The following is a 272,825-nucleotide window of genomic DNA, read 5'->3' on the forward strand; positions in this document are numbered from 1 at the left end:
GTTCTGGAAAAGCTTTGGCTGTTCCGTGCGTGAGAAGAGGGACAGATACAGACACCACTTTTCGGCTCCCTGCTTGGAAGGCAGACGATGCTGCAGCCATCTTGCCACCAAGAGGTGACAAGCCAGACCCGAGGATGGCGGAGTAATGAAGCTTCCCCCATATGTCCCCGCTGACGCGGACGCGTGCACTCCCCCAGCTGCCCACCGCCTGCTTTTGCGTTTCTCCCTGTGAGGAGAGCGGCCCCTGCGTCTAAGCTGCTGTCCATAGTCGGGGCTCTCTGGTGTGAATACATCCCTGCATAGCCCTACGTGAGTAATCCCAGCTCTGCGACAGGTGCCGTGAGAAGGGGCAGGAGAAATGAGTTCTGGGAACAGAGGTGGAAAATGCTTCCAGGAGGAGGGAGCATCCGAGCTGAGCTTGATGGAGGTGCGCAGAGGCGAGACGGGCACCCCACGCACACGCCCACGCAGGAGGGGTGCCGGGGGAGCACCGGGGTTGGGGGGGGGTCCTGGTTGGGCTGCAGCACCAGTTAAGACAGAAGGGGCTGGGGTCCAGGGGCAGCAGATGAGAGCAAAAGCAGAAACCAGTTTGGATTTTATCTTCGGAGCTGTAGAGGAGCCCCTGAAAGCCATCAAGCTGGGGCGGGGTTGATGGTGGGGGTCCGGCGTCCCTGAGGTCTCCCGCCGAGGGACACGGAAGCCTGTACCACAATGGTGGCTGAAGGGCTCCATGGAAGGAAAGGATTTGTAAAGCCCTGGAACTTCATCCCACACTGCAGACACACACACACACACACACACACCACGCATACATACACATTCACACAACACACACACACAACACACACACATACACTCACACGACAGACACGCGTGCACTCGACACACACACACACACACAGACACACATTAGCACACACAAAAACCAGTGAAAACGCAGCAGCCGGGCCAAGGACCCACGGCGCCTTCCGCACCGTGTTCGCAGCCCTGTGGGTTTGTCGTTATCTCAAAGTAAAAAGCTTGATGGGGTTCGTTCCTTTAAATCTCCTGTAAGAGTCTAGGCCATGAGAAGGGAACCATGAGGGCAGGAGGAACAAAAGTCAAGCTGGTGCCGCAGACGCAGAGGCAGACAGGAGGGCAGCAGACACAGAATGTTGAGGCTGAATCAGTCCTGGGATCTCAAGGATGGGGAAGACGCAGTTTGAAGGCACCGACAGTGAGTCATGAAATCGTGTCAACGTGGGCGCCTGGGTGGCTCAGTGGGTTAGGCCGCTGTCTTCGGCTCGGGTCGTGATCTCGGGGTCCTGGGATCGAGTCCCGCATCGGGCGTATGTACATACACAGGTGCACATGCATACGCGTGTCAATGTACGTGCGTGTGTGTGTGCAGACACACGCGCACACACACGTGCACCCATGGGCACACTCATACGTGTGTGTACATGCTTGTTGGATGAGTTTTCCTTTTGCTCTGCTAACTCCTGGGCTCACGTCCGCCCCCTTGGGCTGCTGGTCTCCACAGTCCTTTTTGGAGCTTTGACCTTCGGTCCCAGGTCACCCTGCCCTGCGTCCTAAGCCCCCAAGTGACAGCGTACCGGGCCCCACCGCAGGTCTCCAAGGGATCCTATAGGAGCTCCAGAACTGGCCCAGGGCCCAGGGAGGCTGTGTCTGACAGCTTAGCCTGCACTGACCGGTAGCCGCTCCGGAATCACCACACGTCCTCCTGCTAACCTGACTGAGCATCCGCACGAGCTGCTCTGACCCTCTGGGGTCCGGTCTCGCGTCACCCCTGACGCCCCAAACAAAAGGAGCTCTCCTTCCGCAAGACGGGAGACCGCTTGATCCCACCCCGCGGCTCCGGACTGGAAGGAGTCACTTCAGGCCCGCTTTCCCCAAACAGTGTTCTTTAAAATACTAGGATCCCACGAGATATTAATAGGTAGTCTTAAAAAAAGAAGAAGAAGAAAGTCCCTCCGGGACGCTGGGGAAAGCAAAGATAGACACGGTGATTTCTCCCTAAGGAGCATCACCAGCGTTTTTCAGACGCTCCCTTGTTGGGAATATCACAACCCATGTCAGGTTGAGGAGCTTTATTTGTGGAAATCCTGCTCTCACTGCTGAGAACTCCAGGCACTCGTAGAAGGACACGGAAATGCTGCTCCGGGGAAGGGGGACACAAGGAATGACAGACCCTCCCTCCGTCCCTGCCCCGCCCCGCCCTGCTCCCAGCCTGGTGAGCCCAGGAGACGGGGATGCATTCCAGGGTGAAGAGCCAGATTCCTTCTGCGCAAGCCTAGAGGAAGGAAGGCACCCAGGCCTGGAAGGGTTGGCAAGGAGACGGAGCGGAGCGCTCCGGGGAAGACAGGGGTGAGGGAGGCGGGTGGGGACCCCTCAGCTTCGCCTCCCCCAACGCAGAACCCGCTGGGGAGAAGCCTCGGCTCACCCGGGTGCTCTCAGTATTTCTAGCCAAAGAGCAAAGTTGGAGGGAGGGAGAGAAACCGATGAAAATGGGGCAGGAGTAGGCACCTCTCTTCTGATGCGCTTCCATCTCTGTCCCTGCCGGTTTGCGCTCGCCCTCTGTCTACGAGCAGCCCTCCTCCCAGCACCAGGGCTTCTGAGGGCAGCCCTTGGGGCGGACGGTGTTCCCAAAGCCCGGGGAAGGGTAAAACCGTGCCACAAACCTACCCAAAACATCATTTGCATTTTAGTCCTGTTTCCTTTGGTCCGCGTGGGACAGTCTCTCTGTTGAATCCTCTGTTTGAGTCAGTTGCTTACTGTCTGCCAGAGGGACCAATCGCTTTTTCTTTAATTTCTGATTCCAAAAGAGTATCGTTCCAAATTCACAGAGGCCGCGAGCACCCGCGGAATTGAAGTCATTCTCGAAGTGTGTTTCACTGGTCCTTCCGGCGCGATGGAGGCTGAGAGCCCCTCCACGGCTTCGCGCTGGAACGCTGCACCCTACGGCTTAAGTAGGACCAGGTATCAGTGTGTTACTGGCGGCGCGGCAGGGACCCAGGGCTGGGGGCTTGCAGGCTTGACCTTTCTCCGGGTCGCATCCTGAGAAGCCGCAAACCAGGCCTGCGCTCTGGGATTCTCAGAAGCCTAGGTCTGCTCTGCCCACCCCCCCCCCTGCCTGCCCCACTGGAGGACCAGCTGGGTTTGGGGCGCGGAGGGGACCGACGCATAGACAGAAACACGCATTTCATCCAGATCTGCCCATCTCTCTCCTCTGACATCAGAGAGCTTTCTGCCCTGGGTTTCTGCTTGACAGAGATTTCCCGCCCTACCTTCTCTGCCCCAAGAACAGGCAGGTGTCGGTCCTCCCTTTCCCAGGGGCAAATAAGCTGTAGAGACTTGTCTTGGGGTAAAAAGACTACAAGGCAGGAAAAAGAGACACCAACCCCCAAGAAGGACCTGGCTATTTGGAGAGAACATGTTTTCCCTCTCTCCCCCCGTAGCTTCCAGATCTGGGAGGACAGTTCTCCCATCGTCCTATTCCGGCGGCTCTGAAATCCTGTCCCTGCTGGCCAGGACGGGTGCTGGATTCAGGTCCTGAGTCCCCTCTGATCAAGGTCGAGGGCTGCATCTGGGCAGTCTCCGTGGCCGTCGGTGGAGAGGCTCTCCTCCTCCCTGCCCTGGCCCCTCTGCCGGTCGGGGAGCCCAGGGGAAACAGGTGAGCCCACACATGTAAAGCGGTGCTGTGGCAGGGGAAGAGGGTCGCATCCCTGGGCTCTCAGCAGGTGGTGGACCCTGAGGTTCTCATCCTCAGCAGTAAAACAGGTCACGACAGGTGCCCTCCTCGCCAGGCCACGACGAGCCTCGGCCGAGATCATGCACGGAGCGCCCTGACCGGCACTGGGCGAGCCCACAATGAAAACGAGCCCCTGTAATCTCCAAGTACACGGAGACCCCTGGTAACCCTGTTTTGGTTTCTGGTTGGTTGTTCACCAGCCATCAACTTGATAGACTGTTCTAGAAAAGTGCCAGAAGCTAACATCAATTCACTGCTGGAGAGTTTCTGGATTCCCCCTTTCGTGTCCCCTTGTTACAAGAACTCGGAGCAATATTGATCGTTTCTAATTTCTAACATGTCCCCTCCCTCTCCCACTGCCTTTGACTTCTAGAAGTTTCCTCTGACAGCTCTTGCCGTCACCACTGCACTTCCTCTAGGGCCCCGGCAATTTAATTCATCCGAGCCCAGAGACAGGCATCCAGCGAACATGACCACACCCTCTCCTCCTACGCCACCACATACCTTCATTCAGTCACTCAACAAACATTCCAGAGTAGAGCACTGCGCTGGGGCAGTGTCAGCTACGCGCTGTCCAGAACAAGCGTGGGGTCTGCTATCTTAAACGTCCGTTTGCGTACCTTTCGCTTCATCCGTGTAGCATTAAAGAGGATTCCCCTCACCATAGAAAATGGAATTGAAGTAAGAATTGAGCAATTTTGCTTCCTCTTTGTCCCCTGGTGATTTCATATCATTTCCTCCAAGCAGGGAACCTTTCCTTGTTCTGTTCTTCTCTGTCCACACAAAGCCTTAGAAGTCGCTTCTGATGAGCTCAGCCGGCGCTCGGTTCCTCTCAGACTGCCTCTCTGCCTGTCGCTGTCTTTCCCCTTTTGTGTGTGATCAACTCTGTGCCTAGGGAGAGGCCCCGTGTAGCCCCACCGTTTCCCCCACGCCTCTCTCCCTTTCCTCTCTCACTGTGAAGGGTGCGAGTCAGGATAAGCCAGTTTTGCTGCAATAACAAACGTCACCTGTGTCTTAAAGCAACAAAAAGCCGTGGTTTAAATCTCGCTCACTCAGCCAGTGAGTGGGACGAGGGCCGGTCACCCTGCACCACGGGAACGCACGGCCTTCTCCCCGCTGGGGCAGGAGGACAGCGCCTGGGAGGGTCTCCCACCAGCGGGTCCATGCAGCAGCGGGAAGGGACGCCCGCCACTGCCACTCCCACGCCGATGGCCACAGCATGCCACGCGGTGCCGTCGAGCTGCGGGAGGCTGGGGAAGTGATCGCAGGAAGGAGGAGGGCAGGAACGGGGTGAGCACGAGCTCCCACCACGGGCCGAGTCACAGTCACACGACTGACATCTCATCTTCCAGGCCCTCCCAGTCCTTCAGCAGGACGGACCCTTGGTGATACTCTGACCCCCCTCGGGTTACACCCATCTCCAGCTGACCTCTTTTTCTAAAACAGTTTCATGTCTGATTCCTCCCAGCCCTACCCTTCACTCCTGAACCCTAAAGGAGAGATTCCTTGGTGAGAAACTCCAGCTGATCTGAGTTGGTTCCTGAAGACCCTCTTGGCCGTCCCGACCCCACATGACTCTGGCCCCACCCCGGTGGGGATCTGCAGGTAACCAGATCCCAGGGCTAGGCGCGCACAGGACAATTTCGAGAAGCTGTGCGTCAGAGCGCTCAGAACACGCTCACTAGGAAGGACGATCTGGTAAGCTCTTTGGAGCATGGCGAGAGCCGGCAGACAGAATTCAGCAACCCCCTACTTTTAAAAACATTATGTATTAGACACTCACATATGAGGTCTGGGGGCGCGCCAGTGGGTGGTGGAATGGATGTATTTTCAGCAGCAAACACAGTGGGTTTACAAGCGTGCTGTTTACGCTTCAGAGAGATCCCAGCAAGTTTTTACTGAGTGAAGAGTGATGAAGGAGAATTGCTTGCGGAATGCGCAACGTTGCGGATAGGTGTGCTGCCTGTTACTGACCGCCTCAAATTTAGAGCTTTATCTCAGTAAGAGAGCGCCCCGGGGCCTGTCATGTTTGCACCACTGACCTCTTCACTCTGCACAGCCCCGACCCGACCCTCCCATACACAGACCATTCTCCACCGTTCCCCAGGGCTTGGTTCTTTTCTAACGGCCTGGGCAGAGGCATCAGAGCCGTGGGTCACCTGGGAACAAATCCCAAATGGAAAGACGAAATGCAAACGGATTTCTCGCAAACAGATTTCACTCAACGGAAGGGCTACTCTTTGGACCGCTGGGAAGCCAGGTGGGTTTCAGTCTTTTTCAGGAACTTTTTTATATTGTCACAGATATAGACGTAGACACGGAATATAGGGAATATAGACGTAGACACCGATACAAATATAGCTGCACGTGTTCATTTCTTTATGCCTGGATACAGAGTATCTGTTCCAGCCACGTGGACCCTAAGTGGTTGTCATGCTTCTTGCTCTTGGAAAAGGCCTGTGCTCAGTGTTTGAAAGGAGCCAACAGCCCGACGAACCTGGGAGCACATTCCCCACTCGTTCAAGGCTCCGACATCGGGTCATTCCAGAGGCCTACTCTCCCCTCTGCTGTTCGACTCAACTCCTTCTCAACCATGGGCCATCCCCCTTTTGTATAAAACTCAAGCGAGGTTTGTGTGCTGGGGAACCAGGAGGCCACAGCCATTCTCCAAGGCCCCGCCGTTCCTCCTGGGGCACCACTCCCCAGATCAGCCCAGAGGGTGACGGTAATACACCCTAACACGAGCGTCTCGATCACAGTGACAATAGAGTCATGCCTGCTCGCATCCATATTATGACGCCAGGACCAGAATTAACCCATCTCCCACCGGTTACAGGATTAAAGCTCTGTCCCTCCCCCGGCTTTACACCCCGGCAAGCTAACGGGGGAGGTATAGGAGCGTGTGAGCCGTCTGGCCCGTCCATCGCCGCCTCCAGAAAGATCCGAATGCACGTCCTAGACACAGAGCTGAAGTCAGGGAAGATGACAGCTCGGAGATCACATACTAAGACACTTCCACCGGGAGTTTCGGAAGGGGAAGGTTGGCTGCCTCCCGTTGCTCCTCGGGCTGGGCGGGTCTGAGACGGACAGGGAGCGCTTCTGGAGAATCAGCGTGAACCAGCTTTGCGGGTCACCTCAGCTGGCAATCTGTTGGCGCACACGTGCCTTGGTGTCAGGACTGCGGTCCTCATTTCACAGAAGAGGAGACTGAGCCTCCAGGTCACCAGAGGAAGGATTGGAACCCAGATGTGTTGGGCTGCGGAACGTCTTCTTCTCCTCTGTCGCTGTGCTTCTCAAGCTGTGCACGCACACAACTCACCAGGGCACCTTGCGGAAACGCAGGCTCTGATTCAGTGGGTCTTGCCTCGCAGGGAGGAACCGAGAGGCCACGTTCCCAGCAAACTCCCAGGCCGTGTCGATGCTGCCGGTGTCCAGACCCGCTTGGATAGCAAACCGCACAGGCCGTCACGGCCGCGAGGGCTTCCGCTGAGAGTGCTCAAGGGCCCTTGGGGAGAAGGAGCGATCTTGGGAGACGATTGTGATTTCCGTGGACCATGGAACTGGGAGAGGTTTGAGCTGATTTCTCATGGTTCTTGGGGGCAGGGAGGCCTCCTGCTAACATCTGGGCTACATAAGTATTTACTTGTACAGAACACAACTCCTTCCTTTTTTCTAAGATGCAAAGGACCTTGAAAGTTCCTTTTTTGGTCTGCAGGCCACAGCTTCCCTGGAGAAAGACGACGTCTCCTGCTGGCCGTGCTCCTTCCTGCTCTCCGTCCCCCACAAGCAGGGGATGTTTCCCTCCGCTGGCCACCAGCCCCCCACCTCCCCACGCCCCTTCCCCACCACATGCCTTCCAAAATGTTAAAATTACAGCCATCATGCAAATTGCTTTGAGAGATGGTGAGCAACGGATGCTGAGAAACGGATGGTGAGAAATGGAGCTCATGTCGTAAAACCAGGGAGAAGTCCAAGTTTTCAGGAGAAAAAATGTAAAAAACATCTTTTTTTTTTTTTTACACATATTCCAAAAAGAGGGGGAGGAAGGGCAAAGAAAACAGGACCAGGGGTCCTCCCCACTGAGAGTCTGGGAAAGCTAAAGCGCCTGTTGGCAGTGCTTGGCTGGGATGGTGTATAGTCCCTCACGACAGCTCCAACGCGCACCCCAGGACGACGTGAGCAAGTCAGATGCCACTACCGCCTTCTTCCATGAGGCTCAATTTGAGCTCTACTTCTGATCTATCAAGAGCTGCCCCTTGAACCCCAGCCCCCAGTTTATTTCATGAAATCCAGCCCTACCAAGCCCCAACTGCATCTTTGGGCAGCGTCTGCAAAAGCCTGCAGGTCCTCTCCTGGACACACGCCCAAGACAGGTGTGTGCACGCGGGACTCGAGGACGCGGCGGCCGAGGCTTCCCCGAGAAGCCCGAATCCTGATTGCTCTGAACCGGGAACGACTCAAGTGTCCACCAGTAATAGACGGGGTGAGTGAATCGTGCTGTATTTATAGAGTGGAACACGCAGGAATGAGCGAACATAGCATCCAACAATACGGGCGGATTTCATAACAGAGTGGAGACAAGACTAAAGAGATCTGAGGCTTTGGAAGTCAGATCGGGAACATCCTCGGCAGAAGGGGAGAGGGAGAATGAGGGGACACGGAGGGAAGGGCATTTGGGGTGCCGGCTGGCTGGGCTCTGTTTCCTGGTCTGAGTGCTGGCTGCACCTGTGTTCACTGTGCGAGGAGTCATCGGGGGGTCTCCTCACCACCTGTGCTCTTTTCATGTCTATAGGGTACAGCTGAGTAGAAAAATTTGCTTAAAAAAAGAAAAAGCCTAACATTTCCCTCTAAGTCAAAACTTCTTTTCTTTTGATGACATCAAAGCAGCCCTTGGAAGGTGCCCGAATTCTCCTTCCCACACCAGCCTCTGCCCAGTCCCCCAAGTGACAGGCGATCATCCCCTCCCTGGGCGTATCCTCGCCAATCCCCAGACCAGGACCTGAGCCCCGAGCCCCACGGGGAGGGGAGGTCGGTGGGGTGACCATTCCTCTCCTCTGCCCTCATCTACCGGCTCCACTGCCCCAGCGCCTGGAGGGGAAGACCCAGCGCCTCGTGGTGCTCCTCCCCTTTTCAAAAGTCAGGTGGTCTGTCCCTGCACTTGAACCCTCACTGTGCTCCGTGCTGAGCTGATTCTGAGCCTCCTTGCTTCGGCCCTTGCTGCGTTTTTGCCTGAACCCTACGCCGGCGAGAAAGCCCAGGTCCCTTCTACTTCCCGGGAGGAAGGGCCAACTCAGATTTTCCTTAGACTTCCTGGGGCAGAACTTGACCTTAGCCTCGTCCCCCAGCCCTGGCCTTCTGTTGTAGCCACTCAGGGTGTGCCCCTTGCAGAGAGCTGGAGAGAAAACTTCCTGAAGGGTTTTTTTTGTGTGTGTGTGTGTGTGTGTGTGTGTGTGTGTGTGTGTTTTTCCCACCGAGAGACCCAATCCGGTCCTGAAACTTCACAATACACAGAAAGTAAGGTCAGCAGGGAGAAAACTGCCCACGGCCTAACAGAGATGACACAGCGAGAGCATTTCCTCTGGCTACACAATGGAGAAGCTGAGTAATCCCGGAACCACTCAATGACAGGGACTAAGCTCACGGGGTTTTAAGGTCAGCTGAAACTCGACTGCCATATTTGTCCTTCCCCTTGGGCGAAGCCTCTCTGAGAAAACCCTGCTTTTCCAGAAAATCAGAGCTGGAGTCTAGGGCACAGGCAGTTCCTGGCTGGCCGGCCTGGGCCGGGTGCTTCTCAGCTCTTCCCCGGGGTCAGGCAGCAGGACGACCGGGGTCAGAATGAGGCAATGCTGGCGAGGCAGCCGCCCCGGGGAGCCAGCTAGCCTCTGCCCAGCGGCCACAGGGAGCCGGAGAGGAAGCGAGTCAGCGGAGGCAGGCAGTCATCGGCGTGCCGACAGCGGGAGTCCCAGCCGAGTCGGGGCCCCCCCGCGCAGATGACCCTCCCCCCAGTGTAAGGACAGGTGCCACACACGGGGCAGGGGAAACCCACAATGCTGCTCAGAAGGCCCACGCAGCAGGGGTGGGGAGGGGGAAAGACGGCCAGAGAGTTTCGGCTGCGCCGTGCTTACTCTGGGCGACCTCGGACAAACGGCTAGACGCCTCGGGGACCCTGCCTCCTATCCGGAAAACGCTGGTACTGATGTCCATGCTTCAGCGCAGCGTGGTATGAAAAGAGAATGTCTGCCAAGCGGCTGGCACGCGGCAGAACTCAGGCAAGAGCTCATGCATTCGACAGGCTTGTAGGGACCCCGGCTGTATTGAGCTTTTTAACCCTCGATGTGCACAACCTCCTCCAGGGGCTCTGCTTCCCGGGGTCCTCTGCATCCGTGCAATGTGGCAGGTGCGAGCGAAGACGTTATCCCAGGCGGGACGAGCTCCTCAGCGTTGGCCCCAGCAGCAGACTCCTGGAGGGCTTAGTCTCTCCCTAAACCTCTCCCCCTTCACAAAGCCTCTTTAGCTGGAATCCCACCAACATGCTGGGGGTCCAGCATCCTCTTTTTCAACAGAAGCGCTTCTAGGAAGAGGAAGGGTCTGCTTGAGTCATTCAGCGACTACGGATGAATCAGCAGTCTGCCGCTATAAGGGGCTCAGGGGTTGGATCCGGAGCTGGAGGATGCAGCGAATTCAGGAGCTCAGAGCCCTTGGCGGACGGGGCAGGGGGTCAGCATGGGACACCTGGGGCCGTCCCAGTAGGCCATGGGTAGTGCTTCCTTCAGAGCATGGACATTGGAACCACACTGTCCAGGCTCAAATCTAATTCTCATCCCTTAGCAGCTGTGACCTTGGGAGAGCTCTTTCGTCTCTCTGGGTCTCAGTCCCCAATCTGTAAAATGGGGATGATGATCCTAAGATCACGTCACGAAGACGAGATGCTTGGAACCGAGCCTGGAATGCAGTAAGCATCATGTTCCTGTTGGTTGTTACTAAGAAACTAGAGAACCCGGGACCAGGATGCTGAATTACAAGGAAGATGGTGCCAAAGGCAAATTTCTTCCATTTCCAAACTCGAGGTCCGGCCAGAGTCCCTTAAATCATCCCTGTGAACCGGTGACCTACGCTGGGGAAGCAACACCCACTGGGGTTCAGATGGGTGAGGGGACGCTCTTCCCTTAGACACGTGGCACCTAAGATTGAAAGCTCTGTGATCACAATTACCCGTCTAAAGAAACCTCACAAAATGCCCTTAATCCGACCTTGACCTCGGCCTTCAAACTCAAAAGACAAGAATTAGCTTATTTTGCTTTTCTTTGCATTTAGGCTATGACCTCACTTTCCCCGGGACGACACCCTAAAGCAGTTAATGTCCTTCTTTGAACTTCCAGTTCCTCCTCCGTCAAGCGGGGATGAAACCCTCACCTCCCGCAGCCTGAAAAGGTTTGCATGAGATCACGTGGGTCATGAGTTCCGAGGTGCCTCCCACGGCTGGTGGGTTAGTTACACTGTTACCATTAACATCCTTTCCGATGCCAGACAAGTTTCTCCTCCTTGAAAAAGTTTCTCCCTCCCAAAGCTCTGCATTCCTCGGCTCCTCTTTGCGGTAAGCCGGGCCCAGCTCCGCCTGCACCGAGGTGCACCAAGGAGTCCCTGGGTGGAAACGGACGGGGCGGCCTCACTGCCTGCCGGCACGTCCCAGGGAAACTGTCCCAGATTGCTGGACGTAATTAGACATTTAAAAAAGGAAAGTATACACTCATGCTTACCCACACCCTCTGACTATTTAAGGGGCACAGAATGGCACCGCTAGAAACGACCTAATCTGATGACCTCATTTCAAGACAAGAACACCAAGGCCTCTCGGGGACACCTTGCCCAAGGTCACAGAGCAGGGCGAAGGTCAACTCAGACCAGACTCCTCCACTCCGGAATCCCACGGAGCACTCAGACCTCCTCCTAGGAGTCCAAATCCCGGAAGGTATGTTGGAAACTACTTGTGGAGATAACCATAGTTGTCTTTCTCTCTCTCTCTCTCTTTTTAAGATTTTATTTATTAATTTGACAGACAGAAATACCGCAAGAGAAGGAACACAAGCAGGGGGAGTAGAAGCAGGAGAAGCAGGCTTCCTGCCCAACGGGAGCCCCATGTGGGGCTCAATCCCAGGACCCTGAGATCCTGACCTGAGCCAAAGGCAAATGTTTAACAACTGAGCCACCCAGGTACCCCAATAGTTGTCTTTCTCGTTGAGGATAGAGCTACTCGTGTTTCTGTCTTATTCCCCAACCAGCCTCCAAGCTACTTGAAGGCAGGAACCAAGTTCAATCATTTCTTCACCAATGCCCTGTACGGCTGTGTGTTGCTAAGCCTAAAGACACTTTCTGTACAGTAATAAGAGAGCTTAAAATAAACCTGTTCACCTATTTCGACAAATCCATCCAAGGGGGTGATCAGAAATGTGGAGGGGAAAAACGTCATTCATAAAGATGCCCATGCAAATGCTACTCATAAACGTAAACTACTGACAAAGCACAACTCAAGTGTCTAACTAGGAGGGAAGGACCAATTACACCGTAGTATACTTACGTGATGGCGTTGGATTGTATTTTAATAACATTTTAGTTAAGCTCAACCAAATGGGGAATGTTAACTTAAAAAGCAGGTTACAAAATAATCTTTTTAAACAATGAACTGTGTTAAAGAATATGTGTAGAAAAAAATACTTGGAAAGATACAGGCCACAAATTCAAGAGGGGTTATCCCTAGGGAGTGGGTCATAGGGGGATTTCTTTTCCTTAGGATCTTCGGATTTTTCTAAATTATCTACAGTGGGTCAACCTTTTACAACAGAAAAAAAAAAAGTTACTCTAAAAGCAACAATTCAGAAGCTGCTTTTTAAAAGAGTGTGTGCTTAGGTCCATAGAAGATCTCAGGGTATCAAGGAATTATTATCGTGACAGAGAAATTTATTTTGCCCAAAAGCTAGCTACCGGTCTATCTCAGCCACAGATCCCCGTATAATGAGGGCACGTGACAACTTCCGACCAGTCACCTGTGTCCCAGAGCACTTGGTGCCATCTCTAGGCTAAATCGACCACAAACCAGCAGGCTAGCTCTCCCTTGCTGCAGGCACAGAGACCACGCATTCTGGAGAGTGTAGACAGCACCAGCCTTGGCACTGGGCTGACTGCATGGACCAGAGCGCTCCGTTCTTCCCCCTCATTTCATGCTGGACATGTCGTGTGAGCAACAAGCTTCTGTGATTAGCTCACTCCGATCACCGGAACTCAATCCGGTACCTGGTCTGGTGGTTCTCAAATTTGGCCGATGACTTGAGGCCCAGTTTAAATCCCAGTGCCTGAGGTGTGCCAGGCGGTTGAGTCAGCCGCTCTGGGGGCAGGTCCCAAGCATCAGTGAATCCAGCATGTGGCCAAGGTTGAGAATCAGGGGTCTGCTTCTAGGGACTCTCAAAGTATGGCCCCAACCAGCTGCAGCAGCAGACCTTGGAACTTTCTAGAAGGGTACATTTGCAGGCCCCACCCCAGACCTACTGACTCAGAAACTCCAGGGGTAGGTCCCAAGTTGTGTCAAGTAAGTCAGTCCTCCAGGTCATCCCAAGGCGTGCTCAAGTTTGAGAACCAGGGTCCTGGTTCTCTTCGCCTTGAGTGATACAGTCATAGGAACCCCTGTCGCTTGATCGAGGACAGGCTTCTTAATAAAGTTAGGAAAAGGCGTATTATAACGAGACACGGTACAACTCCTGAAAATGCCTCTTTGCTTGGATTCACCTTCAAAAGTATTTTTACATCTGCTTTTCCAAAAATGATTGCGCTAACTCACACACATTGTGAAAGAGACACCATAGGAATCCAGACGCATCGTGGGCGGGCATGGCTGGCGGCTCTCAGACCTGGACGTTCTGGAGCACACGGTCATTTTGTTTCTAACGTGGAAAGGACCAAAATAAGATGCAGGACCCATTCTCCAACGCAATGATACTTCGAAAACTTACAACAACTACCAGCTGACATGTTGTTTTTAGAAGATGACATTTTAACCCAGTAAAGAAGGATCTAATCTCAAAAAAAAGAAAGTCCGTGAAGGTCTCCGTCAGGGACCTTACATCTCACCATCTCTTTTTTCCCTTTTGCTCTGCCTGGTGAAACGTTTGTCACAGACAGGCCCTGGTCCTCAACCAGCGAGCCACGGAGCTGGGTGACAACGGAGGCCCGTGCTCGATTCCCCAGGACGTTACGTAATACCCAAAGCCTTCCAAAACGCACCAGAACTGAAACTTCCAGGCACTGCTGTAACCTTCAGCACCAAACTGTTACAACTCCCTCGGGACCTCTGTGCCCTGCAGGCTGGGAGGTTTAGCTCCTCCTGTCCTCAGTATGACTCTCCTATTTCCCAGTCTTCAATCCTGAACACAATGACAGGCCACAGCATGTCCTTAAGAATGGTCATCAGGAAGCCCCCATTTAAAAAGACAGAAGCCAGGGCCAGCCTGACTCACGCTTTCCCCCGGGCAATTCCACCACCACTCAGAGCAACAAAGTGCTTCTCTCCTAAGGGACAAGGAACTGGGCACAATCTCCATAATTTTTTGTCACATTCACTTATGAGTTGGCGGACTGCCTGGGAACCAACTAGGACGTCCTCCCTTTGGGGGCGGGCGAGGCCTGAAGTCAGTGCTCTGGAACAAGGTTATTAGTACAAAGGCAGAGGGCAGGCCAGCTGACCAAATTCAGCTGGCCTCGGGTCCAGGTTTCTCTTCCAATATGTTTTGCCCCAGAAAACCCTAATTCTGAGCCTGGCGGGACAGGGCTCCTGGAACGCAGCTTCTCCTCTCGGAGCATTTGTTCTCTGAGCAGTGAGAGTGGGTCCTCTTTTCAACCATCCACACCCAGCAGAAGAACAGGTTTCTGGGAGCCTCGGATTGGCTCCAGCACACTGAGGAGGACACACTCAGATAGGAGGTCCGCTGCAGACGGGGTCAGGCAGTGAGCGGAGAAAGCGCTCCCCTAGGGGACATTAAAGGCAGTGTTGTTCGGAGAGGTCCGGGAGCTGATTCCAGCTGCCATGAGCTAATCTCTTCGAACAGGAAGCATTTCGGGGAGCATCTGGGGAGAGGGCAGGGAGGGGCAAAGACAAGCAGGCAGATTTTACCTCTCACACCTGCATTTCTGACCCCGGGGGAGTGGTGATCCCTCGTCGCGCGGGCAGAACAGGGCCCTAGATGGTGTCTCTGAGCCCCAACACAAGTTTGTGGGTGTGCTTAGAGGGGCCATGGAAACCATTATTTCTTTCAGATCACAGGGTGAGAGAAGCCGGGTGGTCCCAAGCAAGGCTCCAGTCACACCCCAGGACTGCCAGCCCCCACCAACACTCTTCGGGTCCCTGGTCAGGGGACATGAGCAGCTCCTTTCGGTTTTTGTGGAACCTGTTACAGCCATTCCCCGTGGCCATGGGAACTCTATCTGCTTGTTACTCCATTGAAACCGGAATGTCGGGCCTGGAAGGAAAGTTAAATAATTAAGTAGATATAATGCCTTTGTTTAAAACAATGCCTTTAATTTGTTAAGATAACCATAATCTTGTATTTTTAGGTAGTGTCAACAATCAAAGGCAAGGAAATTTTAAAAAGCAAGAAAAACAAGTTTAGTGAAACTATTCTAACCGTAGGGATGAGATGGAAATCGAGCCCAGGGGCCCCAGTGCACATTTGCTGGGAGCTGGGCCTCCGGAGGGTTTTCATTCTCGTCTCCCCACCGAGATTTTGGCAGAGCGCCCCTTTCTCGTCCCTGAGGCTCCGGCTTTCAGTCCCAGGAGCCCCGGCGCGCTCAGCCCAGAGCTCAGCTCCCGGACACTATTACAACCCAAACCTGATTATGGAAAGTCATGAGTAATTTTTGCATTATAACAATTACGGGACTGAAAGCCAGGACTCCCTCCCTCGGTGAATTCTCATGCCGGCTTCAAGGGCTCCCCAGGGAGGACGGTTCTCAGTCAGCTTGTGGGAAAAAGCCTCCCTTCCCGGGCCGGTGCTCCGTTTCCACCTCAGCCTCTGGGTCCAACACCACCCCGAGGAGGCTGAGGAGAATCACCACCAAACCGCCCTCCAGTCCCGCAGGTGAGGCCCCAAGGAAACCAGAGCACCCGAGAGAAGGAAGTTTGGTCCGGCAATGGAATCCACCCAAATTTCTGGAAAGTCTTCAAAGAACCAGAAGGGTCAGAACAGAGCCATCCTGTAGCCCTGAGAGCCCCTCCTAGGCCCCTAGACACTGTTGGAGCTCAAGGGGTTAATAGTTGTTCAGGCGGATGAGACAGACATTCCCATGGGAGCCAGCAAAGTCCCATGCAGAGCGAGGTGGCCCACCAGGTTGGAGCACGGCTCGGGCTGGGGCCATGGAAGGTGAGGGCCACAGGCCCATCGAGGCCTGGTGCTGGCCTCTGGGCGCCCAGCCCAGAGGTATGCTGTTGGAACTCAATGAATGCATCGAAATACTGATTATCGGAAGTTGCAATCCGGGCCTGGCTGTGCTGCACCAAAGGCAACGGGAGGGAGAGAATGAGAGCCCGATGTGGGTGTGGGACCCAGGCTCCAGCCCGGGGGTCTCATTACAGACCCGTGTCCGGGTGAAGGCCAGCGAGGACCCGGGCTAGGGCCTGCACAGGGCAGCCGGGGCGAGGGGCAGGAGCCAAAGGCCCTAGAAAGGAGAGTGGGAGAGAACGCGCTAACGGGGACCCTACATTTGTTCTTCCAGAAATGTTTATTGGGGTTTAGTGTGTTAGGCAACTGCATTCGTCACTGGAGAGAAAGAGAACTCGACCCCCCGAAAACGACAGAGATGGGGCCGTGGAGGAGTAAACAGAGAGTTATAACAACGTAAGTGCTACCGGCAGGCAAGTACTGGGTGCTCTAGGGATCGCAGGAGAAGCTGTCACCCAGGCTGAAGAGTGGGGGGAAGGGGGGGCAGGGTGCAGGAGGAGGGGTCCAAGGGACGCCCCATGCAAAAGCCTGGAGGTCAAGTGGGAGCGTGACTTGGGCTGGAAGGTACTTCGCAGGGGCTGGGAGACCCCAGACGAGCGGGAAGCCTCTCCACCAGCAGTCCAGCTTTCATCCTAAAGTCAGTGGGGCAGCCACGGACCCTGGGCAGATAACAAAGATGCTTGCGTTCTAGAAACTCAAGTACAGGTCACTTGGCAGAGCAGAGGTCGATCTTCTGCAAGCAGCGTCCCGGATACCAGGGGCACGCAGCGGGTGGGAAACCCCTTGTCCGTGTGACCAGCTCTCCCTGACACTTGACAAGGGAACGCTGGGCATGCGGGGCCCCATTTAATTGGCCCAAGAGGGACTCAGTCTAATGGCTCATGGGAGGCTCAAGGGGGAACCCCCCCCCCCTCTGAAACTGTCCTACGAGTGAGGTTAAAAACAGGTTTGGAGAGCACTGCCACCTTAAAGGGCAGACGGGTTCCATCCTAGAAATTCCTTCTTGCCGTTGTCTCGTGGGTGAGGACGCTGGGCTCCAACAGGAAGACCCCGATTCTCGACTGCACCCTGCTGCTTGCTGGCTTCGTGACCCAGGGGGGCTGGTCCCAGGGAGCAACCTCCTCTGTCACACGGGAGCACTCTCACAGCTGGAAGGGCTGCTTTGCAGACTAGGACACAACGTAAAGTTCCTACCCTACATCATAGGGGCTCAGAAAGTGCCAACTGTTGCTTTTCTTCCACTCACTTGGAAGGCTCCCAGTCCATTGGCCAGCCCGCGCTCCCACCGCAGGCATCTTCAGGTGGCCCAGCTCCACTCCCAGTGGCCCAGCTCCACTCCCGGTGGCCCACGGGATCCAAGAGCCCGGCCCAGGAGCACTCTGCAGGCAAGCTGTCCTCACTGGCCGCACACAGGGCTCCTGGTCCAAGGCCAGGCGAACAACCTGAATGGGGGAGGGGGGGTGACGGGGGCAGGGAAGAAAGCTGCTTCCTGGAGGGCAGACACGCCCAGTCGCAGCCTTACATGCTGCAGCAACTCCATTCAAAATTAAGGAGTGAAAAGAAAATGACCCCCGGGCCTTGGAATCAAGCCCACTCTTTAAGGCACCTGAAACCCCTGCACCTGAACACGTCCCTCCGGCCACCCAGAAAAGAGATTCAGTGAAACCCCTCGTTAAGTTACACGCATTCACCTGGCACAAAGGGTGGGAAAGACCAGTTCTGAGACCAACAGCCTTCCTGGGCATCAAAAAGAACAGATCCACTTGATCAAATCCAGGAACTACAAGGTCCCTAAAAGCCAAAGACCCAGACTAGAGCATCCTCATGAACATAACATTCTGGTGCTCATCTGTGTCTCCCCTCATTTGTCCTACCATCTGTGCTACCCTCGAAGCTCAACTCCACGGTCTCAGCTCCTCGTACCGAATCAGCCTTACGAAAAATGTCTGTTGGAAACCACCGGAGAATCTAGGGGGAGGCTCCTGAAATCACAGTGTCCCGAGGCCGTGTCAGGTAATCAGTACCCTGTACTCCGTGTGGCCCTCGGGACCCATTCTCTTCTCAGCCAGAAAGCAGTGAGCCCCAGGAACAACGTAGGAGGAGCAGTTGGAGTCAGACAATCATGAAGTCCTTCAAAAAGTCGATATGAACTCCCGACACTGCAGCATTGGCTTCTCAAACCACGAAGATGTTTTGAGAAACATCCAGGCTCTCGGCCCTGCGATCTGACAATCCACACAAGTAGAAACCATACGGAATTTCATGGACACGTCTACGGGAGAAGATCAAATAGACTTTCATGTGTAACATACATGAAAGACCTTTTCCTGTGGCATTTGCAATGAATGATCCTCATTGGTCCAAGAAGGAATCGGCCCCCGTGAGCCCAAGGCCATTTACCGTAACCAAAGGGGAAGGCGCCCTGGGAAGTCGTGGTGGGACTCACTCACTCCTCCTGGCGTCCCACGGGCTCTCTGAAAGCCACGTGTTACCAGACCTGCATTTTTTGCGAGGGCACGCAGAGGTAACACAGAAGGATAGTGCACCCAGAAAACATCTCTGTTGGACGACAGCGTCTCAAGTCAATCTTGAGGACAACAAAGGATGGAACTTCTTAGTATTGTTGCTAAAAATATCCGTGTGGCTTTGGGTCATTCCTCCTAAATACGCAGATATAAAGAACATGCCTAAGACTGTCCCTGATGCCTAGTAAGTGTTTGCTAAATCAGAAATGTTTCACCATCAGACTTGCCAAACCTGACACTGTTCTAGGCCCAACTAAAAATATAATGTCATTATCAGCCTGCTTGACCCTCTGTGACGGCCCTCATCGGTTATCTGTAGGGCTCTGACAGGTGTTCCCCAGCTGCCCAGGCTCAAGAAGCCCTACTGAAGTCCAAAATGGCCAGTGTTTCTGGAAAAACGTGGGCAAGAAGCTTTGGGTGAGCTCCAGAGAAAGGTGTTAGAATGGAACCACCTAGAAGAATGCCTCTTTAAAACCTCAGTTCTGGGTGTAGTATCGGTGCAAAAGCTCCTCTCTTTTTGTCCTACATGATCAGAGACATGGGGGCTGAGCCAGACTGGGTTTAGAGCCATGTCTCAGGGACTCTCCCTGGTCAGGAGCCACATCGGACTCACAGCCAGAGTGCAGACTCCACTTAAAGAGCTGTTATCTTGGAAGATGTGGGGCAGTAAAGTGTCCATCGTCGAGATGGGTGATGTACAAGATGATCTCTTGTCAGTTCAATGGACAACGGTCCACACCATCACTAACACAAAATGTCCACACACCTTACAAATTAGATTCCAATGATAAGACCAGAGTTATATTTACATGTTTAGACATATCTGTATCATGGGACTTGCAAGAGAAAGAACGGGCAGGGAGAACCTGGCCTCCAAGGAAATCTTTATACCAAAATCCTGTCCATAGGGAGGTGCTCAGATGGCTTGCCGGTTAATTTTAGAACAGGAAGCAGAAGGTCATCTAACTAAAAGCTAAGCCAAAATGGCAAGGGTGTCAGTTAGAACTGAGTGGCCCAGGTTCCCTAGGGCACATCTCGAATTTCTGGAGGCGAGACGTTGGTCGGGGTCTCCAAAAAAGTTGACTGATGGGGCATCTGGCTGGCTCTGTCGGCGGAGCCTGAGACTTGATCTCAGGGTCGTGAGTTCGAGCCCTACACTGGCATAGAGTCTCCTTAAAATAAAACACTCCTAAAAAAAAAAAAAAAAAAAACTGACTGATAATATAAGCAAAGCAATTAATTAGTAATTTTTCACTTGATCGGTGTCCTGAGTACGGCCTGAAATCCAGGCAAAGGAGAACACAGTCAGAAACCATGAACCCTTAGTCGGTGCCCTAACTTCCAGGAGTGCACAGGACAGCCCACTTGGTAACTGAGCACCAAGAATATCCATGTCCCTTCTGAAACATAGGATTTTAAAAGCTCCCTGTCTGTGCCCTGCTTCTGCATCACACAAATACATGTAGCTGTGAATACTTAAAAGTTGAACATCGGTAAGTGGGTTCTTTTTTTTAAGTGGGTTCATTTTTAAATTAGGCTAACAAATCTAAATGAGCATTCAAATTCCTCCCTGGACTCTGAAATGTTTGACTGCTATTGTGGTTTTTAAGAATGTCATGCGGGCCGCCTGGATGGCTCAGTGGTTAAGCGTCTGCCTTCGGGTTGGCTCATGATCTCGGGGTCCTGAGACAGAGCCCCGCATCGGGCTCCCTGCTCCGTGGGAAGCCTGCTTCTCCCTCCCCCACTCCTCCTATTTGTATTCCCTCTCTCACTGTGTCTCTCTCTCTAATAATAAATAAAATCTTAAAAAAAAAAAAAAAAGAACTTAATGCAATGTTTCGGGGAGCCGGGGCAGGTGGGCCACCCAACATAAGAGAGGAAGAGGTAGGGCCATGCTCTTTATCTTTGGGATATTGTGGAGCCTGTCACAGGGTATCTGCTGGGTCAGATGAAGGGGTCGGGGGGAGGGGGAGGCAAGATTATTGGGGGAAACTGACTTTAACACAAAGGGTTTAAGATCATACTCCCGGTGACCTCATGGAGTGGGGTAGTCAGTGGAGCCCGTCACAGCCTCACACGTCATCGGAATTCATCATTCATACGTAACTCTCACGACGGGAGAACAGAAGCACAAACGCTTACGTGACATGCACAGTAACAGCCGCCTACCTTGCCCAAGACTGCTCTGAGGACCCAGTTACATAACACATGCGAAGGCGCTAACCGTAACCGCCTAAGCTCCCCACAGTAAAGAACAGCCTGCAGCCTCTACCTTTGTCTCCTGCAACAGTGCTTCTCAAAGTCAACGTGCCCAGAAACCATCTGGAGACCTTGCCCAAGAGCACAGTCCCATCAGGTAGGTCTGGGTTGGGGCCAAGACTGCGCTATCCCCCCAGCTCCTGGGCGATGCTCCCTCGTGGGGACAGAAGCTGTGAGAGATCGTCCCAATTCTCGGGGCATGACGGCCGTGAGGGACCTACTTCCTGAGCGTCTTGTAGACTTGGTCATCCCACAAGTCCGCCTGCCTCATTGGGTTCTGAATCGAGTCCTTGAAATTCAGTAGCAAAGCGCTCTTCCTCGGACAGTCCGAGAAGGAAGGGGTGTCTGTGTGTCCCATGTTTGAGGACTAGAGACAACAACGTGCATGAGCGCGGAGAGCCAACTGGCCAGTCCACTGCTCTGTGACTCCGGCTTATCTCAAAGGGGGCTGGAGGAGGGGCGGACTCTGTCCTTGTCAACGTACCCAGGCGAGAGAAAAACCTGCTCGTTCCAAATTGGCAGGAGAGACTACATTACCTTCTCAATCTGAAGAAAAGGGCTCAAAAGATCCAGGAGGGCAAGAAACAAACAAACAAACAAACAAATACCGGAGCAAATAAGAAAGTTGCGGAAATGCTGTGTTCCCGCCTGATTCAGAAGCACCCGGGTCTCCCGGGGTCGGCAAGGAAGAAAAGGAAACCGGCAGCTCTCCAGGGCTGGTGTGCCTCAGCATCACGGGGCTGGACAAAATTCAGACTGCTCTGCCCCCAGAGCTTCTGATCGATCAGGGCTGGGATAGGGCCTGGAATCTACGCAGGGGGCGACACCGTGGCTCACAGGTCGCTGTGTCCCCACCCCCACCCCCCACCCCCCAGGGCGCAGCACAGTGCCCAGTACACACTGCTGGTCCCCAGCAAGGATCTGCCGAACCAATGCCCGTTCTCACTTTCCCTCCCAGAAACGATTTACTCCTTGTGTACAGATACTTGCCGCAAGCATCTTGTACATGTGTTCACTTCAAGAACCCGCCACACGTGTCCCAGGCATGCCAGCCCCTGGCCTAAAGGGCTGTACCGTTCAATGAAATCAATGCCTATCAAGGACGCCGTATCACCCTTTTCCCCCATCCTACCTGGACCGCCAGTGTCTCAGCCTTCTCTATCACTAAAATGGAAACAGACAACTCACCTGCCCAAAGGACCGTAGAAAGAAAGACCTGCCTAGGTGAAAACAGGCCAATTCAATTCACACATACTCAAGCAAAAAAAAAAAAAAAAATTTTAATCAAGACAGGAATTTGCCAAGAGTGCTCACGAATGTCTGTGTCCGCCCTGGAAACCCAGAGATGGTGCTGGACCAAGCTGTGGTCCCACGGCAGAAAGCATAGGGAAGGCTGCAGGCTTCTCCCCCGACTCCGAGCTCCGTACCAAGTAGAACCCAGAAGGGGCGGCGGCAGACGTTTTTCAAAATCTCTGCCTGATCTGCACGTTACCATAGTCACATTCATTCTGAAAAACAGGTGCTTCTGTTAAAATTAGCTGTTTCAGACTGTCAAGTGCGTTAGCTCCCTATGCCAGGTTTAAAAAGAAAATACTCACAAAATAACCAGTCAGACGTAACTGATGCTTCCACAGCCACAGTCTTTAGATTTTTTTGAGAAACATGACCCTAAATTAGAAATAACTCAGGTGACGAGGAGGATGGGTTAGGGAAGAATGCACACACACACACACATACACACACAACACGCACAACACACACCACACACACCTTCTACATTTCCCAAAATCAACCCATAACGAATAAGAGAAAAAGGCCAAGTTTAAAACAGCTGAGGAAAGACAGAGCTCTTTTCTAGTTAAGTCTTGTGTTTGAAAGCCTTTTGTCCCATTTACTTGGGTTCACTGTCATAAATAATGGCTTTTGTTCCACAACTTAGCCATAATGATTTCCTTTTCTCCTGACCAAAGGAAGGTTTTCGACATCCCCAGTCAGGATGGTGCCCATTAAGCCTAAGGAAGAAAACTCGCCCTAGGAAATCCAAAGAGCCTAAAGATTGAGGTCTTAAATTAACTCTAATGTAGTTTCATTTAAAAAAAAAAAAAAAAAGAATCAGGCCACTCTGATTTTATTCCTGGAACTTAGTATCTCTGCTGACCTTATTAAGCCCTGTGAACTAGGTCTGAGATGCTCCTTTTTAAAAATCAAGGCTATTTCAAAAACAAGTTTAGCCAGCTGGTGCACCAGAAACTAAAATGTCAAATAAAATGTCAAAGGCCTGGGCCCAGACCCCTTGCCTAGCGAAACAACACAGATACACAGAAATGCTATACGCGCCTCAATCTGGTCTCCTCCGCCCTGCTGAACAAAGTACAAGAATCCATTCCAAGCCACCTGCTGGAAGAAAAATCCTACTCTTAATCTTAGAGACAGAGGCAGGGGGAGAAGGATGTTAAAACACTACCGAAACTTTTAACAACTTCAGAGGACAGAGAGTTTGAATATTACAAGTCGGTATCTTTAATACACAGAAGTGTGAAGAGCCAGGATCGGTTGGCTAAGACAAAAAGAAGTTTCAAAATTAATTTGGTGGCAAGCTAGTTAACTTCATCCAAGTAGATAAGGAAGACAAATTTTTTTTTCTTTTTTTTTTTTTTGGCATGCACTGTCCTGAAAATTGCTTCTGCAGAAGGAATGAGTCCAAGGAACAATTGGCAATCATTTTCGTCTTCATCAAACACCAAATTTACAGATTCCTGGCCCTAATTTTATTTTACTTTGTTCCTTTCGGTTTACTCTTTGTGATCTACATAGGCTAAAGGAACATCTATAATTAGAAACTCTCTGTATAATTACTTATGTATATGCAATAAATAAAAGGAACAAATCCTAAATGCAAGCACGATTGTCATTGGCACTGGGTTATGTTTCCTCCCCCCAAATAGTTTCTGAATCTGACTGACCCAGACTAAAGGGTTGGGGGGTAGAGGAAGAAACATTCTCAAGGTCGTTGTCATTTTTTAAATTAAAAATTTGATTTTTTTTTTTTTAATCTACCAGGTCCTAGGAGAGAAACAACAGCTCCCTTGACTGTTTCTAAGAAATGTATGTGCACTACCGCTTTAAGACTTTTCCAAACATCAAATTCAGAGCAGCTCCCCGATCCTACTCTGACCCAACACAGGTTTAAAGATGCTTTACATGTTGAATACGATGTTCTTGTAATAAACAGAGCTAGTCGAGTAAAACAGTCAATAGGACTTTCATATATGTTACAGTGAAAAACACTTTCTTCTCAGAGCCTCGGGAACTACCAAGGTTCCAGCACAACAGATCAGACGAATTGTAAACTGAGCAAATTTAAAGCATGTTTGGGTTTTTATCCATGTGGCTCTCCCAGGGCAAGCCCTGTGAAGAAGAATGTTATACTTTCAGCGGGAAAACGTCCCAAACTTAACAAGTTTCAGTAAAACTATACACTTCTCTCTCCCCGATTTTCTTTTTTAACTGTCTGCAGAAAGGACAAACTCCCTTAAAATAACTCCAAACGTCAGTTAACAAAGCCTTCTTCCAATATGAAACCAACCAGAGCAGATCTTAGATCAAGGTCACGGAAATCAGCCCTTTGCCTGCAACCACGCTGTGGCTCTAGAAGGTTCCTACCACTTTCCAGAACACCCCTTCCTCTCTTAAACAGTCTGGAACCCTGCGAACTTCTTCCTACAATCACAAGTGACTGGGTCCTGTGCGAAGAGACCTGCCTACATAAAAGAGGCTGCAAAGTCTCCTGAAGGTCCTTGCTTATAGCCCAGTTTCCCGCTCCAGCGACCAGCTCCCCTGACCTGGCAAGGGTGGGGTACCACGCAGGATTAGGAAGGGCCCGAATCTGAAAGAGACAGGCAGAATACCAAGCAGACCCCGGTCAGCCTGACCCACTGTCCATCAGGACAGACAGCAGTGGGACACAAGGGTGGGGCTTAAGTACTTTCCAGGAGAAACCAGATGCAAGACCAAACTCCACTTGCCAGCCCAACCCCCGGCATGGTACCTACTGCCAATCATTCCCCTGGCACCTCTCCAAGAACAGTGTTCTCCAATTCTAGGCTGCTCAGAGAAAAAGGGAAAAAGGGAGACAGGGCTAAGGCGGGGAGACACTGCTACCCCCTCCAGGGACCCATGCAGCATGCAACATTATTACAATTATTGAAAATCAACAATAATTGCAAAGGGCCATCTGAGAAACATAACATTTTAATAAATGAAATAAATACTCCAGTACATGCAAGGTAAAAACTTGACATGGGGGTGGGGGAGTGGGCAAGGGCAGGGGGGAATCACTCTATAGTGTAAATTAAAAAATAAAACACACACTCACAGTAGCTTTCCCCCCATTTGCAAATCACATGGCAAAGTCATACTCTTTCCACACCAAGTATACGCCTAATCCAACACGATTGCTTAAAAAAAAAAAAAAAAAGGTAGCTACATCCATGTCTAAGGAGTGAAAACTGAGGTAACCTTTCTTTTAATTAGGAAAAAACAGAAAACAGAAAGAAAAAAAAAGGACCCCAAAAGAAACAAACCCATGACCTCCTTCCTGCCCAATTGGTAAGAAAATTTAGTGGAGGAACTCCAGAAGAGGGGCCGGGGCTGGGTGCCACCTCCGGGTCCCTGCTGGGTGTGCGTAGGTGGGCAGTGGGTCCCCCCGCGCCCACGAGTGTCGTCGGAGCGCATGGCCCCGCTCTCTGGAAGGTTCCTCTGGAGCATTCGACATGGAGGGGGGGCTTCCCCTGGGATTTCTTTGGTATACATGGAGAGGGGCAGACAGTAAGTATCTTCCTCTAGTCTGGGGTGGAAGAAAGAAGGGGGCGGGTGCTAATTCACAGAATTGGAATTCACTGGCGGTAAAGTCCTGGGCGAAGACCTCTCCCGTAAAGCCTGAGATAGCAGGGTGCAGCCTTCAGACACGGCGCAGGCCGAGTTCCTCAGCCTCTCCCTGTGGTCCGACATCTTGGCGCCCCCGTCGGGGTGCTGCGCCAGATCCCTGAGGCACTGGGTCAGGAGCACGCAGGCCGACACCACGCTCATGGCGCCGCCCAGGATGGCGGTCTGCACCGCCTTGCCCTCGGCACTCACGGCCGCCGCGCGACCCAGGAACTGCGGCTCGGTGGCGAAGCCCACCAGGGCGCTCACGGCCTGCACCAGCGGCCCGCTGAAGAGCGCGCAGCGGCTGCGGGCCAGCTCGCTGGGCGCCGCCTTCACCTCGCGCACGCAGGCCAGCAGCGCCGACGCACTCGTGCTCATGCACTTGACGCCCAGCTTGAACTGCTCGCGGGAGAAGCGGTCCCGGGACTTGTCGCTGGCCAGGGCGCACGCGTCCGTCAGGAACTTGAGGTTGCGCGACAGGCCCTGCGACACCTCCAGCAGCAGCTGCGGCGTCATGTCGGCCAGCGGGGTGGCGCGCAGCACGGCGCAGCCCTGCTCCACCTCGTGGCGGCAGCGCGTCACGCGGTAGCGGTCCACCAGGCCCGGCTGAGCAGGCTGCGCGCCCGGCGTGGCCACCGCCGCCAGGTAGGCCGCGTGGGCGGAGCACTCGGTCAGCGACACCACCAGGTCTCCCAGCTCCACCAGGCTGTCCCCGGCCTCCCCGAAGCGGCCCATGTTGAGCTGGCTCTGCACGTCGTGGGTGAGGATGGAGAGCCCCTTGGTGCGCGCGATGATCGTGTCCCGGCACTGCTCGAAGGACTCGGCCCCGGCGCAGGAGGAGGCGGGGCCCTCGAAGAGCACGGGCCGCGCCTCGCTCGACAGCAGCAGCAGGTCGGCCACCAGCTGCATCTTGCCTTTGCAGTGGTCGCAGACGGACACCAGCCTCTTCCGCGGCTGCGAGCAGGCCGCCCCGACGGCGCTCGCAGGAGCCGGAGAAGCCGCCTCGCCAGTGGGCTTCCCAGCGCTGCCGCTAGCCATCGCGCCCGGGGGGCACTGGCATGCCGCTGGGGATCCCGCTACCGCCGCCGCTGCCACTGCCGCCGCCCCCGCGGCCGTCGCGACTCAGCTGGCCAGGGCCGCGGTGCCTTCCCCGCACCATCATGCCATCCACCGCGCCGGGCGGAGGGCACTGGGCTGCTGCGGCTGCCGGAGCCCGAGCGGCGGCGGCGCGGGGCGGGCCCGGGGGCCAGAGGACGCAGGAGGTTCTTCGGGGCGCGGGGAGGGGCTGCAGCGTTCGGCCTCCTGGAGGGCTTGCAGGAACCATGAACCGGGCACAGCAAACTCACGGAGCGCGCTCCTCGCCGCCGGGCTGCCAGGAAAGTCCCTTCTGCTGGGCCGCCGTCGCCGCCAACGCCGCCGCCGCCTTCCTGGGCATGGCCCGGCCCGGCCGGAGCGGGAGGGCGGGAGGGGGGGGGGAAGCTGGGAGTTGTCCTTCCTTCCTTCCTTTCTTTGAAATCAAAATCCCTTCCTCGGGGAGGAGCGCGGGCGGCGGCTCGGGCGGGCTCTGCTGTCAGCCACCTCGGGCTCGGCGGCGCACGTGGGCTTCAGGCGCCCTGACCCCGCCGGGCGGCACTTGCCCGCGACGGCGGCCGGGGCTGGCGCCGCGGGGCGCGCATCTCCTGCCCCCAGCTCTCGGGAAGCGGCGCCGGCGGCGGCAGAGCCGAGGGTGTGGCCGCTGCTGGCGCGGCCGCGCCGAGTCAGAGTCGGGCGGGAGGCTGCACTGATTGCGCACAGCGGCCGCCCCGCTCGCGCGCTCGCCCGCCCGCCACGCCCGGGCGCGCCGGCCACCGCGGCCGCCCCTTCCCGCCTCGCCGGCTCACAGCGCGCGGCCCGGCGCCGAGGCGGCACGCCCTCCCCGACCGCGCGCCCCGCGGCCGGCCGCTGGCTGTGGGCGCGAGTCCATCCCGGTCGCCTGGTCGCCTGGGGCCCGCGGCGGCTGAGCTCTCCCGAGACCCCGGGCCCTGCGCATCGGACGCCCGGCGCGCGTCTCCCCGGCGGCCGCGCCAACTCAGAAGGTCCCCGCGGCGCGGCGGCCACCCGCCCGGGCCCCGGCTCCTGCCATCTTCGTCAACCTCCAACTTCCGAGCGAGCCGGGAGAAACTGAAAGGAAGGGCGGGGGCCGAGAGGCGGAGGGGAAGACGCCCGCCTCCTCTCCCCGCGCGGCTGCTCCTCGGCGCGGGCCGTGGGTGCGCCGCCGCCCGCCGGGGCCGCCCGAGCCGCCTCCTCCCCGCGTCCGCGCCTCGCCCCCGGGCTCGCCGCCGCCGCCGCCCGGCCGTCACCTCCCTGGAGCCTATAGAAATCTTTTGTGTGGCGTCACCGCCTTTCGTTTAAATCCCGCTTCCTCCTCTCGCCCTTCCTCCCGCCCCCTCCGCCGCTCCCGGATGCTTGCGCGATGCGCTGCTCCTCCCCCGGGAAGCTGGGTGGCTGCGGGAGGACGCCGCCGCCCAGCGCGGAGCCGCGGGCGCGGGCCGGGGGTCCCGTGGGGGGCGGGCGGGGGCTGGGGGCCGCCCTGGGCGCACGGCCCCGGGTGGGGGGGGGGCGCGGGGCGCAGCCTCCGGCGGCCTCGCGGGGACCCCGGGCCGGACCCGGACTCCGCGCTTCCTCCCCGCCCCGCGAGCGAGTCTGGAAGGGGACTGTTTCTGCCCCGAAGGGAGGAGGACGCTGCCCCCCGTGCCCGGGCGGCGTGCCGGGGGCCGCTCTGCGCCTTCTGCGGGACCCGGGCGGGGCTCGCCAGCCCTCGCCCTGCCCTTTGTTGTGCGTGGCCTCCTCCGCGGGGGTGGGGTGAGGTGGGGGGGGTAGATTCTGCAGGGCTGTGTGGGCCGAGGAGAGCACTTGCTAGGGAGTCGGAAGAGCCGGCTCGGGGCCCCTCGTGTGCTTGGAGCGCGGGCTTTGAACCAGACTTCCTGGGGTCAGCCTTTTCTCCAGCCGTCTAGTTCTGTGACCTTGTGCAAGCCCTCCCCCCAAGTGTCCGTCTCCTCCTCTCCAAGTCAGACTGTGGGCACTGACTGCTCGAGTCCCTGGCTCGGGAGTAGTAGCGGGGAGAATCAGGAGCCTCCCTCCGCGGGCGTTCTCGTAACTTGTGTCTTCAGTTCGGCGGCGATGGGATCAGAGTGGCCACTGTTCACGAAGACGAACAGCCTTTGGAGGTAAACCGCGCTGTCCGGTTTTACGCAGAAGGAACTGATCCGCTGATGCCTCCAGCGCCTTCCTAAGGACAGGAGGAGAGCAGATGGCCCGGCGAGGAGCCCACTCCTGACCTTTTTTCGTTGAACCCAGACCTTGCCCTTCAGGAAGTGGTTGAAGCACCTGGGCTTCCTCCCCTTGGGGTGGGGTGGGGGGCACCTCTCAGTCCAGAAACAGGCCCTCCAGGTGCCCAGCACCAGCTGGGTGTGTCAGCCAACGGAAATGTTTGTTCCTCTGTCCCTTCCTAGGACCCACGGTCACCTTTTTTTTCCAGCCAGCCAGTTAATATCACTTGTTACTAAGATGACCTTGCAACTTACCGTCCAAACTGAAACCGCTCTGAGAGTGAATTATATGCTATTAAAAAGTTAACCAGGAAAAACAGATACAGACCTGAATGGGTAGTCACCCGACTTAGAACAGAGAGTGTCCTTGGATATTTCTAGAATCTAGACGAACCCACTTGTTTTGCAGCCAGGGCCCATAAAACAGACGGTTTTCTCAACAAGCAGCAATTACGTAGGATTAAGCCCTTTTAGTTTTCTATGATTGGAAACCGGGTGGACTGATCAAACTCCTAACGTGGTAACCCAGGAAAGCACCCTATTCTTATGTAGCTCCAAAAAACATATTAGGACAAGTCAAACCCTTCCCGCCATACCTAGTGGGTTCATGAAGCTTCTCTAGGATTGGGATTTTTCCCCAAAGCTACTTGGAACCCGGGGTGGGGGGCTGTCTCCCTTCTGTAGATGTGTCTTCTCTTTGCTGGACACCTTGTACCCCTCGAGGAACTGGTCACGCGTAGAAGTTTCTACTATGTTTGCATTAACTTTAAAAACTTACAGGATTAGGGGTGCCTGGGTGGTTCAGTGGGTTAAACCTCTGCCTTCGGCTCAGGTCATGATCTCAGGGTCCTGGGAACGAGCCCTGCATTGGGCTCTCTGCTCGATGGGGAGCCTGCTTTCCCTTATCTCTCTCTCTGCCTACTTGTGATGTCTGTCAAATAAATAATAAAATCTTAAAACAAATAAATAAAACAAAAACTTACAGGATTATTTTCTTGGTGTCTCCTCCTACCCAGACCCTTCCCGGGACTGCCTCCACCTTCCTTTCAAGTTACCTGACTTTCTGCTGTGGCCCATTCAGTCCACAAACACTGGACACCTACCGTGCAGCAGCCCCTACACTAGGCACCCATGTTACAGCAAAGTAATGAAGTCCTCGAAAGGGTAGAGCCCAGAGAGGCAACACAGCCGCACAAGCAAGTTGTCACAACGTGGTCACTGGCATGGTGACCGCAGGGAGGAAAGGAGCTGCCTCAGAGATAGTGGGCCACACGGAACAGCCCAGGGGCAAGTGGGCGGGGTCACGTGGTCAGCTGTGACCCATGAAATGGGAGGGAAGTGATGTGCCTTCCTTTCAGCCAAGGCAACGCAAAGCAGATCTGCGGTTCTCCATTCTCTCTTGCCCTGCTCTAAGCACTCGGAGACGGTTCTAGAGGGTGCAGCTCCAAGACGGTGGGGTCTCCATAAGCCCAGCGGCTGGAGTGCACGGTGTGTTGACCTGTACGGGACATGCGACAGGAGCCAGGCAGGAGCCCTGAGTCACACCACAGACCCTCGGTGATTTGTCGCTGTAGCATATGGCAGTCCAGCTAAGTTAAGAGCGGCCGTGTGTGCCTCTCCAGTCCCTGGAAATCGGGGTATCTGTTTAGAAACCTCACTCGTTACCCTTTCTGACCCTCTCTGAAAATATAACATGAACCCAAGGTACTATGCGAAGTGCTTTTCATTACAGTGGAAATCGGGTGAGAGAAGCTGCTAACACGGGCTGAAGGGTTGGGGGGGGGGGACAGTGGATGGTGCAGACAAGCGGAAGCCCGGGCCAGTAGGAAATAGCGCGGCCCCTGGAGAATGTATTCTCAGTGCCCGGCCTGGCTTCGTGGGAATTTAACAAAGAAAGGAGCCCGATACTGAAAGACAGCTGGTTGAGGGTTTGGGTTCCGGGAAGCCAGGTGGGACCGACAGGTTGGGCCAGCCGGGATTGGGGAAATGGGCTTTCCCTCCTTTCTCGCTTATTCTAGAAGGTGTGTCCACCCCCTGGACTTTGAGCAGGTATTAAATAGCGCTATGAACACTATTTGGGTTTGGCTTTTCTTTTTTTCTTTTTTGAATTGTGGCTCTATATTCCTTACATAAAACTTTCCATTTTAGCCATTTCTCCGAGCTTAGCGCTGGCTCAGCAGAAGCGCCCACCACCCCCACCGCCTCACCCCGCTTGTCGCCTTGCTCTCTGGTGTATCTTGCTCCCAGCCCATCAGAACACCTAGGGAGGGTCTCACCCGTCCCTCCCGCATGCTCCCCATCCCCCTGCCCGCCCCCACTCCTTCCCTCTGGCCTGTCTCTCTGTTCATCTGAAGCTGAGTATGAGAGCAAGGCCGGTGTGTGGGCCGCTGACCAGGAGAGGCTCACGTGGGCACCCAGCTCCCAAGATCTGGGAGACCAGGAATGTTCTCCTGTCTAGCTCATCAGCGATCCCTACGTAGAAGTGGAGGTTGCTTTCACAGGTAAATTTTCTACCTCCTTTCCCTACTGGTAAAGGATCTCGAGGGGTATTTTCCAGAATTCTTCTGCAGGACAGAAAAGATAAATGCCAAGATCCAGGCTTCAGCTCCCTGAGAGTAGAGTTCCTAACACTGATCATGCCTAGTTCTTTTTCTGTCTCTCAGGGTGCCCAGCACCTAGGAAGTCAGCAACTACAGATTGCCTCGCAGTCTCCCTCCACGTGGAGCCTCCCTGACCCCAATACAGACTCTCCAGCACTTCTGCCCCTGGTGTGCCCAATGCATAGAGTGGCCCTTAGCACGGGGTACTGTTTCCCCACAACCCCGGCCCCTCTTTAAGGATGAGGACTTGATCCGTCCCCTGTGTCCCCCACACCCAGTGCGCTGTGTGGTCATCAATAAATTTTGTGGAAGAGATAAAAAAATGAATTAAGCTGTTGGCCATTCTTTGCAAGAAAGGCATGCTTTTGTTGAACCCAAATCCTGCTGGCCGCAGCTCTTGCTCAGCCATGGACACAAAGTCACGGACGTTCACCATCCCATGGCAGGGACATGGCCTTTGGGTGTGGTCAGGATTTTCAGCTCATGGCTCTAGGGTCGAAGCGTAGGCCTAAGGCCTATTCGCTTAGCAAGTGTGTTCACCCCAGTTCTCTTCTAGCTTGTGGAGAGCCCAGGGAGATGATTTTCTGGAAACACAGATCGTGAGTTCACTGACTGTCTTTGCAAATCGCTGTGCCAACAAAGTGTAGGGAATGTCTCAGACAACACAGATAAAAAAAAGTCCTACATTTTCTTCTAGCAGATTCCGGTCTGATCCTGAAGGTTTCAAGGCAACTGCAGTATTAGGGATAATTTGAATTAAGTGTATTGTTCTGAGTACTCTAGTTGAAATTAGACTTCTTTCCCTTACAATGTTTAGGGGCAACCCTGTGTTTACATGTGTCTTACCCCTTTTAAAACACAACTGATTTGAAATCCCACTCCTTAGAGAAAACCATTAGAGACATAACTGGGCTATTTTCCTATGCAGACATATGCATAGCTGTATGATTTTAATACTGTTCTATAATTTTATTTAACAATTCAAACAAACATTTCTAATATGAACAGATGAACACCTGTGGATCCTAGGTAACGACTGTGATGTTTTCCATTGCATAAATGGACTACAGTTTGCCGTCTGTACGTGTAGGTTTTTCACAGTCTGAAGTCACGGAGCATGTCAGGTCCTCCTGCTTTGTGGAAAGCGGGACATAGGATTATGACAAGGGGCGAATGAAACCATACATCTAAAGGACTCAGGGGACTTTGTGCCACGTGGTAAGTGCTCGATTTTATTTGCAGTACTCTTGTTTTCATCGTCTGTCTCTTGAAGTCCGTTCTTGGAAGCAGAATTGCTAATTCCAGGGCGATTTTCAGATTCTCCAGATCATGGACTTTTTTTTTTTAGGATTTTGATACTTTTCACCTCATTCTCATGTAGAAAGACTGTACCCCTGGAAGCGAACGGGTCTGCTTATTTCCTGAGCATTATCAACAGGGCACAGGACTTGAATTTATATTCGAGCTCAGATGGCGGGTAAACTTATATATCTTGTTTGAATTTGCATTTCTTCACTACCTAATGAGGTTCTGCAGTTTTTGCTCATGTAGATGTTGGCCATGGACTGATGTTGCACAAATAAAGAGAGTGTGTGTGGCCTTTCCCCTTCTTCGGCCAGGGAGTTTGTCTTTTTCTTGCTGAGTTATAAGCTAGTTTGTCTCTACCCCGTCGGAGCTTAATGTACTTTTTGCCTTTTAACTTACTGTCACCGTGTTTGGCAAACACGGGTTTTAACTGTTGTCTCATTAGACGAGTCCTACTCTTTTGTTCACAATTCATCAGGTGGTTGGAGGTGGACTCTGGGGCAGTCACGTCTCTTCTGGAAATCTGGAATTGCTGCGTGTGAGTAAACTGAGGGGCAGCTAAACCTCGGGAGATTCTATTTTGCCTCTCCTTGCACTGGATTCAGAAGTAGCCAAGTGAAGATGGTAAAGAGCCATGGTCTTCCCATGTCCACTTTAGCTCCACCCCCTGGACCCTCCTCCCACTGAATTTAAAGATTCAGACTTTAAATGGTTCATGTTTGGTGCACCAGAGTCTCCAAAACCACGCTGTATCCTTTAGGTCATAGGCGCCCGCTTTTCAGCATCCTGAACATCACAACTGCCTGGTTCCCGACACCACAGGCAAGTCTTTTTGCAGCCCCCAGGCCAGGCCTCCCTGCTCTGTTGCTGAGTGCCACAAGCCAGGATAAACCCAGATTATCCAGACGGCTGGATGTGAGATTCTACCATCTGCAGTCACGGAACCACTTGGAGGTGGGGTTAGTATTAAACCCCCAAGCAGTGAGAAGTTCGTGGCTTCCTTCAGCCCATGACCGTGCCGTCCCTCTCACTTGGGCCACCCTCCTCTCCTGCCCTCCAGCACTGCCTCGGGCCTGGGCACCTCTCTCTCGTCCCATCTGAGCGCCCCTGCCTCCAGCGTCCTTTCCAGTGGCTCTTGCCCAGTTTCACGATGTGACCGGCTCAGCGATTACCCCAGTGGGTGCCACATGGAAGAAAGACACATCTTATCATCCAAGGCACCTGGGACCTCTGATGAATGCTATAGTTCCCAAACCAGCATTTCCTCTTATTTAAAACGGGGATATTATTACCATCAGATCCTCCCTTCAGGTCCTGACCTCTTGGAACCCGCACGACACCGACTGCGTATCCTTTATCTCCTCCGCTGCATCGCGAGCTCTTTCAAGCGGGGACCCTGTTACATTAATCCTTCCAGCAGTGCCTCACCTGCTGGACCGCAGGCCCTCGATTGATCAATTCTCACTGAAAGTTGAACTGAGTCAACTTCCAAACACCAAAATGGTGACAGTGAAAAATCAATCCAGTTGTTTTCACATCAGAGGATTATAAACTGAATTGATTTGTTCCTTCGATGAAAGTCAGTAGCCGTGGAATTTTTTTTTATATGATCCCAAGAATTTCTGTGAAACACTAAATGACCCTCTCCCCCACTTCCCCCCGGTATAACCAGATTCTGTGGCCCAGGACTCTCCACACGTTTGCACCTTCGCTTGGCAGCTGGCAAAATAAATGACCAGCGGGACCCCTCCCAGCAGAGCACATGACCGACCACAGCTGCTCATGTGTTTTAGCCGTGACTGAACCGGGACAGGGCTTCGAGCCACTGGGTGGAGCCGTGTGCCCTGGGGAGAAAGCTTATGACATTTCCCCTATGATTTCAGAAAAGAAAAGAAAGGAAAAAAAGAAAAGGAAAAAAAAAAACCTCTTTTTCTTAGAGTCTCTGCTCCATGTCAGTAAAAACATGTCATGGTCTGTATACATAGAGATGCATGTGTGGGGACAGGCAAGGTCACCGGGCTTTGCAGCGGGACAGAATTCACACACAATTGTCCTCAGGGTGAAAGGGAGGCACAGACACGTCCACAGCCACCTCCTCTCTTCCCAGGATAACACAATCCCGCTTTTATCTGGGGTGACAGTGTATACAACTAGAAGACAGTCTCCCAGCCTCCTCTCTCTCTGCAGGGCTCGGCTCTGGCCAGAGACAGGCAGAACTGAGCAGGCTGCTTAAAGGAAGCGAAGTCGGTAGAAAAGTGGGGTCCTTGACACCTCCCCTCCTTCCACTTTCTGGACGCAGGGGCTCCAGTCACCATTGCGGAACCCGCAGTGAACTTGAGGAGAGACACCACGGCCTGTAGAATGGGGCAGGGTAAGGAGGAGGCTGGGTGCCAGGACACTGAGGAGCTGCAGGACCAGCCCTCCGGGCTTCTGTTTCCAACCACTTCTGAGCAAGAGAAATGAAACACTGACAACAAAGCCCTCTCTCTGGTCGAAGCCACTTTAAAAGGAGTGCGGTTTTCTGTTACATGCAGCTTAGGAGTCTAATCCTAGGAAGTGGGGATCTACTTATTTGCTAGGGCAGCCGTAAGAGCGTGACAGAGCAGGTGGCTTCAACGGCAGGACACACTTCCTTACTGTTCTGGAGGCTGCAAGTCCCCAACTGAGGTGTTGGCAGGGTTGGTGTCTCTGGAGACCTTTCTCCTTCACTGTGCACAGCCGCCTTTTCCCTGTGTCTTCCCATGTCTCTCCCCTATAGGACTGGGACCTAATCTCTTCTCGTAGAAGGGCATAGTGCATTGGGACCCATCTTCCCAACCTCATTTTAACTTAGTTACTTCTTTAAAGACTCTGTGTCCAAACACAGTCCCATTCTGGGGGACTGTGATTAGCACTTCAACATAGGAAGTCTGGGGATGATACAATTCAGCCCATAATAGAAAGCATGAATACAGAGGTTTATTGTGGCTCTTTTTTTTTTTTTTTTTTTTTGGTAATAGCATAAAAATTGGTAGTAAGTGTCCATAAACGGGGGTGGGGGTAATAGGGGAATAAACTATTGGTGTGTTAATGGAGAAGCAGGCTATACCTACTGAAGAACGAAGAAGGGAAGTTCATCTGTCCTGTTGCGAAGTGGAAGACACTTCAGGAGCCAACATGCTTACCAGTACGTCCCCTCTGCCGTAGACATACGGGTCGATGCAGCGAAATTCGAACGGACCCCGTTTGCAGTGACCTGCTGAGGTTTGTGATGCACAGAGAACGACGCTGGGGTACCGTGGTGGGGCGGAGGGGAACGCTTGGACCTGCGTCCTGTCGAGTATCCTACAACTGCAGTCAGTGATTCGTGTCTTTCTTGCGTGGTTAAAACTCGGAGAGAAAGACCAGCGAACGCATCTCTGGCCCCCGCTCTTCTACCACAAGAAGCAAACACACCAAAAGGATCCAGCCTCGGAAGGCATTAGTCCGAGCCTACAGTACTGGGTTAAAATCAGACGAAATACTGAAACTGTCCTAAAAATAAAAAGTAATCTTTTTTTGGGGGGGGGGGGCGCTGGGGGGTCCTCGCGTGCCAGGGAGGGCGGCGACCCTGCGAGGCCGGCTGCACCGAGCGCCCAGCGCGTGCAGGCGTGGCCTCCGGACGGGCCGAGCGACCTGCCGCGCTCGCAGGGCGGCCGCGGGAGACGCAGAGGCGGCGTCCGCGCACACCGGCCCGGCTTCCCCGGAGCCCAGGCGGTCCCAGGACTGCAGCTCCGGGCGCTCCCGCAGGCCGCACGGCGAGGCCCCGCGAGGCGCTGTCCGGGGCTCCCGGAGGCCCCGGCGGCGCTGGTGGACGTGGCCTGCGCGGCACGGAGAAGAGGCCAGGCCTCCGCGAGCGGACCGGCCGGCGACCCGCGCTGACCCGGCTCGGGCAGACACCCCCATCCCGACCGCGGGAGGGACCCTGGGGGCGGGGCGGGACCAAGATGGCGCGGGGGCGGGGCTCCTGGAGGCGGGTACGAGGCGGGGCCTGGTAGGCCGGCCCGGGGCTGGGGGCGGGGACAGGAGGGGGCTGGGGGCGGGGCTGGAAGCTGGCCCGGGGCGGGGCTAGGGGCGTGTCTGGGGCGGGGCCCGGCGGCGCGCGCATCGCTGGTCTCCGCGGCGGCGGGCGAAGATGGCGGCCTCCGGTTGGGCGCGCGCGGCCCTGGTCCTCCTCTGCGCCTCCGACCTGCTGCTGCCGCCGCTGCCGCCCAGGGCCTCCGCTGCCGAGGGCGCGGCCCGGACGCCCGGCGAGGCCAGCCCGCCTCCGCGGAAGAAGAAGGACATCCGCGACTACAACGACGCGGACATGGCGCGTCTCCTGGAGCAGTGGGAGGTCCGCGCGCGCGCACTGGGCCGTCCCCGCCGCGTCCCGGGCCCCGTTCCCGCTGACCCCCGGCGCCCTCCGCCGCCCCGCCCGGGGGTCTCCCGGCCCCCTGACGGCCCCTCTGCCCAGGCCAGGCCTCCCTGCTGGCTGCCGCGCGCGAGCCGCCGCCGCCCCCCAGCGCCCCCGCCGCCCCCCGCCCCAGGGTCCCCCCAGGACGGTCCTGTCCCGCTTTCCGGGCCACGCCGGTCCCGGGCCGGCCCTCACGCCTCTGCCTTTCGGTACCTTCGGTGCGGGGGCCCCCGCGGTCAGTGCGCCCGGCACGTGGGGAGGGGGCCCTTCCCGCTCTGCTCGGGGATGGGGGTGGGGTAGGAGGGCGAGGGTCATCCCTGCTTCAGTCGTTGGCCCGACTTCAGGTCAGCAGGACTTCGGGCTTCTCGCTGCTGTATTCTCTGCCGAGAGTTTTGTAGTTTGGGGCGGGGGGGGTGTCTTCCTTTTGGGAGCGGGGGTGGAAGCAAGGGCTGCTGGCTCTCAGGAAACTCGCTTTTCCTTTAAAGGAGCGGAGGCGTGTTTGCGAGAGTGGGTTTTCGGTTCCTTAGTGCATGCACCCGGGTGTGTAATCTTTTTAGAGAAAGTTCAGCAAAGGAGAACATGTGCCTTTTTCCCTTGCAAAGGCGGTTGGATGGTCCCGGCTGATTGGCGTGGCTGGTGGAGTGGAGTCAGAAACGTGGGTTCTGCTCACTGTGTATCTTGGGCAAGCCCTGTTTCCTCTCCAGGCCTCAGGTTCCTTATCTGCAGAATGAGGTTTCACCGGATGAAGCCTTCCCCACGCTGGTGTCTGTATTTTGTGGGTATCTCTGTGCACATGGTCGTGTGATAGAGGCTTTCCGTTTAAAATACCGTCAGAGGAGCTGGGCTGGGAGGGAGCAGACTTGGACTTTCGTATGTTATCAGCCCTGATGGCGAGATTGGGGTGGATTTGGGTGTGCACCCCACGGACAAGGAGGGAACTCTGTGCGGCAGTTCCTTCCCCCTTTGCTGTCTCTCTTTATGGACTTGAGCAAATAAAGGTTTTGATCCGCCAGAGTAAGAACACTACCTCTTGAAGAAATCCTACGCTGGAACTACTAAGACTGGGAGCTAGGCAGCCGGTGGGGGTGGGGGGGCGGTGTGGTGGAGACGAGCCAGATGTCCCACTGTCAGGAACTAGGTGACAGGACGAGTAACCCTGATACAAACTGGGAACTGCTGAGTTTTGTAAAAAAGGAAGAAAGTGTCTTGGGACTTTCAAAAGGTCCCAGGAAGGAAATGGCATTTTAGATACTGGAGGAGGGTGTGGGAGCTGGGCCACAGGAGCTGAGGCTGGGGCACGAGGGAACGGGGCAGGTGCCAATGGTAATTGTCCAGGCTTTGGAATCGGACTGCAGGGTCTCAGAACACTTGTGAGATTCGCTACGGGAGAACCTGTCCATGCTTTAGTTTCCTTATCTGCAAAATGAAGACGTTAGTCATACCCACCCCAAAGTAGCGGGAGGATTAGCTTTAAGAAAGCCCAGATAGAAGGTAGGGTAGCGCAACTCCCACTGGAAGCCGTGGGCATGTGAATCTTCTGGTAGCTTAGCTGGAAAAAGCTCTGTCCGAAGTTAAGGGACCAGGTCGGCCTGGACCTCGAATGCTCTGGGGTCTGCACTTTGTTTAGAAGGCAGTACGCCGTCGCTGATGAGTTTGATGACCCAAATACTGGGATACAGGGACGCTCACATGTGATCATCCCTACCTTTGGACGGAAGTGTGCGTTCACCCTCTCGTGTTCCCTCTGTGCGGACAGTTTTCTAGCTGAGAGCATAGCATCGGTGTAATTTTCTGCTGTTCATTTTTTCACTTGATAGATGGAGCATTTGCCCATGGCTACTGCATGGTGTTCATCATACCCTTTAAAGGCTTCGGAGGATACCCTGGAGCGGGTGTTTCCGCTGTGGGAGGTTTTCGAGTAGGGGATGTCGTGGTTAGAAAAATGGGTTGGTTGGCAAAGGTTAGGACGGATGGGCAGGGAGAGAATCTGAAGGTAGAAACGACTCCTTGGTTAATGTTTACTGAGTTTTCGTTAGCTAACCGGACTGCTCGGAGCACATTCACTCATCTCAAGCTCTCGCCCTGTTTTCTAGATGGTGACAGGGAAGCTCAGAGAGGCTCAGTAACTTGCCCAAGGTCACACAGCAAGTAAACTGGATTTCAGACTTTGTCATTTGACTTGCAAGGCTGTCCTTTTAACACTTTCACTGCGGTGCCATCCACACTGGTGAACAGAAGTGCAGCTGACAGGTAGCGAGAAGGGCCTGGGTTAAGCCAGAAGCTGCAGGATCCAGTGGAAGGGAGACACGTGAGAGATCGTACGCTCAGCTTGGTGGCTGGTGGGTTGTGTGACCAGGCAGGAGACGGCATGATCTGCTCAAAGCACGGGTGTTGAATCAGCTTTACCGCTTGGTAACTGTGACTCTCCCTTTCCTTAACCGTAAAGCCAGAAACATCCCCCTTGGCAGGGTGCGGGATAGACCAGGTGAGCTAATGTTTACAGACACTCCCCCATGCCCACGCCCCCCAGCTATGATTTTTCCTCCCCCAGTGGCGAACCCTGAATCCATCCCCCAACTCCTTTCCACCAGTGGGAGAATTGGTGTGCCGTGGAGAGGCCTGCCGCGCGTGTTGGGGGTGGGGATGGGGCAAGGGAACGCTTTTCTGCTGTGTTAGACTCAATGCTGAGTCCCAGCTGGTGTAGGAAAACCAAAGGCTCTGATGACACTTTACGGTAGGGGCAGGTTGCAGGGAGGGGTTCCAGAGCCAGCCATGTGGGCTTGCTCTTCTGTGTCACCCTGCTGCCATGTGGCCTCAAGTCACATTTGTCTTCTCTGAGCCTCACCTACCCCATGTTCCGTGGGAGCCTTGTAGGGCCGTCCTGCAGGCTGGGCCCCCGCGGTTCCGTTCATGCTCGTGTGTTACCGTCAGGGACCTCGGGAGCAGGGAAAGGATCTGCCGGAAGGGGAGTTGAGCTTTGCAGTGGAGAAGTGGGGAAGCCGCTGGAAAGTGCGTAGAGGCAGGGCTGGCCTGGGTCTGGGAGTGCCTGGGGTAGGGGCTTGATGGCTTCCTCAGAGAGAGAGATAAGGACAGTAGGTCAGATTCCGCAGGGAAGAAGCGGCGGGACCAGTAGAGCCATAGAGCTGGACTGGTGGCCATGCTGTGGCGCTGTTCTACCCCCGCTTATTCTGTAATAGAAACACACATAAAGCTAGAAAATGGAAATTTTGTTTGAAACGGTCCGTACCCTTGCTCTACGCCCTGGACTTCTGATTACTGAGTTTTCATTAAATGCCTCCTGTGACCTACTGGACTAATTTCCTGAGCTCTTAAGTGAAATCAGTGTGAAAAACGCAAATGTCCTAGGTTCCTGAGCCAGCCAGAAGTCTTGAGGTGTTTTAAGGAGACCGTAGCAGATGTTACAGAGAAGTAAGAGTCGAACGAAGACGGAAACAGCTGGGGATTCTGGCGGCCAGGCGGTCCCGCTTGATTGCGTCCGTGGGGTTCCCGTAGGTGGTTGGAGGCGTGAGGCCTGGGGCCGGCACAGGCGGTTTCCTGCTGGTCTTCATGTCGTCGAATCCCCAGACCCTAGGAGGGAGATGCCGCCCCCCCCCCCATTATAGGTGAGGAAAGGGATTTTCTAAGCCACCCCAGATCCCCTCATGGGACAGCTGAGCCCCTGGCTGCAGATCGCCTTCTGCGCACAAAGCAAAAGGAGAAAGAAAACCGGTCAGGTGGGAGGGTCGCAGAGTTGAGGAAAGCTTGGTATGTCGTGAGCCGCCACACTGGCGGGGCCATGGGGGTCACCTCGCTCTGCTTTCTTTTTATAGATGAGGAAGCAGGCCCCGGGGGTAAGGAGTCCTATGTGAGGCCAGCCAGGTGGTGAGGCGGGTTAACGCTAGATCCCAGATCGAATGAACGGGGGCCGGCTCCAAGCTCTGCTGTAGATGGCTCTTGTGCTCCCCCTTTATTGAAAATATTTTAAAAGTCCGTTATTGTTGGTTTGTCAGGAGAACCATGGAAGAGCGACGCAGGGACTGTTTCATTTTAGCTTGGTCGTTTTTCGTTTTCTTTGGTAACCTACGTATTGAAAGGTGATTCACTTGCCGCACAATTCAGCCATTTAAAGCGCGCGTGTCAGTGGCGTTTTCATAGGGTCGTGCAGCTGTCACCTGCCTCAAGTTTAGAACCTTGTCATCGCCCCAGAAACAAAATCTGGTCTCACCCCCCCTCCCCCGCATCTCCCATCCCTGCAGCCAGCCCCAGCAGCCACCAGTCTCTGTCTGTTCTGGACATCTCACCAGTGGCTTCACACACCAGGTCTTCTGTGAGTGGCTTCCGTCACTTAGTAGAGTGTTTTCGGGGACCACCTACCAGTCATTCATTTCTTTTTATGGCTGAGAATAGTATTAGTCTTTTCTCCGAGGAACTCTGGCTTTTACCTATTTTTATTGATCAGTCTGTTTACCTGCCTGCCTACCTGCCAAAAGTCACGTGTTCCCTCGGTGCCTCCCAGTCGCACGCAGCCTGATGCCACAGGGAGTGCTGGTCCCCCTTCCGGGCCTAGAACTCCCTTCCCCGAAGTGGAGAACACGATTGCTGTTATCCTTATTATATTTACTTGTCCGGGGGAGGAAGCCTAGAATTCTCGCACGGTAGTTTGAGGCTTGCTGGTTCACACCACTGCAAGAACCAAGCCTGTTAACTAGAACTGACTGACTGTTCTGACTGTTTAGTCTCTGACTGTTTAGTTCTGACTGTTTAGTTCACGTTGGTATACGTGGAATGCAGATGAATTTTGACAAAGGGATACACCTGTGTCATCCACGCCACCACCGAGATAAGAGGACAGTCCCGTGACCTCAGAAAGCTCCCTTGTGTCCCTTCTCAGTCCACCTCATCTCATTCTGCCTCTCAGGGGTCACCACTGTTTCTGGTTTCTGTCATCCTAGGTTAATTGTGTTGGATCTTGAACTTTAGATAGCGAGCTTGCAGCACGTCTGACTTTTGTGCTCGGCACATTGGTCCCTAAGTCCTGTCTTTCCGAGGTCTGGGACACATCTTTGCTGTGTTGCAGCTCATGGTAGGACCGAAGGAGAACATGGTCATTTTTACACTCTGCCATGCTGGGTAGATTCCTCCAGAGGAAAGCGCTGATAGCCATCATGCAGGGTCTCTGGTGACCTGGGGTGACCGGTGCTAAGTCCCGCTGGAGACTAGGGCTTCCCCTAGAGGTTGAAGAAGGGTGGGCACTGGGTTTCCTTTCTCCTGGGAGAACTTAAGTCGTGCACGTGTGCGTGCACCTGCCGGCCAGCGAGCGCATCTGACCACGCCCGTGCTCTGCTCTTCTCGCAGAAGGATGACGACATAGAAGAAGGGGACCTCCCGGAGCACAAGAGACCCTCAGCGCCTATCGACTTCTCACAGATAGACCCGGGCAAGCCCGAGAGCATCCTGAAGATGACCAAGAAGGGGAAGACGCTCATGATGTTCGTCACCGTGTCCGGGAGCCCCACGGAGAAGGAGACGGAGGAGATCACCAGCCTCTGGCAGGGCAGTCTCTTCAATGCCAACTACGACGTGCAGAGGTAACGCCGGCCAGCCAGCTGGGGACGCGGCAGGCTGTGCCGGGCCTCCTCCCGTGGCCGCAGTGGCGTGTCCTTGCTGATGGTCCTCGCCTCGTGCCCTGGCCTCTCCTGTCTCTGATTTTCTCTTACCGTGTATTTCTTTCTCTCTCTTTCTTTTTAGAAGAGCGTTTATTGTTGGTCACAGCCAGCAAGCTTTTTTTTACTGTCTCATTTGATCCTGAAGTTTTCTTTCTTTTTGTATCTTTAACTTTCCTGCTGTCGGGGTGGAGCGGACACGCTATGTCACGCGAGTGTCAGGTGCCCAGCCTGGCGCTTCAGCAGCCCTGTGCTCTGCCCCTGTGGGGGTGGCTCCCGGCTGTCATTACCCAGCTCTGTGACGGGGCCTCGGGCCCTGCATTGTGCCTTTGTCCCCAGGAGGGTGGCGTTAACTGTCACTTTATCTGAGGGAGGTGGAGCAGGTTAGCGTCCGCAGGGCAGATGTGGCACAGCCTGACCGTGTGCCCCCAGGTCCCTCCGTGGGGGCCGCACCCACGCTCAGGCTGGGAGCCGAGGGCTGGGGGAAGGTGAAGGGCGCGGTGCTCGCAGCCCAGCGAGGCCCTCGGCCCAGTGCTGAGGATTTGCCTTTTTCCTCCCCAGTAGCGGTCCTGAAATTCAGGGTCCTCCTGTGTCCCGGGTGCGGAGAGAAGAGGGGTGACACAGTAGGAGGGAGCAGTTAGTGCCCGCGAGGGCGCGCTGCTCTCTGCGGCGGGACCAGCTGCGAGGGGCGCTGGGGAGGTCAGGGCCCTCTGAGGGGCGGGGTGCGGCCCTTGGGGATTTGTGCCCCTGGCCACACTGAGGGGCCGTGTAGGCCTCTGTCTGCTCGTCTTCACCCCTGAGGACCTGCTGAGTGTTGGCCTACGTGTGACCCTCCAGGCTCGGGATCTCTGTCCGGTGAGCCAGTGTATCTCTGAGCCTTCACGGCCCCCTTACCGCAACCCAGCCGAAGCCCGTGGTTTTCACCCTTTGTCTGCCGAAGGCTTTGGGCAGAGGAAACCTTCACTGGGTGCCTCAGGGCGCAGAACAGATTCAAGGGGTAACCGCCTCCCGCAGCCCCGGGGGTCCCCCCAGACCCCTTGCGGATGCTGTCTTCGCGCGGGCGTCCACACCACACATAGCCGGGTGCCGTGTGTGCGGTTTGAGCAGACGCATGAAACCCTTCCGTCCGCTAGTGCTTTTGAACCTTAATGTCAGTAGCTACTTTGCCCTGAAAACTACAGGTTTTTCTTCTGTAGTTTTGTTGGATTTGGGGGGGATTATTTTTTCTGGTTACATGCCGCGGAGCGGCTCTGCCCGTGAACGCTTTACTGGTGTGTGCTGACCTACGATCGCACGTCTCCGTCCAGGTTCATCGTGGGATCAGACCGCGCCATCTTCATGCTTCGGGACGGGAGCTACGCCTGGGAGATCAAGGACTTCCTGGTCAGCCAGGACAGGTGCGCCGACGTCACCCTGGAGGGGCAGGTGTACCCCGGCAGAGGCGGGGGGGGCAAAGAGAAGAATAAAACAAAGCGAGAGAAGGGCAAGAAGCAGCAGGAGGGGGCCCCGAAGTCTCGGGCCGCCAAGGCTGCCAAGGAAGACAATCGAGCGGGGAGTAAGAGGGAGGAGCTGTGAGCGGCCGCCGCGGCCCCTTCGGAGGAGCCCTCGGGACGGAAGACTGCTCCCCGGGCGGGGCGGCCACGGGCACCCCTCGCCGAGGACATCCTGCTTTCTTCTGGAAGTTCCCATAGGACCAGTTTGTGGTCCACGTGAGAAGAATTGTCTGAATGGCTTCAGGAAGGAAGATGGGGTCTTGTCATTCACATTGGACAATGACACATTCGCGTTTACCATAAAGTCACTGTATGCGGAAGCCCGACATGCTTTTCCCATTTCGGTATGGGGGTGTCACTGACTCCTACAGCCACGCTTCCGTCACCACGCCGGCCCTGGCCCACGGGCGCGCCGGGTCTGTGCGTCTTTCTTTCTGTTCACCGGGGCTGCCGCGTGCTGACCAGACGGACGCAGACTCGGCGGGACCGGGCTCTTCGGGCTGCACACGTGGCTTCGGGACTGTCATGAAGCCCTCCCTGGGAGCCCTGCGTGCACTCGGGGTTCTGAACATGCAGTGGGATGGCCTGATGTCTGACCCCCCACATCGGTGCGGAGGACGTCATGCGGCTGTCCTCTACTTTGATTCCCGGGGGGGCTGTCGGTACGTGTGTGGGTTTACGCAGTCGTCCGGGTCCGGGTTGTGTTTCCTGTCCTGCGTGGGGTTCGCGCGTGCCACGTCGCGGGATAGTGCTGAGGGTGGGCGGCGGGAGTCAGCAGGTGGGACAGGACCCCGTGACCTCGTTCTCCTCTGCCCGTTCTTTGATAAAGTGCCTCAACTTGTCGCGTCCTGGGCTGCGGGGACGCGCCACCCGCTCCTGCCGGGTGTGGCTGTTCGTGCGTCAGGCCGGCAGGATTTAGCTGCCGGTGTCATTGGTGAGAACTAAAATTACTTGTACAAGACTTCCGTTGTGACTTTTTCAAATCAAAAATAGCGCATGTGCGTGGTTCCAAATGTGACTGAGGAAGGTACAAAGTGACAAGTTCGTGCCTCCCCCTGCCACTGCCGCCTCTCAGGGGAAGCTCCCGTTAAGTTGTTTCTAAGAAAAAAAAAGTTCGCTCAACATCTTGTAGTGATGTGTTCCTTCCAGCCGCCACGTCCCCTGACTGGGCAGGTCTTCGGGTTCTCTGGGCTGAAGCGCGCCGTCTGGCTCCGCAGGTCTGTGCTGCGGCTGGACGGTCTCCCCACCTCCACCTGCCCTCCCGACCGGCCTAAAGGCGTTAGGCACGGTCAGAGCTAATCCCGGGGTCCGTGCACGCGAGCCCCCTTAGGAGGAGGGCTTCCTTGCGTCTCCCACACCTCGAGCGGGGTGAGGGGGGCCGGTGCACGGGGCTGGAGCTGCAGCCACCGGGCCTCGTCCCGACAAGGGCTGTCCGAGCCCCTGGCAGCCCCGGCGGCCATCTGCCAGCTCTGGCCGAGACAGCAACTGTTGTGGTTGGATCGTGGTTTCAGCCGGACGCCGGGAGTGTACCTCCACACTGCGCTAAGGGAGCCTGTGTTTCCTCATGGTCTTTCCACGTCAGGATGTCCTAACCTCACTGCTCCCCGTGTAACGTGCAGCCATGTCAGCCCGTGCTTGCAGTGTCTGAACATGCTGGGCACGTCTGGGTGCCAGGGACAGTGTAGATGCAGCCCCTGCTGTCCTGAAACGTGATGACCCGTTGGGGGAAGACAAGGACTCATCACGCACAAAACAGCAACTGTTAGATGCAAGAGGTGCACGGTGCCAGGAGGTGGGATGGAGGCAGAGGAACTGTCTGTGCAAAGGCCCTGTGGTTAGGAGCAGAGGAGGGATGGCAAGAAGGCCAAGAGGAGTCGGGCATAGTGCCCGTAAAGAGGGAAGAGGTACGCGGGTCTGACGGGAATCTGGGATGCCCTGAGGGATTTGGAGCTGCGACGCGGGTCTGACGGGAATCTGGGATGCCTTGAGGGATTTGGAGCTGCGTTGGGGTGAGCGTGAGACCATCCCGTTTATACGGGGCTGTTCTGAAGTACTGACCGCAGGGGGCCCCGGCGGTGCGGCTGGGGCAAGCTGGGGAGTATTGCAGGGGCTCCGGCCACAGCTGCAGGGGGCCCCAGTGGGCAGCTGGTGGTGGGGGTGACCTCCCCGTTGGCCTGCACACTGCCTGCCTGGGGACCCTTGCATTCTCTGGGTTTTTCCTTAGCACGTGGAGCTGCTGGAATATCTCGGAAAACTTTGATTCTTATCTGAAGGGCAAATCCCTAGCAGTGGAATTGCTGGAAGAAACCAGACAGAACATTCTGGTCTGTTCTCCCGAGCAGTTCAGTTCACGCAGCTCTCCGCTCCTCGCTTCCGCGTGCTGCTGGGCAGCGTGCCAGGTGGGGTTGGCGATGCAGACCCTGCGACCCCATGACCCCGTTGGCGGCCCTATACAGTTGGAGGCACCAGGCGGCCACACCTGTGCCCCCGGCCCCCCAACCCACGCCGACGGGTGAGCTGGGGAGCCTCCGAACACTTCCAGCCCCAGCCTCAGAGACGTCCCTGCTGTGAACTGTCCGGCCCGGCCGACATGCAGACTCACCGGCGTTGGGCAGGGGCAGTCCGGAACATCCACATATCCTGCTGATGTGAGTTAAAGGTTGTCGAAAACAAAGTCAGTGGGACTTTCTGACTTTCTGATGGGCAGTTCTGTCTTATCTAATACACCTGCGTGGTAGCCTTCGACTGTGGCCTAGGAGACCCGAGCGCACCGTCAGGTAGACCGCCGTGCTCCCTTCGCGCTGACCCCCCTGGGTTCTCATGGTTATTCTCTGGTTTTTGGTACTTCTGGTGCTCTCCTTTATATATTATGTTAAGTCCCTTGCTTTTTTTTTTTTTTTTTAAAGATTTTATTTATTTATTTGACAGAGATCACAAGTAGGCAGAGAGGCAGGCAGAGAGAGAGGAAGGGAAGCAGGTTCCCCGCTGAGCAGAGAGCCCGATGCAGGACTCGATCCCAGAACCCTGAGATCATGACCCGAGCCGAAGGCAGAGGCTTAACCCACTGAGCCATCCAGGCGCCCCTAATCTCTTTCTTAATTACCAACTTCAGTAGTGAGTACGGACCCTAATCAAGGCAGGGAGTTCACAGACCTTCCCCTACCACCCGATGCTTGGGAACCGTGTGCTGCGTGTACTGGTCCAAGACTGGCGGCTCTTTCTCCCGAATAATGCCGGCTTTTTCTCTCACTCCCTGGGGCTCCTTCCTCAAAGCAGACATTCAGTAATCTTGCTAGGACGTTTGAGTGTTGATCTTTCTTTCTTTCATTTTTTTAGCTCTCGGAAAAGATGGTGTTATTTTCCGTCGCAGATTCAGGGATTTTTTTTTCTTACCGGTTTGGAAACTTTTCTCTTTTCTTCTGCGTTGGGGTTTTGGGTACCTGTTTTTTTTCTCAGTTCTGATGTGGGTTTTTGTTTGTTTTTGTTTTGTTTTTAAAGGTGCATTCTTTTTTTTTTTAATTTATGATTTTATTTATTTATTTGACAAAGATCACAAGCAGGCATAGAGGCAGGCAGATAGAGAGGGAGAAGCAGACTCCTGCTGAGCAGAGAGCCCAATGCGGGGCTTGATCCCAGGACCCTGAGATCATGACCCAAGCCGAAGGCAGAGGCTTTAACCCACTGAGCCACCCAGGCATCCCTGTTTTGTTTTGTTTTAATTTCATTCTGTTTTTCATCTCAGCTGTTTTTATTAAAATTCAAGGCTTCATTAAGTTTTATGAACTCAAAGTCCAAATGGAGAATCTCCCCTTTGGGTTATATTTTTCCCCCCAGAATGGACTGTTTCTCTGGAATCGTCAGTCTGTTTCTTCTTTCATTGTTGTTTTGTAATCGCCAAACGTTTGGATGGCTGCCAGGTCATTGTTTCCCTCTCGCTCATACTTCGCGGACACAGCGTCTCCCAGACCTTGGCCCGCAGCATCTATTTTGGGTGGGTTCCGCCTCCCCTTGCTCCTGGTCGGAGTGTTGTTTTGTTTCGCTGGAGCTGGGATCCAAGGGCGTGGGGTGCCATCCCCCAGCTTTTCCACAGCCGAGTGGGACCAGCAGCGTCCTAGGCCTGGGGTCTGTCTCGACAGGTGCACTCTCGCTCTTGTGGTTTCTACCCAGTGGCCTGGATCCGTGGCTCCTCCCCACAGTTGCGGGAGAGGGTGACCCCCATTCCAGGAAGCCACTCGACACATCTTTGGAGAGTTTCTCGCACTAGCCATGGACCTTGGACCGTTGGCGCCTCTCTGGGAGGGTCTGAGCGGAGGGTTCTTCGCCTCGCTCCTCTGTGCACACCACGTCTTCTCCCGCGGCCTGCAGAACCTGGGTGCTGCCGTGGGCCAGTGGGGAGGGCACCCTCCCCACGCCCTCATCCTGCCCTGACACATGGAAGGGCGTCACACAGCCAGCAGCCAGCATCAGTCATATTTTAATGCTCTCTATAAAAAATACGGTAAAAAAAAAAAAAAAAAAGCCAACCCTGACAACAGCTTGATTGCATGAGAGATGGAACCGGAGAGAGCAGGGAGGAGCGTGGACAGAGGCTGCCGAGGACAAGCGTGGGGGAGGAGCAGGACAGTGAGGCTGCCGAGGACAAGTGTGGGGTCCGCTCGTTTCTCTCAAAGCAGCAAACTCTAGTTCCACATCCTCTGTTTTCAGAGTTCATATTCCCCGACTTCCCGGGTTCTTGCTTCCAGAGGAGGAACTGAAATCCTCATTTTTACTAAGATGACATGACAGCAGTGTTAAGAGAGCTCTATAAAAGGAAGAAATTCATCCACCAACACAGCAGCGGGAGCTCTCGAAGCTCCTGTCACCTGACCCCGTGTCCTTCAGAGCGAGATCGCTGCCCTTTCTGTTCCTGCAGATAGGCCGTTCCCTCTTGCGCTCGTCCCACACGCTGTCTGTTGTAATGCAGGGTCCACACGCCTGGCGTTTAGCGGCTGTGACGCTCCAAGGTTTCGCTGCGCCTTAATTTTGCTCACCAGACCGATGTTGGGGAGAAAGTTGGGCTGGACCGTGGTGTGAAGTCTGGTTCCCTTACAGCCTTCACCTCACCGTCGAGCAGCCCCTCTGACCTGCAGCCCAAGCCCGCCCTGCTCACATGGCTGACCCGCCCCCCTTGGTCCTGGCCATGAACCCGGACATGAGCCCTGAGCCCGAGCCCGAGTGAGCCGGCCGCCGAGTTGCAGAGAGCGGAGCAGCCAGACCGAAGGCGTCCAAACCTCTCTCGGTGAAGTTTCTAGGTTTGCCCTGAGTTTCTCACCTCCTGGGTCTTGCTTGGGCTGACACCGGAGCCTGAGGGCTCTGGATCCTGACAATCAACTTCCCACCGGAGCCAGTTTGCAGAGGTTTCTGCCGCAGGGCTCAGCCCCGGCTCTCCCTCATCTGGCGCCGGGCGCCCAGAGGAGACAGATCCAAGCAGGATGGGGAGCCCCGGCCCCGGGGCAGTAGCGGTGCTCCCCGTGTCTCGTCGCTGTTCTTTCCAGTCGCTCACAAGCACGCAGCGGAGTCATTTTTTGACTCCCTGAAGAGGAGTCCTTTGGTCCGAGGTTACTGGAACAAAGCACGCGTTCTTGTGTGCATTGTCACTTTATTTCCAGAGTAATGCTGACCGTGCCGGCCATAGTTCATTACAGACGACAGTGACTGAGTTTCCACGCCCCGATGCCGAGGGAGGTGTCGCGTGCTCTGTGCTTGCTCACGTCCCTTCCTCCCCTGCAAACGATTTCTTCTTCCGTCTCCTCATCTGTTGCTGGGTTCTGCCGGACAAAAATTGTGTGCTGGACCCTTGCTAAAACGACGAGGAAGACTTAATTTAGAACTGTCCCAGCGAGAGCAAGGGCACGCCCCCCGTGATGAGCGCGGGTGGGATAGGGGGTGGGTGGCGGGGAGCAGCTGTGTGTGGACCTGCAGCCCGAAGGCAGAGCCAGAGGGGCTTTGGCGTTCTCACTGAACCGGCCGCACAGGGTTCTGAGCGAAGGCAGGCCCAGGGCTGGGGTGTCAAGGGTCGGGGGCAGGTGCTGGAGTGACTTAGCAGAGTCCCTGCTAGAATGGGGCTCAGCGGGCCGTGCCGGGGACCTGGGTGTGGTCAGTCCGCAGGAGAGCCCACCAAGTTTGCTCAAGGACAGGCGTCTGCCGCTCCGAGGTGTGCAGTGTGCGCGCCTTCCGTCGAACACGCCGTGGGAGCTGCTGGAGGAGGGCTTCCCGCGGTGCGGCCGTCGGGTGCCTCTTCACCGGGCTGCGTGAGGCCGCAGGGGGCAGCCCCGCTCTTCCCCGGGGGGCCTGGGGATGCAGGTCTGAGACGAGGGTAGCTGAGTCGGACCCTCGAGTTCAGCTGGGGCTGGGGGCTGCGGAGGAGGGTGACGGGGCAACAAGAAACCCAGCTCAGGCTTTAGAACTGCCTCACCTTCCTGTGACCAGCCTCCTGGGAGCCTTGCCCCTGCCCCGCTGCAAAGCCGGCCAGGGAAGGGGGACGGGGGCTGGCCGGCCACGGCAGCGCCAGTGAGAGCTCCGCCTCCTTCACGGGCCCCGTCCTAGAAGTAGAACTGTTCCTTCTCTCCACCGTCCGGTCCTGAGAGCCGGGGCACCTCGGGGACAGCCGGCTGGACCCTCTAAAGCCCTCAGGGTCTCCTCCCGGTGAGAGTCCGTCCAGCAGTTAGGGGTGTGTCCACTAGGGGGCAGCAGAGACCGGCCTCCGCCCCTGCCCTGACCGCAGCCCCTCCTGGGGCGGGAGTGCCGCAGCTGCTGCTCTAAGGAGCCCGTCAGCGGGTCTGCACCTGCCCGACACCTGTGCACGTGTGGACACAGCACTTCCTCCGACTTCCTCTTTGGAATGGAAGAGACTCCGGTCCTTGTGTGCCTCTAATGAACTAATGCGGCCCCAGGGCACAGCGCCCTAGGAGGGGAATACGGGGTTGTCCCCCCACACTCCATGTTTTACACATGGGGAAACCGAGGCACTGAGACCTGGAGTGTTTTTCCCCAGGTCACCCTGCTAGGGATCGACAAAGGCAGGATTCGAACCTGGGCTCCATCTGGGACGAGGGCTGCTCCCCCATGTGGGCCATGGGGCACACGTGTGGCAGTTAGTGCCCTCCCTGAACACCGGCAGCCTCCTGGAACTGCACGGGCCGAAGGGGTAAGGCAACCCAGGCAGGCGCGCCCCTCCCTCGGCGGAGACCGAGGTCGCTCACCACTTCTGAGACCGGCTGTGTGCAGGCTGTGTGCCCACGGGATTCACTGGCTCCCCAGAGCCACGGGCTTGCGTGGCCCTGGTGAACGCGGGTCGCCCCCCCCACCAGCCCCGCACTGCCCCCGCCGCATCACGGTGGGCGCATTGGCTGGAGCCCCTGCCCCGGGGCCCACGGGGCTGAGAGTTCCCGCCTCCCGGGAGCAGAGTGAGGATTGAGGAACAAATCCACGTGAGGCGTGCGACACGGCTCTCTGTAGTGCTGACCGTTCCCACATGGAGGTTGCCCGCGTGTGCCCCTGTTCCCACGTGGAGGGGTTCTTCCAGTGAGCGAACAGAGGCCTATGGGGGTTGACCCCGACGTCCCAGTCACAGCTGGGAGGAGGCAGAGAACCTCCCGCCCAGGCCTGTCCAGGGGCCTGTGGCCCGCTCTCTGGAGCACAGCTCCCTGGGGGGTGGCCAGTGTGATGGCAAAGATGGTCCCGGAAGGAGGCCGGCAGTCGGCCCCACACACTGCGTGCGGGAGCACCGCGGCCTGTGTCCTTCCAGGGAGGAGCGTCTCCTCTCCCCGATTGCCATGTGGCACGGGGCCTGCGCTCAGCCAGGGCCTTCACCCCGCCTAGGGCAGAGACCAGGGCCAGGGGGTCCCATCCCCGCCACCGGTGGGGGATGTACCATGCGAGAGCCCTGGGCAGACCGCAGGCGGACCGCGCCACTTCCAGGACAGGGGACTTGGGGCCCGTTGCAGGAGGTCCCACCGGGTGTCCCAGGCCAGAAACGCCGGGGCCTTCCACACCTGAGCTGCAGCCGAGGCCGCCTGGGGACCTCCACAGTCCTTGCTGCCCTGACCCACGCGTCTCTGCGCACGCGGCCGCTGCTCCAATTCCATCCAGCCCTGGGTGGACCAGAGCAGCCCGGCCGGCTGGGTGTTCCAGGCCTAGAGCGCGGTCCTGGCAGACCCCGGGCCCTTCCCTTTCCTCCAGAGAAGTCTGCCGCAGTCTCCAAGGTAAGACCCTGACCCACAGACCCAGAGCCTGGAGCACGGCGGGCGGGGAGTGCTCCGCCCGGAATGTCAGGAATTCCTGGGGACATGTGGTCTGCCCCGGCCAGCCAGCGTTCTTCTCTGGGGAGTGAGGCTTCTTGCCCCGGGCCCAGATACACGGGCCTCTTTGATCCTTGGACCCTCCACCCGCCCCGCCTCAGCCCCGAGTCGGATGACCTGGATGAGAGCGCCGTATCTGATGTCCCTCACCCTGATCTCTCCTATAAACAGGGGTGGGGAGTTCTGCCAGGCCTGGAATTTACAGCCCAGGACCCGGAAGAAACAGGACAAGAGGGAGACCTTTCAACGCAAAGAAGGGTCCCATTCAACCCTGAGGGTAGAATGAACCTTCCTGACACACTCCCTGAGGTCTTTGCTCCTCCATTAGAGCCCCTGCAGGGTAAGGGAGCTGGTTTCTGCCTTTGGACACCTACTTCTAATTTTAAGTCTGTGTATGTCACCTCCTGCATCACAGCTGGACCAAAGGATCTTAAGGGAACAGCTCACCGAGGGGAGTTTGCCTCTGCCTGCTAGTTCTTAGGGTTTTTCAGATGCAGAAGCAGGAGCCTGGAAAAAGGGAAGGGAGAAAGAGGTGCAAAGGCCCGGAGGCATGAGTGTGCCGGGCCAGGATGGACACAGAGGGAGGGAGGCGGCCTGTGGTTGTGGGAGTGTGGCCCTGGGATGGGGGTGGCAGAGCCGGAGGCCTGCGTGTACGGGCGCGCATGTGTGTACACGTCAAATGTGGGGAATGCTGGCCAGCTGAGCCCTAAGATCATGTCGCCTGTAATGATCTGCAGCTTCCAGAGCCCACAGGGATTCTGCGGCTGACTCTGCCAGTGAGGGAGTGGGGTGACGCCACAGACACTATCTCAGTGAGGACCAATAACTCAGCAGAGCTGAACCCAAGTTACTTAGTCGTTCCCACTTAGCTGACCACCGGGCTTCTTCAACCGTGTCGGATGTGCACAAAGGATCCCATAACGAGCAGCTTCACACGCAGGCTCCGTCCGCTGAGGCTAAATGCCCCCTAAGTTCTTAGCAGGTCACGGGAAAGGACTATTTTTAAGGCTCTTGACTCGTGATGCCACAGCTCCTGGGAAACCCTGTGTATCCTTGCCCAGCCCAGGACGAAGGTGCGTCTCCCCAGAGGCTGTGCTCTGTTCTCCTGGGACCTGCGTGTTCCCTGTGTCTTTGAGTCACCCCCAGATGAGCAGAGGGACATCTCCAGCCTCTGCCCTACCGTGCGACAGGGGCACAGGGTAGCTCTCCAGAGACGCTGGGTGGCAGCCTGGTGGCCTATGAGCTGGTGTCCAGCTGAGAAGTAAAATGTCAATCTTGTCTTCCTGCAAATACCCCATCTCCCAGGAGGGGTTCTCTTGGCTCCCGTCCGCTGGCTTGGGGAGGCACCCCGGAGAGAGGGCAGACATTCTATTCTTGGAATTTCCATCAGGGACAGCCCCCCGGGCAGAGCCTCTCGCCTTCCGTTCCCTAACCTGGAGGGGGTAATGGGGCCCAGAACACCTCTCTCCACACGTCCTTCCGGGACGACCCAGCAGCACCAGCTGAGAACGTGGGTAACTGTCACCTGCTGCCCCTGCCCAGCCCTGCTCCAGACGGGTCCCTGCAAGAGGTGAGTGTGTTCACAGCACCGTCACGCTAGCGCGGCCACGGTCATGGGCTGATCAAGGTGGGGCCCGGAGAAATCATCCTTGCTCCACAGAGCACCCGGATGAGGGTTTGGATAAGAGAAGAAATGCTTAGCCCAACTTTCGAAGAAGGGTTTATTTATTTATTTGTCAGGAGAGAGAGAGCGAGAGAGCAAAAGCACACAGCAGGAAGAGCAAAAAGCGAGGGAGAAGTGGGCTCCCCCCCAGCCACGGCAGCTTGCGCGGGTTCACTAAGCGAAGACATCATCCCCAGCACAGGGGACGCCCAGGCAGCCCGCGTTTGTGGTGCAAATGATCGAACTTCATCTCCTCCGTGGGACGAAAGGCCTCCGACTACTGCCGACTACTGCCGAGGGCATGCGAGGTACCTGTGGGCGCTCACAGCCTGGCAGGGTCTTACTGTGCTTCGGAAATGCTGCGTGTTTCTAGAGCTGAAGGTTCGCAGCGGCCCCGGGTCGAGCAGCTCTGCCGGCGCCGACGTTCCAGCCCTTGCTGGCCCGGTGTGTCCGCCGCCCGCTTGGCTGCTTTCCGCTGCACCTCAGACTTGCTCGCCGTCACCCGACTGTCCCGGTGAGCTGCGGTCAGAGACGACGACTCCCTGGGAGTCAGACGACGGCTCGTGTTTTTTAAGGATACAATGTTTTATTTTGTTATTCTTTATTTTTATCTTTATTTATTTTTTAAAGATTTTATTTATTTGACAGAGACACAGTGAGAGAGGGAACACAAACAGGGGGAGTGAGAGAGGAGGAAGCAGACTCCCCCCTGAGCAGGGAGCCCCATGTGGGGCTCGATCCCAGGACCCTGGGATCAGGACCTGAGCCGAAGGCAGACGCTTAACCCACGGAGCCACCCAGGAGCCCCGTGATACAGTATTTTAAAATTCAGGTGCGTACGTTGGTTTTTCTCGACATAACGCTCTGGCGTATTAATAGGTGGTGTCACCGTAACATTTACGGGTGCCGGAAATTCAAAGTTCACTTGCTTTGCTTTACAGCGCCCTGTCCACCTGTGTGGTCTAGAGCTGAGTCTCAGGCCTCAGGGGTCCTTGCCCCTTACTTCCCGCTCCTTCCGGTGCCCCTGGGGGAGGGGAGCGCTGTGTGGGTTCAGAGGGCAGCTGGGTGTCGGCCTCGGGGAAGTGGGCAGAGACCAGTTGGCTGATGCCTTCATTCAACATTGGAGGCTGCATGTGCTCTGCCCCACGGGAAGTCAGGGGGTCCCGCCCTGAGCGAGGCTGGTGGGAGGGCTGGGTGGCAGCCCGAGGCGGGGGTGCGTGGTGGTGGTGCAGGCCCTGGGCCCCCGGGAGGAAGGAGGAAGGGGGGTCAGAGAAGCCTTTGCGTGGCCCTCAGCCTTGGAGAGAGCAGGCGTCAGCCCGCAGAGAAGAAAGAGGGAAGCGTGTGCCCGGATAAGGAACAGGTCACAGGTCGCCTGGCAGAGACCCTGGGTGCCTTGGATGGGGGAGGGGTGAGAAGTGATGAGGGTTCTGTGTGCCTTGGACTTGGATGGGGACCGGTGGGTGACGTCGTGGTGGGTGACGAGGCTGAGACGCAGGCACACACTAGGTTGGGGACCACCCAGTCTGTCTGTGGATGTGGGAACGAAATCACCCCATCCTGCTTCCCACGCAGAGCCATTGCATTTTAAGTCTGAACTCTGACCTCTCAAGGCCACCGCAGGGTGTCTGAGTGGACACCCGTCTCTCCTTCCCCCTGCGTGTAGGGAGAGCCCCACCACTCGCTGCGCTGTCTCCCCAGTCTTCGTCTCCAGGCCCTCGAGCTCGGTTCCCGGTCGGAGTGTTTTTCCTGCCCGTCTTCCTGGCTTAGTTCCTGCTCGTTCTCTAGAACCTCCTGTGCCCTGGCCCCCAGCCCGCTGAGGCAGACTCGTCCGTGCACACGGGACTCCCCTCTAAGCGTGGGTGAAGGAGCAGAGGCCAAAGGGTCCCCGCCACCGCGCTGCCCCGCCAGCTCGTCTGCGGCTCCCTCTGCCCCTGGGTCGGCCGGCTGCTGCAGTCTCCCTGCCTGGCCCCCCACCCTTCTGGGGGCCAGTCCTGTCACCGAGCCAGTGCCGGGGCTCCTTGGAGCAGGGACGCTGCTGGTGGTTAAGTCACCAGGGACCACCCCCACCATCAAGTCCTGGGGTCCCTGAATCCCGCCCCTCGGCTCCCTTCATGCAGCTCCCCAACCCATGTCCCGCACCTCTGCTAGCTTTCTGTCCGCCCGGGCTGGGTCCCCGTCCCTCGTCGGTCCCCAGGTGAGGCCGGTTTGCCACCCCGGGCCTGCCACTCGCTGGTGGTGGGGCCGCCTGCTCCCCATCAGGCTCTTTCCTGCGCCCGTTGGTGCTGATCAAGTGCGCGAGTGTGAGCTCCACCCGTGGGTCACGTTCCCGGAGAGCGCGGGGGTCACGCATCCGCCTGGCCACCAGGACGTCCCAGCCGGTCCGGCCGAAGGGTCTGTGAGGACTTGGTACCACCAGTGCAGGGCCAGCCCCAGAGAGGACACCGAGCACACACGAGCACACACATGTTCGCAGTCACACACACACGCACACGCATGCGGTCACATGGCACACCCGAGCACACACATGTTCAGTCACACACGCATGTATGTGCACGATCACACGAGCACACTCATGCGGGCACACACACACGAGCACACACACTTACATGCACACGCACACGCACGTGACGCACACACTGAGTCACATGCACACACTCACACACTTCTGCAGGCCCACACATTCACACACACGTGCACACGCTCACACACCCACACATTCACACACACGTGCACACGCGCACACTCATACACATGCACACACACATGAGAGGCAGAGATGGAGGAAGCCCAGTGTAGGAGCCCCAAGGGCTCTCCAGAAACCACCAAGAGGAGACCTTCGTGTGAGGACAGAAACACCCCAGGTCTGCCCCGCCCAGGACGCAGCCACCAGCCCCAGGGCCCCCGAGCCCGTCTCACGTGGCCAGTGCCCCCTGAGGACTGAGTTTTTCATTGTATTTAACTGTGATTAAGCGTGGATAGCCATGGTGGCTGTGGCTGCCTCTGGGGCAGTGCAGCTTAGGGCACCACCTGGTCACCTGTTCCAGCTCTGCTTCCCATGCCTCCCCCCAGAGCCAGCGAGGCCCTCCCGCTGCAGCCAAGGGACCCGTGCGAGGCTGGCCCTGCCCCGTCTTGTCCGGCCGCTTGCTTCAGACCCGCTTCTCCCCCTCCATGCTGTCCTCGGATGCTGGGTTTGGCCTCCAGAAGGAAGAGACAGTCCTGCTTCGAGCCAAGACCCCGTTGGCTTCCCCCGGGGGACGACGGAGTTACCCTGCCAGCAACCTGACCGCTTGGGAACGTGGAGGCCAGGACGCGTCCTGGGCCTGGCCAGCAGTGAGTGAGTGACAGCTTCTTGTCCAGGACCTATCGGCGCCCCCTCGGGACAGGGCGAGGTAGGACGCTGGCGTACAATTAGCTTAAAATGAGGGCCGCATTCACGGAAAATAAAGCAAGCAGGCAGGAGAAGGAGATCCTTTGTGAGTTTACTATGGTACAGCAAGATTCTCCAAACCAGAGCCAAGGTCCTCTGCTGCCCACAGAAGGCTCTGCGTTCACCCCCCTCGCACGACATTTAAGACAACTCTTCATTTCTCTGACCATGACTTCTCCAAGTGCATATAGAATAAATAAATAGAAAATACATCTTTGTTCATGGTAGCGCCGTTTACACACAAAACACACGGTACATTGAATTCCCGAAAAAGGACCCGCTATTTCGGCAACAGGAAGGAGACAAGCATCTCAGAGGAGTGTCTTTTACCCTAAAGGCCCAGCTCCCGTGAGCGCTGACAAACAGAGGACCATAGGAGCAGGGTTCCAAGCCACGAGACAGTCCGCGCCACCAAGAACGCGCCGGAGAGAAAGCACACAGATCCAGCGCCGTTAGACATATGTACAACTCTGAGGGATCTCAAATGGGTCGTTTCGGAAAGTAACTGAACTGGAGGCAGCCCACGTCCTGGCCACCCGAAGTGATCCCAACTGCTTCACAGTGCTTAGGCCCTTGGCACTGCCAGGGTCTGAAACCCCGCAGAACTGTAGCCGCGAACATGAGGTCATCTCGCCTCCCTTCCCAGGGCCCCGCAGCCGCCCCGTCCCACCGCCACCTCCGAGCCGCTGGGCGAACTGGGAGGTGTCGACTCAGCCTGGGGAGGGGGCCTCCTGCCCGAGTGTCACGGACGCGCCCGGGCGCAGGGAGCCAAGAAGGCCCTCTCTGAAGAAAGGCTTTGTGGTTGGTTGCAGGAAAGGGGAAACCTCAGCTCCTCGTGGGCCCCTGGGTGACTCGGGGACCTGAGCGGAGAAGCGAAGCTTTCCTCCTTCCCGGAACTCTCTGCGCGTGCTGAGCAGTCGCTGGAGGCCTGCAGTGGGCCCCGCAGCTCTGCAGACGCCCCCAGAGCTCACCGGAAGCCTGGCAGTGTGCCCCGATGCTGTCCCCTAGGCCACGCCCACAGGCCTGCAGACCAGGGGACACCTGGGGAAGGGTCGTGGCTGCCGGGTGCCCTCTCGAGGGGTGGCAGGTACTTGGAACCCCGTGGAGCCTGCAGGGCCATCCCCAGCCCGCGAGAGGGCACCCGCTGTGCACAGAAGGCCAGGAGGAAACTGCCATGGGCCAGTTCTCTCCATTCTGATCCGTCTTCCCTTCCAGGGGGCTTGGTCCCATCTGGGGAGCTCCCTCGGGGGTGCGGGACACCCTGGGGCCCGTTGTTGAGGCAATGTGGTATGGCAGCCGGTGCTAGGCATGGGGCGCCCAGGCCCCCTGGCCTGGCTGTGTGGTTCTTCCCCATTCAGGTCTCACGTGCCCTGTCCTCAAAATGAGGGTTTGGGCCTAGGTCACCAGTAAAGTCCTTTAAGCCCGAAACCCTGGGCTCCTTGAGGGGTGAGTCCATTCAAGAACTCATGAGGCCCCAAATAGGAGCTCATGTCTCTCCACCTAGCTCCCTGCATCCGGGGCCTGAGGACGGCCGACTGGGGACTGAAGTGCTCCCCACAGTGGGCCTGGCCCGCCCAGCCCACCCCCTGCCCGACACACTTGGCCGTGAGAGTGGCTAGCAGGCGGCAGGCAGAGGGTGACCTGCAGTCCCCGGCTTGATCTCCGAACCCCTCTGCCCACCAGATGCTCGGCCCTTCCTTCCTGCAGGCCTGTTCCTCCCCCTGCGGGAAGCTTCCTGACCCCTCAAGTGGGCGGGATCCTTCCCTCCAGGGCACCTGCGGGGTCCCCATCCTCCCTACTTCACAGTCTCGCCTGGCACCGGGGGCACGCAGACCTGACCGCCTGTCCCCCCAGGCTGCAAGCCACAGACTCCAGGCCTGGCTTCTCACCCTGCATGCCCCGGGGCACCCTGCGTCCCAGGCGCCAGCCAAGAAGAATCCCATCTACAGCTAGGGTCTGTGTATGGTGCAGAAAGCCACAGACTTCTGGAATCTCACGACAGAAAGGGCCTCTAGAAGTCACCTAGTCCTCCCCCCATCCCAGAACCTGACGTCTCCAGAAGGGCGGAACCCCCCAGAGGCAGGGCTGGCCCATTCCCCGAGGGTTGCCGGTCCCGCCTTGGCGAGCGCTGTCTACACCCCAGCTCCCAAGGCCTGAAGGTCGCCGCTCGCTAACAGGAACAGAGATTTCCCGAAGACCCAACTCTCTTCCCGGCTCCACCTCCCACCATGCACGCTGGGGAGCACGGAGATCTGCGATGGCTGATCGGGGCTCCGGGTGCCAGCACCGCTCGGGACTCCTCGTACACCCCCCACGCCTCCCCACCCCCCTGCAGAGGCAGGAGAGAAGTACCCAGGAGGCTGCAGGGAGACCCTTGACTGGAGGCTGGGGAGGGGGTGGGCAGCACCAGGCATCTCTGACGGCCTCCCCTTGGCCCATCAGGGCTGACCCCACTGGGGCCAGGGCCGGGGGAGCCGCCCGCCGCCGGGGTCCGCCATCACTGCGCACCGGGGGGGCAGCACCGCGAGCAGCCCCCTCACAGCTTCTTCTTCCTCACCACGGGGATCGGCACCACTTGGAAGATCTTGGCCTTGTGGTCGTCTGTGTCCAGGGTCACCCAGGTGGGCCGGAAGTCCCCTTTGAAGCCAACGAATGCCATCTTTTCTGGAAAGTGGGGACGGGTCCCGTGAACAGAAGCCCCGAGAGAGTGGCTACACTCCCCCACCTCACAGGGCTCCCCGTCACTGTCTCCCTGCCCCACCAGGTGGCCCCCAGAAGAGCTCGGTGCCCGGCTGCAGATGCTACCTGGGGGGGCACGTGGGGTGTCACCTGACCTCGGGGCCAGCCGCGCGGGGTGGTGGCTCTGCTTTACCCAGGACACCTCCCAGGAGCACCCGCCACCTTCCAGCTGAGCCCCCCACCCTCCCCTGTCTGAAGCCCAGTGACCCCATCTCTCCCGGAAGAGGTGGGCACCACTACAAGAGCTCTCCTCCACCCCCACCCTGCTCCCACAGGCTGTGGGCTTAGAAGGACTTTGTCCAGGGCACGGAGTCGACGGAGCAGCCCAACCAGACGGCGAGTCCTCAGCCCCACACAGCGGTCTCCCTCTTGCGTTCAGAGCTTAACCATTGGAGGGCCGTGCGCCTCCATGTCCACACCAAGAAATGGCCCAGGCCGGTGGGCTGCACACATTTCCCACCGCTGGGAAACACCGCTCGACGGAGGTCACCCCAGGCATGGCAGCTTTTGGCAACCAGATCGTAATTAAAAAGAGAGGGGACTGAACTGGAAAAGAGACCTCTCTCCCTGGGGTTCTCCTTTGGCACTTTGAAGGGCCTTCGTTCGTAGTTCCTGACTTTCCTCTGGGAGCTGCCTGGAGTTCCCGTCTGCTTGGACAGGCGACCAGCGCCAGAGGGTTCTCATGGTCAGGGCGGCATGGTAGCCAACAGCCCTGACTGGCTCCGGACTAGGAACATTCAGATCCAAATTCGAATCTTGGGCAAGTTACTCAGGTGTCTGATTCTATCTAAAATGGAAACCAGGGCACCGATTGCCCGGTTCTTCATGAATTACAAGGTGCCCAGCACGGGGCAGGGCTGCACACCGCACATGGACCACAGTGGTCGGGAGTGTCCCCAGACTCGCTCTGCCTCCCTCCCAGCCTCCCCAGGGACGCCCCCCCCCCAACATAGCCTGCGGTGACGGTGGCAAGGGACAGGCCCGCATTTCTGGGCTTGCTGGCGTCTTCCCTGCGGAGTCTGTGCTGGACTTTGTCACAAAAAGGCTGGGGAACCACGGATGAGCCACCTAGAATTTTTGGGCTTTCCTTTTCTCCCAAGAAGGGAGGGACAAATGAGCATGGAAGAAATGTGGGACATCTGCCCGAGCGGAGCGCGGGAGGTGGGCCCTTCCAGGCTGAGCCGCAGAACCTGGGACGACGGTCAGAGCCTCTTTTCTGTGGGTGTTTGGCTAAAAGGCGGGCGGAGCACGTGCTGAGCAGATGGGCAAACACCTCCAGCAGGCTTCTGCCAGGGCCTGGCCGCACAGTAAGAGGAAGCTGCCCTGTAGGCGTGGGGTCAGGGGACATCTCGCCCGTGCATCCCAGAAGGCACCACTTGTGCTGAGGATTCAGAGGTTTGGTGGGAAGCAAGGGGTAGCAGCAGCCACACCCCAGGGATCTGGACCCCACTCTAGACCACTTACCTTTCAATTTGAGGCTCTTGTCTGCACCGAGGCTTTCCAGCACTCTGGTCCAGGGGCCCCTGGAGGTGTATCTTCCCTTGGACACCATGAGCACGATGCAACTGCCGAGAGAGGGGGCGTCAGAGGTCAGGCTAGAGGGAAGGCCCCTCCTGGGCTGTGGTGGAGGCGGTGCGGGGAGAGGTGGTCAGCAGTGCCCAGAGGTCCAACTAGGGGTTTGGGAAAGGGCAGCCTGTCCCGTGTGTCACACTGACAGCTCTTTCCATGCACTGACCAACATCCTGAGCACCCCTCCCACATCTGGCTGCAGTCGGTGCCCGTGGCCTCTCCGAGCCTGCTCTCCGCCGGCCCGCTGCCCGTGCGTGTCTGTCCCCAGACAGGACAGAGTAGGAGCGCAGAGCACGCCTCCACCAGGACCCCGCATGTGGAGGAGGGACGTCAATTTGCATTTATTGGTTAGGAGTGAGAGAAATGTGGCGGGAGAGAAAGCCACAGGCCGGGGTTACCACGTGCTCGGGGGAGGCGTAACCTCACAATTCCGGTCCCTTCCCTCTGCTCAGACAACACAGAGCTACAGCTCAGTTTGCAAACGGGGGGATGGGGGAGAGTTTCGTAAGTGTCTGAGAGGACCTGTCCTAGGGGAGCCGTGCTCAGGGGTGGGGGGCAGAGGCCTGGAGCTGGGGGTGCGCCCAGCCTGGTGGTCCCAACTTGCAAAAGCGCAGATCCGGAGCAAGGCTCGCCTCCCCGGGTTGTGCTCAGGCCAAAGTGCTGGGAGCACGGGCTCCTCATGGCAGACTCAGCCTGCCGGGCCAGACGGGAGGACGTGCGCCCCTCCCCCAGGAACAGAAGCCCAGCGGGGCTTCCAGTTCACATCTCAAAGGAATCCTATAACCACAGACCACAGTCCAGACATGGAGAGACTGTACAGGATTGTGGAACCCACTGTCACCCCCGTTCGTGTCCCACTGGGAGCAGAAGGGACACTCCTCAGATGCAGAGAGCTTGTTGGCCTCACGACAGACGGGAGCTGCGGCTGCGGCTGCGTGTGGCTCTGGGGAGATTGGGGAGGAGGCCCGCAGGGCTGGGGGGTTAGGCCCGTTAAGGAGGGGAGCATTGCAAACACTCCCTCTGCACTGGATTCGGGCTGTGTTCCCAGGAGGCTGCTGCGCCACTGGTCCAGCTCAGAGCCAAGGCTGGAGTCCCTTCCTGCTGGGGGGACCCCAAACTGAGGTCATGCCGTCCAGACAGGGCCCTAGGTTAGCTCACAGGAACCGGACAGGGAGACAGGGTTCCTTGGGGGCATGCAGAAGCCTGCAGCCTATCGGTGTCCCTGTCTGCCTGGTGTGGGGCTGTCCTGGCCTGTGAGCCCTGCGGCTGTCAGCAGGGAGGCTCCCCAGGGCGGCAGGGCAGAGCCTGTTCCTTTAAGCCATCCTTAATATTCCATCCGGGGGACAGTGGCTGCCTCCTCCTTGCCCTGGGACCCCAGCGCCAGTGGCCGGCTGGGGACAGGCCGAAAGGGGCTGGGCAGGCCTGGGGCGAGAGTAGGGAAGGACGTGCCCTGCCGAATTCCTTGCTCCTTCGCAGGAGGTCAGACAGGGGCCTGCTGCTACCCAGTTACTGTCAGGGCCCCCAGCAAGGCCCCGGGGCTGGTTCATGGCAGGTTCTCAGTGAGGACTCCTCCACCAAGGCTCATGGGGTGGCTGCCCGGGGCCTGGAGGAGCCCTGGGCAGGGGGGTGTCCCATGCCTCTGCCCCTCCCCTAAACGGGGTGGCTCTGCATTTTTCCTTCTTGTTCCAGACCTCTGCACCCTGTTTTGTTACAAGAAGAAATCCTCTGGCCAAAAAAGGCATGAAAACTACAGACCCCAAGATGAAAAATGAGTTTTCCCCAAATCAGTAAATCCTATCTTTCTGCGTGAACGTGTAATGCTAAAGAAGCTTCTAGTGGGGGATAGCGCGGAGACTAAGTGGGAGTAAGCAGAGCCCCCACTCTCCGGACACAGCCCTCACACACTCGGCGTCCGTGCGCCACGTTCTCACGTCCTCAGTCAGGTCTTCCCGAGCACCTGTGTGTGGCTCTCTGCTCAGACGTCCTGCCCGGCCGGCTCCCGGCGCGAGAGCGGATTCTCCACCCAGTGGACCAGAAACGCACATGGAGAACTGCACGCCCGGGCCCGGCAGTCTCCCTGCCCCCGGCCCCACCAAGTCTACGGCTTTGGGAGACACAGAGCTTTCCAGCAGCAGCGGGAGAGACCTCGCCCAAGACACGCACAAGTTAGATCGGGACGTGCCGGGAGGTCCCGGGAACTCCTAGCAGAGGACGCAGGAAGTACAGGTAAGAATTCAAGCCGGCGGTCCAGCAGGGACGATGGGTCTGATGGGGCTGCCGCACGGGCCGGCCCGCCAGGAGGCGGAGTCCGGGTTGCCAGTGGCAGAGGGGCCTGCGGGCAGCCACCAGAAGGACCGGCAGGAGCGTGCGCGGGCAGGTGGGCTGATGGGGACACGGGGACAGAGGGAGAATGACAGGGGAGGTGAGCAGAATGCCCAGACTCCGGCCAGGCTGTCTGGAGGGACGGTGCTGATGAACCAAAACAGGGCGCGCGGGGGCGGGGCTGGCCGGGGAGGTTGCAGGACAGCAGCTGGCGAGAGGTGGCTTAGAGGAGACACCCGGATTGCGTTGCCCGAGGCGCCGTTGGACAGCAATGTCCGGGGCTGAGGAGAGGTCTGGGCTGGAGATACTCAAAAGCCACCGGCATTTGGATCGAGTTGGAAGTGTGGGAGGGATGAGATCATGCTGGGGAAGCGCAGCGTGGCTGGGGAAGAGGGCTGGGCCAGGCCTCCAACTTGGAAGTGGGCAGCCCGGCCGCTGACCTACATTCAGTGCGGCCTCGGCTCCAACACGAGTCACCAGGCGGCACTTCCCCGTGGAGACCCCCGCCCGACTCCCGCAGGCTGGCGTGGCCCAGGACGGGGCCCAGCCAGGGGTCTGCCGCGCCCACACTCACTTGTCCGGAAGGGCCGCGATGTGCTCCAGCAGCTGCCACGGGACGCCCTGCAGAATGACGTTCCGGAAGCTGGCGTGGCTCAGCACGTGGCCCCGGTGGCCGTCGACCGCCAGCACCTGGAGGCCGTCCTCCGCGCTGGGACGCTTCACACCGTCCACCTGCAGGCGCAGAGCAACACGGCTGTGATGTGCGGTCCCGAGACTCTCCTGCCCCATGGCTCCCGTGCGGACCCCGGGGCAGCCTGTCTGCAAAGCTCTTCCACACAGAGTGCCCCCCTCCGTGGGTTCTCTGGAGGGGCCTGAGTGACGGCCGCGTCACTTGGACACGGTGGAAGTCACCTTACATGGACATCGGGTCTTTGCAGGGGTCCTTAGAGTAAGAATCTGGAGGTGAGGTGGTCGTGGATTTGGGACGGGCCCTAAACCAGCGATAAGGGTCCTTGCGGGAGGAAGCTGGGGGTGTGGGGCTCCCCAGCTCGGGGAGGAGGTGGTGGGGACAGAGACACCGTGGAGGGGCGTGTCCTCAAGCTGGGACGGCAGGGACGGCCAGCAGCCACCAGAGGCCAGCAGAGGCCTCGGCCACGGCTCCCTCAGAGGCCAGAGAAGGACCTGGCCCTGCCATGCCCCGAGGTCGGACTTCTGTCCTCCAGGGTGTTCCGGAGAAGGAAGGCTTGTGACAACAGCCTTAGGAGACCGACCGCACCCTGTGGGCAGCCCCCGCCCCCCCACAGGGGCCGGAGCCACTCACTTCAGTGTAGGCGACGTCGCTCATGAGATGGAAGAAGCGTTGCCTGGAACTTTCCATCTTCACCTCCAGGAAGCGGTCCTTCGTCTTCTGGAACACACACAGCCGGGCGCGGGCGTCGGTCTGGGAGCCGGGCCGCGTCTCCGGCACCCCCGGTCCCCGCATCAGCCCTTGTGGGCTCTGAGCCCAGTTACAAAGACCGCCCCGGCCACTCACCAGCTGGGCGCCAAGGAGCTTCCGAGGCATGGGCACGTCCACGACCGGCCGCTCGGCGAACCGGGGGTAGGCGCCGGCCGTGCAGTCGCTGATGCCGGCGTCCTTGGGCAGCAGAGCCTTGATCTTGATTCTCTCGCAGCCTCTCACCGAGCAGAAAGCAAACCTCTCCCTCTCGCTGTGCGCTTCCAGCTTCAGGAACAGCAGCCTGCCGGGGAGCGGGCCGGTCGGCTCTGAGGCTTCCCAAGCCCCCGGGGGGCCCACCCGCCGCCCTTAGATGCGCCCGCTGCCCCCATTAGACACGTGCGCCCTCCAACATGGCCAGCAGGCCGGGTCTGTCTCGGATCGTGTGCGGTCAGAGAGAGAAACGCCCAGGGAGAGAACTAGTAACAGGGGCTCGGACCCTTCTCAGAGCCCCTCTCCACGCAGTCCCGCAGCGTCTCATTTAACCCTCAGACAACCCTGAGCAGTAGGGACTGTGACCGTCCTGATTTCTCAGCCGAGGGAACCGAGGCTCAGAGAAGCCAAGTGAGTAGCCCAGCGTTGCACAGCAGGACGGCAACAGAGCTGGGCGGTCCGTCCCTTCAGGGCACCGGGTCTGGAAGGTGCTCCCAGGCTTCCTGGCCGGGCTGTCCTCCGGACTGGAATTGATTCTCGCTTCCCGGAAAGGACCAGACGCGGCCCGGGGGTGCAGGGGCTCAGAGGGTGAGCACGCCAAGCACGAACTTGGGGCTTATCACTGACGGTTCAGTTCTGAGGACAGCTTTCAGGTGACCCCCACCCTGGCAACGTTAGCCTCTCTGACACGGGCTGTCCCTGGGCGTTGACCTCGGCCGCGCCCACACTGCCCGGACAGCCCGATGCCGCAGCCCTCACCCCGCATAGCTGGTGGTGCCAAGGACCCAGTCTGCACACGCCGAGAGGCCCCGAGAATTGGGGAAGCCCAATGGTTCGGTCTTCTACCCAGGAAGCAAGCATCCTGGAACCCAGCTCACATCCCCAAGCTTGTAACGGAACTGAGTAAGGCACGGCATCGTCATTGGCGGGCCCTAATCTCGGGGACCGAGGATCAGGGGGCGCCCAGGTGGCTCAGTCATTAAGCGTCTGCCTTTAGCTCAGGTCGTGAGCTCATGGAAGCCTGCTTCTCCCTCCCCCACACCCCCTGCTTGTGTTCCCTCTCTTGCTGTCAAATAAATAAATAAAATCTTTAAAAAAAAAAGATTTTATTTATTTATTTGACAGAGATCACAAGTAGGCAGAGAGGCAGGCAGAGAGCGAGGAGGAAGCAGGCTCCCTGCAGAGCAGAGATCCCGATGCGGGGCTTGCTCCCAGGACCCTGAGATCATGACCTGAGCCGAAGGCAGCGGCTTAACCCAGTGAGCCACCCAGGCGTCCTAAATAAATAAAATCTTAAAAAATAATAATAATAATAATGAGGAAACGGGAGCACACAGGTGGCGTAGTTGGTTAAGCCTCTGACTCTTGGTTTTGGCTCAGGGTCCTGATCTCAGGTCGTGAGATCGAGTCCCACACTGGGCTATGCGCTGAGTGGAGAGTCTGCTTGCGATTCTCACTCTCCCGCTACCCCTCCCCTCTGTGCGCTCTCTCTCTCTCTCTCTCTCTCAAACTGATCTTTAAAAAAAAAGAATGGGAAAATCGCTGTGAAGCAATCCTTTCCCGGACTCCCGGGGGGCCGGCTGGCGACAGCCTCAGGCTTCGGAGGTGTGTGGGCATCCCTGAGACGTCAGATGTCCTCCCTTTTTAGGGGAGGGGACCAAATATCTCCCTGATCGCCGTGGAGAGACAGCCAATCCCTGACGTCTGTATCGAGTGGAACCTGGGGCCATTCCCCACAGGGTGGGGGCATTGGGAACAGATAGGCCCGTGCCCAGCGGTGCCCAGGGACCCCCGGCCGTGCCCAGGGACCCGCCCCCCCCCGGGCAGCCACCGCTGATCCTTCTCCATTCCTCCTCATCCACCTCCCTCTGGACGGGGTCGCATCATCTGCTCCCACCAGCCTGTGAGGACTGGAGGTAACGCGCCGCGTCTCTGTTCTAAGATTCTTTGCTGTCACTTTGCTCCCGGAACAGGCACATTTCCTACAACCCCCGCGTGTGTGTCACGGAATGTTGGTTTTCCCCCCAAGCTTGGCCGCTTGGAAGATGCCACGGGCCACGGAAGCGAAGCCCCCAGCAAAGCATTTTACGCCCCGGCTGGGAGCTCAGTGGTGGCTCTGGGGCCTGCCAGAAGGGCCGGTGTGGGGGGGAGGGGTGGGCACACAGGGCCGCGCCGGGGCTCCTCACCCTGAGTCCTCATCCCAGTAGTAATGGCTCCTGCCCGGGAAGCTCTGCTGCACCTTGTCCATCTGGAAGGTGCGCATGAAGGTGCCCGTCTTGGACGTCTGCTTCAGCAAGCGATTGTGCACGTCCGAGAGGATGGAAAAGGTGGTGCCTCGGGGGTAGCAGAACCCCACGCGGATCCAGTCGCCCCTGAAGACAGAAGGAAGGTCAGGTTCCGACCAGGGACGTCCGGGGCCCCAGAGTGTCTGGGGCAGCGCCTGGAGAGAGACTGAACCAGCCTCCCCCAGACGGCACCTTCATTTCTGCAACGGGGGTCATTGCCATATTGGGGTCTGTGCAAAGTACGCAGGGCTGGAGGGCTCACCGGGCACCTCCCAGGCCTGCACTGGGGTGCTCCACCGAGAGCAGAAAGACGCTTCTCGTCCGGTTGTTGCCGAGGCGTCCAGGGTCCGGAGGACAGGGCTCAGCCCCTGGCCCAGCCTGGTCTCGGGGCCCACTCCTGTCTCGGGGTGTTGTTTTCCACATCTGACGTCTGTCTCCCAGGGACACAGGGACCATGTTCCCAGAAAGCATACGAGCCTACGTCTGTGAGGCCAGATCCTGAGCTACATGCGGTTCCGTCCCCTCTCCTGGTGGCCCTGGGAGGTGTCTCCAGCCCCAGCAACTCAATGGGGCAGAGCAACAGACGGCCCCCATTGGAGCCCACCTTGCGCCCAAGGCCAGCCATGCCCACAGCGGGGGGCTCAGCCCGGGTCTCTGACCCCTCCCCACTGGCTGCTCTCAGCCCCCGTAGAGGCATGCTTCTGTGGGCTGACTCCGGCTGGCCTGGGGTCCCCGGAGTTCGTGGGGAGATGAGCTCACGGCAGCCCCGAGCTCCAGGGGAAGCGGCCATCCCCAGTCGCAGCTTCCAGCCGGCGTCCACTCACTTGTTGAAGTTGATGAGCCAGATGGTGAGCTCGGCGGGGGCCGTCTGGTCCCAGTGCACGGTGTAGCCCTTCCGCAGCGCCACGACCGGCTGGTACTGCTGGTAGTGCGTGCTCCGGGTCAGGGCGCCCTCCAGGTAGAGGGGCCGGCCCGGGAACTCGTTCTTGACGATCTTCATCCGAAGGTTGCTGGTCTTGTAGGCCTGGATGTACATCTTCTCGAACCCAAAAAGGAAACACACATCAGGACAATTACGAGGATGGTTCCAAGAGCGTCTGGCTAACATCTGACTACCGGCCCCAGTTTCAAAGGACCCTTTTAAGGATGCAAGAACCGACGGCCAAATAAGGGGGCATATCTTCCCGCTGGGGGTGCACAATCTTGCTGAAGCTCCTTATTCCGGAAATCCTAGTGGACACAGGGGAGGGCTGGCTTCACAGTTGCACGGCAAACCTAAAGCACCTGGAGGGGGTTGGGGGAGGCGGAGACCTCATAGAGATCCGCTCTGAACGCCGCTCCCTTCTCCAGCGACCTTCCTGCCTGCGTGGAGAGACAACCAGGGGTGTTGCTGCTTCTCCCTCACTTTCTGGGGTCCAGCCTGTGCGGCCATCCCCGTGTCACTACGCCCTGCATCCATCAGTGGCATCTCACTCCAGAGAATGCACAGAAGGTCCTGGGGACCCAAGAGCCCACTTGCCATGGGCCAACCTCAGCGTCAGACACGGTGTCCTGCATTCTCAAGGTGACATCCCCGTGGCCGTGGCCAGCACAGCCACGAGCCACTGTGAACGTGGAGGGGAGGGGTTATCTCCCCTCCGGTTATGCTGCCCCCAAAACGGAGGGGGAAACCTCAGCACTGCCCGCAGCCCGGCACTCAGGAGAACCACAAGTTCAAGGGAAGACAAAGCTGCAGAGGTTCCGATGACTGCGGCAAGTGCTACTGATCTGGGCATTTCTGCAAAAAGACAAGCAACGTGGGGGGAAGAAGAGGGTGGAAGGCTCCACATGCGGCCACGAGCAGGGCCCACGGTGCGGGCACCAGGGTCCAGACTTCCATCACCTTCTAACTCCTCAGTTAGACTTCCAACGACCCCACCCAGCCGCAAACTCTGACCCCGCCTCCCGGTGCACCTTCCCTAAATGGTCAGGGGCCCACGGCCCGCCCCAGCCGCGCGTTCTTCACCCTGAGCAGCAGCAGGAGCCTCTCCCGATCCTTCCACAGGGCCACCTCCCCCGGGGCTCTCTCTCCAGCAGCCTGGGAGGCGGGTGCCCTTCCCCGGCTCGGGCTCCTGTCTGCACCCGGCTTTCCCGGCCCACAGTCCTTCCCCACGCCTCTAACCAGTCCGCAGCCCCACACTCCCCGCCCTTCTTCCCGCCCTTAGGCTCTCTGCGGGGCCCCCTCCTCTGGCCACTGTCCGGCCTCACCTTCTATCCCTCAAACGCCCCAACTTCCTGCCTGACCCTGGCCCTGTCTTCCTGCCGGCCTCCAGCACCCCCACCTCCGTGTGCCCACCCGGCCACGGGGCCCCTTCCCCTCTCTGGCACCAGCTCCCTGTCCCATCTGTCCCGGACCCCAGACCTCTGGCCAGCTCCTTTCTTACCAGCCCCATTCCTGATGCCCGCAGTGCCCGCCCGCACAGTGGACAACCTCCTTCCTTCACACTCGTGTCCTGTCCACCCGGGGGCCATCGGGCTCACTGGCCCCCCCTACTTTCACACCTTCATTCTCTTGGGCTGTCCCCTCATTTAGTCACCATTTAGCCACATGGTAGCTAACGGCAGCATCATAATAGTCAACGAAGATTTTTGGTTCTACCGTGTTCTCCGTGCCATTCCATACGGCAGCCAGTGGCCACTGGGCACTGGAAACGTGGCCAGCATGGCCAAGGACCTGAGTTATAAATTTTACTTTAATTAACTTAAATTTCAAACCAAAGTCCGTGTAGAATAGTTTCCCACTAACGTGATGTTTAGTAGGCCTGGCTTTCACTTTGCTGAAAACGTATATCCCAATGGGAGTGGGTTCTAAGTACAAAATGGTCCTGGATTTTGAAGATTTAGAACAGGAAGACAAATATAGAGATGCCAAGTGCCTTACTAATGATTTTTATATATTGTTTACATGTTGAGATGAAAGTATTCTGAGTATGCTGTTAAAATCCACTATTAAATATTAAAAATTGGGGGACACCAGGGTGGCTCAGTCTATTAAGCCTCTGCCTTCATCTCAGGTCATGATCCTAGGGGCCTGGGATCCAGCCCCGCATCGGGCTCTCTGCTCAGCCGGGGAGCCTGCTTCCCTCTCTCTCTGCCTGCCTCTCTGCCTACTTGTGATCTCTCTCTGTCAAATAAATAAATAAAATCTTTAAAGAAAATTGAAATTGGGGGGTTGGGTGTCTCCGTCATTAAGCATCTGCCTTTGGCTCAGGTCATGATCCCGGAGTCCCGGGTTCGAGCCCCGTGTCGGGCTCCCTGCTCAGTGGGGAGCCTGCTTCTCCCTCTCCCCACAGCTGACACTCTCAGTGTCTTTCTCTCTCTCTCAGATAAATAAAATCTTTTAAAAATCATTAAAACTAATTTCCCATTTCTTTTTCCTTTTTGACATGACTTCTAGAAAATTTAAGACCAACACGTGGTCTGCATTATGGTTCTGGTGGTCGGGGCTGGTGGAGCCCCTTCTACCCATATGTCATACGAACCCGCGCCCGCGGCCTCACGAAGGAGGCTCAGCCATCCCCCCACTTCACAGAGGAGGACGCCGAGGCTCCCAGCCCCGGGGAGCGGGCTTTGCATCTGCCCACACCTTCATGCCGACTTGAAGCCCTGGGCCTGACTAAGTCCAAGCCCTTGACCTCAGGGTGCCCCCTCCTGGGCATCCTGCTTTCCGCCTACGCAGCGTTTCCACTTGGACTTTGGCTGAAAATTCTACTGGATGAGGAGGAGAGAGAAAAGAACAATGAGAGGAGAGACACCCAAATCTCCCGCTCGGCTGGAGCCGGGGCCGCAGGGCTGCACTCCTGCTCGTCATGGGACAGGGTAGGGACGGGTGACCCCTGGCCTCCCCACCTGTGCATAGTGCCCGCTGCAGATGGCCCCTCTCCAGTCGGGGACGTTGATGCAGTCCGGGTGCCGGACCAGCCAGTTGTCGTCCTTGGTGAGGTAGGACCCCGGGTACTCGGACACAGAGCCGTCGATGTCGTGGAACAGCGACGTCTTATCTCCATCCATGTCCAGCTGGTTGAACCAGGGCCCCGGCTCTCCGAAGAACACTCTGGAAGTAATCTAAACAGAGCCCAGGGAAGTGAGACCGGGCCAGGGGTGACAGGGAAAAGGCAGCTGTCATTGGGCCAGGGAGAAGTTTCCGGTGTTGACGTGACACCCCGGCTAAACCCAAGATGCTCTCGGACGCTGCGGGAGGCCTCACGGCTGACCTCACGGCTGACCTCACGGAGGGAGCCAGACAGAGCCAGACGCTGAGTGGCCTCAGCTCTGGACCCGGCATGGCTATCTGGCCTCTGCTCACGGGAGACTGCGGGTGACCCTGTAGAGTGCCCTGATGAGTGAGCAGAGGGGATGCAGGAGCGTGTGTGTGAGAGGCTGTGTGTGCACGCGCTGTTTCCGGAAGACGGTCTCCCAACACCAGCCGTGGAGGTCTCCGGGACCGACCTCTCCCAAGCCTCAGCGGCCTGAGTCAAGAAGTGGCAAGTTTCCCTCCTTCCCCTCAGTCGGCCAGTGCTAGGCAGACAGGCAAAGGGCAGGCCCAGAGGGGGGCCAGGAGGAAGAGGAAAGTTCTGGCAGGTCCTTACCCCAGAGAAAATGGCCCACCTGGCCTTACCCAGCCTCAAAGAGCAGGCACTGTCCTGCCCTCCTCACAGGGGGAGAGATGAGTGGAACGTCTTTAGCCAAGAAGGCCTTGGGAAATTTGGGATTTTAAATTAATTATACCCACTCAGGTGGCCCTGCCATGAGACTCAGTAGTAGGTCAAGACCAAGGCCTTTGGAGGAACAGCCTTAGGCCCTTGAGTCTGGCCAGAGCCCCTGCACAGGCTCTGGAGAGGGGGGTGGCGGGGAGAGGGCAAGCGGGCACTTATGCAGCCGGGGCTTGACCTGTGGGGCAACCTACGCTTGTACTTTTCCAGTCTGGATGCCGACAGGCTGGGACGGGGCCCAGCCTGCTTGGAGGAAGTTGTTCACTCCCTGTGGTGGTGGCCACAGCTCAAACTCCAGCCCCAGGGGACCCGTGAATCACCGCCCGAAGTCTGGGTTTGCCGGGAGCCTGCCCCAGCGCTGCACTCACCGGGACGTCCTCGAAGGCGATGTTGGTCACGTTGTTATGGGGGCAGCTCTGCCAAGCGTTGTTCAGCCGGAAGGCCAGGGCGCTGGTGTGCCGGCCCTCCAGGGCCGCGAACTTGCGGAAAGTGCAGTTCTGGATGCTGACGGGGCCGTCATAGAACTGAATTCCTCGGATCGGGAAGTTCCTACGGAGTTACGGAAGTCAGATGTCAGGCCGGCTGCCATGTTGTACCACGATGCTGTGCGTGCCCTCCAAGGTGGATGGACATGGAGACTCCCCGGGTGAACCATGCCTGATCGCCACCTCCAGCGACTCCTCACTGCAGGCATCAGTGACTCAGTAATTAGTTCACTGAGAAAGCATTCACAGATGTAGAAGACATGCATAAACAATTGCCAGACGACTTACTGGATGGAGGGAGGGGGGGAGGGAGGGATGGATGGATGGTGGATGGTGGATGGTGGGTGGTGGATGGTGGATGGTGGATGGATGGTGGGTGGTGGATGGATGGTGGATGGATGGTGGATGGATGGTGGGTGGTGGATGGTGGATGGATGGTGGATGGATGGTGGATGGATGGTGGATGGATGGTGGATGGATGGTGGGTGGTGGATGGTGGATGGATGGTGGATGGATGGTGGATGGATGGTGGATGGTGGATGGTGGGTGGATGGTGGATGGATGGTGGATGGATGGTGGATGGATGGTGGGTGGATGGTGGATGGATGGTGGATGGATGGTGGATGGTGGATGGTGGATGGTGGATGGTGGATGGATGGTGGATGGTGGATGGTGGGTGGTGGGTGGTGGATGGATGGTGGATGGATGGTGGGTGGATGGTGGATGGATGGTGGATGGTGGATGGTGGATGGATGGTGGGTGGATGGTGGATGGATGGTGGATGGATGGTGGGTGGATGGTGGATGGATGGTGGATGGTGGATGGTGGGTGGTGGATGGTGGATGGATGGTGGATGGATGGTGGGTGGATGGTGGATGGATGGTGGATGGTGGATGGTGGATGGATGGTGGGTGGATGGTGGATGGATGGTGGATGGATGGTGGGTGGATGGTGGATGGATGGTGGATGGTGGATGGTGGATGGATGGTGGGTGGATGGTGGATGGATGGTGGATGGATGGTGGATGGTGGATGGTGGATGGTGGATGGATGGTGGATGGATGGAAGGAAGGTAGGAAGGAAGGAAGGATGGATGGATGGATGGATGGTGGATGGTGGATGGGTGGAAGGACAGAGAGATAGAAAGATGGAAAGATGGATGAAGAATGGATAGCTGTTTAGTTGCTGGCTTGGGGTTTGGGGAATTATCCTTTATTTAAATATTTCCCCCAGTTTTTCCATCCTGTGAAGAGGCACTGAGTAAACGCTGTGAGCACTGCTACAGAATGCCAGTATTCTGTCCCTTGGGAGACGAGAGCCATTAGTCATTAGCGCCTTGTCTCAGCTGCCATAATTTAATCAGATTAAAACCCAGATGAGTTTCGTCTGAGTAAGCCTTTCGATTGCAAGTCTCTGGGGTCTGGGCCAGAATGCAAGGCGATGGTAATGCGTGAGAGCACTGTGCGTAACCTTCCCAGCACCCCTTGCAGAGAGGCAGCCCCCCCACCGGGAGGGCAACAGTATGGAGCTGCCAGTGGATCCCAGGAAGGCCATGATCTCCAGGCCTCGGGGAAGGGATGGGGAGGAGGCTACATGCTCAGAGGGGAGGCAGAAGGGACCGGAGAATGGGCCACTTGCCCCAGCAGAGGGCAGGGGCTCAGAGACGCCCCTCAACTGCCTCTTACTCCCGAGCAAGGCTGGGGAGGGGCTGGCTGGGCACCTGGTGCCCAGTCTAGGCTCGTTCCTTCTTCGAGCCCCGTTGGTTCGCTTTTACTGGAGTCTCTGCCTCTGGGCCGGGCCCCTCCTTCCACAGCCGGCACGAAGGAGCAAGGGCAGCAGGAGGGAATAAACACCGAGAAGGTCCCCGGGGAGAGGCCGTACTCCACAGTGCCCTGTCCTCCACCCTGGCGGCTCCCCAAGGAAAGCCTCGATCATGCCAGTCTTGGCCGGCACCTTCATGGGCCCCAAGGACTTCCTGCACTTCTGCATCTGCAGAAGGAGTCGATTAGCAGCAGGGCCTGGAGCCGCGGTTCTCGCGGGCGCCTCCGTGCGGGGTTCCGGGTCGTGCGCCCCGGGGACCGGCCGTCCGGACTCGCCGCGTACACAGCGTGGGCTCATTTCCTCCCGAGCCCAGCCCAGTCCCATTCAGGACGCATCCCCGTGACGGGGAGGGCACAGTCCCCGCTCGTGAAGGGGCTGCGGGGAACCTGCCTGCTTTGGCAGACCCATCAGGCCTCCATAAACGAACTCAGCCCCCGCGTCATCAGGACATTCTGGCCCTGGGAAGCCGGTAACCCACAGCAAAGCCACCCCAAACATGCAGAGGCCGACTTGCTCATAAAAATGACCCGAAGGGATGGGTGCAGCCCTTAGACCAGACAAAAACAAGGGCTTCCTGATGGCTTGTGCCCCCGGGGCCCGGGTTCCCTCGGCAAAGTCCTCGCAAAGGCCACACCCACTGCAGTGGGAGCTTCAGGCTGTGTCTGGCCCGGCGAGGCAGGAATCACATTTCCCGGGAGAAAGGGAAGATGCTCAGGGAGCCAGAGGGGCCCTTGGAACTCGACGAGCGGGGCCCCTGCGCTGCTGGCCGGCTCCGAGCCTTGCTGTCTGGTTCAGATTCACGTTTGAGCAGAATCACCACCAGACGGACCCCTCCCCGCCCCCCACCTGCTCCATAAGGCTCCCTGAAGAACTGGCCACGTCCCTTGCGTCCCTTTGTTCTCTGAGCCGGTCAGCTCTCCAGGTCACCCCCTCCTCCAACCACTTGTTTGTCCTCGTCCCCACTCTGTGCGAACTCCACGTGCACCCGACTGCCCGCCGGCGGCCCCTCAGCACAGCCCTACAAGTCTGTGGGGGAGCAAGCCTGGCCTCTAGGAATCTCTTCCTGCACTAACTCGTTCAAACCTCCAGGGCCACGGGGAATGAGTTCCGTCTCGAATGGCCCTGGCCGTCCGAGGAGGTGTGACAACACCTCCCAAGCTGTTCCCCCGAGCGGGACCCCGTCTCCCATCGAAGCTCCTCATCTGTGTGCAACACGGCCTCGGGTTCTGTCCCCTTCCTGGTCATTCCCCATGGGCCTGAGTCTGTCTGTCCCCCACCCTCAGAAGGATGATGGAGACGAAGGAGCCGTGGTCACTGAGCTGGACACTGAACGCCACTAATGTGTTCCCAGAACCCGCTGCGTTCCCATTGACACGCGGCCCCGTGGACGGGTCTCTCACACTGTTTTTCTAAATTCCTTTCTCCCGTGCTTGATTTCACCCCACTGCCAGCTAATGCCTTTGGGTTGAGTGATCTCCCTGCCGGGTCACAGACAGAGGACCTGACCGCCAGCAGGTGGAAATCACCAGCGTCATTCTCTCCACTGCTGCCACGTAGCACAAGCCACACAACGAGGAAGCCGCCAAGGCTGCAAACCTACTGGCCTATGGGGAGGGTCCTGCCGCTGTGGTCCAGGCCGCCGGGGCCCCAGATCCTGTTGTCCATCATCTCCGTCCCCACGTTGCCACTCTCCCCAACAAACAGGCTGTTCTTTATCTCCTGCTTGGAGCCGTCGTCATACGGGAAGGTCCCACCGCTGTAGGGAGAAGGTGTCTGGGCTGAGCGGTCCAGAGCGGCTTCCCATGGAGGGCTCAGCACAACGACGGCTGTCCTTACCTGGCCAGGGTCAGGCCGATGCCATTGTCAGCAAACCTGGGGACAAGAGCAGACAGTCAGAGCCTCCCCTCACTGCACACTCGGGGAAGCCGTGCAAGAAAGGACCGTTCCCTGTCCCCAGCTGTGCACCGTGGACACTGTGTGGGGGAGGAGGCACGGGCTGTGCTGAGGGAGCTGGGGGCTCTCCCACTCGGTGTCTGCTTGCAAACATGGGGCTCAGTGTTTGAGGCCACACTGCCCCTCGGCAGCACACACACCAGGCTCTGTGAGCCGCCTCCTGTCCCCCGTCCCCACCCGTGACTCCAGGGCTAAGCATGAGGATGGACCGTGGAGGACCTTGCCTCCCTCGAAGGGCCACACTTGGGGCACTCGGTAAAGGCAGTTCCAGCTCCCCAGCCCCAGCAAGAAGGACGGACAGACGCCAAACTTCCCAGGGGTCAGGCAGTGCTGGGAAGGGGGGCACCCACGGTCACAGTTACGCTGTGGCCACGCTTCCGAGTCCCGCAAGTTGTGATTTCAAGCCCCAGTTCCACCACTTGCTGGTTGGTCACTAAACTCAGCCTCGGCTTACCGTCCCCCAAATGGAGGTGATCATTTGTGTCTTCGGGAAGCCCGGTGACAAGCGCAACCAGGACGCAGGGCACGGCAGGGGCCCAGAGCACGGCAGGGGCCCAGAGCGTGCGCTGCGTCCCTCCTCCCTTTTCTCACTGACCGGCTCTGGGGCTGAGAGAGCCTCATGCGGGGGCTGCTCGGTGACCCTGAGCACCTGCGTACGCTGTTTTTAGGGGGGCTGAGGGGACGCTGCTGGCCGGCGGGGGGGGGCTGTACCGCTGCCTCGCGAGGGACCAGAAGGCCGAAGCCCACGTGCCTGTTCCTCCCTGCCCTGCTCTCCTCGCCCCCGTGTGGGGAGACGTCAGCCCCTCCCTGTCCCGGACCCCATGGCCCTCTCCTCACCGACAGCTGTCCAGCCACACGTCCCCGCCGCGCAGCCAGGCCCCGTGGTCCTGGTTCTTGTAGGCCGTGAAATGTCGGATGATGGCCGGCTCCCGGGGCTTCAGCGGGTCGGCGTCCTGGTGAGGGCTGTACCTGGAGCGCACCGTGGGGAGGGCACAGGTGGCCGGGTTGGGGGGCTGCGAGCAGAACCCCTTCTGGCTGTGAGCTTCCCCCCACACACAGAGACAGGAAGGCGCCAAGGAGGCCGCTGCCAGCTCCCGTTCCCCGGGCTCTGGCACGAAGCTGCGGAGTCTGTCAGAGAAGCCACGTGGGCCGAGGAGCCCCCACCTGACGCGGGCCGGGGCAGGTCACAGTGCAGAGGGAAGCCCAGCCGGCCAGGTGCGATCCCTGAGTGCGGTGTGGCCCCTGGGGCTGGGCATGCCCACCGACGGGGGACTCTCGACCTCACGCCTGCTCTGGGCTCAGCTCCAGGGCTGCACGCGGGGCTCGGTGGCGTCCAGACCGGCAGATGCCGCCGTCCACGTTATCACGGCGCCAAGCCACTCACTCTGAAGCAGGCCGAGTACCTCGGCCTCTTTCAAGGGCACTGAGCTGTCTAATGACCTTGAGGTTTTGACAGCACCTTTGGAAAGTGGCCTCCTGGCCTCCGGCTGAGCTCAGTCCCGTCCCAAGAGCCCAGGGGTGCAATTCTCCCGACTTCTCTCTTCCCCTGTAGCTCTCGGCCCAACGCCGATGGACCAGGTCACAGCTGTGGCTGAGGGATCCAGGGACCTCTGGAGATTTCTATCTCCCTTCCACGGCTATCGCCGAAGCCTACTTCAGACTTTGCCCCGCTCAGATTTTCACCGTGCTACGCCAGCCGCTAGCTCCAGGCCCAGGACGGAGAAAGCACTCACCAGCTCCCCGATGAGCGAGTGAGTGAGTGAGTGAGTGAAGAGAGCGGAGGTGGGTCAGGAGGTCAGCAGGGAGTGCGTGCGTCCCCAGTGGGTGACTACCTGGCAGAGATGATAGAGAGGAAGGGCCTCTTGTCCTTGGCAGAAGCCTCCGTAGTCTTGACCCCGTTGTCTATGATCATGCCAGCCTGCGGGGAGGGGACAGTCAGGGACACGGTCACTTCCACTTCCAGGCTCAGGCACCTCCTCAGGCCCAGCCTCACCACACGCTCTTGCACACTCCAGTAAAACCAGCCGTGCTGTCGGGATGCATTAACAGAAGTATGGGGTCTGCAGAGAGGGAGGTGAGCAGCCCGTATGGCTCAACTTTGCTCAGAGCAAATCTGGAATAAGGCATCCTCTTGGAGGTGTGCGTGAGGAAGCTGAGGTCTGGAGGGTTACATGTCTCGTCCAGGGTCATGCAGCGAAGTCCGTGCCCGGAACTCACCTTGCTTTGGGCAGTGAAAAGCCTGGGCCCCATGTCAAGGGCGACAGGCACACGCTCCTAGGAAACGTGTCTGCAGAGACTTAGAGGAACTGCTGAATGTAGGTCTTGTCTCCCCGCAAGAGGCAGGGGTCTGGGGTCCTCCCACAGCTCTGCCTGGGCTCCTGCCTGACTCAAGGGCAGACCCTCCATTCCTGTTTGGCCCTGAAGGTGTCTACTTGGTCAGCCCTGGGCACACGGGAGTCGGGCCTCCCAGTGCCGGGCCTCAAGCCTCCTGGGAAGGCCCAGACCCAGGCTCCCTTCTCCTGCAACCGGAGGCCACTCTGGCTGGTGCATTCCTAAGTCAGGGTGTTGTGGGTCGGAAGACGAAGGGCCGGATCCCCAGCTCCTTGCTCCTGAGCCATGACCTTCGTCCCCAAGCCCCGGCTGTGGCCTGCGTTAAGACAGGCTAAGAACACTGATATCAGAGGACGGCGAAAGTCCCAGTGCTGGCCCCGGACCATCCCTCCAGACAGGATCTCACCCAAGGGGAGCAGGGGCGGGGCTCCTGGGGGGGGGCACCACGCCAGGACTCCATCCAATCAGTGCAGCTCGCGATTCCTGCTCCCTCCCTCCTCACCCTGCCCATCCCCTGCCTGGGCCCGTGAGTCCCTGCCGAACTCCTGTCCTGCTCACAGCCCCCTGCTTCGAAAGTCCCCTATCCTGGCGCTACCTGGCCCAGTGTCCAGCTCAGGGGAAGGCTTTTCAAGGAAGGGGTCCCGACAAGCAGCCAGCCCAGCCTGTCCCCTGCTCGGCCGACCCCCGCCCTGTGCCCTTCACCTCTGTGCCAATCTTGTATAGCCGAGGACAGCCTCAGGAACCCCTGCTCTGTCAAGGACACATTGCTGCTCCTCGTCTCTACTCTCTGTCCTGAGAAACTCATCATGCTGGGCCCCTGGGCCCCAATGCTACCCAGTCCCCTCTGCTGCCCCGAGCTGGCAGGCCCCTCTCCTACCCCACCGTGGGTGTAAGCCTGGCCGGCTCCAAGAGGATTCCCTTCTCCACAGTAATCCTCTGCAGGAGGTTTTTTCTCTCCATCCTGATGCATGCATCCCCTCCCGGGCTTGGCTTCCTCTTCTGTCCCAGTAGGGGCTGGACCAGAAGATCAGCCTCCACCAGTGCACACTGCACCAGCCCCCCAAGGCCACCTCTGCACCCCCGGGTGCCCCCTCTGGCCTCAGCCTGGCTCCCCCCCTCTGTGTCCCCTGGCTCCATCCTGCTGCTGTCCCGGGTGGGCGTCCTCGACACCGCGGGAGTCCCAGGCCTCCTGCCCGGCACCCAGTGTGGTTCTGGACTAGGAGCTTCCGTTTCCCACCTGCCCCTCGGCTCCGCATGGACGGAGCAGCCCACCTCCGGGAACAAAGCAGCAGGATCGGAGGGAAGGACGCGCCTCCAGCCTCCTTCAGAAAGGGCGCCTGGTGCTCCCGAGCTGGCAGGTCAGGCTCCGCCTTCAGGGTCAGGCAGCCCTTGCTGCTTCCAGCTCTGACCAGAGGCTAAGGCAGGGCCAAGGGAGGCACAACGTGGGACATTCTTGCTAAGAATGGCAGGAGCCCAGGAGGCTTTGCTTTTCTGCAGACGGGCTCTAGGAACCCCGTGACTGTGGGCCACAGCCAGCAGGCTGTCCCAGCTCTGAAAACCTGCAGGCCCGGGCGGGAGGTCGGCCAGCCTGGCCGGGGAGGCGGCGTCTGGAGAGACTTACCCGGTAGTTGGAATGTGCTCGGTTGTTATGGAATTTCCCCAACGGAATGTGCTCTGAATAGCCTGGGGGGTACATCCCCTCCGAGGGGCCTGTGGGCACGTGGTGGAAGATGAACCAGAACCCGGTCTCCTGTTGGGGGGCGTGCGGGGGAAGCCACAGAGGTCAGCCCTGCAGGCTGCTTGCTGGGGCTGCAGAATGGCCCAACGGGGGCAGGACCCAGCCCGGCCCCAGATCGGGCCCCCTGCCGCCCCTCCCCAAACGGCCGGCTCGGGGTCCATGACGATCCTGGCTCTTCCCTTTCATTGTGCAGCTCTGGACAGTGAGGCCCAGAGACGGCACCTGACCCCTCGGGTCCCATGGATGCTAAGTGGCAGGGAGGAGTGGGTGAGAGCAAGGCTGTGTGGACAGAACACCGCCCTGGAGTCCCATCGGTGCCCCTGGGCACGTTCGCCCTCCCTGCCATGGCTTCCCTGACCAGCAGGTGGACGGGACAGGCCCCTGCCGCGTAGGGTTGATGCACCAATTATACCATTTCAGCTGAGAGCTCCGGTGGGCAGGACACGCGCCAAGCCACACCCATTTCCATGGACTAATCAGTCGTTTCAGTCAAGTGCTCTGATCCCCCGTATGGTAAAGGTACAGGGGCCATTGCTTAAAGCCAAGCCCACGGGACCCCTTCGTCCCAGCTGAACCTGACCAGGGGCTCCTTCCCCCTCCCCGCCACCCTGGTTTACTTCCTGCCGAAGAAGAAGGGGTCGTTCTGCTCACCTCAGAGCCCGCGGCCGCACAGTTAATGAGGTTGTTATTGGGGTTAGCCATCCAGAAGGTGGACACCGCGCTGTGGGGGTGGGGCAGAGACCGTGTGACGTCACCCAGCGGCTGCTGGCTGCCCTGGCCCCCACCCGAGGCATGAGAAACCCTTAGCTCGCTGTGAAACCCAGTTCGCTCGTGCGAGGGCGGTGGGCTTCCGCGTCTCGAGGGCTCGCAGTTCAAAGGGGGCACAGGGCTCGCTGAGGTGGAGGCCACTGGTGGCTGAAGTCGGAGCCCAGCTCTCCAATGAGGAGAAGCCACCAGTGCCCCAGACAGGGGTCAATACTCGGGGAGAGGCCCACAATGGAAGGCTGACCACACGGGCTGTCCTGTCTGTCTCCAAATGGGAGAGGACGCCTCGTGCCCGCGGGTACCCACTGGGGCTCCTGGGGGGCAGCCCACAGCCTCGCAGAGGAGGGCCACGGGACGTCAGGGGAAGCCCGAGGATGAGAACAGTGGTTCTCTGTGGACAGGAATGACGGCCACGGGTGAGCAGAGAAGGAGGGAGTAGACAGCAGGCCCTCCGTGGCCTCCGTGGCCTCCGCTGAGAGACTGAGGGCCGTAGGGGGCTAAGGCTGGGAGGCACAAGCCACTTAGAAGCCCCGGGGTGCGGAGGTCAGAGGCCTGGCCGGGGCGGGAGAGCGAATGCCTACTCCCAGGGCCCTCCGGGGTGCGGGCCTGCGGTGGCCCGTGGCGGGAGGGGGAGGCACTCACTTGCAGTCCTGCCGGGGCTTGGGGACGTAGCCTGGGTAGGAGTCTTCTGTGATGGTCCTGCACATCTTGCTGTCACGGTCGGAGGGGAGGAGGGTTCCAGACTTGACGAGGAGGCCCAGACAGTGGTCAAAGGTGTTCCGCTCCTCTGGCCCGTCCTCCGTGAAGAAGCAGTGGCCCAGAGAGTTATAGCCCACCACGTCCTTGACCTGCGGGGATCAAGACCGGGGGCCTCTCACCCAGCGTCCCGGTGTTCCGGAGCCTACCCGTTTGTTCCGCGAACGTGACAGGGCACGGGCAGCACCCCAGGTCCCGTGAGGAACCCCGCCGGCTTAGGGAGGGGCCTGGCACAGACCCCTCCCAGCATACGGTGGGGCAGGGACAAAGGGTGAGAGGCGGGGCCCACACAGGCGAGAGCACCCGGGACACAGCCTAGGAGGAGGAACCACACAGAACCCAGCCCACGGGAAAGGGCGGGGGACGGCTTCCCCTGGGGGGCGGCATCTGAGTCCGACAGACTGTGCCCTCCCCATGGTCCACGATGTACATTGGGCAACATTTGCAACCCTCGGGCCAAGAGGCAGAGACGGCCGCAGACTCCAGCTCCTCCACGTCCTGGAGTCCCCGAGTCAGCGGGGGAAGCAGACGCTGAGAGCACGGGGCATGGTCCCAGCAGGGCGTCCCAGCAGCGCAGCCCGGCGGCCCCGGGGATTCGGCTCCTTCACCCCGTCACAGGTGAGGGACTCCCACTCCACAATCTCTGAACCCCACGAGCACATCACTCTCAGAACTAAAAAGTCCTTACGGGGTCTCTGGCCTGAGCCGCCTCCCTCCCCAAGGCCAGACGGCCTGTGAGCGCCCCGGACACACGGGCATGGCGCTTCTACTTGAATGCCCCAGAGACGGGATACTCACTACCTCAAAGGTAGCCTGTCCACGGCAGAGCACTGACGATGGCGAGAAATCCCCACTGAACGTCACTGAGATCGCGACCCTCACCCTGGGACATCAGTTCGATCCGCACGGATTACGCACCTACCAGCAAGCCAGGCCCCGGAACATCCTGACCCCATCCCGCAACAGCTCCCCGTCAGTACCCTTAACACTTCAGGGAGCCATCCTGTCCCTTGTGGGATGTTTAACAACGTTCCAGGCTTCTGTCCTCGCCACAAGTCAGCAGCATTCCTCAGTGTGACAACAAAAATGTCTCAGACACTTGCTGCCAAGCACTCCCCCGGGTTGGGGGTGGCGCAGTTCCTTCTGGCGGGGACGCACAGATCCCAGGTGAGCACCCCAGACTCCGGAGTCCACCCCGCACTCCTCCCTAGGACAGAGCCTGCCTGCTCCAATGTCCAGACAGCTACGTTCTAGAAGCATCCAGAACCGGGACCCTTCACGTCCTATTCATCTTGCTGAAGTCTTAAACAATTCTAGAAGAGTTGGTTTTGGTTTTTGGCTTTGTTTGGTTTTTAGAGCTAAGGAAACAGACTCGGGGAAATGAAGTGATTTGCCCAAGGTCGTGCCACCCATGTGTGCAAAGCCAGGCAGGGCTGGGACCCCCACTTTCTTACTGTGTCCATTCACCCCACAGGGGAGGATCCAAACACACAGGCTGCCTTGTTCCAGGCCGGCTGTGTCCCCTCCACGTCCCTCCCTGATCCTTGGTCATTGGCAAGGGCGTGATCTGGAGTCCTGTTCTGTCCCTCACTGAGCAGTGAGTAAACACCAGGGCCATCCGATGGGGCGGTCTCCTTCTGTCCCAGGCCTCTGGGAAAGCAGCTTATAAACAGCCTGGAAAGACAAGCAGGGAGGAAGCGGGGGCTGCTGGGGCCTGCGGGGCCGGCTTCGAGCAAGTCCCAGGCGTCCACTTACAGAGGAGGACACTGCTGCCCAGAGCGGGGCTGTGGGGGGGTCCCCGCGAGCTCACGAACCCGGAGCCGGAGCCGTGTTCAGACCCAGGCCTCCCGCCTCCTGCCCACGGCTCTTTCAGAATCCGAAGCGCCCACTTTCCCCGCTGTCCCGACCACACCCCGCGTGGCCCTTCTCTGGAGACACGGGAATGAAAGATGAGTTGGGGACGCTCATTTCAACCAAGGCCCCGGGAAGAGATTCCCTCCAAGACCCTCGAGGTGTATGCTGGAGAGAAGTCCCCACCGAAAGGAATAACAAAAGCTAGCCTTTGTGGGGTGTCGAATGTGTCACAGACGTCATCTCGTTTAGTTCCTGCCACAGTGTGGTTCCCTTTCGCCTTCCGACCGGATTCTCCGTCTGCCGATTCTGTTCTGTTCTGTTCTACCAGTTGTCAACAGCCCCCAATGGAAACAAGCCCTTTCGTCTTGTGCCTTCTCATCGGGGGCAGGCGGGCACGGCACGGGCGCGGAGGGGACAGCAGAGGGAGGGGACAGCGCGGTGAGGTGGAGGAAAGGGCTGGGTGGGAGCAGAAGACACGAGTCCAAGCCTTGGCTCAGCCACAGACTTGCTGCACATTTATTTCCCAGGCGCCCCGGGGTGACAGGTGCTTCTAAAAGCTGGCTCTTAGGTCTCTGATCCTTCTGCCTCAGAATGTTTCCCAGAATTGAGTATTTACACTTTGACACAGCCTGAGACAGAGAGGCAGACAGACGAATCTGAACCCCGTAGCCGCACGCCCCGACAACACGGTACGGGTTTGCAGGGGGCCACCAAGTCCCTGGGCCGCTAGCCCGCAGCCCGCACCCTGCTCTCAAGCGCAAATCACACTTTTCCCTCCGTTTGTCAGCGCGTCAGCCCTGCGGAGGGCTGGCAGTGCCAACAGGGATTCCCAGAAGCTGTTTCAGGTCTTCGAGTGCAGTCCGGTGGGGTCCCGGCATGAGATTATGAAGGAGGAAAGGGCTCAGCCCTCAGGGGCTGCTACATCGGAAATGGCCATGAAGTGGAGGGTTGTGTGCAGACCGACCTCCACCAGCGAGAAGAAGCAGCTGCCGCCTGCCTCCACCTTCCCGGGCGAGTGTGAAACCGCCCAGACCAGCGAGAAACTTGACCCCAGATACAATCAGAGTGGAAGACGCATTTCCAGATTCTACCACTCACTTGGAGTTCTTCAAGCCACTGAAGAAAACAACCTATTTTTGCCGAGTCTCAAGGAGTATGTGACCAGGCAGACAGAAGCCAAGAAGGGCCGTAGAGAACCAGGTCGTGCTCTGCCCGCCAGGAAGGACCGGGCCCCGTGAGGCTGCCCCAGAGAGGCACGATCGGGAAGGGAACCCGGGAAAGAGAGGCCTGGCGCCCACGGCCAGCTGCTCCCCGAGCTGACGGGGAACGCACCTGCCCTCTTCCCCAGCGCACCGCTTCCCTGATCCGCCCGCAGAAGCCCCGGCCTGGCACACTTTGGGGGAAAGGGAGCACCGCTGTCTGGACTTCCTCGTGGGGGCTCAGGCGGGAAGGAGAATTGGGAGCAGCTATCGGAATCCAAAAGCCAGTGAGACTGAACGCGAGAAACCGGGAAACGGGGCCAACAGACTCCTGGCCCGTGGTTCCCAGTCTGTGGCTGCGCCCGCTGCCCAGGGTAAGGGACCACAGCCGTATCCGCAGGAGAAAGCTGCGGGACTGGTGACTCCCTGAGGCTGGACGGCGGTGGGGGGGTGGGCTCCAGCCAGGTGTGGGGGCCCCAGACGCCTTTGCACCAATGACCACACACTTCGAGCCATGGACCAGGTGGGGACGAAGGAAAGGAGGGTTCTCTGCTCCCACCGCCTCTTTGCTCTGAAAATGGAAGGGATGGGGGAAGCGGACAGAATCCATACCGGAGTCTTTCTACCTCCCTCGAAAGCTCTGGGACCGATTCGCTGCTCCCGGGAGAGAGCAGGCAGGTCCCCTGCGGCCCTCTGGCCTGCCCCATAGCTCAGAAACTCACGGAGAGGCAGGGGGAGCCCATCATGGGCCTCCAGCTGCCTGCCTGAAGGGGACGGACAGGAGAGCCTTTCTCTGAGGGCCAGCTGCATCCCGCCCTGGCCAGCATCCGGGGGCTTCTGGGGTGACCACCCGGTTTCAAAGAAAGCACCACCGCTGGCGTCAGTCTCCCGAGAGGCATCTCCCCCGCTCTGTTCCGTAGACGTGGCCATCGCGTGAAGGGGGCTCCACGGTTCCTCGGGTCTTGGCATCAAGAGGATGACCAGCATGTCAGTGTGGTCTAACCGCCGGCTGTGACTTTGTCGGCACGCACGGTGAGTGTGCTAGGCGGGCGGGGAGGACACGGAGGCGGCGTTTGCCAAACTCCCGGGTCTACTCTGTGTGTACACAGAAGACAAGGGGACCAATACGAGCTCGTGGAAGCAGGGAAGCTTCCCCAGGGCTCAGGACGCGGAGAGGCGCGGGGATCCAACGACGACCCGCCAAAGCCGAGTTTGCCACATGTGTTCCCCGGCTTCGTCCTCCTCAAAACCCTTGCAGTGGGCTGCGTCCTCAACCTCATCTTGCCCATCAGGGAAACGGAGGCTCCAAAAGTTCGGCTCGGCCCCCGGAGTCCACACTAGCGGCGTTAGAACACAGGCGGCTGGGACTCTGTCCGCTCAGCCCGCTGGTTCTGCGGACGCCTGCGGTCACTGCTGCTGAGCGAGTAAGGAGCCGGCCGGGGAGGAGGGGCGGCGGGTTCGTGGAGCAGGAGCTCCCGGGGCGCACAGTGGCCCTAACAGCCTCCTCTGGGCTGGGGGGAGCAGACGCCGAGAGCCCCGCGTGTTCGTCGGCGAGGAGGGGAATGAGAAGCAGGTGTTGGCGGGAACGCCGCGCCCGGACCGCCCTCTCCAGAAGCAGGTGGGGAAGAGTGGTGACAGGAGAGCAGGTGGGCAGCCCGGGCCAGGGTCGGGGGTGGAAGGAGGCTGTTTCCTGGGCCGAGGGCACCGGAGCCTGTCCACAGGCGGGGGAAGCCCAGGCGTGGAGGGAGGCATGGAGAGGCCTCGGGCATGTGCGGACCTGCGACCGCCTGAGGGTAAAGGCATCCTTGACACTACGAGCGGCTTCCGCCCTCTAACTCCGAGTCCAGGCTCCGTCACTGCTCGGCCTCCTTCCGCCCGCCGGCCCTAGACACCTCTCCAAACCAGCCGGGCCGCTGCTAGGTCCTTCAGGCCAGCGCGAGGGGCGCTAACGTCCGCTACCGACGGGGAGAGCGCAGCTCCCGGTGTGGTCCTTCTGCCACCGAGGTGGAGCATGTGGTGGGGTGCCGATCCGCACCCCAGTGCTGCCCCGGCCTGCGGCGCTCGGGGAAGGGACACACAGTCCCTGTTATCCTGCTGCCTCTATGGGTCCGGGGCCCCGAGGCCTTCCCTTCACCCAGATGCTAAGCCGGGCCAACTGGTGTCACCTCGGAAGGGCGGCGTGGGTCTGTGGCTCCGGATGGCAGCCCATCAGCCTGGCCTGGCCGTCCGGCAGAGACCCGAGCTGAGTGCAGCCGGAGCCCTGCGTGGCCAGTGGGATGAGGCGGCCGGCCGCTCGGCTAGGCCTAGGGAAGCCCAGTCTCTGGCTGGCACCCGGGGAGCTGATGGGCGCTCCCTCCCGTTCTGCTGGTCAGTGCTACCCGGCACCAGACAGAAGCACGGCCTTGGCATAGGGAGAGCAGCAAGATGTTGTCCAAGTCTCTGGCTCCGAAAATCTCTGGTGTGGGTGCAGCTGGCCCGTCGAGCGGCTCCAAATGAGCAGGTTCCGAGGGCCACTCCTGGCCTGCGCTCGACCCTGGCCCCTGCCTGCCTGAGGCCCCGCCTAACCCGGGATCCGGCGCCCACAGCCGCTTCCCGCCCTGCTTCCCCTGCGGGAGCCCGTTCCTCCCGCCAGGACCCCCGCCCGCGGCTCCCAGGAGGCACAGCCCCACCAACGTGGCCAAACCCGTCTCGTTCTCCCGTTCTCACTGGGCAGCCACGAGAGCGGCCTGTCGTGCCCTGCACTGCACGCGGGACAAAAGGGAATGCGAGAACGGCCGTGTGTCCACAGTGTGTGTGTGTGTGCGTGTGCAACTGCCCTGAGAAGCAGCTAGGCCTCTGCTGGCACCGACGCCGCTGCTGGGAACCCTAACATCGGCCTCTTCCAGGAACGGACGTGAAGGACAACAGAAGCTCGATTTAAGAACGAAACGTGAGAACGAGCGCTTAGAGCAAGCAGAACTCTCAGACGCCGGCCTGTTATCTTCCTTAACCAATCCGCCGCTGTTCCGAGCTCAGCCATCACCCTGCCAGAGAACGCCCCCGAGGGTCTGCGCGGCACTCGCTCCGCACGCCAGGCAGACCAGCAGAACAGCCCACACCCGCCCCCGGGGCCGCACCGTCCGTGTGCACTCACCCGTGGGCTTTTACAGAGGAGAAAACAGACATGAGAGGGGAAGCGACTGGCCCACGATGCACGACAGGTCCATGGCAGGCGTCAGATGGACACCCAGGCCCCGGAGGCTGAGCTCACGCTCTGTCTGGTACCGCGCTCCCGGCCTTTCCCACCTGTTGGCCACCTCGCTGTCTTTCTGCTTCCGCGAGAACACGTTCTCCTTTCTTCTTCCTTGAGCCCCAAACTGCCCCCACGTTCGGCGATCATTCCAGCCACAGCCCTCCTATCCCTGCCACGGAGAACTGGCCGGTTCCTGGTCAGTGCCCCGACATGAGCCGGTGGGCAGGTGGCTGGCCTGGGGCTCCCTTGTGCCCCTGCCCCTCACAGTCCCCTGAGCTGGCTGCAACTCCCCACTTGGCCGTGGAGGACAGCAGAGGTTTGGGGATGTCCAACGATTTGCCCAAGACGCCCCAGCTCACAAGCCTCGGACCAAGCTCTGGAACCCGCACGCTTCTGGACGAGGCCCCAGCGCTCTCCTCTCCTCTCAGGGGGCCTTTGAAGCGGCAGAGGACACCCGCCCCCAGCCCCTGTGCCACACAGCCGTGCGGTCTGACCTGCCACCTCGGGCCACTTTCCGAGAGAAGCCAAGAATCCAGAGTTCTACGGGAAATCACTTAATTTTTAGATGACGGGACCTAATTCAGATGTTTCTTCAAACACCACCGGAGGCCAAGAAAAACAGCCCGTCGCTGAATTCCGCGCACAGGCCCGTCTGCGGCATCTGGCTCTGAGTTCGTGGAGGACGTTAAGTTTAAAGAAAGGCTGGTTTGGTGTAAAATTATCAGTTTAGTGTAAAGATCACTGAGTGTTTCTTCATAAGCCAAACAAAACACAGCCTGGATCCCTCCACTTACAACATCCAGTTTCTAAAGTTTCTATAGAATATGAGTTTAGTTCATGTATTTATTTTTTAGAGAGAGGGAGAGTGTGAGCAACGGACGGCAACGGAGGGAGGTGGGCAGGAGGGGAGGAAAGAGACTCTCCAGCAGACTCCCCGCTGAGCACGGAGCCCAACGTGGGGCTCGATCCCACGACCCTGAGATCGTACCTGAGCCGAGATCAGAAGTCAGATGCTTAACCGACTGAGCCACCTGGAAACCCCGTAAGTTAGTTCCTTAACTAAGAACCAGCTGTGCACAGACAGGCCTCTGGCCCACAGGCTGCCAGGCTAACAAAGTCATGCCCCTGCAGGGTCTGCTCCGGAGGATGCTTGCTCTCAACTGACAGCTTTCTGAACTCCAGGCCAAGGATGGTTCAACCCCCGGTGGTCCCCCAGACTAAAACGTCCCGATCCAGACACCCATCCAGCGTGAAGCATTAGAGGAAGGGACCAGAGGACAGGGGAGGGACGGGGCTTACCAACAGGCCGTTGGAGCCGTGCACCGTGACGCAGCGAGAGAACGTGTGGTGGATGGAGAGCTCGCGGACGTACGTGGGCGGGTCGTAGCCTCCCTTCTCGTCCACGTCGCCCGCCAGGTGGAAGTGGATGGGGTACTGCCCCACCAGCTGCTGCCCCATGTGCCTCAGCTCCACGCCCTCCAGGTGCGCCGCCTTAAAGCCCAGTGCAAACTGCAAGAGGGGAGGCGAGGGTCAGAAGGGCCGGAGAGGTACCCCCCAGCCCCTCACCGCGGCCGTGTCCCCAGCATGCCCAGTGTCTCGCTAACCCCTGCCTCGGCCATGCAGCGAATCTGACATACGGTGTGCAGACGGGTTAGGGCCTCTGGCCCTCTCACCGCCCGGGCACCAAGGGCCTTTGGATAACGCACGGACGTTATGAGGCGGTGAACTGCTTGGAGCAGCCGGGGCTGGCCTCCACTCCTGCCCTCCCTACCAAGTGGCTGAGTGTCTCGAGGAAGGGGAAGCCCCGGAGATAAGCCGGGGCGAGGCTGGCATGAGGCCGGCCCCAGCAGGATGGGAATCCAGGGACAGAAGGAGCCTGTGCTCTGGCCCTCGGGCTGCGGGCCCTCCTGCTGGAAGCATGAGAACGTTGAGCCGGGAACCTCCATCCGCCCAGGACCCCAGGTGTGCGGACGAGCCGTGGGGTCTCTGCTCCAGGAACCCACTGTAAAAGCACAGTCTGGAAACAGCTCCTGTCTGAAGCGGGGCTCAGCCTGCTGCTCCAAGAGTAGGAGGATCTTGAGGACACGCTAGCCGTCCTCCCCAGAGCAGGTGTCGAGCGGAATGCCGCTTGGGTAAGGACATCTCGAGGACTCGTGGGGGCAAAGCGGGAAGGGGGTAGCCAATGGCTCAGGGATTGCTCTTGGAATGGGAAACAGGCTCCAGTCTGCCTGGTCTCTGCACAGCCCTAGCCCCCCACCCCCAGAGCCTGACCAGGAACACGAGCGAGGGCTTCAGGAGGCCCTGGTGACTGGGGAGCCCTGCTGAGCACTCCGTGGGTCCCGCTCCTTCTTCAGTCAGAGCACCGGGGTCTTATCCTGACAGCACACGGCTGCGGCTTCAAGAGCACCGTCCGCACGGAGCTCTGAGACACCCAGCATCTATCGGCTGTGATTCTACGTCATGGAAAGCACCGGCCACACGAGGAGCACTGGGGCATCGTGATGTTCCATACGCCGGGACACGGCGCGTTCGGTAAGGACGCGGGCAGGACTCCCCCATGAGCCGAATGCCAGGACGCCCGGAGCTCCCTTGCCCTGCAGGACCGCGCCGTGCCGGGCCCATCCTCGCCTCCACTCCACCGGCAGGCTCCCGGGTGCGCTCAGCGCTCCCACGTCCCGCTCGTCTCCCTGCCTGCGTTCGCGTCTGGGTTTTCATGCGTCCGTTGTAAGCGTGACTCGTGTGAGTGAAATGCTGGCTCTTCTGGGAGAGGACTGGGGTGAAGCTCTGGACAAGGGAGCGGGGCAGGGGTGTGGCCAGAGCCGTGGAGAGAGAGAGCCCAGGTGCCGTGTGAGCGGGGAGTGGACGGCCGTCCCCAGGTTGGCCCCCTCCTGTCCTCCGGCCAGGAGTCGACTGCCGGAACAGTACACTGGGCTGTGAGGCTTGCCTTCCAGAAAGTCCCTGCACTTGTTCCTGGCTCCTGCTCCTGTCCCCCCACGGACCGGGGTCCCATACCTTGATGTGGCCCCCGAAGGTGTCGAAGTCGAAGAAGTTGCAGACGTGGTTGCTGTAAGGGTAGCACCGGTCCTCCACCTCCCCCCGCACCACGATGTTCCGGCTCAGCAGCCCGACCTCGGCCCGCATGTCCACACCGTCTACCTCCTCCCCGATGTGCAGGTACAGCGGTTTCCCTAGGGCGGAAAGGGGGTGGGAAATCGGCGGCCGCACGTGTATCTGCACGTGCACGGGGGTCCCTGGGGGTCCCCCGGGTCCGTTTCATGGAAGAAGGAAGCCAGGGATGTGCAATTCCTGAAAGAAGAGCCGGGATCCACAGCCCTGCGGACTTAGCCTGAAGCCCATGCAGAAATGGCTCTTTGTCCCCCCGTATCGGTCCCCCCTTCTGCTTGCTGGTACCGGGGCTGTCCGTGTTTGAGCTCAACGTATGCTCCCCAGGAGAACCACGCTTCGCAGACTCCCGCGGGTGCGGTCACAGGACGAGCAGAAGCCGTGGGCAGCCCCCATTCTCGCTCCTTCCCCGGACAGGAACGCTGGTGTGCCCTGGTGAGCCAGCCCCGAGGACAGGGGGCTCTCCTGTGTACCCCGACCCCAGCCCCATCCCTTCGCAGAGTCTTAGGGCCCAGGACTCCCATAACTTCTCTTCTCCCTCATACGGGTTCCTTACGTTCTGCCTCCAAACTCATCCAGATGTCCTATCCCCAAAAATGATTGAAAGACCCTTCCGCCCAACTCAGCTGCCCTTTTAGCTAATGCCAGTCCCCTTTGTGCCGCTCGAGTCCCTGGACAAGTGACCCGGACTTGCCCCACTCCCTCTGTCAGCTCAAACCATCTGATTCCCCTCCAGCTGCCTCCCCCTCCCCACCACGGCTTGTGCACCCCAGGGGGGTGCAGGGGCGCAGGAGCTGGGAGCTTTGGGACTGCCTCCTGGTCGCCAGTCCGCCCCCACACCAGCCCCAGATTCCTTCATGGAACAGGGAGACCGTGGCCTGCCTCTCAAGGGGGCTCATCAGCTGGGGGGGCCGTGAAGACTCCGGTTCCGCCCACGTTCTGACACTGACCAGCGGAGCATTTGGAGCAAGTTCACTCTGCAGCCGCTGGCTCCTCACCTGCTGGGGCTGCCGGCTCAGGCCGCCGAGCCTCGTGGCTTCACGGTTTCAAGGTCGGGAAGCCGGGTCCCCTCTGGCTGCCCGTGTGGGAGCCTCTCTCTCCACCCCGGGTTGGTCTCCCGCCCCCGACCCCGCTCTGTGAGCGTCACCGTCGTGCCGGAGCCGCGGGCCTCCAGGCGGGTGGCGGGGACTAGAGTCTCTTGCACAGAGATTTGCGTGGGGATCTGAGAGATCTGGGTGGGCAGGGGGGCAGTGCAGATTGGAAACCGTGCACAGAGCAGCGTCCCATCGCTGGCGAGGAAGGAGCCTCCCCTGCTCACCGGCTTCAAACGCCCGACGTCCAGCCACGGACGCACAGAGCTCGATCACAAAACCCCTGGCCTGCCCGGCATCGTGCCTCTGCGTTTGCTGGACGCAGACCTTCTTTTCCTCACAAGTGGACATCCCAATGGACAACAGGCAGCACCCAGAAAAGCTTCAAAGGCTCCTCAACTCAGCAACACACCTCCCACTGTTCCCAGCGTGCAGAAGGACTGACCGGCCAACCGGTGCCCCAGAGGCCACTCAGAGCTGCCCAGGAACCAGCCAGCGTGAGGGCCGGGCCCCCGAGGAGCCGGGTTCTGGGAGGGCCAGAATGGAGCGCGTTTCCTGCAGGGATGGACCCCAAGGCTTGAGCACAGGAGGGAAGATGTGGTGCAGAGAGCGCGGGCTCAGTGCTGCCGGCCACAGACAGGAGAGGAGCCCTGAGGGGCTTGATCCTATCTCCGAGCCTGCAGGACGACGCACAGGGCAAAACCCCGGGCTCTGCGGGCTTCTGTGTCGTGGCTCCCGCGCCCGCATCTGCGGCAGCCTGAGCAGAGCGCCCAGCCCTCCCTGAACCTGGCTTTGCTACTTTGCATCTCCGCGTGCCTGCCTAGATGCCCTCCGGCTGGGCCGGCCCTGTCCACCTGGCCTGGGCAGCAGATGGCTTTGTCCTTCCAGATCCTGCTCCAGTGGCCAGGACAGCAGGCCTCCCTTCCAGGCACACATACCCTGATGTCCAGCCGCCCCTCGTGGCATGCACATTTTGGGGGGGTCGGTGCCCCCTTAAACTGTGGGGAACGGGCAGAATGCTGACCAGAGGGCCTTCCCCCGGGATCTCTGGTCCTCTGGAACACAGCGGGAGAGGGAGGGGGGAGGCTGCAGAGGACCGTGGCTCTGGATCCTGACTCGGACGGTGGCTGCGAGTCCCTACACATGTCTCGCTCCCCGAATCTCGGGCTCTCCTTCTATAAAATCGAGCTGTTGCTAGCATGTGTCTCGAACGTAGCTATGCTTGTGGACAGAGTTAATCCTTGGAATGAGCTTCAAACTGCCCCTAATGGCCCGTGCAGCGGCCACTGGTGCTGTCCTCGGGGGAGATGGGAGCCCAGGGCTACTGCCTACTGCCTCACGGCTCCAGGCTGCTCCATGCGGGGAGTGGGGGACGGAGGGACTGTGTCTACCAGGGTCCCGTGAGCCGAGCGTGCAGGACCGACAGCCAAGAGCTGTGTGCCCAGTGTGTTCCCGCGGCCTCCTCCCCGCACTGTGGAGCCCGTAGAGGATCTTTCCAAACCCCAAGCGGGGCGATCGGTCCTGCTGCCGCGTTCATAGGCCTTCGTCCCCCCAGACCATTGTTAGGGGCTGCCCGGGGGGAGCTGCATGCCCCGCTCTCCCTCCCTTGCTTCCCACAGCTCTGGTGCATGAGGCCAACCAGGGAAGACCCCCAGATTGTCCTAAATAATCCAGGAAGGCCACTGTCATGGGGCAGGGCTCAGGCTAGAGGGTCCCAGAGAGGCTGTCTCAGCCACACAGCTCAGGAGCCTGGGCCAATCATCTGAGCGGAGACCCTGCAGAGGACGGAGTAGGACAGGGAGCCTGGGTGCTGGGGAGCTCGGAGTTTGAATCCTGGCTCCAGTCGGCCACACAGACTTGCCTGGTCTACAGCAGCTCACCCTCCTAGGACGGCTGAGATGCGGGAGACACTCTACGGCGTGCCGTCCAGGATGCTGGCCGCCGGCCACCTACAGCCACTGGCCATTCGGAAGAGGGCTAGGAGGACGGAGGCGTAGACTGACAAACTTGGATTTTAGTTAAATCTGAACAGCTTCATGTGGCTGGTGACCGTCCTGGACATGTAACGTCCCTGCACCTGAGTGTCCTCCTCCGTGTCCCGCCGAAACGGGGCTGCCACGTTGTTAGGGGACCACGAGGAGCGAGGAGACGGTCTTGTAAGGCGCTTGGCAGTCACGGGAAACAGAGAACAGCTGTACGAGGAGCAGGTTAACCGTGGTATTACCGAGGGGCGCGTGCTGGGGCCAGGGAGGGGGGAGCGTGAGAGCTAACGCAGGGGGTCTGGGGAGGTTTCCGGGTGCGAGGCGGGAGGTGCGGACAGCCACCCTGCGGAGAACAGCGCTCCAGAATGTTCCGAGATGACTCACACTTTCGTGACTTGGTGGTTCCCATCTGTTTGTTGTCAGGAAACCCTGCACAGGCGCGGAGGCCTGTTTCCTGGAACTGGGGGGCCGTGAGGAGGGACAGTCCAGGAGGGCGTGTCCCACTCTGCAACTAGCCTGGGGGGGGCCCAAGATGCCGCTGCTGGGGGGGCACAGGGGGCCGGGCTTGGGCTGAAAGGGAGACTCGTGGGCCTCCCCAAGACCCACCCTTGAACAACCACCCCCCCCACCCGGTCTGGGGTTTTTCTGACGATGCCCACCAGGGGGCGCTGTTTTCAGTCGCACTTGGAAGCCTCCACACCAAGTGGACCGTCCACTCGGAGCCCAGCCTTGGGGGTGGGGGTCAGGGAGGGGTGCGGGGCTGCCAGAGACACAGACATGGGCTGCTGCTCCGAGGAGCGTGCAGGGGCCCGAGAGGGGTCCTGAGAGTTCACATCTCTGCTCTCCCTGCACCAGGGCCCACAATGGCCCCATCCCACCGAACGTCCAGCCTTCGGAAGGCTCAGGAGGCAGCTGGGCCTGTGAGTCGGCCACCACGTGGGGCCGCTCTCCTGCGTCCGCTCCCCAGCCGCACCGCTGGGTGAGGCAGCAGCCCTAACAGCACCTGGTCCCTCGCTCTCGGGGCCACTCGGCTCTCAAGAGCTGTTGGACGGGAAACCTGGCCCCCACCCCAGCCCTCAGGGTGCCCGGCACAGGGGTGCAGATGTGGGCCGGACTGGGCAGACCTGGGGGGGCCTTCCACCCTTCCACATGCCCCTGCGTCCACCCCACCAGAGACCATGCGGGCCACCCCAGAACCCTCACACGTGTCCCTCGCCCCCAGCCCCACGCGGCCCCTCTGCCCCTCATCCCCGCTGCTCTGGTCCACCTTCATGGCTGGGACACTGCATGGGTCCCCAGCACAGCGCCCTGCACTATGCCGTCCCCCTCCGACGGTCCAGGCCACCTGCCCCCTGGTGAGCTCCCTCGGGCAGAGGACACATTTGTCTGGCCCATGGCCTGCCCCGTCGGCATTTCCTGTGTTGAACAAACGATGCTCTCCCTCCCTCTGCCCTGTGTGTCCTCGGGAAAGGAGCAGGGCATGCCCAGCCTGGGGGCGGAGGGACACCTGCGCTCACAGACTCCCGTCTCCACGCCCGGAGGCATCAGGACACTCAGGACAGGACCAGGGACCGGCCTCAGCCCGGGGCTGCTGAAAACGACGCACGGGTTTGCCTTTCTCCCTCTACGAGGGTCTTTACCTACAGAATGGACTCTCCCGGCACCGTCCCTGTCCGCCCCCAAGCTCAGGTGCTCCACGACTGCAGAATCCTGCCAGCGATAGCTGCTGACATTTACGGAGCGCTTACTGCATACCGGGTGCTGACATTTACGGAGCGCTTACTGCATACCGGGTGCTGACATTTACGGAGCGCTTACTGCATACCGGGTGCTGACATTTACGGAGCGCTTACTGCATACCGGGCACTGTTCAAAGGGCCTCACCCTGAAGGGTCCAACCCGCCCATCCTCACAACCCCGGGAAGGGTCACGATCTATGATCGTTGTGTCCGTTTTACAGATGGGGAAGCTGAGGTACGGAGAAGTTAAGTATTTGTCTGAGGTCACGGGCTGGCAACCGCATTCCTGCAACTCCGAGCCTCTGCTCTACCAGAGAGAGAAAGGGCTGGAGGGGAGGGAAGGTGGAGGGGGGTGGGTGGGGAGGTGGAGAGGGCGAGAAAGAAGGAAAGTGCCTTCCCCGAAACGTCTTCAGGAAATGAGACCAACAGCGTGCCCCGATCTAACAGACGAGTCCAGCCGGAGCTGGTCCCGAGAGTCTTTGTAGGGAAAGCTTGCAGGGGACTGTTCTCGCCAACGTGCACACGGCCCTGAGCCCCGACCCTCCGTGGCCCAGGGCCTCGGGGAAGCTGCGTCTCCGGGCCTCTGTTCTCCTCCTTGTCCCCGGACAACAGTAAGGAATCTGTGATGTTTCTTTCTCTCGCTGCCAAGAAGCTCAGAGACAGATTGATGGTCTATTTCAGTAGCTTCTCCTAACCTCAACACCTGCCCCCCCGCCCCGTTGGAGGATTCTTCTCACACCAGAATGTATTATATCCACGCGCATCTTTCCCTTCTTTTCTGCCCTGGATGAAGATTTAATTGGACTCATCCTTATTGTAAAATATCCCCAAACCGTTTCCAAAGAAGGCAGGGGTTCGAACAAAGGACAGTGTAAAAAGGCAGAGTCTGTCAGTGTGTCAAGCACGGCCGTGAGTCCAGCCACGCGCAGCAAACCCGTCGGCCCCGGGACACCCACGGGCTTCCCTTTGCAGGATCGGCCCTCCAGGACCACAGCCGCAGACTGCGGGGGGCGGCCTCCAGGGCCCACGGCCCCCGAGAGTGTGACAAGGGGACTGGGCTCTAGCACCATTGCCCAGGTTTTTTAAACCTTCGTCCCCCAAGATTCCCTCCTAAGCACATCCGCACCAGCCTAAAAGATTGTTTGACTTTCTGTAGTTTTATTTCCACAGCGACCGATAATTTGGATACATCTCCACCCATGTTCCTCCTCTTTCCCTCAATCCTAGACCTTTGCCAGGGGCCAGGGTCCTGTACTGGCTGCTGGTGATGATGCCTGGGATGGAGTCTCCTTTCTTCTGGCCTTTTCCTCCCCAATTTGCCTTGGGGGAGGGACCCCTTTCTCCATTCAATAGGAGCACTGCCAGAGAGGGCCATGTGAGCCCCCAGCCCAAGGGGGCCCAGTCTTCCTGGAAGGTGGCATGAGGACTATGTCCCGGGGACCTCCCAGGGACCTTCAGGACTGTGATGCCCTGAAGACACAGCCCACGCGCTCCCACTACCCTGACCCCCGAAGCAGCCCTGCCCCCGTCCTCATGCAGCAGGGCACATCCCTTCTTGAAGACCAGAAGCACGCTGGACATATTCCTCTTTTGCTTACGAGAGTCAAGCTGGATTCCACCGCTTATAACCTAAGAGCCCTCCTGGGACATAACTCTCTCCACCAATAAACACAGACCGGGACGACACTTTCAATCCTAACAATCTGAGATTCCAGGAAACTCGCATAATATATGTTGCAGTACCACTAAGTCAACAACGAGAAGAAAAAGGCGCCAAAGCTGCGGAAAGAAGAGATTTAAAGTTTCCCGGTCGCTGGCTTTATTGTCTAACAAGAGTCACTCCCTTCCCTCAACCTTGATGGGACAGATCTGCGGACCTGCCCCGGTGTGTGTGGAGCTTAAGCACATTTTTTGCTTTGTCCGTTGGAATGTGGGTGTGAGAGCTAATCCTGAGCCCCGGCCCTTCAACCTCTGTGTTTCTGCTCTCTGGAGCTTTCCACACACACCCCCCGTCCCCGCCACGGGAAGAATATGCCTTGGGAAGAGCGAGAGTCCCATGGACTGGCCAGAACCCAGCTGTCGTCCCAGAGCCAAGCTCCGTCTAGAGATGCTGGACCCTGGACCAGCGGCAGATGTATGAGTGAGAAGTACGGAGGGTTCGAGGTCTGTTTTGTTACGTAGCATTATTGTGGCGAGAGCTGACGGATACAGGACCCGTTGCGATTTCCCAGGGCGGGCTTAGCGGAAGTCTCACCTGCCACTCGGACCTGGTTGGGGGCACAGGCTTTGCAGGGCAGCACCTGGAACTCCTCTGCCTGGTACATGGAGTAGTCAGTACTGGCGACGACCAGCGTGTCCCCGGGCTTCCACGACCGAACCTCGTCCTCCAGGGTCAGGACGGTGCTGTTCACGTTGGTGTCGATGGTGACGGTGAGTTTGGGCCTCACTGAAAGTCCAGACGGGAGGGGCTGAGGTAGAACCCCGCGTCCTCGGCCAACGTTTGACCCCACGCCTCTTCCCTTTCCCTCCCTAGATAAATGCCAGGTTTGCCTATCCAAACCCAAATCGCCAGGCTCAGCCCATCCCCGTCTTGGTGCAGGTTTTTGAAGTCAACAAAACCGTAGCAGAAAAGAGCCATTCATTAACTCCGGGCAGGGGAATTTTCCAGCAACTTTTTAGTCAGAGTTGAACGTGGCACCCACCACACCCACTTTGCTCAAGATGCAAAACAAATACAGTTCCTCTCAACTATTATTTACGGGAGCTGTAAGCCGCCCCTCCCCCCCCCCCGAGAGCACTCATCCCTAATGACCACCTTCTGGGGCAGGCCTAGTGCCTCCGTGAACAACCCGGCCATTTCCCGTCCCTCCTAACGAGCACCTCCGGAGCCGCGTTTAAAATAACAGCACCCAGAGGCCGCGGGCTCACGACGTCTCCGCAGGGGGGGCTGCAAGAAGTCAGCCCAGGGCCACGGCAGCCTCGTCATCTTGGGCCGGGCCCTTCCCCTTTCTGAAAGGCGTACGGGCAGGTGGGGCCTGGCCGGCTCCTGCCAAGTCTGAGGACCGTCCCACGGCCCCCCGGGTCACAGAAGGGCCGTCCACGGTGAGTTTGGCAGAAGCACCGTGTCACCGAGATGTCCCAGGGCAGCTGACCCAGTCGCAGCCAAACCCCCAACGGCCAGCTCAAGGAACCAGCCGCGCACGGCCGCGCTGTGTGTCCCCGGCACGCGGGTGCTTACCGGGCTTCCCACACAGGAACCGCACACGGTAGGTCTGGCAGGCTCGGCCCCCGTCGTAGCACACAAACCTATAATCCTGGCCTTTTTTGTAGACGACCTCAGTGGTGAGGTTAACGCCCTCCGCCGTCGTGGCCTGGGAACGGCACGGGAATTACAGAGCACGATCATTTTCATGTGCGTAACAGAGGAAGGCGATGACTCACGGCATACGCATCCACGCACGCGTCTAAAACCGTCCCTGCTGCCGGGAGTTGTTTCCTCGGGCCCAAGGTGACCGTGGAATGACCAGGCCTCGCTTTTGTGCTAAGAAAACAGTTTTGTTCTAAGGAAGACCACGTGACGATGCGGGATGGGGACATGGCTCGCCGGGGTGCCGGGGTGGTCCGTACCCAGACCACTGATTTGCTGGGACTCCTACCCACCCACCGCCGGGGTGCCGGGGTGGTCCGTACCCAGACCACTGATTTGCTGGGACTCCTACCCACCCACCCCTGGCCATTTATTGAGGACCCCTCTGTTCATCGACACATGTGGGCGGGGGGCCCTTAAAAATACTCATGCCCAGGCCCCATCCCCCGGGACTCAGATCTGGTGTGTCCACGTGTGGCTGGGGATCAGAACGTTTAGAAGTGGCCCAAGTGGTTCCAGAGGGCAGTCCAGTTTGAGAACCGTCCCTGCCCTAGCAGTTACAGGGGTAAGCGCTCGGCATATGATCTCATTCCGTCTTCACGGCAACAATGAGGTCGCCCGGCTCTACAGATAAGGGAACCAGCCTTCCGCAGTGAGTCACTTGCCCAGGGTCAAACAAGCCAGTCCGAGGCAGAGCCAAGATTCGAATCCAGACTCAGCCAACCACAGAGCGGGTACACCTCCCCACTGCGGCCATCCGGCACGCAGCCCAACGTCCTCTGTTCGACATCTGTCTCCTCCCCCCGGGGATCCTGAGCTCCGCGGAGGGCGAGGGTCTGGTTTCCGCCTGTCTCCCTGATTCCCCGCTTCCAGCCCGGGGCTGGGCACGGACTGGGGTCTCCGGGGTGGGGCCAACGGGTGAGCAGCCCCAAGGCCAGGTAGAGAGTTTAGGGAGCGGGCTCCAAGGAGGTCACGCTCCCGGCCAGCTGGGGCTCATCCCAGAGCCCGGGTGTGTCTGCAGCAAGCCCGCGGCTGTCATCAGACACAAGCAATTGAGATCCGGGCTGCAGCTGCCGCAGCTGCCGTCCTCCCTGGCACAGAGACCAAAGGGACCCGGCCGGGAAATAGGGAGGCAAAGTAGAGTCAACCTATTAAAAAAGAGGGCGGAGGGGGGGAGCTTTTCAGGAAACATTAGCTTCAACACAGCAGGTATCTGTTGTCATTGGCCTCAAAGAAGAGCTCTAGGGCAGGGAGCTCCGGCATGGCGAAAACCCAGCCCTTTCCTGCAAGAGTCGAGCTCACCCCCATCATCTCGGGTGGCCTCCAGCGCCCTGGGAGAAGCGGGAGTTGCAGACCCGTCCTTGGGAACAAGGGAAGGCTCAGAGGTTTTTAGAAGCCAGCTCAAGGTCAAGGTCGTTGGGCTTATCAAGCTTGGCTCCTCTGAGGTCCCACTGTTTTCCGTGGAGGCCAGAGCCCGTCCTTCTGCAGCAGACCCCAAAGCACGGAGACCTGAGCCTGAAAACGCCAGGGAATGGAACCAGACCTTTTCCAAGGCACAGTGTCCCACACGTTCTTGAGGGGGGGGAGCATCTATTCAACTCTGCGTGTTCTTTCCCTCCTTTTCCTGAACCTGAGGAATGACCTCACTTTGGGATAAGAAGAGGAAAAGGTGGTTCTGCCGCTGTTCAGGGAAACCGGTCTCCGCCCTCAGTAGACACAAGTCTATTACTATTTTTGATCATTAATAATTATAAAATAACAGTAGGATTATGACAATAATCATAAGATATTTTTAAAAATTATGGGTCCTTCATACATCGTTGTGTAACAACCACAAAATAATCCCACAGGGAAACAGTGACAATCCCCGATGTGTGTTGTTACTGAAGAGGAAACTGGGACCCTGAGTCACCTGACTGAGGTCTGCCGCCAGGACTGGGGTGAGCGTGGCGAGGTTTAGGGCGGCGGTCACCTCAGGGCCGCGGGAGCACAGGGACAGAAGCTTCGAGAAAGGGCCAGCGTGACCACTGCACCCTAACCCTTGACCGCTTCCCTGTGCCTTTGTTTGGCCAAGAAAAAGCCAATGGAGTTGAGAGCTGTGAACCGATAAGGGGCCACCAAGCTCAGCAAAATGTTGTCACGGAAGGGACTTCTGTGAGCAGCCGCCCAGGGGTCCTAGAGGATGGGGTCGGGTCCCTTGGAGGGTCTCAGGTGATGGCGCCGGAGAGCCGTCATGCCCTCCACTATTTTGCATTTTATATCTACGTGAGCTCGACCCTGCTTTGTAGCCTCCAAGCCTTCAGTGAAGTTTTATTTCACCCTTTAGCCTGGGATTGGTTGTGCTTCGACGTCAGCAGGTACCCGCGTCCATGCTGGGAACAGAGGCACCGGGGGAATGGGAGACGCCTACGGGAAGCGGCCACAGGGACGTGGTCTCCTAAAGGCAGTAGTCCGGAGCCCGACGGCTGGCAGAGCCGACCCCGGGAGGCGTCCGTTGACCCTGGAAGTGTTCCTGGAGGATTTCTGTGCTGTGGCCAAGGGACCTGGACGAGTAAGACGAGGACTGGGGCAGAACTAAGGCTGGGATGTTCCGGGTTGCAAGAGAAAGTTAGAATTAAATCTGGGGCCTTTGGGGGCACTGGCCCTTCTTGATCCTGCTGGACCCAAAACGAGCCTACAGCCCGCGGCCTGCGCTCACTCGGGTCAGCCCTTCTCGAGGTTGCGTAGCCCTGTGAGCGGGTGCGGAGTCTTAGCCAAACGGGAACGGTCTGCACGAGAAGCCGGTGAGTTGGGGGCACCGCTCGTCCACGCACCGCTCAGCAGAGAGCCAGGCTACGGGGAGGGCGCTGAGCTCAGCCAGCACCCCAAATCTCATTTGGGTCCTGTGCACTCAAGGTCCCCAAGGACATCGACTGAGAAGGGAGGCTGAAGGAGACAGCCCGTCCCCAGGCTGGGGCACCGTCCACCACGGCTGTGGAAGCTGCTTGAGGAGGAGTGGGGAGTGGAACCCAGCAGGGAACGCTGGGCCCTCGTTGGGGAACTCGCTGGCCTGGCCGGGAGGCCTGGAGCCGAGAAGCGCTTCTAGAGCAGGAAAGGGACTTCCCGGCTCACCTATGTCCTGGGAACACGGGGAGAATCGCACCACCCCAGTGGCGAGAAAGTCCGACTCTGCTGCCGACATAAAGTCTTTGTCACTCTTGATCATTCAGAGTTTGGTACCTGGATGTCGATGGGGCGATTGCAGATCTTTCCTGGGTGAGCGACCCGGAGGTCTGAAATTTTCTCCCCGCCTTTAGTGTGCGCCACTCGGTCGTGGTCAAACCACTCCGTCCACTCCACATCTAGGCAGAACGCAAAGAGCGGGGTGAGGCGAGAAGGGCCCAAGAGGGCAGGTGCCCCACAGCGGGGCCCCCGACACCCCCGGGGCCAACAGGAGTCGAATACCATGCATCCAGCTGTGCCCCAAAGCAGTTGCCGTGTCTCTCACCTTTTCATTAAAAGCATCTCTTTTTTTTTTTTTTTAAGATTTTATTTATTTATTTGACAGGTAGAGAGAGAGAGAGAGAGAGATCACAAGAAGGCAGAGAGGCAGGCAGAGAGAGAGAAGGAAGCAGGATCCCTGCTGAGCAGAGAGCCCGATGTGGAACTCGATCCCAGGACCCTGAGATCATGACCAGAGCCAAAGGCAGAGGCTTTAACCCACAGAGCCACCCAGGCGCCCCTTAAAAGCATCTCTTAACTGACTTTCTCACTTTCCAGAAGCCATAGAATCTATCTTCTTTGTGACCGCGGAGGGGTGACGATGAGAGATACGGTCAGCGGTTTCTCGGGGCGGCAGGGACGGCGCTGCTCTCTGCACCCCAGCCCCCGCGCCGGGCTACCCGAGGGCCGGTCCTGCTCCCGCCTGTTTCCTACCCAGCACCGCTGCTTGGCGCAAAGAGGATTCTGAGAGGGGGAACAGCGTCCTCTGGGCTCTTGGCCGCTTGGGACTGATTAATGAGAGACAGCTTGTCCTCGCTAATTTAGTTTACTCGGCAGCATCCAGGGGTCTTATTGGCGCGCGAGAAAAATCCTTGTTGTGCAAAGACAGGAACGTCCTGCCCTTCGCTCCCAGTGTCCGGGTTTTCCTGGTCGTGCCGAACGGCTCACCTTGAACCCACTCGCTGGAGGAAGAGACGTTGAAGGGCTCGCCGTGCTCCGTCTGGAACACTTTGGACACCCGGGCGGCCGCTGAGCCTCGGTGTCCTGTCGGAGAGAGCGGGGGCGTCGGCGACCGCGAGCCCCACCCCCACATCCCCCCAAAATGTAAATAATCCCAAGACGGAGCCAACCCCTAGCACGCAAGGATCTTGAACTCTTTCTTAGCAACAAAAACCATGTCAGGCCCGTCTCTCTACCGGGGAAGCAGATTTTCTACGGTCCCTTCTTTTGCTTCAGTTTTGAAGATTTCATCTCCGTGGCTGACAAAGCTGAAGCCCTATTTCTCCTGCGGATTCCTATCTGGGAATAGGACCTGCGGGGCTTTCCCCCAGGTGGTGAGGGCCCACCCAAAGTGTCTTTCGAGCCCCAAATATTCCCCCTGGAGGGTCTGGCCCCGTTCTCGCCTGTCCTAGGTCCCTTGTTCTGAGTAAGTCAGTGGCCGTCTCCTTGCAGACGTAGATACTGTCTTAGCGATCGCCTTTGGCCACTTTGGCGAAACACGCCAGCGACCGTGGGTGTGTGTGTGGCAGGGGGAGGGGGGGGCTTCCGCTGGGTTCTGAGGGAGGAGGGTGGCTCAGAACGACCCGGGCCTCTCGATCAGGGGGCACGGGAGGGAGTTCTGCCTCTCGCCAACTATTTATTACCGTGATACTCGATATGGTCTTCAACCGAAGAGGAGGGATTTCCTTTCACGGTGAGGAAACTCCAAGGGTGTCTGGTAAAAGCAACAACAAAAGGGAAACTTCTTCACCGGCCCGGGCCTGTCCCAGAGGCAGAGCAACGGCGGAGCCCAGGAGCACGCAGCCCTCTCCGCTGTGCCCGGGAGACCCGCCGGCAGCCGCGCTTCCCTCTCCCGGAGATCAAGAGAACTTCTTCTCTTCCGCCCTTCCTGGCTCGCCGGCCGCTTACTCGCCGAGAGCCTCTTAACCCCACTCTGGTGGGAGACGGGCACGCATCACCAACGAACAAGCCCGCGGCCCTACAAACCAAACCACCCGCCAGGCCCAGCCGGGTGCCGGAGCGAGGCTTCCGATAGCTTTGGGAAAACAAGGACGGAGGGTCCGGGAGAGAAGGAGCCTCGGAAGGTCGGGAGAGGCCCCTCGCTCACAGCGGGGGACGGAGGAGGAGAAGCCGGGGGGAAGGCGTCCTCCGCTGCAGCTGGCTCCGAGGCAGGAAGGTCTCCCACCCCGTTCCTGTCTTCCCCTGACGCCCATCTTTGTCCCGCTCTGCCCTCTCACCGTGGGACCGCAATCGCTCACCGTACTCAAGACCTTTTGTTGTTTTTGTTTCCATTTTGGAAAGCAAGTGTCTACTGACTTGGGGATTTGGTTGGTGGCTCTCTCGCTTAAGACCCATCAGTGGCTCCCCAGGGCCCTCTGGAGGAAAGCCAAGCTCGCGGGTGCAGAGAAATGTCTTCCTGTGCCCACTTCCTCAGCCTCGTCTCTGTCCCCTCCCACACTAGCACCCCCTTCTGCGGCCTGCCCCCCTCCCCCGCCTTCAGGAGAGCCCCACGCTCAGCCCGGGCCTCGGCACCTGCAGTCCCTCGTGGGAACCTGCTTGCCCTCACCGGCCCGTCTGTGCCTTGAGCCCTTCCCCCGCCCTCGTGCTCCCGCTTCTCATCACTTCTCTATTGTTCCCGCTGCCCACGACAGCTCAGCCCGTCCTGTCGGGCCCACACCGGCCAGTAGCCACGTTCTGGGGGCACCAACCGCGGCCACCGCAGACCTCAGTTCTGCTGATTCCAGATGCTCTGAGTTTGTCCCTCAGAGCGCGTCGGCACAAACGGGGACCAAGAGTGCATCCTGCCCACCCGTGTGTGGCCCTCGGGGGAACGGCCTTGAGATAAAAAGATGTCCTTCAAGGTGTCATCTCTGACGGCCTGAGCTCCCTGTCCAGACCCTTCCAGAAGGAGCAGCCCCTGGGCAGTGAGAGAAGGCACCATGGAACCCAGAGCACCACCCAGCTGCCCCCTCCCTTGCCCGGGGGGAGCTCGGCTCAGCCAGGGAACCGGCTTCACTTGGAGCCCGGGGGAAGCTCTTCTGGCCCCCAACTCGCCTGGGGTTCTGCTGTCTTCAAACAGCCCCAGGCCAGAGGACCTGACCCTCCACCGAGCTGAGAGGTGATTCAACACGATGGAGAGGTGTGGCCGGCTGCCCATGCGCACGCCAAGGTCAGGCACGAAGCTCTAACCCAAGACAGACCAAACCCGGCGGCGCATCAAAGGCCCCTCTCCCCGGGGGCGGGGCTGGGCAGGCACCTTACAGACTCCCTAAGCAAACGTCTGTCCGTGCCGCCCAGGGCACACGATGGCCTCTTTGCCAAAGAACAGGCCAATGAAGCTGGTGACTCATCAGAGACAGAGATTCCCGCAGCAGGCGGCCAGCCGATGTTTTGTAAGCGGCTGAACGAACAAATGAGTTCGTGCGGACCGAGACCACCTGTGTTTTCAGAGTGGACTACGTTTCGTAAGAAAATCTGGGCTCCCGGGGCGCCCACTGCTCCCCAGGCCGGCACTGAGCGGGGCACGCCGCGGTCAAGGAACAGACGTTAAGACAACCTGTGGGCCTGGGGTTGGGGGAGGGGGGGTTCGGGGTCCTGGAGGTTGGCAGAACGAGAGAGACGGAGGTACCTGAATCCGAGGTGTAGGAAGTGTTTGCTGCCCAGCCTGGTCATGGCCTTCCTGGCCGCGTCGTCCAGGTTCCGAGACCCCTCATCGTTCACGGCCACCGAGAGGATCCTGCCCGCGGGCACCGCGTTCAAGTACTGGGCCAGGCGCTCGCTCTCCTTCTTGGATCTGTAGGTGTCAAACCTGGAAGGGCAGAGCCGGAGGTTCCACTGCCCTGACAGCGGCTCCCCGAAATGGGACGTCTAAGCACACGCGTGCGTTCCAGCAACCAACGTGCCCTCCACAGACCCCAAGACTGGGATTGTCTAAAGAAAGGGAGCTCTCGTGACGGCAAAATCCCACCTTCCCCAACTCGACGGAGGTAACCCACTGTCACAGAGGAGACACCCACGAGGCATGATCTCAAACAGCAGCCTACCCCACGCGGCACGAGCGTACACGAGGGAAAGACGCGGTTTTGTAATGACCTCCAGCTACGCGCCATGTGACCTAAAGATCTGGGACAACTGTAAGGGAACTTCCGGAAGAATTTGTCTCGGGGCTTAAGCAAAATCGTTCTAAAACTGGTCTAGAAGAATAAACCAGCGTGAACGGCCAAGATTTGGAGCAAGAGAAACGGTGGTTCGGGGATGGCGGGGGGTGGTGGGACTGGTGCTCCGGAGCCCTCAGACCGGTTTGCAAGTGTTTGTGCAAGCGGGTGTGTCCCCGCCAAGGCCCCTCATCCTCCCCTCCCCACCCCCGCCCCCGAGAGCCACCGGCTGCAGCCCCGCTGGTCTCCGTCTCCGAGCTGTGACCACACCACACACCTTAACACGTCCCTCTCTGCCTGACCCCATGCTTCCTACCTTTGAGGGGCTGGCCTGCATTCTCATCCCTCCAGATAACCTCCGTGACCATAGCCTGCACACGCGTGTGCGTCTGTAAGGTTTATTAAGATGTCTACTCACACGCATTCCGCTATCAGGCTCTCGAGGCCCAGGACCCAGGCTTTCACCAAAGGAAATTTAGAGGGAGCAGCTGTCCCGTCTTTGCAACCTGCACACCAGCTATTGGGATGACTTCTCCTCCCACAGCTCAATAGGCCACGCACCGGAGCCCAGAGCACCACAACGGACACTGTCCTACCGATTGCAGAGGCAACGCCGAGGGGCCGGCGTGCCGCGTGGAAAGGGAGGGCTCTCGGACACACTCTGTGCCCATCGGGCTTACCCCGGCTTCCCACGTTACCCGTGCGCCGGCCTCTCTCAGCCCCAGGCCAAGACAGGTGTCCGGACGGAATGTGGGTGAAAGGTCTGTCTGGGCAGATCCGGGTGTGCATCGAGCTCCGACACTTTCTGGCCTTGTGACTCAGAGCAAATGGACTCCCCCGAGTCCCAGTGTTTTCCTCTGTACGAGACAGAGCCTACTCCCAGGGGTCATGAAGGTAAATTAGAGATGGCCAGTAAAGTGGCTCACACGATGCTCTGGACACAGTCCAGTGATGGTGCACCTGCTCCTGCCAAAAACCCAGACGTCACCGGACCACACTGCCATTGGTCTGCACCCCACCCCCTGCTGGCCCTTCTCCGATTCCAGACATCGTGCTCCCCTCACCACCGGCCCTTTGCACTTGCTGCTTGCCCTCTTGAACACTCTCTCCCTGACTCATCTTTGCCCTACAGTTCTCAGCTCAAATGTTGCTTCTCTACACTGGTCTTCCCTGACCCACAGATGCAAACCAGGCGTCCCTAGTTATCCTCCGCCATTTCCTTGTGTCGTTCCCCCTAATCAGCACGATCTCCAATGATGCTGTGTCTACGTGTGTGCCCGCCTCGTTCTTAATTCAGCGTCGGTAGCCAAATGCCCGGGGAGGGAGAAACGTGTCTCCTCCCTTGGGGGACTTCTGTCCGACTGGCTCACTGCTGTGTCCCAGCACCCAGAGGCACATCTGGCCGGGGCACATGCTCCAGGAGTGTCAGGAACGAAGGGCTACGTGCTTACATGAGGGCAGACCTTACCGGTCGGAATGGACAACCGTCGCCGATTTGGGGTCGATGACGTGAACAATGACTCCACGGTGACCCCAGCTCCTTTCAAAAAAATAGCCTCCTTCCTCCAGGCCGCCTGGGCGAAGGGTCTTGTTCAGAAATGTCCAAGAGAGCTTTTTCTGTCCATGTAACTCCAGCGTGCCTCCTGGGCCCACCCCGATGTACTTCAGGCCAAAGTAAGGGTCGGGCTGAACTCCTTCGTCGGCCCTACGAGAGAAACAGCTCCCCGGAGTCAGCCGACCCGTCGCTCCACCGGCCACTGAGCCCAGAGGAGACCACGCTGCTCCCGCCACGGCCACCATTGAACCAGACACACATGGTGGCTACCCGAGGCCAGCAGACAGCGTCACCCACATCGTCCTAACCAGACCCAAACGAGGCCAGAAGGCCGAGCAAAAACACTCATCACTAGTTCACGTTCCCAGCGCTAAGAGTTTTCTATGCCGGCCCCTCTGGCCACGTACTACAGACCCTCAAATACTCTTGGCTTCTGCTCCTGAGAACCTCAGCTGTGTGAAGAGACCACAGCCAGAGGCCAGCACAGAGTCTTCCTTCCCTTGTCCATCGTAACGGACTGAATCAGCTTTCCCAGAGGCTCCCGGAGCCTGGACAGGATCGAAGAACTGTGGGGACTCTTGTAACTCACAAAACAAACCCCTAGAGAACCTGTCCGTCTCTCCCCGGTCACTGCCGCCTGTCCTGCTCGTGGCCGCCTCGGGCCGTCTATGAGGATCATCCTGGCCTGGCGCGGGAGCCTCGTCGTCCCGCTGTCCTCTCCCCTCGGGAAAGCCTCCTCCCCGCCAGGGCCGAGAGCAGCACTTGGTCCCCGGAGGCCGGCGCCCACCTTCCGTAGAGAACGATGCTGAAGTTGCCCTGGTAGGGGCAGAGGGCGCTCCCAGCATGCAGCTCCCCACCGTCGTCTATCAGGATGTGCCGGGCCCGCAGGACAATGGGCTCCTCGTGGTCTTTGATGACAAGCTTTCCTGAGGACAGGGGAACGGGACAGGGTTTGAGAAGGCTGGCGTTAGCGGTGGGGTCACGGCAGAGGCAAGGGCGGACCCGCCAAGCCCCCCTTGTCCAGGCGGACAAGAAGGCCCGTCTGTCCCGCTCTCCCACGCCTGCCGGGCCCCCAGGTGGCTCCCCGTGTGGATGCAGCCCCGGCTGTGTGCACGACCGTCAACAAGGAGCAAGCATCAGGAGGCGAGATGTATGGGAACGCTCCCAGCCCCAACAAGGACGTCCTTCCATAAACACTGCTATCATTGAGGCTGGATCTGGGACACACCACTCCCAGGGGCCCAGAGCCGGGGGCCTCTCAAGCCACACAGAGCTCCGGCCTGAACCGGGAGCACAGGACCTTGGTTCCACCCGTCAGAGCTGGGGCAGCCTGCACTGGCCTGCCGGGCCGTGCGGCGGTGGTCAGGGACCAGCTTACCCCCCTGGGAGACATGGATGGAGTTCACCGTGGCAGACGCGGCAAGCAGCAGGGCCCTGCCCCGCCCGATGTGCACATAGTGGTCCGGGTCGTGGCCGGGGTTCCAGGGCTGCAGCTCGGGGCTCTGGTCCGGGCACACGGCTGCCAAGGACAGAGAGCGTCACGGCCTCCATTCCGACCCCGGGATGCCAGGGGGTGCTCCCGCACCGTGCTCTGCCCCCCTCTACCAGCATGTGAGGCCTTGAGAACGTGGACAGCCCCCACATAGGCACCAGGAGCCCTGGAGTCTCAGTTCCTCCCACGTTGGTGAACCAGCCACGTCCTTCCTCGGGGGTCAGTCTTCCCATCCATAAAAGGGACGCAGGGTGACTCCTGAAGGTATTCCAGGGCCCAGAGCTAGGGGGTGATTTGCCCGGAGTGCTTGTCATCCAAGACATTCTCCCCCTGGAAAGCGGTGCTCTGAGCCTGCACACGGCCCCTCTCCTCCCGCATGAGAATCTGACTCTTGGTAAATTTTCCAGCTCTGTTCCCCTGGAAACCCGAGAAGGAAGGCGGGGGTGGGGGTGGAGGTCGTGCCTAGGCTCCCCTGAGAGCAGTGGCCCTCCTAACGGGGCACGTGTCCCGCGGGAACCCCTACGTCCCGCCCGTGCTGTTGCCGGAAGAGACTGCCACCGTCTCTTTTTAAAAGAACACAATTTGGAAACAAAGCGGCCGATGTTTAATTAACGGTAGGTTGTTTACAGACCACCAAGTTTTGCAAAACAAACGTTACTGGATGGAAGCGGGAGAGAGAGACAGGGCCGAGGCTCCCGGCCAGGGCACCTCCCGCACCTGTCCCGCCACGGCCTCGGGTCCTCTCCCCCGAGGAGCCACACGGGGTGGCTTCTGGAAAGCTCTGTGGAGAGCGGCCAGGACCGTTCTCGTGCCAGAGAAACCAGGCCCCGTGCGGCTGGGGCCCCGCACCCTCCAGAGGGAACCTGACGCCGGGTGGCCTGTGGTGGCCTCGTGAGTCAGATGTTCAGCTGAGCTTGGAGGCCCCGTAGCGGGTGTGGGGGAGGCGCCTCCCCCAGCTCCAGTGGAAGCAGCAGGAGGAGCCTCGTCTCCATCTGGCCGGCTGGGCGCGACTCCAGCAACGGACGGCGGGCGCAAGAGGGCGCGGAACCGCCTCGGACGTGGGGAGGCTCTCCCGGCAGCCAGGAGCAACCCGGAGGCAACGCGGTGGACGAAACAAAACAAGAAGGGCTTGTTGCAGAGAACAAGCCCAGATGCCTTCCTCCCCTCTGTCCCTCGAGAACCGTAAAGCACGGGAACCCCTCCATTTAAGGGCCCCGGGCGGGGGTGGGGAGTGGGGGGTCAGGCAGACCCGCCGCAAGGCCAAGGTTGCAGGTGAAGGCCCAGTCCCCGGCGCAGGCTGGAAAGACGGACGCGACCTCCAGCCCAGGCTCCGAGGAAGGACGTGGTGCAGAGAAGAGCGTCCATGATGCAGAGGCGTGACCCCAGGAGGGACTCTGTGCGATCCCCGGCATGTCAGGCCAAAGTGTCGCTGTACTTTTGTTCCGTTAACTCTGGGAAGACAGCGCCTGCCCCGTATTTACTTGTCTCAAGAGAACTGGAAGGGAGGCGTCCTTTATCTGCCCTCAACAGCCCAGACACAGACCCCCAAACCCACAGCATCTTGTCGTCTTTGTCCTCTGAAAGCAGTGACCCCCCCTGTCCCTCCTCTGCCGCACATGGGTGGGCCCTCGGTACGGGGGGGCCCTCGGTGCGGGGGGGACCCTCAGTGCGGGCTGGCAGAGCTGGGGCCCCACCCAACCCTCCCCAGCCCCACAGCACCCCCCTTTGCCCGCCAGCTGCTTCCCTGTCAGCACGAACCCGGGCTCTGGCTGTCTCTCATGGAGGAGAGAATTTCATATGGTTTGGAAAGCGGCTCTTCCAGCTGTTGGAAGACCCAAGGGACTCGAGTCATGGCAACACACTGCGAACTGGAGTCCTTGCTCGGCAGTGGACTTCCCGGAGCCTGTGGGCCGGGCTGCTGGTGGGCTGGCTGCTTTAGCATCCAGCAGCCCTGGGGCATACGGGTCAGGGACTCTGGTGACTCCATGGCCCCGAGAGGCTTCTGAGGGTCACGTCTGTCCCTGGGTCTGTCTTCAGGTGGGTTGAGTGCTTACTGGCTTCCAGCCGAGGACGATGCCCTCCACCTAGTTCTGGACCCAAGTGTCTGCTTCCAAGGAGGAGACACACAGCAGTGCAGGGGACTCCTGAGGCCCACTGACGACTGAGTGGTCCTGGCAGGGAGCCACAGGCATCCCAGCTTCTGGGACAAAGCCTCAGGGTCTCGCCACCCACATCTCCGGATCAGCTCTGCTGCCCCTTCATGCTCCAGGCACAAGCATGGCGTCCGACGCCACAACTGGGTTTTGAAAGAGTGCAGGCCGACCCCAAAGGCTCTTCTGCCATCAGGAGACCATGCCCCCCTGCACTAGCAGTGCTGGCCCCACAGGAGAAGCTCGGCGGTCACAAGCCAGGCTCTTTCATTAGAGCTGGATATTTACATCGGGTAAAGGTCAGTTTCAGTGGGTTTTCGTCTGTGGGGACCAGCCAGGGGCTGGACATGGTCAGAGCCTGGGCTGGAACATCTGCAGGGCAGCCGGCCTTCCCAGGAGGGCTGCAGGGGCAGGCAGTGGGCGGAGAGTGAGTGCAAGCCCGGGGCACTCGGGCCACAGAGGGAGAGATGGCAGACAGGACCAGGGACCGGGAGAGCCAGAGCCTGGCCTCCTTCCCAGCTGTCTGCACCCAGACCGAAGAAAGACACCCCGGCTGTGGCAGAAAAGTACCTGGGGAGACCTCCCTACGGCCCTGAGGGGGGGTCATCTTAAAACAGACCCCGGAGCCCCACTCCTGGCCAAGCACCCATGAGCCTTGACGTTCACAAAGAATAAATGGATGAATTCAGGCCACGCTGCCCACGATCTCACCCAGTGTTAACACCCACCCTGCCTGCCCCGTCCCCGCGGGACCGACGAGATTCCACGAGAATCACACCGAAGGGATTCCACTCGTGACGACAGGAGGTTATGTCCTGCCCTCCACGGCCCGAGAACGACAAAACAGAATAAAGCCCCTTCATCCTTGCTGCAGAAAAGCAGCCGGCAGGAGCCACGGCAACAGAGTGAGCCACGAGGGGGAAGGTACCGTTGCTCACAACCCTCGTTCGAAACGGACACGTGGTCCCCAGCGCTCCCCCAAGTCGGTTTCCCTGATGGCCGTTTCCTATCGTCCCCGAAGACCTGCCTTGAGCTTCTGCCTGTTTGTTCAAAATCAATCCAGGAAAGAGCCGACATGGAGCTCAGAAAAGCAGACCTCGCGTGAGGCATCGCAGCCGACAAGACGCTTAGTGGTCCCCAGATTTTAGGAGGACAGAGCGAGGAGGGAGCTCTAGACGCAGGCGGAGGGGCAGGCTTGTGCTCCGATGTGCGATTTTTTCCTCTGGACGGCCCCTTTCCCCCAAAGCAGTTTGTAACATTTGAATTGGTTGTCAACCCTTAACCAGAAGGGGATTTAACACAAAAATCTCAATTTCTGGCTTCTCTTAAAAATTCATGCGCTCCCACCACGGGGCCCCACTTCCACATGGAGAGCAATTGGCTAGGAGTGAGAAGTAGGTGTCCCTCTCGAGGAGCCTGAACTTGCTAGGTGACCACAGTCCCCTCCTGGCCAGCCCCAGTGTCTGGGGCCTGCGTCTGGCTGCCAGGGACGGGGTGCATGGAAGCCTGTGTCTAGTCCAGCCCCATTGTTTTGTGGCTTACAACAGAGGCCCAGGATGGGAGGTTAGCAGGGCCCCGCCAGAGCCCAGCCGCCCCGCCCCTGCCCTGGGGCTCCTTCTCCTGCCCCCAGCAGCCTCTCCTTCCACTGAGGCACCGAGCTCCCGCGTGCCGTGGTGGCTCACCTGTGGACACGGCCCCAGGGAAGCAGGCCAGGGCCAGCCAGCTGAGGGTCAGCATCGCCTCGAGGGAGAAGTCCTGTCTGCTGGCAGCTCCCATCCTGGCGGCGGCTCCCTGAAACTGAAGCACGCCGAGTGAGACCCGGGACCTCAGCGGGCCGGAGTCCGCGGCCAGGGCGGGCACCGACAGACTCGGTCCCTGGCACACACGGGGACAGGGCCCGCCGGGGCAGAGTCCTCGGCCGCCATGACTCAGGGCCGGGCAGACCGGGGCACGCAAGCCTCGTCCCCATCCTGCCCGGGGCCTGCAGCTCAAAGACCCGGCGATGGATGGAATTTCATCCTCGGGGCCCGCACTCCCGCCCCTCCAGGGTGAAGCTTTTTTCTTAAGGAGCAGAGAAAACCAAAAATATTCCCACGCAACATGAGCTGGAAACCAGATGCCACGGACGTGCTGTGTGAGCTCAGCTCTTTGGACAGACCTCTCTGGGCCTCAGTTTCTTAATTTGGCAGACGAGGCTGTGGACTGGCTGAGTTCTAACCTTGGCTCCGGTTTTATGGGTCTACGTTTCTAAAATACATCTTGATAAAGTCTCGACAACAGGAAGTCCGTGTGTTGCGCGCCCTCTGTGTATCACCTATCCAAAGCAAGAGGAGATGACGAGAGACAATCGCCCCCATTTGTTCCCTCCTTCCTTGGGAAACGAACCCCCGGCTTTTATCTGCGTGTACGGTCACCTAGTCTAAAGGCCACCTTTCTGGGCTCTCTTATGTAAGTGGTACAACGGCCTTGGAATAAAGTTCTGGCCAACACCACCCCAGTATGGTGTATGAATTCCAGGAAATGCCCTTAAGGGAAAGCAAGAAGTCCTTCCTCCCTCCTTCTTGCTGGAGGGAATGTGGATGTGATGGCTGGATCTCCAGCAGCTATCTTGGGCTGCATAGTGGGAGCCATGTTGCTTTACATTGGCAAAGCAAATGTAGAGAAACATCGAGGCCCTGACTCTATGGAGAACAGAACAGCCCTAGGCTCAGGCTTTATTTTTATGTGTGAGAGAACTAAATTTCTATTTTGTTAAACTTCTATTTTACGAAAGCTGCTTATCTTTCTCCTTTCATTCAAACAGACAGTGAAGATGGGACTCTGTATAGATAAACCCCAAGACAGGAACTTAAAAAGATGACAGATTTCTATGGAAAGAACCTAGATGTCCATCCACAGAGGAATGGATAAAGAAGATGTGGTATATATACACAATGGAATACTATGCAGCCATCAAAAGAAATGAAATCTTGCCATTTGCAACAACGTGGATGGAACTAGAGCGTATCATGCTTAGCGAAATAAGTCAAGCAGAGAAAGACAATTATCACATGATCTCCCTGATATGAGGAAGTGGTGATGCAACATAGGGGCTTAAGTGGGTAGGAGAAGATTAAATGAAACGAGATGGGATCGGGAGGGAGACAAACCATAAATGACTCTTAATTTCACAAAACAAACTGAGGGTTGCTGAGGGGAGGGGGTTTGGGAGAAGTGGGTGGGATTATGGACATTGGGGAGGGTATGTGCTATGGTGAGTGCTGTGAAGTGTGTAAACCTGGCAATTCACAGACCTGTACCCCTGGGGATAAAAATATATGTTTATAAAAAATTTAAAATTAAAAAAAAAAATGACAGATTCCCCTTTTAGAACAGAACGCACGCAGAAAACATGTTTGTCCCTCTGTGGCCACACAGATCGCTCAGACTGGGCTTGGGCGGGTGGTGACCAGCTCTGGCTTCCCTGCCGGGGTCCCCGGGTCCTATGCGGGGCATGACAGCAGCTATGCCCAGAGAGAAACATTTCTTCCCTCAGGGAGAAAAGGGCCCAAATCCCTCTTGCCAGACACAGGCTCCTCCCCTGAACTAGCTCAGAGACAAATCTGACCATCCCTGGCCTGTGGGCTCCTGGTAAAGTGTCTGGGGTGCTCCAGGGGACCTGGGGAATGAAGGAAGGTCCCTGCAGGGGCCCCCACGCTGGACCTGCGTCCTTCTGTGCAGGTGTGCTGGGAGGCGGGAGGGAGAACCTGATACTCTCAGATTCGGTGCCCGCAGTGTCCTCCCTGCCTGGCCCGGGCCTGGCCTGCGAGAACAACAGGCCCATTCTAGTCGCTTCGGCCGGCTGCTGAAGCCTCGCATCACGGCCTCTGGGAACGGCGCCTTTCCCATGGGCCCCAGAGCAGGAGTGTCTGCTTTCCTAGAAAGGAGGGGCTTCAGGGACAGGGAGGCGGCACTGCCCTCAGGGGAGAGCCAGAGCCCCGCTCCCGAGTCTGGATCAGGTTAGGAAAACCAGAGATAGCTGCTATCTGCAGATAACAGAGAAACCCCTCATCACCATGGGGTCCTCCGAGGGGCGCCCTGACTTCCAGACCGTAGGCTGGCAGCTCCGCTGGCTAACAGAATACAACAGGCTCCCAGGGTCGTGGGGGCTGGCATGGGAGACAGTCTGGGTGCGGGCACCCCTTCTGCCCCAGCTCCAGGGGTCCCCTGGGAAGTGGGCCTCAGATTCCCACGTGGAGAGGCCGTCCGGGCATTCAGGGACCTGTGGCTCTGACAACCTCTGATTGCAACACAGGTTATTTCAGAGACCGAGGACACACACACACACACACACACACACACACACTCCCCTTCTGGGCGCACACACAATGCCACCTGGAGGGCGATGGCTCTAAGCCTCTTTTCCCCAACATTCAAGAGGCTTCTGCCGTGTCTCTGTCCGAGCCCCGGGAGACAGAGAGGCCTCCTGCCCAGAGAGGTGACGCCCACGTGGCCAGGGTGGGGGGCAGGTCTCTCCCGGGAGAGGCTCCAGTGCCCGAGTCCAGAAAGCCCGAGGAACATTCTGTTGAAGCGAGTCCCCAGAGTCTCTCGGATTTCACTTGGGAGCTCTTCACCCGGGGCGGGGGGGGAGGGAGGCCGGCGTGATCCGTGGCTCACTCCAAGATTTCTGGCAACGGGAGCTGAGGTTCTGCTGGCAAGATACGGTCCTGACCTGGTTCCCAGCTGCTGGAGGCCCGGGAAGAACACACACTGCCCCACAGTGCTAGAAGTTTCTGCAGGATGCTACGGGCCAGAGACTGGTCAGCTGCAGCCTGATGGCCATGAGCTGACCTGCTCCTTGAAGAGCGTGGGGGCAGCCGTCTGCAGAGCCAGCAAGGAGGAAGAGGGCAGACGGGTTATTTGGAACAACTCAGGACTCTCCATGACCAGCTCAGGGTGTCAGACCGGCGCCGTTCCTGCTGTCCGAGGGCGGCCCAGGCCATGTGCTCCCAATTCTCACGGGGACGAGAGACACTGCCTCTGTCTGCCCATCTGGCCTTCACGTGCCCAGGGCCTGAATCTTAGTTCTTCCTGCAGGTGGTCGATCCTGGGGTCGGGGGCTTGGCACCTGCAGAGAGAGAAGGGAACAGAGAGTTGTTGGAGGATCTGGAGAGCCCCTGTGTCCCGGCCCACACTGCCCCAGCACGGCGGCACACTGGCCCCAGGGCGCGAGAGACCCTGTGCCGGCACGGCTGCAGAAGCCAAACCCCTTCGACAGAGTCCTGGACGCCGGCCCAGCAGTGGGGGAGAGGGTCTGCTCCAGCTTGGAGGCAGGGGGTGACCTACGGGATGATCCGGCGGCCTGTGTCAGGACGGTGAGAGCACGGGGACAGCGTCTCCCCATCAAACCTGGCCTGTGGCAAGGCTGGTGGTGTCATCCAAACCCGGACAAGGCTGGGCCCAGCTACTGGCAGGACGCTGTGGTCCAGAGGCCTCAATGCTGGCCACACGGCTGATACCTGGGAAATCATCTGAACACCTGGGGCTCCCTTTCATGGTAAAATCGGAGCTAATTCATCCTAAATTCCAAGGTCACTGTGGGATCAACCGAGATGCCTGACCCGAGGCCAGCACCTCCCCCCGCCCGGTTTGTGCTCTCTGGAAGGCCAGCCTGTGCCCCTGTTTGTGGAGGGCCCCCGTGGGGCTGGTGCAGACCAGACCACCCACACAGGCTCAACTTAGAACCTCTTCTGGACAAGAGCCTGCAGGCCCATGCCAGTGGCCACCAGAATTCAGGCAAACAGACAGAGCCGAGGGCGCCCCTCCCCGCCAGGCGGAAAGTGACTCATTAAAACGCAGGCTGGGCTGGGGTGTGAGTCTGCCTTTCTAACCCGCTCCCGGGAGAGGCAGGTGCTGCCAGGCCGTGGGCCAAGACACAAGGATCTGCCCATTTTACAGAGGGGAAACTGAGGCACGGGGAGCCGGAGCCCGTGCCTGTGCCGTCAGGAGCAGTAGATGGAAATCCAGACCAGCGTCCGAGAGGGGAATTTCTGTCCGACCCGAACTTAGGGGACATGTGTCACTCTCCCGCCTCCCTACTTGCTTGGGCAGGGGCGGTGGGTGGAGGGAGACGGGCCCATCTGTTCCTGCCCCCGTCTCAAGCGAGGCATCACTTCAAGTCTTCGTTTGGGTAGTAAACACAGGCCTCAGATGCCCTTGATACACCCACAGAGGCTAAAAATTCCTTCTCCGAACAGAACACCTGCCTGGATACGGGGAGTCCCCTCTGGGAGGCCACCTGCACGCGGAGCCACGGAGGGAGACGCTGCGGTTCCGTGGGGGGCGATGAACACACACTGAGGCTCCCCCCCAGCCCCGGACGGAGGCCCACAAGTCGTTCGGGTCCTGCTGGGCCGCTGAACCAAGCCCCCCATGGCGACACCGATCTGGCTCCCCAGGCCGACAACGTCTGTGTCTTCGCCGTGTGTCCCGACCCCCTGAGCAGGCACCGTGGGGGCGCCGGGGGGCCCAGGAAGGGAAGACCTCCGCCCTCCAAATGGCCCCCGGTCCCATCCCTCGATGCCATGGGCACTGAAATCAAAACGATGAGTGTGGCCCCCTCCCGCCCCCCCGGTGAAGATCCCTGCCGCCTCAGCCCCCCAGGAGCGCCTGGCTCCCCGAATCGGAACCTCCGGGACTGGGAGCCCGGCCCTCCGTGTGTGAGCGAGCCCTCCCGGCGACGCTCCCGTGCGCACACATCTGAGGACAGTGTTAACTCGGCTCAGAAGACACAATTGTCACCCGGGACCTCAGGGCCAACCCCACGAGTGTTCGACGGCGTGTGGGCGAGCGCTAACCATTTGGGCCGTGTCACCAGACAGACCCACGTGGCAGGGCCAGGCCGGCCGCGGAAGAGCGATGCGTGATCGCGGCCCTTCCCTTAAAGCTCGGGGCTCCGTCCCCTCGGCTGTGGGCAGGGGATGGGTGGCGCCGGGCTGGACCGAACAAGGCGCACGGGTGTGGGGCGCCATGACCGAGCCGGTGTGCTCCGGGAGTGATGCTGGCCGCCGTCATCCCTGCCGGGTCCTGCTCGCTGCCTGGGGCTGCCCACCCTCCGCCTGACTTGCTAAGCGGGATTTTCCGGGAGCGTCTTCTGTGGATGAAGGGCTGGTACTGGGTCATCAGGTAGGAGGCCTCGCTGATCCAGAGACGCCTTCTCAAAAGCTTGACATGGAGGGTGACGCAGGGGCCTCAGCCCCAGGGAGACTGTGCTTATGGGGGGGGGGGGGTTGGGCACAGCTATGACACACTGGACACATGCAAGCAAACTGGTACTTTTCGTACCTGTAACTCTTCTCAAAAGTCTTAAGCCATTCCCTCAATGGAGGAAGAAAAAGATCATCTGTCCCCTTGGAGCTGCTTCTCTCCGCCCACGTCACCCCAGGATCATAAAGGAGAGGAGCTATCCCATTACTGATGCGGTGCTTCTCCCCAGAGTCACAAGCTCAAGGCCGGCGTGAGCCGACTGCAGGCTGCAGCGAGGAAGGCCCCTGCTAAGGCCAGCGCTCTCGGGGAGAGGGGGACTGAGTACTCTAAAACGTGACCCGGGTGTCCCTGTGTCCCTATTCCTCGTCCCCAGGCATCAGATGCCCAGCATCTGCAAGTTCACCTCGTCCCGTGCAAAGTGTGGCCCTTGTAGGGCTCCTCCTTCCCTCCAAGTCCATCTGGGGGTCCCTGTGGGCGCCCGCACACATGCGGGCATCAGCCTGTCCCTGTCCTGGGGCCACTGCTCCTGCTGGTCTCCACCTCTGCCCTCGCCAACGGAGCCCTTCCGCACGGGGAGGAGAGCCTGCCCTCCGGTGACCGGCCCACGGGAGCCCCCTCCACGCCTCGGCCTCACTGTGGAAGCCGCCTGTCTCATCCCCAGAGAGACGGGGGGCCAGGCTCTGTCACCTGTGCCCCAGCCAGGGCACATGAGGGCGTCTCCCAGGACAGGATTCCTCTCCCAGGAACCTCCCTGCCCGCCCCACGCGGGGGCTTCGGTCTGGTCTGCCCAGCTCATCCCGTGGCTATAAGTCAGTGGCTCTCATGTGGAAGGAAGGCTGGGGTGCCCCCTCCCCACCCCACACCCTAGACCTCTCAGCCTCCTTATACATCGGTGGGGGCAGCCGTGTGTGGGACGGGAGCTGCCCCCCGACTTTGAGGACGAGCCCATGTGGGTCCCACCTCGGGCTTGGCTGGGCATCATCTGTAAAAGGCACAGAAGCTCTGCTGGCTACCCTCCACCTCCCCCCACCCCCAGGGCAGGGTGAGTCTGAGCTGGGGTGGGGGAGGCTGCCCAGCCACCGGGCTCTCATCCCTAGCACCCCGCCCTGGCCATCAGAGCCCCGCATCCCCTCGGGGCCAGCAGCTCAAAGGTCAGCCAATGCCCAGAGCAGCCTGACCCCACAGATCCATGACCTCGAAGGCGAGCGTCTCCCAGGACCCTGAGTCAGGGCCTAGAACCTTCCCCGTGCGACCACCAGGCGACACACCTTCCCGGCCGGTTGTGTGTCCTCCCCCGGCTGGCTGAGGGGTTATGGCAATAAACACTTCATCAACTGTGTTTTTTAACCGAAAATACCAGCATCAGCAGTTGGCCGCACATGTCTCCTGGCCCACGGTTAGGCCATGTGTGCCGACTTGTTTCCGAGATTTCTGCAAAACGTCCCCTGCCTTCTCCTGGTCACCTCCGGCCCGGAAGCCGCCTGCTTTACCCCTCCGAGGGCCCCGTGATGGCCCGCAGAGCCCTCCTCCACGCCAGGGGGCCCCTGCCTGATGGCAGGTGACAAGGAGCTGCAGAGGTGACGGAGGGCAGGGGCCAGGGGCTGAGGCACCTTCAGGGCAGGGGTTTGGACTTTATCCCGAGGGCTCCCGGCAGGCGAGCGGGAGGGGCCCTGAGCAGAGCCAGCCACCCACGTGTTCTCCATAAAGACGCCGGGCGGGGCTGGACCCGGGGAGGGGCGAGGGGTGGAGGGTGTGCCTCTGGAGGACTCCACCGCCAGAGTCGAATTAATTCAGCACACATTTACCAAGCGCCTACTGCGTGACAGCTCAGGGGAAGACCTGCCGGTGTCGGTTACGAGGTCACAGTCCCGGGGGCGCGGGTGCCTAGGGAGGGGGGCAGTGGGCGGAGGAAGAATGCGGAGCCCTTACACACAGTGTGTGTGTCTGACGGTGTTCAGGGCGCTGGAGAAAGTCAGGCAGGACCGCGGGGATGGAGCCGCTCCTGTGCAGGGGGAGGTCACAGACGCACTCACTGAGAAGGGGACATTCGAGCAGGACTTGAAGGTGGGGACAGGACAGGGGTGCAGTAGAGACAGGCAGGGGGAGCTTGGTGTGTCCTCGGAGCGAAAGGAGCCGGGTGCTGGGGCAGAGACAAGGTCGGAGGACAGAGGGGACTGCCCAGCAGGGGTGAGGAGAAGAGCCCAGGGGCTGTCAGGGGAGGGTCAGGTGGGAAGGAGAGAGGCACGTGGGGCACACGTCTGAGGACGCGTTTCGGAGACGGTGCCCTCCATCACGGCAAGGGCCCCGCTCAGGGCTCCATCAGTCACGCGGTCAGGCACGACTGGCTTCAAGGGAGCTGGCAGCAGGGGTGTGTTGGAGGGGGTCCCCGCTTACACGGGCCATGCAGCCAGCCCTGCGCCGTTCAGTCCACGCGACGCCCTCCCCACTGACCGCTCAGCCTCATGCTGCAATGCTCCGGGCACCGTCTGCAGATGGCGTCCACCTGACTTACGGCTCCTCCGGAGTCTGGAGGCCAGAAGGGAGGGTCATGAGGTGACTGGGCCTGCCTAGGGCACGCGGCACACGGCTGGGAAGGAAAGGTGTTCTCAGAGCCACAGAGCCCCGGAGCACGACCTGCCGTCGGAGCCGTGCTGGCTGTGGGTTCCTTGTGTGTGTACACAGTGTTCCTGCACCAGGGAGCTGCTGTCCTAACACACCTCCTTCCAGATGGAGAGGAAGGAAGGGCGGCGGCAGAGAGATTTGCCCTCGAGGCCCCGCGAGCAGGAGGAGCAGGCAGCGGAGCTGGACAGTGTGTGTGCACATGTGCGTGTGTGCAGATCACACCGCCACCCGCGGGCTCTGAAGCTGCGGGCCTGGGGCACGACCCAATAACCCCTGTTTGCACACACACAGCCTGATGACTGGAGGGTCAGGACCCGTGTCCGGACTCAGGACAGGCCCCCCCGCTGCCCTCCGGCACATGGATGATGAACAGGGCCTTCCTTCAAACTGGGAACAGGAACCTGTGGGGGCAGAAAATGCTTCCGTGGTCTGTTCCAGAGGGGAGCCCTCTGTCCCTCACTCCCAGCTGCTGTGGTTCAGGCGGGGCTGACCCGCCACCTCGGCTGCCGAGGCAGACACGGGACGTAGCCTGGCCAAGGAATATATTCTATTCCCTGGCTGCCGGGATCTGTTGGGGAATGGTCACACGACCCGAGACAAAGAAAGGGGACGTGGAACTACTGGGAAGCTAGTCCTCACCCACGGAGGCTGGGGAGCCTGGAGCTGCCCAGGGCCTCTGTCTGTGCTGAGAGCACCTGCCTGAGAATGAGACGTGCACGGAGGAAGGCTGAGCCTCAGACAGAACGGGATCATCAAGCACCCAGATCCAGCTTTGCCTGAAGCTGACCTTTTCAATCACATAAGCCAATAACGGCTCTTTTTCATGTTAGCCAGTTTGAACTGTGCGTCAGACAGTTACCAAGGAAACCATCCTGCCTGAGAAGGATCCAGATGAAAAAGGCAAGAGGAAGGTCCATTTCTCACAAGTGTTTTTGCGCTCGTAAAATATCCATTTTAATCAACCAGGCCTCCTCTTACTGTACTGGGAAGGAGACTTCCTTTCTCCAGCTGTCCCATGTGCCTAAACATGCGTGTCCCTAGAAAAAGTAGTTCACGGGAGAAAGAATGCAATCGCCACCACCATGGTCCCAGACCCGTTCCTGTAGGAACCAGTAAGGACCGTCATTCCCGGTCCCCGCCACGAGCCCTCTGCTCGGGTCATGGCACATTTTGTTTAAGACCCTTTGAGGGCTGCCCTCCCTCCTGGGGGGAAGGCGGGACTCCTCACCCAGCCCCACGCGGCCTCGGGTCTCCACCCCTGCCACATTGGCCCCGTGGTCCTGTCCTCTGACGACGCCCGACGCCCGGCTTGCTTCTGCCCTGGGGCCTTCTCAGGGGCCACCACGCCTGGGACGCTCGCCCTTGCCCCACCCACCGGGTGTCAGCGTAACCCCCGGCTCTCGGAGGGGCTCCCCTGAACCCCTGGCCCAGGAAGGGGGTCCTCTCTCGGCGCCCAGGGGGGCTTTCTCCACTCGTCAGAGTTGGTTGTCATATATTTACTTGTGAGTTTGCTCGGCGGCCCCAAGCTTCCTGGGGACGGGGGGTGGCTGTTGGCCCGGCTGCTCGGAGGGTGGTCCGGAGACCGGCAGCAGCACAGCCCCTGGGAGCTTGTTGCAACAAGGAGCCTCGGCTGAGGCCACTGACTGGCGAACCGGCGACTCTTGGGCACGCCGACCTCCCGGGGCCCCGCGACGCCTTCGGAGCTCCTCCGTCCCCTCTGCCGGCCGGGCCCCTCCACCGGACCCCTCTTCCAGCAACCCGTCTGCCAGCGTCCCCAACGGCAACCTGTAGGCCGTGACACTCCCCACAAAGGAGCAGGCCGTGACAAATTCCGCCCCGAGCTGGGGCCCAGAGCGCTGACCTGAGAGCCTGGCTCGGGCGAGCAGCCCCGGGAGCCCCTGGGGGCCGACGCAGCACGAGGCCCGCGAGCAGGCACCTGCTGCGTCTGCGAGCCGGGCTGGAGTGCGGCGAGCCGGGCCTGGCAGCCCTTCAGACGGCGCGGCCTGCCCCCCCCCGGGCTCCCATTCCCAGGCGCGCACAAACCCCGGAAGGGCAGAGACGAGTGTTTGCACAGCGCACAGACTCTCCCCGCTCCTCCCGCGGCCGGGCCGGACTGGGGTCGGGACACTGCGCTTCAGTCTGGTTCCAGGTTGGGCCGGAGCCCTCCTTTGATCTGCGGGGGCTCGGCTCCTCCCGACTGATTTATTTGCAGAAACCACCGCTGGTTTCCTGAGACTTCAAACACACCTACAGGAAGCGACCCCAGGTGGGGCCCAGCCTCGGCCTCTGGACGGCCCTACACACCCCTGCACTCCTACGGGCAGGTGTGACTCGTAGCCTCGGGCGGTGAACAAAAAGCCCGTGATCTTAGAGAGAAAATGATAAACCGGCTGGGGAGGGGCCCTTAGTAACGGAGGATCCTGGGAGACCTCGGGCGAGGCTCCTCTGGCCTCTCCTTTCTCTCTGTGAAGGAGACCCCGGGCCACGCATAGGTCAAGGCTGACTCACGAGTAGGTCCCGCTCCGGGGCTGGGACAGAGAGGCAGAAGCATGGTGGCCCCTGCTCGGAGAAGCTCGCCAACAGGCCCTGAGCTCCGGGCACCCCTGCTTCACCACTAGGGAACCCCAGGCCTCCACAGGACGCCGCTCCCCCTACCACACCCCCACCTTTACCAGAATGTTCTCCAAACATAGAGCCACGTTGCAAGAAGTCTGCCATGACCGCCAGCATACCCACAGTATTTTGCGGTATTTACCGTACCATGTAGCTACGCATCTGTCCGTCCATCTCTCTGTCCGTCCAACCAGAAAGCACCCTTGAGTTTCCGATGCAAACTCCGAGCACCAGCACACTCTCCCACAAACGCTTCAGTACGCCTGTTACTAAACAGATTTCAACATGCACTGACACTTGTAAAATCTTTTTGAGATTCATTTATTTATCTTAGAGGGAGGGAGGGAGAGTAGGAGCGGGAGGGGCAGAGAGGGAGCGAATCTCAAGTGGATGCCATGCTGAGCGCGGGGCCCGACACGGGTGTTGAACCCACGACCCTGAGATCATGCCCTGAGCGGAAACCCGGAGTCGGGCACCAAACTAATTGAGCCACCCAGGCGCCCTCAAACCTGGACAGGTAAAATCTGCATCTAGTGAAATGCACAAACCCTGAGTCTATATTTGCTGAATTTTGGAAACTGCCTATACCCAGGAGACCTAAGCCCCCATCCAGGCGAGAACATGAGCGCCATTCCGGAACATTCCCTCGCATCCCGGGCCAGTCAACTCCCTCTCGGGAGGTTCAACCACGTTCTTCCAAAACGGTACTTCGCCCGCTGTGGGACTCGGTGTACACGGAGCGACCCAGAACGTAGCCCTGCGTGAGGCTTCCTTCCGTCGGCACGTTTCTGGGAGGCGGCCGCGTTCTTGTGAGCGTCCGGGGTCCCTGGGTCCTAACTGCGCAGTGGTCTCCGACGAGCGCCGATGGGCTCCTACACAGCTGCCTTCTTACTGCTCCCGGGAACCACACCTGGAGTGGGTCTGGGGGGACACGGCCCGACAGAGCCGTGTCGGTGCTGTCCTCGAACCCAACAATGTTCGGGGGGCGAGGGTCCTTGGGTCACCTCAGCCACGTCGCCCTGATGAGAAATCGGGCAAGTCCGGGCAGCTCCCCGCTCTCTGGCTCCCTCCACAGCAAGACGCTGGCGGACGGCGGGCCCTCAGACGGCTCCGCACGGGCCACCGAGTGGCTCTGCCATTCTAGGTCATTTCCGCAGGTTCTTGTTGATATAGGAGTCGCTCTGTAGCATTCGGTGCTGACGTCTCGCGGATTTATTTCTCCCGTGTCTCCCCTTTCGCTCAACTCCTTGCACTCACCGCCTTCAACATTTCAGGCTACCATTCCTCTCCGACACCTAAGGCTCTTAGTCTCTTCTGCCTCAGGGGCGCTTGGGGGAAATTTTCTTTCTTTCCTATTTTTTTTTTTTTTAAGTTCTGTTAGTTAACATACAGGGCAATACTGGTTTCTCGGAGAGACTTTTAAAAGACAGTGTATACAAAGGGGTTCAGAAAGCACGGGTATGCAGTCGGTGCTCCATAAAAGCCACCTTCCTTCCCCAGCTGTATGCTCCCGGACAGGACAGTTGCTGGAAATAGCACACGCCCCCCCCCCCCCCCCGAGAGGGGCTGCCCTGAAGAATCAGGACCTCAGGCCTCCTGCCCGCCGGGCGGTGCTGAGAGTGGATGCCTGCAGGGTCCCCCGGGGCCCACAGCCTGGTCACCGGGGCTGCAGCCCATGTGTGTGTCACAGCCAAAGGAGGGGCCAGCAGCACAAGGAGCCCCCGCCTCGGGTTCTGGCCTCCTCTGCCGAGCTGAGTGGCGGCCCAGGACCTGGCCTACGTCCAGCCCGAGCTGCCTGTGCTGCCTCAGACCTTCCAGAGGTTCCAGCTGGAAAAAGTTAGTCCTTGCTTTTCACCATAAAGTGGGAGAGAGCAGTCCTGGCTGAGGGAGGCGGCAGCCCTGTCAGCTCGGGGGCCTGCTGGGGCCGCGATGGTGCCCGGCTGGGACCCGACTCCAGCTTCTTCTGGCCTCTGAGTCTCGGTGTGTCCCTAGTATTGTCTTTCCAGCACCTGGGAGCAGGGACGGGCCTTGAAAACCGTGAAGCCCACAGCCTGCCCAGGGTCTCACACTGAAGATTCGAGCTGGGTCCCAGTTCAACTGAACGTACACGGGCCACGTATGGAATCGGAAATATGAAAGTGTCCGTGTTCAACCACTTCGATCTACCAAAAATGGGAGTTTCATACAAGTCAGTCTGTCCAGGCCCTCTTAAGTGGACGCTGCTGTCCTGGAGTCTGGGCGGTAGTGGGGGGCGTGGTCCAGAGACAAGGAAACCTCGCGGACACTGCCGTTTGTGATCTACTCGGTGTGGCCATCTCTTTCCTGAATAGTCCTGCCTCCTGCTGCCCGGTCCACGCCCTCTGAATTGGGTCGGTCACCTTCGCAGGGTTTCAAAGACCCCCATAGTCTGAGGCCTCCCAAGTCTCTGCTGTGAGCCAAGGTCTTGACTGTGCTCCAGGCCCTATATGACTGACCTGCCCTTTCTCAGGGTGACCCTCCTGGAGCCGTGTTTGTTCGGCAGAACTCCTGAGTCCTAGGCCAACATATTGAACCAATGAATGGGTGCAACCGACCGAAGCTAGGCTGGTGCTTTTTCTCCGGGTTCCAGTCCTTTCGGGTGGCCTGGCTTTACACCTGCCTCTGATTCTAGGAGATGCCGCCTGGTCCTTACAATAAATCCAAACCCATGCATTTTTTTTTTTTTTTTTAGATTTTGTTAAATTGAACTCAACTGGTTTCTCTTACTTGCCCAAAGTCATGGTTCCTGCACCCGTAAAGGAGTGACCTCGCCTTTCTCTCTGAAGGTCTTAAACGGGTATTGGAACTTTCGGACACGAGCATTTCTCGGTGTAGAGTTCCACCGTGTTCTCAGTGGCTCTCTCGTGTGGTTACAGTCCCACCCATCATGGCCGGGACTCTGTGAGGACAGAGGGTGTGATGCCCCGACTCCCTCCGTATCCCGGGGCTGGACCGTGAGCGGAGGGGACTCCTGGAGGACCCGTAAAGATGGCGCCATGAGCGCGGGCCTCCGGGGCACTTGGCCACCCAACTCCGTAGGCACCTGTTAGCAGCTGCTCTCCTGTGTTTACAGTTCAATTCGTGTTGGGACAGAGACCAACTGAAAATCACACACACAGCTTTCAGACGCTCGGCGCTGCACACCCTCGTCTTCCCCTTCGGTGCTGAAGATGAGATAAGCCCCACCTTGTCTGGCTGCCCTCCAGGGACCCGGCATAAAAGGGAGAGAGCGAGGAGGCGGGATATTCCTCCCCGTAGGTTGTGACACGAAGGCAGGGGGGTAAAGCCCTTCTTTGAATGGGGACAAAAGGCTGTTTTGCTTTGTGTTTTTTTTTTAAACACGTCTCTGTATGAAGAAAGACGATGCCAGAGAAAACGTTTGCAAACGGGGTCAGAACGTGTCCCATGCCATAAAAACCAGGCGCTGTCCTCAACACCAAACGGACACCATTTCTGTGCTTAGTTACTAGTTAGGCCGCTCCGATTTCCAAAAAGCGCATCGAACGTAACCACCGATTCCCAGTGGACTGCGAATTGCAATGACACCCACCGGGTGCCTTCTACGGGCCAGGCACTGGGCGAGTCGCTTTCTCCCTGGTTTGTCTCTCACCAGAGCCCGGAGACTAAGGGGGTTTATTACAAAATCAGCAAGTAATACGTCTCTTCTGGGGTCCACACCGTCGGGCTTTCAAGCCGTAGCATCTTTTCCTAGCTGCTTTGCTATCCTCAGAAACTAATAGTCCCTTGACCGGACCACAGTGAACTCGTAGTTAAGTGCCCCTTCCTGCCCAGCAAACTCAGCCCCCTCCCTCCTTCGCTTATGCCCCCGCCTCATCTCCTCTCCAGCCATGGACGCTAGCACAACCCCTCTGCTGGACGTTCACGGTGGCCTCCTGACCCGTCTTCTGTCTCCGGTCTCTCCCTCCTTCTGACCCGTCCCTTTCCCCGCTGCCCGTAACCTTGCTCTCAGGTCTCGGACGCCACACCTTTCCAAAACCCTTGATGCCTTGGGAGGTCCTACGTGCCACGACCCCCAGCTGTCTGCTCAACCTCGCCTCTTGCCGCTCTCCGACCCGACCCCACCTGCTGTGTTCAGCTCACCCCGGGCCGCCAGAAGACTGCCCCCGAGACCCCGTGCACTCGCACTGTCTATCCCTTTCCTCATGGTGCTCTTTCTGCTTCGATGGCTCTTTTCCAGGATCAGCGGCCGAGAGAAACCCGGCCACCCGGCCAGGACGACTTACAGGTCTCCTCTCCCTGGAACCCGTCGTGGCTTCCCGCGAGGAATTAATCCCTGCTTTCTTCCTCCCTCCCCTTCTCTGTTGAATGCTTGTCCTTGTGCATAATCACCTGTCAAAGACTGTTACCCGTCTCTCCCACTAGAACGGGGGCTTCAAGAGGGCAGCGAGCCTTACTGTCTTCACCTCTGTGTCCCTGGTCCCGGGTCTGGCACAGGAGGGATTCAGGGAGTGCTTGTCGGATGAATAACAGAATCGACGTGCCAAGAAATCAATGGACAAACGACTTACCGTAGCTCTAAGAGGACCCTCAGGTGCAGAGCAGGTCATCCGTCGGCTGGTCACGGGTCCACCTCCCTGTCTCCTGGCCCTGCCCTGATCCGGCCCCGGCCCGGTCCTGCTGCGGAGCAGTGTGGACCCCCAAGGGTCTGCCCACCTCTTCTCTCCTAGACTCTGGCCCTCCTGCTCCCATGTGGTCACGATGGGGCCTCCCACGCGGGTCAGTGCCCCACCGGGTAGGCCACGCCAACGGGCCCACAGAGCACCTCCAGGCACAGCGATGAGCCCCTCCCCCGGCGTTTCCGACTGGGGTCAGAGATGGTGTTTGAGGACCTCTTACTGCTGCAGTGGGTGTGGTTCTTATAAAGAGGCAGCCCCGTCCGCTTCCCTGTTCCCTGTAGGTCCACCCTGGGAGATCCAAAAGCCGATGGGGAGAGAAGAGCAGGGGGAAACAGAGTCAGGGAGGGGAGGTTGAGGCCACTTCCAGCGGCCCCGAGGTCGGAGCCCTCACTCCTCCTTGCACAGGCTGTCCTTCCAACCTACCCGGGTTCACTGCCACCTCGCCCTCTCCTTGGGGCTGAGGGGCCTGGAGGTCGGGTGTCCGCCACTGGCAACCCCAGAGCCCGACAGGCAGACAGAGGCACACGGGGCTGGCCTCCTCCTCGCTGAGGCCCCGAGCCGTGGCTCCCCGCCCCGCCCTCCCCGCGCAGCCGTGGTCCGTCCACAAAGTCCCTGACAATGTGGGTCTTCTTCCAGGCGGAGGCAGAAGGTCACACCAGTAAGAAAGTTGTCACCCATGTGCTGCGTCCGGGAACCACCCCCTTGGCCAACTCCCGCCAAAGCTTCCCGGGTGCCTCGAGTCCCGCCGACTCCGGCCTGCCGACCCTGACGAGGTTACTCTTTCCCACCCCTGCCTGGGCAACCCCCACGGCTCCCCGCTCTCCAGCCCGAACACACGGCGCTGTGCTCAGTCCTGCTCGAGAGCCCCCCCCACCCCGCCGCAGCCCACTGGCTCTGGCTGGCTCGGTACCGTGCCCTCCCAGCCCAGCCCATCACGCTCTGTGCCCACCGACGTGCAATGTCGTGGGCCACGCACCGTCTCCCGGGCAACCCTGGTCCATTTCTGCCTCTGTCTCTGCTCACTCAGCGCCCCTGCCTGGGGTCCCCCCACGCCTCGGGGAGTGCGCGTACGTCTCCACATTTCCACCTGCCTCACTTTCAGGCGCTTCCCCAATTGCCCTCGTGGACACTTTGCTCCTTGACCCATTTTCTGGCCCCCCCTCCCCGTCTCTCCCGTTGCCCACTCTTTACCCCAACACGACGTTCCAGTTAAGACAAAGCTCCCGCGTCCCCTGCGGTCCTCCTCCACCCCACACGTGCAGCGTGTGTAGACCCCGAAGCCAGGACTGGCCCACGGTCTCCCGGGCCCCCTGGCAGAGCCGGTTGTGTGAGGGGCGAGGAGGCAGGAGGAGGCCAGGATGACTCAGGGCTTTGTGGCTGGGGCGGAGGGGGCCCCAGGCCGAGGGAATGGTGAGCACATTTCCCGGCTGGCTGCACGCCTTCAGGATTGGAGAGGCTGTTGGCAGCCACGCGTGGCTGTGCCGTAGGCAGTCGTGGGGGTGGGCTCGGAGACGAGGAGAGGGAGGTGGGTTGTAGACACAGTTTACAGAGGGCCCTGGAGCCATGGGGGAGGGGGTCCGAACCCATCAGGGGACCCGCGAGCTGGGATGAGCGCGGAACGGATGCCGCTGGGGTGACCCCGCCGAGGGGCTGCACCCACACTGTAGGGCCAGCCCTGCCTTCGGAGGGACAGCGTCCACGCCCCTTCCCTCTGCCGAGGCCCCCCTTCCCATCTGGGTGCAGGCTGTGCCCTCCGGGCCAGCAAAGCCGTCGGAGAACTCGGAGTCCCCGCCCGGTGCGTGTGAGGCTGGTGGTTCAGCCGCCGGCATCTGGCTGCCCGCCAGGCCCACCACCTGCTCGGGCAGGTGCCCCAGCTTTCCCTGCTGCCGGCAGCTGCCAATGCGGCCTCTGCCCCCACAGGCTCCGGGCTGCTCCGGCTCTCCGAGGACTCTCCCTCCCTAGGAGCACACAGAGGCGGGCTCCTTCCCTTCCCGCTGATACCTGCTGGGAGGGAACCCCCAGAGAGCCCCTCCACGAACACAGCGATGTGCACCCAAGTTCGTCTCTCTCCCTAAAATGCCAGCCTCGGCGCAAGTGTGGGCCAGAGCACCAGAGCACCAGGACTTGGCGCGCCGGGGCTCTGCTTTCCCCACCAGCTGTCCCAGAGCCAACAGGCCTGCAAATACGTTACAAGGTGCGGAGCAGGTTGCGCGAGGCCAACCCAAGGTGTCAGAGCAGGAGGCAGGAGCCGCTGAGGGGTGGCGGTCCAGGACCCAAGTCTCTCATCGACCCTTTCCCAGAACCGTGGGGCACGAGTGCTCCTGCCTGAGGTCGGGGCTGCCGGGGATCCGGGGGCACGGCCAGAGGAAGGGCGTCCCCCGCCAGCCCTCCCAGACCATGCAGCGTTCTCCAAAGCTCTTTCTCGGGTCCTTACTTATTTTTTTTCTTCAGATTTTCCAGTAAATCATTCACCTTCTGTTTTCTTCCTGGGCTATCTCCTTGTTAAGGGCCTGAAAATCATCCTTGTTCTATCTGCTGTAGTGGGAGCACAGCCCTGTGGCCCCTCTTGGGGATAAAGTCCCCCTCGTCCCCGAGGAGGTGTTGGGGGAATGAGCAGGCACACGGCTCAAGGGCGCTGTGGTATCGCCATCGCCCTGAAAACCACAGAGGGAGTCCCGGGACAAGCACGGGCCTCCGCAGCTCCCTGTCCACACCCGCTGCCCCTGCAGACTTAGGCTATCAGGTGCTGACCGGCGTCAGGTGTGGGGCCGGCAGGCACCTGCCTCACCGTCACCGAGCTCTATAACACCCTGAACGAGCCTGTGGTTTTACCAAGCCAGGAGGGGGGTCTCAGAATGGGGCTATGAGCCCACAGGGGGGTCTCAGAATGGGGCTATGAGCCCCTGTCTTCTTGGGAGCATGACGGCCACTGCCCAGGATCATCACAGACACAGAGCTGCCAGTCAAAGACCCTCGCTGGAGAGGAGGGGAAGAGACAGCTGGTGCTGACCAACCCACTCTCGGGGCGCAGGCGTGAGGGTCTAGTCAGCACCCCGCAGTGACTCCTTGGCCTCCTGCTTGCACCAAGGGCTGCCAAGCTGCTGCTGGAGCGTCCCCCAAGCTTTCTGTCGGCTCACACCGGCTTGATGCGTAGTTTTCTTTCCCCTGGAGCTGACATCCATGAGCCACTGGGTCCCCAAAGCTACCGAAGAACACCCAGGACCTTTAAGAACTACCCTTCCCGAGGCCTTTCTTGGAGATCTTGATTCTGTACCTCTGGGCTGGGACACAGGAATGGATCTTTCTAGAAATGCCCTCAGGGCTCCTGACCCGCAGTCCGCAAGGGGAAACTACTGGCAGCCCCCAGGTCTGTGACCGGAACCACCCGACGCGCTAGGCTTTAACGTCTGCGACTGAGTTCCTAGACCCAGAATCAGGGCTTTGCACTAACAGTGTTCGGGCACTTTCCTCCGGATTTCCGGCCTGCCATCCAAACCCTTCCCCGGCCAGTGGCAGCGGCGCCTCTGGCTGCAAGCCTTTCTCACCGCCGTCCCGGCCTCTGGAGGAAGAAACGAGCGGGTCTCCAAGCTGCTGCTTGTCACGGGGTAGCGACTCGGCCCAGCAGCCACTGCTTATCACGGGGCAGCGACTCAGCCCAGCGGTCTGCTTGTGGCCAGGACGGCGGCAGGAAGGCCTCAGCTCACCGCCTGGAGCACAGTGCGCGCTCCGCGAACGTCAGCCCACGTGTTGGGTGTCGTCAGTGCAACTGCCGAACGCACCGGGCTCAGCGCCCACATCCAGAACACGGACACGTCCCCTCTGCACATCGGTTCCATCGGCCCGGACGGCCGCGTGCACGGACGGCTGCCCCAGGGGTCTGGGACCTCCAGCATGTCCCCTGCAGGGGAGGCCCCGTGCAGCGGCTCTGGGGACCAGTCTCGTGGCTCCTGGGCCGGTGGAGCAGACGTACTGCAGGACCCTGTGGTTCCGTTCAGCGGTGTGTTTCTGCCCAGATGAAAACACGTCCACACGCGTGTTCCCAGAGACGCTGTTTGTGACCGCCCAAAAGTGAAATAAGACAGATGTCCACCAACTGGTGAATGTCGACGCAAAATGCGGAGGACCCGTCCCACGGAATACCACGGGCCACCCCGCGGCGGCAGCACTAGCCTCCGCTGCTACACGGACGAAGCCTAAAGATGTGATGCTCGGGGGAAGGAGCGGGCTCGAGGGCCACTCCAGGACCCAGTGACACAGTGGGCAGCGTGCTGACAAGGCCAGTCCATGGGGACAGGAAGCCAACTCACGGTTGTCGGAGGCCGGGGGATGGGGAACAGAGGAACACTAGGGGACAGGGTGTCTGGGGTGCCACCAGGGTCTAAACTAGGGAGAGCTGACGACTGTCCTTGTACACCTCTCAGCATACAAACGGACGGTGCAGAAGAACATGCATGTCTCATGGTACGAAAATCAAATCTCAAGCTGTTACCGTCCCTGGCTCTCCACAGGCCACTGGACAAGTCACTTAGCCAGTGAAAAATGTAAAACGCCCTGGATGGGCGAGGGCTTGACGTCAGGGGACACCTTGTGATCCTGCGATAAACCGTCATTACCATGATCAGTCATTACAACCCCACGAGTCGTAAGTCCAAGCGGGGTTGTAGGCGGTCTGCATGCGGATTCACAGCCCCGCCAACAGCACAGCCCAGGGGAGGACCGCACTTCCGCTCATGGGCGCAGAGCCTGGGGCCGCTCAGAAGGACACGCGGGGTCCCAGACTCAAGAATTAGCTGGATCAGAATTCAAATCTTGGCTGGTCTCCCTCCAAAGTCTATCGCTCATTCCTTCGTTAATTCAGCCGCCCCCAAGTTTACAGGACGACGGAGGCCAATGCACGATGACAAGCGACACCCCCAGTTACGCGACGTGAGAATGTGGGAGTGTGGGCGAGTAGAACAGGGGAAGTCGAGGCAGCCCGGGCGGGGGTGGTGCGGGAGAGCTTAACGACATTCAGGCGGCTGCGAGATGGGTGACGTGTCCCGGGGGAAGAGGGAAGGGCGCTCCGGGCGGGCCGGTGACAGCGAGCACACACAGGTCACACCCGCACCGTGCGCCTGGGTTTATGGGCGCGGGGAGAGGCGTCCACTGGGACCAACGCGGCCTCCGAGCTGGGCGAGCCGCTCTGTGACCGTCCTTCCTGAGGGTCCGTCCTTCTGTCCTCCTGCTCCGGCCCGAGGCGCACGGTGGGCACGCAGACGAGGTGGGTGGAAAGGAAGTACCGGTCCCTCGCCCTCCGGAGAAGTTTCGGGGCGGAGAGGGCGTAGCCCAGGGCACGCCCGCTGCGGACGGAGTCACGCGAGGTGTAGCCGGGTGTGCGGGGGCTCACCCAGCTCTGCGGGGGCGGGGAGCACCCCGGGACGCCAGGCGCTCCGTCTGAGGCTCCAGGATCCCAGCCCTCTTGCCCCGACTCTCTGGGTCTCATCCGGCCGCCTGGTGGCTCCAACGGCCCCGACCGGACTTCCCAGCTCACCCACGCCCACCGCATCCCCAGCCAGCGTCACCGGGAACGGTGCGAGGTTGGGATGAGCAAAGGAACACTGTCCCGGACCCCCGGTCACGGCCCACTCATGGGAGCGTCACTGTCCAACACCGTCCTTCCTGGGCAGTGACCGGGGCGCGAGGCAAGAGGAGGACACCAGGGAACCGGGACAGAGCGGGGTGGAGATGGCACGCCCGTTGTCCTTCCACATCGCCGACGGGGCTTTCTTGGATGCCGCAGAGCACAGGGGCTACTAGACGCGTCTCTCAAGCGTATCCGTCCCCACTAGCCTCACCCTCTAATACGTAACGGTCAGATCACCGCGTGCGACGGAAAGTGTTCAGTTTGTCCACACGTTACTTCAAAACCATTCCACACACCGTTCGAGTTTGAGGACGCTCTGGCCTGCTGACCTGGAGGCTCTCCCAGCATTTGAAGCAGCAGGAAGCACCGGGCCTGCTGTGCTCCGGGCTCTGGCAGCGCCCCGGGCTGGCGGGGTCCGGGGCCACCTCTGCTCCCCTGCCCGAGGCCGGCCCGGCCCCGCTTGACTCCTGCTCCTCCGCCAGCCTCCATGCTTCGGAGCCATCTCGGTCATCCCGCGCTACCCACTGTCCCCGGGCACGCTCCCCGGGGGTGGGGGCCCGAAGGGGAGGTGGGGACACAGGACGTGAGGGGCAGCCCCACGTGGCCCGGGTGCCAGCCCACCAGGGGCAGCTGCGCAGGTCGGACCGGCCAAAGGAGCCCTCAGTGAAGGGAGCAGACGTTCCACTTGGGGCTGCCACAGCCCTGAGTCAGCGGGGGTGGCCCCCCAGAAATCCCAGGGAGCACAGGGCGGGACAGAGGAGTCACCTGGCTCCCAGCGCAGGAGGCTCCGCAGCTGTTTCTGTCCCCCGGCCCCCCGCCCCCGTCCTGGCATTCGGCTTAGTTTAACAGCCCCCAGCTTCTGGCTGGAGCTTTGCTGCCTCTCCTCCGCGGGATGCCCTGAGCCCCAGGCGGGGGCACAGGCAGCTGCAGGAAGGGGCAGACGGAGGTGGGGGACGTGGGCACACACGCAGGAAATTCACGCCTACCGAGCAGCTGTTGCTGGGGCCGGGCGTGAGCGCCAGGGAGGCCGGCTAACCGGCTGCGGGGCGGGGGACCCTGCGTCCTGCTTTGCCGGCAAGGTGAGTGTGCCGGGCCGGCTTCCCCCAAGGCAGACCCCACGGAGAGTCGCGATCTGGGCGATAGGGCGGCTGGACAAGGTCGGGGCTGTGTTCTCACGTGCTCTGTCCCTAACTCACAGGGAGGCCTTGGGTGAGGGTGCCTCCTTGCCTTGGCTTCCCCATCTGGAGAATGCGGAGAGGTCTCCTGCTTTTGCAGGGGCCGCGCTGCCACGATCCCAGCTGTCTCCTTAGTGAGTGGCAGGGCTTGCTCCCGACCCCAGGCCCAGCTAGTGGCCCCCCGAGGGGAGAGTTTTCGCAGGATCTGCTCAACACCCAGGCTTCCCCGCTGTGTGCGGGGGGGGGGGCACGCCGCACGGCCAGCCCGGCACGGGCGTCCCGCTCACCCAGCTGTCCGCGTGCAGTCAGGGTGCCCACAAGGGCAGACACGCTCGGCCGGCAGCTCCGAAGCGGCTGAACAGCGCTGGCCTCATCACAGGAGCTCCAGCGGGCTCTGGACGGGTGCATGAGCACACAGGCGGGGGACGCTCTCGCCTCACACTCGCTCTCCCCATCAGCCGCGTGGCCGGGGCCCAGTCGGTCACCCGACACTCCCGACCCTCGCCACGCTCCCCTGGACAGTGCTGGCCATCGTGGCGCCTACGCGCGTGGGCCCTTCAGGAAAAGTCGTTAGAGACCTTGCGCATGTGTCTGGCGCACAGTAGGTTCACTATTGTCCCTTACGAGACGGCTCTGCCTACGGCCGTCCTGCACCATCTAGCGTCACTAGCAAAGCGCCTCTGTGCGCGCTCGCAGCTGGGGGCCTCCACCAATCGCCGACATGGGACTGGGGGCTCCTCCCATTGCCGGGAATCTGGCCTCCCCGCCCCCCACACACACTACTTCCTCCCCACCCTGGCTCTAGGGCGTTCCGGGGTCCACCTGTTCTCCCTTCCTGTCTCCACACCCCGGACCTCCTCAGACCTCACCGCAGGGTCACGCGTCCCGGACCCCCCAGCACTGGTGGGCTTCCCTGTGCCCCACACTTGCTGCAATCCGCCCTCCCCAACCCCCACCTGCCCCCGTCCTGGCCATCTGTCCCTCGAGAGCGCGGAACAAGTCTCAGTGCTCGGTGAATGTTTGCCGACTGCTGAATCAGGGCCCACAGGAGACCAGAGGAGAGGCCCTGGTGGGAGGGGGGAGGCCACGCAGACGGACAGGCGCGAGAGGCCACCCTGTGCGTGACTCGTTCGCTTTGGACCCACCATGGTTTTGTTTCAAAGAGAATTGGAAAGAACGTCTTTCAGACGGGCACGGGTGGAATCCAGCTAGCTTCTGTTCCGAGGCTGTTTTAGTAAGTGGACTGTTGGGACTCTGGTGCGGCAGCTTCTGCTAGAAATGCAACTCCAGAGGGGACAGCGACGGAGTGCCGCTACTGATGAACTCGTACCCTCCTTTGGGTGCCGTGCAGGGCATGCGCTAGGTCTCCTCGGGTTACGATCCCCGGTGTTCAGAGGAGGCAGGAAAGGCTCTGGAAGACTGGGTCACTGTCTCAAGGTCATGTGGCTCATCTGGGCAGAGCCATGAGTTGAACCCTGGTCTGTCTGGTCTTAAAGTGTGTGCTTGACCCCCATACTGTGCTGCCACTAATTCCCACCAGTGTGGCCAGCCACCAGCCTCCCAGCCCTGTCCCCGGCCAGAACCCCCCAGAGAGAGGACTGCAAGGCCCCCCAGGACCTGTGAGGGAGGAAGCCGAGGACAGAGAAGGGAAGGGGTGGGGAGGAGAGCCTCCCCGCGGGCCGAGCTCATGAGCTAACCCAGCAGAACGAGGTCAGGCCAAGTGCAACTGCAAATGCCGGAGAGAGAAATGGGTCCAGGTTCTAGACGTCCCAGCCCGCTCCTCCTGCCTGCGTGTCTGGGCCAAGGTGGCGGACGAGAACCAGAGAGAATCGAAGCAGTTCCCGCCCTTTTTGGGGAGTGGGGGAAGATTATGCCCTCCTTGGCTGTGAACGTTGGTGTCCCTTCTGGAAACTTCTCTCCAGCCCCCTCTACCCCATCGCTGGCACAGGGGCTCTTTGCTCAGGGGGCTGAGAATTCTGAGGCTGAGAACAGAGGTTATAAGTTTGCAGCCTAGAGACCAAGTCTGGCCTGCAAAGCATTTTTAAGTATTTCAAAAATGGAGAGATTTCACACAAATATCTGGATTTCCGACGTTGCTGGAAAAATCTAAAGGTCTGGTCCCAATTCCCACGTGGCCACCATCAGCTGAAGCTGTCCCTTGCTGGACACGGTCTCCACAGGACACGAGAAGGGAGGGGGCCCGCCCGGCAGCCCCGGCCACGGCCCCTGCTCTCGGACTGCAAAAGCTGTCTTCCTCCACTTGTGGCTGGGAGCACAGAGAGCTGCTTTGTCGGCCAGTGAAGCCAGGGCATGGTGACCACACAGCGGGGCATTGGGCAGACTCTGGCCAGCAGACTCAGCCCCCTCCAGGAAGCCTGCTGGTATTGCTAATGTAATATGAAACACCTCTGGCTTCCGAGCCAGCCCCCCTAGGGCTCCCTCTCCAGCGGCCGTGGTCCCCACTCCTCAGGCTGGCCTGGCCTGAGTCACTGCAGGGCCCAGGGCCACTGCCCCCCGCACCTCCGGCCGGCACCCCCAACAATCCTGGCAGTGTGGCCCGGGCAGCTCCCTGTGGCTCCGGCCTGTTTTCCCCCCAGCTGTGCTGCGGGGGCCGGGCCATGTCCCAACCACCAGGCACATACTTCGTTCCAACTTCAAGGAGCTTCCAGAAAACTCAAACAAATATGTGAGCCCAACGGCCTTGCCACAGGCCTGGAGGCAGCCTCCGGGGGAGGGCACAGATGGCCAACCCGGCAGGGTCTGGCCCGGCGGCTCAGAGGGACCCCAGGGCGCCACTCTGCACCCTCCCGACCCCCTACTCAGTTAGGGGAACGGCAGCGGGCGGGTCATCTTGGCTGGGGTCACAGGGCCAGATCCCACGTGCCCTTCCGGGCCCCTCGGGAACACCAGGAGCTCGGCCTGCCTCTGAACTTTGAATGCCCCTGACCACGTCCCCCCTTCTACCAGAACTGGGTGTTATGATTTCCTCTTCCCTGATGGTCTGGGGGTGCCCAGCCTCCGGTGCTGACCACACCCTCCCCAGCCGTGTGAACTCGGACCCACCACTTCCTGTCGCTCTGCGGTTCCGTTTCCTGAGCTGTGACGGAGCTCGAGGCGCTGCCCTGCAGGGCCGCAGCGAGGACCAAGGCCTCGGAACCACCGGGGCCTCATCAGTGTGGGACATGACATAGGCCCGAACAGGTGAGACGCCACAGCCGTGCAGCTCTGTGCCTCGGCCCTACGGTGCAGGGGTGGTGGGAAAACCACAGGCCGGGACCTTCCCCACTCACCCCCGCCTGCACAGGGCTCCCTGGACGAGTGTCCAGTACAGCCCATGTGGGGCCCCAAGCACCCTAGGGCCCAGCCAACTGTGCAGGTCAGGGAGCGGCAGGGGTTACACAGAGCCACACAGGGTGGCCCCCGCCACCAGGTCCTGCCACAGCACAGCCTAACCCCTCGCTCAGCGCTGCCCTTCTGCTGCTGGGAGGCTGGGTCTGATCCGCCCTGCACGAGGGCACTAACCCTGACCCCGGCAGCCCAGGTGGGGCAGGAGTTCAGAGGAGTGGGGAGCCGCTGAGCAGTTTGGCACAGGACCCTCCCGGATGCTCCTGGCCTCGGGCCACACCCGGCTCCCCACTTGGGACACACGTCCCTCGTCTGTCTCCTTCACTCGTGCTTAGGTCTAGTCTCCAGGGAAGCCACACACACACACACACACACACACACACACGTGTGTATACAAACACAGACACACGTCACATGCACAGTGTTAGCGCATGTGTGCACACACGTATGCACACGTCCGTACACAGACACGCACACGCATGTGCACACTTGCATGCAAGCATATGCACATGCAAGCAATACACACAAGCATGCACTCACACACACGTGTGCGCACACACACACGTGCACGCACTGCGGGGTCTTGGCTCCCAGCCCTGTGCTGGGGAAAGCGGTCACTGCTGATGCACCGAAATCACGTTCGGCCTCCAGGCTGGGATACCACTCACTGCAGCATTTGTGGCTGCCCCCTGATCCCTCAGGGCCCCCCAGTTGCTTTCTTTCCTCTCCTACGACCCTGCAAAGCCCCAGTCCCCCTCCAACACTTCCACACTGTCCCCATTCAGAGGGCCCAGCTCCAAGCCAAGAGGCCTCAGGGCAGCCTTTGTTCCTGAGTTCTGGGTACTGCTGACCCCAGTGCTGAGCGCCCTTGGCCAGAGCCCACCAACACTGAGGCACCAGACCCACACAGAGCACTTGGTGTGCACAGGGAGAGCAGGGGAGCAGTGGGGAGCATGTGTGCTGGAGCCAGGAGGGCCCAGAATCAACACTCACCCTGCCCCCAGCTGAGCCACTGAGCACCCACCGCCCAGCGCATCTGAGCCCCAGTGTACCCCTCTGCGCAACGGGAATTCCCACCTCACGTCCAGAGAGATAACACAGAAGCACTCTGAATTTGAAAGAGCCATATAAATACTGGTCACCTTTGAGGCAGTCCTAGGAACAAGGACCCAGCACATGGGGGTTCTGCCCTACTCAGGAGGTGGGTGAGAACCACAGAAAAAAGCCCAAGGGAAAGCGCCACTTAGAGGGACCACGTGACATGCTCAGGGAAGTTACTCCCATAAACACACCTGGGCACTCAGGGAGGTGGCACTGAAGGCGGCCTCGGGCTGAGGCAGGGCTGGGACGAGCAGAAGGGCAGGGACAGGGAGAGCAGAGAAGGCATGGCGGGCGGCCGCAGCACAGAGCACTGGCTGGGCCAGTGGGAGGGGCTAGAGTGAAGAGTCTGACGGGAGAAAGAGGGTCTCAGTGAAGAAGGGTGAAGAGATGGCATGCCCGGAAAGCACAGAGGAGGGCACTGAGGGACCCCCGTCTGCATGAGGGATGTTTTCTGGGCACAGGGTGAACCCTCGCAGTGGAGTGGGGCCACAGGAACAACTCTGTGTCTACTGTGAGCTTAGCCAGGGCCACTCAACTCCTGCCAGCTGGCTTCCTGAATGAAATGAAATGAACACTAATATTGTCCCAAAATAAATGCAAGAATGCTTGGTTTAGATGCTCCAAAATATCTAGGCACTTCCTCCTGGTGGAAGGCAGATGGGGAAGAAGGAAAACATTATCAGAGAGTATTGGCACAAGACGTTCAGAAAACCAGTGGCAAGCTCCTGGAGGCAAGAAGCACGGCAGCGGCAGCTGTGCTGTGAGCTCTGGCATTGGGTCCGAGCTCAGGCTGTGCTGTGAGCTCTGGCATTGGGTTCGATCTCAGGCTGTGCTGTGAGCTCTGGCAGTAGGTCTGAACTCAGGCTGGATGACCCCGGGCAACCCCGACCTGCCTTGGCTCCAGGGGCCTTGGGCGGGGAGGGTGAGGACGGCGTGGGTGAAGTGCTCCATCTCCAGCTGCCAGAGAGGAATGCTGCTGTTCTAGGTCTCCAAGCTTTAAAAGTGCCTTCCATAGCAGCCCGGGGACCCTCTGCTCAGCTGGTTCTACACCATATGAATCACTATCCACACCCCCCCACCTCTCTCCGCGCATTCCATTTGCACACCCGTCTGTCTGTCTGTCTGCCATGCACGGACTCTGGTGCAGCAACAGTCCTCCCTGGTCCACAGCTTCTCAGAGTCCCTGGTCAGAGTCCCACTGTTTCCTGGAAGCCAATCCTGCTGGGGGCCACAGGTGACTTAAAGATTCCTGAGGATCTAAGCCCCACTTTGGGGTATTCGCAAATCCACTGCCTTTTAGGCTCTGAGACCCAGCAGGGGCGAAACAAATGCCCAAGACCACGTACCGCCGGGGGACCGCGGATCACAGGGCCCACTGGGTCTGCCCCCATGTTAGGGAGGCTGATTTCCGGGTCAGCCCCAGAGGCTGGGGACTCGGGGCAGGACAGAGATGAGAAAGGACCTTCCCTGAATAGGACTCGCTGCATCCGGGGGCTCAGAAAGTCTTCTGGGACTCTTCTGCTTAGGCCCTCCGATACCACGCCGTTATTCCGGCCTGTGGTAAAAACAGTAGCTAGCATTCTCTACTGCCGTGGTCCCGGTCACCGTCTGTGGCTGAAAACCACGTTGGTTGGAACATGAAAATCTGTGCGTGGACGCGGACACCCGACCAAACTGCTCTGGGTGATGTACGTGGAGGCCTTTGGGCTGGCTGGGGAGGACGCAGGATGTCTGGGCCGGGAAAGGAAAGAGAACGGATCTGGGAGGGCCGGATGCCGAGGACACGGGGACGGTGGTGCACGGACACGCTGGAGAACGGACTTCAAGCCATCCTGCATGAAGTGGGCCATCAAGTCTTCCTACTTCGTAAAACCTTTGGAAAATCTCTGCCCCACGCGCTAATGCCGTTGGGGGAAGTGGACCAAAAAAAAAGGGAAAACCTGCAAGGACAGCTGGTGGTTGGCAAAGACCATTGTGTGGGGGTTTTTAAAGCACTGCCTTAATTTCCCACAGAGAAAGGCCTTTTTCTGCTCTTCGGAGCGCTCCTTCCTCTCCCCGTTACCGACACCAGCCCCCGAAAGAGGCTTTTTCTCTCTCAGAGGAGCAAAACTCAAGGCTGAGCTTAGGTGTATTTAACTCTTGGGTTTGGGAGACAGAAAGCGGTTCCAGCATTGTGGGGCCAGGAAAATACACCAGCAGCGGAGAGGGCAGAGAGATTTTCCAAGCTCTTGTTGGTTTAAAAAAGAAAAATAGAGAAACACTTCATACGAAAAATCACTCCTCTCTAAATATATCAAGCGTGAGCCTCCTCTCTGAGCAAACCAAGTTACACACGACCTGTTTGGACGTTTCCGAACCAATAAAGGGACTTAACATTTTAAAAGGACGCTGAAAAATAAGCACGTCGACATTTCCGTTTTCACCTAAATTTTATTATGTTTTTTTGAAAAAACGCCATAGTTCCCAAGGGGGCAAGGCTCTGATCTGTCTAGACTAGTCTCGGCCGACAGTGAGGCAGGGAGGGGAACAAGGAAGGTCACGATGGGCCTCAAGGTCCCTACGGAAGGGAGACCCTAAAGAAATCCAGGGTGTCCACTGATCCTGGAAACGCAGGGGACGTGCGCGAGGTCTTTACGGATATTCCCATGTACCAAATCACAGTAAGAGCATCTGTCCCGGGTTCTGTGGACACCTCGTGGACTCACCCCATCTGGAAACAGGCTGGTGGATCCCACACGCTCGAGACAAACCGGACACTTCTAGGGGCCAGGAAAGCATGGGGCGGCTGTCCCCGGAGGGTGACGGTGGCCATGCAGGGCACTGACCGATCCCCCCGGGCCCAGGACATGAGGAACGTGACGGCTGAGCGAATGCTGATGGCACTCGCGCCCTGTCTGTGGCACGGGCGAGGCGCTGGGGAGATGCAGGGACACGCCCTTCTCCGCCTAGAAATGCCCACGTGTCCCTCCAGACCCTGCACTGCTGCCGTGTTCTCCGTGAAGTCGGTCCTGATACCGACCCCATCCAGGGGTTAATGCCCCTCGCCCTGCCACTCTCTGTCACCAGCTGCGCCTGGGTCCTAGCGTGGTGTCTGTGTTGGTGAGCTCTTTGAGGCTAGGACGTGGCCTTGAGCCCTCTCTCGAGTCCAGGAGCCCAGCACAGGGACTGGCCCCCCAGGGGACCTCAGGACATGGCGGGTGAATGAAGGAGTGAGCGTGTAGATGCTTTCCCCTCACCCCGTCCCACGCCCCAACGCAGGAGGCCGACTGGGGCGCTCCCAAGCCCTCTGCACGGACGGGCGGTGTGATGGGAGGGCAAAGGAACACAGAGGGAAAAGCAGGTGCATCTCCCCCAAGACATGGAGGTGCCCAAGGAAGGCCTGCTCTGGGCCTTGAAATACTAGTGGAATTTTGCCAGGGAGTCCTCTGGGACACGGGACACTCCAGGCAGAGGCACGGTAGGAACGCCGGCCTGGTGAACCCGGGTCGCTTAGGGCAGCTTCGCGGACCAAACGGAAGCACCGTGGACGGGGTAAGGCTGGGGAGCAGCCCACGGGGTGCCCGCGAGCAAATGCGCTTGCTGTCTCTCTCCCTCCGGTGAGGACTCGAAATGTTTCTCGGTTCAAGAAACGTGATCTTTGAAAATGCAAACAGATCCCTAATTTTGAAAAAGAACATTTCATGGCTGTAAGAAGCCACACACACACACACACACACACAAACACGCACACACACGCACACACACCCATGCACACGCGCTCACGCACGCACACACATGCACACATTTCCTTTAAAGCAACCCTTCAGAAACCGGTCGTGCCGGCCCCGGGGACGCGCGGGCAGTGCAGATCAAAGAGTGAATTAGTCAGGACCATGACCGTCATGATGTGAGTTCACGCCTGTGGAAATATTGCTAAATGCGGAAAGGGCAAAGCTTCCGAACCCAATTTTGCAAAACAAGAGTCGGCCGGTTTGGCCGCCCATGGCCTGCGAGCCAGGCGTCCAGGCGTCCAGTCGCCGCCTGGGCAGACACATTCTTGCTCCGGGGGCGGGAGCAGGTGACACGCCACGGCAGAGCTTTGGAGCGGCAGGAGACGGGAAGTGTTCGCAACAGGTTCTTGCTATCTCTGTCTGGGCCTCGCAGTCACCCCCCGTCCAAATCCACCTTTCTGCGGGGCAGGGGGCGGCGGGGGAGGAGTTTTTGGCTTCACCAGGCTTCAAACAGCCCCTCGGCCCACAGCTGCACTTGGAGACCATCTGTGGGAGGGACAGCGCGGGCTGTCCTGGGGGCCGGCCTGGGGACAGCGGACCTTCGCTGTCATGCTCTCCTACCACGGGGCCCTCTCGCGCCCAGAACTGCGGGTCTCCGTCAAGAGACAGAGAACCAGGGAGCTCAGGGAACCCAGCCGCTCCGGCCAGCTTGGCAGTCATCAGCGAACGCAGTGCCCGCGGCCGCCTCGGTCCACTGTCTCCTCCTGGGGCCCCAGCTCAGAGAGGTCGGACCCCCCCTCCCCTCTGCCTGCCGTGTGACCCTGGAAGTGCCACACTCCGCCCAGGCCACAGCTGCCTCACCGCCCCACACTCCCGTGCCCCGGGAGGGCTTGGGAGACGCCGGGGCCCACTGACCCCACGGTGCTTCCTTCATCACCCCCACAGACGTTTCCGGAAAGGCATCCTCGCCAGCCCCCGGGGCTCCCCTGCCCCCCACTGCCCCAGCTCCTTCTGAGCCTCTCCCCTGGGGCCTCCCGCAGCTCCATTTTGTGGACCGCGACCGTGCCCACACCTCCACACGTCCTGGGTGCCTCCTTCCTGCCTCCCCACCCAGCACAGTGAGCCCCCGAGAGACACCTGCAGCCCCGCTCCCTGCCTCTGGGCTGACAGCCGGGTCACTGTCCTGGACACCAGGGTTCTCCAGGCGCACCGTGCACGACCTGCCCGTGCTGTAACTTGGTCTAGACTGACTCCCCTAGATGAGGAGGCCGGAGGGCCGGTTCCCGCCCCACTCCTGGTTGGCGCACGGAACGTTCCTCGGTGTTGAATGACCATGTATACAAGCCGGGTGTTGTCACCCCCGTTCTGCAGGAGAGACGGAGCCCGAGATGTCACGGACGACCGCCCGGCAGGCAGCAGACCGCCGCTGTACCGGGCACCCACCTCCGCCGTGGCCCACCACCGCGTGCCGTGACTCAGCCCGAAGGGTCCCAGAGACCCAGCACAGCTAAGACGCAAAGACGATTTTGTTTCCAGTCCACACGGCTCCCGGAGGGCTCACAGATGGAGGAAATCAAATGCAGGGAATTTCCTGAGCGGAACTAGACACATCAGACCCGGGGCAGCCAGGCTGGCTTGGCCAGTGCAATTAGGCAGCTTCCCAGCTCCGGGTCGTGAGTTCAAGTCCCGTTTGGGTGGAGACATGACTAACAATGAAATAAAATCCAGACAGCCGTCCCAAAGACGACTCTGCAGCGCCCCATCCAAACCCCAGGTCTATAACCACAGGGACCCCTCGGGGACGTCCTCGTCCTGCCTCTTCCTCCGTCCCGGGCTCGGCCCAACCATACAGGGGACAAAAAGCCGTGAGAACGGGCAGCCCCACGAGTTGCGGGCTGGCCCTCCACACTGCTCGGGAAATCCGCGTGGTGATTTGTTGCCGACCCAGGGATGAGAAAGAACCAGGGTCACCAGAGCCGAGTAAGCGGCAAACAGGACCGTGGCACGGGGTGAGCGCCGGGGCAGATGGGAGAGTGAGCGACCCGCAGCCCAGCTCGCGACGCCAGGCCGCGCGAGACTGCGACGCAGATGGTCCCAGATCCTCTGGAGCCTGGGCGCCCGTCGGAAGGGCCGGCAGGATCACACGTACCAGCGCTCCGCAGGCGACAACCTGCAGGTCCGGGAGGGTCCGTGCCGGCAGCACCCGGGGAATGCCACCGAGGAGGTGCCAGTCGGCCCGCCGGCCACACTCCCTACAGAAACCCGAAGAGGGGGGCGCCTGGGTGGCTCAGTGGGTTAAAGCCTCTGCCTTTGGCTCAGGTCATGATCCCAGGGTCCTGGGATCGAGCCCTGCATCAGACTCTCTGCTCAGCAGGGAGCCTGCTTCTCCATCTCTCTCTGTCTGTCTCTCTGCCTACTTGTGATCTCTGTCTGTCTAATAAATAAATAAAATCTTTAAAAAAAAAAAAAAAAAGAAACCCGAAGAGGGAGGAGCGTTTCATAGGGACCCAGATGCAGTCTCCGGGCTGGCTTCAGAGAGGAAGGAGCGGAGACGCTCCGGCATGGGGGAGCGGGGAGGGCCGGCTGCCCGTGAGGAGCCTGCGTGAGTGTCCTAGGGTTCCCTGGAACACAGTTTGAGAACAGCTGATCTGCAGTGTTTCAAACACGGCAGGGTGTCCCGAAGGACGGACAGCATCGGGGACTTCTGGGAAGAGAACTCGGGGGGAGCCGCAGGACCCGAAGTGGAGGTGGGAAGCAGCGGACGAGTGAGGGTGGCGGGTGCAGGCCTCCCGGGCCCTGGGCAGCGGGCGGAGAAACAGCGCTGTCGTCTGCCGAAGGATCTGAAACCACAGCGGCTGAGCCGCGTCGGGAGACCCGGCGGTGGCAGAGCTGCTGGGAAGGGCCGGGGCAGGAGGACATGCCCCTCAACCACTGGGGGCCACGGGAAGGGCAGGGGTGTGGGCCACGGGAGGGATTTCAGGGTGTCCCCAGGGCAGGGAGATAGTCCGGGAGCCGCAGTGGCTGTGCGTGGCTCCTGGCCACAGAGCCCGTGGGTTTTGGAACCCAAACCACCCTCCATGGATGGGGGAAGGGTCATTGCCCCCCACTAAGATGTGCCATCCAGAACGGACTCAAACCCCAGTCTCCGGACCAACACCCACCCACTTCCTGACTCACACGCACTCAAACGGCACCAAAACGTGCGGGATGTGGCCACGCCCCGTGAAGACCACGCCGGGGGCACCTGCTCCAGAGACGCACCGCTAATTCCGGGACCCCCAGCACGGGGTGGGGGTTGGACTCTCAAAGCTACCGGTATTTTCCTGAGCGGATCAAAGTCAGCCAGGCCTCGCTCTGAGACAACGCCGTGTGTGAAACCCACAAACAGGCTCGGGAGCCTCTAGCGATGCTTCGAGAAAAACGTCTGCGTGCCCGGAAGGGGACGCTGGGACGGATGGGTCTCCCCAGGACCCTCTTACGGTACAAGCTCCAGCGTCTGTCACATCAAATTATCCCAACCGTTTGTAGCCTTACTTATTTTGGACGGTTCGCTGTTTGGACCAGACCTTTTATTTCCAGATTCGGGTACTTGGTGTTCTCAGGAAGTCTCGGGGCAAACCGGCGTGCTTTTCTTTGTAAGAATTTCTGTTTTTAAAAAACTCTCTGGGCCGTGCCTCTGTCCTGTAAGCCTCACGTTCAAACATCGCGGGACCTCACTAGCTGGGATGCGGGCGTAGGTGCACATCCCTGTTTCAGCCTCCCCGAGACCGCAAGGAAGGGGTCGGACGATATGATTTACCATGGAAACCCCAGACTGGCCCTAACTGACTTGCCGCCTGACAGAGTCAGCAGTCCTGGGGGGGACGGAGGGCTAGTCTCCCCTCGGCCGTTGCCCCAATTCCTCCAAGTCTCAGGTACGTGGACACGGCCTCCCTGAGTGTCAACAGCCTCCCTTACTGTACATGGGACTCTTTCAGGGGACTTTCTCAGGGGACAGGTTTTGAAAATTCTTCTGGGATCACTGTCTTGGGGCTGAAGACCGTCTTGCTGTGATGTGGTCTGTATTAACATTTTCTCATCCCATGCTGACGGGCTCTGGGGCAGGGCCACATTCTCTGTCTCTGTCTCTCTCAGCCCAGCTGCAGGGAACGGAGTGCCCCACCCGCCGCATGTCAGGGCACAGTGTCATCGCCGGGACAGACCTCATGATCAATGTCCAGTGTGGAGTGACATCCTCCCCCAGTGGCCCTCTACGCCGGCGCCCAGGGCCACCCATCATTCCTCCAGCAGGCCAAGACCGATAGGCAGACACAGCCCACAGGCCTCGCGGGTAACTCGACGGCAAAGGCATTTTGGGGATAAAGCGGAATGAGCGGCATCTGGGGAAAATGCACTATTAAATGCCGGGTCTCGAAGGCAGGATCCTGTATTTTTAATGCCCCTGGCTCTGCACAGGGCAGCCTGAGCTCCCAGAAGGCATTCGGTCAAGCACAGAGGAACGGAGGTGATTGGAAGGTGTTCCCGGGGAAGGAAAGACCGACGGACGGCGAAGTTCCCAATCACGGGCGGGCGTCTGGAAGGCGGTGTCAGCACGCCGTACGCTGGGAGGGGGGCTGGGTGCAGGGTTCTCTCCTGTCACATAAATACTCCAGCTGCTGGGCCACAAAGGACCCAAGCGTACCCCCCAGGCAGCCTGCGGTGGTCGGGGTGCTGAGTCCCTGGCTTCATGGCATGGGGGGGCTGTCTGCAGGTCCTTCACTGGGGAAGAGAAGCGTTCTTAAGGCTCATGGGGTCCCCCATGTGTCCTGCTGCTCTGCCTATGACCCAGGGACCTCCACAAGGCCAGTGGCTTGGCTCCAGATGCGACGGCTGGTGGAGGCTTCGATTCTCTTCTTTCTGTCTTCGTCCCAGACCCTAATGAGAAGGCACAACGGGCCCGCTTACTTGTCTGAACCCCGGCCATCTGTGCTGCGGTTCCGCTGACTCTCGGCATTTGGAGTGGTTTAAATGGCGGGTCAGACAGAGGCCTTCCCAGCCCAGCCCTGTCCTGGAAATTCTTATTAACATTTCCAAGAATAAGAGAAGAAAATCGGGCCTGCCTCGTCGAGGGTGGGGTAGGTCTAGAGCCCTGGACCTGGGGATTTCACACATCAGTCCTGGCTCAAGTGCCTCCCAGCGTGTGTCCTTGGGCGCACGGCTAAGCTCCCCGAGCCTTGGTTTCCTCATTTGCAGACTGAAGGGACGGCTCCCGGCGCTTGCGGTGAGTGACGCTCAGTGAGATCGCACATACAGCTCAGTGACACCGTGCCCACGGGCTACGGGGCAGGCACTCAGGAGCTGTCTCCATCCCTAAACGGGGACCCCAAGACCTCGGAAACCTGTATCACATAAGTTGAGCCACGTGGTGTTTGGGGTGTGGGTTACCCTTCTTTCCTCCTTCTCTGGTCCATGGGGAGAGCACACAAACCCAAATGGAGATCAAAGTGTCCCCTTTACTCAGGCTCTCGGTAACAGTGAGCTGGGGAATGTTCCAGAACATCATTCGCCCCAACTCAGATTGATGAGACCTGAACCAGCAGGACGCCAGCCTGCTGCTTCCCTAAGTCCGGGGAGCTCACTTTCCACGTGGCAGGCCGCCGGACCGACCCCCACACGGCCTGCTTCCCACACAGGAACGGGGCACGAGAGCACCCACCGTCCCCCAAAAGAGTCTAAGGTGTAAGACAGCAAGTCCTCGGCGTGTGGAAATGGTCTTTAAGGTCTCGGCGAACTCTACACCGGCGGAGTGAGGCAGGCAGAGAGGGCACAGCACTCCAACGGGGCGAGCTGGGCCAGGCTGTCGTGGCTGGGCCAGGCTGTCCACAGCACAAAAGGGAGCTCAGGGTAGGGAAGCCAGCCTGCACACCTTTCCCCCCCGCCGACAGCCACGGAGCCCAGAAGTTCCCAACGCGCCAGGTCACGGCATGGTGGCCGGAGACACCGACGGCCCCGGTGCCCTGGGGAGGGAGGTCGCTGGTCTGTCTGCACCAGAGGCTGCTGGGAAACGTCCAGGAGGAGAGGACAGGGGCAGCGGGCAGGATCCCCAAGGGCTCCGGGGACGCCGGTCGAGACACGGACAGGGCCACCGCCCGGCAGCAGCTCCAACCAGAAGCCTGGAAGGGCAGACTCGGCCCCCGACGAGAGAAGACCGCGGGCCTCCAGAGGCCGCGAGGAGGAGAAAGCGAGCAGAGGAAGGCCAGCCGGAGGGGTGGGGTGAGCAGGGTTGTGAGCAGGGCCGTGAGCAGGGCAGAGTCAGCCAAAGGCAAAGGAAACCACCCTCGCCTCCCCTTCTCAAGCGCCTGGCAGATACCACTAAGCAAACACCGCGTCCCTCCCCGGGGACCCCACATGTGCCTTCACGGCTCCACGCCCCCGGGGCCGATAAGTGAGGCAAAACCCCCCACTACCCCTCGCCCCGAGAGAAGACCTCCAACGGGAGGGAGAGCTCGGGGCTTGGGCTGGGCCCCGTCCTTCTCGCCTCTGCCGGGCCCCTCGCTGGCATGGTCTGCGTGCCGGGGGGACGCGGGGGGGGGGGCGATCGCAGCCCTGCCCCTCCCCCACTGCGCAGTTCCCTGGCGGTGAGATTCGGGTCCACGGGGGCGGGGAGGGGCGGGGGAGTTCCCACACCAGTCCTGCGGGGGGTGCGCGCGGTCCACGCACGAGGAAGGGTGGCTTGTACCCTCCTTTCGTGCTGGGGAGGCTTCCTCTTCTGGACCCACCCAGACGCCGGCTCCCGGAGCGCGTCCCCCACCTCGCGCTCTCCGAAATCAGGAGGCCCGCTCGGATTCGCTCGGATTTGCTCAGAACTGCAATGGAAAACAAGGACCTCCTCCCCTCCGGACGGGGGATCCCAGCCGACGGCGTGGGTATGTGGGGGTCACAGGAGGAGACAGGGCCCTGAACCTCCAGGGCCCAGGGGAGGAAGAGGCCTCGGGGAGGGCCGGTCCCAGGACTGAGAAGTCCCAAAGGGACTGCAGTGTGAGGCCTCCGTGGCCGCAGAGACCCTGAACGACCCTGGCCCTGGGTGGCCAGGATGGAGTCCCCTGGCTAGCGGTTATCGTCCCCAAAGGCCCCCACACAGGTACACAGATGCTTTACTTCCCCAACCCTCTGGGAAGGCCAAGTCTGTCGAAGCCGGCTCTCCCCTGAGCCAAGACTCCACGGGGATTAACGCGTGCAAACGTCTGGAAACACCCCCCGACACACAAACTGCTCCCCCCCCCCTTCTGAGAATCCTGGTCTGCTCCCCTCCGATCAGTGCAAGGAAGGCTCCTGGTGTGCTGTTGTCCCATTAACGTGTGAGGCTCCCGGGGCCCAGAGAGTCCGGTTTTCTTGGGATCCCATGCCCAGTTGGCCAGCCCTGGAGTCCAACGCCCCGACTCCCGGCGCCACGTTCACCCTGCGTTTGACCATTCCCCCAGCTTGGCTCTCGGGCCTGACCATCTGCTTGGAAACCTGACGCGTAAGGCGCCCCAAACGGCAGCAGATGGAGGCCGATCAGGGCAGAAACCAAACGGCGCCCCGTTGGGGGTGGGTGGGGGAGACACTCGCGCTGGAAACATCCTCGTTCTCTGCCACTAACAGCAAGAGAGGAGGAAACACCAGCAGATTGAGCCAAGCAGCTGCGCTTGCTGGGACCAACACTGAGCCCCCCCGCAGGCCCGTCCCCGCTGGGCAAGCGGCTGCTCCCACCCGGTGTTGACACGGCCCATGTCAGACCAGGGCTCTCTGCTCGGGGCTTGGCCACGGCCTCTCGTGTCCTTCCTATGGAAAATCAAGGGCCAGATATGGGGGCTGGTTCCAGCAGCTTCTCCATGAGAAGCGGCCGGCGGGTGTTGACGGGGAGCCTCACGATCCCATGCCAAGGGGACCTTGCCCCCACGGCAGGGACCTGATGCCTGCCATCGGCCGGGTTTGGCTTGGACAGGGCCGGAGCTGTGACAGCGTGCTGAAGCAGACGGTCAAAACACCGTGAGGTCATTACAAGCATCAACCAGGCTCCTTGCTGCAAGGGCTCGGAGGTGGCGGCCCTGACCGGCAGGCGGGTGAGGGCTGGGGAGGACGCAGGTGCTCGGCTGAGAGCCGCACGTGGAGGGCCCGCGGGGAGCCCTGGGCTCGGCTCTCGGACTGATGGGGGACACAGCACCAGGGAGGGCAGCTGTGTCCAAGGAGGGCCAGGGAGCATCGTCAAAGCCAACTGGACACTTCCTTAGGCTCAGTCAGACGCACCAAACATCAGAGACAGATAAGATCTGGACGCATTGGCACAATTCATTTACTCTCAGTTTGAGAATAAAACAGTCTGACCATCGGACCAGCGTCTCAAGCTGCTACAACCAGGAGGAAAAGGGAACTGGCGACGCCACTCCTCTTGGGCCTAATGGCAAGTGGTCACCTTCCAACATGGTGGCTCTACGAAACTCAAGAGCTTCCCAGAGCTCCTGATTAGCCCCATCCCTTCCAACCCCAAGGTGAGAAAGGCCCCCAGGGGGACTCCCCACAGAGCCCCCTTCTGGGATCTGCCACCCGAAGCTAAACCTTGAGTTCATTCCCCATCGCCAGCCCCAGCCCTGTCCCACGACGCTGGGCATGAGGAAGATAGCCCTCGGGGTGAACGTGCTGGCAAAGGAGCCCGAGGGGATGTACGTCGCCCTGTCCCCCCCCAAGCATCTCACCCTCACTCTCACTCACGTCCCCATCTCACACCTTAATGAAGCGGCAGACCCGTCAGCCCGTCGTCGTGGATAAAACCTGTCTACTTTACCTCTTACAGACCTCAAGAATCTGTCCCCCTATTTTGGGTCCCTGTTCTTTTCACCTGGTTGCTGGAGAAGGTCTCCAAGCTGGTCCCCCTGCCCCTGCCTGCCTCCTTCCACTCCAGCCATGTGGCTGCCAGAGCCGTCTTCCTGACATACAAACACACGTGTGCCTCCTGCTCAAACTCTCTGTGGCTCTCAGTCCCCTCTGGGTCATACCTTCTCAGTGTGACCCTTGACAGCCTGGCCTTGGCTCCCCTTTCTGGTCACTCGCAGCACTGCCCGATGAGACCCTCGGGAACAAAACAACAATCCAAACTTCCAAGGACAACAAGCCGGGGAGAATGCGTGCCCCCTGTCCCACGCCCCTCGAGCCTGCAGTCCACCTCCATGCTGCCCTCCCTCTGCCGTCAGTGGCTGCTTCCCCCCGTCTGATGGCGCCGTCCAAGGGGTCAGAGGATGGGCAAAGTTCACATCTAAATCTGAGCATCCAGCACAGAGCCTGGGGCGTGGGAGGCTGCGTGGAACACCGTGGAGTGGTCCCTCTCTAACCGTCACCTTCATCCTTGTGATGAAGACCAAAGTGCACGGCTTTGAGGTTTCCAGCGCATTCCCCACTCCCTCCTCGCGCGACCACATGCCTAGTCTACCGGATGCTTGCTGTGATCTCGTCCATGGGGCAAGAGCACAGGAGTAACATTCATCATTTACTGAGCCTTTACTACATGCCTACCGTCGTCCCCAGTGTGGTCACGTTTCCTTCACTCACTGGGCACAACAGCCTGGCAGGGGAGGTCCTCATACAGCCTCCACTCCACGGGTGAGAAAACAGAGTTTGCAAAGGGGTGAGAGACGTGGCTCAAAGTCACTAGGTCCTCACACCTCTGGAGTCAGACCCAGACCCACCAGCTTCTACGACCTGTGCCTTTACCAACGACAATCACCCCATTTTACAGACAAGGAAACGGAGGCTCAGAAAGGTTAGGGAGACAGTCAAGGTCTCATAGCTCAGGAGCCGAGCCAGCCCTCCGGTCTCCACATCTCTTGCCGCGACCACTGCCCTCCTGGCATCGGGTGATCAGACCCGTGGTTCGGGGAGGCTGAGAAGAAAGAGTTGTGCGGACAACCGAGGTCCTAAGATGGGACCCCAGGAGAGCATGAGAAGCTGTGAGTACAAAGGATACCCTGTTCCACCCGTCCTCAGGAAATTTATGCGGCCAAAGGAAGAAAGACTTGGGTCCTGCATGAATATTCTTGGCAGCTGGGAAGACATGTGACTCACGGTATTTATAAGGAACAGACTGCCCGCTTTCCTCTGACCCGTCTGGGTAGCAACACCACCACGGGTTCCCACTGCCCAAGAGAATTCCAGATCAAACAAAGGAAAATCAATCAGGAGAAAGAGACACAGACACACACACAGAGAATAAAGGTGGCATGTTTTTGCCCAGCTCCGCAGAATTCTGGAAAGGTCCGGAGCAGGAGCTGTGAGTTTAGACAAGGAGGAAGGAGGAACACAGAGCAAGAGCGAGGCGGGATGGAGCTCTGCTCTACCCCGCTGGGGAGTCGGATTGCACAGGACGCCCTTGGTCCAGCCTTCAGAAGACCCGCGGAAGCCCAGAGGTTTCTAACACACCTTCGAGTGCAGACCCTGCCCCACCGGGCCGAGGGATGGGGTCATTCCACCTGACCGAGCCTCAGTCTCCTCAACCAAGAAACGGGGTCGTCAAAGCCTAGATTTCAGGGCCTGCTGGGAGGTTCATGGAGTCACACACCAGCGGTGTCTTGCTCGGGCCTCGTGCACAGCAGCCCTCGGGAAATACTCCTCCACTGCCTCCCTCCCTCTGTGTGAGACAAGAGCCTTCTCTCTCCCCTTAAAATAGTAAGACAGACTGGAAAAGTCCTCTCGCCACTTAAACTCGTGGCTACCGAGTGGGAGGTGGGGCATCTAGGCCACACGTCCGGGGCCCCGGGCCAGGACGCTCACGCCAGGACACAGCCTGCCGTGACCAAGACAGACACATGGCAGCCGAGGAACCCCAGGAGAGTGTGTAGGCACCGAAGCCTGCAGCCCCCTGAAGGACGCAGACACGGGCAAGCTGGACTCCGCAGGGTGGCCCGTCCCTGAGAGGAAGCATCACTCTGAACCGGGCCCAGCCCAGCCACAGGAGGACTCGGCCTCGGGACCCGCGAGGCTGCGGATTTCAGGTCCTGCGTTTCCCCAGGGCTTCCTGAGATCCTAACCGCACGGTGACAGCCATGGCATCGAAGCAAAAGGGAAATGGGTGAGGCCCATTGGAGAATTATATAATCCTCCATTTTTAAAAATAGGAGTGGGTATTTTGGGAAAGAACTGGCAGGGCTAGGTCTTGCATAGCCTTTCTGAATGGCCTGCGGAAACTCAGCGCAGGGCTTTCTCCCGGGGTGTCTAGAGAGATGGGCTCCCCGGTACGGCCACAGAAGGATGGAGAAGCCACGTTGGGTTGGGCAGTTGGAGAAAAGCACTTTGCTCTGGGACTAGGCAGACGAAGGAGGAGACTTTATAATTCGGGGCCAGCTCTGGGACACACCGGGAGGATGGGAGGAGGGCACCATCCTGCCGTGGTCTCTTCGGGCAGATCCTTCCTCCACCATCTTCTGCGGACCCAGCCGGTCAAGGATGACAGAGGCTTGGCAACCGCTCCCACCCCTCACTTTCTGCTCCCGTGCCAGACATTACTAATCAACCGCGGCTCCCATGCCAGACATTACTAATCAACCGCCTCTAGGTCCCCAGGCCCAGCCCTTCCCATAGCTCTTCCCTAAGCCACCGACAACCACGGGGAGCTAACCAAGGGGACCTTCTTGCAAGAAGCCGCACACAGGCTTCGGTTTAAGGCCCGGCCCGCTCACAGCCAGACCTGTCGCAAGAGACGAGATACTCTGGCATCTGGGGGGCCCTTCCCCCAGCTTAGGGTTCAAGGCTTCTGTGGTGACACAAACACAGCTGCTTGAGGAGAGGAAACATCCGCATTCATTTGGGGGCAAAGAACAAGTGGCTCCAAGGACAGGGCACTTGGCCAACACGAAAGCCGTCCAGGAATGCTGGGCCCCTGGGGAGGGAGTCGGCACTCGCCCGCGCCCCTCTGATGCTGGGCGTGGCCGCGGGACTTGCCTTGGCTGCTGCCTGTGAGCAGAGGTGACAGAGGTCACACCTGTGACGATCTGAGAGCCCGCGTGTGGCTCCCCACGCCCCCTCCCCTGCGCCCTGGGTGACGACCGAAGCAGGTGCTGAGATGGGCTCCCGCCAGCCCCGGGCCCTGCGAGGCCGTGACCATGGGCAGTGACTCCTTGATGAAGCTTTTATGTTCCCAGATAGGAACACTTTCCCCAGTGGCAGGGCTTGCCGGCAAGCTGCGCGTCTCCCTGAAAAATTAAATATTTCTCGAAAATGGACCCGGAAACGCCAACATTGTTTCCAAGATGGCCCAACCCAACCCCTGAAACATAAAGCCAGAATTTATCATCACGACCTCCTCAGCGAAGGGCCTCGCTCGCGTCCACAAGGATCACCCGAACCCTCACAGCCCGCGACGCCCCACGATGCCCCCGCAACCCCTCCTGCCTCCGCTCGCCACGATTCACGGAGAAGCAATATCTGGGTAGTGTTATTTTTTAAAACTCTCCCTCCCCACGCCCCTGCAACCACGACAGGTTTCGGGACCGCCGCCCCTGGCCTCCCGCACCCCCTGCCCCTGCTATAGAGAATCATAATAATTCTATCAGCCAATGAGCCAGAATTCCAGCTCCTTCCTTCACCCATGAATAACCCTATTGTCGTCCCTTCCCTGCCGGCGGGGGCATCCTTCTCTGGAAACAGAGTAGGTATTACAAACATAAACACACCACAACAGATTTCTCCTTGCGCTCTTCGGGCATTTAAATAGTATCTATCTGGTGAGTCACGAGGTCATGGGGACAGCGGCCACCCCTTCCACTCCTGGGGTTGGGGCGTGGGGCACCGTGGACGTCCGTCCCCTCATCTGACACCCGGTACTGTGCCTGGGGCTGTGCGGATTGGGGACACGATATCCGCCCGCCCTCCCCCTCCCCCTTGGACACCTGTCTCCCCCCCCCAACCCAGGGCCCTGTCTTGAGCCCCGGCCTGATTCTGCGTCACACAAACAACATGAGCTGAGTTCAAATCCAGCTGATGGGCCAAGGCCACGGACTCCGTTCGGGGGGAGGCTGGGCGGGATCCAGCTCAGGACTTCTGAGAGCAGGGGTGAAGTGGGAAGGGGGGAGGTTTCTCAGAGGAGCTGCAGCTTAGGCTGGGCTGGGCTGGGGGGCCCGGCTCGCCTGTGGGGTGCTGGGCGGGCTGGCCTGAGCGGAGAAGACACGGGGGAGGGCGAAGGGGGGGTGGCAAGACCACCACAACGGGACAGCACGGATGTCAGCCTGGAGTAGGAGGCAGAAGGGGTCCAGACACAAAACCCAGAGCCCAGAGCTTCTGCCTCCCCCAAGACCCCGCGTCTCTGATCTGGCGCTTCCCCTCCCTGGCCAGCCTGCCTCTCCACCCCGGATGGGGCGAGGAGAAGTGAACCTGGGGTCCCGCAGCGATGAGGGAGCCGCCGGGACCCGGAGCCTTGCTCTGAGACCGGAGAGCAGCCACACACACGCTTTGTCCTGAAACCTATCGCACCTTTTCAAAACAGAGGAGCCCCGGCTCCCACCGCACAGCAGCACGGCAAGGGGCCTGCTTTAGAAAGGCCCCGTCTTGCCTCACTCGCTTGGACGTTTCAGCATAAATTTCAATCTGGAAGAATATTGGAAAGAGGGCACCGGTCATGGACTCATCCCAGGAAAAGTATTTATTCTTGCCTTTCCTTAGCCAAGGAAAGTTCCTATGCTGGAAAAAGCACCTCACCGTCCCCCGAGCTGTATGGCAGAGATTAAAAATAGAAGGAGAGAAGCAATCCTGACATGTTGATCACCTTCCCTTAACTCCGAGCACTCTGCATCTTCTCCCTCCTACTTGGAAAAAAAATCATTATTTCTTAAGGCTTCCAAGTAACATCCCACTAATAAAACACCATCTTTTCTTTCTGTATTTTTTTTTAAAGCCACAGACTCTGTCTTTTTAAGTGGAGGGTATTTATTCCAACTCCTCATTTTTATAACTCAGGAGCAGAAGAGGAGGGAGAAGGGAGGCAGAGAAGACCCACTGGGTCCCCACGGGGCGGTGGGCACGGCGCTGTGCGCCTTCCATCTGCTCCCTCGCGTAATCCCCGCAGCCGAGCTTTCGGGAAAGGTCTCCTGGCCTTATTTCGCAATCAAAGAACCCCCAGGCTTTAGCGGTGAACGGACTCTCCGCACGACTCAGCTAGCCGGGGGCAGAGCAAGAACTGGAAGTGGCTTCCGTGACATGTAGTCTGAATTTTAAAGTCTGGCATGTTCCTGACTTCCTCAAGGCCAAGTTCAGTAAACAGCATTCCCAGCTGGCTTCGGGATCTTGCTTTCACCCCGACTCCCAGCCCAGCACCGCGGGATGACCTGCACGGTCCCATCCCTTGCTTGGTCGGTCCTCGCCAGCGCCCGGGAGCTGGGGCGGGAGAGATATCTTTCTGCCTTTCAGAAAGATATCTGTAACTGCGCTCCCTCAGACGAGTGCACTGCTGCTCTGATCTCACCAGAAGCGCCCGCTGGGGATTCGGGCAGGGGACTAGGAATCGTCCACTTGCACCATCACTGCTAGACCCCAGAGGAGGAAAAGGCAGGAAGCACATGCAGGCAGGTCTCACGCCGGGTGCTGGGCGAGGTCTGTAGCTTCGGGCCAGACCCACAAGGGTGCAGAGGTGGGGAAAGAAGCAGAAAATCGATGCCACTGCTGTTGCCCTGCCCCCTGACCCTGTTCCAGCATTCTGCCGCTGGAGGTGCCGTTTTCCCCCAGGCGAATGATCTGTCCCCCTCTTAAAAGCCTTTGCATCCTGCCTGAGTTAAGACCATGCTGGAGCAAAGGCATCGTCAACCCAGGCTGTGAGAGGCCACGGCTCTGGGCTTTGTGTGGGCCTGGAGAAGCCTCCCGTCCTTCGAAAAGCACAGAGGATAGAAAGGACCGGCCCGGGGATCATTTTGTAATGTATGAGAATACCAAATCACCATCACGTACACCTGAAACGAACAGGATGCGGCATATTTCAATTTAAATATTAATAATAAGAAAAGGAAGGAGAGAAGGAGGAGGAAAGAAAAAGAAGGTAAAAAGGAGCCTGTGGAACATTCTGCTGCTGTGGAAGTAGACTGTCCCACCAGACAAAGGTTCATTCCCAAAGCATCTACTTCACCATCTCAGCAAGTGGTGAGAGCGCCTGGGCTGACGGAACAGGACTCCGGAGACGCAGAAGCAGGCATCAGCTCACGCAGGCTGCTGGGAAACGGGACGGCGACAGTGAGTCTGTAAGGAAAGTGGAAATGCCACCGTGGGACTGAATCCACGGCAGGAAGACGGAATAATGAACTGACCCAGGAGAGAACCGTGTGGAGGAGGCCCCGGGAGGCTGTCTCCGAAACAGGCGGTTTCCAGGCCTGCGCCTTTGCCGTGTTCCCTCTGCCCTGCGCCTGGAGCGGACCCTCTTTCCAGGTCCACTGCAGACCCCCGGGGTGACGCCGTCTCCCAGGGGCCCCCACACGTGCGGCCCCGAGGCATGGGCTGTGGGCAAGAGTCAGACGAGGACTCTACCGGGTGGTGACCTTGAGCCAGGTCCAGAGGGACGACCGGAGGGATGAGTGGAGGACCAGCATGCTGCCCAGGCTGGAGCACAGACAAGTAGTTGAGGGACACCAGGCAGGGTTGGCCACAAGCCAGAGTGTGACCTTTCTGCTGCTATCGATGGGAGGCGGTGTCTCAACTTTGATCGATAAACCTTTGCTGCTGCTGTCAGAGAGGAAGCCAGGTGCCGGAGACACCCCAGCAGACGAAATATGCCCTCCCACTCTTTAGAAGGCCACAGGCTGGTGGGCGTACAGTGTGGGAGAAAAACGATCCAACTTGCCTTTCAGAAAGATATCTGTAACTGATCTAAAGTTAATCCATACTTTTACAACATCACCAGTATTCCGAGTCACAGAGCCAGAAGGCTGGCTCTGAAACCTGCCTGCGTTCCACTCTGAAGCCTACTCCTTGCTGTGTGACCTTGAGCGAGTTACTTCACCTTTGTGGTGCTTCAGGTTCCTACTCTTAAAACAGCACCACTGCTCCTATCACAAATGATGGTGACAATGGTAGCGACGGCGATGGTGGTGACAGTGATGATGGTGATGATGGTGATGGTGGGGACGGCAGTGATGGTGATGGTGGTGGTGGTGGTGGTAATAGTGGTTGATGGTGATGGTTGTGATGGTGATGGTGGTGATGGTGATGGTGGTGATGGTGATGAAGATGGTGATGGTGGTGATGGTAGTAATGGTGATGGTGGTGATGGTGGTGATGGTGATAGTGATGGTGGTGGTGATGGTGATGATGGTGGTGATGGTGGTGATGGTGTTTGATGGTGGTGATGGTGATAGTGATGGTGGTGGTGGTATTGTTGATGGTGGTGATAGTGATGGTGGTGATGGTGATGGTGATGATGAAGATGGTGATGGTGTTGATGGTGTTTGATGGTGGTAGTGGTGATGGTGGTGGTGAAGGTGGTGATGGTGTTGGCCTATGTGTACTGCACACCTACTAAGCACCAACTTCTGTTGTCAGCACATCTGCAATAACGCACTGCATCTCACTCCGAGCTCTGAAAGAGGTGCTAAATTGCTCCCATTTCATTAACCCTCTCTGGAACAGTGATCTGCTTCTTGTCACAGAGAGGTTAAGTAAATTGCCCAAGGTCAAGTGAGGATAGTTATAATTATTTTATTCTTCATATTTTGCCTTTATGTCCAAGAGACAAAGGCCTTAGGAAAATTAACTACAATTAATCATGCGTCTTAAAGGTAGAAACGTGGCAGGGATGTAAAGCACCAGGCTTTCTCCGACACCCATCCTGCCGGATCCGAGTGCGAGTCTGGTGTAGGCTTCCCCGTGCTCGACTCCACCCTGAACAAAGCCACCCTGAACAAAGCCACCACAAAGCCACTATTCCCTGTCCACAACAGGCCATATTAACCTCTCAAGAGAGTGTGTGTGATTATTCTCAGGCCTCAGCTGAGTGTTTGGTAACAGCACGATTCATTCCATATGCTTTCTTAGCCTGATAAATGGCACCTAGTAATTTGCTCTCCTGCTGCATCAAACAGGACTTGACTAGACACTTTTTATGATGGTGTTTGGCCGAGAATCTGGTTAGTCCAATCAGTGAGCCAAGCCTGCTGGTAGGAGCTTTCTCCCAGTACAACAAGAAATATCAAATGTCCCTGGGACTAGCCGTGACAGTGGTGAGGACAAAAGCAATCCCCATTTCCTGAGTGTTTTATGATGCTCTGTCCGCACTTCACACACCTTGCCCCACGTAACCCATGCAACAGTGCGATCAGCAGGACTGATGGGGTTCATTATACAGGGCAGAAAAGCGAGGCTCAGCAAGGACAGGTGTCTCCCACATGGCTGTGCCCTTGAGGAGCAGCCCGGGGGCGGTGGGGGCGGGGAGGCGGTGGGATTTGAATCTGAGTCTCTGTCTCCAAAATCTGTGGTCCCTAGCACTAGCAGCAGGGTAGCAGAAATCCGCGGGGTTGACGCGGAAACTCTGATCAAAATTAGCCTCAAAGAAAGTCCCAAAGAGAAAAGCATCCAAGGGGCGCTCAGATAGGGGCCCCCAGCAAATCCTCATGCTGCCCAAGAACGCACACGCCGTGTTTCTCCAGTGTCGGCCACAGACACAAACAGAGCGTGTGAAGGCGGGACGCGGACTCGAAGTGCGAGTCTCGCTTGTGGTGAGCTCCTAGACACCGGACATAAATTCTCAGGCGCTCAGAGCCTCCGGGTCAGATGATGCCAGAGAAATCAAGGTGTCTGGGGACAGTGTTTACATCGGGTCACAGCAAGTGTGACAAAAGATGAGACACTCACCACTGTCCATGCAGCACAGTGGCCGCTGGCCTGTCTACACCTGCCCACGTCCGGGAGGGAGTGAGACCTGTCCTGGAGAAGTGTCTCTGGACGCCTGCAGACCTTCAGTCACAGGCAAACAGAATCCGAGCCCCTGCCTTCCCTGGGGGCAGGGACACCTCCAGCGGGCTCTCCCCCAAAACGCAACGGCCTTCTCCTCCTCCTCCCGCCTCCTTTGGGCTTTGAAGCCTCCTGACACGTTCTTCTATTAGACGATGTCTCCTGCCGACTCCAATGATCTGTTCACTTCTTGTCCCCTTCCCCACCAGAGTATGAGCGGGTCGGGGACGGGGCTGTATTCTGGAATCCCGGTGCCCACCTTCGGGTCTAGCACACCCCGTGTTCAAACAGGTTTACTGAACCAATAAGGAGGACATCCAGGTGACGGGTGAACTGACGGACAGATGGGCGGATCGGGCTGGGAAGTGGAGCAGCGGGTATCTACCCGCACATTCCTTCCCAGGCTGGCCTTACAAGACGAACGTGTTGCCCTGTGCAGGATATTTGAAATAGTTACATTCTCTGGCCTTGTACGGAGACACAGTAACTAACTGAACCTCTCGGGAAGCTTCTGATTTCTCATCATGATAGGTATCGGTTATAAAAATTCCTAGAAACGCCTTCTCGTGCTCTCCCCTGGTCAGTTCTTTAAGATAAGGTCCCAGAGGTGGAATTCTTGGCTTCCATGCCGTGTCTGTTTTTTAAAGCTTCTGCCGCCAGCCCCTCAGCCAGTGGCCAGGCACTTCTGAGACGTCGGTGACTCACCCCTGCCCCTTCCTTCTCTGGCATTCACCTCTACCCTCCGGCCCCCAGTCACCGGGCACTTCTTCATTTTTCTCTCATTCTGGGAAACTGCACGAGCTGTCACTCAATTCAGTTGGTGGCCATTCCCAGCAAGGGCAATAGCACTCTGATCCGTTCTCCTCTGACTTTAAATTATCCCAGTGTCTTGCTGGTTTCCTTACACGTGTTCTCCCACGTCCCTACAACCGAGACTTCTTACTTCACAAGAATTGGTTTTCTCTGGCCGTGGAGGGCTCCGAGCAGGGGCTGCCTTCCCTTCGGCCTCGGGGAGCCACGTTCAGGGGCGGTCTTCCTCTACCTCCTCGGGGCGACGCTGTTTCCCCCTTACCTGCCTCGTAACGTTTCCCCGGACCTGGGTTGGCTGCTCCATCCTGGCTCGCCGGTCGTCAGGGACACGTCGGCCATCACAGAGGTGAGGCCACAGACCACCCCCACCTCAGCTCAATATCACGACACGGATACGGATTGAAGAGAACTTGTTAAGTGAGGCCCACCGGTGTGGGGGTCAGGAATGTCACAGCCACCGACAGGCTCCGTGACTCTAAGACAAGTGTCCGCTGTGATGTCTCGTGTCCACAAACACTCCCTCCCATTACAGCCCAACGCGTGCTCTTGTCTTGCCATCCAAGGCCCCCCGAATTTGGAAAGCCACCTTTCCAGACATATACTCCCTCCTCCTCCTTATACATTCCCTCCCCCATGCACAGTCCTCCTCCCCCACTGAAGACCCGCTTCTCGGACCTGGTCTACGTTTTGCTCAGCCCTCACGGCGGCGTTTCAAACCTCTGCCCCTGTTCCAGGCAAGGCCAGCCTGCCACCCAACCCCGTCCCCGAAAGCCTCAACATGTGGTACTTCTGATCATCCCAGGGCTGGCTGAACCGAGGCCTTTCTACTTCAAGCGAACATGCCAGGACTTAGATCTCCCGTGGTTTGTGTCATCCCAAAAGGACTGGGGACTCGCTCTCCGGTCCTTCTTAAGGGAGCGCCCTCAAAGCCCGAGGCACACTCTGGAGACTCTTCTTAAATGTGGCAAATTTTTCTCCCTCTGAGAATTTGACTCCTAGAAAATGCCAGAGGTCACGTGAAGAGATGATCCAACGGTGTAAGGATGCAGGGAAGAAATAATCAAATACGTGCACGGACTCCTGTTTGCCCTTTCCTGGTTCCTGGAAGAAAACTCTTCTCTCGGACCATTCCTCATTGTGGGGAGACCCCTTTCCCCTCTGTGACCCTCTGCCTTGGACTCCCCACCCCAGAAGCATGGTCTTCAAAACTGGGATTCAGAGACCCCGTGGACAGAGCCTCAGGGGCTCTACTCACTCTACTCAGTAAGTTCTGGGTCACCCGGACTCGCATGAGTGAGTAGGTAAGTCAGGGCCGTTGTGTCTGGGAGCCCTCTGAAACGTGTTCTCGGAACACAGAATAAGGGGTAAAAGAACCAAATCGTTGCACGATACATATGGGTATGGACATGCCAATCTCCCCAAAAAGGTTTGGCAGGATAACTCTGGTTGCTAGAATTATCCTGACAGACCTCATCAGCCCACGTCAACATTCCATCATTCATTAGTCATTAAGTATGTACACAGTTAAGATTATTCTACTAACCAGCATTTGACATTTTTTTAAGACATTAGATACAGGGCGAGCTCCTTTTATAGCAACTGGCTTAATAAAAGAATGGGTCAGTGGCTCAGACTCACTTCAGTGTGAAAAAGTGGGGAGAAGTGATCTCCAATCACTCAAACGGTGGTCCTTCCACCCAAGATCAAGTGACTGGACCACGAATCCCGGGACACAGAGATAACGCTTCTCCGAATCACAGCCCAACAGCACGGGGTTTAGAGGTGACCGACGCATCGAGTTAACGCCAATAATTCGAATTCCACTCGGGCTGGAGTTTTGTTTGCTCATCGCCTGTAAATTTGTTTTTAGATTCACAGCAGCATCAGATCCCTAAGCCGAAGGAATTTAAGCCTGGCGTTAGGTCTGTCCATATTTAAATAACGTAATAATAAAGGTAAGTTAAGTCAACAGTGGCCATCCCTGAGAATGTTTTCTCTTAAAAGGGGCCAGTACCTTATTCAAGCAAGAGCAGTTGTGCTCTGGTTTCCCTGACCACACTGGAACCACCAGAGGAAAGGCGGGCACAGCGCGCCCGCCAAGGAGCTCTTTCAAACACCTAAGCCAGCTCTGGGCAGGGATTCCAGTGTGGGGAGAGCCTGGCTCATGAGGCCATTTAAACCTGAAAAGAAGGTCTGCCTGTTTGCATGTCTGCTTTGTAAATATTGTCCCGGGCTAGGCAGGAAGGGGCAGGTTTTTAAAAACACCCATAATCATCTTCTTCTGCGTGTTTGTTGCTTTTGCTCGGGCCCCGACTCCCAGAACGCGGCCAGCCTTCAGTGGCCTGGCTGTGGAAGGAAGCAAGACAGTCGTCCGCAGCGGACAGGGTCCCCGAGCCACGGCTGATTCTGTCAGGGGACAGAGCGTGCTTTTTGGGCTGGTGAGGGATCAGTCCGCCTCTCCTGCTTCCCTGTGGCTGTGGGAGCCAGGGGAGAGGGTGCTGCCGACGCAGAGCTTCGGCGTCCTCTTGCACGATGACAGGCCGTTCCAGGGCCCCAGACACTCAGCCCCCACGTGACCCACCCCTCACCCTCGTTCTGCAAATTCTGGCCTGGGCCAACTCCCACGCTGACACGAATTCAAACCTTTCTGAAAACAACAAAAGCCACATTGAAGATCTAGCCACCACCACCCCCACTGTCCGTAGCCCTCCTGCTTGTCACCTGCTTTCGGTATGATGACAAGAACTCTGGTCTCAGCTTATCAACCGGTCGGAAGACATTGGTTTTTTCACAAAGGGAAGATTCCTTTGCTTTGCTGTCACGGTCCTTCCCAGAAGCTTGAACATCCTCACGCAACGTAAGGGACCCGCCAACCCTGGGCTTCAAGCAAGTCTAGTCCCACAGAGGCACCTGCGCTCGGATGTCGGGAGTAATGGGTCAGTGTCCTCACCTGGGGGTCAGCCCTTGGGAGGGGCCCAGAGGCCATCCAGGCCTTCTTGTTTCACTGGTGGGGACACTGAGGCTCAGAAGGGTCCGGCTGTCCCAGGTGACACAGCTCCTTGGTGTCACCCTCCACCTCCCGTCCCCTGCCCCGGAGGACTTCCACCACGTGCAACCGCGTTCACACTGGTGGGGACACTGAGGCTCAGAAGGGTCCGGCTGTCCCAGGTGACACAGCTCCTTGGTGTCACCCTCCACCTCCCGTCCCCTGCCCCGGAGGACTTCCACCACGTGCAACCGCGTTCACACCGGCTCTCCAGCCGGGCAGAGATGTCACTCACAAACAGGGCGCCCCAAATGCACACTTTCCTGGGCAGCAGGTCGCGGGACCAGAGTACTGAGAGCCGGACAGAGCCCATGGGGTCCAGCTCCCTCATTTCCCAGACGGGATCTTTGAGGGCCACAGACAGGCACTTGCCCACCACAGAAAACCAGTCGGCGTCAGCGCCGAGACCGGTGCCGGCATCACGACCGCCCCGGCCCTGCGGATTCGCTGTGCATCTTGCTTCTCTGGGGCTCCTCGGCCCCGTCTGGATGACCTGGCCGGTCCAGCAGCAACCCCAAAGAGCTGCGGAGTGAGCTCAACGACTCGAGGCACGCCGACCCTGGCCACGGTGCGGGTCCCCTACAACCGTCATCCCCTTGGCCCTCGCCACTCCTCCCCTGTGCCAGGAAACTTCCAGTTATGACATTTTTCTACTCTAAGACCTTTTTTGTGGGGCGGGGGGGTGTTTGCTGGTTCACATGAATCCTTAAAACTAAACCTTCTTTGTCTGGCATTTCTGAATCCAGTGCCTGAAAGTTGGGGTCAACATGGAACCGAATGCCCCGCACATTTATCAGGAGGACGGAACCCAGCCTTGTCACTCGACAGCTGTGGGTGGGAACCCGCAGCCTTTGGAGGAAGGCACACGGGCTCCAGGAAGGAATTCTGCCTGAACTCCTCATACCCACGTGGACAGGAGGCAGCCCTGCCATGGCCCCAAGGGAGGTCCGTGCACCCAGCAGGCACCCTGGGGAGGTGAAGTCTAGGGCACGCTCGCCACACCCTCTGCACCGTGCGGTGATGGGGGACTCCCTCCACGCTGGGAGTGCGGGTGCACACAGGACAGCAGCGGGGTCGGGGGGGGGCAGTTCTCGACTGAGCACCGGCTTCCCCTTGTCACCTAGGGCCCCAGGAGACACCGGGGAGAACTGCGGTGTCTAGAAGCCATTCAGTGTGAGAAGGTGTGGAGCCTGGACAGTTGCCACCTGGCTCTGTCCTTCCTGCCATGACCACGAGGGACTCCGAGCTGGCTGGAATGTTGGTCTTCCGTGGAAGGACATTCCCACCCACGGCAACCCCTTCACGCTGGAATCGCGGTGAGAGGAAAGGAAGCGTGACACCGGCTCCCTCCCCTGGTCTGGGGAGCCGGAAGGACCCTTTCTTCCCACTCATGTATCAAGGATTCAAAGGTCTATTAAAATAGCGACAGACTTGGAGTCAAAATCATGCTAAGGGGAAGAGCCGTGACCCGACGCAGACAGCCCAGGTCTACGGTCGGAAAGCAACCAGAGGCGGAACACATCTGTCAGGCCCCCAGGAAGGGCACCTCGCCGGGGCCAATGCGACCCTGAAAACACACCGACTGGCGAACTGGGAGTGTGCCCCTGAGCCAAGAGAAAGGGACCCCTTCCTCAAAGCCCACCCAGTCCCTGTCGGGTGCCCCATGCAGTGCCCCGGGTGGACGGGAGCGTCGTGGTCTCCCCGCTGTTCCAGCGCTTCCGTTCCCGGACAGGGACAGCTCTCCGCGAAGGTCCCACCCAGCCTCCCCATGCTCTCTCAAAGGCTGGAGTGGCCCCACCATCGTACAAATAAGCAAGCTCGGGCCGAGAGAAGACGGTGGGCAGCCCAGGGTCACACAGCAAGCCAGCTGTCGAGTCTCGAACCCAGGACCTCTGACTGCAAACTATTGTTCTCGAGACCACGTCATGGCCTGGGCATCGAACGTGCTAGAAGCCATCCAGGACATGTATGTGACCCGCAGATTTATTTCAGCTGTTAAAAGACGCAGAGTAAAGCAGCAGGAGCTGACCCCGAATTGCAGGAAAGTGATGTCACCGCTCCGGCCAGCCCACGCCCAGGGGTCATTATTTTAAAAGCGAGGAGACGACCCATTAAAGCTGGCACTGGAGCCGCTCCCCGTCAACATCCGGGCGTGTGGGCAGGGCCCAGGGCAGGTCCTCTGGGGGCTGCATTGCTGGCACTGTGGGTGAGGGCTGGGGCCTTGGCTGCTGGGACCTGCCCGCCCACGCCTGGCTGAGGGCAAGAGCATCGAGAAGCAGGAGTGGGGCTACAGGGCTTCCTCTGGGCTCTGGAACCTTCCCGACAGCAGCTGAAGGCTTGAGCCGGCCTCCAGGGCATGCAGGCAACATTCTAGGCGGCACGGCCCCTTCCCACCTGACACCCTGCCCTCCTGGGGGCTCCCAGACCTGGCAGCCGGCCTGTCCTGTGTCCGCGCTCAGGGGACGGATGGCCAGTCAGCCCAAGGGAATCAGCCGATGACCAGATGCCAGCTCAGATGAGACAAGCCTCAGGATGTGTCTGCAGAATTAGCATTCCCATAAACACACAGGGCGGTGTGTCCCCATGCAAACACGTTCAAAGGGGAACAGTACTGACTAAGCCATCCTGTCAAAAGCAGGTGTGGTAGATGGGTCACTGATACGGCCCCACGGCCCTCATCTCGCCCTCCTCTCCCCAAGTCCGTTTGCTGTGTGGCTTTGCAGCTTCTTCTCTCGAAAGGTAGAACAGAAACCTCCTTCCCTTGCGAGTGCACCAGCCTTGCTTTGGCCAGAGGATGGGGCAGAAGTGACAGCGGGCCATTGAGCTTCGAGATCTGGGCGTGCGTTCCCTCCCTCTCTCACTGAGCTGCGTCAGTCACCCGGAGAACACACCGGTTAGGCGACTGGATGCTGAGAGTCACTGGGAGTCACTCTCAGCCTCAGTAGAAAGTCAGCCAGTGCCAACCATGCGGGCGGGGACACCTGTGCAGTGACCTCCAGCCATTCTGCCACCGAAGGTGGACTCAGGAGCACAACAGCGTCCGCCAAACCCCTGCTGACCCGCGGAGCTGGCCGGCCCCCCCGCCAACAAGAGTTCACGGTTTCTACGGAAAGCCACTGGCTCGGGGCTGCTTCGTTACCCAGCACCAGCTTCCTGACCCGCTGGAGGAAGAAGGCCAGAGGACTCTACACGGAGAGGGAGGGAGGGAGGTGACGCCTGCACGCGGTCGGGAAGGGTGAATTGGGGGCATTTGCTGGATATTTGGGCAGAGAAGAGAGGATGTGCAACAGGGAGACGGTGAGGAGCCGTGTGGGGCGAGCGGGACACCAACCAGGGGACACGACGGAGAGACGCAGGTGGACAAGAAGCAGGAGAGACAGGTGCGGCTCCGCCCCGGCCGGCCCCGTGCGCCAGGCTGAGCGGCTTCCCCCGCGCCCCCCAAACCTCTCGGCTAACCGCTTTACCTTGTAACAGATTCTTGGAGCGTTAAAAGAAGGGGGAGGCGCAATGTTTTTTGTTCCACGCCAAAGGCGGAAATACTTCACATACGACCAGAAGCCGCAGAAATGTCGACCTCCTCGCAAATCTTTTCGGAATGCGAATTTCCTCCGAGGCTCTGATGCACGGGAAGGTTTTTTGAAGCAGTGGTTTGTGAAGACGGCTCAAGCACAGGACGCTACCACGTACTTGATGAACACGAGGGCTTGGAATGAGGAAGAACTCCCAGAGTAAGCAGATACTGAAGTCAAGCTTTTCCCAGGATTTTAGTAACGAGAAACAGGAGCGGTTTAAAAGGAGCCGGCAAGGGGCACCCGGCCGGCTGAGGCCGGGGAACATGCGACTCAGACCTCTGTCGGGCTTGTGAGTTCCAGCCCCACCTTGGGTGCGGAGTCTACTTTAAAAAAAGGAGGAGGAGGAGGAGGAGGAAGAGGAGAAAAAGCTATTTATAATTTTTTTTGAAATTTAAAAAAAAATTTTTTTTGAAATTTTAAAAAATAAAAGGCAAGGCTACGAGCAACGTGACACTCTCTCCTGTGGGAAGAAGTGGACAAGCCATGACTGTTCAACCCTGACTCAGTCGCCCATTCGTTCCACAGAGACGGCACACAGGGACGGGGCCGGATCCTGCAACAGGACCCCGGGCTCTAGGAGTGAAGGAAACGGGAGCCCTGCTCTTCCAGCAACCCCAGCCGGCAGCCCCGGCAGAGCAGAAGGGCCATTCGGCCTCCCCGCACCACACGGCTCCCGGGGTCTGCAGCGACAGAGGCTTCTGGGAACACAGAGGACGGGGTAGGATTTCAGCTACCCCTTCAGCATGGGCTCTGAACGATCTCCTTACACTCTTCGTGAACAAGACTTCGCATAAACGCCCATTTGTTGGGAGAGCCCGCACCTGACACTGGGAATTGTAACCCCCCTGGACCGGGCCTCCCTAGTCTGGACCACGAGTGGGAGCCCCCGAGGGTGGTCTCCGTCAGGCCTGGACTCGCGTGCGTCTTCAGGGAAGAACAAGCAAGCCCCTCCCCACCCAGGGCTGCATCCACAGCTCGCACGGCGGCTGGTGGCCCAGCGTGCCGCCGGGCTGATCTTGTTTGGCCAAGGTCTCTGGCTCTGCGGGGCCTTGGAGACACAGCCAGGCCCAGTCCACAAAGAAGGGTCTTTGAAGTCCGCCCAGATGGCCAGATAAGCGTCTGGCTGAATTCCTGCCATGCCAGCTTTATCACATTTCCATCATCTTCCACACTGGTAACCGGACCCACTGAGCTTTACCGGCAGCACAAACCAATGGCTAGAAGAAAGCTTATTCAATATACAATGTCTGGACATCAGGGTGGTCAGCGGTGGGGACAATCGAGAGAGCCTCTATGTGCATCAGGCACCGAATTAAAGGCCAGGCAAGTGGAGGGGCTTCAAGACCATCCACAGGAGCTGCAGAGAACCCTCCAACTGCCTTTTGAAAGAAGGAACCAAGAGGCAAATGGGCTACACAAGTCGGACTATATGGCAATATTTCATGCATTTGACTAAATGACCAAAAAGACAGGGAACAAGACCTGCACAGATTTGTAAAGCGCTCAGGGACATTGATAAAAAGAAGGGCTCCCTGCTGCATGGGCATGATATGAACAGACAGTTCCCAAAAGAGACAAATGACTTAGGAGGCAGACAAAGGGACGGTCTTGGACATCACCAACAAGCAGAGAAACACAAGCATTTCACCTATAAAAATAATCTTTGAAGTTTTCATATTGATTTACTGCTGGTAAAAGTGCAGGTGGTCATATTAATTGGGATCAATCTCTAGAAGATAAAGGACTACAGAAGTATCCATATACCGCAACCCACTGAAGTCCAGCTTCTGGAATGTTTCTGCTGGAAATTGCTCAAATGTTGGGGAAAACATCTACATGAAAGTGATAATTTTTTATTTAAGAGTAAAAATTTTAGAAATGAACTGGATGTCCTCTTATAGGAATTAAAACGACGGTGGTCGGAACAGAGGTGAAAACTCGACTTGCTTCTGTGAGAGATAAAACTCTATCATTGGTACATAATCACACATACAATGGTAAAAAAAAATTTTTAAAACTGGAAAAATTTTCACCAAAATTCTTACAGTGACTGTCTAAAGGGGTGGGACTGTGGTATTTTTTTTTTCTCTTTTTTACTTTTCAAGGGGTAAAGGAATATAGTTACACAGGTGTATTACTTACAAAACATGCATACCACATGCCCAGGACATCGTGGGGGTCCCCATGGTGCTGGCAGCACTGAGCAGTGAGAGCTGCTTCATGCAGGGAATGTATAGCCATCTCGGGCTGCATTCTAACAGACCTCATACCCTGTCAATAATCATCGGGTCCGCAATCACCCGCACAGCTCGGCTCCTGACAACGACAGGCTGCTGTCCTCAGCAACTTCAAGTAGCCCCAGCCAATCTCACTACCCTTGGGCCACAGGGAGCCACTGGGTTTTCATCAGGCCTTGTCTTTACTAGACTTGTTCGGGCACCTCTTCTTCAAAATCTCTATCTCACCACGCGTGGCTTTGTCTGTCCACTCTGGCCAGGCTGAGCTGCTGGGAGCTCCTCTAATGGCCCGGATTATGTGATCTCCCTTTGCCCAAAGGGCCCTTCTCTGCTAACACACAATTTCTCGAGATGATTTGCAGGGTTCAAATCAAGCAGGAAGTTCCCCGGGAAATACCGGAGTTCTCACTTTTCTCCCCCGTCCACACAGCTTACAGACACCGAATGCCACCGTATTCTTCCCATTTGCTGACATGGCTGTCCCGACCTCAAGTTGTCGGGTAGGAGAATGAATGATGGGGTTGTGTGTGTTTTGTGTCCGGTGTGGGCTGGCTGCTCGGGGGGTGTTTGCTGAATGAAATGGCAACAGCTCCTGCCTTTAGCAATTCACCTGCTGCTGACTCAAAGCTTCAAGCCCCTGCATCTTTTCAGTAAACGGCTCAGACTGATGAATGCATCGTGGCTCATTGCACATGTATGTGGGACACAAAGCATGTACCAAAGTCTCGTGATAACATTTCACCCAGAATACCTTGGCTCATTCGTTTCCTGGCAGACTCCTTCCACGTACCTCTGGGGTTTCAGGGTCTCCAATAGAGACATTCAGGAGGAAAGGGGACCCAGCGAGGGCATGCATTAGTGGCCCCGAATTTGGCTGCCATCCCATCCACCAATCGCGCGCTCTACCATTCCCAGTGCCATTGGCAAAAAGAGGTGAGCCCAAATCTCCACTGAAAATCCTTGCTAATCTCTTTATGGAACTATTTCTTTCATAAACCATGTGGAAGTGCAATAGCAAATTGCAAAATGGGACAGAAGCGACTTTGTACCTTATCCTCAGGGAGAGATAACCACTTACGACGCCACAGGATTTAAAAGTAAATTGCTTTTTAAAAAAGCAAGGGGTGTAGAAAGGACAAGTTTGCAAACTCGTCCTTATTTCGTGCAAGACGGGAAGAGGGATCCGCTTCTGACTGAGGTTTCCGCGGGACGATGAGCTACAGCGCTCTCCCCAGGCCCTCGGCGGGGAAACGGGAGATAAGTCACGGCGCAGGAGAGCGAAGGTGAAATGCCTAAGGGTCTCTGACTCCAGCGGACAGCACCTGCCCCGAACCAGCTCACACGCAGTAACATGGCGGCCAGAACACAACGGGACAAAGGTAACCAAGATCTGACACGAGCATTCTGCCCCAAATCAGAGATGCTGAGGCTAGACGTGGAACTGCAAGGAATACCATGTAAGGTTCTGGCGGGACGCGCCCAGCTATACTTAGTGTCCTTCTCACCCCAGCCCATGGCTCCAGAATTGGCCTGAGGCCTCTGACGGTGCCCACAACCCTGACATCCGGAAGCAGGGGGCGTGGCTGACAGAGGTGCTTGGGCAGCACTGATGACTCTGCTCCCCTCTTGTGCGCTGGCTTATAAAGGCACTGAGGAGGGCTGCAGGGATAAGAACGCATCGGTGTCGTTGAACCCAGCTTGTCCCAAACACAGCTGACCTCAGAAGGCCGATGAGCAGCCCAAGGAAGTGTTGCTTCTGAGAAACCATTTGAGAAAATATTCTTCTAAGCTTAGTTTTTAAAACTGTAATTGGTGATAAATTGTTCTCATCTCGTGGGACGTCCTGTCTGTGGGAGTGCAGAACAGCTGCCTTTTGTGGGGGGTCAGAGAAAACCCCCATAGCTAAAGCCTCGTCAGGGGTGCTGGCAACAGAGGGAGCCATCCAGGAGAAAGGCAGATAAGCAGCTTTTCAGATATCGGCCCGCACAACCCGAGCCAATGATAGGCCTCCCAGTGGCCCCAAAGTTTGGAGAATAGGAGTGGAACACCATCCTCCACAAGGGCACACTGGTCCTCCGGGCTGCACGGCCAGGATGGGCCAGGAGCTCATGCCCTGCAGACATTCTGGTCATAGGGCCCTGTCCCCAGCTCACATGACCCTCTGCACTGTGACACCCACGATTCCTTCCAGTGGGATGCCCTGAGCCAAGGCACAGAGACTCTGGGAAATCTGCTTCTGACATCTTTACACTTCGCAGCAGCCCTGCAGCACGGCCCTGGGGGTTCGGGCTGGGGAGGGAGTCAGCTCCTTCGGAAGCCCCGTGGGGCCCGCGCTGTGTGACCCTGACAGGCCACGCCATCCCTCCGTGTCCGCATCCATACAAGGCAGACGGAATAACGGCCGTTCTCACTGTGGGCCTGCAGTGCGGGGCGTGGGAGTGGGTACTCGGAGACCACATCTCCGGGCAGAGGGCAGGGGACGCGCGTGGGAACCTCTTCTTCCAAACGGCATTTGCTCAGGAACGAGTGCCAGGCACCAGCTCAGTCCTGGAGATGCGGCGTGGGCAAGTGGACCCGTTCCCACTCCCAGGGCACGTGGAGGTGGTATACTCCACGGCACGGCCTCCCACTCTGCGAGCTTCCGGGCCCTTCCGAGGGCGGCGGCGGCGAGAGGCTGACAACGGTCTGAAGTTTGCAGACTCGCCCAGAAGTCCCGGTTTCCCCTTCTCCCTTGGAATGTCTGCTGACTCGACTGAGTGTGGGAACAAATGCAAGACACGCGGTTTGTACCCCTAGTCGGAACCGGGTCGCGGCTCTAAGGAGTCTGCCGTAGGTTACACGATCAGGGGCCGTGTGCTCCTCTCCAGAAAATGAACAATCACCCCATTTTAGGGGACAGGTAAACAACCACGGCACAGAGGGGTGGAGGAACTTGGCCAAAGTCACACAGCGAAACAGTGGGGGAGGCAGACTTGCGGCCAGGTCTGCGGGGTTCCAGAGCCCATGTCTGTTTCCGGTTCTTTCTGCCAGCTCTCCTAGTCTATACACCCAAGAAAATACAAACTAGGAAGCCTTTAAAAATGATGAGGAAGGACTGTGGGAAACTGTTTACTTTGGAGTCAGCAAAATCGACGGGAATTTTTCCTCAAACGCCTCCTGGGCGTCGCTCTGTGCTCTTCTGGGTAGAGCCATCTCGGCGGTCGTGGTGATCAGAACCGAGACCCACACTGCGGTTCAGGGGCAGAGCCCCCAGGCCTCAGTGGCCCCTCTCCCCTCTGGCCCCTCGACAGGCACCCCTGCGTTTGCTCTAGGGCCAAGTCCAGCTCCGGGCACACGGGTGACCCTCAGGGGCCATTCATGAGTGGATTTTGTTCCCTGAAATTCCCGGAACGTCTGATTACAAACGCAGTGCGGAGAAGGGAGGGGGTGAGGAAGGTCCCACACCAGACAGCATTCAGACAATCGGGTTCAACCAGTAACGCTTCTCTAGAACTTGACCCAGACCAGCGTCCTCCGCAGGGACTGCTGTCCTCAGGCCAAAGGTGAGCCTCTCACGAAAATCCTGTCCCTGTGCCCCTCAACCCTTGCACCATCTTTGCCGCAGCTCAGGCTGGCAAGCTGCCTCCCCCCACCTCCCCAGGATCCTGGTTCCTGGATTCTCTGAACTTAGTTCAGACAACTCCTTCCTTCATAGCCCTTCTTGGTCTGATCAGCAGACTGCACTCTCCTTCCAGAACCAACCACCACCTCCTCTGTCCAGAAGTCTTGCCTGCTGGTCTCCTTCCCCAGGTCACACCTTGCTTCCAGCATGGACTGCGGGCTGCTGAGTATCTGTCTGTCTGTCTGTCTGTCTCCCCCCTCAACTGTGAGCTTCTCCAGCACAGGGAGGGGCCGTGGACCCGTCCCCGAATCCCCACCGTCTGATCAGCAGCGAGCACTTCGGGATGGAAACTGCCCTCCAACTGCTCTACTGTGAATTGTACTATTCCCACAAACATGCTTTCTCCAGCTTGAACACTGAAGCAACACTGGGCATCATTAGAGCACAGGCATCTGGACCCACACAGAGCCAGGTCCCAGTTCCAGTCCCATCACCTGCTAATGTCCTCAAGGATGGCACCATCAGTCAAGGCCCCTGGGTGACCTCGTATGGACGCCACGGAGACTTCTCCATCCCACACCTTGCTCAGAGCTCTCAGGAGGATTCAGTGATCACACGAGACCTGAACTTGGGAAGCGTTCGATAAGCACCGGGAATCCATAACAATAATGAGAAAAAGGAGAGGGTTGGCACAGGACAGACCTTGAGAAGGTGACTGGTGGGACTCTGGGTTCCTTCAGAGCCCAGAGCAGAAAACACAAGGACTCCCAGCAAACCAGTTCCTTTGAGAAATGTATGCACTTGGGGGCCGGGGCTCAGATGCGGGACTCACGAGCTCCTGGAGTTAAGAAAGGCTTTGTGCCTGCCTACATGCTGGACTCTGGGAGTACGCAGAATGAGAAAGTCTGTGCGTGTGAGCCCAGGGGGTCGTCCCCAATGAAGAGACGTCTCTCTCTTGTACAGAGATGAGGCCTTTTGTATGTCAGGGAGGGAGATCCCAGCCTCCTGCGCCCCGGGGCTGTGTGAAAACCCAATACTCACTGTTCTGGGACTCTGCCCCGCTCTGTTCCCTTGACCTGTGACAGCAGGCGTCCCCGAATGGCCCGGCAGAGCACAGACTCACGTGTGTGCTTAGCAAGCAAGAATCAATCAAAGCATCATCTTTTTTTTTTTCCCCATGTTAAAAATAGCTTCTTATTTAAAGGAACTATATGTGGGGATGTTCAAAGTAAAAATGAAATTCACTACATGGTCATTGTCAGAAAATCCCGGGAGATGTTTGCATGTTAGCGTGTGTGACAACATTACCCAATGATCTCAAAATTTAAAACAGATCCGAGCTGTCGCCCAGCCACTGGGCTCGTGTACACACACACACCCCACAATGATGCGGTCGGAGGAAACCCCGAGTCTCTTCAAAGCGAGGAACCAGACACACACCACGGAGACTGCTGTGCCTTCTTATTAAAAAAAAAAAAAAAAAATTATGTAAAATGTAAATGAGAAGAGATTCCTGCAAAGCCAAAATCCGACAGCTGCTTTCTCTTTGGCTACCAGAAATTGAATTGAGAAATTTGATGAACTCAGTTGCTTCTGAAGAAGTCACAGACACAGTGACACATCAGCCCGCAGAATCTGGAAAACATTCCAGTATGGGGCCTCACAACTCCTTCCCTCTCTAAAAGCAAAAGGAAGCAAGGGAGGAGGAGAGACGGGCTTCAAGTGCCCCTGGACGTCTGGGGAGCAGCTCATCGCCGCCCGAGTGAGCCCACACACTGTTCCCCAGGGGTGAGGCTGCGGCCGGGCTGCAGAATTTACAGGAGCACCAAGACTCCGTCATTAGTATCAAGACTATGCGATGCCCCATTTCCAAAATCGAAACTCCTGCAGAGAATCCATAGTGAACAAATAGCACCATTTTAAATACTTTTTCCTTTTGCTTCCAGGGCCTGTATTTACTTGTGTGTCCTAAAAGGCCGCGGAGTTGCACACAGCCGGGAGCCCCAGCTGGGGGAGGTGTGGGGTGGCTGCGGGAGAGCGAACAGGAGGAACGCACGCTCACGGCTCGGCTGTGTCGGTGAAAAACAAGCTTTTGCTGAGTAACGCGGAAATGGATCTGAAACATATGGATTAAGTTCGTCCGAAAATAAACACAATTTTTAAAGGAAAGGAAAAGTACTTAGCCACCATGTTTGAGGTTTTCCTGCACCCAAAGCTTTGGAAAATTAGCATACGAGTGAATTACTCAGCGCTTGTAACACAGTCAGCTTTGAAATCCGCGGCTCCTAAAACCACCAGTTTGCTTCAAAACATTTTTTTTTCATGTTTTGCCCAAATCTGTTCCTTTACTCACTCCTCTTGAGGCTCAGTCCTGTTATTCTTTACAGGAAGAAGAAAGCTTTGCACACCAGCCCTCAGCCCAGGAGGCTCTGGGGCCCCGGGATTGGGAGATTCTAGGGGACCGAGCTGGGACTCAGTGCTGGGACTCAGTGCCGCCCCCTCCCCCGGCTCACAACAAGGACCAGAGCCCTGGAAAGAAGGCAGGTGAGCGGAGCATTGGACTAGGAGCTGGATGCACGCCAAGGTGCTATCCTGCTCCACTCCGTACCCTCGGCAGGAGGGCTCTCGTGGCTCACCAGCAGACACCACTGCCACCCTGGGAGCAGGGAGAGCCAGGCGTGGCCTCCACATTCAGGGGACAGCTCAGGATCACCACCAGCCACCCCCAGATAGTTCCATGGGATCTAGGGAACCAGGATCTTTGGTCACCTGTGCCCAAAATTCAGGGCAACACAGGAGCCAGCCTACATCCAGCCTTAGCAAGCCGGGACAGGCTGAATCCCTGTGGTTTGGGAGTCAAGTCCAAGTTCAGGGTGTTCCAGAGTCTAGGGTGTCATGGTCTGAAGCAAAGACTGCTTTGGACGTGCGACCAGCTGCCCCCAGAGGGTGAGGCTGCTGGTCACCCACCAGCACGGCAGCTCTGCCTCACACTGCCCGGATTGTCGGATACCCCCGACTCCTGGAGGGAAATGCCACCCGCCATGCTCCCCTGCTGAGGCTCCTCACAGAGATGGGGTTCCTCCAAGTTCTCCAGACTGACCGTGGGTCACTTTGATCACCTTAAATCAGTCACGTGGTCTTCGTTCTAGAGCTGGGTCCGCACCCAGAAGGGTTTCTTCAGATCCCTTTCTAAGGACAAGGACCGCCCGTTGGTGAGGACAGGGCTCTCTCTGGGTGTGGTCACTTTCAGAGCATGGATTGCCTCCCGCAGAGGAGCTCTGGCAGCGGCGAGCAGGAGCCTCAGCCTGAACCAGAACCTTCCAGCTCACCTGGGACCAGTGCGCTTTTCCCTTTTTATACTTCTGACTTACTGTCCCTGCTCGAACCCCACCTTCAGAAACTTCCCACATTCAAATGTGTCTACTTTACATCAGTGAGAAAAGAGGGAAGATCCTGGTTACAATGTGTCGAGTCTTAGACCCTGGAAAGGAGCTATGTTTCCTTCTTGCCTGCTTTTCTAGGATCTGAGGACTCCTCGGAGAATAGATGAATAGACAAGGTTGGAAATAAAAAGCCCCCCCTTTTTTTTTTGCAAGAAGCTCATGCCTCTCCCTGCTTGCTAGCTACAGCTGGAGTCTCCTGAGCCAGCATCTGTCACAGATCCTCGCCTCTGGTAACCCACACGCCCCACATCTGTTAGAGAGTCACACACGGGGTAATTCTGGCTTCATTTCACTGAAAAGTGTTGACACAAAAACCAGCAAGACATCCAAAAGATGAAGAAGACACAGCAAGACAAACCACTCTAATACGAAGCTGACACTATAGGTATGACCGCCAAAAGCAAAATGAAAAGGATCTGAGGACAGAGGTTTTCAAACTGGGCTCCTTGGAAACCACAGAGCTCTGTGGAACCCCTTGGGGACCTCAAGATTAAAAACCTACTCTCAGCCACGGGCATTTTTTTATCTGGATTGTAAATGAGATTTATTAAGATTTTGTTGGGGAAAAAAATTTATGATTAATTTAAAATCAGGAGGCTACGAGACTAAAGGCACCAGCTGCTTAGAAAGACTCTGTCTTCTGCCAGATATCGCCCGAGGTCTGGGCGGGGAAGGGAGCAGAAGCACGTGGGCCGTAAGGAGCTTCGCACGTGTGGAAGGACACAGGAGGTAAGAGGTATAAGCCTGCCTGTGCTTCTGGATCTTTCCCTGTGGCCTTTTCTCCGTGGGCATCCCGGTCTGACCTCTATACCCCGAATCCCACCTTTGCCTCCTGGGAAAATGCCTATCAACTCCTGCTAATCCTTCCAGAAGCACCATATGCCCCCTTCCCAGCGAAGCTTCCCGGGACGTTTTTGGCTCCAGCTGTTCCCCACCAGTCGCCACCCACCACTCCTCGCGACCCACACACCACAGCCCCCATCACACTGCGTGGTAGCTTCCCACCGGGGTGGCTTGTTCCCCCAGCTAGACCGTTAGCTCTGGAGGGTGCAGACAGTGTCTTTAATCCTGCCCCCCGCCCCTGCCCAGGGGCTAACACGGCCCCTGCACGTGCAAGGTGATGGAGACATTGTACTCCATCACCTCAGGAGGCTGAGGAAGATAACGAAGGTTTGCGTTTCATTTTTAGGTTCAAAAAAAAAAAAAAAGCTGTGATCCTCTGAGTCAAGTCAAGTTGTCTAAATGTAAACAAGCATTCTCTGTGTCTGGAACCCGAGTGAGATGAGACTCCCCAAGTGATCTCTTAATACCCGCAAAATCACATTCAGATGCCTCTGCCAGGCAGAGATAAATTGCCATTTGCACAATGGTCTTGCACTTAAAAGTAACTCGGTTCAGACAGCTGGAAAATTTATTAGGACAGGGAAAAGGGGGACTCAAAGGGGTTCACGATATTTAGTCTACTGATAAGACAGTTTGCGAGCAACAATAACTACCTCCAAGAATTTGAAGGGTCATCATAAGGTCATTAGGAGGACACAGGCCAGCTGGACCGCATGCACTCAGACAGATACCAGAAACGGACTTAAAACCCACCAGAAAGAGCAGAGCGAGGTTATAGCCCCCTGCGCCTCCCAAGGCCTCAGTGGACCTGCAGCATCTCCTGGTTGCTGGTTGGAGATGCAGACCCTCGGGCACCCTGCCCCACCCTGCCCCACCCTGCCCCACCACCTGGCCAATCAGAGCTTGCGTCTTAACACGATTTCCCTCCCCATACATTTGCATATTCAAATCTACTCAACGGGCCACGGGCCACTGCCTCTTGTTCAGTCCTGGGTGCAGGCCTCAGAGCCCTCAGCAGGAGCTCCTGTCCCTAGACAGGCCCAAACAGTGCAGCAGCCTCCCCGGGCATCCCCACTACGACGTCCACGATCAGGAGAGGCAGTAAGTAGTCTGGCCGGGATCCTTTACACCACAGAGGGACCAGCTTCTCGACTCGCCTTCCCCATAACACAAAATGCCTAACGGCTAAGCTCTTGGACACGGACAGCTGAGAGAAGCACACAGGGGTTTTCAAAAGCAGTTGTCTGGTCAAAGCACTTTAAACCCAAGTTATAGCTAAATCCGTCACGTGTCTGTCCTTGCAGGAGATTCAAAGATAACACCTCAGCAGTTTCCCGATGCAGGAGCCAGACTGTCGGGGCTGGAGAGAGAGAAACCTCCTCCCACAGAGTCCCAAGGGGCAGGGGTGGCCGCTGTGCTCCCCAGGGTTAAGCCACTCTCAGGGGCTGGGAAGGAGAGGCTGGACCTGTGTGTTTGGAGCCACACTGAGCCTGGAGAGGGGCCCTTGAAAGCATCAGGGGAAGGGGAGAGGGGCAGCTCCTCTCTCTCTGGGTGGGGAAGTGTGTTTCCTGGCACGGAGGGAACTGAGCAGAAAGCAAATGTATATTTGATGACATTTCTCAGCAGGCAGCCTCCCTTCTGAAGAGCCAAGTTTGAACAAAGCCTGGCACGAGAGGAGACAGAGGCCAGGGAAAGAGGCAGAGAAAACAACCAGAGAGGTGAGGACAGAGGTACAGGTCGTGATCTGAGTCACTGCTGTAGCCACGCGAGGCCTGCCCAGTTCCACCACGTTGCCACGTGCCAGGCTCTCGGGAGAGGAGGCTCGGGGCCCAAGGGAGACTGGTCGAGAAGACACTCAGCACTGAGACGTGTCCTTCTGTACCCACAGCCACTCCTAACTCCTCCTAACCTGACCAGATATAAGAGAGCAAGATACACAATCCTTCCACCGTCCACACAACAGGAAAAACCCAGCACTAGGAGACAACCGATGCATTACACAGACGAGATCGGGTATCTGGGCATCTGCCGTTGTGTGGAAAGAAGGATATTGCCAGATAACCCCTCACGGATATGGGGTCTTACGGAAGCAGCCCACACACATGACTCCATTCCTCATAAGAACCCATCTCACACACTTGCATTTCTCTCTGGAGCTGGAACTACAAATGCGTTTCTTCTACAATGCCTGCGGCTCTGCTGAGAGCTATGGGGGGTCACTCCGGCGGCGGGGTTCCCAGAAGGCTGAGCATAACTGAACGCTCCCCTCTCATTCTGCTGTCCCTCCCCTGATCGCCACTCGTGCCAGAGACTCAGACGCCGCTGCAAGACAGAGAGAGTGCCCCGGGGCCCGCGGACGGCCCCCTGCTAGCTCCTGTGCCAGGCCCTCCCCTCACTTGCCCTGACTCCAGCAGTGCTCTGGAGGTCAGTTGTGTTCCTACCAGACAGCGGCATGTCCTGGGTGAAGTCCGGGGGAGAGAGCCAGGGCTTCAGGTTCAGCCAGGGTCCAGCCTCCTGCTCCATTCACACCACCAGGGAGATGGAACTCACGGGAAGATTCTCAGCGTCTGTACGGCATCCTTGACTTCCACGCCTTTGAGATAGAGGGAGCTAAGATGACTTCTTATCTACTAAGGAGAAAAAAAAAAATAGATGAAAAAATATAAAACCACTAGAATGTGAAACGGGCGGAAACACACGCCCACGTGCACATCCACACTTTTTTGAGGGAAAAAAAATTCCAAGTGTGAGATGAGGCGCATTATAATTCCATTATCCAAACAGCATGGTATTAGTGATTTTCACCAGACAGAACCCCAAAATGCAGAGCTGGAGGGAATCTTCCAATCCAGTTGGGACCAAGGAAGTGGCCAGCGCTCCAGGCAGAGCTGTGTCCTAGTCAGGACGTCACAGCCAAGCTGGGCTTCCCCGTGAATGGCTGTGTGGCTTCCTACATGGCAAGGACCCCACAAGGTGCTGCCCCGCACAGCAAACCCTCCATCCAGCTTGCAGCAACCCAGGAAAGGGGCCCATGGAGCCATTCCCCATCCAGACCCAAGAAAAATCCTTTCCCTCCCCCAGCAAGACTAGGAGGGCTTTCGGAAGAGCCTGCCTTCTTTTGAAAGAAGGCTCAGGGAGAATGAATCCTCAAATCTGGAGGGCGATGATAATATTTTGAAAACAACTTACTTTATCTTTCTTCCAAGTGCGGCAGGTGAGAAACACAGGGGCCCGATTTGTCTCCCCCAGATGCTCTCGTGTATCTCTGAACACCGCTTCTGTTAACGCGGCGGTCGGCTTCAGCAGTGTCTGACTTCCATCCACAGGTTCTCCAACACGGACGCGGAGCGGGAGACGGCGTCCCTGTCAAGCAGTTGCTGGTAAGTGGACGGCTGAGCTTCGAAAGAAACGCACAGCTATCTGTTACAAATACCTGTAATGGCTTCCATTTTAAGAGCATTCTGCGTGCTCAGCGAGGAGCTAAGTGCTTTATATTGGGCCACTTTAGTTCTCATTAACAACTCTGCCGGGAGAGCGTGGGCTCCTAAGGTATAAGGAACAGGCACCATGCTCTAGTGACTTCCACACACACGTGCTGTCTCAAAAAAGAAGATGCTTGATTGTTTCCACTCCCAAGGACCTCCAGCAGTCACACCCAGAATCAGACCTTAGACATTTTAAAACAGAGGAAGATACACACTTCTGTATGAGCACAGAGGGCTAAAGGAGATGTGCATAGAGAGAAACCCCTGCAGGTTCTCGCCTCCCTGTTTCCAAGCAACCAACTTGAAAAAGCATCAACTGGGCCCAAGAGGAACCTTTGGGAGCTTCTATAAGAGTGTTCCACACCGTGGAGAAGGCGATTAGAATCAGAAAACAACATAGGTGTTTTTGCAAATGAATCCAAACACATTATCGATAACTTGTTCTATTGGATTCTTCTCCATCCTGTCTCTGTGACTCTGGAACTATTATCTCTTCCCACCACCAAATTTACCAAACCATCTGATAAAAGGTAGCATGGCTCATGCTCTGTACGGAGAAGCAGTCCGAGCAGTCCCTAATTAGGTCTGGCCTGATCTCACTGCCTCGGTCAGATGCTCAGGAGTCACACATTAGAGCACTTCTGAAGGGGCTCGCGGTGTTACAGCAAAGCCGGGGACACACCACGCCAGAGATCCTGTTCCGAGCTCAGCTGCAAGTCGGCCTAGGACCCAGTCACCAACCACAGCCTCCTTTATTCTCCTGAGAGGTTCATGTGACGTTGGGACAGTCTGCAACGGGCTTTCAAAAACTAGCTGTCCCTCTCCTTCTGTCCTGCGCCCCAACACCTGGAGTCTGGAATGCAGGAGACCCAGGGCCGCAGACCCGGAGCGGAGGAAGTGGCTGGGAGCTGTCCATGGTGGCGCCGCGCCTGGGCACGCCAAGCCGCCGGCTTCCAGCCCCCCGGGCGCTCTCCAGACCGCCGGAATGGAGAGGCTCGCTCCCAGGTTCACCGTCTCCGGGGCTGGGGCTGCAGCCAGGCACTGGCTCATACATCAAAAGATCACTTTCAAAAGAGAGTTCTCACCTGTGGGCAACGTTGGCTGCGCCGACCGAGACTCAGGACCTCAAAGCCGGCCGCTGGAGGCGCGCCTGGGACGGCGGTGGTGGTGTTCGACCCTTGGGGACAGGCGGCGGTCGCTGAGAGCTGAGAGTCTGCGGCTGACGACCTCGGGCTCACTGAGCTCCTTTCTCAAGAGTACATGCGTGCCTCCGGGTCCGTTCCAGGAGGTCTCTGGCTCTCGTTCCCCGAGCAGCGAGCTGGCCACAGCCCTGGCTGGCACTCCCCACTCCGCCAGGTCTTTAACCTAATTTAACCCTTCTGGGAGCCGAGGTCCCTCGCCAGGCACCACGGAACCCTCTCCCAGCAATGCCGGGTTTGGAGACTCAGTCATCAACAGAGGTCGTGGTGTCTTTTAACATTTAATTGCACCCCCACACACACACACACACCGCGCGCCCCGCGCGGGCACAACGCTGGAAGCCGGGCGCTCCCGAGAGTGCGGGAGCGGGAGGCAGCGGGAGGCGGAGGCGGAACCAGAATGAAGCCGGTGCCGAGGCCCGAGCAGCGGGGCGCAGACCTGTTGCCAGGCGCACGCCCGCTGGCGCACAGTGTGAGCCCGCTCTCCGTCCGCGGGACTCCGCGACTCCGCGACCTGACCCTCAGAGCGGTCCCTCGTCCGCAAGCCACAGTCCCGAGCGCGAGACTTCTCAGCCACTGAGAAGTGGGGGCCTCTACGGAAAGCAGCCCCCCCGCCACGCACACACACTCAGATCGGGACGCGCTCCGGGAACACCGGCGCCCCCGGCACCTGCTGCTTGCAAAAAATCGCACGATCTCGGCGAAACCTCCCAGAGGACAGTGACAGGGGCGTGTGCCCATCAACAGACGCCCGGACAGACAGACAGACAGACAGAGGCGGACCGCGGAGCAGAGCGGACGGACCGCCAGAAGCCGAGGACGGGTACCGTTCGCCCGTGGCCGGTGGAGGCGGCGGCCCCGCGCCCTTCCTTCCCCACCGAGGCTCGGGCAGTCGGGCAGCCTGGCGCGCCGGCCGGGCCCTCTTACCTCACGGTCGGGAGCCGAGACGGCGGCACGTCCCGCGGGCGGGGAGCGCGGCGGCCCGGGCGGTCCGGGGGCACAGCGACGGGCTCCGCGAGCTCCGGGGACGCGGGCGGCAGAGCGGCGGCTCGTCTGAAGACCTGGGGTTCCGCGCGCGGCCGCGCTCTACCCCGATGCCCCCGGCCTCTCGAGCCCACCCGGTCCCACTGGCCGCGCGCTCGGCTCGCGCTCCCCGGCGGCCGCCCGAGCGGCGGCTTTTATAGCGCTTGGCGGCTGTGGGCGCCGCGCGGGCCGGGCTGGCTCCTCCCCGGGGCCCCAGACGCCCGCCCCCGGCCGACCGCCCCTCGCCCGACCGGCCCCGGGCGGGCTCTGGCGGCCGCTGTGGGAGGCGCAGACCCGAGCCCGCCGAGCCGGGGCGCGCGGACAGCCGAGCGCCGCGGCCGGGTGAGGGCGCTGGAGCCCAGGGCGCAGCGAGCTGCCGGCGCGGGTTCTTGGCCGCGAGGGGCTGGGGGGCCGTGCGGGCGTATGACCCCGCTCCCGGGGACCGGCGGCCGAGGGAAAAGTCCTGCGTCTGCCGGGGTGACCGCGACAAGGGGCTCAGGGCTGTTAAGTCTCAGGATCCTGGGGGGGGGGGTGTTGTTTTTTGTTTTTTGGGGTTTTTTTTGTTTGTTTGTTTGTTTGTTTTAACTTAATAGAAAAGAGTGGCCTCGGAGAGATCCTGGAATAGGCAACCCAGTGTTTGTCTAAGGGCAACACGTTCAAAGAAAACTTCATTTGAAACCGGTCAGACACCCCAGGTCATGTGGCTGCAGACAAAGGCCTTACCCCTCTGGGGTCAGCGTCCTCATCAGGGAAATGGGTTCTATGAGGCTTCCTGCGGGAACTGGTGGGACAGTGGAAATGAGGTGGCGACAGTACAGATACACCACACACAGTAGGTGCTCAATGAGGTGGCCACAGTACAGATACACCGCACACAGTAGGTGCTCAGTGAGCTATAGTCCTTACCACGGCCTTCTAACTGCACAGACCAAGGTCCTCAAGGGTCAGAGCAAACAGGTATGATGCAGACTGTCCCCTTCCTGAGGAAACAGGGCAAGTAGAAAGCCTGTGAGGGGCGCCTGGGTGGCTCAGTGGGTTAAGCCTCTGCCTTCGGTTCAGGCCATGATCCCAGGGTCCTGGGATCGAGCCCCTCATTGGGCTCTCTGCTCAGCAGGGAGCCTGCCTCCCCCTCTCTCTCTGCCACTAACTTGCTGGGGGACCAGTGTCACCCACTGCCCTTCCCAGGGTCTCTGTCTGCTTGTTGTCTGTAAGATGGGGGCTGTGATACAAGTTCTCCCTCCGGTCTGCTTTTTTGGAATTGATGACTCAACTCTCCCCCTGGCTAGCTGGAGCCCCCAGAGTGTGCTTCTCTTTTCCCTTCCAGCCAGCACCCCGTGAGAACCAGCTCTGCAGGCAAGGTCCTCGCTGTAAGCCCGCACACACCAGCCGCACCAACCCACTGCCGAGCGACAGTCAGGCAGAAGCTGCTGGAGCCTGTTCCTGCGCTCGGGGCTGGGACAAAGCCCTGATACTTTGGCTAAACTAAGGAAGGCCAGCCTTCCTCCCCAGGCCCTTCTCAGAGAGCTAGTCTTGACCCTCACTGGGCTCAGTTAGAACCCTCAGCCCTTCCTTGACTTCTTGAAAGACCCAGCCGGATGCTACGGCAAGCGCCCCTCGCCCCCCCCTCCTTTCCAGCAAGCTTAGCTGGAACCACCTATGTCCCCTCCCCACCACACCATAATTGCTGGTTCCTTTCCTCTCTTAAGGAGGAACCCCAGACACCAGGACCCACAAACACCAGGAGGAGGCTGAGCATCCGGCCACACAGAGAAAGGGCAGCTTTGAATCAGCCTTGCTTGGAGCACAAAGAGCTACGGGGAAGATTTCCCCCCGCTCCCATCAGCAGAGAGTCGACCTGCTGCCCAGGCACCGAGACACTAAACAGTAAAGAAAGACCCTTGTCAGGTGATGGGCTCGGGGAATGACTTAGTCATGTGTTCTCGATGCGCAGAAATACCCAGCACATTCCTCCGGCATCCGGCTTTTTTTATCTTGGGCAAATGCCCTGGGGAGAAAGTGAGGCTGATGGGCAGCAAACAGACTCCCCATGTCAGAAATCAGACTCGGACGGAGCTCCATCGGCGCTCACTGGGCCTGTGACGGATGCCATGCGCCAGGCGACCCTCTGGGGCCCAGTGTCAGCCAGCTGGTCCTGGTGATGTGCCTACCCAGACTTGCCTCGATGCGTGGGCTTTTGCAGGTGCAGACAGAGCAGTGGCTTCAGAAGGGCAGGGTTGGTTTTCTGGTTCTTATCAGAATCCCCGGAGAGGGTGTCCAGACAGAAGAAACCCTGCTGCTCTGCCCAGAAAGCCTGCCCTTCCTCCAAGCCGGCTCTTGGCCTCTGCTGCCTGCCCGAGATGGACGTGAGATGCAGCCCTCAGATCATCCTGCAGACAGAACGGCCTGTGCACTCACGGCTCCCGCGAATGCCCAAGTCTGGCATCCTCGGTGGGCTGGTGGGGCGCAAGCCTGCCCCTCAGAGCGGGGGTCACCAACCGCCGTCTACCTGCTGACCAGCAAAGCCCATCCCTGGGCTCACGGCAGCCGCCCTTCGAGGCATCCAGAAGGCTGGCCACACCTGCAGCTCCGTCCCCCAAGCCTCCAGATGAGGTTTTCCCAGGAAAAGGGCAGGCACGGGGACGCGCGCGGGGAGATGGGAATGAGAATGCAGCAGGAGGACGGAGCGAGGGGGCAGCAAGGCCTCCCGCAGACCCCGCTGAAAAATCAAACCAACCACAGGCCTCCCGACCCTGGGACAAGAGGCTCACCAGCCACGGTGTGCCTAAATTCCACCAACAGGGGTCGCCCTCGGACACCAAGCCTGAAGCTGGCTTGGGAAAAGGGAAACTCCCAGCCTGCGTCCTGGGGCCCGATTTCCAGGACGAACAGTGGCTCAGTTCCTGTTCCGTTGCTTGCACAGGAGGTGGCCCAGCCAAGAAGACACAAGTCCTTAGTTTTCTGGTGAGGGAAGGTCTGTGCCGGAATTTGGGACAGGATGTCTTGGAGCAGGGGCCAACCACTTGCAAGCTCTAAACGTGGGTTTCTCCATCTTCCTCTCCAAACTCATCCTTGCCATAGAGAAGGAACATTCCTTCCTGTGTCTTTTTTGTTTTTGTTTTTTTGTTTAACTATCTGACATACTTGTGTGTCAGAGGTGATGTTTTCCCATCACATATTGCTTTTTCCTGAGTGCAAAGATTATGCATGTGCCTCGCAGGGGGGGGGGGGGGACACAAGCTGGAAAATTCAGAAAATGGACAAAGGAAAGGTCACCTCATTGCAAACCTAATGTGTGTATATTACCAAAAATTTGAAAAATCCAGAAAAGCGCAAAGGAACAAAATCACTGCTAAGTTGCAGTGGACAGCGAAATACTCCTCCACAGAGACGTTACCGAGATGCATGAATGCATGCGTGTAACTTTTCTGTAAGCAGTTCCCTTGTTTAGCTCAAAATCCTTCTTCTCCACCAGCTTGCACGTCCCGGAGAGCAGGAGCAGAAGCAGGAGCAGGAGTCCCCCAAGCTCGCTTCTTTTCACCTACAATAGCCCCTACGGCGTCCTGCCGAGAATCCTTATGTAGGAGGCATTGACATTGTGAGTGAACGGATACGCAGAAGCATTTTTAATTAAAATAATATACATGAAGTTCATGGGAACAGAAACCCAAGTGGCTCATACACATTCAAAAAGAGGCTCCACTTTGCACATAAACAAAGAAATGCAAATTAAGGCTACGCGGAAATATTGGACTGGCCAAACTCCAGAAGTTTGGTGGCATTGCCTTTGTTGGGGGGTGGAGGGGTGGTGAGGGTGGAGCACAGACCTGGCCTCAGACATCGCTCGGGAAAGCTAAAACTGGTACAGTCTCTGAGGGCGGTTTGCCAAGATTTAGGAAAATGTACATTACATTTGACTCAGCAATTCCACACCCGGGAATTAACCCTATAGATGTATCTGCACAAACATGTGAAATGACACCGTCAGAGTTCTACTGCAGCTCTACTTGTAACAGTACAGACTGGGAACAGCCAAAAGCTACTAATAGAGCTAATTAAATTATGTTACATCTGCACAATGGAATACTATGCAACCATTTTTTTTTTAAAGGATAAGGATACATTTTGTATACTAAAATTAAAACAACAACAACAACAACAACAACCAGGGGCATCTGGCAGGAAGAGCATGTGATTCTTGATCTTGGGGTCATGAATTTGAGCCCCACATTGGGGATAGAGATTGTTTAAATAAATAAAACTTACTTTATTTATTTGATTTATTTACCTTCATTTAATTTATTTATTTACCTGGGTGGTTCAGTTGGTGAAGCATCTGGTCTCGGCTCTGGTCATGACCCCAGGGGCCTCAGACGGAGCCCCATTGTGGGTTCCCTGCTCAGCGGGGAGTCTGCTTCTCCCTCTGCTCCTTCCCCCACTCGTGCTCTCTCTCTCTCACTCTCAAATAAAAATCTTAAAAATAAGCGAATGAATGAGTATAAATATGTACATAAAATAATTAAAAATTCAAGTGTAAAGCAATGTATATGGCAAGCTAAAATTTGGACAAAAGGAGAAGGGAGAAAGAACATCTGTTTGCATTCACTTATAGATGCTTGAGGAATCCTCTGGAATGATCCAAAACAAACTAACAGCATGGTTTCCTGTCTCCTCTGGTGGCGGTTTTGGTGGGTGTAGGAAGATGGAAGACGGGAATAGGAAATACACTTTTCCTTGTATGAGTGTTTGTACCTTTTGATTTTTTTTTTAAGATTTTATTTATTTATTTGACAGAGAAAGATCACAAGTAGGCCCAGAGGCAGGCAGAGTAAGAGGGGAGAAGCAGGCTCGCTGCTGAGCAGAGAGCCCGATATGGGGCTTGATCCCAGGACCCTGAGATCATGACCTGAGCTGAAGGCAGAGGCTTTAATCCACTGAGCCACCCAGGCACCCTGTACCTTTTGATTTTTGAACGGAGCGTGAATTTATTACCCAGGGGAAAAAAGCAAATAATTATTTAAATGGCAAAAATATCATGTCACGTATAATACTAAGCCTTTTCTTTCACATAATAATATACCATAAACACTTCACCAAGACTTTTTTTTTTTTTTTAAATAAATTCTACACCCAGCATTGGGCTCGAGCTCTCGACCCTGAGACCAAGAATAGCATGCTCTACCGACTTAGCCAACCAGGAGCCCCTACTTCCCCTAGGCTTAAGTCTCTTCCAACATTGGTTTCAAGCAGCATACCAATTCTTAATATGGACATAATTTATATAATCAACCCCCCCCATTCTTGATTCCAGTGTTCTAAATAAGCTGTGATTTTGAACATATTTGCACTTCTCTCTCATTATTTCTCTGGGAGAAATTTAAATTCGCACCAACTTACAGCCAAGTTACCCTCTAGGAAAGTTAGACCCCTCTCCACGCCACCGATCTACACAGGAGAGGGCCTGTTTCCCCATATCCTAAGGCCCAGGACTGTTGTTTATTAACCCACTGCCAACATGGTAAAAGAAATTTCACTGGAGGTTTAGCTTTCATTGCGTCTGTTTCCAGCCCAGCTGGACACTGATGTGACCGTCCAGAGTCCCTCCCTTGGATGCTGCTGGCTCGCGGAAGAGACCGTATCCCAGGCTGACCACGCCAAGGACCTGCGAGCTTACTAGATGTTGCGAGTGGGTAACACGTGGGGGGGGCTCTAAGTCCGCGTGACATTAGACAGTGTCCTGGTATGCCAATGACCCGTGATAGGTTTATGCAAAGATGACATCCAGATAGTTGACGAGCTGTGAAAAGATGCACCCCGTCACTCATCGTGGGGGAAATGTTAATCAAAACCACAATGAGGGGCGCCTGGGTGACTCAGTGGTTTAAGCCTCTGCCTTCGGCTCAGGTCATGATCTTGGGGTCCTGGGATCGAGCCCCACATCGGGCTCTCTGCTCAGCAGGGAGCCTGCTTCCCCCTCTCTCTCTGCCTGCCTTCTGCCTACTTGTGATCTCTCTCTGTCTATCAAATAAATAAATAAAAATCTTTTTAAAAAAAAAACCACAATGAGCTAGCGCCTCACACTCACGAGGACATCTACTATCAAAACAAAACAAAATAAAAACACGGAAAATACCGGCGCCGACGAGGATGTGGAGAGATGGTGCCCTACAGGGGAGAGTATAAAATGATGCAGGCACCGTGGAAAATAATATGGCATTCTTACAAAATCTAAACACCGGGGATGCCTGGGTGGCTCAGTCAGGGAAGCGTCTGCCTTAGGGTCAGGTCCGTGATCCTGGGGTCCTGGGATCAAGTCCCGCATCTGGTTCCCTGTTTGACTGGGGGTCTGCTTCTCCCTCTCCCTCGGCCCCTCCCCTTCTCCTCCGTGTGTGCTCCGTCTCTCATTCTCTCTCTCAAATAACTAAATAAAATCTAAAAAAATAAAAACAGAGCTACCATATAACCCAGCAATCCCACTTCTGGGATTATATCCAAACGAGTTGAAAGCAGGGCGTGAAGAGGTATTTGTGCGTTCCTGGGCACTGCAGCATTATTCACAGTAGCCGAAAGGTGGGAACGACCCGAGTGCCATCAGCTGACGAATGGATCCTCAAGACGAGACACAGGCATATGACGAAACACACTCAGTCTTAAAAGGAAGGAAATCCTGACACCCACCACAGCGTGCAGCAGCCCAAGGACATGATGCTCAGGGGAATAAGCCAGCCACGGGAAGATGAATATTGTACGTGTCCTCTTCCATGAGGTAGCTGAGAGTTGACAGATTTAAGGGCCGAAACCGGAAAGTGGCTGCCAGGGCCTAAGAGGACGGGGAAGGGGGAGCTGGTGTTCAACAGACAGAGAGTTTGCATTCTGCAAGATGACAACGTTCTGGATGTCATCTGCACACCGACGTGAACATACTCGACGCTGTCCGCTCTCCACTGAAATATGGTTGAGATGGGGACCATTGTGCCGCCTGTACTTGACCACAGTTTCTAAAAGAAAAGCAGCGTCACAAAGAGATGAGGGCTGGAGCTCTCCTTCCAGAGCAGACAGTCCCGCTCCGCTCCCAACCCTCCCACTGACTTCTCACTTGCGGCAAAATCTCGGGAACGGACGCTGCTGGGACCAGAGTCGGTCTCCGCGCCGCTCCTCAGCTCTCCCCGTGTCTCCCTGTTTGCTCAGTGCACCACGTACGCTCCAGCCCGAGGCCCCCTGTCCTGGCTGTTCCTTCTGCCCGAAGCGCCCTTCACACAGGCCGCCCCTCCCCAGGATTCTGCGAGACCCCGTCCCGGACGTCACTCAGGTGTTTGCTCAAAAATCACGTGCGAGGGGCACCTGGGTGGCTCAGTGGGTTAAAGCCTCTGTCTTCGGCTCAGGTCGTGATCCCGGGGTCCTGGGATCGAGCCCCACATCGAGCTCTCTGCTCAGCAGGGAGCCTGCTTCCTCCTCTCTCTCTGCCTGCCTCTCTGCCTACTTGTGATCTCTGTCTGTCAAAGAAATAAATAAATAAAATATTAAAAAAAAAAAATCACGTGCGAGAAAGTTCTTTTCCGTCCTCGTACACACTTAGTCCCCATCACCCTCCCTCCCAGCCCATCCTCTTACCTGGATTTATTTTCCTTCTTTTCCCTTTCTCAGTTGTGCCTCTACTGCTGGAGTATGAATGTCAGAAATACAGTCATTTTACTAACCGTGTCCCCCCCGCCCCCTCGTGCCTAGAACAGCGCCTCGGCAGAGGAGCAGACGCTCCCGCACCGTCTGCAGACTGAACGCCCTCCGGACGACCTAGTCATCACACCGGCGCGCGAGAACGCGTTGACAGTGGGCGGACACAGCAAACGCGGTTTGTCTTCAATCCCTACGTGCTTGGGATCTTTTCCCAAAGATCCCCAAAAGATCCATGATGCCTTTGGGATTTCCCAAAAGATCCATGGTGCTGCCCTCGGAACTGGCAGTGCCATGACTGCGTTTCAAGAGATCTAGGGCGCTGCTGCTCAGAAAGGCCTCCTCGTCCCTCTTCTGCACGGAAAACACAGAGGCACCCTTCAGGACTCAGGACAGAGGTCGCTGCCATGGGGATCTCTTTCCTGATCGCGCCCAACCCGAGTGGTCCTGGAGGCTTGTAGGGGAGTCTGAGCTGGGAGCACAGCAGGCGTGTGAGCCTCTCTTCTCTGCGTCCCCCTCTGGTGGTGAGCTCCGTGGCACGGACGTGCCTCACCCATCTCTCTGTGCCCAGACTAGCACAAGGACAGACTGAGGGAATATTCAGTAGACCCCCAAGTCAAGAAATAACATCTCTCCCCAGAGATGTATACAATACGCCCAAAGAGAAAAATCCCAGCATCAAAATTATATATAAACCACCCTGTTTAAATACTCGTGTGATTCCTAGACAGCCCAGAAGTGCATTAGCTACAACAGCATCCCTCGTGGTTTCTATGGCAACATACTAAGCACATCCAAGACTTTTTATGAGGCCACAAAACCTTTGCCTTCTTTCCCAAAGTACAGAGCGTGCGCCTGTGACAGAGTGGGCTGTGTCTCACCCGCCACTAAGGCAGTCTCTGGTCCTGGAGCAAGTCCCTTCCCTTGCATGGCCTCTCGAACAAAAAGGAAAAGGTTGGACCCATCCCGATGCTGTAGACCAAATGCCTGACTCCCCAGGGCTGCCGATGTGCTTTCTGTGGCCCACGAGCTGTGTGGACGTGTCCTAAAAATGTGCCTGCCTCTCCAGGATGCCACTTCCCATCTCCTCCGTAGTGCCTCACCCACCCCTATCCCCTCCCCCCACATTCACAACGTCTGTGGGAGTCAACGGGTGTTGGCACGTGGACTAAATCCAACTGCTTGGATGGGGCGTTGAAGGAAGACGTCATCACCCTCTATCCGAGGCAAAAAGCTGGATCCGTCCCTGGCTAAGCCACGCACACAGCAGATGCTGATCTGGGAAGTGTGGGGCTCGGATGTGTGGGTTCTTACCAGTGGCAGTTTTCAGGGATTAAGTGACCTTGTTGCAAAGGAAGCTCAGTCCCGTGGCTCAAGGCTCTTGCCGACCAGCCAGCCTTCGGGAGCCGTGTACTACCCGAAGGAAGCGGTCCCTGGTGGACTGCGACGGCTTTAACCCTGTGCTCCTGGTTACTGGTTAATGTGGCCAAAACCAGTAAGTCTTTTCTTGAACAGGGAGTAGAGAAACTATTCTCAATAGGACCCCTTTTTCATTTCCGTGTCAAATAACCTAGCTCAGAGATTCTCAAATGTTAACATGAATCGAATCAGATCACCCATAGGGCTTGTTAAAACAGACTCCAGAGCGCATCCGCCACCCCCCACCCCCCGCCAGGTTTCCTTCCTATTCAGCAGGTCTTGGCTGGGTACCAAGAATTTGCACTTCTAATGAGTTCCCAGGTGAGGCTGCCACTCTGGCCCGGAGACCACACTTTGAGAACCGCTGCTCTAGCGCGATGGGATCTGGCTCATTTGTCAGTTTAAAAAATGCTTAACAGTAAAATACTGAGTGTAAGAATTGGGTAAAAGGGTTTGTAAAACAGTTATTAATCGCAGCCTCAGAAAATAAGAATTTCAGGACACAGAACGGTAAATGGTGCCGTTTCCCCACACGCTTCCGAGAGGCTTTCTACTGACTCTTTCAGTGATAACAGTGAGTGCCTGCGGGGGCTCAGTCTGTTCCAGGCTTTTCTCATCCTCACAGTCCTGTTACGAGGCAAGTACTAAGCCATCCGTCTTTTCTGGGTGAGGACACAGAGACACAGAGAAGAGCAGTGGCGTCCCTGTGACCCACAGCTAGGAGCCGGCGGCAAGAACGCTCAAGTTCGGGACAACACGCCCGACAGGTGGACACGGAACCACGCCCCCTTCACCCCCTCGGAAACCTAAATGCTGATTCCCTTACTCATGTCCGTGGCGTGTTTCTTGATTCCTCCATGACACATACCATGACCGGGTTATTTTTATTTGTTGACCTGTTTTTGGTCTGTTTTCCCATCGAGAACATACGCTTCAAGAGGATGGGGACTCGGCGTCTTCAGAGCCAAGCTCAGCGGAGCGTTTGGGGTCGTAAACGGTGTGGAAGGAAGAACGGCGGTCGGACGAGTGAACTCTGTCCATGACCCAGCTTGACAGATGAGATCTGGTTGAAAGAATTCCTGCGCTATTGTATTTTTTCTAGTGACCCTTAATTTGGCCCCGTAGGGTCCTGTTTTTCGGAGAAACCCCTGAGTCTTGAACTGAGAGGACAGGGGTCATCGTTAAGGGGCTAGCAGGCGGCGGGGAAGGCCAGGGCCCAGCTCGATCAGCCTGTCCTTTCTGTCTGTCTTCCCTTAAATTACTCTGGGGACTTGATGAAAATATTCTCGGCTCTGTGGGCTCTCCAGCTGCCCGGTCGCCCTGAAGACACAGAAGACATGTGAGGGAGGGGATGTGCCGTGTTCCCGTCAAGCCTGGTTTATGAAAGCAGGCGGGGGACCAGATTCAGCGTGTGGGCTGCCGTTCAGTTCGCCCAACGCTGTCTCGAAAATTCTCCTCCTCTTAATGTGGTTGATCAGTTGTGTTTCATTCCCAAACCAATGCGTGAAAATATTTCCTATCTGACCCTAGAAAGAAAACATTTTCTGGGTGGCTGAGTCGTTAAGCATCTGCCTTTGGCTCAGGTCATGATCCCCAGGTCCTGGGATCGAGCCCCACATCAGTCTCCCTGCCCAGCGGGAAGCCTGCTGCTCCCACTCTCTGTCCTCTTCCTTGGGTTCCCTCTCTAGTTGTGTCTCTCTCTGTCAAATAAATAAATAAAATGTTAAAAAAATAAAAAAGAAAGAAAGAAAACATTTTCTCACCTCTGAACTAAAATCATTTATTATAGGGACGCCTGGGTGGCTCAGTTGGTTAAGCAGCTGCATTCGGCTCAGGTCATGATCCCAGTGTCCTGGGATCGAGTCCCACATCGGGCTCCTTGCTCCGCAGGGAGCCTGCTTCTCCCTCTGACTCTTCCTTCCACTCTGTCTGCCTATGCTCGCTCTCGCTCGCTCTCTCTCTGACAAATAAATAAATAAAATCTTAAAATAAATAAATAAATAAAATCATTTATTATAAATTCCTGGCAGGTTTTCCCCCACAGGAACAAGGCCGGTGCACCAGTTAACAGAGCTCAGTTCCCCCTGCCTCCGGGGAGGGGAAGGTAGCCACAGGTGGTGTCTGGTTCCTTGATCCGACAGCTTCCAGGCCTTGTTTTGTGCATGTGCGAAAAACCCAACATAACTGCGCAGCTAAACGCCAAAACAAACCTTTCCTGCCATTTCCAGGAATACAAAGTCTGCTCACGTCTGACAGGCTTAGAATGGCTGGAGGTGGGGTTTCGTTCAGGCCGGACGGCAGGCTCACCACCAGCTGGACTTTTCTCCCCACCCCCTAGTACTCTTTGGCAAACTACACATTTATTTATTATTACCTGCTGCCCCAGCTGCTGGAGCGTAGCCTCACAAGGTTGGGGCACAGTCTATGACGTCTGGGCACAGAACGGGACACACAGATGCTGGCGTTATGCATTTATCAATTTCTTCCTGTGGTTTTGAGAAAAATGTGTTCTTATGTACTCTGAGTCTACTTATCAAGGGGGTAATAAAGAAAAAAACAGTGTCCCTTAGGGCTTACCTAAGTAAAATTGAGACCATCAGTCCCACAAAGGGGGTCATGGAGAGAATAAAAAGGCAAGGAACATACAGAGAGGCTGTATTTGCAACATTCGAGTTAAGTAAAGGATCAGTTACAGGATATGTAACAATCCCGCGAAGAAGGAAAAGATAAAAATCTGTCAGAAAAACGGGCGAGCGTCACGGGGAGACATTTCACAATGGAGAACCTACAGAGGGTCCATATGTTTCTGAAAAGTCCCCTCTGCTCATGAGTAATCCGGGATTAACATCTCACATCCACTGTTAAGGCAAAAATTCACAAAGCCCCAGGATGTCGAGTGGGGGCTGGGGGGCTGGGGCTTGTGCCCAATGCTGGCAGGAGGGAGGCTGAGGCTCCAACTCTGGAAGTGACGTGGCATTACGTGGAAAGCTGAACAGCCAACCCCTGCTGACTCAGCGAGGTCCCACTGGAGCCACGGGTCCGCATCACCGAGAGTGTCTCAGAAGCACACACCCCGGGGCCCACCACGGACCGACTGAGTCGAAACCTTCAGGGACTTGCCCACTGGCAAGTGCCCAGGCTGCCCCCCAGACCAGTTAGATTGGAATCTCTGGGGGGTGGCACCCCTGCATCAGCATTGCAAAACTCAGCCTCTCCCGGGGGCTCCTGGCTTGATCTCGGGACCATGCATTCAAGCCCCACATAGGGCACAGAGGTCCCTTTAACGAGCCTCCCAGCTAATGCCAACGTGCAACCACGGCTAAGAAGCTGCAACCGGAAATCTCTCCTATCACAAGAAGTGCAAAAATATGTGGGTTTTTGGTTTTGGGTGGGGAGAACAGCACAGGCAGGGGGAGCAGCAGAGGGAGAGGGAGAAGCAGGCTCCCTGCTGAGCAGGGAGCCCAATGCAGGGCTCGATCCCAGGATCCTGAGAACATGACCTGAGCCAAAGGCAGACGCTTAACTGACTGAGCCACCCAGGCACCCCCCAAAATGTTTAATAGCAAAATCTGAAAGAGAACCTAAATATCCCCAATCCCAGATCGTACACACAAACACACACACACACACACACACACACACACACACACACACACATTCCCACTCCAAAGGAATGCCTGGAATGACCAACAGGAAGCTTGGGACTGTGGTTCGGCTACAGGTGCAGGAGGAAAGGCCGTGTGATTGGAGGGGAGAGTGGTTTTCTACGACCCTGCTAACAGTCTACCTCTTAGGTTCAAGAGTAATACAGGTTTTCATTGTCCCGCACCTTAAATTGTGAAAATGTTTTGGGACACCTGTGTGACTCAGTCAGTTAATCAGCTCAGATCAAGATCCCAGGGTCGCAGGATCGAGTCCCGCATAGGAGGTCGCTGCTCAGCGAGGAATCTGCTTCTCCCTCTGCTGCTGCTTCTCTGCTTGTGCTCTCTCTCTCAAATACATAAAATCTTAAAAAGAAAGCAAGAAATAAAGAGAAGGAAAAAAGAAAAAGAAAGAAAGAGAGAGAGAAAGAAAGAAAAGAAAATATGTTTTATCCACTGTTTGGGATAAAGTTTTTAAAATGTTTTAAGAGGGCATCTTTGCCAGAAGTTCCTCTGCGATCCCTAAAGACAGAGCCAGCCAGCGCGGGGAGGGAGCAAGCCAGGGCCAGCCACATGGAAAATCACCGAGCAGAGGATACTGATTAAGCTGCCGTGCGGTGAGGGCATGGGCAGGCTAGACGGACTGTCTCCACCCGGAGCTCAGCAAGTGTGCTCTGTTGTGTTCTAAACCCAGACCCTGGCTCTGCCTCTAACGAGCGGGTCAAAGTGCCCTTTACCTCCTGCCAAGCATTTCTACCCCCAGAAGCTCACCCGATCCTCCCTGAGTGGGAGACTGGGTGGGAGGTGTGACGGCAGGTTCAGTGCCTGTGATTTACCTGCGTGTGAGTTGTCATCCCGGGTCACGCAGTTGCCATGGCACCCGGACTCCGTGCCCAGGGCTCTTCCCAGAGATCACCCTGCTGTCTGGGCCTGCGAAGGCTTCGGCTCCAGCTGGCGCCTGCCAGGACCCCCAACCCCGCAGAGAGAGAGAGCTCCCCCAACCCACGCCCCACTGGGGCCCGCCTGCAGATAAATCCAAGCTCCTTCATCTCTCCCAAACCCACGCTCAGTTCTCAGGAGTTGAAAACCCTGGTTTTAAAAGAACCTGTGGCTACTGCGTAGCTCAGGGGTTTTCAACTTTCCGAATCCCTGGACTTTGGAGAGGCTGTTGAAACTGTGCACCTTCCTCTCCCCCGAAAAACGCACACAAGTTAAGACTTCCAGAGTATGCCCTGCAGTTTCAAAAGGGTCACAGACCCCAAGATTCCTGCTAACAGAACTGTAGAGCGAGTATGGTGTTTCCTCCAAATATCAAAGTTACCTCGAGGTCATGCAATCCCCCTTCTGGTGCTTGCCTGAAAGGAGTGGAAGCAGGGTCTCCAACAGACACTTGTCCCCCCCGCGCTCCCAGCAGCACTGTTCACTCTAGCCAAAGGGAACACACCACCCAAGCGTCCATCACCAGATGAGGGGATGAATGAAACAATGTAGCATATATGCCTGCAAACGCGATTCAGCCTTGAAAAGGGATAAAATGTTTCCGCACAGATCAACCTTGAGGACCTCATGGGAGGGGAGTTTAGCTAGGCACCAAAGGACACATACTCTGGTCCTTGTGTATGATTTGATTGCTTCTTTGTGAGGGACCTACGGTAGTTGAATTCAAGGAGACAGGAAGAGGAACGGGGGCTGCCAGGTCTGGGGGAGGGGGATGGGGAGCTAGCATCTGGAGGGACAGGGTTTCAGTAGGGGATGATGGAGAAGTCCCGGAGACGAACGGGAGTGATGTCTGCACAGTGCAGTAAGCTTCATGCTACTGGGCTGCACACTGCAAACTGGGTAAAAGGGTAGACTGCTTGTTACCTACATCCCCCTCTGCAGTTGGTGAGGACTAGGGACAGGGCTCTTTGCTGCACGGCCATGCCCGGGCCCTCTGCCATGAAACATACCTAGCTGGGCCAGCTCCCATAGAACAGCTGTCTTCTCTGTGGAAACCCTGGTGGACGAGGCCTCAGGGAAGAGGTAACACAGGAGCCGGACGGCGTGGGGTGTGCTCTTCATAGGAATTCCCGCTGTTGGCTTTATAAGTCTTACACGTGAGGGGATGAGATGACCCGGGATGGCTGTCCTCTCCGGTCAAAGCAGGATTCTCTCAGGAGTGAGAGCATGCTGCCCAACGGGGTTCCGGGACCCATGACAGCCGCGAAGGACCTTGACCCACTGAGATACACCTAAATCCCAGCAGAGATGGACATCTGCAGACCTGTGTGCATCTCCAGCTCTCTGCCCAGGTGTGAACATCCAGAGGGGTAGGGGTGAAGGGAGGAACCACACCGCCCGAAGGACTTGGGAACCAGTCCACGTGCGGTCAGGATGTGCTGTGTATGATAAAACTGGTCACCACCAGCGCCATGCGCATCCTTGATAATGGGGACTCAGTGATGCACGGCTTGAATTAAGGACAGCCAAACCACGGGTGCTGGACACCGAGAATGGTGGCGGGTTTCCCTCTGACACAGTCGCTGCAATTATCCCTCCAAACCCATCTCATCCTCTGCATTATCTCCTAAAGATCAATTCCTAGCAGCTGAATGGTTAGATTAGACTCTCGGTACAAAGTATACTTCAGAATGTTTGTGGCTAATTTGGTGGGTTGACGGCATACATTTGTTTTTTATTTATTTATTTATTTATTTATTTATTTATTTATTTTAAGTTATTTTTAATTTTTTTTAAAGATTTTATTTATTTATTTGACAGAGAGAGCTCACAGGTAGGCAGAGAGGCTGGCAGAGAGAGAGAGAGAGAGAGAAGCAGGCTCCCCTCTGAGCAGAGAGCCCGATGCGGGACTCGATCCCAGGACCCTGAGATCATGACCTGAGCCGAAGGCAGCGGCTTAACCCACTGAGAGGCGCCCCATACATTTGTTTTTTAATATTTTATTCATTTATTTGACAGAGATCACAAGTAGGCAGAGAGGCAGGGGGTGGAAGGGGGTACGCAGGCTCCCCACTGAGCAGAGAGCCCGATGCGGGGCTCGATCCCAGGACCCTGGGATGACAACCTGAGGCAAAGGCAGAGGCTTTAACCCACTGAGCCACCCAGGCGCCCCACCGACGGCATATTTTTAAAGCACCTGTTTATCCACACCTTGACCACCCATCTGTGTTCTCGCCTTCGCGTGGTTATACCGACTTACAACTTCAAATGGCATTTGGCTACTCAAATCCATTTAGCCAGTAAAAATCGAGGAGTGATTACGGGCGATAATCTCCACAAATAAATACGGATGCCAACTTTGCAACTTAACACGGCATTCCATTAAATAATGACTCTTAATGGGGTGGGGGTTGGGGTGGATATATTCATTTGATTATTTGATTTCTGAAATACATGCAATTATCCCAGACAACACCCCTTACGACGTCTCTTTGTGTCCTGTGCTGATAGACTCCCTCGTCCGTTGACCATTACACACGTGTCTACACTATCTGTCATGTGGTTGATAACGTTCCCTGCAGTGTGTCACTAGCTTAGGCTATGTTTTTTACCACGAATGAATCAAATCTGTAAACTCATTCCGCTGTGGTTTTGAGCAATAATGATACCAACAATGTCAGCAAATACAGAAAACTGAAGCAGCGCATACTGGGGCAGCCCTGAGCTGAAGCAGGAGCCTGGGGAAGGCTTTCTAGACTCCAGAATCCTGAGGGAATGAGGCTTCGCAGTCTTCACGTTTCTTACCTGCAACTGTCTCTTGCTGGTAAAACATGTTTCTCTGTCATTTTCAAGTGCTCTGGCTATTCTTGGCCCTCTGTTCTCCCATGTAAACTTGAGGCTCACTGTATCAGGCTCCATGAAGAATTCTGTTGAGATTTGTACTGGGATCCTACGAACCCTGCAGCTCTTTTCTGGAAGGATTAAAAATGAGCTGCCTATCCATAAACATGGTATAGCTCTCATTACATCAGGTCTTCTTTTTTATTTTATCTTACTTAAGTATTTGGCACAGATAGGGAGACAGCAAGAGAGGGAACACAGGCAAGGGAAGTGGGAAAGGGAGAAGCAGGCTTCCCATAGAGCAGGGAGCCTGATGCGGGACTCCATCCTAGGACCCTGAATCATGACCTGAGCCAAAGGCAGATGCTTAACCAACTGAGCCACCCGAGCACCCCTCTTAAAACTTTTTCTCCTTCCCTCCCTTCCTCCTCCTCTGCCTCCCTGGCTTCTCCCAAACATAACCTCGGGTTTCTCATAGAACAAAGGTGTACCTCTTGAGCGAGGCAGAACAGTCTGTAAGCCCCAAGGGTTTCTTCTTCAACCCACGTGAAGCATTTTCTCATGTGCGACTTGCCCAGACGGAGCAATGGAGGGAAAGATGACAGGAGTAGGCCCCGTGCTCTGGTCCATGCATCCTTTATTCCATGACCGACCGCTGCGCCACACCGAAGAACAGCCCACAAACTTGCAATCCACCGCAAACCAGCTGTACAACAGTCTGAGGCTTACAGTACATTTAAGGCTTTTAAATTTGAAAAGAAAAATTCAAATCAAACCAAAGAACCCCCAACCCCAGACCCCCGCCCAAGATGAGTAGTGTAGCAATGGTTCCTCGGAGCAACTCCAGTGTCAAAACCCAAAGAACTCTTAAACGAAAAAGATCCATTTAGTGAAATTTTCATTACATAAATTCTTCAAAGCATAAACTCGTCATTTTTTTTTTGTCTTGGAAATGTTATAAAATTTTTCTGAATAGCAAAACATAGGAATAAAAACATATTAACAAAATGTATTCAATCATTTACATTACAAAGGAGGGATCCGCAGTTCATTATTGTAGCCTGACGAAAGAAAAGTACCATAAGAATTTATGCACAATCGGATTGCAAATATGTACAGTACTTTAAAAAAGCCCACAAGGAGGACTTCACGGAAGGAAAGTCGGCTAGGCTCCTCGCTACACCAACCAGACAATCAAAATATTAAAACTCTGTTGACTAGTAATAAATTTACACTTAAAAAAACCCCAGTTTCCTTTTAAGAATATCCCAGTCGTATTTGTATTGGTTCCAGTTGATGAAGCTGTTCACGACAATTTCAGCCCATTACCCTTCTGTTGATTTTGGGGGGGTTGGGGTTGGGGTGGGGGAGATCGGCATGGATCACGGAACTTAACAAAAGAATTTTCGCCGCCCTAGTGTTCCGGTTACACAGTTCACGGCTCCACAGGGGAGCGAGCCCATGAATCCGGAGGCTGAAAGAGAGTGTGTATCAAGTACTGAGAACACGGAGAGAGGCTGAGTCCTGCGGGAATGGACGGTCACCCGTGGGTATGGCTGGGCAATGGAGGCGAGCATCGTCTACACAGCAAGGGGCAAACCGACCGCACCTGCGTCTAGCTCTCATCTCCATTCCCGCCAGGCAGGGACGCTGGCTGTCACCACCGTTGGGCGCCGCACGCTGTGAGGCGTGGAACGACCTTGAGGGACAGAAGACAGGGGGCTTGCTCGGGTCTGTGACCGGGAACCCGAGAGGCGGGGACCTCCTCCCGCTGGTCAGGCCACAGCTGCTTTCCAGTTCGAGCATGTGCAAAACAGAGGACTCGCGTGTTCACAGTAAGTGAGGTAAGACCGCGGCGTCTCCTTCAGGAATTCGGCAGTTCGTGGGATATGAACTGTTTTAGTCTTTCTAGGTATTGTGCGTAAAGCTCTATGTCGTTGTGCCCGGCTCCCTCCACCCACAGGGGTTCCACGGCGCGGGGACAGCGCTCATACATGGCCAGGCCGTGGGAGAAATCGATGACCTCGTCCTCTGTACCATGAATGACCAGCACAGGTGAGGTGACTTTAGAGATCTTGTCAATGCTGCAAAACAGAGCAGGGGCAGGGAGAGAGAGGACTCCGTTAGTGACGCCCACGGACAGCGCATGTCCCCTCCGATGTACCTGACAGTAACACCGGGCCTTTTTCCCCTGGTTTTTTTAGTGATTCATTCTTTTTTCTTTTTCCCCAAATAACGTTTTCATTTTGAGGATAATTTTGGCTTTCCAGAAACGGTGCAAAGGTTAACAGAGCTCCCCTAGGCCCCCAGCCCATACCCCTGTAAGGCGAACACCGCACGTTGCCGGGACACGTCTGTCAAAACAGAAAAACCAAGGTGAGGGCACCGCTGTGAGCGGAGCCCCGCACGCGGCCTGGATTTTGGTAGTTTTCCCACAGACACCTTTGTCCTGTTCCAGGATCCAGACAGGAACACCACGCGGCGTTGGGGTACCGTGTGCTCGTTCAAACTGTTATTAAAAACAGAACTAAAGCCACCAGACCAACGGTCCAGGAACTAATCTTTCTGAGAGATTCACATTTGTGAGAGAGGACTCTTAAAAATAATGAACAGGCCGGAAGCTGACATGTCCGACGCAGCGGGAGGCTCTTCGGAGAGCCTGGACGCCCCACCCTCGGCCACCCACTCTGAGGTCTTCTTGGCGAGATCCCCTCAGCGTCGCCTCCAAAGATCCTCACAAACCCCGTCTCATAAACGCTAATGCCTTGTTTTCTCTGTAAAAACGGCGCTGCTTCGCTCGGAAACAGTGCAGTGCCAAGGTTGGCATCCAAGGGATCTCGGGTTGTTTATAAGAACGGACTCTATCCTAAAGGACGAATATTTGAGGGTCTCCAGAAGAATGTGCTGCCGGCTCTGGAAACATTCCCCAAGAGGACTCCGAGGCTTAAGCCTTGTTGGCAGGGCGTGCTGGCCACTTCTCCACGGGGCGGGGGTGGCGGGGTCGGGGGGAGACACCGCCTTCTAACCTGCAGACGGCGAAGAGCGGCGGACCTGGCCGGCTGTCCTTGCACCGAAGCCCCCACCTGTGGCTTCTCTTTCTGCGTCTGATTCCAGCCAAAACTACACAGGGCCACTGGCCGCCACCATCCGCGGGGACCCTGCCTCTTTCGGGCACGACTAACACGAGGAAACATCTTCCACAGACCGGGGCTCTGTGCTCCACATATGAGACCTCCCTGGATCTGCCAGGGCCAGCAGGGGACAGGACACCCGGCTCTGGGTAGCCGAGGGGGGCACTGGAGTCCGTGCTGGTAACAGCGACCTTGCATGAGGATCCCAGCCCAAGACCTCCGGACAATGGTCACAGAACCTCTATCAGCAACTTGTGACGCCACCCAGCATGTTGGGGCATCCCGGGGAGTGGCAAAACCTGACCGGCTGCGGGGTTCGCCAAGACTGAGGGGCGGGGGAGGCGATGAAACATCCCCAATTACTAGTCGTGTTCAGAAACCCGTTCTCCTGTTTGACGTTCGCGAGACGACTTCTGAGAACGCGGGAGCCCAATTATACTCTGTCAGAAAGTACTTCCTGCCAGGACGGCCTGGGGCTGGCCTCCCGCGGCTGGGCCTGCGAGGAGAATCTCGACGGCCCGAGGCCGGCATCTGACTAAATGCCACGGAGGGAAACGATAAGAAGCTACAAACCCGGTGCAATCCGGACCCCTTCGGCCCGGTCTGTAATAGTCAAAGGAAACGGGAAACCCCGTCCTTCAGAGAGAGGAACGCGGACGGAGACAATCCTGACAGTGGGGAGCCAGGGGCCCCGTGAGAGAACGGGGCTACGGAGTCCGGCTCACGATGAAGGTCAGGGGGACTGTTCCTGGTTTGCGAGCTACCGTATTAACGCTCCAGGGCACTGGGGGGGGAGCGCTGGCCTTTTGGGCAGTGTCCACACCCCTACGTTCATCCAATAAACTTGCCTCCGCCGGCCTCGGCGTCCTCATCTGTAAAACGAGCACTCTGCCACTTGACCCCTTCTCCCAGCCACAGGGAAGACCATGTGAGGCGGGGGGACCACGTAGCACCCCGCCTGGGGGATCAGACCAGCCGGGGAAAGGCCGGTTGCTGGCTGATGGTAATTAATAAGTTGCATTTAGTTGCCATGGCTGTATTTTAAGGTATATGCTAATTCAGGAGTCAGGAAACAACCCATTCATTTTGTTGCCACGGTAACTCCCAGCCTCGCCTCCCACAGACACACTCAACATCTCCCTCCCCACAACCGGGCGGCTCATTACCCATTCGGCACAAACAAGGCCACGTCCAAGCGGCACAGGCGCCCCACTTAGCACGCCAGCCATGCCCAAAGGGACTTCGCAGGGAGGTCCGCTTCCTCCTGGAGCTGAAGCTCCTTGCGTGCGGGGACCAGGCGCCCAGAGCCGAGGTTCACCCAGGAGTTACCAGAAGGCTTCTCTTTGCCGGAGGAGGACAGGCGGTGTGTCGGCTGATTATATACCACAGCAACGCTCACTGCCCTCGGGCGAGGGCAGAATGGCAGCCACGAGGGACTCGATCTAAACCCCGAAACCGGGCTTGGCTTGATTTCTGCGGGGGCGTTTTCCTACAGAAACGGCAACACGAGCCAGCCGGCCCTGCCCTTGACCACCTCAGACCTGCTTTAGCGACGCACAATGGGGAAAGTTTAGGGGGCAAACAGTTTTTATGGAAAACAGCGTCCTCGACTCGGATTTTTAAAAAAATAAGTAAATAAATAAGTAAATTTTCAAACAGAGGTATTCAAGGAACCCCTGGCTCTCTGCCTTTGCGTTTAGAGTAGGGCGATGACCCGCTTCCCTTCCGTCCGTCTACGGGATGCGCCAACAGCCGGGACGGGCCGGGAAGACCCAGCCAAGGGGCCTCTCCATGTGCCCTCCATGGGCGGAGCGGCCATGGGAAGAGATGGGGGGCAGAGCTCCTGGGGGTGTGTCCCGATACTAGGACGGTGGCCTGTTAGTGAAGCCTGCAGCTCTGCTCAGCTTTCCCCTCCCTGCGCAGTGTCACCGACCAGCGAAGGGGTGCTGAAGCAGAGGGTGCCGGCTGCCTGACGTGCGTGCGTGGACCCCTGAGTTGTGCATGTGAACCACTGAGTTGTGCCTGTGAACCACTGAGGGCCACGCCAGATGTTCCGCAAGGAGCTCTCGGCTCCCACCACACAAGCCCATCCGTGCACGAGCAAGTATGGGACGGTGCTTGCTTCCAGGAGACACGGGCGCGTTGGTTTTCATCGCACACGTACAGCCGAGTTCCTCATCCTGGGATGTTGGTTCGGGGGAGTCCTGCCATCCGGAAGAGTTCTACCGAGGACCCAGGCCCAGAGGACAAAGTCTAGGGCTGGTGGATGGGTCACCACCATGGCCACCTCCTCAAGGTGCCCGGCACGGGGCCAGCCGTGGGGCCGCACTCAGGAGAGACTGACCACCACGTGTCGTGGTGCAGCCGACCCTGGGTCACTGGGCATCCCGGTACCTGCAGCGGACGTGGGCGCTTACCTGGGGAACGCATCAAAGCAGTACGTTTTCCTGGTGTCCGGGAAAGCCACGCGCAGGCCCGACATCAGGGGCGAGTGGAGAATGACGGCCGCGCATTCATACCTCGAGGCCAGGTCTACCGTGGGGACGGTCCCGATGCTCTGGCCGTACAGGATGATGTTCTCGGGACTCACACCGTACCTGGGGAGAAATCGGGGGGAAATCGCGCCGTTAGCTAACAGACAGAGGACAGAGAGCGACAAAACCGTAACACCTTAAACTCACAAAACTCCCACGGCTACTGGATTAAAACGACACCGTCGAACTTGTACAATAAACGTGGATGTCACACAAACACACGTGAGCGGCCTGTCTCGGGACGAAGGGACTGGGATTCTGCCCTCCACGACGTTTCGTGGAAACGATGCACGCGTCACGTTGGGGGGCAGGACTCCGTGAAGTGAGTACATCATAAACCCCATTTCCTAGCGCCGGAGTCCTCTCTTCTCCCGACCTCCCCCTTCAGAGCTTCTCTGATAATCACCGATTTCAGGATTTCTGAGAGAAAAGCAGAAGCTCGTCTGGCAGATTGTACTATTTTTATTAAGAGCGCTTCTAGTGAGGTTTTAATAAAATATGAAAGGTATGAGCATTTATCGGAAAACGGTGCAGAGAGACGATTAATTTGCAGACAAGTGTGTTTTCTTTAGCCTCTCCGTGGGGCCAAACCACTTGGTGCCTCCGGGCCGCCAGCCGTCGCCCACCGGCTCTCTCCCGGTGTTCGGTTGGCCCCCGCCGCCCGCTCCCCGGGTCCCCCGCCCCCGCGGCCCCCTGTGAGCACAGGCCTGGGCTCTGGCCATGGAATCCAAGGGCAATGACAAGGGCCACCGGTGGGTGGCAGCTTCAGGGAGAAGGGAGTGATCCCCCTGCCGTGGGCGGGAAGCAGAAGGGAGTCACCGGGTGGGGGCCCGGCCCACGCGGAAGAATGCAGCAAAGGTGAAGAAGTCAGACAAGGTCAAGGGTGAGCGAGGACATGGGAAGGGGGCTCGGTCACGCGGCTGCAGGCTGCGGGCGTGCAAACCGGTGCAAGCACCTGGGAAACTCATCCCCTCTCATCTGGGAACGCCGGAGCCCGGAATCGACAACTGCACTTTGCAGCGTCAATACCTCCTGCAACTTCTGGCGCCACGTGACCTTTGCTCCGACAACAGCCGTGGGTGACAGCAGCTGTCCGCCGGTCACGGAGGGGACAGCGGGATCCCAGCCCAGCTTTCTCCCCGTCCAGCTCCCGGCAATGACATAGGGCAATGGGGGTTCTTGAAAGGAATCAGGGAGGGAATGGCTATTTCTGGCGGGGACACAGTGTGTTTATGGAGAGTTGGCATCTGAGCTGTACCACGAGGGGCAGACGGGACCCCAACACGTGCAGATAAAGAGAACTTCCTCCCCGGGCAGCGTCAGGAGCACACAGCACGGCACGGGAAAGCGTGGGAAAGCGAGAAGCAGGTGCGAGCCGGGTGTGCGGGTCGGGGGCTGCGGGGCTGATGTCTGGGGCACATCTGGAAGCAGCCGGCGTGCTACGGGTCAAAGCTTGTTCTGAAGATGAGCAGGGGCACGGGCGGCACCCCAGGGCAAGGTGACAGGAGCAAAGTTAATGCTCTGACAAGAGTCACCTTTCAGTGGCTTGAGGGATGGATGACAGAAGCGTGCCAAGGGGACAGGGGGACAGTCAAGGGACTATGAAGAATCATACGGGGGTGGGGGCAGGGAGGAGGGCGCCTGGGTGACTCAGTGGGTTAAGCGTCTGCCTTCAGCTCAGGTCCTGATCTCAGGGTCCTGGGCATTGAGCCCCTTGAACCATCGGGCTCTCTGCTCAGTGGGGAGCCTGCTTCTCCCTCTGCCCCTCTTCTTTCTCTCTCTCAAATAAATAAAATCCTTAAAAAAAAAAAAATCACACAAGGAAGAGAGAACAGAAGAGTACAATAAATTTAAAAAAACGACAGAAGACAGAGAGGCTCTGTCCTCCCGCAGACACAGGTGCGCAGACCCTGGTCCGTCCTCTCTCTAAAGGGACGAGTCTGTGCGGCCCCAGCCCCTGGCACTGGGCACCCCCCAATGCAACTGTGCCTTTGGAAGAATGTCCCAAGATGAAGGTCTCAGGGGTCCTTGTCTGGGCAGGAGCAGTTGGAAGGGGAGGTTATTACACAATGATCAGCAGAAAGGATTTTGAAAGAGAGGGCTGAGCCAGGAACAGGGAGCCACAGGACCCTAGACCCCAAATCCCTAAGTCTGAGAGCCCGTCAGTGAGGCCGGAAGACGAGGGACACCAGAAGGTGCATCTGTAGGGCGTCAGCAGACCGCGACTCAGGAAAACGCCCTCCACTGAGGGGAAGCCACGCCGGCTCCCTCCCCCACAGCCACCAGAGCGCCTTCCTTCCTGGACGGGGAGGCCCACTCCAGCAGGGCTTTTCAACCCAGGGCTCAGGGACCCTTGAGGAGAGCAGGATTAAGACTGGGGTCCCCTCCTCCTCCCTCTACAATCTTCATCCGATTCCTAAAGCACAATGGCCCCCCAAAAAGCACAACGGCCACTGGCCACTTCGTGGGATGAGGAGGTGCAGGGGGTCAGAGAACACCAGAGAGAGAAGAAACCCACATCCGGAGTGTGGGTCCTCCTTTCCCATCAGTTACGAACAAAGGAGTCTTCGAGGAAAGACAAAGAGAAGAGGAGGAGGAAACCTGAAACTGAAGGCCACGGCCGAAGAAACAATTCACAGTGAAAGTGGGAAACTCAGCACCCCCCCCCAGTCAGCATGGCATGAGCCTCACCCTCCGCGCCCCTGTCCACGGGCTGGCAAGGATCACACGGGGTCACCTACGCAGCGATGGGCATCCCAATGCCGTCAGGTTCCTGCCTGCTACACGAGCCTCCCTGGGGCCCCACGGGACAAAGACGGCCCGGGGCGTGTCCGCGGGGCAGGGCAGCCGCCTCTCCCCAGGTCCCGAATCCGTCTGTCCTTGTCCATCCTCGGACACTGAGATCTCACAGAGGGGCTGGAGCTGCTTCGAGGAAAGGCTCGGCTCCTAGCTTCCTGCCGGCCGCACCCCACAGCCAGGACCTGCCTCGACCAATCCCAGCTTTCCCGCGCTGACCCACGTCCAAGGTCACGACCAGCACTCTGCAGTCCAAGCTTCGCTCGAGAATGTCACCAGGTAAAACACAAACACACCAGCCGTAAAGGGAAAACACAATTATGTTAAAGTCAAGAACTGCTCATCACAAGACCCCGTGAGAAAGTGAAAAGGCAAGTCACCGGACGAGAAAGCCACCTGCTACACCACAGGACCAGCCAAGGGCTCACATCCAGAATCCTAGAGGGTTCGTCCAAAGTGAGAAAAAGACAACCAAGCCGCACACACAGAGACACACACAGACACACAAACACAAATGGTGTTTTACAAAATGGGCGTTTGATCAAAGAAGAAAGCTCAAATGGCAGGGACGCAGGTGGAGGGGACCGCAGGCTTCATTAGGAAAAAGGGAAATGCAGATTAAACCATCCCGGGCTACAGACAAAAACTTAAAGGTGCAGAGGACCTAGTGTTAACAAAGACAGTGAACCACAGACACCCAATTACATTTTAGAGACATTCCTGTTCTGGTTAATCTATTTTGCAACCAAAACATAAGTCCACCGGCTACGGGCGCCTGGAGGTTCAGTCATTAAGCCTCTGCCTTCAGCCCAGGTCGTGATCTCAGGGTCCTGGGATGCAGCCCCGCGTCAGGCTCCCTGCTTCTCCACCTCCCTGTGCCCCACGCATGCTTGTGCTCTCTCTTTCTCTCAAATAAATAAATAAAATCTTTTTTTAAAAAAAGTTCACGAGGTAGTTCAGATATGGAGACAGCCCTCACAAAGACTGTTGGAACTCATGGTAGATTGTCTGCTAAAAATAAACCTCATAAGGAAACAAGAGGCCATTAAAAGTATGTCTCAGAAAGACAGTGTGGGAAGAACTCATGCCACCACGTTCAGTAAAAAGTCCTCTACGAAAACAAGGTCACAATCACGTGCCTGTGAAAAAACCTCTACACGGAAAAGGGACCTGAAATCAAGATACTAAAATGGGAATGAGGCGGACCTTCATTCAAGCAGTGAGAGTTTTCATTTCCTTCTTCTCTTTTTTAAAGTCCTCTCTACGCCCAAGGTGGGGCTTGAACTCACAGCGCCAAGACCGAGAGTCCCACAGTCCGCCGACTGAGCCAGCCAGGCGCCCTCATTTCTAGTCTCAGATTTCCTTGAATTACTAGGCACGGACTTGTTTAAAAGCACCAGTACGTTGAGGTACTGTCGGGTCTTTCTGCAGAGGGTCGGTAAGCATTCCGCTCCGTGCCAGGGTTCCTGAGCTAGACGAGTTTTGCAAACTGTAGAGCGCTGATCCAGGGCTCATGTTGGTCAGTATTACATTCCGGGCTTTCCCACTGCTTGCTCCTGCCTTTACCAGACTGTCTGATAACAAATGAGGGCCCGGTGGGGAGGTATCAATGATTTTCAGTGGCACTTATAAGGGGCCTCTGTTCCCCTTTGCAGAGGAGGACCTTTAGGTGTGTCCTTTCCACCACTAGGTTTTGGTTTTGGTGGAAAAAAGGTACAAGATTGATAAGCTCTATTCCAATGGTTCCAAACTGAGACGTATCTGAATTTCTTGGGAATTTGGGGTAATTAAAAGTAAATTCCCTTACTGAGAAATTTTCCGTTAGTAGAAATTCCAGTGGGTTTGTGGCTTTTTCAGACTACACCTGAGGGATAGGGAGTAAAAAGTAGGGCCAGGTCCTAAAGCCCGTTTAGCTCTCAAATTAAATAAAAAGAAGGAAAACATAGCCAGTAAACAGAACCTGCTCAGAGGCCACGGGGAACACAGGGGAGTCTAAGATTATAGCTTTAAAAACAAAGGGCAGGACCCGGTGCAAAGTATTCTTTAAAAAACATCAGTGACCAAGTCCCAAACCTCCACTTTGAAACGAAGCATTTCTGCACCCACCGCTCGGCCCGGGGAAGCCCGGCGGCCGGGGCAAGCAGCAGGTACAGCGGGTGGGGAGACGGGGGCGGACACGGTCTCGGGGGTGGGGGCAGCGGCTCAGCAAGGCTGTGCGTGGGGGTTGGGAGGGTCAGGGAAACCAAGGACACACAGACAAGCCGCAGCACAGCCGGGAGGTGGCATCCGCCATCAGACCTGGAGGGGGCACCCTGCAGAGGTCAGGCTCCCCCACGGGATCTGGGGAGCAGGTGCAGAGGACAGGAACTCGCTGGCAGAGGCACAACCTCGAGCTGGGGAGAACTCGGGCGCCAGCGCACCTGTGCGCTCCCAGGACAGCGGATGGCACCGAGCCACGGCGGCAAAGGCTGGGTGGGTTCAGAAAAAAACGCCAGGGGACTCGGCCCATGTGCGTGGACACGAAGGCCCATGACTGCGCAGTGACGTGGGCCGCCCCAGGGGAGGGGAGGGTGTCAGGACGGGGCGGGTGCCGGGGGGCGCGTGTCCACACCATTCCCGGCCGGGCCCTCTCCCGCTTCCAGACCCGCTCTCCCCTCTTACCTTCCGCTCCTCCTGGAGCACCTCGCGGGGCCCCAGCCTGTCCTGCACTGTCCTCTCTTCACACGTGCGCCTGTGGACCTCGTCCAGCGGGAGCCCAGCGGGCACCGGACACCTGACGACTATCTGTGCCCCGAGCGCGCGGCTGCCCGGGCCTCCCAACACGCGTTCACGCACGGACACCGTGGCCCAGACCAGCCCAGCACCCAGCCCAGCCCTTTCTACCGGCATTTCTCCCCATCCCTTCAGACTCAATACCACCCCACACTGGACGCATCGTTCCCCCGCCCCAAATCTTTCCCTCTCCCCCGCATCGCCAGAGCCTGGACTGCCCGGGCTCCAGGACGCGCCGGGTTTCTCGAGCTTCTCTTCCCTGCCCCCCACAGACTCTCAGTCACGGAGTCCTGCGTTTCCACCTCTGAGATGTTTGTGGGGCGATCGCATTCCTGACACCACTGCTCGGTGGTGGCCTCCTGGGGTTGAACAAGCGCTCCCTGTTGGTTCAGCACATGGACAGGAACACCCCCACAGGCACCCAGGGTCTGTGGCTCACGGGTCTTTCTGGAAGGCTCACCACGTGCCTCCACCTCTCCCCAGAGGCTCACAGGGCCCAGGTGGCTGGGAGTGCTCAAAGCCCCCACCCGTCCCGCCCTGGCCTTGGGGTTTGTGCATCTTGTGCTACGGCTGAGGAGGAGGCCGGTGTCTGCACTCCGCACTCCCGGACCGCTGACCGGGTTTCCATCCGGCCTGCACCTGCTCATCCGGAGCCTGGTCACTCCCACTGCGCACCCTCCTCTCCTCTCTCCACCCGTCTCTGCCCCGAAGCCATCGGCGGAGCCCCACCGCGCTCCCTTCCTATCAGGAGACATCTCCCTTTTCCCTTAAAAAGAGAGACAGATGGGGCGCCTGGCTGGCTCAGTCGGTGAACCAGGCGACTCTTAACCTCGGGGCTGCGAGTTGAGCCCCATGTTGGGCACAGAGATGACTTAAAAACAAAATCTTAAAACAAATACAAGAAGAAACAGAGAGTAAAGAAGAAACCCGGGCCACGTTACTTTGCTAATCACACCCCTCTGGCAAACCACCGTCCCAGGGGTAGAAGTTCATGTACTGAGACGGTCCCCCACGGTCTGGCCCCACCTCACTATCGGGACCTTCTATCTTCCCTCCAAACGAACCTGCTCACGCAGTCAGACCCCACGCTGTATCCTGAACCGCCCCTGCCTGGAAGACTCTGGGGTCCCACCGGCTTCACAGGAGTCTCCTGGATGCTGGTCGGCGTCCAGTCCTCTCCCTCCTGAGCACTCAGCCAAGGATGCAGCGACATGACGGTTTGTGCGGTGGACCAGCACGGGACTGTAAGCCCCCACAGGGGCAGCCCCATGTAGGGGCAGGCAAACAAAACCTACCCTCGGGGGGCTTCCCCCACCCACTTCAGAGGCTTTTCTTCCTTTGCATGGAATGTGGCTCCAGCCAAAGGCTGTTTTCAGACCAATCACAACCAAATCCCGCATATTGTTATTCCAATGGCAAGACAATGCCATCCAAGCTCAGCATCTTGCTGAGGCTCTGATGCGAGCTTCTAGATTCTCTGGTCTGCAAACCAGCAGATGAGTCAGTCCATCAAGGACCACGACGACAGCTAGTGAGCACCGATTCTGGCGTGATGTAAGATTTACTTAAGACCCAACGCAGGAAAGTCAAGTCTCCCTAATTTTGCCAGGGGAAAGCAAAGGCCCCCAAGAACCACACCCTGGAAACCTACAATCTCTCCATCCCAAACCTCTCCAAGGCTCTACCACCTTCCTGCGTCACAAGCAATGTCGTGTTCGGGCTGGCCACACCCCACCCCCAGTAGGTCTGGGCTCCCATCGGCTCCCAGTACACACCCCAGGAACCCTGCAGCCGGGACCTCGAGAGCCAGAGCTGGGCCGGCGTGTCCTGTGGGAACAATCTGTTCGCTGATCACGTACAACATGTTTGTTTTCCTTTTAACATGAGGCTTTCTTTTCTGCCTGCAAACAGAGAAGGGGAGCCTGCCCAAGACACACGCATCCTGTTGAAGTCAGCAGACTTTGACTCTGTCCTGTGTCAGCAGCGTTTCCACTTATCTTCACAAGAAGTGCGCTTGGCACAGTTCCACGCACTTTGAAGTCAATATTTTAAGTATTTCAGAGTTAGAATTCCTGGTGGAAATATCTTGAGACGTAGGACAAAGATAAATACACAAGGTAATGTGAATGTTAGCGGAAGGACGAGATCGGGGATGGTGGGAAACCCCAAAAACTTTAGGGCAGAGTCTCAGAGTGAAAGGCTCGCCCGTGCAAGGAGAGCAGGTGTATAAACAGGACCCGCCAAACCCACGGGCACAGAAAAGGTGAGCCAGGCTTTCACTTTCTGTAGCCGAAGCTTGACAAATGTGCACCTTCTATCTAATTATGAGGAAGATGAAAAAAGCAGCAATCACCCGAAACATGCTGGTTTTCCCTTTTTAAAAATACACCTGTGTAGGTTTAAACATTTTTGGGGGGTACACTTGATGTTTCACAAACGGATTTTTTTTTTAAGATTTTATTTATTTATTTGACAGACTGAGATCACAAGCAGGCAGAGAAGCAGGCAGAGAGAGAGGAAGGGAAGCAGGTTCCCCACAGAGCAGAGAGCCCGACGCAGGGCTCAATCCCAGGACCCTGGGATCGTGACCCACGCTGAAGGCAGAGGCTTTAACCCACTGAGCCACCCAGGTGCCCCCACAAACGGCTTCCCATCGTTCATTAATTCCAGTGATGAAAAAGCAAAAGAAACAAGCTTCAAAGTAGCTGCTTCATGAGTGTGGTTGGAGAAAAGTAACAATTTGAAAGGTCAGTGGCGTCAGTTGTAAGTTTGTTGCTTTTCTTGTGATCAAGGGAATGTGCTTAAAAGAGACATTTATAAACAAGATCATTATAATCTCTGGAAGTTTCACTAACCCAGACATGTTCAAGGTATTTTCTCAACAGCGGTTATCAAATAAAATGTGGCAAATGCACCAGTGAAAGTGGCCACATCCACTTGACATTGACATTGACAATGATGTGCTCCCGGGTTATGAGTTTTGGGGGAAATAAAGAACCAAAAGATTCAAGCCAAGAAAGAATAAGAATAAGAAAAGAATAAGAAATAAGAAAGAATAAGAAAACCAAGTCAAAGTTGAGGCAAAACGAGTATCCCGGTCGGCGGGTTTCTCGGAGCACAGGGAGGAGATGATCAAAACGGGGACAGGGCAGTCAGGACACACAGCAGCGGAGCTGGAACCCCCCCCCCCCCGCCCCCGCAAAGGAGGGAGGGGACAGAGCTCGGCAGGCAGGGGCGAAGGCTCACTTCTAGAAGCAGAGGGATGCAAAAGGAGGGGGAGCTCAGGACAGCAGGGTCGGGGAACACGCACGAGATCCCAGGACGGCGCCCGGGGATGGCAGGAAGGAAGAAGCCCGTGGGACCGCAGGGTTCACGGTCGCTCAGATCAGATGCGTCCGTGGCAAGTTGTGCTGGGGGAGGGGCAGAGCAGAAGATGACCCCACAGCCAGTGACTGGCAAGGCGGGCGCAGAGGGAACGAGGGAGGAGATGATGGGGTGTGGAATTCTGTTTGTTCTGTTAGGAAGTCAGTCTGGGAAGACAGAGCCTCAAGTCACTGCAGCATCTCAGGAAGGCACAGAAGTCAGACTCTTCTGTGAGTCAAAGGCATTGCAAGGAAAAAACCTTCCTGAGGCGTCCGGCTGGCCCGGTCGGTGGAACGCTGCCACTCTCGATCTTGGGGTCGTGAGTTCGAGCCCCGGGCTGGGGGTAGAGGACATGACTTAAAAATCTTTGAAAAAAGGAAAAGAAAAATCTTCCTGAAATTGCTGTGATGTCTGTACTAGACGGACCGGGACCTGGGCACCCCTCAGCCTCACCCTGGTTGGGGCTCAGAGGAAGCCGAGCAGGGGTCAGGCGATGGCTGGGAAGAGCCATCCAGGCCAAGGGCATTCCAGGAAAACACACCTTGCGAGCAACTCACCCAAACGTTGTCAGGACCCGTGTTCCCCGAGTTCTACAAAGCAGTGGCCCCCCTTTGGGAACGGCCTTTCTCCTATGTGGGATGTTTGAAATTTCCTTCCAAATGGGGGTGTGGGTGTCAGGCCCAAACCCACCCTCAAGACAACTTCGTTCTCTCTGACATTCGAGAGACCGTTCTCTGCGTCACAGCGAAGATAAACAAGACCCGGCATGCCTTCATTTTAACTGAAAACATACAAACAAAAACCCACTTTGCAGAAGAAAAGGCAGAATAACATGAGGGATATAAAATCAACTCTCTACATCTGTTACAATTAAAATGGGAGAATTTGCTGGAGCTCGTCTGAGTAGAATTGTGCGTCGAATTGTGCTAATGACAACGGAAAGTCTCCTGATCTACCCTGTTGGAAAGGACAGAAAATGCTGCTCCCCACCCCCAACCCATGTCCCCGGCTCCACAAATACCTGGAAATGGTTAGAATCCCACCTTCCCTACTTTTTTGAGAGAATTCCAAGAGCGGGCTTAGGTAAAACGTCTGACACAGACATCTGACCAAAAAACCCATTTAACAAATAGCCCTTCTGTTCCACCAAATACAAACATGGACTGACGGCCAGATAAAGCCTTGCGGGATCTGCCTATTCCATATCCACCGATCCGGGATCTGCCTATTCCATATCCACCGATCCGGGATCTGCCTATTCCATATCCACCGATCACAGCCAACAGGAAGGTAGATATCTCACGACATCTCTGCGATGGGGAGAAACTTTTTAAAATAAATCTAATTTCAGGGCCGCCTGGGGGGCCCCAGCCTTCAGGTGAAGCGTCTGCCTTTAGCGCAGGTCGTGATCTCGGGGTCCAGGGATCGAGCCCCACATCAGGCTCCCTGCTCAGCACCGAGTCCGCTTTCCCTCTTCCCCTCCCTCTGTGCTCTCTCTCGCTCTCTCTCAAATAAGTAAAATAAACTTCCAAAAAAAAAAACAAAAAACCCTCATTTCATGATCTACCTGTTCGCCCAGCCTAAACATTATTTCTTAAAACGAGATGCTCAAGAATCCAATTCCTAATTATGTTATCCCGCTGTGAGGTGAGTTCTGACAACAGCTGTGGTCCAGACACGAGACCCGGGTCGGTGAGTGTGCCCGGCTTAACACTGACTCGCAGACACGGCAGAACTAGGAACGTCGAACCAGGCCTTTCGTCCCATCGCTGAAGCGGTCTCTGTCCGTGAGAGCATCCTTGGACGTCACATCCCAGGGATGGAGCATTTCTGAGTGTCCCTCATCTCCACGCCCTGGAGCTGGCGGTATGAACACACACCCCGGGTGACCACCGCTGGGACGGGCACAGCTGGAACCAGGACGGTCAGTCCGCATCCCCTAGGACACCTGTGCGGAGGTCACCTGTGTCCCCACCCAGAAAAAGGCCCTCCCTGTAGGGAGGAAAGCAAAGCTGATGGAGGGGGCTGGCCGGCCATTCACGTGCGTGTCCACAAGGGTGGACCCGGGTGGGGCTGGGACGAGCCTCGTGGACGCTGGGCTCAAATCAGTCATTTGTGAGCTCCTCGGTGCACGGCCATGCCCTCGTGAGGGTGTGCGGCTGGGCATCTGCACAGTGGGCTAGAAGCACGAGCCGACTTTGAAACCAGACCACCCGAGGTCTGACTGCTGGCCGACCGCTCTGAGCCCCACCTCCCGGGGGTGTAAGGCCCCCTCCCAGGCCTCGGGCGTGAATCAAAGGCAGTGATGAGGGAAACTCCATGATGGTCCTCCCGGCCCCCTGGGGCTGCTTTCACCAACAGGACCTAACAGGGCCCTTGGACAGCTGCTCTGAAGCCCACAGGCGGGCTCCTTCCCCAGCACAGGCAGGGCACTGCCCGACTCTTCCTGGCGATGCCCTTTGGGTGGCTTCGCCTCCACCCACAACGCAAGTCTGTTGGCTAAGCCCTCCCCCTGAGCAGACCCAGCAAAGCAGCCCCTGTCCCTCCTCGACGGCATCTTCGCTTCCTCTCTCTGGGGCCGAACCCCTGCTTTGGGCCTGTCTTGTGTCCTTCCTCCTTATGACCCACCTCTTCCTTCTGCTTCCAGAACCTTCCATCTTCCCCCACATCCTCCTTCGTAAGAGCACGGAAAGTTCACGGCATCGATCATGGCAACATCACGGAAACATGATGAGACCCTTAGAGATCATACAGACGGAACACTTTATTTTATAGATAAGGGGACTCGAGGGGCGCTTGGGTGACTCAGTGGGTTAAAGCCTCTGCCTTCGGCTCAGGTCATGATCTCAGGGCCCTGGGATCGAGCCCTGCGTCGGGCTCTCTGCTCAGCGGGGAGCCTGCTTCCCCCTCTCAGCGTCTGCCTCTCTGCTTGCTTGTGATCTCTGTCAAATAAATAAATAAAATCTTTATTTAAAAAAAAAAAAAGATACGGGGACTCGAGCTTTAAGCGGTTACTAACCTAACTCAGAGTCGTAATCACTAAGACAGCTGCTACTTCAGGGCCCCAGAATACGGCCTCAACCGGGAGAAAGAACTAGGATTTCTACAAATGACAACCAGGCCAGCAAAAGCATCAGGTCGTGGCACAACCTCGGAAGGGGGCAGGCCTGCCCGAATCCCGCCCTGCGACTGCTGAGTCGGCTGCGCGTTGCCAGCCTTCCTTCTCTCGTGTGTAGCGTGGGCTCCCGTCCCCCGAGGCCAGTGTGTCGCTCTCCATATCATTATTTGCCGCCCCCTTTGAACGCAGAGGTGAAGCGAGCCGCGCCCCGGCCTGAGCATTTCAGATGTAGTAAACAGTGCTTTCAAAGTGAAGATTCAGGGTGCCTGGGGGGCTTAATTAGTTAATTAATTGAGCATCTGCCTTCGGCTCAGGTCATGATCCTGGGGTCCTGGGATTGAGCCCCACGTCGGGCTCCCTGCTCGGCGGGGAGCCTGCTTCCCCCTCTGCCTCTGCCCCTCCCACTGCTCCTGCTGTTTAATGGGAAGAGTGTCTGCGGAGGACCATGGGACATTCTGGAGATGGACGGGACCACAACACTGAGAGCATCAGTGTCCCAGAAAGGCTTAAATATCACTAAAAGGGTAAACTTCGTTCAGGTGTATTTTATCACAATAAAAGGAAGGGGGGGAGCAAACACTCTTCTTAAATCTGACTTGTACTAATTATTCTATTTGTTTATTTACTTAGAGTTGGCTCTGCACTCAGCGTGGACCCTAGCACGGGACTCGAACTCGCGGAGATCGAGACCTGAGCTGAGACCAACTGTCCGACAATGAACTGAATGCCCCCCCGGATCCCCCGAGATTATTCCCCTTGGAGAGAGGACAAAGGAATGTTCCAGCTCTCCTGGCATTCTAAGTGATACTTTTACTACAAGAGCAGAAACAATAAGTAGTAAATAAAACAGTAATAAAGAGTAAAATGTGGGTTTTTCTTTTTTTTTTTTTTTAATTGTAAAATCTCCAAAGGCCAAAGGCTGTGAGGTTTCCAGTAACACAGAGAAATGCGTCCCAAAGACGGGTGTGTCCCGCTACTGTGTTCTCTGACCAATCGAGCAGACGGTCCTGCCCTCGCTCGTTCTCACCCGGGAGGTGTGAGCCTCAGGGGCTCGGAGACCATGACAAAGCTGGATTCCACAGGACAACAACGCTAACAGAATTCTGACCTCCCTGTCCCAAAGACTCCGTGATTCTTCCCACAAACTCCCCATCTTGCCTGGATTTTTTTTTTTTTTTTTAAAAAGCAAAAAACAAAGGAAACCACTCCTTAGCACGGCCCAGCGATTCTGCCGTCCTTTCTCTTCTGCAGATAAAAGCCGTCCCTCGGGGTCATCCCAGAAGGAAGCCTGGGCAGCACGTGGGAAGGCGAGGACAGAGGTCTTTTGTGGCACCGTCACCTGAATAAAACCGTGACGGGTTTCCAGTTTCTATGTTTGAACAGTCAAGGGCAGGTGTTAAGGAGGTCATTGTCCCTCACGGTCCCCTGGCCCCCCAGCCCCTCAAGGACAGGGGATCGGGCCGGAGCATTGTTGCAGCGGAACTCAGATGCCTCCCCATGGGCAGCCACTGCTCTCTGCCACGCTGGGCTAAACCGAGGCCGGCAGGTGGCCTCCCCATGGCGTGTGAGCTAAAATGCTATGTCGTGTATCAACACGACGACACAAAAGCTATGTCCTTGCGTATCATCAGCAGGAAGGCTTCCCTCGGCCGCTGAGAACGCTGCGGCCGGGGACACGAGTGACGGAAGAGTGCCCCGCTGGCTGTGAGAGACTCCGCACGAAGGGTCCCCACAGCCTCCCCACCGGGGTCCAGTGGCTTGTGCAGGGACAGAGACGCAGCCGCACACAGCACGCTCCTCCCTGGACAGAGGGCCCAGGCCTCGACCCCTCGGGCCATGTTTCCGCCCCTGCCCTCCAGCCGGCGTCTCGGACTCTCCTTGCCGCAGTCACCGCTGTTCCCCGGCACGACAGGCAGGGCCGCGAGTCTCCGACCGGGTCTCCGACCGGGTCTCGGAAACCAAGGGGTTCCACGCAGGGTGCATGCAATGAGGTTTCCAGCAGGGACAGGTGCACACCCGGTCCCTGCTCTGATGTGAAATCGTTTTCTCACGGCAGCACCCGCCCCCAGGAGGCACACGTCTGCCTCCCTCTGCCCAACCAGAACGGGGCCCGGCCACCGGGGGAGGGGACTCCCTGCATTCTGCGGGACTGGGACCCTGGAGCCCACGGGCAGACACGGAGATCGGGAGGCTAACAGAGAGGCAAGGGAACCAATTAGAGTGGCCAGACGAGCCTGGGGTGCTGCTACGTCAGGGACCTGGGATCCGCTGCTGGCTGACCTCCCGTCCTTGCTCAGAGCACGGATGACTCTGCCCTCCACCCCCAGGGAGGCTCATCTGCTCCCACGGACCCTCCCCCTGCCCCTCCCATGGCCCAGCTGCGACCACCACTGCGGCGGCACTGGGTTCCAGCTCAGCTGTCCTGCTGGGATCCCTCCTCTTCCTGACACCCCTCAGACGGTCCCAGTCTCCCGAATTCCATCCAGGATTCCAGCGGGCCTTGGGACATCCTGAACTTCCGAACGCCTTCCTTCAGCCGCAGAATGCTCCCACCGGACTGTCCCTAACTCACCTGACTCCCTCTTCACAATCTACCACGGTCTGGGAGACCATTCCGAAAAGGATTTTTACTACAAATTTTCAATGTTCATCAAGAATTGTGTTTTTCATCAAAACTTGGAGAAACTGGGGCGCCTGGGGGGCTCAGTCAGTTAAGCATCTACCTTTGGCTCAGGTCATGATCTCAGGGTCGTGGGATGGAGTCCCATGTCAGAGCCTGCTTTTCCTTCTTCTCCTGTGTGCTCGCTCTCTCTCTCAAATAAATAAATAAAATCTTTTAAAAAGTAAAGTATTAACAAATGGTTTCAATACCATAGCTCTATACGTATGCATTTTTATCTTCAAAAAATGCCCATTTTCACTTGTTTCTGCAATGTCTTCGCATTCCTCCGATTTACAAGAAAATGGGAAACAATATGGCCAAAGTATTTGTGAAAACATTAACCCTTCGTTGCAATTTAATACTTGCTACTTCTTCTGCATAAAGCAAAATTTACGAGTGAGGTTATACTCTGTGCCGTGGGTCCCCGAGTCAAGCACCACACGGTCAATCCCTCCCGGAGCTCTGTTTTGCCCTGCTGCTGTCACATCCACATGCCGACTGCACTCTCTCTGGGGGCTTCCCAGGAATCAGAGAGAGAGGGAGAGGAGCAACTCACTCCCCACCCAGGGTATGAGAAGGAACACAGAGGGTTTGGGTTTTGCCCTCACGGGGCTTATCCTCTCCAGCTCTGCTTTCACAGGCTGTTTCTGTTCTCCCATAAGAACGCCTGATTGTAAAGATCTGGCAGAGGCAGAGCTGGGCCTCACGCCCTCCCCTCACTTGGGATCTGAAGCCCAAAGACAAGCAAATCACCTTCAGGCCACTGTCCTGGTGTGTTCAATGCCCTCAAGCATTTTCAGAGGGTATCAGAGTCAGAACTGATGATCCCTGGGCTCGGGGCCCGTGAACTCACCTTCCAAAGGGACCAGGGCCACCCCTGCCTCCTCTGGCCCCCTCTCGTCCCTGCCACTTGTTCCCACAGGCTCAGCCCTCGCAGGTCATAAAACACACGCATTGGGCCAGACCAGAAGGGCTCACTCCAGGGAAGGAGGGGTCGCACCTACTTGTGAACAAAAGCTGGGAACCCCTGGGAGGGCAAGCTCCCGAGCGGTGGGGCTGGCTCTTAGTCATCGTCAGAGGGCACGGCACACAACAGCAAGACTCCCTTGCGACCAGCCTCACTTCTGACCCTGACAACCTGCAAGTGCCATCACCCGTTTCTTTAAACTAAAGTGCCCCGCAGGTGAATCACCCAACCAGGACAGTAGACGACAGAGTCTGGCTCTGAAGCCATGTCTCATGCCTGCCCACAAGGCTGAGCTCCTCTGCTCTGAGCCCCACATCTGCATAGGCATGGAGCAGGCCCTCTGTTCCCTGGTGGCCAGGGAAAGTCTGCAACGCCGGCGGCCTGACGACCCCACGCCTTCCTTTATGCCCTAGAAGAGGGCCGCCCGGCCTGGCCCCGTAGCCCACATTCATGCCTATAAAGGACGGAGTATGGGATCGGGTGATCAGAGAAAAGTCATAGGACAGGTAAAGAGATTCTACGAATTCTGAAAAAGTCCCCGCTAGGAAGCATTCTTTGGCCCCCATGCAAATGACAACAAAAACAGAAGCAATTAACCAAAAAAGGAGGGATGGTTTCAAAGTTAAAAAGAGAAAAATACAGAAAAAACTTTTCCATACGACTCTGGAATCAAGACGTCAGAACCGCGACGACAGGCTAGGTTAAAAATAATGACCAGCGCACGGGCGTTAAACGGCAAAACAGCAGCGAATCCTCACCAACACCATCTTGGAGACCATCAAATACGCAACCGTGACACCACTGAACGGAAGGTGGGAAGCAGAGCATTGCGAATATGCAGCTGCCCACGGAGCAGGAATCCTTGACCTGCCACGCCCGCCGCCAAGCCCTTCCTTCCCAGACAACGTCCCAGGGAAAAAAGACCAGAAATCTGCCCCCCAGGGTCTGTGAATTTGCAGAAACGGCAGAGAACGCCTTGTGCATACAGGAATGTGTCTGGGGCGGGTCTGGGTTGGTCAGATCCCCTTCCTTCTCGCATCCCCTAGTGAACAGAACCTAGTGCCCCCGGGGCACCCAACACTCTGAGCAAGCCCCCAGCGCAGCAGCGGTGGCGGGGGCCACACCTCCTCTGTACCTCGGTGCCGCCTCCTTCCCGTTTCAGAGCCGACTCTGGGCATTCTCCCGGAACCCAGAGGACAAACACGCAGGAGCAGGGGGTCCCGTAACTAAACTAACAAGGAAACACTGGGTGGGGCGGGACTGAAAAGACCAATCATGGACACGTCCTAAAAACAGGGAAACCAGAGCCATGTTTCTCAATGCCCCCCCCTCAAAACCCACTCAAAACAAGAAGAAAATTTTAAAATAATAAGGCAATGATGAAAGTAAAAAAGAAAACACTCCAGAGAGCTTTGTGCTGGGGCGTCTGTGACCCCCCCCCAGAGCCACAGAGCTTGAGGGCATGGCCCCAGCAGGGCAGCCAGCCTGAGTCTGCAGGAGGCATTTTTAAACCCCACGTCTGGCTCTGTTACGTGTTTCTGGCCGAGTTGTTATGTCTCCCTTACTGTAGCATCTCCCTTCCTATCTTCTAGATCATACACGACAAGACAGAAGCCAGTCAACCAGTCAAAAATCATTACATGGTATAAAACCCAATTTCCATAGAGTTTGGATGCCCCTGGCTCAGTGATGTGTTTTCTGCTTAGGACAGAAAAGAAATACATACAATATTTAGAAACATTTCATCACGAATTGTTAGAAGTTTGGCTGCTTCCAATCACACACCCACCAGGCTGCCCGGGAGTTCTGAAGCCCAGACCCGGGGCAGGGGGTGTGGAGGTCAGGGGGCTGCCCGCGGGCCCGTCTCCCAGCAGCACCCTGTGCATGCCAACCCACGGCCTGAGCCTCGAAACTTTACCTCTAGCTCAGTGTTAGCACCGGCTTGGGGAAAAGTTGCACATACCCCAAAGACAGACCCAAAGGCCTAGCTGGGAAAGCTTGCGGTAATTACCGGCAAGACCTGCTTCTCAGACACCTGCTGGAGGTGATGGTCTACAAGCCCTGCCTGGGACCCTGGAGTGAGCCAGAGACGCGACTCCTAATCACGGAGCCGCACCAACGCTCAGCAAAACGAGCAGCACGAAAGACCCAAACGTGTGCCTCAGGGGGACACACAACTGTGGGCCCAGCAGTTAGGGCTGAAAGAGGAAAAAAAGGGATACTGAGAAAGAAACTACCCCCACGGGTCTGAGAACAAACGCCCATAAAATGGGAACAGGATGCTCTGAAAAAGGGAAGTCGGGGTAGAAATGAACTCAGGGAGGAAGAGCGACGCTCACACAGGAGATCTAGGTTAGAGGCGAGAACACGAGGTCAAAGCGGCCTCCCGGGGTGTCCAACAAACTGGACAAAGCGACGGGGACGGAGAGACGCGGGGGTGGGGGGTGCTGCAGGTCGGGATAGTGGAGGCCAGGCTGGGCGGGGGCTACACAAGCAGCCCCTGGCCTTGCGGGAAAGCCGCGCGGGTCGGGAGCAGGGAGGGGTGGCGACCGTGGCGGGCGCACTAGACACGGGGCAGGAACGGAGCTGACGTTCACTTCCGGAGATCGCCACGCTGCCAACGAAGACCAAACAGCCCCCAGCACCCCCCAACGCTGGACGCAGCAGAAGGAAGTCAGCAGGGGTGGGTAACGGAGTCGCAGCAGGAAGTCAGGAGGCGCTGTCCATGGTCCCTCCTGGGTGCTGGGCGGCCCTGCGGGAAGTGGGGCGACAGCTGCCTTCTGTCCCGTTTCTTCCGTGTCATTTAACACTCTAGGCACCGACTACTTGAGTCACAGGGCTCAACCCCATCAGGAAAACGTTACTCACCTCTCATGTGGGTTTTTCTGAGTTTTCTCACCGGCACGCTGGCCTGACTTGGCGCCAACGGTGAACGTCACCGTATTTACCGAAGCGCACTCTCCAGGAGCCCCCCGAGCCCGCTCTTTCCCCACGGAAGGAGAAGGGGGCTCCGACCCTGCACAGCACCGGGCACAACCGTCTGAGGAAACGAGACGCAGGCGTGACTCGGATGGACCCGTGAAACTCCTCTCCCTTCTCTCTGCCCTTCACAGGTCCGCCCCGCCGCCCGCCTGCGCCGGGTGACGTCACCACAGGGGAGCGGTGCCACAGGTCTCCGAGCCGCCTGCTGCAAATTTACAGGAATTACACTGAAGAACCGGGTCTAAAAATCAAGACTGAATATTAATAAGGTCAGTGGCAAGGAGAGAGCGACGGGCGGAGTGCAGGGCTTACGATTACAAGATTGCAATTACGTTTAAAGTCTTCAAAGGTGGTTTCAAAGGCAATGCCACGAGGAGCCTGAGAGCCGCTCTGGCAAGGGTTCATGCGAAAAAGAAAAGAAGAAGCCAAACCAAACTGGAGGGGAGGGTCTTAAAAGTAATCAAAAGCTTTCAGTGAGCTTTAGAACACCCTCCTTTCCCAGAATACGCCGCCACCTTCCCGACAACACGACACAGCGCGCACCCCACACAACAGTGACGCTAGCAGCCGAGTGTCCCTGTCGGGCCACCGACACCGTCACTCAGCAGGGCTTGTGAGATGACCTGAGTCTTTCACTGAAACCAGGCAGGAACTCTGCGCAGGAGCATCCTACGGTCCTCAGGAACCAAGAGAAGGAGAAGGAGGGGTCTCCTACTCCCCTAAGTACTCTGAAGAGAAAGGGGTCAGCTGACAAAGATTCTATTTTTTTATACATTCTTTTGAAAGATTTTATTTATTTGAGAAAGACAGAGAGAGAGAGAGAGAGAGGGAGCACATGAGCAGGGGGAGGTGGAGAGGGAGGGGGAGAAGCAGGCTCCCCGCTGAGCAGGGAGCCCGATGTGGGGCTCGATCCCAGGACCCTGAGATCATGACCTGAGCCGAAGGCAGATGCTTACCCCACTGAGCCACCCAGGTGCCCCCAAGCAAAGATTTTAACTCCAATCTTTAAGAGCATATCTTGTCTTATTGTATCAAATGAGCGGAACATGGGAGAACAAGTACCAAACGGACGAGAAGCACAGCCTAGAGGTTGAGGCGAGGACAAGACCAGACGTACCAGAGCTTCGAGGGTGGTTTTTGTGTTTTCTTGTTTTTGCATTTTCCTCCACCAAAGGCTCACGGGCCTCTGGCTCACAGCGGGTATGTTCAGTTGCAAAGAAAAAAAAAAAAAAAAGACAGCACTTGCAGAACACACAGGAAAGGCTAGAAATAAATGTCATTTTTAAGACTGTGTGCACTTTCCTCCGTTTTCCTGGGCTGCTGTCACGGCACGCACACTGTCCCCACAGACACTCTCGGGGGCATCAGCAATGCCAAGAAGAGAGGCCGGGCTCCAAAGCCATCGCTGGTCCCCGGCTGTGGCGATGACCCATGGTCACCCCGGCGAGTCTGAGGTCACCGAGGATTACAGAGCCGGGAACACTGCTGCCACCCTCCCGGGCAGGTTAAACTCGTGTGGAGAGATGGGCCCCGGACGTCATGTACAACTCCGAGATCTAGGAAAGACGGCGGAGTCACCGCTCGCGTCCCGGTGTGGGTCCTCATCATTCTGACCACCTCGGCTGGGATCGTGACCCATGAAGAAGCCAGATGAAAATGCACAGGAGGGGAAGTTCCGGGTTCTTTTTCTAGGGATATGATTTGCACATGCAAGCAGAATGCCTCGATGGACCAAAGGGAAAAAAAAAAAACGACTTAGAAGACTTTGAAAATTGTGGTATCATCGGGGAATTGTTTTCTGTTAACGAACTCTCAATAAATAAAATCTCCCACTGCACATGATCTCATCCTTCAGAAAGGCACGTGTATACAGCAGCAAGCTGTAGTCGCTGCCGAGTCGAGACCGAGGGAGAGATGGGCCCTCGCGCTGCCCCGTGGTCAAGCCACGTGTGAAGTGCTCGTGGTACCCGCCAGGCCGGTCTCCGAAGTGTCGCTAACGCAGACCACGTTCGGAGAGGAGGGCCGGGGTGGCATAGGGTCCGGACGCTTATGCAAAGCATGGTCAGAAGTAGGGATGGTTCGTCTGTAAAGAAAAAGGTGATGAAGCACAAGAAGAATCTAATTCAGGGGCGCCTGGGTGGCTCGGTGGGTTAAGCCTCTGCCTTCGGCTCAGGTCATGATCTCAGGGTCCTGGGATCGAGCCCTGCATGGGGCTCTCTGCTCAGCGGGGAGCCTGCTTCCTCCCCTCTCTCTGCCTGCTTGTGATCTCTGCCTGTCAAATAAATAAAATCTTTAAAAAAAAAAAAAAAGAATCTAATTCAGCCCACACCTGTGGAGGTTTTCTATGTGGCATCAGACCCTGCAGGAAATCCAGATGTGAACACAACGCCACCTTCGCCCGCGGGAGTCTACCTGGTCGTGGTTCCCAGGACGGACAGATGCCACCAGAATGGCAACCAAGAATTAGGACCAACGAGAGAAAAGGACCAATTTTCACAATGGAAAATTGTTCTTCTTAGAAAGAGTCAACTGTCGTGATCTAGATAGGAACGTATTATCCACTCAGACGACACTTGAGACAGAACGGCTGTCAGTACCCGGGAATCAGCGGCCTCGATGAAGCTGGCACTCGGGAGGTTGGCGACCTGGAGGGGGTAGGCGGGAGCTGGGGCGAGACACGACCAGTCCTAGCAATACCAGACCTCTTACAAACGTCCGGAGACTACTGCTGTCCTTGTGCCTCTCATTTTGCTGTGGACGAGTGAGTGTTCCTGCACTGGGACAACGGACTCCCCCAGTCCTCGGGTCCCTTCCCCGGAGCACCCGAGTGCCTGCTTCACCGGCTTCCCCAGCAAGGGGAGCGCGAGAGCCTGAAGTCCACTGATGGGCACGGCACAGCTGACTACAGAAACGACCATCCCCCTAACGTCTCTGGCTGTAGCGCAAGGAGACTCAGCGTCCCATGCGTGGGGAGACGCACTAAAAAAAAAAAGTCAAATACGGGAAGATGGTGTTGCCGGACCATCTAAACATGCTGCCTTGTTTACAGACGGACAAAATCACACCAGAGGAGATGCCTCACCTCCCAAGAAACCAGCAGATGCTCCCAACCTCACTCTTGTACTGCCCGAGTCTTCTGACCGGAGGCTTACGGAGACCCCCGCACTTTCAAGCCTGGTAAGAACCCACGGGGAGGGTATTCCCAAGGACTTGTCTTACTTGCTGCCTCGTGGTTGCGGAGACCAAAACAGGACAAGAGCCTCGTTGGGGATTAGGTGAGAAAGCTCTTCCTGAGAAGTGCCAAGCCCTCGGCCCTAGAGCAGCAGGTCAGGATAACCGCCCGACGCCCTCACCCTACGCCCTCGGAGCAGGCTAGAGGCCAGGAAGCCCCCTGCCATGATCAGTCGGGCTCCTGGAGGCCAAGAAGGCCCTTCTTGGATCAAGCTAAAGCACTTCGCCGTGGCTCCGTAAACACAGCAGACGATTTGTAAGGATTTTCACTTCCCATCACAAGGGAAAAGTGGTCCGAGTTTAAATGCTCACGAGTAAGACTCCGTTCCATGTTATTAAAACAGGGCATTGTGGCTCTTTAAAACCAAGTTCAGGAATGACAATAAACAGAGGAATGAGAAATAAAACTCAATTACACTAAAAAAAAAAAAAGTCAAATACGGGAAGATGGTGCTGCCGGACCATCTAAACATGCCGCCTTGTATACAGACGGACAAAATCACACCAGAGCAAACCACGACAGGAACCACTAACGGCAACAAATGGAGAGAGACAACCCTGGAAGAAAGTGTAATAATCAAAAGAAAGACACTGGAGCCTCCCACGCAGCTGCAGAACAGCCCCACGGGCTAAGGGAAACCAGTCCCTCTCCCTAAACCTCCTTCTACTAATGCACCGAGTGACAATGACAGTATCTGTCCCACCTCTCTCCAAAAACTACTCTGAGGGACAGAGAAGGTGCCCTGAGGCATGACACCCTGTACAAAGGCAGAGGGTTGCCAGGTCTCAGATCTCTAAAGACCACCTCTGATCGGCTTCTGTGTTTTTTATTTCTCTGCAGTCTTTTTTTAAAAATTCACTTTGTCAGACTTACACCCAAGCTCTGCACACACACGTGCTCATCCACTGTTCATAACAAATGCCACCACATACATGACCAGCAATTTCCCCCTTTTACTGGAGAAAAAACTGAGGCCCAGAGGAACCCACGGAGGCAGAAGTGGACCCCGGGGGCAGTCTGGCCACGTCATCCCTGCCCCTGCCCTCTGCACCTCCCGCCCACCGAAAGTTCCAGAGGTCAGCACACAGGCCCCTCAGCATCTCCCCCTTATCAGAATCCACAACGGGAAGGGCAGAGCAGGCACACACCCCCATCCCACTAGAAAAGAATCATTCCTTTTCTTCCTTTCAACTGATTTCCAAAGGTTTAGGAGACTTTTTTTTTTTTTTTGGGTCTTCAGAATGCTGTTAGACAAAAGTAACAGAATTCCACGGGGAGGGGAGTCTCTCTCAGGGTATTCAAAGTCACCTTTTAAATGCAAATTGAAGGGGTGTTTTGTACTGTAAAAGATCTAGTAACAATGAAAGCTTGTACCCAGCATCTGGCCCAGCACCTGAGATCTACCAGGCACTCGAATTGCTGAAGGGTTGCAAATTCTAAAAATTTAAATTTCTCATCATGTTTAGATCCTGTGGTTCTAAGAAAAGAAATCCAAAAATTATTAAGTATAACAATATCAATCTAGACTTCCCACCATGTGACCTCCTTCTCAAAAGGGAGAGCATGTGTTTCTGATACATATATAGACAGACACAAATCTTAAGAACAATTTAAAATAAAAGACATTGAGGGGCACCTGGGTGGCTCAGTGGGTTAAAGCCTCTGCCTTCAGCTCAGGTCATGATCCCGGGGTCCTGGGATTGAGCCCCACATCGGGCTCTCTGCTCAGCAGGAAGCCTGTCTCCACCACTGCCCCCACCTCCCTCTCTGCCTACTTGTGATCTCTGTCAAATAAATTAATAAAATCATTTTTAAAAATAAAATAAAATAAACCAAAGAGAGACACTGGAAAGCAATGACTCATGGACAGAAACACACAGTTCCGGTGTTTCCTCTTGGCGCCCAGCACAGTCTTGAGCACCTTCCGAGATGCTCAGCTCCCACCACCCCGGGGGACCACGAATGCAGAGAACATCGTCTGAATTTGGAACTGGAGCCCCAGGGTCAGGCTGCCTGGGTCCAAGCCCCTGCTCACCTCTTAACTCCGTGGGGCTCTGGGCAAGTCACTCATCTCTCCTGGTCCTCGGTCTCCCAGTTCCTAAGACGGAGGTGACAAGAGTCCCTGCCTCGCAGGTGTGATGAACAGAATTACGTCCCACGGGAAATGTGCTCGGCACAGAGGAGACGTCCGAGCCCACACTGACACCCACAGCAAACCTCCTGTTTGTGAACAGAGGAAAGTGCCTCTGACACAGTGCTCGGACACAGTGCCTGAGTCCCCCGGCCACACGGCCTGTGTGTCAGTGCCCGATGAGGAGCCCCACCTCCCAGCTCCAGACCAGTGATCTTTCTCTCGTCTGACCGTACCCCATCATTCCAGATACATGCGACACCCCTGGGGCTCCTGCCTCTCCCTTCCTCCATCCGTCCACCCTTCCTCCCGTCCACCCGTCCAGCCAGCCGGCCATCTTTACGACCATGATGTTGAAAACAACGGCCAAGACTCCAGTGTCTTTCCTTTGAATACTATCAGGTATGAAATCTACTTAATGTCTCCCTTAGATCTATTCTCGCCCTGCAATCCATACTCCAAAGACAGCAGACACGCAGCACAGCGCACCCAGGAAAGCCCGGGTCTGCAGCTGGTCCCCACCGTGCCCGAGTGCCGACGCGCGCAGCAGAGACGGCCCGGAGACCGCACAGCTGGGGTGGGGTCTGCGCGCCCACGGTGCGAATTTTTCTTCCAATGAAAGAGACCCAGAGCAGAGTAACGACAGAGTGGGGAAGGGGATGGCGGCCTCAAGAGCGGCAGAATACTGGAAACCGTCGAAGGAGGGTGATGAGGGCATGGGGTTCACTTCAATATTTTATGTATCTGGTACATAACAGTAAAATTAAAAAAAAAAAATTACAGCGAAGGAAAAAACAGAGCTGGTGTATCGGTCTCAAGGTCCCGAGGGAGGGACGGTCACGCACAGGCAGCCCGTGGGACTCCAGGTGCCCTGTCCCTCCAACTCCGCCCTCTCATCATTACCAGCGGACAGGGCACACAAATTCCCCTAAGAACAACGACCGGGTCTTAGAAAAACACGTCAGAAAGCAGTGGCCCGCAGTGTGCGCGTGGGGGCAGCAAGGCCACACGCAGCTGCTGAACGTGCCCGCACTCCTGCCCATAACCGCCCAGAAGGACAGACGGGCTCCGTCTCCTCTCCGCCCTCCCGTCACCCTGCCTGGACCAGTCCCACCGTCAGGGGTCGCTCAGGAAGACAGCTGCGTCCCGCAGAAGGGAGGCTGGGCGTGGGGGCAGCATCCCAGGTCCCCCCTACCCCCGGGCCAGGTTACTCACTCACACTCAGCACAGCAGAGAGGACCCTCCCCGCCCCCCACTGGCAGCTGGGATGCCCACGGCTACCTGAGGCCTCCATTCCTGGGATCATAGGAGATGAGCGCCCCGAGTCTCGAAGCTGAGAAGAAGGCAACCTCAGGGCCCACAGCCCCTCCTCGTGATCTACTCATCCCACCAAGGGCCTTCCAAGCCCGCGCAGGGCTCCGTGTGAGTCTGCAGAGAAGCAGAGCAGGGCCCTGTCCTCAGGGTCAGACGTGGGCCCAACGAGCCAGGAGCTCTTACTGGCAGCGACGAGGGCTGTGGGAGCAGAGATCACGCCCCGGGCTCGCTAGCAAGACGCCACGGGGCCAACGGGCCAGCGGGCACAGGAGGGACAGTCAACGGCATGTGCGGATGCGGAAGGATGGCCTGGGAAGGATGCAGGGAGCCAAGGTGTCTCCTCCTCGTGAACACATGGCGGCCCTTCCTGCTGACCAGTGCTGTCCAGAGAAGAGCTGAGGACCCACAAGACTGCTCCTGAGAGACTCGGGGCCAAACCCTCCAACCATGTTGTTAATGCATTACCTTTGCATTAATTACCAACAATGTTAATGCGTTACCTTTGCAGTTCGTGGTAAACGTGGAGACAAAGTGACAGGGCAAAGACCACGGAGGATGGGGCCACGGAAGGGGCAGGTGCTACAGAGACCCCCTCCGGTCCGCCTTTCGGCTCAGAGGGGAAGTCTGGGGAAAGAAGCAGGCGGAAGCCAGCACACGAAGGAGACCGTGGTTGTCACCATGCCTGGTCCCACAAAGGCACTCAGGGTCCACTCCCACTGCCCACGTCCTGACGTGCTCGTCCCCACTGAGGGTCAGGCTTTCAGAAACTAGCCTCAGGATGCCAGGAGGCTTGCAGCACCTAAGGGACCCAGGGAGGATAGCAGGACACAGGAGCGGGCAGCGCCTCTGACGGGGGGCATCCCAATGCTTGGGGTGAGACAGCCGCTCCCTGGGTGTCTTGGCAGAGTTCAAGGCGGGGACAAATCTCCAGGTACAAAGCGTGACCTGGGAGCAGCACCCAGTACCCCCTGACACCTCAGTGCCATCCCCCAGGGACAGGGCTATCACAGGGTCATTGGACCCTCCCCCACAGGGTGCCTGCAGGGGCCTGGGGCTTCCCGGGTGCTGGCTGAACAGGGGGGCTGGACAGGGGCAGGGTCCCCCCAGGCAGATGCCTGTTCCCTCAAGCTGGCTTTTGGTTTCGTGGTTTCCTTCTTGGAAGGGACAATTGCAAAACGTACCGCACCCTTGCTCTTGACGCCCAGGCTGTCGCCTCCTCTGTGTGTCCCCTGGGGTGGGCATCTCAAAGGCGACAGAGACAAAGCGAGACTCCCTGCCCGCCTCCCCACTCGGGAGCCTCTCCAGCCCCCTGCCACCTCTATGAGGAGTGACTCAGGCTTCCCGCTGCTCCAGCCCAAACCCCAGGACTCATCCTAGTCCCTGCTAACAAGTGTTAGCGGGGGTTCCCCGCTAGACTTGGCAAATACTGGTGACCGACCTCAAAAAGAACACCCCGGATCCCAGCGCCTCCCACCACCTCTGCCGCCACGCGATGGCCCACGCCGCCACCGTCTCTAACCTACGGTCCTGCAGAGGATCCTCACCGGCCTTCCTTCCTCTCCCCAGGGACACCGGCCTTCCACTTAGCACGGACACATCACCAAGAGCCACTGAAGCCTGTGACATCCTCTTACTTCTGTCCCCAAGGCTCACATTCCAAGCCACACAAGCCCAACACGGTGGCCTATAAGGCCAGCTAGGAGCCCTCCCATACCCGGTGACCCCGTATGGGTTCCCGCCTCCACCAGGCACCTACTGGCCCTGCTCTAGCCACACCAACGTCCAGGATGCTCTGTGAACTCAGGACCTTTGTCCCCTGTCCCTTCCTGCACGGAGCCACAGGGTTAGCCCCTCACTGCTTTAGGCCCGATGTCATTTTCGGGACGAAGCCCACTGTCACCTTTTCAAAGGCCCTGCACACGCCTACTTTCTTACTGCCACCGGCCGACTCTCTCCGACATTCTTCTCCTGTCTCAGTAACATTGATCATATTCTCCTCAAACACTGTTTACATAATTACTGGGATGGCGGTTTTTCCTGGGCATGTGCCCCCTGTGAGAGAAAGCTTCAGCCAGCAGGGATTTTGTGTGTGTTTTGTTCAGGAAGCACGTCTGGCCCACAGCAGGCCCTTAATACACTTGTTAAACAAACAGACCCAACAGGATATGAGATTGAGTCAGAAAAGGATACTTCATAATCCGAAGGCCTGGCCGGGGAGCGTTCCTGGAAACGACCAGTATGAGGTGTGGCTGCAGACGGGGGGCCGCGGACGGGCACCAGGGACGGGCACAGGGTGGTGGAGGGGAATGCCAGCCAGGGACGGGCTGGGCAGCCAGGAAGCAGGGGTGAGGAACAGGACGCTGGGGAGGTCGGCCTGGGCGGGGCAGCCAAGGAAACCAGGATCCAGGTGTGCAAACTGACGTGGCTAGCCAGTCGTGCGGACGGACAGGAGGACCCCGGAGAGGAGCCTGCAGCTCCGACCAGGAGACAAGGAAGCCTAACGGGTCAGCCCGAGGCCGGACTTTGAGCTGCGGCAGGGCTGGAGCCCCAGGCCCGCGAGCCCCTTCTGAGCTTTGGGGACAGAGGCACGGAGTGAGAGCACCGCCCGACCACCCTCCTCCCTCGCTTAGGACCACGGTCATTCTGGGGTTTTCTTGATGTGTTCGTAGGAAAAACCAATGTCTTCCAAAGAATCACACGACAGCAGGCCCGTTTAAAAAACGATTCCTCCAGCCCTGTTATGTAACACAAACACGCACAGAGTTCCTTAGCATGTGAACGGTCCTTTCCTTCTGCACACATATGAAAACTAAAGTGATACCAACACCAGTTTGTACGGGTGCAACGGAGAAGAGGGCATCTGTGAAATACCCTTGAGTTATTCATGACCATAGGGAGGAACCAAAATACTCAAGTTAAACTAGCACACGCACCCCTCCTGCCGGCATGACGGACCTTTGCAGGCAAGGTCATTGTACGACATGCGGCTTGGTTCTGCCCGTCACAATCACTAAAAACAGTTTTGAGAAAGTTGGAACTCTCACTGGGTTCCCGGCCGTAACAACAGAGAGGTGAGCCAGCAGCTAGAACTAACGTCCGGAAGCTCGCACCACGGATGTACCCTGAGTACAGGCTCGCCGGACATTCTCCCCCAAGCCTAGCTGCCCGGATTTCGTGTGAACCACCCAAAAACGTAAACCGGAGGAGGAAGCGAATAATCAGCACCAGGATTCCTCTGAGCCCCCTTTGTATTGGAAAATTACAGCCGCACTCTGTTAACGAGTAATCCGGAGGTTGAGCTCTGCTCGGTGATTCAGCAGATCGCTGACAGGCAGCCAGTCACCGACCCGTCTGAAGCTGAATGACCAAGGCTTTCTGGAAGGACGGTTTCCAGTTTCACCACGGTGCCTCGGTCCTCGAGCGCTCTGAAGGGAATCGATCGTGTGGAAGTTATCAATGAGCTCCATGGCGCAGAGCCTTGAAAACCCAACGGGACTCGGAGGCCCGAGGCATCATGGGAGCATTCATATTTCAGAAGGAAGTGTGTGATTCGGGTCCCTGGGCCGACTTGAAGAAAAGGGAAGGGTAAGTATCTACTGAAGGTCATCGCGTTAGTCAGCAGCTGCCAGAGCGTGTCCTGAGTGGTGGACTGGGTTTCACCTTCTCGTCCCCCCATCCCTGACGCGACGCCCCAGGAGGTCTCCTGCCAGACCGCACGGCCCGCGCCCGCGAGCGAGACCTGCAAAGGGCACGGAGGAGGGAGGCGGGGGGGGGGGGGCGTGGGATTACAGGTAGGTTCTTCTCCTTTTAAGTTCTCCTCTGGGCACATAAGCACCTTGGCAGATGAAGTGCCCCCGATTTAAAACACCAGCGCACACTGCTTCCCAGGGCGAAACCGGGAGACACGGAGGAGAGAATCCAGGCGGCTGCGGCGGCGGCACACAGAGCCTCCCCCCAGCCCACCCCCGTCCGTGGCGTCCAGCTCCTGGCGCTCAGCCGCAGTCGGGACCAGTGATCCTCCTTCCGACGCGTCCGGTCACCAGCAGCCCGACACCACGTCCCCACATTTCGTCACCCGCTCACGCCGTCTCATCATGTCAGGAGGCTGAGCGCGGCGCAGCACGGTAGTCTGAGCAGAAGAACACGTCCGTGGCACCCTCATCACTGCGCACTGCTCGGACGGTCCCGCTGTATTACGCGTCCTTGTTGTCCCCTCTCTTGGGGCCTCATTTACACGCTGATCACAGATGCCCGAGGAAAAGCCCAGCAGCGCAGGTTTGGTGCGATGTCTTAGAACAGACCTCCCACGGAGAAAGGGGGGGCAGGGGGGAAGCCTGCACAACCGAGTCGTCTCCGCTGTTCTCCGCGCCCACACCCACCCAGCCAGGCCGGCCCCAGGGGCTGCTCGTGTCCTCGGAGAGCGGGGAAGGACGCGGGATCTCTAACAGTCTTTCGGATCTAAGTGCCTGGCCGTCAGCATGAGCTGAACATGTGCCAATGGCAGCTCGAATGTTAGTCACGATGGTGAACAAACAGCCCCCTTGCAGTGCTCCTGCCGCGTGGGGGGCGCCGGGCTCACGCACCTCACATGGGGGCCGCCCCCACGAGCAGGACCGTCATGACCGCATCTGAGGTCCACGCAGGTTAGGAGGCCTGCCCGAGGCCCAGCAGCTAAAGCAACTCAGGCAGGATCTCGGGTCGGCTTGACTCCCAAACCCCTGCCCTTCGCCACAGAAGCACCAGAGGAAAGCTCAGACTTGCAGGAACGTTCCTCGCCAGGTCGCCCTTGAGACAACCTTGCTGTGTTGCTCTGACAGGAGGGCCAGGAATCAGTTCGGCTGTAAATCAGCCAAATGAAGAGATAGCTCACCGAGTCGTCTCCCGTTGGAGACCTCTGGCTGGAGCAGTGCAGACGCCACATGGGCACGCTTGCCCCCATGTCCCCCGCTGCCCCCAGCCAGATCCACGGCCCCGGCCACCAGCCACCAGCTGCCAGCCATCCCAGGGGGTGGCCTGGGCTGCAGGGCAGGAGAGGTAAGGGCCAGGGAAGGGGAGGCCTGGTTCCCCATGACCAGTCGCCACAGGAGCCCACACAGGTGGTCACAGAAAGACAGCGGTGTCGCTGTCCTACTGACCTGCTTTAAGGAATCAACTGTGGGCTGTTCTGCAAAGCCTATGCTCTTCTGCCCAAGCGAGGCTCGTCAAGGCCGGAGCTCCGTGGACAAGCCTCGCCACCCCTGCAGCCAGAGCCCCCCACCAGCGCCGGGGGACTGGACGCACCAGGGCCAGCCCCTCCCCCAGGATGTGCCTCGTGCAAGGGGACATGAGGGACTGGAAGGAATGCCGGAACCGGAACAAATTTCCCTCGCCACAAAGGTTCTGTGCTCATCTCACGTCTATTAACTCAATCTCTCGGGCACCCGATGACCGTCAGTGGAGCGTCTGCCTTCGACTCAGGTCATCCCAGGGTCCTGGGATCAAGCCCCCGCATCGGGCTCTCTGTTTGGCAGGAAGCCTGCTTCTCCCTCTCCCCCTGCTTATGTTTCCTCTCTCACTGTGCCTCTGTCAAATAAATAAGTAAAATCTTTAAAAAATAATTCAATCTCTTGGACAAATCAGGAAGCCTATTAGTTAAAGCAATCCTGAAAAAAAAAAAAAAAAAGCCATTCGGATCGCCAGCTAATGATCTCCTAAGTGTCTCTGCGCTGAGAGTTTGGGTCCCTGCGAGCAAGGCCTCCTCAAGCGGAGATTCATCTCACCACGAGCTGAAGCAAAGTACCACGGGGAAGGCAGGTGTGCGGACGCCAGGCCCCAGGGGCTCCCGTGGGGTCCCCAGACAGGACAGAGGAGCAGAGGAGCCAACGGGGCAGGAGAGAAGAGAGCACGCCGTCATCCTGGAAGCGACTTCTCCAGAAAGCAAAAAGGGAGAAAAGGCCACTTCCACCGGTGGGTCGGGCCCCAAGCCCAGGGCTCCACGCCCAGCCTCCAAGGGCCCTGGGACAAACACAGATGCATCTGGAAGGCACGCTCACCCCTCCACACAGAAGCACGTATGAGTCCGTCTGGTGGGTCACCCTTGGAACGGAAGCGTGGAGGAGCCATGAATGTGGAGAAGGAGCCGCGAGCATGGAGAAGGAGCCGCGAGCATGGAGAAGGAGCCGCGAGCATGGAGAAGGAGCCGCGAGCATGGAGAAGGAGCCATAAACCATGGACCCAGAAGCTCAGAGTCCGCAGGGGCTGGAGAGGAATGCTGAGCCACAGGGACACCCCCAATGGCCGGGCTCAGCACACACGCTCCGAGAGTCGGGGGGCGCCGGGGAGACACTGTGCGAACCCCCAAAACACATTCATCCATGTCGGCTTCAGCGAATTGACTCCGAGAGCTGCACTCTCTCGAGTGGGATATTCCGCACCGGCCGCCTTCAATTCCAAGCTAACACGCTGTTCCCTTCCTGGAAACACCACCGTGCCTGGCCCTTGTGTCAACCAGTCTCCATACCACATTCCATTCCCTTCATCCCTCGGCCGTCAGACCCAGGTAGAAATCCTAAGTGGCTTTCCCTTAACGGCACCGTTGTATTCCCTCTGAGAACACAGGGAGCAGACGAGTCAGGTCTGGTCTGTAACTTCGCCTTCACAGGGAAAGAAGCTGCTTCCCTACCCCAGGAGAAACCCACCCTGAGAGGCAGAACACCATTCACAGCCAACAGACGGGGCCACCCGAGAACACCTGCCACGGCCTTCCTGGGACTTACGAGTTGTCCAGTTACGGGTCCTACGACTCACAGACACAGAACTTATAAAACAGCAGCACAGGGTTACATTTTCCGAACGTTTCTAGAAACTCTCTCTCCTCTCCACCATCGCCGTGGTGTGGACGGACCCTCACCACGTGTTCTCACAAGACCTCCAGAATCAGGAGATTCCCGGCCAGGAAACCAAAGCGGGACTGCCCCATTGCCCAGGGGATGCGCATGAGAACTGGTACTTGAATCGCAGACAGCTCCAAGGAGGCGGGCGAGGAGAACCGAGCCGGGTCTATACGGGACCGCACAGGAGCTGGCACACACATTTGCACACTCACTAGAGCCCCACAAGGGCCCCAGGTTCCTATCCCATCATTCTGCAACATCCCTACTCCGGCTCCCTAAACAAGCCCTACACAATGGACAGGTTTCACTGGGGGAAATGGTTTTTCTCTGTTCCTGTGCCTCCGCACTGGTGGGTGGTTCAGTAATCCATGAGGGAGACCTTACGGCTGAAAAAAAAAAAAAAAAAAAGTCTCCAAAATCAAGTCCATCCTTTCACAAAATAGAAAAAGAAGGAAGCAGGCAAGAGTTGGGGATTAGCGATGCTCCCGGGGACGTCCCCGGTGTCCGCCAGGAGCACGTGCCCGCCGGGCTACAGGATAATGGCTGCTAGTAATGGGAATGAATGAGTGCACAACATACTGTCTTCCGTAACTTGCCTGTGGCACTGAGGCACCAAAAGTCATTTCTCTTTGTCTCTGCATTTGCTTTCTCTGATCGGGTCCCTGTTTCTGTCACTGAATGCCCGGCCCTTCCAGTCTCTGCAACACACAGAAGGTTGGAAGAACTTCTGCGGACGGACCGCCCGGCAAGCTCCGGTGATAACGGAGCCCCAGATGCCGTCTCTCCTTTTCTAGATTGAAGTGTTCCAGCCAGAATTCTCGCCACCCATCTTCCACCTCGTTCTCCGGGTTGTTGGCTTGCAAATTGGCTCGATTCACACCTTCTCGAATCCCGGGACCCACCGCGCCTTCCGCAGCTGCTCCCGTCCGAGAGGACCCCCCAAGGACGTGCACTGAAAGGCTTAACCTGCCTGCTCCCACCTTAACCAACAGGCAGCTTGTCCCACGTGGAGCAAATTAACCACTTCCCCAGCTCAAGTTACCACGCCTTGAAGGTACCTCCCGAGAAGGCTGCACTGCTCTTCAGCGTCCCCTCCACCGACATTTCCAGGGGGTTCCCACCCATTCCCTCCAGGGCTCGTGTTCACGACATGTTTATAGACGACGCGAGGCGCGTCCTAACCTTCAAGCTTTCACTGGGGCTCCGGCTCTCACTTGTAGAGAACCTCTCCAAGTTCTACCTCTAGAAGCCACACCAGCTGCGGGGGGACCAGATCTTCACGTCCCCGCCGGCAGAGTCCCATGCTGAAACCCAGCCCCCAGAGTGCCGGAATGGAGAGGCAGGTGGTCAGTCCAGAGGGTGGAACCTTTCCAGGGTGTTAGTGCCCTTAGAAAAGCAGCCCAAGATCGCCCCCGGGGTCCCTTCTGCCGAGTGCGGACGCCATGAGAAGCCAGCAGTCCGCAGCCGGGAAGACGGTCCTCACGCGACCCCGACCTCGCCGGTGTCCTGACATCAGACGCCCCTGAGGAACCCGACTCTGTTGTCTGAGGACCCCAAGGCCATGGTGCCTCCTTGAAGCATAGGAGCGGACTCGAACGCACTCACTTCTCCCAGCCTCAGCCCCTCACACCTGCTCCTATCCCACACCTTCTCTGACAGTTTTTAAAAATGCTTGAAATAATCCTCTACCAGCCGACAAGCAAAGAACACCCTTCTCGCCTTCGCGTTTGTTGACTTCCTCCCCAAAGCTCCGCTGGGACTGCTTGGCCACTTGGCCACTCCTCACTGACAAGACCCGCTCCGTCCCCAGGCACGTGGCTAGCTGGCACCCGGGGCAGTGCCCGAGCAGGAAGTCTGCCCCGGGCTGCGGCAGACAGGGGGTGGGGGCAGATGAGGAGGACAGCAAGGGAGGGCGGCTCTTACTCCCCGCCCCAACAGAAGCTTCACTGTGCGCAGAACAAGCACATAACAAGCACATAATGGATACAAAGTGGCTGGGACCTCCGGCCGATACATTGTAGACCCTCCCCAATCCGGTCTGTGCTCCCACCGCATACAGCAGAACTCAGGAGGTGCGATAAGACCCAACTCTTGTTTGTAAGAGTCCGATTTAGGAAAAACTAAATGTATCTCATGTGTGGACTTCTGGGCCGTCCCTACATGCAATTCATTAAACAAATACTTGACGCGTACCCATCATTTCAGGGCACTGCTGGGTACAGAGAAGACCCAGAGTCCCTGCCTCCAGGGAGCTTCAGTTTAGCGGGAAAGACCATCCAACAGCAGCACATAGTGAAAGAGCATGAAACGCGCCGGCCAAGGGGCCGGGTACCAGGTGCCAGGAGCACAGAGTGTCCAAATCTGCAGCCGGTCAGGACCAGGTGCTTCCGACGCCGCAGAAGGGCACGCGCCGGAGGCTAGAGGTGAGGGTGAGGAGGGAGGCGGGACGCAGGCTGAGTACAGAGACAGCGCGCAGGATGGGGCAGGCTCTGCCATCTGGGCCGTGAGCCGTGTGGTGACCAGGCGGTCGGAAGAGAGATCCCCAACGGAGACACGGAGGGAAGGAGGTGGAAAAGGGGGTCAGACCCAGCCACGCCATGGGTACCTGCGGTGGATGACTCTCTGCCTTGGCAAGGACCTGAGCAAAGCTGCAAACGGGCGAAGAACAGGACACCTTCCACACAAGGCGAAGGCAGGAGAGCCAGAGAACATGAGTCGGGTGAAGGAAGGCAGTGAGGGGACGGCCTGGCTTCGGAATCGGGGGACTCCCGAGTCACTAGAGTAACTAACACAGAGAATGCACCTCCTGGAAGGTCTGACACACATGACTCCGCGGTGCAGCGGGCGGTGTGGAACCCGTGGCCTGGACACCTGCCGCTGGCCCACCATGAGAGAGCCTTCTCCGGGCCTCGGGCAGACAAGGTGGGCGCCCGAGAGCAGAGTTCCGAAGTTAGGAAATACATTCTGTGGCCAGCAATCTGCATTTTTTTCTTCTTTTTAAAAAATATTGAATAGACTATATTATGCCCTGCACATTGCCCGTGGAAAAAAAACAGTGGTTTGTGAAACATTTGCTTTGGCCACAGACGTGTACAGAGGGATAGGACGTATACGTGATCAACGGGTGACCTGTATGTGTGACCGTGGGGTCACCTACCAGATGGCTGAAAAGCACAGGGCAAGACAGTCTGCAAGTTTCTTCAAGTTCTAAGACTTTCGTGGTAGCCTTTGAATTCTACCCCGCTTTACAGAGGCGTGAATCCGTCTAGATATGAATTCTGCTGTAAAATTAAATAAATGGTAGGCACAATTCAGATCTATCATCAGATGTGCCAAAATGGAATCGAACTGTTGATCCAGAGACAAAACCCTGAGACTAAGTATGACAAGAGTCTCCAGGAAATGATGACACCGTGCCTACTCTGTAGCACAGCCACACCTGGACATCCAGGCCAAAGGGCCAGCCTCCTTCCTGTCTGACAGGCTTTCGTTCTCAGGTAGTTACGTACACACAGGAACAATGGTCTACAGAAATTCTCACATCTTGGAACTCAAAGTAGGATTTTGACAGTTCATTTTTTTTTTAAGATTTTATTTATTTATTTGACAGAGAGATCACAAGTAGGCAGAGAGGCAGGCAGAGAGAGAGGAAGAGTAGGAAGCAGGCTCCCTGCTGAGCAGAGAGCCCGATGCGGGACTCGATCCCAGGACCCTGAGATCATGACCTGAGCCAAAGGCAGCGGCTTAACCCACTGAGCCACCCAGGCACCCCTTGACAGTTCATTTTTAAAAGATTTAATGCCAATCCTTATTCTTAACACCTTTCTGAACAGTACACTGCAGCAATGTATTGATCGTGTAGGACACAGAGTTTTGAAACCCTTTACTAGAACAGGTGGCCTTCGACGGCCTGTGGCTCCTGACTCAGTAGATCTGTACACGATACATCCTCATCGGCCCAAATAACTTTCGAGAAAGCATCCTCCCAATGAACTCCTTCAGGATTCCAAGAAAACACAGACAACAATATATATTAAATCCCAAACGCCGTCCCGGGGGACAAGGCATTTTCCCTGAAAATGCAAAGGGTAATTTGGGAGCACTCACATTGGCGATCCGCGTCAGCCAAGCAAACACATTTTGGGCAAAACCACGTAAGTGCCTGTTGCCAGAATCTGCCAACTGCACTTAACCTGAGGACTCCTTTAACGGGAGAGATCGGACAGCATTACAGACGTGATCTCAGGTCTTTTCCCCTTCAGTGCTCTGGGGTAGGTGGGGGAAAGTCACAATCACCCACAGGGAGCACAAACAGGTGGCGTGACTTGCGCAATTGCCAGGCGTGTTCCTAAGATGAGAAGAAAACTCCAGTTTTCTGACCCAGGAACCAGGTCGGCCATTTGGGCCTGAACATCCAAGGCCCTCCCTCCATAAACACCTTCCAGTCCTGTAAAGGCTAATTCAAGGTCAAGCGAGTCCCAGACCCCACCAGGTAAGATTCAAACTCACCCTGGCCTTGTTCCTGAGGCTCTGTGGGAGGTGCAGGGGACAGCCACCAGCTAGCTTCCTGTCCACACAGTGCTGGCTACTCTGCCCCTCCCCCCCCAGAAGACAGACTCCACACCAGGCGCCCCTCCAGCTGCCTCCGGGGCTGCCCACCCATGGCCCCTCGGAGCCCTTTACAAGGGGGGTTGGAAAGTCATGTCCTCCTGCCCCCGGATTATACACGACAGGAGCCCGAGGTCGAGTGGCTCCTGTGCCTGCCCAAGGTCACTTCAGTAGAGGCCCGTGAGGCTCTGGCCGCGGCTCACAGAAACTCAGAGCAAACCAAGTTGCTTCTGCCCGACACTTGAGCCGCCCCCACGCCTCCGCCGGCGGGGACCAGAGCCACAAAAGACCCAGGCGGTGGGCCGGTGGCACCCAGGCCTGCCTGAACAGGCAAATCCCGAGTCTGAGCTCACCAGGAACCTGCGGGCTGGTGGGATTTGGGGAGGGGGTGGGAGAAGGCCGGGAATGGAGGAGAAGAGCGAATCCACCGGGGCCCGGGGGCAGGGGGGGGGTCCCACTCTGCCGGCGCACAGCCCTGGAGAGGAAGGACACCCCTCCCGGCCGGCCGCCCCCCAGGGGACCCCTGCCCGCCTCCCCTCCCCCCGTCACGCGGCCGCAGGCCGGGCCTGGCGACCCCCCCCCCCCTTCCGCCCCGGGCTCACCGCGTGCGCAGCGCCTGCCAGGCGGCGTCGATGTCGGCATACAGGTTCTTCTCGGAGGGCTTGCCCGAGCTGACGCCGTAGCCCGAGTAGTCGTAGGAGAAGATGTTGCAGTTGATGCGCGAGCCGAGGCCGATGTAGAAGCTGCACATCTGGCCCAGGTCCACGGCGTTGCCGTGCGAGAAGAGCAGCGTGTAGCGGCTGGAGGGCGCGCAGCGCACGAACATGCAGCCGAGCCGGTTGTCCCGGGCGGTGCGCGAGAAGAAGACCTCGACGGCGTCCAGCTCGCGCTGCGAGTACTGCCAGTCGGCGCGCTCGCTCAGGTGCAGGCTGCACGCGCCGGGCCCCGCGCCCGCGCCCTCCTCGGGCTGCTGCGGCGCCGGCTGGGCCGCGGCGGCGGTGGCGGCGGTGGCGGCGGCGGCGGCGGCGGGGGCCGGGGCGCCGGGGCCGCGCTGCTCGGGCGCCAGCACCGTGTAGGTGGGCTCGGGCGGCAGGAAGGCCAGCTTGGCGGCGATGCGGCTCGGGCAGGGCGGGCAGCAGAAGAGCCAGCACAGCTCGCCCAGCGAGAAGCCGTTCATCCTGGGGCCTGGCTCGGGCATCGGGGCGGCCGGGAGCCCCGCCGCCGGAGGCCGGGCGGGCGCGGGCGAGGACGCGGGCGGGCGAGCGCGGAGGGCGGCTGCGGCCCGCCCGGCCGGCGGCAGGAGGCGGGAGGCGGGGCGCGGAGGCCGGGAGGCGGGGCCGGGGCCCGGCGGGCGCGGCGCTCGGAGGCCGGGGCGGGTCAGTGGCGGCCCCGCGGCCGGGGCGAGGCGCGGGCGGCCGGGGCCCGCGCGCGGCACACAAAGCCGGCGGCGGCGGCCATGGCTCCAGCGCGCCGCCCCCGCCCCCGCGCGCCCGCCGCCGCCACTTCCGGGTTACCGCGCGCCGGCGCCCCCCCCCCCGGGGACTCGGCGCGGGGCCGGGCACCTGGGCGGGGCTCCCCGGCGCCCCCTCCCTCCGCGGGCGCGGGCACCTGCCGGGCCAGGAGAGCGCGCGCCCGTCCCGGGGACGCACAAGGCCCCAGAGGAGCCGCGTGTCCCCGGGACGCCCCTGCTCTCAGGTCTGCACACCCGCAGCTGGGCCGACCCCACGAGGGAGCGTGGAGGGGACGCGGGCACCTGCTCGGCCCGGGGAGCCCGCACCCGTCCCGGGGACGCACAAGGCCCCAGAGGAGCCGCGTGTCCCCGGGACGCCCCTGCTCCCAGGTCTGCACACCCGCCGCTGGGCCGACCCCACGAGGGAGCGTGGAGGGGACGCGGGCACCTGCTCGGCCCGGGGAGCGCGCGCCCGTCCCCGGGACGCACAAGGCACCAGAGGAGCCGCGTGTTCCCAGGACGCCCCTGCCTCCTTCGGGGTCTGTACGGGGGCAGCTGGGCCGACCCCCAGAAGGGCCGGTGCAAGGGCCGAGCGCATCTTCCCTTATCGCCCCTCTCTCCCTTCTCCAAATCCAGGTTCGGTCGCGGATGGGGTTCTTGGGGATAGACGGAAGATCACATTAATGCGTGGAGGAGCGTGGACACACACCCAAATACTCGCTTTGGGGGTCTCCGCTTTCTGAACCGGCTCTTCCTCACGTCTCAGCACCGTCGGGGGCGGCTGCTTGAGTAACGGAACAGTCCGCTCGTGGGGTCCCCGTTACAGGAGGCCGTTTCTGCACACGGAGCAATCATGTTACCTTCCTCGGGGCGTGATTGGGCCTTTAGGGCGTCCCTGTGTCTTCAGGAGTAGACAAGGTCACTCCTCCCAATGTATGGTGCGAGGTTGTCCTCTCTGGTCCCGCGTGCTGCGCACTGTCTAGTGTCCAACACAGGGCTAGTTTCTCTAGACTTGTCTTGGGTCCAAGACTTTTAAGTAATCTCCATCATGAAAGATTTGTTATAATGACTTAAATCCACTGTTATCCTGGCATTCACCTTTAAGTGACTTTTTTTTTTCCAAGTATAACTCCCAGTGTCGGAAACCGAGCATATTCTGGTGCCCGTGTCCCCGAGATTTCTATATTTCCTTTTTGCCTCCTGATTTGGCAGCTGAACTCCCTTTCAGGAATTGACAGGAGATCCCCTTCTCAGTGAGAGACAAGGCAGCGGGCAGCATGGCCAGGCTGGGCCGCTTGTTCTAACAGACGTCCTGAGAATGTTAACTTTTGCTGTGGCTTTTGAAGGGGGAGTGTTTCTGAGCACCCTCATCTAGACAAATTTGCTCTTCAGATCCCAATAACCTCCAGGACCTGGCTTTAAGAGACCGTTTTTTCACGGAAACAATCTTGGTCATTTCGGAATGATTCAAAAACTTAGAGGAAACCTGGTTGGTAAATCTTGCAGACAAAGTATCTCTGAGTGTATTTTAAAGCGACTCACCCTTGGTGACGTTGTACCTAGAACCAGAATTTTAGCTTCACAAGATTGGGTTCCCTTCTTTAAAAAGGTTTATAACTCAGTAAGTTTCTGTGTGCTTTCCTTAGGTACGTACTTAGTTTCTTGTATTCAATTCTTGTGTATATGTATGTAATATTTTTTGTGCTCACAACACCCAAGATTTTTTGTGCAACAGTTACAAAGATGAGTAAAACAATCCCTTCTCTCAAATACCTTACAATCTAATTAGAGCCTTGAGAGAAGGTTCAGAACAGTTCTTCACATGCCTTTAAAGAAAAAAAAAAATCAACTCCTCATAAAAGCTAAGGAGAGCTGGTCTGGGGAACCCAAAGGGAGCCAAGACCCAGCCCCCTGCCCTCAAGAAGCTTCAAGAATGCATCCTCCTAAAGTAGCCAGGACCATCACCTGAATAATATTCCCAGTTGCTGAAGGTGTGGGTTTGTTATTTAATTGGCCCTTTTCACGCCCAACTTTTCCTGAACTTTTCTTCTGTTTTAATCTGCCTTTCATCGAGTCGCTCAAGATCTAACTCAGTTTATAAAAGTAAAACTGTGTCAACTGTGTAGGGGAGAATGATCATTTTTTATTGGTCATAAGCAAAGGATACTCATGCTTAAAAAGTGAATCTGCTTGTTCAAATGGACAATAAAAGAAATCTAAAATATATTGCGTGTTTTACTTTTAATTTAGGAGTGGGTGCCCTGTGAAGGCAAGGATCGTGCTTCTTGTGGTCACCACTGCTTCCCGCCTCCCATCCTATGCCTGGCAGAGAGAAAATGCTCCGTAAATATTAATTATCTCGATAAATTAAAGAATGAATGGGCGATATGATGAGTGCACCGAGAGACAAGTCGTGTGTTCTGACTTGCGTGTTACTACGGTCAGAGTACAGGCTTTGAGCAAGATAAGTGCAATCTGTAGCCAACACCCATCCCAGTGTGTTTCTAGCCTGTGCCTGTCCTCTGGCTAAGGAGCTCTGGCATCCCTCCCCACCCCCACCCCAATCTGGCTAACTCACAGAGCTGGGGTTTTGTTCTAGGTGACAATGCTCCCAGTTCAGAGACACAGTCTTCCCCCTCCCCTGCTGTGAGAATGGCCCAGTTTCCAGCCAATAATCTCTAAGTGGAGAACTTTGTGGGGGAAGGACTGAACAGAGCCAGACTCATCTGGAATGCTTGCCCCCTCGGCTTGCAGGAATTATTGGAGCCACAGCAGCCATCTTGTAACCATGAGAGCGAATTTCGTAGCTGAAGATGGTAGACAGGAGGTGAGACTCTGAAGCTTCCAGGCAATGCTGAACAGCAGCCCAGGCAGCCTTTGTCTAGACTTCTCCTTAGGTGAGAAAAAGAAACCCCTTTGTTGTTGTAGTTGGATATTTTGTTACCTATCGCCTGATGTAGTGATTAGGAATCCGCTTCAGAAACTAAAAGCAAAAAAAAAAGATATTACGTTGCTCTCACCTCCTTTCTCAGTAAGGACAAAGAGCACTGTGTTGTTCAACAGTGAGCAGTTACGCTTAGATCCCAGAGAAAAATATTAAAGTATGATGAAATGTGGGATAGAGTTTGGAGGAGATATCTACTAAACCAACACATCTGAAATGTAGAAAAAAAAAAAGCTTATAATTTGGGGGAAAAAATAACATAAATGACACTTTGAGGCTATTCCAGGGAACCTATGCTGTGTTCATTAGGGGAAGGGGCTTGCCGTTCAGTGGAGAGCTTTTGGAGGCAAAATATCTTTTCCCAGAACCCTTTTCAGCCTGAGGGCTCTTATCAAAAGTGTTGTAAATGAGGTCACTGGAATCCAGCTGGGAGAGCTCATTGAGCCACGATTGCCCAGAAAGCAAACTGCAAGAGATAAGATTGAAAGAAAGAAAACACCGTCCATCCACAGATACGTGTTTTCCTGGTTCCATCTGTTGCCTGGGTGACTGGGTCTTCAAACCTGCCTTTGGTATTGGACCCACCTTTTGCCTACTCCAGGATCCCTAACAGGGTCCCTAGAGCCCCTGAAATAGATCACACTACTGGGCCTAGCTCAACTACCCAAGACAGGAGCTGAGTCCTTGGGGTTCCACCTGTATAGTCAGCAAACATTGTGTCCTGCCCCATCAGAGAGCTCAAAACATCTATGTCAGCTGGTTGGAATTCCAGTGCTCCTAACTTCTAATCCCTTTTTAAAAATATGCAAAGATATCATAGATGACATTAAACATGTAGTCTTTTTTTTTTTTAAGATTTTATTTATTTATTTGTCAGAGAGAGTGAGCACAGGCAGACAAAGTGGCAGGCAGAGGCAGAGGGAGAAGCAGGCTCCCCGCTGAGCAAGGAGCCCGATGTGGGACTCGACCCCAGGACACTGGGATCATGACCTGAGCCGAAGGTAGCTGCGTAACCAACTGAGCCACCCAGGCGTCCCAACAAGTAGTCTTTTTTAAAGTAGAAAGTGGGACTGGCCTCTTATATGCAGAGCTTGCAAATCTAATTTAAAAGTGATAATATCATGGCATTAATCTTAAGGGTGCTTTGTTTGTTTGTTTGTTTTTCAGAATTGTGGATAGCTACACATTAAAACAGTGTACATGAATGATTAATCTGTGATGTTATTCCAGGGACTTGATAACAACAAATACTGAATATATACTTTAAAAAATAGTAATACCAAAAAAGACAAGTAATACCCGCATAAGACCACACAGAGAGAGAACAAAATGACTTAGCTGTTTATAAGTATTTACTGTATGATTAAGGGATATACTAATTCAATCATTGGTTAAATATTTGAAAAAAAAAAAGATAAAATTCAATTCTGATGGATCAAAAACCTCAAGGATTTTTAAGATTTTATTTATTTATTTGACAGAGATCACAAGTAGGCAGAGAGACAGACAGAGAGAGACAGAGAAGCAGGCTCCCCGCCGAGCAGAGAGCCTGATGCAGGGCTCGATCCCAGGACCCTGGGATCATGACCTGAGCCAAAGGCAGAGGCTTAACCCACTGAACCACCCAGGCACCCCCTCAAGGATGTTTTTAATGACACCAAAGGACAAGTGGAAAATAGCAATGAAAATGTATGTATTTTGAGCCTAATATCAAAGGCAGAAACCACAAAAGAAAAAAAAAAGATCAGTGACTTGACTCCGTAAGTTTTCATCTTCTAAATACAGAAACATCTACAGATGATGTGTTGTGGAAGACATGCTGTGAAAAAGTCCTCTGGGGAAGAGGAGAGGAGGGGAGATACAGGTGAAGGGAAGCTGATGAGTGTGATTTGATAATTAAGGCATTTCAGCGATGAGTTGATGGGCACGTAAGGCTGTGATGTATTATTCTGTACTTTAGACAAAAGTTTGAGATTCTCCACACTAAAAAATATACACCCTCTAATTTCCAGAATTCTGAAGAACGAGGCAAAAATATTTGCTCTAAGTTCATTTAAAATAAAAGACCCTGGAGTGCCCAGGTGGGTTAGTCAGTTAAGCATCCGACTCTTGATCTCAGCTCAGGTCATGATCTCAAGGTCTAGAGTTCAAGCTCCAAGCTGGGGGAGCCCTGCACTAGGCATGGAGGCTGTTTAAAAAAAAAAAAAAAAATTAACTTAAAAAAACTTAAAAAAACAAAAACCCAACAAGGAAAAGGGGCAAGATGCATGGACAAGAATTTTATTACAGTGATTAGGGGCACCTGGGTGGCTCAGTGGGTTAAGCCTCTGCCTTTGGCTCAGGTCATGATCTCAGGGTCCTGGGATCGAGCCCAACAACAGGCTCTCTGCTCGGCGAGGAGCCTGCTTCCCTCCCTCCCTCTACCTGCCTCTTTGACTACTTGTGATCTCTCTCTGTGTCAAATAAATAAATAAAATCTTTTTTTTTTTTTTAATTTATTTGACAGAGAGAAATCACAAGTAGATGGAGAGGCAGGCAGAGAGAGAGAGGGAAGCAGGCTCCCTGCCGAGCAGAGAGCCCGATGCGGGACTCGATCCCAAGACCCTGAGATCATGACCTGAGCTGAAGGCAGCAGCTTAACCCACTGAGCCACCCAGGCGCCCCAAATAAATAAAATCTTAAAAAAAAAGAATTTTATTATAGTGATCATAGGTACTATATAAAGGATTGATCTCCTTAGTTTTTTAAATTTTATTTTATTTATTTATTTGAGAACACATGCATGGGGGAGGGGCAGAGAGAGAATGAGAAAGGAGAGAGAGGGAGAAGCAGACTCTCGCTGAGCAGAGAGCCCGATATGGGGCTCAATCCCAGGACCCGGGGATCATGACCAGAGCCGAAGGCAGACACTTAACCGACTGAGCCACTCAGGCGCCCCCAGATTTCTTAGTTTTTAAATAGCATATTTTAAATACATACGTTAACCTTCTTCAGTTGATCCAAACAAAATTTTGAAGATGTCAACGACCCCTAGAACCCTGTGGGACGTGATGTAGAAAAGCGAGCACTCTGATCTACAGCCTTCTGGCTGGCGTGTTCATGGACAGGCTTTCTAGAAGGAAACTTGACAGTACGTACCGGAGGACTTGAAAGCATACCACATCTATAGTCAAGAAATTCTGCTTGGAATGTAGCCTAAGGAAATAACTTGTTTTGAACACAGATTTTTAAATAGTAGGATGTTTATGACAGCCTGGTTTATAATAGCAAAGAAAAAAAAAATGGACAGCATCAAAGCTTGAAGTAAGTGATAGCACGTTCGGACGAAGGGCCAACGTCTGGCAGTAGAACAGAAATTGAGGGACCGCGTTTAGTATCGTAGGAAAACATCTGTAATGAGCTGGACAAACACGGAGCACAAAATAGGTACAACCCCATGTAAATATACTTTAGAAGTTTAAGCTTGGGGCGGAGGGTGGGTGGAATCTGTCCCTGGCCAGTGAGATTACAGAGGTTTTTTTTTTTTTTAATTTGGTCAGTTGTTCATTTCTGGTGTGTACATTCTGTAAGTTCTAGGCATGTCCTATTTTTATAATTAGGTGGGGAATAATAAAGGCCATGTTAAGCCTAACAGGAGAAAGCAAGAGGAAAGAAAGTGCTCTAGAGTCATGAAGATGTTCTCGTTATTCCAAGATCCTTCAGAAGTTAAATCCCAAAGGTTGAGTGAACGTTCCAGTCACATGGGAATAAGACGCTGCTAGGACGGCTGAGGTCAGCGGAGCTTGGCTAAGACCTACTATGCACCAGGACTGTGTGGTTCCTGCTGCAAATGCAAAGAGAGACGAGATCTCAGAGGACCTGTTTTTCTTCTCTCTTGCTTCGGAGTCTGCATTATCTGATCGTAGGACCTTTCTCGGGGCTGGTACGTGTGCCCAGCCCAGGAATGTGCTTCCTGTCTGCGGTGTTTCTCTGCACTGGCTTCCTCCCTCCCTCTCCACCCTCCTCTGACTTCCTTTCCCGGATGATGACTCTGTGACTGCAGCCGCAACTTGGAGGAAGAGCCGGGACTCCCAGCGCTGCATTGGCCCATGTCTCCTGGTCTCTTCCTGCTGCTCCACGGAACTGCTCACGAACGCTGTCCTCCGCGGGACCTTGTCTGCACCTGGCACTCTGTCCTGGCTGGAGGGTGAACTTCCTTCCCCGCCTGCAAGTGCCTCCTCTTCTGCCCCCTTTCCTTCCGTCCCGCTGAACCTCTTCCACATTCTCTGGTTGCCCACCCTCCCTCCATCAGACCGCCCAGGATGGCCTAAGGGACGGTAGCTCGTGTCTCTCACACTCTTGTTGGCACCTTCTCACGCATCCTCCACCACCGTTGTCCCTCTGCCGTGTCCACTTTGCTGGGTCCCTTCCCTGGTTAGACCAAATGTTCCACAAAACATGATCGAGCACCCGCTCAACGCAGCAAAGAGCTGGGGTATCCAGATCTTGTCCTTTAAAAACTGCTTTCCGTGGTTGAGTGTAGTCGAGTGGGAGATAGCTTGGTTCAGTGCAGTAGCCCAGGGTAGAGCGTGGAACGGACCGGGTTAGAGTCCAGACGTTACCACCTTGGGCAGATTACTTCTCTGACCTGTAGTTACCCCATCCGTAGAAGGAAGTGACCGTACCTCTTAGGAACGAAGTGCCTTGTAAACTGATAAAAGCTCAAAGGTCAGGAAGGCAAACACTTGTGCAGGCTTGAACTCCAGCCCCTCAGTAACAGCTCACTCTGCACCCTCCCCCCACCCCAGTCCTGGGCTTCATGACTGGTAAGTCTTGTGACTTCGCGTCCTTTGTGTGGATGTATTGAAACTACGCCTTCCGTCAAAATGACCCTGGTTTTCCGTCCCCAGAGTGGGGAACCCAGATGCCGAGCCTCTCTCGGACGGCCATAATCCTCATGTTCTTGATCTGATCCACGGGCTCCGGCTTCCCAGCACGGAGACGCATTCTGCCCCTCCTCTCCCTCGAATTCAGGTTCTCCTGCATTTGCTCCGAGGAGCAGAACACAGTAGACGTGAACCTGCCAGACTTCCCACGCTGGGTTCCAAGAAGCCTCCCAGCTTCTGCCGGACCCTCATGATCTGTTTCCTTTGGGGAAAGCCGGCTGCCATGCTGGAAGGAAATGCACGTTATCCTCAGGGAGAGAGACATCAGAGCATCCCCAGCCCCTGCAACCGCGCAGGCCAGGTGGCGGACACGGTCAATGGGAGAGAAGGTGGCAGTCCCCGCTGTCCGCGGACTCTGCCTTGGGAAGGTCCGCACTAGGGAACCACCCAGCTAAGCCGCCAGTCCGTGAGAACGAGGCGAGATGAGAAATCATCTTGGCCCCCAAGCTTTGGAGCAATTTGATGTTCACTAGACTAGATAACAGGGGGCAGAATATTTTTCATCAGGACACAGAAAATCGTCCTTATTAGAACCCGTTGGGAGAAGTTTGCTTTGAAGCTGGATGCCAAAAAGACTTGAGGGACGAGTCGTCCCCTGTCATCCGCTCACTTCCAACCACACTGTCTCACGGTTCAGATTCCAGCCTTTCATGTTGGCTGGACCAGAAAGCCCAGAGCCATCGGCTGCCCTTTTTGAAGGTGACATGCAGGTGACATTTTGCAAGTATGGTTTCTTCTGTATTCTGTTCTTTGGCCTCTCTGTTTTCTTTTTTCCCTTTATTTTTAAACCCCTGCTTTTATGCTAACTTAAAATTTCCATACCCCTGTAAGCTTTCTAAAATCATTTCTGTAAAAAGGTAGGGAGTGATCCACTTAAATAAATAGAGTATTTTCCAGGAACTGCACGGAACTTCCAAAGAGGTCACAAAGTTGAATGAGGCTAAGATTCTTACAGAAATGTCTCTTGCGGATGTTATATAACCCTCATGATAACCATGACAGGAGAAATGTAGAAAGTGCTCCAAGAATACAGAATAATTTGCTCCCGTGTGGGGCTGGCGGTAGACAGCTGCGCTGAGCTGGGCTCGGAAGGAACGAGAGGTCATTCTAAGCAGAGTTCAGTACAAAGAATAGGTATTTTCTCCTCCTAAGACACATCCCCCTACTACTGCCACTCACCCATCCCCTCCAGGATTATTCTAGAAACTTCTCACACTATCAGCTTTCATCTCTACCATACCCTGGAGTCTTTCCTTCAGCCGACAAAGATTTCCAAGCTTCCCCACCTTGTAAACAAACAAACCAACCAACCCTCACCTTCCTGGCACCCTCCTGTCCCTCAGGCTTCTGTGCCTGTGTCCCTTCACCGCCAGGCTTTTGGAAAGAGCGGTCCACACGCACGACCTCCACTTCGTCCATAGCCCGGTGGTTCTCAGACCTGACGACCCATTAAAACTCTGAGTATTTCTTTGAACTTCCAGAGCCCAGGGCACCCCCCCCCCAGAGCGATAATCACAATCTCTGGGGGTAGGACCCAGGAGTTCGTGGGTGAAACTCCCCCAGGAAATTCCAGTTTCGGTAGGGAGTCCCTGGCAGCCACTTTCCTCCAAGGCCACCGGTCACGTGACTCTCCCCTGTCTAAATCCCATGCCACCGTCTTACTCCTGACCCTGCCTTGTTCCCGAAGCGTTGGAAGTAATTGGCCACCAGCCAAGTACGAAGTCCGAGCGTTCAAAGCCTTCCCCGCCGTGGCCTCTCACCAAACCCGAGCGTGGTGCTGCTCAGATACACGGGTTTGGTGGGACAGAAGAGAAAGCGCTGGGGCGGGACTCGGAGTCCAGAGGCGATGCCCGTTCTGTAACCTGGAACGCGCCCCGGGAAGGTGGGCCCGGCCTCCGACCACAGGGCGGCATCCCGGGAGGCTGGCAGAACGCGTCTGTTCACTCAGCACCCATGCTGTTCCCGGTCCGTGCAGGCGTGGGGGAAGCGCTGGTGCAGGCAAACAGGACAGGCTGGGGGCGTCCGGGGCGTGCTCACGCTCCACCCCGGGGAAGGGCTCCGCAGACAGAGTCCCTCCGGAGCCAGAGACAGGGTCCAGAGCGTGTAGGGACAGGCTGTGTCAATGGCAGGCAGGACGCCGGCCAGATTCCGGGGGAGAGAATCCCCACCCGTGGAGCCCCACCCCTGTGCCAGGCAGTAAATGGGACATTGTCTGCTCGGCGTCCCCAGGAAGCAGACTGCGTCTCTGAGCCAGAGATAAGCCTGTAGGAGGTGGACCGGGCAGTGCTCCTGGCACCGGCCCGTGAAAGGGAGGGAGACGGGAATGGGCAGATGGTGGGTGAGGTGGGCGCCAGGAAGGCCGCTCTGCCTGCGCGGGGATCTCCGACGACCGGGGGTTTGAACGACTTCTCAGTAGTCACACGGCAGGTGTGTCTCAGAGAAGAAATCCGACTCTGGTTCGGATTCGCCCCCTTGCTCACGCCTTCTCCGTCCTGGACACGGAGGGATCTCACCTCCAAGGATGTGAAAACTGGCTTTGGGGGACAAAACAACTTCAGGCATCCCGGTGGTTTGCGGCTCTCCAAAGGGGCCCACAGTATGACAAATGTGTCCTTGTGCTATTAAAATTTCCTGGGTGCCATAATTAGGGGAAAAAATGTCTAAAAAGAATTGGGGAGGGGGACAATAATGGCCCAAAGGTTGGGAAGCAGCTCTGGGGGCGCGCGGGTGGGGTTCAGAGGTATAACAGAAAACGAGATCATCTATATTGGGATGGCGTTGTGGAAGAATCAGAGAATGGCCGGGCCAGACGGTGGGCAGCCGTCTGGGACTTTCCATCAGAGAAGTAGCCTGTGTTTTAGAAGTGTTCCGGGAGCCGCAGCGGGAAGGGGTCAGACAGGGACGAGGAAGGCCATCGCCACGGACCGACAGACAGGAGGTGACGAGAGTCAGAGCCCGCCGTTGACCTAACCTTAAGTCCGTGATGATTATATCTGGAGATTCTTAACTAATTAATTCTTCAAAGGTTCTCTTTCCGAGTCAGGTCACGTTCGGAGGTTCTGAGTGATCATGAATTCCGGTGGAACTCTGCTCCGCTCACACCCGGGGGTCGGATGTGGTTTGGAACCACCGATGGTGAGTGGTAGAGAGACGCAGCCCTCTATTTTGTGTTCCGGGGAAGGGGGCTTCTTTTCTGAGGCGGAGGAGACTTGGTCTTTCTGCAGGCAGGGAGGTAGGACACGGGAAACACGGAAGATACCGGAGGGGAGGCTGACAGAGCGAGAGGAGGGGCAGGACAGGAGAGAGTCAAAAGCACGAAGAGAGGACCAGCATTGACCACAGGTGGCCCGCAAGGTGGGTTGTAAGTGAGAGCAGGAAGGTGAAGACTTGAAGGGGGCGAGTGGGGAAGCTGGAGGGTTCTCCGGCGGGTTCTCGAGCCGCACGCGTGGTTCTCCGCCTAGAGGACAAACAGGGAGGGGACAAGGCTGGAAGAGCTGACATGGATTGCTGAGGCCCGGAGCGTCGCCCTGGAGTGTGACGGTGTGTGACCGCGGGCTGAGCAGCCGTGAGGACCCGGCTGAGGCTCCAAGAAAGCCAGTCATCGAGACAGAACCTGGCTGAGTCATGACGTTGACCGAACCAGCCTGCCGAGCTTGATCAAACCCCGAGCTTCACGAGGAAATCTCGGGACAGGTTCTTCATCTTTGAAATTACTCATCTAATTTTAAAAAGCAAAACCTAGGCATCACGTCCACCAGAAGGGGGAAAATCAAAAACAAAAACGGGCGCACAATTTAACATTAGGTGGGTTCCGTAGTCAGCGCCGAAAACCTTTCTAACAAATCTAACCCCGCATTCAAGTAATTGCCAGATCGGCAAACCGGGGGATGTAACGGACGCGTTGCAATGAAAGAAGGAAATCTCGGGGGGCGCCTGGGTGGCTCAGTGGGTTAAAACCTCTGCCTTCGGCTCAGGTCATGATCCCAGGGTCCTGGGATCGAGCCCTACATCGGGCTCGTTGCTCTGCAGGGAGCCTGCTTCCTCCTCTATCACTCTCTGCCTGCCTCTCTGCCTACTTGTGATCTCTGTCTGTCAAATAAATAAATAAAATCTTTAAAAAAAAAAAAAAAGAAGAAGGAAATCTCGGGAGACTTGAGACGGGCGGTTGTGCTCTCCAGTTGGATAGGGAAGGGCAGGGGGTGTCCCTTCCCTCCAGATCCTGCCATAGATTCGGGGGACAGCTGGGCAGAGAACATCTTGTATCCACACGCCTTGCTGTGCCCGTTGAACTGCACATGACTCCAAGAGCTGCTGGGACCCCACCAGTACCTCCGTGGGGCTGCTGCCGGTCAGAGTGGTCACCGTATCCATTCATGAACACAGTTCTGTCCGAGTCTCTGCAGCCAGGGTCCATGCTCAGTCTGTGGGGGGGATCAGCAGGGGGAGGATGGTGGGATCCTACTTTCTTGTTTCAGTTGCAGACAACCCTCCCTTCCCTGCCCCGAGCTCCAGTGTCCAGTCGGGAGATGTGGGAGACGCAGGACCGACTAGAGAGCTCTTAGACCCAGGAGACGAAGGACCAAAGACACCAGAGCTAACTCAGCCTAAAGGAGAGGGGAAGCCTTGTGACTCCTCTTGGCTTGATGTGCTGGTGGGAGCCAAGACTAGGTTCCAGATGTTCCAGTGCTCTGGTTGGGCAAGTCCAGACCTCAGAACTTTGAGCTGAAGAAAGCATGTTTCTGCCATGAGGCTAGAGTCTTAGTGTCCCATTACCCCACACAACCTTGCCCAGCAGACCTTTGCCTTAATCCAAGTGCTGAACCTCCACAAAGCTGCCCAGGTGACCTGGGAATGCAACTCACAGGTGCTGTCCTTCGAGCACTGGCCCATGCTCTGTTTCTCCATCTGGAAGAGCCAGAGAACAGGAACATCTGGTATCCCAAGTATGTTGAAAGATTTAGATGTAGGCAACCCACATGCAGTATGATTAAAGAGCGCTGCGAGAATGTCAAATGCTATAAATACGGATAATATAATGATAACCGAGAAGCAGCGTGGTTAATTGAAGCCAGTCCCCAGAGCTCTCCTGTAATTATGGGATGCTTGTGTCAGATCTGCCCCGAAGCCTGGCAGAGACCTCGTATGCAAACAGGCAGGTCACATCATTTGCATCTCGCAAATATCTGAGCTACAGTGTAAGCCCAGGGGACAGTGAGAGGCATTCCTACGAGTTCTGACAAGTCAAGAGGATTTCTTGACCTGAGCGCTGTTTGTTTATCTGTCTTTATAGCGTGTGACCTCAGGCACAGACCAGCAGTTCTGAGACGGGGCACTCCTCGAACCCACCTGAGTGGGAGCGCCCAGGAAAAGGTGCCCTTCAGCATGGATCAATGCAAAAGAAATAGGAAACCCCAGGGATGAGGGAAATACACTTTTAAGGTCGACAATTCCTAAATCCGTCATTAGGACTTCAGTGTTTACAATAACATTACCTTCTGCAGATGTGTTCCTAGACCTCTGCTTCTGCATTCAGATCTTGATGGGTTCCCATGTCCCCCAAGAAGGCGATGACGTTCTCAATTTGGCAGACTGGAACCGAACCCGTGTAGATCTATTTATTTAAAAAAGGAAATGTTGTTGAGGAGTGAGTCTGGATCCCAGGCCTCTTCTACTCAACCGATCTGCATCTGAGCTCAGGGTCCTTTCTGACCCCCACTCCACAAAGCCAGAACCTCCTCCCATGTTCCCACTCGCTGTCCAGAAGCCAGAGCCTGAAGCTTTGGTTGGATCTCAGACGTCTTCCTTTCCTTCCCCTATTTCCGGTTTATGTGGGTTTTGCCTGCGCTGGTTTCTGTCATTGACTCCACCTCCACCTTAATCCACATCGTGATCCTCTCTTGCCTAGATTTCTGTCTTCGTTTCCAGGCTCTGGAAACTCCATTCTTACTGCCCATTAAATTTGACCACGACGCTCCTGCTTCAGTTATAGAATATAAAATCCTACCATTGTGTCCTTGGATACCAGAAAAGGTCTAAATTCCTTTATATGGCCTTTGAGCCCCTTCTAATCTCCCCAGCTGCACCACTGATCACTCCCTAGCTCACAAGAACCTCCTCTCAACCCTTCCTACACTCTCCCCGCGAGACCGTCGGCTCCGTGAGGGCAGGAATCGTGTCTGTCTCAAACACCGTCCCATCCCCAGGACCTGGTGCGTCGCCCTCAATCCACAGCGTGCTCTATATGCCTGGAGCCCAATTTCACTTTCCCTTCTAAGTGATCATAAAAAAAAAAAAAAGTTTGCCCTTTTCAATGCCTGTACTCCTGCCTTGAGTTCTTGAGTTCTTGGAGTTCACACCAAGTCACCTGATCTTTGCGACCCTCTATCGCGACCTCAAATCACAGTGCTGCTGGAGAAGTGTGCGTTGCTGTGTCGGCAGCCTGGGCCGAACCCATCCTTGACGGCCCTCGTACAAATCCCTTTCCTGGGCACACGGGGAGGCTCCTGCTGTGTAAGTCCCACCTGCACCCCACAGCAACTGGCTTCCCAGGTCTGTCTGGGCATCCGTCTCCCTCTTCTTCTAAATCCAGTCTGAAGCCCTGCTGATGAGGTCACACTGCCTCCAGGACACCAGCATCCGTCCCAACACTCCCAATGGGTGTTCCTTCCTTCGTCGAGGGGCAGGGGGCTGTTTCAAAGAATGCTGCTGTTGGGCTCGGTTGCCGTGTTATTTAGAGACCCCGACAGTCAGAATTTCTTCTTTATGGCTACCAAGTTACTCTGGCTCTAATTTCAAGTATTCCTCCCCTTTAAGACTGTCAGTCGCGGAACGGGGAGCTTCACACGTTCCCCTACCTGATCCTCACCTTGACCCCCAAACTAAGGGCAGAGACCCCTGAAGGGACGGGTCCCTCCCTTCACTGCACCTGGCCTTGGAGCCTGATTCTTACTTGTTTACAGAAGAGCCCGATCACAGGGGACTTAGAAATTCTGCTTTGTTTTTAAACATCTAATGACATGAGGTTTATTTTGTTATTTAATATAATCTCTATTAAAGGAATCACTAATCTATCATGCTTGAAGACAGACATTATTTGGAATATAACGTGAAAAATCCCCTGCTATTTGTTATGGCAAATAAGGAGAAAAGACAGATTTTTAAACATCAGATCAGTGCCCTCTAGTTCCATCCACGTCATTGCAAATGGCCAGATTTCATTTTTGATGGCTGCATAGTATTCCATTGTGTGTATATATGTGTGTGTATACCCCATCTTCTTTATCCATTCACCGTCCGTGGACATCTGGAGAGTATTATGCTAAGCAAAATAAGTCAATCAGAAAAACACAACTATCATATGATCTCACTGATATGTGGAATTTAAGAAATAAAACAGAGGATCATAGGGGAAGAGAAGAAAAAATAAAATTAAGACACAACCAGAGACGGAGACAAACCATAAGAGACTCTTCACTCCAGGAAACTACACCGAGGGTTGCTGAAGGGGAGCGTGTGAAGGGATGGGGTAGTTGGGCGTCGGGGCATTAACGGGCATTAACGAGCACGTGAGGTAACACGCCTTGGGTCTTATATAAGACTAATGAATCACAGGCCTGTACCTCTGAAAACAATAACACATTCTATGTCAATTTTTTTAAAAAGGAAGAAAAAAAAAGTCAAGGTACAGTTTGTTTTAAAAAAATGATCAACATGGGGCACCGGGGTGGCTCAGTGGGTTAAGCCTCTGCCTTCAGCTCAGGTCATGATCTCAGGGTCCTGGGATCGAGCCCTGCATCGGGCTCCCTGCTCAGCAGGGAGCTTGCTTCCCCGTCTTCTCTCTGTCTGTCTGCCTCTCTGCCTACTTGTGATCTCTCTGTCTGTCAAATAAATAAAATCTTTAAAAAAAACAAAAAACCAAAAAAACCAATCAACAAACTCTGAGAAGGTAGAGCAGAAAATCTGGTCAGATTTGCTTTGGACGCCGCAGCCTTCGGCAAGGAAGGGACGGTGAGGGGAAGCGGGTGTGACGGATGGGGACGGGTTTCCAGGTGGTTTGGTCTGTCTCCCCGCTCTTACCTGCCCGTCCTCAGTCTTGGATTAATGCGAGCCCCGCCCCCTGTGTTCTTCATCGGGGACGGCCACGCGGTGCGATGAAAAACTGGACCACGTTCTGCAACATCAAGTCTGCCCTCGGCACCACCCACGGTCTTCCCACTCCTTGTTCATGTCCGTTCCCGCACCTGACGGTTGCGTGCGACTCCGGAGCCGCAGATGCGGGGAGACGGAGACGAGTCGACCCATGCTCAGAGGCTTCCAGACTCAATCCCGGCCTCCCGAGGGTTCTTGCTTGAAAGAGTGCTCGATACGGAGCCCGAGGCACAGCAGAGCTGGTGTCTGAGGTCGGGAAGTGCTTCAGGAGACCGTAAGGAGTAGAGCTCGGGCTGGCTGGCTGGAGCAGCGTTCAAGGGTCGGTCAGGGAAGGACCCTGCAAGAGCTCTCCACAAACGGAGTGGGTTGTGTCAGGAGACGGTTCCCTCTCACTGGAGCCGATGGTATCAGTCTTATCTTCAACAGGTGGCTGGACTAGAGCTCAGGAGCCCTCGTAATCAGGAGAGCACATTCTGTACTGCAACCTTCCCCGGTAGTAAGAGATTCACTCGAGGGACGCCGGCGGGGCTCAGTCGGTTGGGCCTCTGCCCTCTGCTCAGGTCATGATCCCGGGGACCTGGGATCGAGTACCGCATCGGGTTCTTTGCTCAGAAGGGAGGCTGCATGCCCCTTTCCCACTCCCCCTGCTTGTGTTCCCTCTCTCGCTGTGTCTCTGTCAAATAGATTTAAAGAGAGAGAGAGTCACTCGGCACGTACAAGGGATACGCTCCTCGTAACTGAGAGTGGGGGTAGGCGGATACAAACGTGAAACGGTCACTGCCGTGGGATGTTGGAAATGCCACACTTGGAGGGTCGGTGAGACAGCCGGCGGGAGGCTGCGCACAGCTCGAGAAGTCAGAGGAGGTTTTCTATCCAAGAGATGCGTTTGCAGCTCAGTCTTGTCGAATTTGGCTGGCGTGCTTGTAAAGAAGAGGGGGCATGTGCAGAAGGGCAGAAGCTAACATAGGCGCGCGTGTGCGAACGTCCAATGGTGCAAATGGCGAGAGGCTCTAAAGGCTGTAAGACCAGACTGTAAGTGGCCGTGATGCCTCACGGTGGCTGGTCAACGTCAGAGCCCAGAGAGCACAGTCAGTGCGTTGGCGTCGTGGGCGGCGGGAGGGGTGGCGTGAGCTAGTGTGGGCTCCGGAGCGGGAGAGGCTGGGAGGATTCTGTATCGGGGCGTGGAGCAGGGGTATGGCGGACGAGGAGGAGTCGGTAATATTTCAGAGGTTGAATCCACAAAGCTGAGAGATGAGTCGGGGGTGGGGACGCCGGATGGGTTGAAAACGACTCAGATATTTCTGGCTGGAGCGGCTCGGTGGAGGAGGAACCGCCCGGCAGGACGGGGACGTGGTGGAGGTCGAGTCTGAGCACATCGAGGTACAGGTGCCCAAGGGACATCCTCAGAAGTGTGGGCCCAGAGCCCAGGGGAGAGCAGCGGGTAGCAAACCGTCGGACGTCAGCGTGGAGTGGGGGTGGGGCTCTGCCCGGGCTCCGTTCCTCCCTCTTCTGTGCAGACAGAACCCCTTTCCGTCTGGCAATGGCGCTAACCTTCCTGCTCCGGAGTCTCAGCACGAGGTTCTCACCAGAGCCAAGTACGCACGTCACCACGCGTCCTGCACACAGGGCTTGACCCGAGGTTGGTCCAAGACACAGGAACATGATTCCTTCGTGAAATGTAAAGAAAATTTCCAACGTATGTGAAGGTAGGGGCACAGACATCAGACAGCCTCGGGCCAGGAATCCGCGGCTTCCGCAAGGACCCACTCATGGCCAGTCGAGTTCCTGGCACCTGTGTCCTCTCTTCCCACGTTATTTTGTCTCGAGTCCCAGACACCTGGGGGCTCGCTCTCTGGTACAGGAAAGTGTGGGATGTGCGTAGAAGACGGGGCTTTCTGCGGTCGTGTTGCTGTCGTGTTTGAAGCCAGTCTGACAGAAGAGAGGGTGAAACTGGCCTAAAGACGCGCTTGAGAGAAAGAGCTCTGGCACTCTTGGCGTCTGTGGTTCCCAAGTTCCAGAGGCCTCCTCACTGTCTGGAGGTCCGGCACATGGACTCCCCGAGTCCAAAATCGCTCTTCCTGCCTTCACCAGGTCAAGTGGGGTTTCTGTTCCTGCAACCCAGCTTCCCGGCTAACACACATCCGTGTTCCCCGACCGATGGCAGCCGTGCCGGCGAGTATGTCCTGTAAAAACACCCCCCTCCACCCGCGAGCGTCCAAATCCCCCAGTGCCTCCTTGATGACAGCTTCCGTCACCCCGGGATTACAGGGTCATGACTCACCTTCTCTGTTGTCCCACAGCCGTGCGGGTGTGCCTGCTGGCGCCCTGCCCCAGACCGGGAGCCCCCAAACAGGAGCTCGTTCAAAGCTCTTCTCCCCCCCTTCACCCCTCAACATCACCCTCAGGGTTGGGTCTCACAATCTGCAGGCTGAGGGGCGCCCGGGTGGCTCAGTGGTTAAGTGTCTGCCTTTGGCTCAGGTTGTGAGCTCAGGCTCAGGGTCCTGGGTTCGAGCCCGCATCGGGCTCCCTGCTCAGTGGGGAGCCTGCTTCTCCCTCTCCCACTCCCCCTGCTTGTGTTCCCTCTCTCTGTGTCTTTCTCTGTCGATTAAATAAATAAATAAAATCATTTAAAAACAAACAAACAAACAAACAAACCTGCTGGCTGAATGAAAAAGCAAGGTTTAATTTTGTTAAGCAAAGGTTCAACGCCACCTCGAGCCGGAGAGACATTTCGGGCAGTTTCTCTAGGGTTCTTTCAAACCGTTGCATAGAGAGAGTCCATGACAATAGTTCAGAAATTAAGCCCTAATCAAATCAAGACAGCAACATTAGTCACATGATATTAATTTAATGAAAACCCAAACGCCACCAAGTCCTGCCCGACTCAGTAATCCCCACCGGGGAAATGTCCCGGACCATGTTTTCTTCCAACAAAGCAGAACGGCAGGTTTTCTATCAGATGCTTCTGGGCCGGGAGCTCGAGCCATGCCTGTGCTGGGGCTCCGCGTCCACAGGCCTGGCCCCCGGCTGAGGCGAGGCCCTGCTGACGCTCACGCTGCAGGCTCGTGGGCCACGTGCTGAGCGCCCAGACCACAGCTTTCCCACCCCCAGATGTTGTGGCTTGACGGCCCAGGGGTGTGGCTGGGCTTTGGAAATTCTAAAAACACCCTCGGGGATGTGAGTGTGCCGACAAGTTTGGGAGTCTCGGTACTCTCTTCAAGACAGAAGCAGAGTCCCAACAGCCGGCCGCGGGTCCCACATCTGCCACTTTGTGATGGCGGGTCATCGTGGACAAGACAGCTCACCTGTCTGAGCCGCGTGGAGGTGACCAGACACCTGTCCTCTCTCTCTCTCTTGCTCCCTCCCGCACTCTCAAGGGATAATTTAGAAAAACCTCTCAAGTTTACGGTGGGAGGGAGGCATTCCTGGGGCCACGAGCGCTTCCGCTCACCGCCCGCCCCCCGCAGCTGTCGGCCCTCAAGATGTCACGGGTGCCTCGTGTCGATGGTATTTCCAGTATTTTGGATTAAACTAAATATATTATTAAAATTCATTTTGCCCGTTTCTTTTTCTCCTGTTGCAGTGTGGCCGCTGGAGAACGTACGTAATGTGAGTGGCTCGTGTCGCATTTGTGCTGGAGAGCGCTGGCCTGGCCCCCGGGAAGGAAGCGACGGTAGGAGACACAGCAGAGGGATTCCGAACGCCGCGGGCAGGCCGGTAAATGCGTAAAAAGAATGTCTGCGGCGAATGGGCTACTCCTCTGCCCTGGCAGTTGGTGACCAGAAGTCGATTTAGTTTCAAGGTGCCCGTCGGGGAGGAGGTTCTCGGAGGAGGTGGAACTCAAACCGTACATTGTGTCCTCGAAGGGGAAAAGAGATGGATGCGCACGGAATCCGACGTGGTGCCGGAGAGCACCACCACTGCGCGGGGAGCGTGGCGGACAGGATCTGGGACCTCTGCCCCCATCCCTCCTTACCCCTGGGCCTCCTGGGCCTTTCCATGGTCCTACAAGACAACCTGACTTCCAGCGGCCCGGGCTTCCCGGCCAGAGCCCACAGCAAAAAGAACTCTGCCCCGGGGTTCAGGACTATGAAACAAGCAGCCCCACCACTAGGGCTACAGGACCCTGCACACTCCATGGCGCCGGTGGATTTCACGGCAGTCAAGGAGTCCATCTGAGGTCAGAGGGTCCAGCCCTGCTCAGGGGCTCTGAACAGGCCACGTCACCCGCAGCAGAGAACTAGTCTCCATTTGAAAAGCAGATCCGGGCCCGCTCCTGGGTCCTAGGGGAGAGTGTGGGTTGGATGTGAGTCACTGAAGGGCCAAGTCTGCTCTTAACCATCTGGGTGCTGGGAACCCCCTGAGCCATTGGGTGGACGGGGCACAAGAGCCTGCGCCACGGGGATAGTGGGGCTGAGGAAGGTCTAAATGGGGCGGAGGTGCCCGTAAGTTCACACACGGGACCAGAGTCCGGTCAGCCGCCTCTGCCACACGGAGGCAACAGCTCACACCGTGGCCTCCTGGGGAGGGCTCCTGACAACGGCTGGTGGGGGAAGGAGGACCCGGGGTCAGGATCGCGAACCGGTCAGCTCAGTGTGTTGGTTCCTGCCCCAGAGGGGCTGCGGCCGGGACAGGGACACCAGGTGGTCCGGAGAGCAGGAGGAAAGGAACAGATGAGGCCCCTGGAGGAGCCCAACTTCTGAACGCACACCTGTCGGGTCCTCCCCTGACGCGAAGGGAGAAGTAGCTTAAGATAGTAAGATTGTCATCTTGGAGAAAAGAAAAGCAAACCTCCTCAAGAAAAAATGGGCTTGGGACGCCTGCATGGCTCAGTCGCTAAGTGTCTGTCTTCAGCTCAGGTTGTGATCCCAGGGTCCTGGGACGGAGCCCCGCATCGGGCTCTCTGCTCGGTGGGAGCCTGCTTCTCCCTCTCCCACTCCCCCTGCTTGTGTTGCCTCTCTCGCTGTCTCTCTGCCAAATACATAAATAAATTTTTTTAAAACGGAAAAGAAAGGAGAGAAGAAAGAAAAAATGGGCTTGTCGAGCGGTGCTGGTTCACCGCGGCTTGTGGGGCTGACTTCTAAGCTGAACGCGTCGCCCAGAGTCTTGTGCACCTTTGTGTAGCCACACTCAGGGCGTCGGAAGCAGGTGCAAGGAACGCCGTGGGGGTGGGTCCGGCCCGGACTGGAGTCTGGCCGGCCAGCTATGACAGAGGGACAAAGGGCGAAGGGAAGTGACAGTAAGGAACGGATTGCAATGGTGGCAAGCAAAGTTGCAGGCAAGGGTCGAGACCTGCAGATAAAAGAGGGAGGGAATTGTAGGATGGACGTCAAAGGGTTACTGAAGTGGAGTCCAGAGACGGTAGGTCAGAAGGAGAGCAAGGTGCTTGAAACGAGGTTTCCAGCAAAGGAAAATTTACTGGGTGTGCTAGGTCTGGCCCCCGATGATGCCACGGGGCTGCGCTGGGGCGGGCGGAAGGAGGAGAAGGAATGGAGAGGCCAGCGCCGGGCAGTTAGAGACCGAGGTCGGCAGGAGGAGGGCAGGGGCGTGGGTGGAGAGGAAGACAGCCGGGGGCCCAAGTCCTTCACAGATGGGGGAAGAGGGACCTAGAGCTCAGTGGGTATCTGCGGGGAGGTAGGAGGCTGGTCGGAGGGCTGGATGGAAGGAGCTGGAAGGCGCTGGGTGCAGGGAGGGCGGGGGGGCGGGGGAGTCAGAAGTGGTTTGGAAAGGGCAGTGGGACCCAAATGAGATCTCTGGGCTCCCCTGCTGGTTCTCCTGTAAATCTGCAGTTGGGCTTGTTGAAGCAGCTGCCGGTCGTTGGGAATTTATTGCTCAACAGTAGCTGAACTGTGGGAGAGCCCAAGGGTCCACGGATAGCTGAATGGATGAAGATGTGGGGTGCGTGCGTGCGTGTGTGCATGCGTGCGCGTTCGTGTGTGTGTGTGTGTGTCTGTGATGGACTATTACTCAGCCATCAAAAAGAATGAAATCTTGCCATTTTCAATGGCATGGGTGGAGCTCGCGTGCATTAGGCTAGGCAAGCGAAGGCAGAGATAGGTACCACATGATTTCACTTTAATTTAGGAAACAAAACAGATGAGCCTACGGGAAGGAGGACACAAAGGAGAGAGGGAGGCAAACCACAAGACACTTTTTATAAATTTAATTTTAAAAATTACAATGAATGTTCCCAGTGTTCCCAGATTCCTTGTTTATGCACCACACCCAGTGCTCCATGCAATCCGTGCCCTCCTTAGTGCCCACCACCAGGCTCCCCCAACCCCCACCCCCTCCCCTCTAAATCCCTAGGTTTGTTTCTCAGAGTCCACAGTCTCTCATGGTTCAAAGAGACTCTTCACTACAGAGAACAAACTGAGGGTTGACGGAGGGAGGTGGGTGGGGGATGGGCTAGGTGGGGGATGGGCATCCACTAAGGCACCTGTCGAGAGGGGCACTGGGTGTTGTAGGCAGGTGACGAACCACTGAATTCTACTCCTGAAACCAATACTGCACTGTATCTTTGCTAAGTCAGATTTAAATAAAAATGTTTCAGAAACGGGGCGCCTGGGTGGCTCAGTGGGTTAAAGCCTCTGCCTTCGGCTCAGGTCATGATCCCAGGGTTCTGGGATTGAGTCCTGCATCCGGCTCTCTGCTCAGCGGGGAGCCTGCTTCCCTCTCTCTCTCTCTCTGCCTGCCTCTCTGCCTACTTGTGATCTCTCTGTCAAATAAATAAATAAAATCTTATTTAAAAAAATGTTTCAGAAACAATGGATTGCTCACCGCAAATAGAGCAGAAACCCTCTGACGTAGTATCATTCCCATTCCACAGATTTGGAAACCGTGAGATTCCTGTACCCGCACGGCACGACCGCACAGCCAAGTGAGCAGCTCAGGTACACTTGGCTTAAACTGAATTAGCTGCATTAAGTAAGAGAAAACTTTCATGAAAACTTCCAGATCTTCAAGCGGCGGGTAAGGGAGGAGTTCTTACCATGAAAGCAATACGCCTGTGCGGCAACGCGTGAACACAGGCGGGCAGAGAACACAAAGAAACCGGCAATCCGATCGACGGTGTCACCGGTCACTAATTCATCAGCGTGTGTCCCGCCGACCAGGCCCTTGCATCCATGCATCTGTGCACACACAAAGAATGACGTTTCCGCCCCAGTAGAATCATATTCTCACCATTCTTTGATTCACCATAATTGATGTAAGCAATCTGCCCATTTGGAGACATTTATATTGTTGGAAGAGTTGGTTTTTTAAACTGTTCCGTGCTCAGTTTCTGTGCTACACTGCGGATTTCGCTAATTGCTTTATTCTGCTTTTATTTGAGCATTTTTTTCTTATGATCTCAGCCATTTGCATTTCTTTTAAGATTTCACTTTTCTTTCTTTTTTTTTTTAAAGATTTTATTTATTTATTTGACAGAGAGAGATCACAAGCAGGCAGAGAGGTAGGCAGAGAGGAAGGGAAGCAGGCTCCCTGCTGAGCAGAGAGCACCATGTGGGACTCGATCCCAGGACCCTGAGATCATGACCTGAGCCGAAGGCAGAGGCTTTAACCCACTGAGCCACCCAGGTGCCCCAAGATTTCATTTTTCAAGTCATCTCTACACCCAGCGTGGGGCTCAAACTTACCGGCTTTTCTGAGCCAGCCAGGTGCCCCAATTTGCATTTTTAAATATTCTGTTCAATCTTCCTGCTCGTATTTCTATTATGAAAGGTCAAAATTTATTAGATAATCTTGCGAGTCAAAATTACTACAATGTACTTCATAACGACTGCAGGCTCGTGTTCAAGCTGAGTCCTACAATTGGTTTTGTTTTGTTTTGCTAACACGGTCCTTGTGTTTTCCAGTTGGTTGCCAAATTTGGGACTGAACCAAAGTGCCTTCCAACCGGTTTCAGACTCTGCTCTCCAGAGGACAGAGAGGGAGGTCAACCCTCGCCTCCTCTCTGTCCTCTTTGTGTGCTAGAACTTCAGACTTAGCCCCTGCAGACTGAAACTGAAATTAACATTTAAATGCACGATTTCCAGCTTGATTTGGGAAATCTAGTAAGCATGCAACCGGAATGTTTCTGCAGGTTTGCTCTATCTTTTCAGATCTTATCGTATCCCCTCTGCTAGGGCGGTAAGTGTTCCGTATGTTGATATTTCACACCGCAGGAAAGCCAGTCCGCATTCTGTATCATCCCTGGGGCTCCTCTTGAGCCACGTTTACGGCCACTCCAGGATAACAGAGCATCTCGGGCTGTCACTCATTTTCCGACCTTTCTTTTCTTTCCGTGGGCTCCATATGGAGGTGGACAAACGGGAACATGGGAGGGTTGAACTGAAGCTCAGAAACTCTCTCAAAACCGGGGTGCAAGGAAGCGGGGCCACAGAGACCAGGCATCTTGCCCTGTGCCTTGGAGTTTAGGGCCACTGTGCGGTTGCTGGGCTTTGGGGTCAGTGTACCTATAAGACGAGAGCCTCGGAAAAGGAGTGAAAAAAAATCTACAAAAACAAATTGTCCCCATCATACCTTTGGCTGAGCCCTACACGGCGCCTGGTAGGCAGAGACCCAGGGTCAGCTGGAGGCTGCAGGGTGGGGAAGGGTTTCAGAGTCGTGCAGGAGCGGCCAGAGGAGGCCTGCAGAGTCAGCACCTGAGCCCTGCGCTAAGGCTCCGGAAGGACCACACCCTCGTAGTGAGGACAGGTACTGGGAGAAAGGGCTGCACCCTCGCCACGGGGGTAGGACTGCAAAGACTTGCTCCAACCAAGCCTGAAACCATCACTCACGTCTCAACATGACCAAGGCAATGCTTCGGGGATTTCACTGTGGGCAAGAACAGAACCTCCTCGTCTCCAGAGGAATCCGACAACCCAGGGCCTGTCCTCTGCTGTGTACGGTATGTGGTAGACATACCAACGAACAAGAAATGAAACAGTCCTTAGATGCGGGCTCTGAGATGACCTGAAGGCCAGAGATGGTAGAGACAGAGTTGCTTTTGAGCTATGGACGTTTCAATAGAGAACTAAAATACTTTTTTGAATTTTTAAAAGATTTTATTTATTTATTTATTTGAGAGAGAGAAGGTGCTGAGCAGGGATCCCCATGCGGGGCTCGATCCCACGCCCCCGAGATCATGACCTGAGCTGAAGGCAGATGCTTCACCGACTGAGCCATCCAGGTGCCCTTAAAATATACTTTTAAAGAATGCTCTAGGGGCGCGTGGGTGGCTCAGTGGATTAAGCCGCTGCCTTCGGCTCAGGTCATGATCTCAGGGTCCTGGGATCGGGTCCCGCATCGAGCTCTCTGCTCAGCAGGGAGCTTGCTTCCCTCTCTCTCTCTCTCTGGCTGCCTCTCTGTCTACTTGTGATTTCTCTCTGTCAAATAAATAAATCTTTAAAAAAAAAAAAAAGAATGCTCTAGAAATATGAAACACATCTGAAGTTGGTGCTTATTCGAACGGCTTGCGGGAGACGGAGCAGAGCAGGGAACAGAATTAAGGGCAGGTGGGGACACATCGATTGAAAATACCAGAACTGAAGCACCGAGTGGGGAAAGGAGCAGAGTTTCCTCTTGTCTCTCCGCTCCCTGAGACGGCCCCGTGCGGTGATGAGGATCTCTAGGCTTGTTAACAATTGC

At 57.2% G+C, this 272,825-nt stretch overlaps 4 protein-coding genes and 3 long non-coding RNA genes across 11 annotated transcripts; 3 read left to right on the forward strand and 4 right to left on the reverse strand.

The window, feature by feature from the left end:
- The first annotated feature begins 261 nt into the window (after nt 1-261).
- On the forward strand, nt 262-16,778 carry LOC309867557. Of its 2 annotated transcripts, none has more exons than XR_014313242.1 (3): nt 262-309; nt 11,531-11,720; nt 16,508-16,778. It is a non-coding gene; the product is annotated as an uncharacterized lncRNA (long non-coding RNA). The 2 variants fall into 2 exon arrangements; XR_014313243.1 differs by lacking the exon at nt 262-309 and adding an exon at nt 8,107-8,234.
- Nucleotides 2,780-4,472, reverse strand: LOC309867558. The gene is made up of 2 exons (XR_014313244.1): nt 4,256-4,472; nt 2,780-2,964 (listed from the first exon to the last, which is right to left on the reverse strand). It is a non-coding gene; the product is annotated as an uncharacterized lncRNA (long non-coding RNA).
- An 8,472-nt stretch (nt 16,779-25,250) lies between the features above and the next one.
- TLNRD1 (talin rod domain containing 1) lies at nt 25,251-28,381 on the reverse strand. The gene has a single exon (XM_082736510.1). It carries the CDS (start codon nt 26,979-26,981, stop codon nt 25,893-25,895), a length of 1,089 nt encoding a protein of 362 aa, XP_082592636.1. The 5' UTR covers nt 26,982-28,381; the 3' UTR covers nt 25,251-25,892.
- A 2,262-nt stretch (nt 28,382-30,643) lies between these two features.
- Nucleotides 30,644-32,178, forward strand: LOC309867678. The gene is made up of 3 exons (XR_014313305.1): nt 30,644-30,955; nt 31,400-31,752; nt 31,915-32,178. It is a non-coding gene; the product is annotated as an uncharacterized lncRNA (long non-coding RNA).
- Nucleotides 32,179-37,221: 5,043 nt separating this feature from the next.
- MESD (mesoderm development LRP chaperone) lies at nt 37,222-45,850 on the forward strand. The gene is made up of 3 exons (XM_082736720.1): nt 37,222-37,510; nt 42,926-43,158; nt 44,541-45,850. Exons 1-3 carry the CDS (start codon nt 37,310-37,312, stop codon nt 44,806-44,808), a joined length of 702 nt encoding a protein of 233 aa, XP_082592846.1. The 5' UTR covers nt 37,222-37,309; the 3' UTR covers nt 44,809-45,850.
- Nucleotides 45,851-58,187: 12,337 nt separating this feature from the next.
- CEMIP (cell migration inducing hyaluronidase 1) lies at nt 58,188-186,869 on the reverse strand. 4 transcript variants are annotated; one of them, XM_082736723.1, is made up of 32 exons: nt 185,599-185,916; nt 184,218-184,391; nt 183,470-183,658; nt 117,831-118,563; nt 115,139-115,253; nt 111,193-111,333; nt 110,602-110,740; nt 109,728-109,964; nt 107,734-107,913; nt 105,749-105,819; nt 105,054-105,149; nt 104,124-104,245; nt 100,776-100,908; nt 99,792-99,983; nt 92,615-92,790; nt 90,902-91,111; nt 83,204-83,409; nt 82,448-82,517; nt 81,680-81,808; nt 79,560-79,645; nt 78,565-78,696; nt 77,611-77,646; nt 77,375-77,530; nt 73,838-74,018; nt 72,607-72,822; nt 69,543-69,754; nt 68,620-68,805; nt 66,320-66,524; nt 66,107-66,190; nt 65,360-65,517; nt 62,359-62,459; nt 58,188-60,819 (listed from the first exon to the last, which is right to left on the reverse strand). In XM_082736723.1, the coding sequence occupies exons 4-32, from the start codon at nt 118,014-118,016 to the stop codon at nt 60,692-60,694; spliced, it is 4,284 nt and encodes a 1,427-aa protein (XP_082592849.1). In that variant the 5' UTR covers nt 118,017-118,563; nt 183,470-183,658; nt 184,218-184,391; nt 185,599-185,916; the 3' UTR covers nt 58,188-60,691. The 4 variants fall into 4 exon arrangements, with proteins under 4 accessions (XP_082592849.1, XP_082592847.1, XP_082592848.1 ...); XM_082736721.1 differs by having other exon boundaries at nt 66,107-66,193; nt 185,599-185,915; XM_082736722.1 differs by lacking the exons at nt 183,470-183,658; nt 184,218-184,391; nt 185,599-185,916 and adding an exon at nt 186,640-186,869 and having other exon boundaries at nt 66,107-66,193.
- Nucleotides 186,870-203,863: 16,994 nt separating this feature from the next.
- ABHD17C (abhydrolase domain containing 17C, depalmitoylase) lies at nt 203,864-247,066 on the reverse strand. The gene is given in 5 exon segments (XM_082736736.1): nt 203,864-205,327; nt 208,792-208,971; nt 246,328-246,709; nt 246,712-246,773; nt 246,775-247,066. Coding segments are annotated over 5 exon segments (993 nt in total). The 5' UTR covers nt 246,924-247,066; the 3' UTR covers nt 203,864-205,107.
- Nucleotides 247,067-272,825: the final 25,759 nt, after the last annotated feature.

This window comes from Mustela nivalis (assembly GCF_964662115.1).
Source record: "Mustela nivalis genome assembly, chromosome: 6".
Classification (NCBI taxonomy): Eukaryota; Metazoa; Chordata; class Mammalia; order Carnivora; family Mustelidae; genus Mustela; species Mustela nivalis.

What these genes read in the sequence shown, in the direction of transcription:
- TLNRD1 (XM_082736510.1), bottom strand. Translation starts at nt 26,981, where the DNA reads ATGGCTAGCGGCAGCGCTGGGAAGCCCACTGGCGAGGCGGCTTCTCCG.
- MESD (XM_082736720.1), top strand. Translation starts at nt 37,310, where the DNA reads ATGGCGGCCTCCGGTTGGGCGCGCGCGGCCCTGGTCCTCCTCTGCGCC. An exon ending in GTCTCCTGGAGCAGTGGGAG is followed by an intron (nt 37,511 to 42,925) that starts GTCCGCGCGCGC and finishes CTCTTCTCGCAG; the next exon opens with AAGGATGACGACATAGAAGA. An exon ending in GCCAACTACGACGTGCAGAG is followed by an intron (nt 43,159 to 44,540) that starts GTAACGCCGGCC and finishes GTCTCCGTCCAG; the next exon opens with GTTCATCGTGGGATCAGACC.
- CEMIP (XM_082736722.1), bottom strand. Translation starts at nt 118,016, where the DNA reads ATGTTCCTCGGGCTTTCTGGACTCGGGCACTGGAGCCTCTCCCGGGAG. An exon ending in TTCCTACACCTCGGATTCAG is followed by an intron (nt 105,820 to 107,733) that starts GTACCTCCGTCT and finishes TGCTTTTACCAG; the next exon opens with ACACCCTTGGAGTTTCCTCA. An exon ending in CAAGAGCCTCAAATTGAAAG is followed by an intron (nt 60,820 to 62,358) that starts GTAAGTGGTCTA and finishes CCCACTTTCCAG; the next exon opens with AAAAGATGGCATTCGTTGGC.